Source organism: Gobius niger (genome assembly GCF_951799975.1).
Source record: "Gobius niger genome assembly, chromosome: 13".
Taxonomy (NCBI): Eukaryota; Metazoa; Chordata; class Actinopteri; order Gobiiformes; family Gobiidae; genus Gobius; species Gobius niger.
The window spans coordinates 9,337,092-9,595,548 of NC_136864.1; the positions used below are offsets into that span (position 1 = coordinate 9,337,092).

The 258,457-nt window shown below is 42.3% G+C and overlaps 1 protein-coding gene across 3 annotated transcripts; it reads left to right on the top strand.

The window, feature by feature from the left end:
- The first annotated feature begins 95,526 nt into the window (after window positions 1–95,526).
- LOC306973015 (netrin-G1-like) lies at window positions 95,527–224,442 on the top strand. Of its 3 annotated transcripts, none has more exons than XM_079569812.1 (7): window positions 95,527–95,893; window positions 114,688–115,231; window positions 154,125–154,768; window positions 189,767–189,939; window positions 203,780–203,806; window positions 207,500–207,544; window positions 223,789–224,441. In XM_079569812.1, the coding sequence occupies exons 2-7, from the start codon at window positions 114,974–114,976 to the stop codon at window positions 224,019–224,021; spliced, it is 1,380 nt and encodes a 459-aa protein (XP_079425938.1). In that variant the 5' UTR covers window positions 95,527–95,893; window positions 114,688–114,973; the 3' UTR covers window positions 224,022–224,441. The 3 variants fall into 3 exon arrangements, with proteins under 3 accessions (XP_079425938.1, XP_079425937.1, XP_079425939.1); XM_079569811.1 differs by lacking the exon at window positions 95,527–95,893 and adding an exon at window positions 96,586–96,695; XM_079569813.1 differs by lacking the exons at window positions 95,527–95,893; window positions 207,500–207,544 and adding an exon at window positions 96,586–96,695 and having other exon boundaries at window positions 223,789–224,442.
- The last annotated feature ends 34,015 nt before the right edge of the window (window positions 224,443–258,457 follow it).

The following is a 258,457-nucleotide window of genomic DNA, read 5'->3' on the forward strand; positions in this document are numbered from 1 at the left end:
TACCTCCTTAGAGGTATCTGAGAGAAAACAGATATTTTTTTGAAAACAGAAAATAAACAGCTTGAACCTTAGATAAGTTAGAGACGCTGGTCTCGAACTTTATTGTAAATTGCTGTAAAGCACCTTGACATTGCTTGCCAACCGCCGTTAGGCAAGAAGAAGAATGGTTCACTTTCTCAAGAGAGGTTTGGAAGGTTCACAGTTCCTGAAAAATAACAAATGACCCCTGTATAGGCTAGAAGTTGACTACGGCCTCACATAGTAATGAGTAATTACAAAAGGTAGCATCAGAAGTCTGGTTCGCTGATCGCACAGAGAAAAGACTTTGAAACTGCTCTGCTTGTGTACAAGGCTCTTCATGATCTCGCACCAAAGTAAATCTCTGAAGTAATTCTTTAAGTTCTTTATTCGTCATTGTGCAAGCGTACAACAAAATTGTGCTTAGGTGTTAGTCCTGAGCCGCTGCGACTGAGCCGCAACGCCTGTTTAAACCAACCTGACCAGCTTGTTTTTGGAGGTCGGGGAAAACCACTCGGAAGAAACCTGGCTGGCTGCTTTCAGTCTCCTCTGAAATGGTGCACCGCCTCCTGGGTTTGTCCCTGTTTCAGAGCGTGGCGTCCTGCACTGGTCAGCTCCTCCGCCTCCTCCTTCCTCTTCCTCCTGTGCAGCTCCCTCCGCCCCACAACTGTCTTCCACCATCTTCTGGGAAGAGCTTAGCAGTTAATCCGTTTTATTCTCCAGTGAACGTCCATAGAAGGCAACAACAGAACAATACAAGGCATGTGTGGCTTAGCAGTGAGTCTTGCCCGGATACCACCTTGTTTGTCCCTTTTTTGTGTGCTGCCTCCACTGTGCTGCAGTTGTGGGGGCTCTTGGTGCCTCGTCAGTGTTTCAGAAGACAACATTTTATATTCGAGCCATGAACCATCTCTGGCTCTCAGAGACTCAGGGGGGGGTCAGGACTAAACACGGTGAGGCAGCGTTTCAGTTTTACGCAGTCTGGAACAGACTTCAAGAAGATGTGAGACAGGCCTCAACTCTGACCGTGTTGAAATCCAGGCTGAAATTGTTCTTTTTGGCTGTGCACATAACAAATGAAAGTATTTTATCTGCACTCTTTGTTTTTAATGTAATACATTTTATGACTATATTGATGTTTTATGGATTGATTTTATTTGCCCTCTAGTAATCGCATGAAACACTTTGAATGTCCTTTTTTCTGCGCTCTAAGTAAAGTTGATTCTTAAGGGAGCCTGAGGTGTGAATAAACAGTTTTATCCTCAAAATAAACACACAAACCAATAACACAGTGGTGCAGGATGGGTAGTATTTGTATCTTTGTTCAGAGCAACAGATCAGTCTGTTGTTTTATAGTATTTGTATTAATTTTAAAGCAAAACATTTGAAATGGGATACACCAATATCCAGGAAAAGGTTAATTAAAGGAACACGGTCTCAAAAGGGGAATTGAAGCATTGAGGGATGGGTTGAATGCAATATAATGTAATCCTATATTAGTCAGCACCCACTCACTCTACAATCAATAGTACTTTCTTCTGTTTGTCATGGTTGTACAGTCAACATGAGTCACCGCTGTCATTAAACTTTGATACCCGTGACTCACCGGTGAACACTGGCGACCTGTCTGTGCCGCACGCTCCTTGTATTTTCAAGGTTAAAAGCACAGATTGCAAAGGCTTATGTTCCTATATGTTCATACGATCAATAGGAGCTGGTCCATTATGTACACTTTCCAGTCTTGACGGATTACATATCTTTCTCCTTTTCGGCACCGAAGTTTGAAAGTGATGATGGAGGAGCTGGGTCTAAATTTAACCCAGTTCCTCCTACATATTTTATCTGTGCTCATCATCAAGAGTGAGACAGAGGAAGACAGAGAGAGAGAGAGAGAGAGTGGTCAAGAGTCCAGCACGAACATCCCTCTGCTGCAACCTTCAAATGTCAGATTTGCTTTGTCTTCCACTGTATACCAATGGTTATGGAACACGCCCTCCTCATGTCAAGCCACGACCCTGCAAAAAATATTATTCAACTTCAAAAAGCTTCTGCAATGTCAATCCAGTGTTGCAACAAATTTTTACCACAATCTTGTATTGATGATGGGATTGGTCAGGCGGTGCATCATTGCATCAAATTACATTATTTCTTCAGTTCAGTTGATTCAAGCTTTGGTTCACTAACAGGTTAGCTACATCTATCAAAAGTTAATTTTGCATTGGTGTTGTAGGGCAGGGGCAGTCACAAAAATCAAAGGTCCGAATAATTTATTTTGATCTCATTGCACAAAAAGTAAAATAAGTTTTCTTCATATTTCTGTTTAACCAGATCACTGCTATATTTTCTTACCAAACTTTAAAAGCCAATTTTTTTCCCAAACCTCTGGCTGAGTGTTATTAATTTTCCAATAACAGAAGCTTCATAAATAAATTAATATGAATAATTACAGCTCTATCATCAGTTATGGGTGTTGATAGAGTGTAATTTATAATACTATCTTCATTCAATGATTCTGATACAAATCTCGATGGGACCTCAAGAGCGTATTGCTAGCAGCTGTGTTTAAAAGGCTTGGCAGATCGGGCGACTATTTATACGCTGCCCCTACAGGCCAAAGCTCCAACTGCACTTACGGTAATGCAACAAGCTCAGCTTTTGGCACCACCGGGGTCCAGACCAAATAACAGGTTTAATGCACAGCTCCTTGTTGTTTAATGCGCTTATACCATGGTCCCACAAACTGAAACTGTTCAGATCAGCTGAAAACCGAGGAGCCAGAGAGGATCACAGCAATGCAGGACACACTGGGCAAAAACAGTGCATGGAAAGACAACAGGAACCAGGAATGCCTTTAACAGGAGACCTCAGGAGAAGGAGCAGGGTCAGAGGAAAATAGGTCACTGGGTCTGATGTGGACAGAGTTGTCTCTCTTCTCTTACTCTTTTTTCTCCCCTCTCTTCTCTTTCAATCATTTCACTTTCTCTCCCTTGTTGATATTTCTCTCTCCCTTTTCTCCCCATCTCTCTCCTTCCATTTCTTTCTGGGGTGACAGTGGTGATGGGTCGTCGCATGAGCGCAAGGTCCTGTGGGCGCACACTGTCGTTGTGTCCTGTGGGCAAGACACTTCACCCGCCGCCTTGCCTCCAGTGTCTGACGCTGGTGTATGAATGAGGGTGTGAATGGGTGCGTGGTTCCTTGATGTAAAGCCCTTTGCCTCAAGCGAGTACAAAAGGTGCTGCATGTGACGTTGTGTCCTGGTGAATGAATGATTGTGGGTGAGTGGTTCCTTAATGCAAAGCTTTTCACTTTCTCTCTCTCTGTTCTTCCCCGTCTCTCTTGTTTCTCTTTCTCTCCCTTATTTATTCTTTCTCTCTCCTCCCCGTCACTCTTCTTTCTGTTGTCCCATCTTTCTGTCCTCTCTTCTCTCCATTCTGGCTTCTTTCTCTCCCCCCTGACTCTTTTCCTTGTCCTCACCCCTCTCCCTCTGTCCTCTCCTCTCTCCACTCCTGTCCTCCATAACTCCTTGCCGACGTAACCTGTAGTCTTCTTTGTCCTCAAGCAGAACCTGTGTGTCCTCATCGCTGAACATCACGCTCGTCAGATGTGACTCTTAACGCCTGAATTCTCCTCTCATCCCTCATTAATCTCTCTGTTCCAGGTGGCTGGTCGTCTTATCACAATGGACAGTGGACAGGTTTACCACCATCCAACAGCGACTGGAAAACAAGGACTGAAGCACCAACAACTGGACGTTCTTCCACCACAGTCAGAGGGACTCCCATCAGCCCCCATAACGCCTCCCTTCCTCCCTTATTTGCTTTGTATATAAAGAATACAAACAAATATGTTCTTCCTTAGGCAGCTGAGGAAACTTAAACTGCCGACCAAGATGCTGGTGCAGTTCTACACGGTCATCATACAGTCTCAGCCTGACCTCCATCGCCGTGTGGTTCCCCGGTGCCACAAACCGGGACTAGCATCGACTCTGCAGAGCATTGTATGTGCTGCTGAAAAGGTGATTGGCTGTGAGCTCCCACCTCTCGAGGACCTGTTCACCTCCAAGACCCAGAGGCGTGTGGGTCGGATCACAGCTGACCCTTATCACCCTGGACACGGACTCTTCACCCCTCTCCCCTCAGGAAGGAGGCTACGGTCCATACAGGCACAAACCTCCCACCACATGAACATTTTTTTCCACTCCACCAGAACAAGACCCAATATCTCTGTAACAGACTCATGAATGGAATAACATGTTCCAGCAATTGAACTATTTTTTATAGTTCATTATAATTATTCATTATATATACTTTAATATCCAAGTTATGTGTTTAAAGTTCTATGTTTCATGTTGCATGATTGAACTAGAAAAAAAATGGTGAACCTGTTCATTAACAATAGTAAGTTAAAGCAGTTCTGATTCTGATTAAGTGTGCTCTCTGGTCATTTTAGCATATTTTTTCCCCAGCTGAGAGCTTTACTTTTGTTAATTTCCTTTGAAACAGCTCGTCCTGGCAACTAAGGGCCAATATGAAATGCTTGATGTCATAAAACAGTGTTGAATGAACATCTAAACTACAGGCATACGTGAGGGTAACAAATGCCAATCGAGACGGGTTAGTTTCATTTTACGGATTGTGCAAGTGCACACACTCGGATCCACAAAAATATATCAACAAAAAAAAAAAATGCAATTAAACTGTTGATGTATTTCCCAATCATGTTTTTTTTTGTGTTTTTGTAAACATATACTCGTGAATATCGGGTAAACGACACAAACCGGCTTCTTTCTATTGTTTAGTCACAATTTTCGGAGAGGGATTTTCAAGGTTTCCTGCCCTGGAAATAGGGGGAAAGAAAGGAGTTTGGAGTAGTAACTTTTTACCATGTTCATATACTTTGAGTATTTGAGCCCTTATCAACAATAAACAATTTGGCCACAGGAACCTCATATTTTGTATAAAATATGTGAGGAGTTACAAAGCACTCTACACCTCTAATCTATTACGGTTTTGTTTTTCCCTGTGCCCTGACTAAGCTGAATTCCTCTCCTTCCACTCTTTATTTATGTTGATGCAGCGATTGATCAGACTTACGACGAAATGATGTCTCAAGGCCTGGGTGCGAGTGGGTGGGTCAAAGCATTCATCAGGAGATCGATAAGAGCTGCCGATGGTGGAGCGAGTCGCGTTTAGAGAAGGATTGTTCTGTGTTGGGCTGAAGTGAGAGACTGCACAGAATATATAGATAATACAGCGGGCACTACACTTATATGAGCTGTGAAGTGTTTAGTGCACACAGTCATTACGAGCTGTAATGAGACGCCATCTGTATAGCATGCCGTTAATGGTGGTGAAATGAGGATTTCACTTCAGAGGCGTCAGACTTGTTTTTACAGCAACAGTGTAAGTGTATATAATACCAAATGCAAAAGCAATGCTGTAGGAAACACTTGTTTCTTTCCATCTGCCCTGTTTTATCTACATTGCAGAACACTCAACAATATATTAGTTTCAGATTGGCCATGTTCTTCAGACATTATTGTAATAGAAGGTTTAATTTGCTATCTCTCTAATTAACTGTTTTTCATTTTCAGCTGCGATATTCACAATATTCATAGTCAAATTCTGTACTTGGCGATTTAACTGGATTTGGCCCGAGACCATCAGGTTAAACACTGTCTGTTTCTGCCTAAGTGAACAGTAACAGTCACTGCTGTCACATTTAGGAGCAGAAAAGGGCATTAAATCAAAGCACAAACAATGTTAAAACAGGCCTTTATAATTCCTCTAAATATATCCATGAGTTAAGTACAGACAGGAAACATGTAACTAGTTGACATTTGAATAATTTTATTTTGTTGAGAATTTTTATGAGAAAAAACGTCTTCTTAAACCAATGCTAACTAATGCATGTAAACAAATTAGCCAATAGCCACAATCGCAAATTCTACAGTTTCTATAAAAGCGCTGCTCCTTTCGACCTAGTACAGCACCAATAATCAGATCCTACACTTCGACAATGGATACATTAAGTTTTAGAATTTAATTCAGGGTTTAAATGAGTACTTTTAGGTCATACCACCTTTTCTAAGCCCGATCCCATCAGATCTCAGAAGCTGAGAAGGGCCTGGCTGGTACTTGGATGGGAGACCACTTGGGAACACCAGGATGCCTGGCGTGAATATAGTGTGCGAGTGGTGGTGGTGGTCAAGGGGCCGATGGCACAGACTGGTTGCCTTGCTTCTGTAAGTCTAACCCAGGGCAGCTGTGGCTACAACAGCAGCTTACCAGCACTCAGTATGGAGGGAATGAATAATGATGACAGTGTAGCACTTTGAGAAACTTGGTAATACAGGCTTGTAAAGCGCAATACAAGTGTAAGCCATTACTTTTGAGCTCTAATTCAAGTCTTGAGCGCATCCGAGGGGTAAGGAGGGGGGGCTGCTCTGTGCGCAGCCCGAAGGAAACACAGAAAGCATTGAGACCTGCTCAATCAAAAATCTGGCTTCAATACCACTTAAAGTATCGATTTAGCATCGAGGAATCGATTCTTTTACAACCCTAATGCTTACATCCATTAGTGTTGTAACAATGCTCAAGGTACACAAGGTCGTTTGTACCTGATACTTGCAGTAACATGTACTTTTTGCTACCAATGTATTTGGTAGCCTTTTTCTACCACAGAATGAAAATGAACACAACTTTAAAGCTGGAGTAACTGATTTACGTTACAGTTTATTTTTCACCAGCTTGATGCATTGTACCTAACAAAATATAATACAATTTAATTTACTTGGACAATGGAATAATGTGTATTAGTACTTTGAAGGTGCAAAATGTAATAACACATAAGACCTTTAGGGTTAGGGCTTAAGGTTAGAATTAGGGTCTTATGTCTTATTTCATTATGTACCTCCAAACTACAAACACATTGAATCGTGTATGTATCCTATCGGTACACGTTGTAACATAGCACATTAACTGGTACTGGTACAATGTATCAATTAAGGGTAGTTTAAAAGAAAGTGCTGATTTACAGCATTTGCTGTAGAGTACATTTCTTTTGACCTACAAGATAACATTTTTACCACAGACGCAGAAGATAGAGCCAATATCAGCACAGTGTATTTCTTGGGTGGTTCGCTCTGCTCACCTCTCAACACAGTTTCACTCTGTGCATGTTTAAAAAACCTCCCTTGAACAGTTGGGCTGTGCGAGAGGGATTGTGAGAACTAGCAATGTGTTCAGGCAACAAATACACAAACTGTCTTTGACTTTCACAGGAATAATTCAGGGCAGTGAAGCTCTGCAGACTCATTGGAAGAACATTTTCTAACAATTTCCACTGTTTCCCCTCAGAGGGCCCTCTAACCAAACAATAAAATGCAAACCAACACAATAATTGGCGATAGAGTGACCTTTCCATACAGAAATTGTTTTAAATTACAAAATGAACCTGATTCTAATATTGTCCTGACACCGACCATTATTACCTCTCCCACTGCCATGGAATGTTCAAAAACACAGGGAGCACATATGGCATGAATAATGATCAAACAATATTGCTGTAACTGATGGGGGCACGTGGATGTCAGTGTTTTTCTTCATAAAAAACACCCTTAGAGGCACCGTGGCTCTCCTCCATCTGCCTCTACGCTGCTCCCTGCTTCATCTGACCGTCTGCTCCTGTCTTTTCCTGCCACTGTTCTCTCCGCTGACACTGCGAGTCAAAGAGTGGACATCTGAAAATAAACTAAACAAACATTTGGGCCAATGTGTACGCCAAAAATGTGTGGCAAAACACATCATGTTGTAAAATAGGAAATTAGAAAACAACAGAAAGAAGTCAAGAGTGGATTTTAGAAAGATTGTCTGACTCAAACGTTTTGGAGAATTGTTGTTCATGTTGGCCCCAAGAAAAGTCATTTGTCTTCTGCATTTGACCCATCCCCCCCTGCAGGAACCTGTCCGGAGCAGTACAGTGCTTAGGGATCTTGCCCTGAGGGATTTTTCTCTAGATTTTGAGCTATAGATTCATGTACATGTAGCGGATTAAGCCAATTGTGAATGCAACTTCAAGCAAACTCCTCAATAAGACTGAGGGCCTGATCTTGTGCTTCTAAACACAGGGTGTAGACTAGATTTTTGCTTTTGATCGTGGTTCTGATCTCATTCTCTCGGTACATGGACAGTGTTTAACCCACAGTGGGATCAATGAAGTTTGTGTTTGAGACCTTTAAAAGAATGTAGCCTAAAAGTTGAGCAGAAATGGAGATAAGTATTTATATTTATCAAGGTTCGAGAGCCGGACCACACCTCCTATACGCCTCTTCCGCCCGCCAGCCTATTTAAGCCCCCCGACTACTAACCTCGTCCTCTCGTTCGGAGTTTCCGGCCGTCTAGCTTCCGTCCCGTCTCTGTTCCGTTTCCGGTTTGAGTCCCAGGTGCTGTCCCCTCCGCACGGTATGGATCTACTCTCCCTCAACCCGTCGGACGACGAATTCTTACAGCCAGTCCCGGATACCCAGTTTTCCCCCGTGGGGAGCGCGGCTTCGGACTCGGTCCCGCCGACACCGGTTACCGGCAGGCGTAGTCCTGCCCGGAGGAGTCGTTTCTGTCCTTCTCCACCAATCCGTTCATCCCAGGTCTCCCGCACGTTCTCCCCGCCGCACTCATCCAGGCCAGCATGACGGCTCCCCTCCTTCTAGCGTAAGCTACGGGGTTAGCTCCGGGGCTAGCCGCCAGCTTAGCCCTCGCTCTCCGCCGACTCGGAGCTCTCCTCGTACTCTGTCAAAAGCGCCATGCGCCTAGACCACGGTGGCGGGATCGCAGAGAGCGCTGCGGACCGCCTCGCGCTGTTTCGGTTGTTGTTTGGCTCCAGCAAGCAGCCTCCTCGCGTTCACCGCTCCCGAGCTTCCACTTCCGGGTAGACCTCTCTCCAGGTCGCAGCCGGCTCCCTCCGGGAGCCACGTCAACAGCGCCCCTGGCGCTGCAACTACAGGCCGCGTGTTGCCAGATATCTCTCCACCTATTCCTTTCACCAAGGATTTGCCTATGGTTTCACAGCTTGTTTTCACTTTCGGCCCTCGTGCCTCGTCACCTGGCACTGCGTCGGGCTCTATTCCTCTTGCATCTACCTCAGGCACCGGGTTGCCCTCTTCTTCATTCTATTTCTCAAGGTTGGGCTCTGCTGGGTCCACCTTCTGCACTTTTCGGCCATTCTAGGGGGCGCAGGCTTTAGCCTGCCCCGGGTTTGCCAGATACCTCGGCTAATTTCCAGCCCGCTTTACCGACAGGCCTCAGGCCTTCGGTTTCCTTTCTCGGCACCGGGTTGCCGCGTCAGTCCGTTGCATCTAAGGCTCATGCTGCCCCCGCCGGTTCATCCAGTGGTTCTCCAAGCTGGCTACCTGTTGGAACCGCTTCTCTGGACTTGACTTCGTACTCAACAGTCCTGGCCTCGTCAGCCCCGCCTCCAGTCGCTTGGGCTCCGCCCATTTTAGCGGCAGCCACTCCACTGCTGTTTTAGCCCCGCCCCGGCCTAGTCAGCCTCATCGGCCCCGTCTCCGCCCTCATCGCCCCCGGCCTCGTCAGCCTCATCGGCCCCGTCTCCGCCCTCATCGCCTCCGGCCTCGTCGGCCCCGCCTCCAGCCACTTGGGCTCCGCCCCGGCCTCGTCGGCCCCGCCCCCGGCCTCGTCGGCCCCGCCCCCGGCCTCGTCGGCCCCGCCTCCAGCCTCGTCGGCCCTGCCTCCGGCCTCGTCGGCCCCGCCTCCAGTCACTTGGGCTCCGCCCCCAGCCTCGTCGGCCCCGCCTCCAGTCACTTGGGCTCCGGCCTCGTCGGCCCCGCCTCCAGTCACTTGGACTCCGCCCCCGGCCTCGTCTGCCTCACCTCCAGTCACTTGGGCCCCGCCCCCGGCCTCGTCGGCCCCGCCTCCAATCACTTGGTCTCCGCCGTTTCAGCGGAAGCCTTGTCGGCCCTGCCTCCGGCCCTCGTCGGCTCCGCCTCCGGTCACTTGGGCTCCGCCCCCGGCCTCCTCGGCCCCGCCCCCGGCCTCGTCGGCCCCGCCTCCAGTCATTTGGGCTCCGCCCCGGCCTCGTCGGCCCCGCCTCCTGTTACTTGGGCTCTGCCTCCGGCCTCGTCGGCCCCGCCTCCGGCCTCGTCGGCCCCGCCTCCTGTTACTTGGGCTCCGCCGTTTCGGCGGAAGCCTCATCGGCCCCGGCCTCGTCAGCCCCGCCTCCAGTCGCTTGGGCCCGGCCTCGTCGGCCCCGCCCCCGGCCTCGTCGGCCCTGCCTCCGGCCTCGTCGGCCACGCCTCCAGTCACTTCGGCTCCGCCCCGGGCCTCGTCGGCCCCGGCCTCGTCGGCCCCGCCTCCAGTCACTTCGGCTCCGCCCCCGGCTTCGTCTCCAGTCACTTCGGCTCCGCCCCGGGCCCCGGCCTCGTCGGCCACGCCTCCAGTCACTTCGGCTCCGCCCCCGGCTTCGTCTCCTGTCACTTCGGCCCTTTCCCGGGCCCCGGCCTCGTCGGCCCCGCCTCCGGCCTCGTCGGCCACGCCTCCAGTCACTTCGGCTCCGCCTCCAGTCACTTCGGCTCCGCCCCCGGCTTCGTCTCCAGTCACTTCGGCTCCGCCCCCGGCTTTGCCTCCAGTCACTTGGGCTCCGCCCCCGGCCTCGTCGGCCCCGCCCCCGGCCTCGTCGGCCCCGCCCCCGGCCTCGTCAGCCCCGCCCCCGGCCTCGTCGGCCACGCCTCCAGTCACTTCGGCTCCGCCCCCGGCTTCGCCTCCAGTCACTTGGGCTCCGCCCCGGGCCTCGTCGGCCCCGCCTCCGGCCTCGTCGGCCCTGCCTCCGGCCTCGTCGGCCCCGCCTCCAGTCACTTGGGCTCCGCCCCGGGCCTCGTCGGCCCCGCCTCCGGCCTCGTCGGCCCCGCCTCCAGTCACTTCGGCTCCACCCCCGGCTTCGCCTCCAGTCACTTGGGCTCCGCCCGGGCCTCGTCGGCCCTGCCTCCGGCCTCGTCGGCCCTGCCTCCGGCCTCGTCGGCCCTGCCTCCGGCCTCGTCGGCCCTGCCTCCGGCCTCGTCGGCCCTGCCTCCAGTCACTTCGGCTCCGCCCGGGCCTCGTCGGCCCCGCCTCCGGCCTCGTCGGCCTCGTCGGCCCCGCCTCCAGTCGCAGGGCTCCGCCGTTTCAGCGGAAGCCTCGTCGGCCCCGCCTCCGCCCTCGTCGGCTCCGCCTCCAGTCGCAGGGCTCCGCCGTTTCAGCGGAAGCCTCGTCGGCCCCGCCTCCGCCCTCGTCGGCCCCGCCTCCGCCCTCGTCAGCCCCGCCTCCGCCCTCGTCAGCCCCGCCTCTGGCCTCGTCGGCCCCGCCTCTAGTCGCTTGGGGCCCGCCCGTCTTAGCGGAAGCCCCCCCCCGCCTCAGGTTTCGGCCGCGGTTCCAGCGGTCCAGCCGGACATCTCAACTGCAGCTGCCACCGCGCTGCCACCGTCCCTTCTCACCACAGCGTAGGCCCTGCCCCTCGGCTCTGGGTTGCAGGCCCCGCCCCCTTTTTCACACTGCGCAGGCTTGGCCTGCCGGATGCCGGCTCTGCCTCCAGGACGCGGCGTGGGTCTCTTAGGGCCCTCTCCCGTTTTGCCAGGGTTCCCCTACACCGCGCTAGCTGGCCCCTCTTTCCTCGGAGGCTGCGGGATACCGGCTCTCTCCGGTTCGTCCAGTTACCAGTCCTTTCCTTCCACGTCCTACGCCGCGGCTGCCCCGCCCCCGGGGTATGCCGGGTTCCCAGACGCTGCCTCCCTCGCCTCAGTTGTCCCAGATGTTGCCTCGGTCGTCTCAGACCTTTGGCTGCAGAAGCAGCCCCAAGCTGTTCGACTGCCTGTCTGAGGCGCTTTGCTGGATCCTTCTTAACAAGCACCGGGTTCCCTTCTTGGTTCACCTCTTGGACGATTTCCTGCTCGCCTCGCCCAGCTCTTCCCCCCTGGCCCGAGACCTGGCTTCGCTTCCGACCGAGAACCGGGATCGCATCGCGCTCCTACAGCGTTATTTCCTCGTCGCCCCTCGTGTTCTAAGCGGCAGCTTTTGTCCCTTTTTTAGGTCACTTGAATTCGCCATAAGGATTATTCTCCAGGGTCGCGCTTTCGTTTCGTATCTCCTGGTCCTTGCCGCGTCGTCTCCCTCACTCCACAGGACATGATATCCGTCCCGCCGACGTCCCGGTTGTATACCGACGCTGCCCCTTCAGCCGGTTTTGGGGGTTTCTACCGGGGCAGATGGTTCGCAGCTCCATGGCCTAGCGAATCATGCCGTTCTTGCGTCACTTAGTTTGGCACTCCATATCTAACCAGTTTATCCTTAGAGCCAAGCACGTTCTGGGTCACCACAACAGCATAGCTGACTCCCTCTCTCGTTTTGCATTTCCGACCTTCAGGATGCTGGCCCCCTATGCAGAGTCTCTTCCGATTCCTGTGCCACAATTCTTAGCTACGATCCTCGTCTTGTGACCAGCCCTAGCCGACCTTCTGCGGATTTCCCAGTCCGCCATCCTCGATAGTCTGGCACCCCGGACTCAGGCAGCTTATCGAACCGCCGGGGTTAAAATTTCGCTCGTTCCACGAGCACTATGGGTTGCCGTTCCCCTCCTAGACGTCCTCACTCTAACAAGTTTCGTCTCCCACGCTTTTGCTCATCAATCACTCTCCATTGGCACGATTAAGGCATACCTTAGTGGAATCGGCTTCTTCGCTAAAGCACTAACCGGCATGCCTCTTTCGGCATCTATCCTCTACCAGGTGAGTCAGGTCCTTAAAGGCTTACAGCGACAAGCTCCACAAGCTACCCGCCGCCAACACTCTCTCACGTCGGACCTGCTTGGGCGATGCTTAGCTTCTATCCGCTCTAACGTGCTGCCCCCGCACATATCGCGCACGCTCGAGTCCATGTTCTTGCTGGCTTTCTTCGGCTTTCTTCGTTGCTCCGAGTTTGCCCGCCTTCCCTCGTGCAGTGCTCGGCTAGGCTTCCTCACGTGGGTGCCAGCCGAGGCGTGCCTGACCGCCTAATCAAGATCTTAGTCCGTTGGTCATCCACAGCATACGAGGTCTACACACGCCACAACCTTGGCGATCTACAGGAAGCTCATTCCACGCTTCTCTCTTAGACTTCTTTGGGGACGAGAGCCCGTGAGCTTCCCTATCTGAAGCCCCAAAACGACAACGCCAACGTTCTAAAAATCTTTTCATACATCATACCTGAGGTTGTGGTTCTTGTGAGCGAAATGGAGATAAGTATTTATATTTATCAAGGTTCGAGAGCCGGACCACACCTCCTATACGCCTCTTCCGCCCGCCAGCCTATTTAAGCCCCCCGACTACTAACCTCGTCCTCTCGTTCGGAGTTTCCGGCCCCACCCTCCCTCCCTTCTACTAATATTTTTTTCTGCTATTTCTACAGATAGGGGACGAGAGCCCGTGAGCTTCCCTATCTGAAGCCCCAAAACGACAACGCCAACGTTCTAAAAATCTTTTCATACATCATACCTGAGGTTGTGGTTCTTGTGAGCGAAATGAGGCCATGTGCAATGTTAACATAAACATCCCGTTTTTTTTCTTAAGCTACGCCCTCAGGCTACTGGCCTCAAGCTCTGGTGCACCATTTGGTTGCACACAAGATACCAAATTTGTCTGGACCAACGCTGTTGTTGCGCCAGGCAGAAGATCGGCCTCAAAAAGTTACTTCTTCCAACTGCTAAGTTTGACTGTCAGAGTTTGAGAAACTGATAAAACATGCAAACAATAACAAGCTTGCATTCTTAATCCAAGAAATGCCAGAACTTCCCATAATATCAAAGGGCACAAAGAAAGATGTCTAGAAAGGGTGAAACATATTAAGAAAATGAAGGAAATATAGAGAATTTACATTAAATTTGCATATAAAGCTAACTGACATTATATTATACTGTAAGGTTGAAGTGAACAGAGTAAGCGTTCTTTCATTTTTCTGTACATGTGGACTCACCAGAAGTTTGCTTTAGCTTTGGGAACTGAAAACACAATGCAAGATCCAACATGGCTCTGAAAGAATTGCCACAAAACTACCCATCATCTTTTAGTGTCGTTTACTTTGGACAGCACCGTTTTCTCCTCGCCTCCCTCCTTGGTTCCTTTGAAAGTGTCCTTGTTAGGATGCATCCGAGAAAGTACCTGATTGCTCTAAACCTGTCAGGCACGATCATTATCTCCCGAAAGTTTCCCCACCGTGAGCAGCTGGGAAATTGTCAAAAAAACATCTTGTTGTGGATGCAAATGAACCTCTTTGAACCGGCTTTATGTATGGGGGTGTTGTGTGGCTGTCAATCACTGTTAAGACTTTGAGAGTTTGGTAAATAGAGCACCGTGGCTCTCTCCAAGTCACCTTCTGTTGTTTGTGAGTGGCAATCATGTACAATCGCGCACTAAATGCCGGTAATGTTGACTTTGGACGTGGCAATTTACTATAAGATGCTTCTGTGGGTGTATGGTGCCAAATGCTGTTCTGCGAACTCAAGTGGAACCTGTGTGACGATATGGGGTTTCCTCTCCTGATGAGTTTTACAGTAGAGTTGGATGGCTGCAGGCGGTAACAAAGGCTCAAGACAAGAGCAGAGCGTGTACTGTTGGAAATGTACAACTTTAATGTACTTCAGTTTTTATTCAGTGAGTTATATTTCTGCCTGTAAACATGTGTCTCTGAGTAGACATTTCTTGTCTTGTTGTCGAAGCATACCAGTGGAATGGAATGAAAGCTTATTTGTATAGTGCTTTTCACATGCCACAAGTCGCCCAAAGCGTTTTAGGGGATTTGTTTTTCATTCAGTCCACACAGGGTGTATGCAACTACAGTCAAGGCAGACTGACAGAAAATCCTTATCATTTATATCTTTCTTTTGTGATATTGATATCTTGAATGTTCATATCTCGATATCAATACGATAACGATATATCTTTCATCCCTACCTTCATCCCTACCCATACTCTCCAGTTCGGCTTCCCCCAACTCTACAAACGTCTTACAGCCAGTGCAACGCCTCATTTGAAAACTAACACCAACAAAACTGATCACGTTTTTGTTACTTTTTCATCACTTTTTCGTGGCTTTTATTGTCACGTTTTTGTTGGTTTTGTGGCTTTTTCCATCCTCAATTACGTCTTGTTTTTGTCGTAGATTTGAGGAATGCCTGGATACCTGGAACTTTTTGCGAAGTGAGTTGTCTAACCTGTCATACGCACTTTAAAGGAACAAGCCACCACTTTTACACACTGAGATATGTTCTTACCTGAGCTAGACGAGTTGATGCGTACCTGTCTGGTCTTTGTGCGTGCCCTCAGTCACGCAAAATGACCGAAGATGTTGCTAGCATTTGGCCTCTCCCAGTATATAGCTCCAAAACGGGGGTGAAGTTATAAGCGACCAAGGTCTTCTGCAGGCACGCACAAAGACCAGACAAGTATCAACTCATCTAAGCTCGGGTAAGAACATATCCCAGTATGGAAGAACTGGGGCCTGGTCCTTTAAAGATAGTTTTGTTAAATCCAGACTTGGTGATGAATCTGACTGGCTTAAGCAAAAAAGCCAGACTTTTAAAATGCTTCTGCCATTTGCACTTTTCAAAACATGTTAATCAATATCAGACTGATTTATTGGATTATTTACCACAAAACTGCGTTGGGACCCCCAGCATTTCTAAACTTTTCTTTTTACTTTTAGTTTTACTACAATTTATTTATGTATTTCTAACTCAAGTAGGATCTCTACGAGTCTTTTGCATAAAGCCAACTTCTACAGCAATTGACTCTCTGCATAACTTCACATCATAACAACGCCGCCCAAGAAGTGACTTCCTGTTTCGATCCAGCACGCCAAAATAAAAGAACCATCTTATTCATTAATTCAGAAGTTCATTAGTTCAACTTTCTTTCTGCCTAACTATTAACAGACAAAACACTCAAAATGTGTGTATTGAATTAATTATTGTAATGTTGCAAGTACCTGCTGCACTAATCAATGAGACGAGCTGTGTGCTTTTACTTTGGCGCGCTGGATCGAAACAGGAAGTCACTTTTTTTGGTGGCGTTGTTATGATTTGAAGTTATGCACGAGTCAATTGAGAGTTCACTCACAAAGACCACAACCTCAATTTATAGTGAAACAACTTTATTGAACAAGCAGGGGGTGAATATTGTTATGTTGTCGTCTTTGGGGCTTTGTAGGAGACGACGAGCTCTCGGGCTTTCATCCCTGCTGACCAAATAGATAGAGGGAATGAAAAGTAGTGAAATAAGGGTGGGAGGGAGGGGCACGTAAACGGGAAAGTTGAAGAGAGACTCAGGAGAGAGACCGGGAGGTATATGGAGACCGGAAAGGGCGAACATGAGGTACATTTATACCAAGTAAAAACACATATTCACAGGCCTGTTTCCCCAAGATTTAATATCCCAGTGTATGTGCTCTTTAAGCAATCAAAAATCGAATTATCACTACATACTGTATATTGTTTATATTGTTGTTTACTGTGTTTATTGTTTACTTGGTTGGAACAGTTATTAGCTAATTCTTACCAGTTGACCCACATTTGCAAAAAAAAACAACAACAACTCTATACTGTCTTGTCTTCTATCGCTTTGTTCATCATATATTTGATCAGCAGCAGTGCCATTACTTCTTGTTCTAATTCCGCATTCTTTGACGTTGCATCTCAACTTCACCTTCCTTGCAACCATTTAACATCACACTGTTCCAGTGAAATCTCCTGCTTTTTAACGGCTTGACAGAGGAACAAAGCTGTCAGCCTCCCGTCCTGACTCCTTGGTGGCAGATGATGAACACCTCCTGATGTTAAATAAAGGGGGAAAGTGAAATAGTGTGACATGAGGCACTAGAGGGAAATGGCACTAAGTTCTAAATAAAACATTTTAGCTTTGTTTGAATCATTACTTTGCTGAATCTCAGTCGCAAATCTTTAAATTGCTTATGAAGAATAACTTGTGAATAGTTTGAAAGACAAAACATAAAATCCAAGGCAATTAGAGATGTTGTTTTTGTACGTAAGAGAGGAGGGGCAGTGGCTTTGTAAACTCATAAGATATGTACAATGTGACACCCACTTCTGCCGCAATAATGCAGAATCACAGAGGTCTACCATCTGACTAGATTTACACGATTTCTTGGCCAGATTTTGCTATAATTTCCAGTTGCAGTGAGTCTTTCCGAGTCGTGACCAGTTGAAAGCAGTCACAGAGAATCGTGTCGTCGTGTGAGGGAGTCAACGACTGGATCGTGTAGAAAGACATGAATAAACTCCAATCACGGGAAATCAATCAAGTTTGACTTTTAAAGACGATTTTGAAGTCACAGAAAAAACCTCATCTGATTTTACCGCCCCAGAAGTGAACACACGGAAAACTGCGCCAATAATAGAGACATATAGGCCTGTCACGATAAGTAGTATATCGACTTATCATTGAATAAATCACAGATAAACTATACATTTTTGGGCTCAATATTTATCGTCTATTTATTAACCTTTTCCCCTCATTTTATTTTGTAAAACTTACAATGGGTTTACATAGGTTACATTATATGTCATGTTTATTGCAGCTTGTGTGGTATTTTAGAATATGCACATTTAGAACGTAGGAATACTGTCATTTTTATGCTTTAGATTTGAAAGTATCTAGAATCTTTGGAGTCAATATTATCGTTTATCGCGATATTTTCCTGCGTCAGTATATATAGAACTTCAAAAAATTGTATCGTGGCAGTTCTAGATATATAAACACACGCATACACAGACAAAATACTGTAGCGACCTCCCTTCATTTCTCTGTCATAAGTGTGGCACGAATAACTAATTAATGGCCACAACGAGACTCAAGCAGAACATGCTAAACAGCACATTATATCACCAAACGTTCTAAAGATCAACTTGTACCAGCTACATTTCAACATCAAAACAGACTTTATTGGCACTGTGTCCAGACAAGAGCTACTTTTCCCCGCCATTAAGGGGCTGATGTCCATCGCTTTATCTTATTCGTGACTATACCGCCTTTGCTGTGCCTGATCCCGTCAGACCTCGGAAGCTAAGAAGGGAAGGGCCTGGTCGGTACTTGGATGGGAGACCGTTTGGGAACGCTGGGAAGCCTTTGTGAATGAGTGGTTGGTGGTGGACGTTATAGAAGACTAAAGCATTATTATTAAATACACCAGATATACGCCACATTTCTTCGAGTCGCTTACTTTTCATTTCCATTGTAGTGTGGCCGCTCTCATGATTGTCACTCGTTACATGTGAACCCCCAGTAGTTCTATAATTGCGCTAAATTCTCTTAAGAATAACAAAATTGTGCAGTGTGTGATCGGCTTAACAAAACCCAAACTTTGTTCTTTTGTTATAATTTAATGAAGCTTGCTCTGTTGGAATGGTTTCGTAAAATATCGTTATGACATGTTATGACTTATTGCTACTTTTTTTCCGGTACTGTGCAATCCTGAACTCATCTGGCAGACTGCTGTGATCAGATCTTTGTGTTATTGTAATTTTTCACTCTTTTTCAAAACTTCACCGGGGCTTCACACCTGCATTATCGCTGCATAAGAATTAGTCAGAGCTACTCTGTGTGAACGCCAGCCGTAGGGGGCCTTCGAAGAGTGTTAACTTTGGCAAAACTCCTTCAAAATTACATCCATTTAAGTGTTTGCAAAGATTCACTTATCATGCTGTATGTTAAACAGTACAGTACATATTAATGCGTCGCTGACTGTTTGACTTGACTATAGCAGCTAATTGTGATTCATTGATACCGTAAACTGCTGTTAATCTTCCATGTCTTTGTCAAGCTGCCGTATGTTCAGACACCAGGGGCATGAATTCATCAGAACATGGACAAAATAGTTAAAGCTTGTGATTTAAAATGCTAATTTTGGAATGGGGATTAGGATACGTTTTCAGCTAATGGTAATGACACGAAACATGCATCCGAGACGTTACTGCTTAAAGGGACTATACAGAGCTTAACAATGTTAAAATTATGTATTTTCATCCCCCTACATGTTCCAGCAATGTCCTAATGTTTAGAATGAGCCCAGACCTGTTCACCACAACTGCCGCTAAAATCCTGCACTGTCACTCAAAAAGTCGTCATGGGTCCGAAGTGCCGTCATGCATGAGCTTAATATAGAAGCCGCAGTTACGCATAAGACCTGAGGACTAGATGCTCATTCTACACATTAGGACATTGCTGGAACATGTAGGGAGAGGAACATACTTAGTTTTAACATTTTTAAACCCCGTATAGTCCCTTTAAGTCGTCATTTGCAATTATTTTTGAGTAGTGGATTACAACAAATGGCTGCCTGAAAAAAATATTTTTCCTAGGATAGTTGGTAAGCGGTGGACATTCATCATCCAATCAGAAACCTATTAAGATTAGGCACCAGCCCACTATTCTTAAGGTTAGTGGTTAGGGAAGGGTCAGGGTTTAGCTGATTGGTTGATATGACGTTTCACTCTCATGACTTGTAACTGGTTGATTTACCAACTATCCTAGGAAATATATTTCGCTGCCTGCCCGCAGCTTGAAATTTCAAGTAGTATGCATGATTATGAAGAGAAGGGTTTTACTCATTATTAGCACCATCATTTACTTTAAATACCCTCTCTCAGTTATGTGTTCGGCGGATCTCATAGCAGCCAAGGAGTTTTACGTTTGGATGACCCCATATTCAGCTATAACAGTGCAGTTATTGCGCCTGTTCTCCTCTCACATAATTCACATAATCAGGGCCATGTTGAACAAATATGTTATTCGTCCTGTTTTCACTGTCAGGTCACTAATGCTGTCTGTTTTTTTTTTTTTAAATCCAATTTTTCACTCATGCATTGTAGTGATGTGACGTTCATGACCACCTGAAAGAGCTGTTCAAAAGAGCCGGTCGAACAGTACGAACCAGATCTCAGTTGCGAAAAGAGTCAAGAGTCAAGAACTCCCCCGAACGAACGAAAGAATCAGCCCAACAATGGAGAAGGCAACACAAGTGGAAGATTTTCGCACTACATTGAAAGCTAAATGCACTAAAAATGGTTTATCGGACAGTTGCAGCCTCTTTATTAGGTGATTATTATTCACAAATTAAAATGTCCCATCAGTCTCATTGTAATTTTCGATCATCTCTATAAAAAAAAGTCATCTGGCTGGTGTTATTAAAACGTTACATTAAACAGAGCCAGTCTTCTGAATGGCTCTTTGAAATGAACAGATCCCAAAGACTTGGCTCCCAGTAAAGAGCCGTAAATTCCACCACTATACTTTTGTTTGGAGACCAGAAAGCAGCCTTTGTTGGACTCCAAACTGAACGAGAGTCAAAGTGCAAAATGGTAACTCACGTGAAACATGACAACGAGAATTGCAACTGAATTACAATCATGTTTGAGAAGGAGCTTTGTACTTTTGCACAGGACAGAGTAAAGCAGTTTGTGGACACTTTCAATGAAGCCATAATCAAAACCCGCGAAATCCCCGTCTCGTATTCATCAGTGCTGGTCCCTGTTTGCTTCAGGCTGTCCAACACATCCCTCTGGCCATGTTTGTTTTGTTTTGAAAAATAATTTGAGCCCATCTTTTCACACCATATGAACTGCTTGGCTCCTGAACCCTGAGCAGCAGGACTATTCCATTACCTCATAGAGCTAATGCTTACCACTGCCCTAATGCGGGACATCTTTCTTCCAATGTAAATACCCTATTACCATTCAATGGACGTTGGGGAAGGCATTGAGTATGTGCAGTACCTGTCCACGAATACTAAACATGAGATATATGTATGCGGTGGGGCCACTCACCTCCATGAATAGAGAGCTAAGGATTTGCCCACTCCTCCGTCAGTGGCATTTTAATCCAGTGTGGAGATTATAGCACTAATCCCGCCTCATATCAGATCATTGCATATACACCACAGCCCTGCATGAGTGAGTGATGGAGAAATTTGATAAGACAAACACCCGAGAAGAAGTTTGCATTTACATATAGATTTAATACCCCTCGAGATCCACGCAGCGCATTATTATTATGACAGGCGCTAAGTGATGGATTTCTTCACCCTATAGATGGAATTATGATGCGAATTGGTGTTATGGTAATTTCATGTATGATTTTAATTAACAAAGTTGAAACTTGTCTCTTAGTGTTAAAAAAGTGGTTCATTTTGAAACACCTGAAATATAAAATTAGCAAGGGAGGATCTGAAAAGGCCTCTCTGAGGATATTGTTACTTCCTTTAGGCACGAAAGAAGGTGGGTCTGGACACACATGGATGACAAGTTTCGGATTGGTGCTTTTGCATAGCCGAACCAATCACAGCCGTCGCATGGTACTCACAAGATAACGTCACTCAAGTCACTTTTGTGGTCCTAAATGCACCGATCCAGCTTTTTTCCCACCGATAGCGGGGTTTGAGTGTCTGCCGATATCAAGAGACTTTCTTCAAAGTGGCAAAAATGTATTGACTCTTCTCCATTGAAAGATAAATAACAAATAAAAAGTCATATTTTACTGTCATGTCACAGATCAATTATCAATTATATCTGATTGATACACTAATGGATAAACATTTAACAAGGATCACTTTTTTACACTAATTATCCTTGGGTATTACAGGCTTTAGGTTACATTAATAAACAACTCACATTATGTGATCTGATCATTACAAATATGTTAGATCAGTTATTTCTTAAACTAAAATACAAAACTTGGCTTCCCATCATCCTGCATGCTTTAGAGAGTCATGGTTCCCTAATGTTAACCTACAATGAGCGGTGCACAGACTTTTCACACTACGCTCCGCTAGATTATATTATTTAATTGTGAAACCAGTTTATTGTAACACTCATCATGACCCAAAGAACATCCGCCTTCTCTCCCAGTGCACTGCGCACCGGGCGGCCACCAGAGGGCCTCTTACCGACATTCTTGCTTGGGGCCCCTTGATGCCCTTGCTACGCCACTGAAACTCACACTAGCTTTAGCATGCTATTGCTAACCACAGAATTTTGCATGGCGGTCAAAAGTACATTTGCGAAGGTTAAAACTAACTCTGCGATTGACTTCGGCTGGTTCTTAGCTTTACAATGACGTGCAGCATGTCCATATTTTTAAGGCGTTGTGAGCCAAAACTAGCATCAATTCAGTATCAGATATTTGTAGCCGATATTGTGCTTGTGTTCTCGCATCGGTTCCGATTTCCGATACCTGTATTGGATTAGTGCATTCCTAGTCCTAACCATAGTAACACTCGAAGAAGTTTTATTCCACACAAACCAGGGACCAAGGAGTCAATGACGGTGGAAATGTTTGTCTCGACCCTTCATACTGTGACTCGATAATAAGCTCTTGAGTCGCATCGATGCAGATTTAACAGGTGAATGTTACAGCGGACTTTGGAATACTTGCGTGGCTGTCGTCGCTGATCATACTTTACCAGTTAAGGTACTTGACACAACATGCATGCGAAAAGTTGCTGCTTAAGTCGTTATCTGTGCTTTGTTTTGGTGGATTACAACAAATGTCTGCCTGCGGCTTGAAATTCAAAGTAGTACGCAGGCAGGCTCATGATTTCGTAGGGAAAGGTTTGGCTCATTATTAGCACCACCGTGTCGACTGTAAAAAATGTTGTGCTCAGACCTCATCACAGCCAGGAAGTTTTAAGTTTTGGGTGAGCTGACTGGTTTAATTCACTGACGATTCTCTGGGATTTTGGCCCGCCCTTTCAAGAGAGTAGTCTGGTAAATCCAGGCTAGTATGCACAGTCCTATTAGTGTCAGGGCTGAAAAAATGCTGGACCCCGATCTCCAATGGTTTCTTGGTAATTGACGGCTTTTATTATATGGCGATGGATGGATGAAATGCAGAAGACAAATTTCCCTACGGAGACAATAAAGTATACAAACAAACATTAGGATTCTTGAATTCATGTAAATAACTACATTTACCATGTTATTACCCCTTTACCAGGGATACCATTTATGACGAGCACGTCCACTCATCAGATTACACTTTTCCATGCATTCTCAGCTGCTCAACTTAACATCACCCCGGCACTCCTCTGCAGCCTGTAATCGCTCAGTCAGCTTCATTTAAACAGTTTGGATCTCTGCACGTCTTCCCATCAGTATCTTCACCAGGACTCCGGGGGACGACTGTCTCTGTCTCTGCTTCACACTTTCTACGAAACTCCTGTCGTTTCCTGCCGGGGGGTCAGAGCACCGAAACTGTTTCCATAAATGTATTCTATGCATGGATTCTGTTTATGTGCTCCGAGTCTCTCCAGGTTGACTTATTTCGGTTCCTATCCGTCTCCAGGAGCTGTAGGTTTTAGCAAATCTCACATCTTGTGGATCCGCTCAGCTGGAGTTGCACTGGCTCTTTCTCAAAAACAATCTCCTCAGCCTCAAATTAAACTGCAGCCAATTTCTGCTAATCTAATTTGGTAATTTTCTCTTCAAACTCGCACACCTTTAATATTTAACCAGTGGAGCCTTAAAGTGCATGGGATGAATCTCAAAACATTTCACAAATGATGCTAGTTGACGATGTCTATAATAATGTCTCCTCCTCTTAACGATATGTAATGACGGGGCGACAGTGGTGTAGATAGTAGAGCGGGTGATAGGAGGGTTGGCGGTTAATCCTGCGGGTGCACACTGTGGTTGTGTCCTTGGGCAAGACACTTCACCCACTTTGCCTCCAGTGTCTGCATAACACTAGTGTATGAATAAGAGAGTCAATGTGTGAGTGGTTCCTTGGTGTAAAGCGCTTTCAGTGCCTAAAGCAGGTAAAGGCGATCAATCCTTATATATTTTCGAACAGGCGTGTCTCATTTGGGTCATGGGCCAAAATCCAGCTTCTTCGGCGGGTCGCTGGCATATAACGTAAACAGGAAAATACTAGAAGGAAAACATGCTTCCAATAAATGAATAATAACAACCTGTGATTTTATAATAAAAGCCCGACTGTAATAAATAATAGTAACGTCTTACATTTGTATTACGCTTTCTAAGCCTGTGTCACAAGTCTCTCGGAGTACACTGTAGTCATTATTATAGTCATTATTCATTCACTCCACACTTTGTGGTGGTAAGTTGTAGCCACAGCCACTCTGGGGCAGACTGACCATTTACCACAGGGCTATAATAAGTTTATTTTGTTTATATCCTGATCTCTTATTATTTCAGTGCCCTCTGCACACGTGTGGAATTCTTTCCATCCATCCATCCATCCACACTTTTCCGTTGCCAGGTCGTGGGGGCAACCGTTGGAGCTGCCCAAATCACAATGCACCAGCTCCTTATGGCTCCTCTCACAGGTGCTGGGTCCACGGGAGGAGGGCCTCACAATTAAACGGGCCTGTTGGTCTCTCATAAGGGGCTTCTGAACCGCTCTTTGTCTGACCGGTCACTTAGGACCTGTTTGCCAGGGACACGAAGCCCCCGACAACAGAGCTCCTAGGATCATTCCGGTGCTTAAAGTTATGTTGCCCCCTACATACTCAGGAATTTGTGCTCTACAAGTCAGGGGCCGGATTAAATCATCTCGCAAGCCGGATTTGGCCCACCAGATTGACATGTCTGTTTTAGAAAGAACACTGGGTTCTGTGCTTCCATAAAATAAACAACTATACTATTTTATGGTCTCGCTTTCTGATTCCTTTTTGCAGAAATATTCAAAATTCACAAAAAGCAAACTAAGCAATCTCTTGGGCTGCTTTTTCCTTGGGTGCTTTAGATTTCCTTTACTACGACAATACGTAAAATCACTTGCGGCAATATCATAAAATAGGGCAATTTGTTTTACTATACGCACTTTTACCATCCCAAATCCAAACAACAAAAAGGGTTACAGAATGATAACACAGGGCTGACAACAGTTCTCAGTTTAAACACACATCTGTACATTTGTTTTGGATACACCGTACCTTATTGTGTCATCTGCATTTGAAAACCAGGTCCTTCTTGGAGAATGATAGAGGGCTGCTATGTATCATTACTACATTGTCAACGCATCCGCAAACATGACAACATTCATTCCAGAAACAAACAAAGTTGAGCTACTATTCTGCGGCGTGGCAATGTCCATCTAAGATCCTATTGTGTTGGTCACTTGGAGCTCGCTGCTGATCCGATGGGCCGTAAAAGCCAAAGACGTGAAGTTTTCCGGAGGATTACATGCAGACTTTGTCAAACAAGACCATGAGCGAGGAACCCACTAATCCCTCCCTCAGATGTCCGCGCCACAAAACGTCTCTTTCATCAGCAATAATTGAACAATGAGAATCCGCCATTGAACACGAGTCTGTGCCCTGAGCCTTTTGACTTTCAAAGTATCTCTGTCTTCTTTCAGTCCGTGCTGCCGGGTTCAGCTCCTGCATATTACATGATTCCCTTCACCGCTGTGCTGTCGTCTCAGGGCTGGAGATATATAATATAGGGCCTGTTTAAACAGAAAGGAGAATTTTGTTCTCATGTTTGATTCATATGCAATGACCAATGCATATAGGGGATATAGGGGATGACCAAACACTGAGAATGTGTGAGAAAAAGTTATACATAAAGAAAGATGTTTTTAGTTGCTTTTGAGGAATTATGGGCCTTAGACAGTTACAACATGGACGACTGAGATGCAATATCAACATAGAAAGAAAATGTATTGAGTTATTAAAGGGACTATACCTGATTACATTTCAGGAGTGGAGTGACATTAGTTTTGTCCTCCTTCGGCAGATCGCACACTCTGCATCTAATCCTGAAGCATTTGTCTCAATTTCATGAATTTGTAGAATAGTTTTCTGGCATTTATGGGAAAGTGACCCTGAAAAGTGACCTCGCAAGTTATTAAATGTTCCTACAAACCCGTCCCTGTCAAGAATTGTGATTTAGCAAATATGTTCGGAAAGTTAGGGATGAGTTTGGACCATGACTAGCATTTCAATTATGTGGCTTCGTCTTTCACTGTTTGTACTATTATCATTTAAAAAAAAATCAGGTACAGGGCCTTTTTAGCATTTGAATATAAATATTAAGGTGAGATGTTGCAGGTGAATAGGGATTATTTTTCAAAGGAACAGGCCACTGTTTTTCCATAGTGAGATATGTTCTTACCTGAGCTTAGACGAGTTGATACGTACCTGTCTGGTCTTTGTGCCCGTGGAAGAGCTTGGTCGCTTCCAACTTCACCCCCATTTGGAGCTATAGGAATACACTGGGAGAGGCCAAATGATAACCACATCTTTGGTCGTTGTGCGTGACTGAGGGCACGCACAACCAAGACCAGACAGGTACGTATCAACTCGTCTAAGCTCAGGTAAGAACATATCTCACTATGAAAAAACGGTGGCCAGTTCCCTTAATTTAGAGATATCGATTTGAAACTTCTGCTGTAGATTACTGACATAAATATGAGAAAAAAATGTACGCAAGTTTTAGTTTTCATATAAAAAATAAGGCCTTTTATGCCTAAAAATGCCCAAAATTCCATATATTTTCAGCTGAATAATGGATGGAGCCTGGTTTTAGCACGGTGGCGCAACGGTTAGCGCTCGGGCCTTTCTGCGTGGAGTTTGCATGTTCCCCCCGTGCCTGCGTAGGTTAGTGGCAAAAACATGTGCAATAGGTTTATCCTCCAGCCAGGTGTTCCTGACCACTAGCCTAGCTCCACATCATGGAGATGGGTCCCCCACGCTGTCAGCTCACTGCTCCTACAGGTCGACCAGAGACATTGATGACGGGTCAAATGCGGAGAACTAATTTCTCTAGAGAGATTAATAAAGGATAACTGAACTTAACTTAAATGTATGATGATAATCACACGTTTCATTGCCAGACAAATACTATCTCCTATTCAAGTATGCAGTTTATTCCAATCACCTACATAATGTGTTTGCATAATCAATAGACACATAGGGGGGAAGATCTCTAAAGCAATTCATCAAGTTTGAACTATTCACTCAAAGGAGAATATAAAAGGAAACACATTTTCACATCATTCCATCAAGTGCCGCTCGTCTTGATTAGATCAGGATGCGTTTTGCGGTCAATTGCTCAGCTCGATAAACCCACACACATAATGTTGTCGTGACTTTGTGTGACATGTCTTCTTCCCTAAAGTTGTTGAAAGTGCTGCGTGCTTGAGTATTTCGGGTGCGTCTCTGCGGTCGGGACAGGCTGTTAAAGTTCCTGTTGTTTGGTGTTGTCTTCCCTCAGCTGCGGGGACTTCTTAGACCCCGCTGTCTTCACACGGGACACTGCCTGCGGCTCTTTAAAGCCCCTCACGTCCCCTTTCCCTCTCAGCTCACCTCCGCTCCCCTCCCCGTCTCCCCATCGGTGTCTGTCACTCTCGCTTCTCCCTTCTTTGTCTGTTGTTTTCTTTTTTTTGTGTGTGTGTGTGTGTTTCTTTTTCCTACTGAATTTCGCTGTTCGGTTATAGCGGATCCCTCAAGTCTCACGCCGACCACTTCCTCCTCTGACATACATAGCAAAAAAAAAAAAAAAAAAAAGCCTGTCTGTCAAATGCAGGCGCTGACAGGATGGGGCCAAGCGCAGAAGCCGAAAAACTTGAGTGGCTTGGATGTCTACCCCTTCGATACGCAAACACAGTAGAGGTAGCATTGTGGTGGTGGTTTAGCATGCACGTGGGGCTTGCCGAAAGGTGCGTGACCATAAATTACTCAATGTCGACATTTTGAATGGCGCGGCGTGCATGTGAAGCAGACCAGCTGTTGGGAAGAGAGCTGCTAATGTATAAGGTGTATAACACTCGATTTGTCACAAAGCTTCACACTTTGTTGTCACCGGAGAATGAGACTATATGCTAAACAATTGCAATTCAGCTGTTTGTATGAAACTGAATAGTAAAATGAGTCTATCACAGAAAATATTGTTTTGGATTTGACCATTTGCAATTCTAAATGTGATCAGCTACATTTTTGATACATGTATAAAGATATGGTCAAAAAACAGATGCACTGATCCAGCTTATTGATACCGATACCGATTCTGGGGTTCGAGTATCTGCTGATATCTGATATTTACCGATACCAAGAGAGGCCACTGTTTTACATACTAAGATGTGTTCTTACCTGAGCTTAGACGAGTTGATGAGTACCTGTCTGGTCTTTTTGCGCGCCCTCAGAAATGCAAAACGACCAAAGATGTTGTTAGCATTTGGCCTCTCCCAGTATATTCCTATAGCTCCAAACGGGTTGAAGTTAGAAGCGACAACGCTGTTCCATGGGCACGCAAAAAGACCAGACAGGTACGTATCAACTCGTATACAGCATGCGCATATTCACTTAGATTTAGGTGGCAAAAGTGTTTTTATGGCATTGAGAGCTAAAACTGGTAGCGGTTCAATATCGGATATTTGTTGCCGATACCCAAAATCATATTTTGTTCCAGTATCGGCTCCGATATTCGATGCCAGAATTGGATCTGTGCATCCCTACTCTCTATGCCATGCTTCCTGTAGTGCTGTCAATAGACTCATTTTTTTTATTAATCACACTTGTGAAATTTGATTCATCGCGGTTAATTCATACATAATTCTTACATAAAACACTGAAATTTAAAGTGTTTCAGTAACCAAATATTCACAGCTTCATAATTCTACGGGAAAAGCTGAACACCTTATAATGAACTAAAGAACTCCACAAGCATTCATTCACGTATGGGTCATTTTCAGCAAATTGCCCCTATACATGTTTTCTCCCATTGTTTATTTATTCCATAATCCGCCCTATTTTCTAAACAATGTCTTGCTTCCTACTTATAACTCAATCAGACTATACGCACTGACATAATTCTATCGCCAGAGGACAAGGCACAAGGTTGCGTTGTCTTGAAGCACTGCTCCTTCTCCTTTCCCACTAAATACTCGAGAAAAGAGAGCAGCCGGACAAATTGCCTCCTTGACTTTGCTGTAGGCTTCAAGGGCGCTTGCTCCATCCTTAGCCCTCGTCTGCCTGTGTCTTTGACTGGTGCAACGAAACAAAAACGGTGACACCTTGTTTCAACAAATGAGAAATGACAAATGCATAAATCATTCAGGCTCGGGCGCGCCCAGAGTCCAGGTTGACACAGCGGCGGGGCTGCCTGATGTCCCTCTGAAGTCTACTGTCACCCCCCTGCTCTCTGTGGGTTTACATGGGCCGCTGATCAAGCCTGAAGCACGTCTACCTAAACACACATGATGGAGCGAAGCTGGAGAACAGCACGTGGCCACTTTGGGCTTTTAATTATGGTGAATTATATAAAATGCTGGCGTATTTGTAGCCCCCAGATGTCCTACTGACAAACTAAATAGTGTAAAAAAGTGTTCTTCTATGCTGTAATTTTTCACCAGCTGCGGAGTTATAAGAAGACCTCGAGTTCAATTCTAAGGCCTGGGGCTTTTCTGTGTGAAGTTTATGTTCTCCTAGGGCTGTGCAATTAATCAAAATTCAATTACGACATAGAATATCGCACTACACGATCACAAAAATAGCATAATCAAGAAAAAACAATTATTAAGGATGCCCTCCTGCTTGTCCATCTAAAGTGCAAAAAGTCCATCCTGCTCAGTTTGTGTGAGCACGTCTGATCCGCTGAAATACCAGTGCAACGTGATAGAACTGTTAAAGGAACAGGCCACCATTTTTAAATACTGAGATATGTTCTTACCTGGGCTTAGACGAGGTGATACATACCTGTCTATTCTTTGTGTGTGCCCTCAGTCACGCAAAAAGGGGAATCCCAATGTATTCCTATAGCTCCAAACGGGTACAAAGACCAAACAGGTACATATCAACTCGTCTAAGCTTAGGTAAGAACATATCTCAGTATGGAAAAATGGTTGCCTGTTCCTTTAATAATATCAAACTAATATTTTTTATACCTAGCTGTTGAGATAACACCACTGTTAAGTGCTCATCTTGTGCTGAAAGGAGAAGCCTCGATATCCTTTGCCCAGGCACTGGTTTTGTGTAGAACAGTCAGGAGCAGATCTCACCGGAGCTGAACGCAAACTCTTTTTACTTCCCTTCGCATTTCATGTGCTAAAGGCTCATGCTTTGGTCTGACATAAAATCATTTGCGCTGTGTGATGATGTCATCAGGCCGCGCGACTCTGTTTGCTTGGGCAGGTGTGAGGGCAGGTTTCTCTCAATAGAGCATTAGTTTAGAAACGTGACCATATGTAACTATTTTTTTTATTGTCCAAAGAAAATGTTGTTGCTTTTTTCATTAAAAATATGAATTAAAAAAATAAAGATGTTTTTTTAAAGGCAACATATAATCGTTTGAATAGTGGTGATTTCAATTATTACTAAAATCATTGTGATTATTATTTTTTCTATAATCGAGCAGCCATGCGTTCTCCTCATTTTCAGGTAAGATAAAATCCCCAAAGCCTAAAACAAAACAACTCATAAAACAATACTTAAAGTTGAATAATCCTGTTATGAAACATCTTGCTTTAAGTATTATGGGCTCTACGCAGCCGCTCCTTTTTAATTAATTTCCTATGGAACTAGTGGAACTAGCCAAGCGACGTTTGTGTATGTGAAATTTCATTCACATAGACGTGCCAATAGCTTTCGATGTAATACAAGATGTTGAAAAGAAGTTGAACTTTTTTCAGTCCACGATGGTTTCATTGACAACACAATAATCTCAGACGGTACGATTTTTTAATTCTCAGTGAGCCTGTTAGCAAGCCTGTTACCAAACAAGCTTTTAATGAACAGCATTCAATCATTTCCCCTAATTTAATCATTTAATCATCAATGCGATCAGATTTGGAGAACTGCTTGCCTCCGAAATGCTTGAAATATTGGCAAGTGATTTTAAAAACTAAATCACATGAAAGCACCTGGCAACTCCCCATGATTAGACACTACCACACCAGTATTTGTCGAAAGTGGAGCTTGAGTTTGGGCCAGCCCTGATTGAAATAACAAACAAATGTGACTTCGCCTTACTGTGTTAGGCCGATTGATGTTCAGGACAGATCCACAGCGCGTCTCTTACAATGGGATGCACATTTTGCAGTGGGTAAGAAGAGTTTATGTTTATATTGCACAATGTGTAAAGTAAAAATGTCTTATAGTTTGCTGGTTAGATTTATAAAAGGAAAGATCCGAATGAAAGGGCTTTTGTTGCTAATTGAAAGTCTTGAATATTTCAGCACATCGTTCATCAAAAGCTATACAATTTAAATAAACATTTCCAAAACTCAATTCATTGATCCACTGAAATGAAATTATAATTGCTAATACATTACAGCTTTATTATGCTTTTTCAACCCGATCTTATTTCAAAAGCGCGAAGGCCAAAGGTCAGCTCACTGGACAGAGAATCTCTTTATTTCAATCAATAATGCAAGATTAAAATTGATCCCTGTGCTAGTTTTTGTTCAATTAATACCTCTTCCACTTCTATCATTAATATTAAGAAGAGTAATAATGATGCTGCCTTTAGGATTAGCTCCATTGTGCTACAACTACAAAAAAAACAACAGTTAAATGTTTTTAAGACTTGGGGGAGGTCAAAGGCTGACACTGAACCATACAATTATATACTGCCTTTATTGATAGAGCACTGTATTTGAATCAATACAATATGATGCTACAACTTCAAATGAATTGATTGCACACTCCCTTTACACCAGAGGCAGATGCCAAATCTGCATAAATCATCTGCATCCAGCATAAAACCTCTGGCCCCCAAGAATATTATTACTCAAATCAGACATCGAATACCTGTTAAAATACTAATAATAATAATAACCATTTGTTTTATATAGCGCTTTTCTGGACACTCAAAGACGCTTTACATTGCACTATTCATTCACTCCATACTCGGTGGTGGTAAGCTACTATTGTAGCTACAGCTGCCCTGGGGTAGACTGACGGAAGCGAGGCAACCAGTCTGTGCCATCGGCCCCTCCGACCACCACCAACCACTCACTCACTGACTACATTCGCTAGGCTTCCTGGTGTTCCCAAACGGTCTCCCATCCAAGTCCTGCCAGGCCCTTCCCTGCCTAGCTTCCGAGGTCTGATGGGATTGGGCAGAGCAAAGGCCACAATACTAAACATGCAATATATATTTAGTTAATACAACTGCAGAATACTGTAGCAACATGACTGTTGGACTTCAAACGTACAGGGCCAGATCTTTCGCCTGATGCAAAGACAGCGCAACTCAAAACGCAACGTTGAACAGGTCGACTGGGTTGTGGTTTATTAGGCTAAAAACATTCATTTATTCTTTACTTCGCAATGCCTTGTGTCCTTCCTTTAGAATCCATGTAGGCCTATCATTCATTCAATCGTCAAATTAAAAAAAAAAACGTAGAAAAATGCCTAGAAAAGTCTGCATGAATGTAATGAAATAAAAGGGACCAGGGAATTAACCGTGTGCCAGATGTTGTCAGATCACTTGATTCTGCCTGAAGAAAAATCCTGAAGAAAAATCCTATTTAAATCCAAAGGCAATGGTGTTGTGCCTCGTATCCCAGTTCACCTGTAGTTTCAATAGTATCCAAAACTGCATGACATGTTACAGCCGTATGAACCATCTCGGGCCCTGAGAACTTCAGGGAGGGGCCTCCTGGTGGTTCCCAGAGTCAATAATAAACACGGTGAGGCTGCGTTTCAGTTTCATGCAGCTAAAATCTGGAACAGTCTTCATGAGGATGTGAGACAGGCCTCAACTCTGACAATGTTCAAATCCAGGCTGAAAACACTTCTTTTTGCCCGTGCATATGACTGAAAGTATTTTATCTGCTCTCTTGCCTTTTACTGTAATTGATTCATTTTATGTTGATGTTTTTATTGATTCTATTTGCTTTCCTGTATTCATGCAACAGTGAAGCACTTTGAATTGCCTTGTGTATGAATTGTGCTCTACAAATAAACTTGCCTTGCCTTGCCTTGCATGTCCAGTGCGCACTAGAGACAGCAGTGGCCTGGTTAGCTTCACCGTGCCACAGAAAAAACGCGTACCGTCTGCATGATGCTGTAATTACAAACGTATGAAGACTCAACAACGTGATGAAATTCATACGGGACAGTACGATGCGAACAAATTGGGGAGCGGGAAACCAACAACAGAGACGACAGGGGGCGTCTTCGCCGGGCACTCTTCACTTCTCCAGGGACCTCCACAAGGCGACGGGAGTGGCCACCTTGACAAAACTAATAAATCTGTCCAAGTGGCCACGCCTGCGAACATCACGCCTCTGACAACAGCAGTCCATCCACTGAAACATGTTGTAACAGCCATGATCTCTCTAAAGGAAATGAGAAAAGTCAACATGATTAAATTTCTAAATGTTTTGTAATAGTTTCACTCTTTAAAGCGTAAACAAATCTGTAAAAGACATGTCTCAGAATCATTGATATGAAGAACTTGCATCATGACCGACCGCGTATAATAGTCTGACTGTTGCGAACTGTGTGCGGCGCGAGCGATTCTCCACATATGCACAAATCTATCTTCAGAGCTCCGCAATTATCAATTTCGCTAAACCTATAATTACTCGTCTGCGCGCCGGTCATGTCTATTAGCATTCCTCTCACGCAAATTAAATTGGCCCATAAACAATTCAGCAGCCGTTAGCGCATCCCGAGGAATCGTTGAGCCAAACACGGGGCGGGGTGGAGACGGGGGGAGATGGAGACGGAGGGGGGTTGCACTGAAATGCTGTGGGGAAAAAAGACAATTAGACGTGGGCAGGCGAAACTGTAATGTGCACTGTAATACATGCAGATGACTGGTGTGAAATCAATATAATGAGTTGCACGTGGAGCTACCAGGCTTTTTAATTAAACAGGCACATTAGCAGAGCAGTTAGAGAGGAGAGGATGGGGAGGGAAGAGACATTTGAATCCTTTTTGCGTCTGCTGGATTTGTGCCAACTCCTAATGTTTTATTTAGATATAGATTTGTGAATTGTTAACGCTTATATTCATTGTTAGTTTATGAGTTAATGCTTGCAAGAACATTACGTTCGAGACATGAATTCACCGAACTTTTGAATGAAAGTGAAAAATAGAGATATTTTGATATTTTGAAAAGATACTTGAGATTTACCAAACTTTTGTCAAGGATAATCATCATTGTTTAACAGATTGGTGAAACACTTGAAGGACTAGAAGAGTCTCTCTAAAATTGCAGGGCTGCCAACTCTCACGCTTTTTGCAAAACAAAAGTCACTGCTGGAGTGGGGCGGATGGAGAGAAGAGTGGCAGAGGGACTGCGAATGCACGAACGCTCCCATGCAGCGCCAGCTCTCCCGGGCCATGGGAGAGAAAAAGGCTCGTGGGTTCCGTGACTGACGAGGCGGCTACAGGAGCCCCGACACTCACATCGTCCACCTGTTCCCTCAGCTCACTCCGCTCTCGGCCGCCTCTGAAGCGACATCACCGCACACTGCCTCCTCCTCCGCCCCGGTCACCTCCACCGCTGCTGCTGCCCCACGAGGAGCTCAAAGTCAGCACGAATAAGGCAACGAGTTTGAGAAATAAAAGTCCTAATGAAATAAAAAACAACGGTTACAGCGGAGATTGCGTTGAAGCTAGACCTCTTTAACCTTTTTTCTCTTTTAAGTTTTTTTCCCCTTTTGCACGAGGGAGAGAGAGGCAGAGAAAAAGCAGTTATTACATTGAATAATCATATTCAAAGTTTAATCGTCAAACGTGCTCTAACATACGGCAAAATACAGGGATCAAATTTGTGCTTGATCTTGTGCTACTTGATTTTTGTTGATAATAATTGGAATGACTTACGCAGAGATTGTGTCAAAAGTACCTTTTGGCAGGGCTGTAACATGAAGGGGGCCTCTGGGCATTTGCTGAGAGGCCTCAATTTGAAAGGGGCCCAGAAATATAATTCTTTAACACCACTAAATAAACCAGCTAAAATTATTATTTATGATCTGTAATGCACCAGATTGCTGGAATTTTAAAAAAAATTCCTGCAGACCCCCCCCCCCCCCCCTCTTCTGAGTGCCCTCCCACACTTTCAGTAGGTTCTGATGGCCATGTGGGATGGTGCCAAACCCCCTCTGATCCATCATGCAGCCCCTGATGTGCTCAATCATGTAAAACGTATACTTGTTTTTGGCTTAGAATTTAATACGATTACGAGACACTATCGCCATGAAAAGGCCCCCCAGCTCGGGACCGACCAATGTCTCACTCCAACGTTTGGTGAAAAGTTGCCAGCCCTGCTCATTCTGAACATGACGTAAAGTACAGATAATCTGCAAACACATAGACACAAACAACTGACTCACAGATAGACAGTCACCCTCTCAGCACAGAGGAGCAAGACTGGGATAAAAGGAGATAAAAGGTCTGGACTTCTTCTCTTTCTCTGAAGTCACCAGCTGGTTTTACTTCTTTGTAACTGAGACAACTTATATCTCCAGTGTTTGCTTTGGTCATATCCAAATAACTGTTCTCGCGTGATAAAAAAGAACCAGATCCTAACAAACCCTAGAACACTATCGCTCAAACTCTGTTCTTTGACAGAGTAATATGGACATTCAGGAAGAAAGTCTTATATAAATCTATTAACACATCTGAAGGAATGAAATCTTGAATCTTTTAACTATACTGACGAAATCAAAGCACAATAACGCGTAGAAATCCAAACTTTAAATGCAAATGTGAATATTTATTCAAAAGTTGAGGTCACACACACACTTAAGCATCAACATTAATAAGGTTTAATGTATAACAGGTCTTAAATGGGGTGAATGACAATTACAGTAGTTGATGGAGTATATTTGTTACATTGGTCTAATTAACTTTAATACGGTTTGGCCTGATCGATTTACAAAAGGTTTTTAAAAGTAATGTAATAAAAATGGTCAAAGGTAGCCTGGTCTTACCTCATACTCATTTCATACAGAGGGTCTGGATCTTCACAATTGAGCTCCATTTTCAGGTGGGAGGGGTGAACTCCTTTGATAGTTAGAGACGATTGGATCTGATTTCACGTAGGCGATGTAATGCGCCCGAGTGAGTGAAGTGAGCGATCAAATGCTACACCTACAAGCCCCGCCTCCCCTACTCGCTGATTGGTAGGTTGAAAATCAACCGATGTAACGCGGCCACTGAGATCAGACCCACACGAAACATGTAGGGAGATAATCATTGGCCGGAGTTACGGATGGCGATGGCGAGGTCAAAGGGGACATTGGTCAGAGCTGGAGTAGCCTGCGCTCAACACCAAGCCGACAGACACCGCAGGATGGAGGCGATCTTTCACCTGGAGGCCATGGAGGTGGACAGCACTTGTTTTGGAGGACGGGTTTGGCACCGTGGTGGTCAGCCTGGTGGCGCCCGAGAGGAGCCAGGTGCGCCTGGTTTGACCACTTCTCTCCTTGTGTGGGTCCCCAGAGGCTCTCCAGTATACTCGCTCAGGCCCAGCGCGGGTACTCTCGTGGAGCCGCGCTGAGCTGCTCTTTAAATCTACTGCGGCCGGCGCTTGGTCGAGCCCGTCCAGGGCTTCATTATGTTGCAAAAAGTGCTTTTAACAATTGTGATCAAAAAACAGTTTCCCCTCCCACTAGAAACGGATGGAATTGGCCCAAGGCTGCAATCCAGTGTGGCATGTTTACATGCACGAGACCCATGTATGTTAATTAACACGCACTGTCCCGACCAAATAAACCAATTAATTAATTAAAGACAAAATTACATTTGTAAAGCTATTTTTTTTTACCAGGATTTGCTCCAAATGGTAAATTGTCGACTTAAAAGGAGCGCATACGATTATACTGAGCTCAAAAATGTATATATTTTTAAAGAAAAATAAATGAGAAACACGAGGTTTGAAATGGAGGGAAGACGAGTGTGACCACGAGGTTGGTCACCAAAACAAAGAGAAGTTATAAAAAAGAGCGAGATCAGGCCGTACCTCTAATTTTGAAGGCAACATTAATACTCCATCAATTACTGATAAATATTCAACAAAGAGTAAAACATTTGTGTGACACACATAGTGAGGCAGTTAATATGTACATTAGTCACATTGTCAGTAAAGAGTCTTTGGTCTCGTCCAGAGGGTCCATGGCCAGCAGAAGCTTCAGACCAGTTTCATGAGTGTCATAAAAGAACCAAACAATGGAAATCTGTTTCTTTCTTTGTGATAGGACAGTCTTTGCATGGAAATCCACTGTCTGTGGGGGGAACTTTGTCTAAGCTAAAACACAAGGCCAAGATGTTGGAGATTTAGCAGAGTCAGGGGTGGCCACCTTCCCCCCATTTCAATCCTGAATCCAGAGGAGTGTGGCTTTTCAGCAAATGTTAAAAGCTCAAGGAAGTTGTCCAGCTTTGTGAATGAGTTTTAACATTAGTATCAGTTCCTGTTTTTACTTTTAGCGGGTTCCTTGCCATCCCAGTGGGGGTCTTGCTTCTGGCAAAAGGAGAAACAAAGGAGTGCCAGTCTGGAGAGGATGGAAGTCATCCATCTTGTTGACTAGATCCTAGGAGTTTAATTCTAAGTTCAGACCTCTAAACATTTGTCATACATTCTTGAACTCTGTACCGTTTGGGTAAGAGGGAGGGAGTGAATAAACTCACACCAGCTGATCCCCTTATTTCCCTCTGCAGGCCTGAGCTCTGAGGCAACACGTGGCCGTCCCAGGAGGAGAGTGTCCCAACACAGGAGACTTGAGCCTAGACCGTTGAGCTGAAGAAACAACCTAAATGCAGGTACAAAGCGATGCTGCCCGCGACAGCAGCCACAGAACGAGGTCCACTGCAGCTGCGTGGAGCCCTGCCCCGGGTCCTGCACATGGGGGGGTTTGGGGACACATCTGTCCCAGAGCTGAACTCAGAAAAGCTATCTTGTCGCTGCTCAGTCCGGTTACACACAGTAACCTGACGCCCCATAATGTCACGCCCTATCCTCTCTTGCGATGTCCTAGCCCTCGCTAAAGGCCCGCGCGATGTCCTAGCCCTCGCTAAAGGCCGCGCGATGTCCTAGCCCTCGCTAAAGGCCGCGCGATGTCCTAGCCCTCGCTAAAGGCCGCGCGATGTCCTAGCCCTCGCTAAAGGCCGCGCGATGTCCTAGCCCTCGCTAAACGCCCGCGCGATGTCCTAGCCCTCGCTAAACGCCCGCGTGATGTCCTAGCCCTCGCTAAAGGCCGCGCGATGTCATAGCCCTCGCTAAAGGCCGCGCGATGTCCTAGCCCTCGCTAAACGCCCGCGCGATGTCCTAGCCCTCGCTAAACGCCCGCGTGATGTCCTAGCCCTCGCTAAAGGCCGCGCGATGTCATAGCCCTCGCTAAAGGCCGCGCGATGTCCTAGCCCTCGCTAAAGGCCACGCGATGTCCTAGCCCTCGCTAAAGGCCGCGCAATGTCCTAGCCCTCGCTAAAGGCCACGCGATGTCCTAGCCCTCGCTAAAGGCCACGCGATGTCCTAGCCCTCGCTAAAGGCCGCGCAATGTCCTAGCCCTCGCTAAAGGCCACGCGATGTCCTAGCCCTCGCTAAAGGCTGCGCGATGTCCTACCCCTCACTAATTTACCCCATGCCGTCCCATCCTGGACTATCAAATCTCTACCAAACTGAGCTCAGTAAAAGCAAATTTTATGCCATTGATGTGAGAGAACCCCCCCCCCCCCCCCCCCCCCCCCCCCCCCCCCCCCCCCCCCCCCCCCTACTCCTGTAACCACCGCCCTGTCCTAAACCTCCCCCCCTCCCCCAAGTCCTACAACAACCGCACTGTCCTAATCCTCCCCCCGCCCTCAAGTCCTACAACCACCGGCCTTTCCTAACACCGGCCCTGTCACACCAATGGCAGCAAATTTACTTTCCTGACGACTAATCAGCTTTTCGTAGGGTCCGCTCGCCGCAGAGGCCCCTCCCACCCCACCGTGCGGGACCCCGGGGTCAGAGGCTTCCAGACGCAGCTGCAGGTCCTCGCTCTGTGGCCCGCTGTCGTTCGAGCAGCATCGTCCTTGCACCTGCATTAAGCTGTTTCCTCAGCTCAACGTTGTCTGGGCCCTGGTCTCCTGTAGGGGGCGCTCTCCTCCTGGGATGGCCGCCTGGTGCCTCAGTGCTCCGGCCTGCGGAGGAAACCAACGGGAGCTGAGATGTGTGTTTAACCCTGAGAAGAATATATTCATATTTTAGAAGACACAGTTTTCATTTGACCGAACAACTTTTACTATTAAAATAAATTCAAGCACTTTACTTGAGTAAAAGCATCTTTGTAACTTTAAAAACAGACAGTTCCTGATCAACTCTAAACATTTGTCATACATTCTTACTCTCTTACCAAAACTGTACAGAGTTTAAGAGGGAAGGAGTGATTAAACTCACACCAGCTGTTCCCCTTATTTTGTTCTGCAGGCCTGAGCTCTGAGGCAACAAGTGGCCGTCCCAGGAGGAGAGCGCCCCCTACAGGAGACCAGGACCCAGACAACGTTGAGCTGAAGAAACAACCTAAATGCAGGTACAAAGCGATGCTGCCCGCGACAGCAGCCACAGAACGAGGTCCACTGCAGCTGCGTGGAGCCCTGCCCCGGGTCCTGCACATGGGGGGGTTTGGTGACTCATCTGTCCCAGAGCTGAACTCAGAAAAGCTATCTTGTCGCTGCCCAGTCCGGTTACACGCAGTACCCTCACGCCCCATACTGTCACGCCCTATCCTCTCTCGCGATGTCCTAGCCCTCGCTAATGCCCCGCGCGATGTCCTAGCCCTCACTAATGCCCCGCGCGATTTCCTACCCCTCGCTAATTTACCCCATGCCGTCCCACCCTGGACTATCAAATCTCTACCAAACTGAGCTCAGTAAAAGCAAATTTTATGCCATTGATGTGAGAGAACCGCCCCCCTACTCCTGTAACCACCGTCCTGTCCTAATCCCCCCCCCCCCTACTCCTGTAACCACCATTCTGTCCTAATCCTCCCCCCGCCCTCAAGTCCTACAACCACCGCCCTGTCCTAACACCGGCCCTGTCACACCAATGGCAGCAAATTTACCTCCCTGACGACTAATCAGCTTTTCGTAGGGTCCGCTCGCCGCAGAGGCCCCTCCCACCCCACCGTGCGGGACCCCGGGGTCAGAGGCTTCCAGACGCAGCTGCAGGTCCTCGCTCTGTGGCCCGCTGTCGTTCGAGCAGCATCGTCCTTGCACCTGCATTAAGCTGTTTCCTCAGCTCAACGTTGTCTGGGCCCTGGTCTCCTGTAGGGGGCGCTCTCCTCCTGGGACGGCCGCCTGGTGCCTCAGTGCTCCGGCCTGCAGAGGAAACCAACGGGAGCTGAGATGTGTGTTTATCCCTGAGAAGAATATATTCATATTTTAGAAGACACAGTTTTCATTTGACTTAATAGCAAAAGTTATAGTAAAGTTTTGAGTTTAAGTAATTTTGACCTATTTACACATTAATTTGTTGATGCTTTGGTCTTAGTGGCACCATTTCTACAACTGTCACTGAAGGATCGTTCAGAAATTGTTCTTGTTCTGGGGGAAAATCCCCAAATGTGAGCAAAGCGTGGTTATTGTGGCCTTCGCTCATGTTGGCGCTGTTCGCTGGCTCAAATGTTTGCTGGACGTTTTCTGCTCCTGAGCCCTGTGTGTTCGTCGTCTGAGGGATTAATATTTCTGATGTTCTTTCAATTTCGATGATGAGATGCCTTTCATCCTCTTTTATCACGTTTAAGAGAAGCTCCTCACGTACTGCAGACTCTCGTGCCGCGCTTTCAAAGTCTTGTAACTGTGGAGCTCCTGGATCTTTTGTTTGAGTCTGTCTTTTTCAGAAAACGCTTCAGCTCCTTCTGTAACACTGTAGGAAGTGTCTTGGGTGTTTTCCATTTTGCTAATGTCACAAATGTTTGTAAAAGTCGATCGAAACTGTGAGAAAGTGCTGTGACGGCTAAGACGGTGTCGCAGTGTGAACTAAACCAACAGTTTGGCAGAAATGACCTGGACTCACCATAGCAACAGACACAGCATTCCATATGGAGCAGGAAGGAATGTGTCATGACACATTTTGGAATATGACCTAATGCAAGGTTACAAGGTAGATTCCACTTTCCCAGGTCAAAGGTCATGCTACATTACACCAACGTGGCTAAAACTGAAAATTGCAAATGGTCTCAACTTATAAAGCGCTTTTCCACCTACATTAGGCACTCAAAGCGCTTTACAGCAAGGATCATACTCTCATTCACACACCGATGTACGAAGACACTGGGGGCAATGTGTCTTGCCCAAGGACACAACGACAGTGTGGTGGGATTCGAACCCCCGACCTTCCGATCATGAGACGACCCGCTCTACCAGCTGCACCTCTGTCGCCCCTATAATAAGACCTGCTGGATTTTTTTGTGTCATCTGTATGTGAAATTTAAATGTCTGAATTTTCTGCGTTGACTTTTTTTATACTGAAATAACATGTTTAAATAACATATTTTTTGCCCTCGAATTTCAGACACTGAATATTCAACATATAGTTCAAAATGAAAAATTCACATTGAAAAAATAAATTAAATATTAAATTAAATATTTTAAATTCAACAGTCTAAATTCAGAGTGAAAAATGAGCTGTAGAAAATAATTCTAATGGACAAATTCACCCTTAAAATATTAAATGTTTAAAAAAATCAAGCCCTTAAATTCAACAGTAGAAATTCAGAGTGTGAAATTCGGCGCGAAAAATTTACACAGAACATCCTGGATACTAAGGCCTGAACAATCGATCCAGAGTGAGTCGAGCCAAATTCTGGTTCAGCAGGAAACGGTGCAAGGGACCAATCAAAATTCTTAGATTTGACTCGTCAACTCTGAATTCCTCATCTGTAAGTCCCGCCCACTAAAGACACAAACTAAATAGGAAACATCCTGCGTCCCAGCTCTCAGTCATCCAGGATCGATTGCTCATGCCTTGAGGTCCAGGATGTTCTGTGTGAATTTTTTCACTGCAAATTTCACACTCTGAATTTCTACTGTTGAATTCAAGGACTTGAATTCTTTAAATATTCCATATTTTCAGTGAATTATTTGCCTTTTCCAGCGAACCACGTTGTTTTGGGTACTTTTTGTACGTCTTTACCGTGTTTTTGTGGAGGTTTGGTGGATTTGTTTACTTTGAGAGTCCAAATGGTCCTGAAGAAAGCAGCTTTTTGAAGGTAAACAAACTGCTAGCTTATCAGCTATACCCATTTGAGATCTACAAACATCTTCTTCTGAGACACTGAACAGTGAAGAGGCACCAAGAGCCCCCACACCTGCAGCACGGAGGAGGCGTCACAAGAGGAGCTACAGGAAACAACAAAAGGGACCAACGAGGAGATGTTGATAGACTGTGGAGGGAGCTGTGCAGGAGGAAGAGGAAGGACGAGGTGGAGCTGACCAGTGCAGGACACCACGCTCTGAAACGGGGACAAGCCCAGGAGGCGGTGCACCGTTTCAGATGATCAGAGGAGACAGAGGCAGTTACAGTTTCTCCATCCTCCAAGGTCATGCGGGTGGAGTGGCTGAAGGGGCCGAGGACAGGAACTTCTACATCACCGTGGACCATCCTGATCATCAAGCAGGCGCGTCTGTCCCACACGGCCAACTACACCTGTGTGGCCAAGAACATCGTGGCCAAGCGCAAGAGCTCCACCGCCATGGTCTTCGTCTACGGATTTCCCATCAACCAGTGCTCCTCCTGTGACCAAAACAGTGAAGATGGCGGCCGCGACACAACCATCTTTCACCAAAGAAAAAAAGAGTGGTGCGCACTGAATGGGTGCTGCTGCCGGATGCTCTCTCATCGAATGCAATTTCTCCATCTGTGAGATCAATAAAGTATCATCTTATCTTATCTTATCTTATCTTATCTTATCTTATTTTCTACTGCATATTTGACACTGAATTTCAAATGTTGAATTTTCTTTTTTTTTACATTGAATATTCTAAGGGTAAATTTATATATTTTATTTATTTATTTATTATTATTTTATTTATTTATTTACACTGAATTTAGGCTGCTGAATTGGATGTGTTGAAAAACAATACAGTGAATATTTAAAAGGTGAATTTTTAAATTTTAAATTTAAAGCCCTTCAAAAATGAGCAGTAAAAATTCAGTGACTGAAAAAAAAGCAAACATGTTATTTCAATGTTAAAAAGCATACATTTCTCAGACATTTAAAATTCACATTTTCATGACACAAAAATCTTCCATTCATATCAACAAGACTTGACTATTGCAACTCTGTCTTTACCTGTATGAATATGAATAAGTCTGCTCTGAACAAACTGCAAAGTTTTTGTGATTTTATCTGTGAAGAGCGCTTCAGAAATAAACTTTAATTACTCACCAGAGTCGTCTGAAAAGGTGCGGTACCGGACAAAAGCTTGTAAATGCTTTTATATGTATTGGTTTATCTTTGATTTCAATACTGTTTACATTGTAGATTCCCACTGAAGGCATCCATTTATGAATGAACACATATGGAATCATGTTTCAAACAAAAAAAGTTGAAATAGATTTGATTTGATTACCGCTTTGCACATTTCCTCAATTAGCTTCATGATGTAGTTTTCACAACAACAACAGACTGTTGAAAACCGTCTCAGGACACTGTCTTATGAAGCTCATTGACAAAATGCCAAGAATAAAGGGTGACAATTTTGAAGAATTTAAAATATAGAACATCATTTTAGTAATTTTGCCCTTTTTTGTTTCCTGCATAATTCCCTGTGTGTATTCATAGTTTAATCATGCCTTCCGTGAGAATCATACAATGTTAATAGTATTGAAAATAAAGAAAAGCTAATACCTAAAAGGTGTTTCCAACCTTTTGACCGGTACTGTACTCATTTACGAAGAAAACAGACCTTACACTAATGTTGCTTCAAAGTTTGGGAAAGGTGCCATACAAATTGACTAAATAAATTAGAAAGATATGTGAGATAATAAAGCTTTAAAACTGAGGGGGAAAAAATGGGAAAAAATATTATTTTTATTATTATTAATTATTATTATTAATTTGGATCAGTTTTCTCTTTCAGTGCATAAGACATAATTAGCTATGTTTGTGTGCCTCTGTATGGAAACAGAAGACATGAACTTCCAATTGCTTTGGTTAGCAAGGAATAATGTAATATATCTCATTTCAATGTAATGATATACAGTATGAATATGAGATGCTGGTATTATTGCTATAAGTATCACATTAACATCCATCGCCTCTTCAAATAAATGAACAAATGAAATGGACATATGATGCTGAGACTGGAGCCCTTTCTGATTTCAGCTTTATCCAGCAGGTCTTATCCAGATTATGCTTTGTGTGTTTAATCCAGTGCTGTATGAAAAATATGTCGGCCATATGTCTCATCTTTTGAAACCTACGAGACCTTGTTCTAGTCTTTTAAAAGGTAGTGAGGTTTTGTGAGTCATTTCTTTCTCCTTTTTTTTTCTCCCCTTTTTAGATATGAAAGAAGTTATCAGTGAAAACATTCCGTAGCCCCATGTTGTTGTAGTTGATAACACACTTCTTGGCACCTCACCTCTGCCTCTCTAAACAGGTGGATGTCGAGAATACTAATGTGCTCAGCGGTGCATGGCCCTTATCATGGCTGTCTCCTGCTCCCAGCGCACTCACAGTTCACCGGTGGACCAAACCAAGCCGTGTTACCCTCAACCCACACCGGAGCGGGCTGACAACCTCCGGCTGTTCTCCCTTAAAACTTATGGCAGCTGGGAAAGTTGGCTTTTGAATATGGATGCAATGTTATGGGTGACCAATAAAAAAAAAAGTGGCCAAGGAGGGAAAAAAAAAAAGGTCACACACCTTCAGCTTTGATTCCAGCAAATCCACTTGTCCAGATCCATGTTCATTTCTCACCAAGATGGCCGGTTGTAGTATCGCAGTCTTCAGTCATATCCGCAGAGGAAACACCGTCCAACAGCGACTGGACATCAAGAACTGAAGCTCCAACAACTGGATGTTCTTCCACCACGGTCCTGGCTCCACTTGCAGAGGGACTCCCATCAGCCCCCGTAACTTCAATCAATCCGTCAGCAGATGGGCCAAGATTGCAGAATGTCAAGTCCTTGTTGGAGCTTCAGTTCTTCTTGTCCAGTCCCTGTAAGCCTCCAATTACTTCTCCTACAAATAAACAAATATCAAAGTCTAAGTGGGCTCTCTGATCATAATAGTGTTATTATCTCAGCTGAGGGCTTTGCTTTTGTTCATTTCCTTCAAAGCAACAGCACGTCCTGGCAACTATAAGTCAAAAAACACAGTTTTATGAAGGTCTAAACTACAAATCCTAGTAGAGAAGGATTAGTGAGTAGTTTCATAATACCGATTGTGCATGGATCCACAGAACACAAACACAGCACCAAAAATGTGTATGCGAGTAAATGAATAAAATAGCTGAAAATTTGCAAGTTTATGTCAGATAAAATTTCATCTTGATATCTCTAATTCCCCCCCATATTCACCTGCAGTGTCTCGCCTTCAGAGAGCAAACTCACCCAAACAAAAATAAAACTCACTTCCCTCAACATGGTGAGGTTGTGGCAGTGACTGAGGAGAGGAGTTGAGCTGCTTGTGGCATTGGCAGGAAACTTTTCTTCACCTCTTCACTTCATTTTATGTCCCCAATGGGACGACTGGTTTTGCAGTCAAAGTAATAAGAAAACACCAGACATTTATTACACCCATTAGGTTGCCCAGTTCAAACTTTAATCCCATGGTCCAACACGCCGAGACCAGGTTCACACAGTTACCATCAATGTTCCATCGAATTGTTCATTTGTCAAACACACAAACTCCCTAAGCAGCCCCTTGAACCACTGCGAGCAACGTCGGCACTGTGGCCACACCAGAGGCAGAGGCGTAACTTCTATTAGGCAAGGCAGGTAGCTCCTTGGGGGCCCCAACAGTCAAGGGCCCCCATGAACTGCCTCATTAGTCAAAAACTTGCATCAAACGCTTGACAGTCTGACTTTGGTGCTGCAGTTACACCATCTCTCCACCAATGCTGTCTAGCGCTATTTATACCCCTCTTGCTGCATTTGGTGAGTCACGGTGCCCTCATGTTACTTATAATGAGCAGTGGACAGTCTTTTCACTCATTTTTCTCATAGTGAAACTCATATTTGAAAGAGTGAAGTTCATTGTTTTACTCATCATGACCTATAGAACCTCAACCTTCAGTTCTGAGGGAACCAGGTGACCAGCTCCTGCACATGTGACATCCTCTCTCTGCCAGAGGGCCCCCTACTCATTCTTGCTTGGGGCCCCTTGGTACCCTTGCTACGCCACTGGTTATGATAGGGCCAAATACAAAAGAAGTATGTTCATATCAAAGCATCAGTGGTCATGAATTACAGTTCTATTGGAGATGTGTATGTGTGTGGGAAGACAACTTTTATTTCTGATGATAAACATGGCAATCTAATGGCATTGTACTGTCCCTTGTCGATACAATACCTTTTTTGTGTAAACTATATATATAAACTGTATATGTTTGCACTGTGTATGCTGGTCAAACCCAACATTATAGATTTGACTTTGATTTTTGGAACCAAATGAGCCAATATTATGATTTAAGAACCTACATTTGACCAGACCAGAGTACTATAAAGCATGTTGTCTTTAGCTTTTCATTGAAATTGTCAGCACTATGGAAGGGGCTTGGTTTGAACAGTCAAAAAAAAAATACTGCAATAAAAATGCCATCCTTTAAAAGGCCCCATGCATTTTACATTTGTGATAAACCCTGGCATCTGTCCCAGTGTCAGTTTTTTAAGTCCTAACCACCGCACCACTTTTCTCACCTCCCCGAAAAAAATAAGGCACTCCACACATACTGAAAGAGGAGCGGGAAGTTGACTCACAGTAATGTACTGTATTGCCTGTCACCCTGAAGTGGACTCAGTGGAGCGCGAGGAGGAGGAGGAGAGAGAGAAGACCTCAGGGGTTAAGCGTGTGATGCAGCGACAGGGGCTGAGACCTCATGGGAAAGAGCAGGACCATTTCCGTCTCCAGCCCTCTCCAGATGGAAAGTGGCAAGTGGGAGAAGCGGAAGGGAATCGTATCGACACGTTCTGCCTGGGCAAGCCCTCGGCCCCGCCCTCCGCCGGGCCATTAGGAACGCGCTGGAGGGCACCGTGGATGGCCGAGATTTGACTGAGGCGCAGTGTCGGCGAATGCAAGAAGTTGTTAGTATAACCGAAAAACAAAGATACAAAAGGTAAACATGTAAAGCGAGGAAAGGAGTGTGTGGGAGGATGGTGGTCTGATCAGTGCAAAACTACAAAGTCTGACTAAACCCGGTACATGATCGCTGCAGTGTAGTCGCCCACTGCTCCTGACCCAGCGGCACTGAAGGATGAGCAGGTAAATCATCAAGTTGCAAACAAAGCCAGATCTACACGCCACTTTACTTCATGGAAATGTGATATAATATGTAATGTAATGTAAAACATACATTTTAATGGCACAAACACAGGTACTAAATGGTGCATATTCCATATAAAGGAATAGGTCACCATTTTTCCATACTGAGATATGTTCTTACCTGAGGGCACGCACAAAGACCAGACAGGTACTCATCATCTCGTCTAAGCTCAGTTAAGAACATATCTCAGTATGGAAAAACGGTGGCCTGTTCCTTTAAGATGAGCAATTTTGGTATTTTCAGTGAACTTCTACAGTAAATATGTCAACATTTTCTAATTTGACATTTTTTCCCCCTAATTTCTACGTAGATTTCATGTTGTTTAATCCAATTTAATGCTTTTTAATACATTTAAGGCTGTGATTTTGGCACAATATATGCCCCATGGAAACCCTGGTATTTCTCTAAAAGGACTGTACAACACATAACACTCAAAACTTCTAATCTTGTAGAGAAGACGGAATCTCACAAGCCATCTCAATTTCGAGATTACATTTTCTTTTCTTTTCTCTTCTGTTTTCTTTTCCTCAAGTTTGAGCATAACAAGCATAACAAGATGAACATGGATTCTCATTTCCTTGTTTTCTCAAGTCTCTGATGGGTTTCTGTACGGGCACGACAATGGCCTAGGCGGTCTGCATTGTGCATTTAATGTTCTGTACTTGAGCAAAACACTTCACCGACCATGCCTGCCTTAAGTTGAGTGAGTGAGTACAGACTATAGGGCTAGGAAAGAGTAGGAAAAGTAAAAGTATCGAAAGCAGATACCAAAACATATTTTATCTTTAGAAACGATGTTGCTACTGTTGGTCCAGGCACAGCATTAAAGCAGACCTAAGCAGCTTATCCCCCTAGAGGCCATAAGTGCCACTGCAGGTGTCGTAGCATGTTGCGTTATTTTACTCATAATTGTCCATAAGTGTAAATACTAGGCTGACAGAAAAGACAAAGGGAGAGAGGGATATTGTGCATCCAATCACACAATGGAGATATTTTTTTTCACGCAAACTTGGCTGTAAATACTGTTTAAGTGGCGCTAGTCCGCAGCTAGCTCTGCCTGTTAGCTTCTTCTTCGGGATTCTATTAGTGTGTATTGCGAATCCAACCCGGTGCAAGAAAGTTGCAATTGTTGTTTTCTGGCCAGAGACACCAGGGGGAGATGAAAGACCCCCCAATCATCCCATTAACACTTACGAAAAGGTGAACAAGTTACTTAGTACTGCTTGTAACTTGGTTCTTTCAGCTCAATTAAATTATACAAATGTAAAATAAATAGTCCTTCATGGAATAAATTACCATTATTCTTTTGGTTTCTGGTTATGTACAAATATTTTAGCAAGATAAGATAAGATAATCCTTTATTGATCTCACAATGGAGAAATTCACTTGTTAAATCAGCTCTAAAAAAAACCCACTGGGTGTGCAATAAAGACAGGAAATGTGCATCAATAAAATAGTAAGTAGGGGTATTTTACGAGATTAAAGCACACTATATAAAAAAGTATTGTTCAGGTATCGGTATTAAAATCCAAGTACTGTTAAAGTACCGGAATCGAAAAATAAATGTAAATAATTTAGCAGCCATGTACTGCTTTATTAGCCCTGTGTGTGGCAGCTGTGACTATCCAGAGTCTTTTTAATTATTTTGGTTGAGGGTAAGACATGATCTCAGTCACAGGGATTTCACACAAACTCCTAAATGTAAGGGTTGAGTAAAGCTACCCCAAGACCAAATCGGACTTACTCTCGCTCTACCCCCCCCATCCCCCCCCTCCCTCTCTCTGCCTCTCCCCATCCCTCTCAGGTTCACGACAGCAGTGACAGGCTGTGATCCGCAGCCTGGCGCCTGTTCAGATCGGCCCGCGCTCAGAGCAGGATATCTGGACCGAACCCTGTCAAAACTCCTGCGCTTTTGGCTCCTCTCGCGCCGAGACAGCCAGTGCCACCGCTCATCACTCCCGGCAGCCTCAATGCCTCGGCCGCCACCGGAGGAACTCCAACAGTGAATGCATAATACAGGACGAGTCTGCAGCCTGCTGACATTTTTCCTTAAGAGTATAAGCAAATACATGAGGCCAGACAAGAGGCAATCAATTTTTAATAAAGGCCACCGCTGGAGACAGAATGTATGAAAGAGAATATACCGAAGAAAACTCAAGAATTTCAAATTGTCGTTCAGAAATTCTGAATAGCTCCGAGTCAGTGAGATTTATTTTGCTTTTTGTTATACATTATAGAACACTTGGCTGGTTTTGTGTCTTTGGGAACACTAAATTTGAGACTAGATTTTGAGTGTGGAAGCTTAGGTCAGTGCTGTCGTTGGGTTCGATTTCAGGTTTTTTAGGGTTTCTGGATGATACGTAACCATGGATGCAGATACGTCAGGAGTGAAGCAGTGAGCCACTGGGTCACTGAAATGTCAAATACACTTTAATATTAACTTTAGCCACATAAAAACGTTGCAAAATGCACCTGTAAAATAGTGATTGGCTTTCAATATCTGCAAATTATTTATATAGGGAAGGTCCAATGAGAGTGCGAGACTCTTCTTCATGAGGGCCTTCAAGAGTTCAATTCGAAAAGTCTTTGTCTTTGTAATACGAAAAACCTTTTTTTCCCGTGCCAGTCTTTACAAGTCTATTTTACAGAACAGATCATGTGACCTGGTGTTGCAGCTAGTTGAGCTTTTGTTTTTGTTTGTTTTGTTTGTATACTTTATTGTCCCCGTAGGGAAATTTGTCCTCTGCATTTAACCCATCCTTCGATGCCACTGGGGCAACCCGTAAGGAGCAGTGGTCGATGGCCGTGCCGCGCCCGGGGACCCATCTGTGGAGCCAGGCTGATGGTCAGTATCACCTGGCTGGAGGATTCACCTATTCCACATTAGTGGTATGGGAAACCGGAGTACCCGGAGGATACTCCACACAGAAAGGCCCCGTCCTGGTGGGAATTGAACCCGGGACCTTCTAGCTGTGAAGCGGAGGCGCTAACCGCTGCGCTACCGTGCCGCCCTGCTGTAGTTTAATTCACATGCAAGATACTCACAAAGCCTCCCACCAAGTCTCTTATAAATAAATCAAATACAGTGTTGCTCTCTACTATTTGACAGTGATGAGTTCTGTATTTGTCTCCAGTTAAAAAAAACAATAGTGAATGACGCACTGCATCAAGAGGTTTAAGAACGGAAAGTGAAGCGTGCAAATAAACTTTGTCACCATAATAAAGAACTGATAAAGAGCTTGAATAATTTGTTTTCTATAATTCAATGGAATACAACATTTGTTTCAAATGATCATTTAGATTTAAGGATTTGGCATAATTTTGAAAAATGTTTTAAAGCAGAACTAACTAACTCATGCCCCTAGAGGCCACAAGCGCCATTGCAGGTGTCGTAGCATGTAGCGTTTTTTTTCTCATTATTCTCCATAAGAGTAAATACTACGCTGACAGAAAAGACAAAGGGAGAGAGGGATATTGTACATCCAATTACAATGGAGATCTTTTTTTTTCACTCAAACTTGGCTGTAAATACTATTTAAGTGGCACTCGCCCGCAGCTAGCTTTGCACGTGAGCCTGTTAGATTCTTCTTCGTGATTCCATTAGTGTGTATTGGTGGCTTTGACCCGGAGGCAGGGAAGTTGCAATTGTGGTTTTCTGGCCAGAGACACCAGGGGGAGATGAAAGACCCCCAAATCATCCCATTAACACTTGTATTACCCCCAGAGGGACTACGAAAAGGATTTATTAAGCTAAACAAATATTATTACTTATTATATTTTTATTGTAATGATTATATTTTTAATCTTTTTGTATCACTTAGTTGTGTTTTTATGATGTGTGTACTGCACTGCTGTTTTAAAGTGCATTATAAATAAAGTTTGGATTGGACTTAGTTCTTCTTTAAAAGTCAATTTCTCACCCAGCCAGAAACCTACTGTAAGTACTTGTAGGAGGAAACTGTTTCTATAGCTGTGCCATCAATGTATGGATGGCTATCCGCCAATTCCCTCAAGCACATTCAGATGAAAGCTTTTTGCCGAAGACACAGCAGCTGTGCTCTGCTGGATCAAACCAATGACTTCCTCGTTTGTGGGCCACGGCTTAACTCACTCAGCTTCAAGGTGAGATGGGCTCCATACAGAAAAAATGCTTATAGAGAAATGCATATTTCTTGACTGTTCAGAAATGCAGACCGCCTTTAGAGTTGTTGTTTTTTTCTAATCCTCAAGAGTGTATATGGTCAATCAATACTCAGTCTGAAAAAATTAGAGTGAAATATATGCGTGGAATTAATTACGGCACACAAAAAGTCCAAATCCACACACGCTCACTGAGCCGTGAAGGCCGTACCCCTGCACCACCATAACCGGCAATTGTTGCATCTGTAATGTATTCAAACCAATGCCTCCACAGCGTGTTTACAGTGTTGAACTCCACACCACCCCTGGAACAGCAGCTGCCGTGTCTCACACCTTGTGCTGCATCCGCGCTCCTATGCTTGTCGATCACAGCAACTGTACGTGCAGCTTGTATTTTCCATAAGCCCCAGGAGTCTCGGGACCCATCGCCCTGTGGTTGCCCTGCTTTCCTTCTTGCAAAAAAAAGAAAAAAAAAACCTACCACAGAACAAACAGCAAACCTTCACGAGAGCAGCGACTCGACAAATATAGATCTATAGCTGTCGGAGCAATGATGTCTTTTGACGGTTTTGGCTTAATTGAGTTACAATCCTCGAGTGACAGAAAGCATCAGAACTGAGAGCTTGAGTTAACTGACAAGCGTGTACTGTATTATGAAAAACCAAGCTGCATTTTGACAAGCTGCAAACAGAATTACTACAGAATTACTATTACCAACTGTAGAACACGCTTGCTCACTTCTCTTTTAAAACAAAGTAATTAACAGCAGAACAAATTGAAGTAATACCCTGTGCCGATGGACGATATCATCGTCCATCGTGATGGATGGGCAACATCACGATGGAGAGCCACCATCGTGATGCCACACCCCCTCCTGTCAGAAACAGGCACTGATCTTCTGTGGGCCTTGTAAACCTTCAAACTGTGCAGGGATTGCACTGTAAATTCAATCACGAATATAACTAATATGCACGCAAGTGTCAGTAGCCTGCCAGTAGCCATGATGTGTTAGCTGTAATTATTAAAGTAAAGACGCAGCGCTGCTCTGTTTCTGACGCGCGGAGCTCTCTCTTTCTCTCTACAGCTCAAAGTTTAACAGCGCGTGGTTTTGCTTTGCTGCGTACGGAAACTTAAACCGTTTTAAAATGACTAGATGGCTCTCACATCAGAGCTAGCTGAGTGCGCATGGGTTTAGATTATTCTCACGAAGGACCGAGAGAGGAGAGAGAGGAGAGAAAGAGGCGGTGCAGGAGGTACGAAGTTACGAGCACACGGACCGGGCGGCGCGTGGAGCGGCTTCAAAAACGTAGGCTACGACGCAAACGTGTACATATTGTCCCGTTCACTCACTGTTTCTTAAACATTACGTTAAAATTGAGCAAATGCAAATAATAAGCTCCGATTTACATTCGTATTAGTGTGATAAGAGCCTTGGTATTGAGGAGTTGACGCTCTTAAATCGTTCTCCTCTCAGACTTTACGCACGAGTTTTACCACATTTCTGTTACAAAAGTCGTGTTCCATGACTGTGTTCAGATCATGTTTAGTTCAGATCCATTTATCCTGCAATCTCACATTTTCCTAACATAAATAGTAATATGCAGCTTCTATATAGGCTCTGTAAATGTCTTTAAAAAATGCTTATAATGACAAATGGACGAAATCATCGTCCATCACGATGGTTCACTGTAAACATCGTCAACGGCCAATTAAGCCGAACATCGTCCAACCCTAACACCCACTATGAAAACTGAGAAGACATTGTAGTCCATTGATTGTGTAGGCTCTCTGTTGTCCTACATAAGAGTAGAAATTTTACAATATTGTCAACAGGACTGGGTTCACCTCTTGTCATAAAAGTGTCATCCTAAGTGAAACAAACAAGTTTAGCCCCACTCCACAACAAAAAAACAAACTCTTAACTAATAATTAAATCTCACCATTGGGCTGGTGTCAGAGGAGGGTAGTTTTTACTCAAGTCCATGTACTTTGTGAAGAAAATGTACTTCTTAGAGTAGCCCTCCAACAGACGTGGTCGTTTGTTTAATCCCTGAATTACGACCATATAAGACGTTTACTAAAACAGCGCCCCCGAGCTCCCTTGACGGTATATGTACATTATATTTAATCCAATTCAGAAACGACTTTATTGTACGTAGTGTATCTAACCAACTGTGATGGCGATTCCAAAAGTCAAATGAATCACAAACTTGCAGAATTAGCCCCACATGTAATATCTGAAGGCAAAAAGCAGTCCCAGATCTTCAGCCCTGCAGTGTTAATTTCGTTGAGTAAAATATTAAGCCTTAATTTTAGTCAAGTTGATATTTTTGACGACTAAAATTGGACTAAAATTAAATTTAAAGTTTTTCATGAGGCTAAAACTATGACTAAAATGTCCAGATATTTCAGTCGATTAAAATAAGACTAGATAAAAATGAAAAGGAGAGACTAAAATCATCCAAACTTCTATTGACAGTCTGAAAGAGCCTCATATTATGTAAATTCTCTGCCAAAGGAACAGCTCTGAGCTTTGTTCATGTGAGTAACTCCATGAAGCAGAGGACCTAGATAATATGACTATAATGAAAATGCAAAGTCGACTAAATTGACATGCAATTTTAGTCGACTAAAACTACACTAAAATGTGTTGTCAAAATGAACACTGCAGCCCTGCCCACACCAGTGGAGGCATTGAACGGGCTGTGCCAAAGGCTCTCCAAGCGCGCTCAGTGCCATTACGCATTACATCTCCCAAACCCGCAGCAGCGGTTACTATTCACCACTGTTACATTTTATGGGTAAACTAGGTTATCGCCATTTTACTCACAACAACAGCGACACCAAAGCATTACTTACATATCTTCGTGAGTCCTTCTTCTCCTCCATATGCGTCACTGCCAACTCCAGAGCTCGCCTGTCCGCTTCCATCTCTCTCTTCTTCTTCTCGTGTTGTCAAACTCCGTGTCACCCGTACTTCCGGTTGTTCGGTGACCGCCGCGAGCCTCGGATCCCGCGCCGGGTTCCAGGGCGTCTGATGCGGGGAAACACCTCTCGTCATCCCGGGAGAGTGGGGCCTCGGCTCCCGCTGCTGTTCTCCACAAAGTCCCGCGTTTCTTTCAGAGTTCCTCTGGAGAACGTGCAGCCAAATGTCCGTGATGAAACTGATGTCGTTAATTTCTCCGCAGTTTCGTCATTTAAGGATAAAAAGTCTAAAACATTACAGCTGTGTTTAGCTCGCGGGTTTTTGAATTAGATTTGACACTCGCTCCGTCCAATGAAAACACGAGAATCAGCCAGAGGGCGTTTGGGCAGGTGAGCCTGCGCTCTGATTGGCTGAAGGGTCAGCTACGTCATAATGCTTGTCATAGTGAATCATGCTGTGCTTTTAAGTATCTGTACTCTTACTTGAGTAAAAAGTAATTTTTACTTTTTCCACTGAGTTAATGTTTAAAGTGGCAAATGTTTAATTTCTATCGATAAAATAGATGTAGTTCATCTTGTGCACCTTATTTTTAAGAATTGTTTTGTTTTTCTGTAATTTTTTTTTTTTTGTAATTTTCATGGACTTTTCTTCGTAAGTATCATGATAGCCACAATATTTAATGTCTTGTTTCACACAATTTAAGGCGTCATCAGGCTTTTCTGCTCATTTACTCAGTACTCAAATTAATCAAGAAACATTTTCTTCAAGTACATTTTTACTCTCACTTGAGTAATTATTTTGATCCCTACTTTTTACTTACTTTAGTCAAATTATTTAAAAGTAACATTACTCTTACTTGAGTAAATATATTGGCTATATTGGCTATGCCCACCTCTGCCTGGTCTGTGTATCAATCAATCAATCAATCAACCAATCAATCAAAAAATCAATCAAAGTTTATTTATATAGCACCTCACAACAACACAAGAAAGACCAAAGTGCTTCACAGAAAAATAAAACAACATTAAAAAAAATCAAATAAATGTGAACTAAGTCTAAAAGCTAGTTTGAAAAGATGTGTCTTCAATCTAGACTTAAAGAGAGACAGCTCAGTGTGTAAGCTCTCAATCGTTCAGGGGTTGTCCATCCTTTAGACGAAGGTTCTTGAGTCTTCATCTGTTCTCTGCAGTTGAAGTGTAGGACGTTTCATTCAAAAAGCTTCATCAGCAACACATCCAAGCTTCTTGGATGAGTGGCAAAACGTCCTACAGAGTACAGATAAAGACTCAAGAACCTTTGTCTAGGACTCACATTAAGCTGTTCTGCTTATTGGCATTAAACTGGGCTGCAGGAGTATGATTGAAAGTATTGAAAGAAATAACTTTTGCATCACACTTTATTGGTCTGCATTATTGAGACACTATTTGACGTCACCCTCCAAACTACTTCCAGTTGGAAGGGTCTAATCTAATGGCTTCAAAATAAACTAATTTGCAAAAAGTCGATAAATGCGATATTTGCTATTTGAGTGTTGACTGGGATTAATCAGTCCCAGAAAAAAAAAGGATTTCACTCAAGGTGTTTACACTCTTTCGACAATGTCAGTAACAACAACAATATTAGGGGAAACTCTGCATGAGAGATTTTAATGATGTTTCTATTTTCAACCATTGTCACAAGTGCAAACAGTTCCTCCAAATCTATCAACTTTTTCTCCCAAAACAATTGCAATCTCTTCTTCTCATTCGCGGCCTGTACTGTATATGTGTGTGGGAAGGACATTAATGCATTATAAAATCACAGGCATAAGTAAAGCACATGTAAAAGTACCCTGAGCGCGGTCAATAAGCTGCCATGGCTAAACATATAAACAAGCTGAAATATTGATGTAGGATGGGACTCTTGGGGGAGAAACAGCCAAGGCGTTGTGTGGTGCCATAGAGTCTAACCCACACCAGGAAATATATGGACTACACTCGCAACATGCTGCTCCTCCTGCGCTATATACTTCACAAATATATACAGTATATGTTTGTTTAAATGAGAGGACTTTGGTATAATCTTGGTTTTCACAATTTCAGATTTTTTGTTATCTTATTATTTCCATATTCTCATTATGGAGTGGTGTTGATAGAACAGTATACTATATTTTCCATTATAGACAGCAATATTTAACAACTTTTATATTGTTATAACATTTATCTGACATTATTACATTGATGCTAGCAATAATCAGCATGATAATGTGCTTTACAAGATTGCACATTTCTCAAAGGTTTACACTGTAGTCTGGGGGTCTACAACTTACTCAAAGACACTCATGTAAAATGTGATATTGGTGGAATTAGTAGCCAAGATGATATGTCAAAGAAAGAACCTGAGTTTTGTCCATATAGATTTCGGGAATGTGGTGTCATATCGCTAAGCATTATAGGATTCGCAGCAATTGTAAACTAATGGAGATTTTAAAGTTAAAATACTGGAGTTATTGTTCACATAAAAAACACTTGGACACCACAGTGTGTTAGATATTTCTATTTCTCCACTTTTTATACTGTTTTTAGCAAATGTTAGTCAATGAAAACAGCTGTAACAACTGCAAAGATGGCGGATCTCAATGGTAACTGTGGAATTTCCCGAACTCTGTGCCATATTGACACAAATGCAAATGTGTTGAATATGTTCAGAACAAAAAGAAAATGCACCTAAAGTGTGAGTCAAGTGTATATAAAATTGTAGAAAGTGTTTGGCGAACTACCTACAAAGGGCTGGAGATAACTGTAGCTCCCTTGCTACTGGAGGAGGTATCCAGGCAAGACTCGCAGCTAAGCCACGCAAATCTTCTGTCCTGTTCTGGCTAATGTTCGTTTACTGGAGAATAAGACGGATTATATTTGTCTTGTGCGCTCCTCCCAGAAGATGGTGAAAGACTGCCGTGGAGTGGAGGGAGCTGAGCAGGAGGAAGAGGGAAGACAAGCAGCTAAGCAGTGCAGGACACCACGCTCTGAAACAGGGACAAATCCAGGAGGCGGTGCACCATTTCAGAGGAGCGCTGAAGGCAGTTGCTCCAAAAACATGCAGCTCAGATTGGCCCACAATGGCGGCGCGACTAACCCAATACCTGAACACAATTTTGTTGTACAATTGCACAATGACAAATAAAGCACATACTTAGTTATTTACTTACTTAGTTACTTACCTACTTACTGGTTGGAGATCCCTGCTGTAGTCAGTATTTGCTCCACAATCAATGGCTGTTCTGGGGTAGAATGAAGGAAGCAAGCCTGCCAATCTGACCACCTTCAATCACTCGCTCACACACCACATTAGGCAAGGACTCGAGGACAGTATGCACCAGTGCTGGCTTTAAAAATGCTGACATTTGGTGTTAGAGGAAAACATTAAATCACTATTTATCATACTGGGTCAAGCTGTACAGTCGTACTATCTCTATCATAGCCTTGACTGTGGGGCTCAGGCGGCCACTCTCAGCCACTGAATGTTTGCATACGTATCAGTATGACGCTCTGAGAGGGTATTTATCCCTTTTCTGTGGAAGTATGGACAGACTTGAATGGTAGGACTAGCGCAATGTCTCGAGTTCATGCCTCCGGGTCCCGCACCGATGGTAAATAAACGTATCCTGTATAAGACGTCCAGACTGTTGCCTATTCTTCATCAATCCTCTTGAACCCCATTGTTACTTCTCTAACATTTGGGTATGTAGGGGGAAAAAACTGCAACCACTGAGCCACTGACTGTGTACTCCAGGTGTGCCCAAAGATGTGGCACTTTGACAAAATTTACACAATTATAAGCTCAAAAAGTAACATTTTCACTGATGTTTCACTGCATTGACCACCATCTGTGCCCCCTATGATGTTTACACTTCAAAATGCGATCAATGATGGGGAAAGTTTGGGCACCCACGGTTTACTCAAGTACTCAAAAAAATAGTCTGAATCTGAGACAGGTTGTGTCACATGTGGATTTCTTTTTCTTTTTTTTTTAACAGCGTAAATCATGTTTTACTCCAAATGTAATGTACGCACTTTGTTTCATCACAGGAGTGTAACTCAATCCATGCCGTTGTCCACTTGTTCCACTTAATCGATCTCTCTGTCATGAACCAAAGCAAAGCCTGTCTGTAGCCTGCAGTAATGCCCAGCCTCTCTATGGGCTGGAGATGGGGCTGAATGGACTTAGCCATAGCCCCAGCAGGTCTTTAGAGTTATTTAAGCTTTCAATGGCTCGGGATAATGCGCATCAAGAGCGCAGCGGCTAAAAATGTAGCTCCACTCAGGTCTCCCTAATTCGTTTAGTGGAGTCCGCGGAGGCAGAAGCGAGGAAATAAAAACATCGTGGAAGAGGAGGGAGTTCACATGGGGCGGAAGACAAAGTGCTTCTGGAATAAACACAGGGCAGTGCTAAACTCTCACACCTTTGCCTGATTATGGTGAATACTATTCAGCAATAATGTGTGTTACTGTCATCACCAAACATTAACAAGTCTGTAAAAATGCGTATTTATTGATTGTTAAATCCTATCAAATCGTTGACATAATAACAACATTTTGTTAGATGATATTGGGGAACACAGATAAGGTATTTGTCTAATTTCTCACTCTGTGCAAAAATCCCCACTTTTCTGGGTAAAGACTTTGGTTTTCCCTTGTGTGTATAATTTCAACAGTAAATTGCATAGATTTACAGTTCCTGACCAATAAAAAAGTCACCACCTGAATGTAATGTGTGAACTGTTCTGATCTGAGGTCGCTGCAGTTGGTCAGGTTTAGGTTCACTATATGCCCAAAGAATGAGTTCAGCTGACTACATGAACATCCTGATTGACCAGGTTATTCCATCAATGGATTTTTTTCTTCCCTGATCCATTTGTCCAAGGTGGTTGGAACTCGGTGCTAGGAAAGTCGTTTTTCCAGAGCTCCAGTGTTCCAGTTGCCAAGTGGGAAATTTTGATGACAGTAAAAGAAATAAGAATCATTTAAGCTGCGATGCTGGTAAAAATCCAACATGCTGTGGCCCTAACTAAGACCGAGCAGTGTGGTTATATTTACTACCTCATAAATAATGTTAGAAATCAATAAGAGAGTGCAGCCCGTCAGGGATGTTAGCAACATTAGTATCGTAGAGCGAATATAACTGCAGCGGCTCAACTCCTGCAGCTGAGTGACAGACAGCGAGCGGGCAAAGGAGGACAACTGAAGTGTTATGAACACAAGAAATCTAAAAAACAGTTGTTTGTTTTTTTTATTTACCATGTTGTTTTCCCCAACTCGGGGTTGTGAGGATCGTCTGACTTCCGAGTACAAATAGAAAGCACCACTATTCCAGGATTCATCGGGCTCACGTTGTGAAAGAGTGGTTCAGGGAGCATGTGATAGATTGACCATCACAGAGTGCAGATCTTAACCCCATTGTAGCTTTTTGGGATGTGCTGGAGAGGTCTTTGCACAGTGGTCACACTCTCTTTTCATCAATAATAGATCTTGGTGAAACATGAACGCTACACTGGATCTTTTGACATTGCAGAAACTCATTAAAACAATGTCACAGTGAATGTGGGCTGTAATCAAAGCCATTAGGTCGTCTGAAATCTGATGTTCCAACATCAGTCAGACCTTTGCTCGGAACCGTGTCGTCACAACAGCTGAGATTTCTGAGATTCCTGGAAAGTTCCATAATAGTAAAGCAATGGGTGTTTTAGAAAGTAAAATAGTTGAGTTAGCTCGTCTGCTGAGGGACTCCCATCAGCCCTGGGTCTATAGCCTGTCTGTCCATGGGAGTGGATCTCTCCTTCTGTGGTTCTCCCCGAGGTTTCCATTTTTGAGTTTTTCCTCGCCGTGCTGGAGAGTCTAAGGACAGAGGACACCTGCGCCGATGCTTATTTGGACATTATGTTTGCATTCATCGGAACTTTACATTGTCATATTTATTGCTCTGTTTTATTGCCTTAATGTTCAGTGCAGCCCTATGAGGCAACTCCTGCTGTGATATATGGCTGTACAAAACTATTGATTGATTGACTGACATTAAGATTGACATTGGTGCAAAGGGTCATCCGCAATTTTAGACATTCAATACATGCCTGATGCATTTAGAACTAAGCAACTTGTTTACCTTAATAAATACAAGGGGTAATACAAGTGTTAATGGGATGATTGGGGGGTCTTTCATCTCCCTCTGGTGTCTCTGTCCAGAAAACCACACTTGCAACTTTCCTGCGTCCGGGTCGGAGCCACCAATACACACAAATGGAATCCCGAAGAAGAGGCTAACAGGCTAACGGGCAAAGCTAACTGCTCCATTGTGTAATTGGATGTACAATATCCCTCTCTCCCTTGGTCTTTTCTGTCAGCGTAGTATTTACTCTCACGGACAATTAATGAATAAAAAAAAAACGTAACATGCTACGACACCTGCAGTGAAGCTTATGGCCTCTAGGGGCATGAGCTACTTAGTATTGCTTTGTGTGTTTTTTCTCATTTAGCCGTAGTTTACATGCAGTTTTGGACTATTCTAGCTCTTTTAGACCCTTTTTACACCTGAGCTAATATTGAGGCCCAGTTGTATTTAAGTCTAATGTTGTCTTTGAGTTGGTACTTGGTGTGAAGCATTTAGACACTACAGAGTGAGATGGCAAAGACTTGGCAGCTAAAAAAAAAAAAAAAAAAGTTGTTCCCTGCCATTTTTTTTTCTACTTTCAAGGGTGTCTTTTTGCTGATGTTAGTCTCTGGAACATGAACATTCTACCCTGAACTCTGTTGTGCTCAATTACAGTAGCCTATATGCCCACCAAGAACAGGTGTGATCTTGAAGACGACACCATCTCACCCTCGTCCCTGCTGAGAAAGCACCTCAGCCTTACACCTCCGCGGGGCTGATTTACACTTACCTCTCACAGGCGGCGCTGTACAAAGACATTCGCCGTGACTTGATATTGCCCACTTTGCTGAACAGTGGTCAATGGAGCGTGACAGGGCCATAACTCACACCGACGCTGCTCAGGTACAGTGTGGAGAGTAGATATAGGCCCAGATAAGCAGATCACATGCAGGTGCACCTCCTCAGCGCCCGAGTGAATGGGATTACCTGTCCTCCACGGGCCGGGCTGCGAATGAGGTCAGCTGCACTCATAAGGGCAGGTGTGAGTCTTTGAAGGTGTCTCCGCAGCCTCCCGGGAAACAACACTAGGATTCAGTAGAAACACAGGAAGGCAGGGTTATTCTTTGGTTCAGCTTTCAGGTTTCAATACATTTTTTTGGGATGAATATTGTGTTTAACCTCTGAACTCCCACATGAACAGAGCACATTTTCTCCAGTTTGGCATTATCCAAATCTACAAGCAAAAAAGTGGCAAAAGAGCGACAAAAACGGGCCAGAAAAGCAACACTAACACAATAAAAAAGTGTCCAAAAAACGACTAAAGAGACATGAAAAAGCTACAAAAAGTGACCAAAAATTAGATGAAAAACTGACGAAAATACAAAGATGAGAACACAACAAAAATGTGACAAAAACATGGTAAAGGAGCGACAAAAACGAGATGGTAAAGCAACAATAACACAACAGAAAAATCAACAAAAAATCAACGAGAAAGCCATGAAAGAGCAACAAAAAAGTGACAAAAATGCAATGAAAAACATGTAAAAAAAATCAAAAAAGCGGTGAGATCATGATAAAAAAGTCACAATCAGCTTTGTCTGAGCTTTCAAATGAGGTGTCACACTGGCATATAGGCTGTAAACTCCAGTTGAAAAGCTTTTGGATTTGGGTAAAGCCGAAATGGAGAAAATGTGCTCCAGGGGTTAAGAGGGTAAAGTTAGATTCTAGGAGTGTAGAGGCAAAAAGGCAGGAACTTTCACTCAACAGCCAGATGGTGTCAAGTTTTATTTCTGAACTGAGCCTTTTTTGTGTTTAATTTCAACATTAACATCCCACAACCTTTTTTATGTAAATCATTTAAAAAACTAAAGCCTTGTATTGGCCTATTGTGTTGTTTTTAATCTCTTAATCCCGACCTTAACTGAATGCATTTTCTCCAGTTTAGCTTTACCCAAGTCTAAAAGGTTACAGACTATAATAGGTCAGTGTAACACTTCATTTGAAAGCTAAGACCTACAAAATTGATCTTAACGGATCTTTTTCCTCACGTTGTCACTTCATAACTTTCTATTCATTGCTTTTTTTTAAAGTTTAATCACATTTTCATCACATTTTTGTCATTTTTTCATCACATTTTCATCACTTTTTTGTCATATTTTGTCATTTTTGGGTCACTTTTTGCATCACATTTTTTGTCACTTTTTTATCACTTTTATATCCAAATATATTTATTGAATTTACAATTAAAATCACATTGGTCACTCACACTTTGTTCACTCATACCCTTAACTGCATTCACTTTTTAATCACTTTTTTGTCACATTTTCGTCACATTTCTGTCACTTTGTCGTCACTTTTTCGTCACTTTTTTGTCACATTTATTTCGTCACATTTTTGTCTCTTTTGTTTCTCTTCTGTGGTGTTTTTGTTGCATTTTCGTTGCTTTTTGGTCACTCTATTGCTCTTTTGTTGCATTTTCATCCACGTTTTTGTCTCGTTTTTGATGTTATTGCTTTTCGCAGAGTTTTTAGATTTGGGTCAAGCCAAACAAGAGAAAATGTGCTTGGTTCAGCTGGGGGTTAAGAGATTGAAAGAAAAAATAAGATAAAAGAAATACACAGAAGTAACATAATAAAAGTGCCTAAAACATGTCCTGCTCTTCTATACATCTGTTTCATGTCGGATAGTTCATTGCTCTTAAATACACAGTTTACACAGAGCTGGCAGAGGAACAGAAATGATCCTGATCATGAACCTCAAGATCTGAAGGATTATTTATATTCATGGTTTCACTCATGACCGCAGAACTCCTTCCTGAGAAAATGATGTGTGTGTTGGTTCATGTGACGGGAGAAAGTTCACTGCTCGGGCCTTGTTTGTAAATGTCAGTGGATATTAGATGTTTCTGTTCCCAGTATTGAAATTTTATTGACTTCTCTGCCAACTGCTGTGTGTGTGTGAACATGTGCTGGCATTTCCGTTTTTATTACAATATTACTAAAATTTGGTATTGGCATTTGAAAACATGCCCAAACACTACTTATGGGTGTTCTTGCTTAGGAAGTAAATACACAAGGAAGTTATCTCATGCAATATTCAGGTAAATGTAGACAGAGAAAAAACAATCCGGTGCTGATGTGTCCTTCAAGTCATGCAATGTAAATTTGTGTGTAATATTGGACCAATGTATTTTACTTTATTGCCACATAGAGATTTTGTGTTCTGGATTTGAGCAAACATTTTTATGCAGCTCAAGCAAAGTTTCAGGGGAAGTTGGAGACTGCAATGCAACGCCCGGGAACCCATCTCTATAGGAAGCTGAAAGGAAGTCACGATTCCAAATGTTTGAGTCGCGATATTCTGAGGAAGCCAAAAGTTCACATACATTTCATTACAAATTGGTAGTGTTGCCTGTAAACTGTATAACTTGTATCAAACATTTTGGATTTCCTTCCACAAGCTTCTCACAATAGTTGGCTGGAGTTTTGGTCCATTCCTCCAAAACAGAACTGTACCAGAAACGTGAAACTAAGACAAATTTGTAGGCCATCTTGCGTGCACATGCCTTTTCAGGTCTGCCCAGACATTTTAACAAGCTGTAACTTCCTGGCTGATGTCTTGAGATGTTGCTCCAATATTTCCACATATAGTGTTCTTTCTTCATAATGTCATCTATTTTGTGAAGTGCACCAGTCCCTCCCACAGCAAAACAACCCCACAGCATGATGCTGCCACCCCCGTATTTCACCGTTGGGACGGTGCTTTCAAGATTTCCCCCTTTTCCCTCTAAACGTGACAATGGTCATTATGGCCAAACAATAAAATTTCCAAACATGTAAGTCTTTATCCTTGTGTGCATTTGCAAACTCCGATCTGTCTTTTTCATGTTCCTTTTTGAGTAAGGGCTTCTTCCTGGCAGAGTTCTCTCTCAGCCCATGTCGGTACAGGACTTGTTTCACTCTGGATAATGACAAACTCTTACCAGGTGAAGCATCTTCACCAGATCTTTTGCATTTGTTCTTGGGTTGATATTCACATTTCAGACACAGCACGTTCATCTCTGGGACACAGAACCCGCCTTCTTTCTGAGCTGTATGATGACTGGACATCTCTAACTTTTTTATACTTGCGTATAATTGTTTGAACCAATTAACATGGCACCTTCAAGTGTCTCGAAATTGCACCCAAGGATGATCCAGACTTGTGGCTTTCCCAAATTGTTTAAAGGTATAGTAATCTTAGGGTATGTAAACTTCTGACATTGTATCAAAAAAATCTATCTCTCATTCCTCTGGCATTTAGCAAATAGAAATACATTTAAAAAAATCTAATTGACCTGAAAAGGAAAAGCTAATTCTGGTTTTATGTCAGACATGGAGAAAAAAAATGCATGTGTCTTTTTAAATAGTGTATGTAAACATCTGGTTCCCACTGTATATTACCAAACATCCCAGGCTTTATCGCTCTAATTCAATTATACTAAGCATTGTTCAGGCGTAGCCAGTGAGATGATGCGATGAAAGCAATCTTTTTGTCGTCAATCCTTTTTTCCAAATTGTATAAATGAACATCTAAAGAAGAACAAACGCTGGTCACGGCGGATTGAGGAGACAAAGCTAATCTTGAAACAGGATTTCAGCGACAGGTGGTTTTCTGTAACAATGGCCTTTCCCCTGTCATTTCAGGGAGCGGCTCTGACCTCGCTCTGTTTTTAGAAGCCCCTTTTTGACTTCCCTGTTCCAAAGCAGACATGAAATAGAATGAGGAGACTTTGAAGTGGGGGGGTGTCAAAACACAAGTCCTCACTTGCTCCTGAATAAGTAATAGCCGTATCTCTTGTGGTCAAACTTTTATCCTTTCAAGGTTTGTTTTGGGAGAAAGTTCAACACGGCAGAAATACACATCAAAACAAGGGCAATACTTGTATAGAATGAAAGACAGCGAGAGCAGACAAGCAAATGTATTAAAACAAGGATTCAAATATAACAGGATTCAAGGTTTTCCTGTGAGAATTTACTGTTGTGAAAGCTGAGGTTTGTAGCACAACATAATTATTGCTCTATTAAACCACAGGAGAGGCCAGTGTTAGTTTTAATTACCAATGAAACCAGTAAACGGGAGAGTCAGGATGTGGGCTGTGACACTTGAAAGAATACTGATAATGACTTTATTACTCGGTTGTTTCTGATCGGATATACTTTACCACAGCTTTATGTTCATTGTTGTGAACAGCTGGGGAAACTAATGCTTTAAAACAACAATACAATATCCAGATAAAATATGTACAGGGATAAAGTCCCAATACAAGCTGTGAAATGTAGTGAAGTAAAATTTAAAAAGCGTTCAAGGTGAAATTAACCCCTGCCTTAAAGCAATACTAAGTAACTTGGTTAATTCAATAAATCCTTTCCAAAGTCCCTCTGGGGGTAATACAAGTGTTAATGGGATCATTGGATGGTCTTTCATCTACCCCCAGTGTCTCTGGCCGGAGCCACCAATAGACACTAATGGAATCACGAAGAAGAAGCTAACAGGCTAACGGGCAAAGCTAACTGCGGGCTCGCGCCACTTAAACAGTATTTACAGTTTGAGTGAACAAAAATGATCTCCATTGTGTAATTGGATGTACAATATCCCTCTCTCCCTTTGTCTTTTCTGTCAGCGTCGTATTTACTCTTATGGACAATTAATAAAAAAGAACGCTGCTACGACACCTGCAGTGGCGCTTATGGCCTCTAGGGGCATGAGTTCCATAGTTCTGCTTTAACAAAGTACATTTTCTCCAGTACAGTTTTACCCATATCTAAAAGTTTACAGCCTATAGGCTAGAGTCACACCTTATTTGAAAGCTAAGACCTACAGCTCATCTAGAAGGATCTTTTTCCCTGCATTGTTGCCACATTTTTGTTGTGTTTTCGTCACACATTTGTGTCACTTTTGTGTCACTTTTGTGTCACTTTTTGTTGGGTTTTATAGCTTTTTTACCCTCGTTTTCATCTTGTTCTGTCGCTATTTTGGACGATTTTAGATTTGGTTAAAGGCCCAATACCTGTTTTTTTCTTTGTTTACAAACAATGGAACCTGAAAATATGATAGTTGTGTCAGAACTTCCACATTCTCCACCGATTACAGGGTCAGAGAAATGCTAACAAACTAGCCTGCAAGTTCATGAAATGGATGCACATGGCGTTTTTCCCCTACACATTTCTGATTTTACAATACTAAAGTAAGACAAAACAACTTTTGTCCCACTAATATAAACAAAATCAGGTATACTATCGGTCTTTTAAAGGGACTAGATGCAAGTTAGTCATTGTTATACTCACTACTGCCACCTCAGGTCATACGTGTAACTGCAGATTCTATATTAAGCTCGTGCACGATGGCACTTCGGACACAAATTAACACCTTTTTGAGTGACAGTGCAGGATTTTAGAGGCAGTCGTGCTGTGCTGAGCTTTGAGATCAGTGTGTTGTTCCATAGTTTCCATTGTCTCGTCTTTACACCACCATTTTTGGTCATATTTATTATTCAGGACCACACAGCCATGAGCATCATCATGATTTGATCAGACATAAATGCACTAATTAAAGCTCTTACAGAACAACTGCTTGAGACTCAAGATTATGAGTGACTGTTATTGTGATGACACCTCGTTTTATGTCACTTCACTGGAAAATTATCCCTCACACTCTCACAATTCTAAAGATAAGTTTAATGATATTATTCAGTTCCAATGAGCTTCTGTTTTTTGTAAAAGATACGATAAAGATATGACATGTTTCAACTTGACTCGTAACTGCATCTCCAAACAAGAAACCAATATACCCTTAATAATACACACCTTCTGTACACGGCATAAGTGACAGAATGTGGACAAGTGGGTTCCATAAATAGCACCAGTCAACACTCAAACTGGACTTCCCCGGAGCATGTACTTGGACACACAGCAGCCTTCTCTTCACGGCTCGCACTACCCTCGGAGCTTTTGTGTAAGAAACACATTGGAAAAAAGAGGACTCCGTGTCTCGCACTCCCACAGGTCTCTGCGCTCAGCACCCACCAGCCACCTCCACACTCTGCCAAACCAAAGAGGAACTGCTTCATCGTATCAACTCTGTATTTTGTGTTTCTTGTGGTTTGGAGCACAGAGAGATGTTACGATATCACGGTTGCCAATGGATGAACTCACTTGGCGCCAGTTCCATCAAGAGTTTGGTCCTTGAAAATAATAAAATAATGGTTGCCAAGTCCGTATTGGATTTATGCTTAAACTTTTGCTCGAGTGATGATGTAGGCAAGGTAAATAACACTGGCCCATGGGGAAATGCCAACTTTTTAAACAATCCAAGAGAGCTCACGAACCTAAACCTTAACATTCCTTAACCTCTATGGCACTATGTTTAGTTAGTTAGTTTCCATGTGACATTCTTGGAGGTCAAAAAAGTGCTAAGGTTTGAATGAAAGGTTTTGTTTTTGTCCATTCTCATTTGAAGATGGATGGATGGATGGATGGATGGATGGATGGATGGATGGATAGGGATGGATAGGGATGGATAGGGATAGATGGATGGATGGATAGGGATGGATAGAGATGGATAGGGATGGATGGATGGATGGATGGATGACATTGGATGGAAGGTATGTGAGCAGTCTTTCAGGATAGGGCCTGCTATGCACTCACAGCGAAGATGCCCTGCAATGGTGGTAAAGGAACACCTGTGATCTTCTCTGCAGTTCTCACAATCCAACTGAGACTGTTTCCCTTTGGCAGTACAGTTATTGAACCAGGACAGCATCCCATACGTTGGCAGGCTCTCCACTGTTCCTCTGTTGAACAGGGTCAACGCTGGGATGGGGAGGTCCACCTTCTTAAGCTTATGGAGGAAGTGAAGACGTTGTTGTGCCTCCTTATTAATGATAGCTGTGGTGTTGTCTCTGGTGGTTAGTTTGTCTGACAGAAGTATCCCCAGGAACTTGGCGCTCTCGACCCTCTCCACCTCACAGTTGTTAATTGTGAGCAGAGGATGATGTTTTCCGGACCTTCTGAAATCGACGATCATCTCCTTCCTTATCTCAATATCCTTAGTAATACTGATGATGCATGAGTGTGACCTCTATTCAAAGCCTTCTCCAGCACATCCCAAAGATTCTCAATGGGATCTGGACTCTGTGGTGGCCAAGCCATGTGTGAAAATGAATCCCTGAACCTCTTTTTCACAATATGAGCCCGATAAATCCGTTGCCATCTTGGAGTATGCCGGTGCCATCAGGGAAGAAGTCAGCTGACCTCATTCTTTGGGCACATAGTGTTGCTGAACCTATACCTGACCAACTGCAGCAGCCCCCAGATCATAACAGTGTGTTCAATTCAGGTGGCGACTTTATTTTTAGTCAGGCAGTGTATAAAAGATTCACAACCCTGTGTTAGTGTGAAATAATGCAATTCTTAACTATAAGTCTTCTCCACCAAAAAACTTGCTAATAAGCACCATTTCAAGCCCATGCAGTGTTTTCTCAGTGCAATAAAACCCACATATCCATCCATACCTATCTCTGCTCCTGTCTGTGTAGCGTAGCCTCACCTCACCTCTTCCCTTTTTTAATGTTCTTGCTAAATCCTGCGGGGAAATTACCCGCGCCCGGTCGCCAGCGTTTGTGCCAGCTAGAAAACCTTTCCAAAGGGATTATTACACTCTCCTTCTCATTTCTCTCAAAGCCCGGGTATCAGGTATCCGTCAGTGCAGCGGGGCTTCGCTTTGACAGAGAAAAGCGAAGGGAAAGTCCCCCCGTTCTGACCCCTATGTCCCCGCGCCGGTCACAATTGTCAGCTTACACAATGGCGTGCTAATAGTCCATGGCTGTGTGCTTGTTAACACTATAACCTCCTGAGCAGAAAGTGCATTGCCTTGGTGTGTTGCCTATCTCTAAATGGGATTATCTCTTAAGTACACATTCAGGATGACACCGGTGCTGGAAAAACTGACGGAGAGCTCCATTAAGGGGATATTATTGGGGCATAATAAAGTGAGGTGATAGCAGGAGCACAATATTATGGCTGTGAGTGTGGACAATCTCACAATGCTTTACTAGTACAACTACTAAATAATCCAGTAGCCACATTGGGTGGACTGCAGTTCCCAGGCAGGCTGGACGTACAGTAGATGAGTGTGAGCGAGAAGGCTGGACAGAGGATGGCTACAATCCAACGTACTTACTAGGGCTGGGCCGATACACTTTTATTACAATACAACAAACAAGCGCTGGCTTAATTCCCTTGTCCTTTTTGCCTTTTGCTGTGAACTGCATTTGAAGTTTCTGTATTCCACATTGTTTTGCAGGATGTTTTTGTGCATTTCTGCTGTGTTTTTGGTCAGCAAATTTTTTGGTAGCAGAGTCCTTGCTGGCCACAAAAGAAACAGCTTTTTTAAACAAACTAACAACTAAACTAACAACAGCTAACAACAAATCCACATATATTTCAGTGTTTTTCTGAAACACTGAAGAGACACCAAGATAGATATCCCCACACACCTGCAGTACAGTGGAGGCATCATAAGAAGCTAGAAGGAGCGAGAGGAGGCGGAGGGAGCTGCGCAGGAGGAAGGGGAAGGCTGACCAGTGTGGGACATCACGCTCTGAAACAAGGACAAATCCAGGAGGTGATGCACTGTTTCAGAGGAGCAATAAATGCAGCCAGCCAGGTTCACTCCGGGTACTCCGATTTCCCCTACCTCCAAAACATGCGGGTACTGTATTTGAGTAAAATTGAGTAAAACTGTTTCAAGACTGCAAATAGCCGACACCCCCTCTCTCCTGGTGCAGCTTAATTGTTTACCTTTTTCTGCAAACTGCATTTGTGGTTTCTGTGTTTTTTTGGATACTTTTGTACGTCTTTGCTGTGTTTTTGTGGAGGTTTGGTGGATTTTTTTTTTTTGAGAGTCCAAAATGGTCCTGAAGAAAGCAGCTTTTTAAAGGCAAACAAAAACTAGCTTATCAGCTAAACCCATTTGAGACCTACAAATGTCTGATACACTAAAGAGGCACCAAGAGCCCCCACACCTGCAGTACAGTGGAGGCATCACAAGAGGAGCTACAGGAAACAAAGAAGGGACCAACAAGGAGATGGTGAAAGACGGTTGTGGAGCAGAGGGAGCTGCAAGAGGAAGAGGAGGAGGTGGATGAGCTGACCAGTGCAGGACACCACGCTCTGAAACAGGGACAAACCCAGGAGGCGCTGCACCATTTCAGAAGATCAGAGACGACAGAGGACAGCCAGCCATGTTTCTTCTGAGTGCTACAGTTTCCCCGTCCTCCAAGGTCTTGTGGGTCAGGTTGACACACAGTGGCAGCGCGGCTCAGTCGCAGCGGCTCAGGACTGACACCTGAACACTTTTTTGTTGTACGGTTGTACAATGACAATAGAGCCCTTACTTACATCGGAACTGTGTTCAACCACAAACTGAAATCTGATGTAAACACAGATGCTATTGCTAAAAAAGGACAGCAGAGAGTTTATTTGCTGCACAAACTTAACTCGTTTGGCGTCAGTGAGAGGATTCTTAGAGCCTGCTACTGCTCCTACATAGAAAGTCTTCTCACTTTTTCTTTCAGCTGTTGGTTTGGTTGTTTATCTGTGAGAGACAAAAACAACTTGTCTCTCACAGATAGAGAGAAAACACACATTAACAGAATTGTTAATGTGTGTCTAACCCTAACCCATTAACAGAATTGTTAATGTGTGTTCCAAAATCATCGATGTCCGCCAGAGAGATCTGACCTCGTTCTGGAAGAGTCGGGTCACTAAAAAGACTGGTCAGATCATAGACTTTGGTCAGAGGCAGATCCTATTGTCATGTTTTAGAATAATGCCCTCGGGTCAGTGTTTTTACTTGCCTGTGAGCCGAACAAATCGTTTGTGACAACTGTTGTGACACATACTGTAAATGTTTGTTCTGTGTGCATGGCCGGGTCACTGCTGCAAAGAATTGCCCCTTCACAGGACTAATAACGTTTTCTCATTCATTCTCATTCTCACATTTTAAAAGTATCCTCCGAAACCAATCAGCACCAAAACATGCATTAACCACATCAACTTCAAGGAAAAAACACGTATTGTGTATTATTTTTCTCTAGAACTTAGTTGAGTATCAAAAGTAATGAGATACATGGGTTCCAATACGATACGATACTTCGATATATTGCAGAACGATATTTTGCCTCAGCCCCAGTATTTACAGCATGAGTCTAATTAATGTGCAAATATATAATTGAAACTGAGATGACCCATCTTCAAGACTTTCATTCACTTCATTGTAGCATCTAAAAATGCAGCTTGAACCAAGTGTTTTCATCAATAATAGCATCCCTTCTCTTTCCCCCCAAACAACTGAACAGGAAACAGAGCGTGTCTTTCACTGACTCCAAGTCTCCAGCGACATGTCGAGGCTTGAGATCAGTTTGTTGATTTGACTGGTGTTCTTCGCGGATTGTGCAGGCTACATTTTATAAATAACATAATGGCCACAATTCATTAAAGTACTTTTTACCCAAGCTTTTGATCATGCTAAGAATAAAACAAATGAAGTTGAAGAATTGTTGATTTGAAGATTCATCAATGGCACAGATGGACTTTGATGCAGGTTCTAAACTGACCAAAGCCCAGGAAACGCGGACCAAAAGAACACAGCAGGAAGCCTAATCTTTGGAGAAAGACTTGTAATTTTACTAAGTGACTCATCAAAGATAGATTTAATCCGAGATCTCGCAGGCGGCGAGAGAAGTCTTTTGATCAGGAAATGAGGCCAGCGCTGGGCCTCCAGAGAAACCCAAATCCATTTTGGGAATTGAAGTCAATTCAGGGAATGAAAAGATCAACAGCATTCTGTTTGTCAAACGCACGCCTGTGGTTATCTAATGAGCAGTCAAATCAAAGACATGACAAAATGGGGCTTTTATAAACTTGTTTCTTTATGGAGAGCGTTTGACGCGAATTAAACGTTTTGCTTTACTCGTGATTTTGAACCTTGGTGTTTAAGGCCACTCTCCATAATCAATCTCTGGCGATGCGGCTTCAGTCTGAACAACCAGGTCACATTCGTCTGACCTGCACATTAATGATACTCCACAATCGCCATTCATTCTGTGTTCAAGTAGAGCAGAAGAGAAAACAAAAGTATGAATGAAGCCTATGTGACTGAACCTCTCACCTGAAAATCCCACCAATAGACTCTTTTCACAAAACCTTGAACCCCATTCTCTCCTTTTCCGACGAGACTTTCCGCTCTTTGAACACATTCATCACACCACGCATGACGTATAAAGTTAATGTAGCAGAGTGGAGGTTACTATAAAATAATTAAATAAATATGTTGCCACAACGCCACCCAGTATAACTGGGAAATACCTTACAACAAGTCTAAGGCACACAAGTTCGTTAAAAGGACCGGGCAGAGGCAAATGATTTACAAAAGCGTGTTTTGTTTTATTATACAAATTAAGTTTGGTTTCTTAAAAAGTTCATTTTGGACGTTTCGTTCTTTAAAAGCTGGTTCCAGGACGTACAGAAGAGAACAGGTTGACAGACATACAGGCAGGGAAGGCATGATGATGCTGCCAAGACCCTGCAATTACATTTAACATGAGTACAGAACAATACATTTTACAGGTGCCAGAAACAACAAAGATCCTACCAGGTAGCGAAAGCGAAGCGAGACACCCTACGAGCCCGCAGACCCCAGACCACGTCCAGCTATATGGCACCACTCGGACCGGCATCAGCAGCGCTATGTGAACAGCAGGAACTTAGAAAATGCACCCGCATGACAAGACACAAGCTGCGAACACGCTTACCATCGAGGCATGGAAGTTGCACACAAAGTTGACGGCCTTAAGCCTACGTCGCCGGCTTGACGCTCCCGACACGACGCACAACCAAGCAACCCCAGACTAGCCGCTAGCGAAGCCTCGCAGCAGGTGTGACGTCAGAGAGGTGAGAGGGCAGGTGATGGGGAAGAGCCCCTTTTATAGCGCGCCCCCTACGTGCTATTGGCTTAACGCAGGGACACCTACCCCACCTCACTACATTAACATACCCTTATTTGCTACAGACTGATTGCAGAGCATTTCTTTTGCTGCTAAGAGAAAGTGCTATTTCCACCCAAGAGCGCAACGCTTTATGAAGAAGTTGGTCATAATAAAGGGTTACAGGAAACGTGTGCTTCGTGTCAGGAACAATGCTTTATCAATAGAGGAAAAAGTGTAATGAAAGAGCGGCCCACTTTATGTGAACAGGTTACAGCGTGTGCTAAAATAAGACCTTCCCTCGCTGGCTCAGTGGTCAGAGCTCAGAGGGATTTCTATGAAGAGGATTTGGCGTGGATTTCGTGTTCAAATTCCTGGGGATGTGGTTGTAAGCTCATCCTTAAGTTCTTTCTGCCGCTCTGCGATTGTCTCACAGAACAGCCCTCAATCAGTTCGATGTCAAAGAAACAAAGCGATGGGAGTGAATTCCCGTAAAAGTGCGGGTGTGGAAGCAAATCGAACTTTAATGACAGACGTTGAACTCTCACAATTTGAGTGAAACAATGGGTGGATGAACTTTTGCCATTTGGGAAACAATGTGACATTTTTGAACCACAGACTGAATTCTACTTCATTGTGATCGTGTTGTTATTGTTGTTCCTGTTTTGATTTTCCAGTGTGGTGAGAAGGGTGGGAGGTCGGTGGGTTCTTTCGTTCTTTTTGTTCATTTCTGTCTCTTTTGAAGTAAAATGGACACACAGACAAAAAAAATAATCCTTTGTTGACAGCAAAATGCCAAGGACAAACTGTTTGTATTGTATTGCTTGTACAACCAGTACATTGTGTTATAATATATGAGCACAATTTGATGTTCTTTGCTCAGCATGTGGCAACACTCATAATGTGACAAACCCAAAACAATATTAAAAGACAGAAAACATTGACTCATTTAATCTATTATACAACTGTAATGCAGAAAAAAACTGTTTTGTAAAAGCTAGCACTGGCATTGCACATCTTACCATCTGCCCTGGTTTATTAAATAACGCCACGAGCTTCTATTCCCAGATTCCCAATCCCGAACTCTCTTCTGGTTTCTCTCTGTCCCGTGCAGTGTTTCCAGGTCAGTGCAGGTGTGGACTGTGCAGCCGGCTCTGACCGACTCTCGGATCCCCCTGTGAAGTTACCTCATGTGGCTTTTGATCCGGTTCTGCAACATCCACACACAATGGGCCCTCACTGTTGCCATGTTGTCACATTATAAAGAAAAGACTTTTCAACAGTAATACCACTAGTCAATCAGAGGGACTTTTGATGTTTTGTTTATGTATGCTAAAATTGTATTTTCTCATAAAAAGAACGTGCAATCCCTAAATTTAGCTAATTTCACAATACGTCACCATTTTCCAGATTGTATCATTTGCATAATTGGAGAATTAGGACTAAGCCTCAATCCTCAGGTTAATCTAGTAGTAAATGCATAGAAAGATATCAACCTAATTCACAATAAATTATGTCAACCGATACAGGTTTTTCTATGGCCGATGCCGATATGCTCTGGTCCTATAATCCTGTAAAATACATAAATACTTGGCCACTCCAGCAGCAGCCGATTTATTGTATTACTTTGGGTCAGGGGTGTCCAACGTGTGGCCCGGGCTTGTTGCTGCATCACCACACATCAACAGCGATGGTCCTTTTAATTTCAAGTTTAATCATTCTACACAATTCTAACCACAATTCTATGCTTAAGGTTCTAAACATAAATAAAAGTGTGGGACACAATTTAAACCTCTGCTAAATACACCTAATCAGTACTTCCGCCTCACTGACCACCTATCTGTATTTTGTATTTGTATTTATTTATTTAAAAGGAACAATGCATTTACACAAAGTACAGTATACTTAAAATGCAGGATTATAGCTCAAGCTAATTTCCATCCTCTGTCCCCAACCGGACCAGGCCCGGCTACACCACACACCACTCACTCTGCAAAGCATCACTCAGTCCTTAACATTTATTCTGCACATTCACCCCTGCACTCACTCACACAGTCCTATACCTTCTAAAACCCACACACTTTACACCTACACAAACCGGCATTCCCATACCCACAGACTTTGCTCCCGCACCACCCACCATTCCCATATCCACACACTTTCCACCCACACCCACCCGCCTTCCCATACCCACACACTTTCCACCCGCACCCCCATACCCACACACTTTCCACCCGCACCCCCATACCCACACACTTTCCACCCGCACCCCCATACCCACACACTTTCCACCCGCACCCCCATACCCACACACTTTCCACCCGCATCCCCATACCCACACACTTTACACCCGCACCCCCATACCCACACACTTTCCACCCGCACCCCCATACCCACACACTTTCCACCCGCACCCCCATACCCACACACTTTCCACCCGCACCCCCATACCCACACACTTTACACCCACACACTTTACACCCGCACCCCCATACCCACACACTTTACACCCGCACCCCCATACCCACACACTTTACACCCGCACCCCCATACCCACACACTTTACACCCGCACCCCCATACCCACACACTTTACACCCGCCTTCCCATACCCCTGTGGCCCCTCACCCAGTATACACTTCAATATGCAGCCCCACATGAAAAAAGTTTGGACACCCCTGCTTTGGGTGATTCAATCATAGTTTCTGTCCCAGCTTTGATTAGCTGCCGTTAGCATTAGCATCCTGCCGCTAGCTTTAACACACAGTTGCTAGCCGCTGCATTTTTCGCGGCGATTAAAAATGCAATTGCCGAGGTTAAAGCTAGGACAGCAGCATGTCCATATTGACGTAGGTTTAGTGAAACTTGTATTTAACAAACTTTTAGCTAACCAATGTTCATTGCGATGTTCTTCTATTCCCCTGAGGCCTACAGGGAGTTGCAGGGAGACTCATTTTAAAGCTTTTACTTCGCTCTTTCCAACGCACGGAAAGTGTCTATCACTTTCGATCCCATGGATTTCTTTTTCGTCCACAGATTGGCCGATATTGTAAAATCCCCAAATATCGGTCGACCTCTACTTTTAGGTTGTTTGAATTGCAAGAATGTTTCAACACTTTTTCATATTTTTAAGCGCTCATTCAGGAAGATGCCCCAACCGAGACCTTCATTTTAATGTTATACTTCTACAAAAACATTATTGAAGCCATTTGCATTTTTTTCCCCATGTTCATACACTGTACTTCTGCATCCCCGACTCACTGTATCAAGCACCTTCCGCATCTTTCGACATCTTCCCGCTGTATTATTGAACAAAAAGAGGGGGAAAAACTGCAGGTGGTTGGCGTTTAATATTTAAGAGGTTTTATGCCGGATCTGGCCGCACCTGCCGCGCATACAGAGGGGGGAGCGGGGGGGGGACCTCTCTGCAGACCTAACCCGTGCAGACCCCTGGCCCCGGCTCTGAACTCCTCGCATTAACTACCCATAACCCATTTCATTGCATTTCCCCGCTATATGTCCCGAAGCCAGCTCTGCGCCAAATCGCTTCTCCTTCATGCTTTATTCATTGACAGTAACATGAACATCACAAGTGAGTCTCTGTTTTCCCGCGTCCTGGGATTATTGTGAATCCAGACAAACAGTAGATTCAGTGGTGGAGGATAATGCATCTGAGGAGACATTTGCATTGTAATGTAAAGTCATGATAGATGTCCAGTTCACAACAAGAGATTTTTATTTTTTTTTTTGCATTTTTTTTTTTTTTATGAAAAGGGAGAGATGGAAGTGTCTGTGTTCATACAGATCTGTCGCTCTTGATCCCGGCTGGCAGTTGTTTTCTATAATGGCATAGGGTACTGTCTAAAAAGTGTTTATTTGAAATGAGTTTTCAGTAGTATGTTCTTGACAAAAACAACTGGAACAATTAGAAAATCCCTGTTAACTCGGATTTTAATGAGTTTTTATGCATGTATTTAATGTCTTAACCTCTGAGCGCATTTTCTCCAGTTGGGCTTTACCAGAATCGAAAAGCATCTTACAGCCTATAGGCCAGTGCCTAATTTAAAAAGCAAAGACCGTTTTCCTCGCTTTGTTGCTGTGTTGTTGACTCTTTCTTGTGGCTTTTTTTGTTCCTCGTTTGTCGCTTTTTCACCGCTTTTGTCGGTCATGTTATTGTCAGTACATTTTCATCCTGTTTGTGTCACTTTTTTGTTGCTCCTTTAGTCGCTTTTTGTTGTGGATTCAGCTCCTTCTTTGTCACCATTTTGATGTTTTTTTTTCAAGTTTTTATTTGGTTAAAGCCAAACTGGAGGAAATCTGCTCGGTTTAGGCGGGGATTAAGAGGTTAAACACCTGCATTCAGTACAGATACATTTTGTAGTAAGTTGAATGATTGATTTATAGCTGTAACGTCACATTGATTGGAAGTGGAGGACACACGGGGGTCCTTGGGATTTTTGTCTGTTCGATTTGGGGTCTTCAGTTTTAGTCTACCGCCAATAACACTTTATAATAATGGTACATAAATTAATGCATCATTTCATGATACATTCATGCATTACTGAATCATGACTTCTCACGAACAAACATGATCACATGTTGGTTCATGGATGACTTTATTCCTGAATTAAAAGTCTAACTACTGTAATGAATGTACATGAAAATCTTAGTAATTCGACATGATCATGAGGATCACATAGCAATACCATGAATTCACTAAAACAATTAAGCAATTAAATGACAATTAAATGATCAACCAATCATGATCAACCAATCATGATCATGAGGATCACACATGAACATCATGACTCATATGGCGGAAATCTACTTGTAAATTATAGACAAGAACACAAAGTATAACTTTATAGGATAAAATGTACAGTAATTATGAACTTATCATTTGCTCATACTTAATACATCATGATTTCATTATGATTATGTCCCCTTCACTGAAGGTGTGCATTGTCCTCAGCTTTTTAACCTGTTAAAGACCAGCTCTGGAGGTCTTATTTGGTTAAGCTGTACTTGTAATAATTTGTAATAAAAGTGTTTAAATAGTTTTTTCCACATAAAAAATCCAACTAATCCAGAATCATTGCTTCTTCTTCAGGACTCTGGTCTTTAACAGGTTAAAAAGTTGAATAATAATGCACCACTTTAGTTGAGGAGACATTATTTGCAAGTAGATTTCCTCCATATGAGTCATGATGTTCATGTATGATCCTCATGATTGGTTGATCTTTTTATTGTCATTTCATTGCTGTTTTAGTAAATTCATGGTATTCTTATTTGATCCTCATGCTCGTGATGAATTGTTAAGATTTGCAAGTACATTCATTACAGTTCCAATTCAGGGATGAAGTCATCCATGAACCAACATGTGATCATGTTTGTTCCTGAGAAGTCATGATTTATGCACCGTTATTATAAAATGTCACCTTAGGCATCATCTGTATTAGCTGTGAAACATATTGTCAAATGATTATTTTAAAATGTGGAATGGCTTGGAAACCAAAAGAGACAAAACAACACACACGCACACACACACACACACACACACAAACAAACAAGTGCAGAATCCCATTTTTGGTATTTACGTTAAACAAAAGGAACCATTGTTTGCGAACAGGACATTGCGTCTCAGTTTTGTCTGTGCTCAGGTTCTTCTTTAATTCAAGAGAGGAGATAGAGACGTCCGTGTTGATCCGTCACAATATTTATCACAATTCAAACCCAACATTTCTCGTCAAACCCTGCTTTCGCTTTCACACCGACATCCATCCGAGTCTGTCGCCTTATCCCCGGAGCAAGCTTTTTCCAATTCGGATGCACCTGATTTGTCCCCGTTTGTGGCTCGCAGCGGGGAGGACGCGGTGTTTCATGTCTCCAATGAAAAGAGGTGTCACTAAATGTGCCGGGGGTGCGTTTGATTGCAGTTCAGAGCTGTCTGTTTGGTGCCTATCGCTCGCTGCTTGGTTTGCCTCATCATAAATAATGCAGTCTCCACCCGGCCCACCCAGCCACGCGCCTTAAATGAAGACAGCAAGCCTCCGCAGCACATTCACCACAATGAAAAAAAAGGTTACTTCAAGGAGCGCGCCGAACCGCAATGGGGGGAAAACAATGTGTAATGTTTGACAAGCGGGGTGTTGTTCACAAATACGTGTTTCCCTGTTGATAATGTGAGTGCGTGTGCGAGCGGCGCTGTGTGGGAGGAATATAGAAAAGTTGCACAGATGTAAAAGAGGTAGTATAGAAGTCAACATGCACAACAATAAGACTTTGTAGAGTTTTCTCCAACGCGCATAATCTGTGGTGTTCCACGGCATTAGGATTTTACTGAAATGAAGAAATTGACCAAATATACTTACAGGTAAACAAATCTTCTCAAAGTTAATACAGTAGCTGGTTGCGACAGTACATGTGGATTATCTTAAATCTTTGCTGTGGAGAAGGGGCGTGTGACTTTTTAACAAGTAGTACATGACGGTGGCACAAGGAGAGCACTCAGCATATTGGTGTATATTTCTTGTAATTGTACCATATTTGTCATAGCTTGGTGATATAAGTAAATATGAATTCAACTTGTTACTGGCGTGGTCTGTCTGATTCCAGGGATGGCTGTACTTTACTACACCCCTTACACACACCCCTGCTGGGAAACGCCTGACAAAAAAGGGAACTGCAGAATGTGGAAAATGTGTGAATATACTTGTAAGGTTGTATGAGATACAGTGTTAACATTTGACTTAGTGTTTTGACGAAAATGTTATTTGGTTTTAGTCAAGATTTAGTGAATTTTAGTCGACTAAAATCGACTGAATCTAAGATTAATTTAGTCAACTTTGTATTTATAATATGCATTGTAGTCATTTTTAATCCAGGTCCTTTGCTTCATGGACAACATGGAAATGATATGAGGCTCTTTGAAATTGTCATTGGAAGATTGATTTGATGATTTTAGTCTCAGTGATGCGGTCGCTGTATCGGTCTGTCGTGGTGAAGAGGGAGCTGAGTCGGGGCAAAGCTCTCGATTTACCGATCGATCAACGTCCCCACCCTCACCTATGGTCATGAGATTTGGGTAATGACCAAAAGGACAAGATCGCGAATACAAGCGGCCGAAATGAGTTTCCTTTGCAGGGTGGCTGGGCGCACCCTTCGAGATCGGGTAAGGAGCTCAGTTACCCGAGAGGAGCTCGGAGTAGAGTCGCTGCTCCTCCACGTCGAAAAGAGCCAGCTGAGGTGGCTCGGGCATCTGTTCCGGATGCCTCCTGGCCGCCTCCCGCGGGAGGTGTTCCAGGCATGTCCTAGTGGGACAAGGCCTCGTGGAAGACCCAGGACACGGTGGTGGGACTATGTCTCCGAGCTGGCCTGGTGTCGCCTCGGGGTCCCCCCAGAACAGCTGGAGGAGGTGTGCGTGGATCGGGAAGTCTGGGCATCTCTGCTGAGACTGCTGAGACTGCTGCCCCTGCGACCCGGCCCCGGATAAAGCGGAAGAAAATGGATGGATGGATGGATTTTAGTCTCTTTTTATTTCGTGCGGTTTACCATGTTTACTATTGATATGATCTCCTTTTGGGTGTTTGCACTGCTTTATGGGGTTATGATCTTTGTAAATAATAATATTTATATATTTTTTTCACTTCATGTGACTATCATCATGTGAGCCCCCTAATTTTAAATGGGGTTCGCACCTGTGTTGTTCACTTACCCTGATGAAGACCACAAGTAGAAACACTACAATAAAACATATTTTTGTTCGTCCAAAGTGTCTCGGCTCAGCTCTTTCTCCTCTACAAGTCACCTAACAACAAATAAACAAATAAACCTGGCCCACGAGCCTGAAGAGCACCTGGTTCGTATAATTTACTTGCGATCCCACTAGCATTTACTTTGCTACAGCGATCCAGTGAGCACTCTGCCTTTTCTCCTTCAACTTTTAATTTTGTTTTAGTCTAGTCCAGTTAGCAAAAATATTACTTTGACTAAAATTATGACGAAATATTTTAGTCGACAAAATAAAGACTGAGGAGAAACACAAAAGACCGGGCCTTGCTGTGTGGAGCTTGCCTGTGTAGGAATCTGCCTGGGGTTTCCCTGGATGCCTGTGTGAGTGAGTGAGTGAGTGAGTGAGTGAGTGAGTGAGTGAGTGAGTGAGTGAGTGAGTGAGTGAGTGAGTGAGTGAGTGAGTGAGTGAGTGAGTGAGTGAGTGAGTGAGTGAGTGAGTGAGTGAGTGAGTGAGTGAGTGAGTGAGTGTGTGAGTGAGTGAGTGAATAAATGATGGCGGCCGGTGCAGATGCGTGTGCGCTTTGCGTAGCTTCCCACCTCCATGTATGTAGTGAATGTATGGTTCCATGTCAAATTAGTCACCATTCTATTATTGTAAATCTATATTAGCCATTATGTTGTATGTGATTAGAAACACTGAAGCACAAAATGCACAAATCCATGCTGCTAAAAGGTAAGAACTGGCTTTCCTTTGAGCGAGCTGCGTTTCCTCTTTCTCGCCTGCAGCTTCTGCCTCAGAGTCTATGCGCCGCTCCCTGCCTGCGCCTGCAAACCCTCTGATGAGTTAACCTCAATGAAAAGTAGATTAGTCACGGGTGAGCGCACAGTTCGCCGAGCATTTCCACTCTCAAACACAGATAGCGGGACCGACTGTGTGTACGCTAACTCGCTAAATCAATGCGCCGCTAAACATTGGCAGCGGCATCAGAACACGTCCCCTCCTCCATCAGCGCTAGATTAGCACAGGGTCAGGGGCTACCTTGTCGGCGGCCATGTTGGAAATAATGAGTTGCCTGCTACATGACAGACATAAATAGCTTGATGCATCGGAGGAGCACGCTGGGCTCCGGCAGCGCAGCCTTAATTGATAGTTAGGTGATTAATAAGGCAGAAAAAACAAGGGTCAATTTATTGTGCATGTTTCAGGGTGAAGGATAAATATCGAGACGCACGTAGCACAGAGTAATGAGGTGCTGCTCGGAATATGGAATACCGTCTGCTATGATAATTGTTAGCCCGAGTTAATGGCAATGTGTCGACTGGTTCTTCTGTCATTGCACTCTATATTAAGTTAGATAAAGCCTTAACCGATGACGAATGAAATAAGAGAGGAATAATGTGAAGAGAGAAGCTGAGATTCCCAACAGGTGGATTGAGGTGAAAAAGTAACGCATGGATTTGAAACATGGGGACTGTTAATTATGTAGGCGATTGCTGTTGTGATTAGAGGAAGTGGGTTACGTTATTCTCCAAGTGTTATCAGTCATCTCCATCCTCTCCCTCTCTCTCTAAAACCTAAAACACAGGTTATAAATCGAGGAGTAATCATGGACTCAGACCAGAGCTTAAACCGCCGCATTAAATCAATTACATCAGCAGCTTTTTATCATCTACAAAACACTGCCAAGATAAAAAATGTAGTGTTTCAGCCAGACTTAATAATCCATGCATTTGTCTGCAGCAGGTCAGACTCTGTTCACTGCAATGGGCGAGGCACGTGGAAGAGCTTGGTCGCTTCTAACTTCATCCCGTTAGGAGCTATAGGAATATACTGGGAGAGGCTAAAAACATCTTTGGTCTTTTTGCGTGACTGAAGGCACACAGTTTTTCCACCACCAATCACTCACTCACGCGTTACATTCGCTAGGCTTCCTGGTGTTCCCAAACGGTCTCCCACCCAAGTCCTGCCAGGCCCTTCCCTGCTTAGCTTCCCAGGTCTGACGGGATTGGGCAGAACAAAGGCGGTATGGCCACTTATGGCGGGGAGCTGACATTGGTGTCATTGATTCTAATGGGACTTCAAACGTCCCAAGAACGGCTTAAAAGCGTGGCTTCAAAGATTTTTTCTTTTTTTTTTAAATCGCTCCACACTGGGGTAGGTGAACATTTTTTAACCACGCTAGTTTTTGTTTATCAACCCAAAATTTGGAAGCATTTTCAGTACATTGACTGGTTCCAGAGCCTGTCAATCAAGCTCTTGAGCTCTGTGGAGGCACCACCGGTTCCTCGAGTACAGGGCTTCCCGCCTTTTTTTTTTTTTTTTTTTAGGAACAGGCTGCATAGGAGGAGAAAGAGCGTCCATTAAATTTCACACAAGACTCGGGAACCTTTTTCAATGAATGGGGCTGAATGGGACCCACTCATCTTTATTATACAATATATATGGTTCACTGGCCTCTCTAAATGAGCTTGTCGACCACTGCAGTGCATCCAAAGCGCTGCTGCTCAAGTCCTGACTGGAACCAGGAAATATCACCATATTAGTCCAGTGCTCCGGTCTCTGCACTGGCTTCCTGTCACTCTCAAAATAGTCTTTAAAATAGCTCTGCTTGTTGAAGTCTCTTCATGGTCTGGCAACAATGTACATGTCTGACATGTTGGAGCCATATGAACCATGTCGGGCTCTGAGAACCTCAGGAAGGGGTTTCCTGAAGGTCCCTGAGTAAGGACTAAACATGTGAGGCTGTGTTTCAGTTTCATGAAGCTAAAATATACAACAGATTTCCAGAAAATGTGAAACAGGCTGCTGACAATGTTCAAATCTAGGCTGAAAGTGTTTTTCAGCTCTGCTTATGATAGCTGAAGATTTTTTTTTTTTCATGTAATTAAATTGATGTTCTATGTGTTTATGTTTTAGATATCTACCTAGTTTGATTTCACTGTCAAGCTCTTTGAATTGCCTTGTGTATGAATTGTGCTCTTCAAATAAACATGTCTTGCCTGTTGTTCCAAAGAAAAAGACTAAATGATCAGCCTCCTTCTGTCCCATTGTCAGCCACAATCAGCCCAGACTTCTCTTGACGATCAGAATGAATGGGCCCAAGAAACTTTTCTGCTTTCACAAACACTGACTGACAATAAAATACGGACTTCTTTTGATGCCAATCTACCTCTGTATGAAGCCTCTTGTCTCCTTCGCACCTCTGACAGAGTATACCTTGTCAAAACATGCGCTGAAAGAACCGGAGGGAATACGGGCTTTTTCGGCATGCCGCACCAAATAAATGTCAAGAGGGAAGTGCTCTCCGTGGACAGGGGAGTCAAAACTTGGAGCTATCAGTTTCAATGCTGCACAGTTCAAAAATATGAGATAAAATGAGGCTCTTAGCCATTCACACATTTTCCTCAGCCCGCTTTCAAGAAATGAAGCTCCGAAATGTGTTCTTAGCACCAGGCAAAGTCATGAAAGTCAGACTATCTATTCACCCTGTAGCCTCCATTTTAGGTTCATGCACATGTGACTAGTTTGCCACTCATCACACAATAATAGTCTGTTTTTAAGTTAATTCAAAGGGATGTTCGTAGTATAAAAGTAAGACATTAACAATAAAGCTTTTGATTCGATATCCCGTGGAACAAAGGCAGAATCTCGGTTTCCTGGACTTGTTTAACTAAGGTTAACTTGTAAAACCGTAGAGCGCGGTGCTCCGTCTTGCTGTCAGGCCGAGCTCCAGCCTTGATGCCAACAATCTGCTTTTATCTCCTCCTCCATATTAACGGGAGGCGATGATGATCCGATTGGTTGTTACGCTCCTCAGTGACGCGTGCCATCCATCATGTCCTGGGATGTAGCACAGCTCGAGGTGAGACTGGCACGGTGCCCGCCCCTCTCAAGGCTCCAGCTGCCTGAGCGCGCCCTGCTTTCAGCACACACCAAGGAGCCCCCCCCCCCCCCCCCCTTGTACTGTACCGGGCGGAGGAGGGAAGTGTGCCACCCGCTCAACAAGACTTCTGGGGGGTTTGGGGCCAAGGGTCAGAGAAGAGGAAAAAACTCAACAACAAACACAGCGGAGAGGGTCACAGCATGGCATAAAAGGAAGAACATACCGGGAGTGTTACGTTTGTAAAACTGGCGAACACAAACGAGTGTATGAACAATAAACACCGTCAACACAACACAGATGTCTGTGTGTCCACCAGTCAATATCGCTGCACTAAACTACTACAGCGGTGGTTTTGCGTTAGGGTGAAACCAACCGCAGCACTTTGGGCCAAAGTGTGAATCATGTCTGATCTCAAGTTTCATTTTTGCATGACAGGCAAAATAAATCAACTTATGAAGCCTGGGCCTGAATTCAACCTGGAAGACTAATTTTAGCATCTGCTACCATCAGCTAATGATCGCGTCTGTGAGGGTCACACCTTTTTTCTCAGCCTATCAGTGCAGAGCCACGCCTTTGTCGCAGCCAATCATCACCAGCGGTCCTGCGTTTAAGCTTCAGCATTCATGGCATGTCAGCTTCCCAGCTGTGCTACGGCTTACCTCCACCCCTTCACCACCTCTTCTTTCCATGGCTTTACTCAGCTTCATCCTTCATCGGTCTCCCAGACCACCACCAGTGTCCAGGCTCTGGGGGAAGACATCCCTAACTCTAACCTACCCATCCATACTCACTACATAGCGATATCTACTGCTGCTATACAGTGATGTCTACTGCCAGGCTCTGATCGCCAAAATATTTATGTCAATGAATCTTTCTAAACGCTGCTTTTAATGGGACTATACAGAGTTTAAACATGTTAAAAGGAACAGGCCACCGTTTTTCCATACTGAGATATGTTCTTACCTGAGCTTAGACAAGTTGATTTGGGTGCGCACAAAGACCAGACAGGTGCACATCAACTCGTCTAAGCTCAGGTAAGAACATATCTCAGTATGGAAAAACGGTGGCCTGTTCCTTTTAAATTATTTATTTTCCTCCCCCTACAATGTCCCAGCAATGTGTAGACCTATTCACCACTGCCTCTATAACTGTCACTCAAAAAGATGTTAATTTGGGTCTTTAATATATAAACTGCAGTTACGCCGTAAGACCTGAGGTGGCAGTAGTGAATATAAAAATGACCAACTCAAAGACGCTTTATATTGGAATAAATCAAAAAAGAGGTTTATGGAAAAGCCAGTTTGAAGAGGTTGGGTTTTGAGAAATGATTTGAAGTTTGGTAGTGAGTCAGAGTTTCTAATGTCTCTGAGTCTATCCAGGTTGAACATAGGCTATCCACGAGTTAAATCTCTCTCGACCTTTTCCTCTCCATGGCCGATTTAAGTGCATTCCTCCTCGGCCTCGCGCATCACCCTCGCTGTATTTAACTCAAAAGAGAGAAATGACCGCGTAACACCAGGAATGTCTCTGCATTGATGGGGCTCTGATTGCTCTATACCTGTTGTCATGAGAATGCTCTGCCCAATCCCGTCAGACCTTGGAAGCTAAGCAAGGAGGGGCCTGGTCGGTACTCGGATGGGAGACCGCTTGGGAACACCAAGAAGCCTAGTGAGTGAGTGAGTGTTTGGCGCTGGTCGGAGGGGCCGATGGCACAGACTGGCAGCCTCGCTTCCATCAGTCTACCCCAGGGCGGCTGTGGCTACAATAGTAGCTTACCACCACCGAGTATGGAGTTAATGAATAGTGCAATGTAAAGCATCTTTGAGTGTCCAGAAAAGCGTTATATAAAACCAATGCATTATTGTTATTATTATCATGGCTGACAGTGCGGCTTTTGGACAAGACTAACTTTGAAGTGGTATCGGGTCGGCCCTCTGCTGGCAAGTCTTGTTACTGCGCCATATGAACCCGATCCAGAGAAATGACCAAAGAGGATAAACCAAGTGGACCGAGTTGATGAACAGTCTTTTATCACAAATACTAAATAAACGGCAATCAAAGGAAAACAATATCGGGCACAGAGGCTTTAAGTTTTCAGCATTAATCAATTTTTGATTAATTACCCTTTCTCTTCGCTCTTCCGTTTCACTCACAGATAGCATTTCTTGAACTATTTCCAAAGTCTCTCCTGCCTGCTCTCTCCTCCTGATCACTGCTTCTCTGCTGCTTCTGCTTTGGCACATCCCTGGCAGAAGACTGTCACACGCGCCTGGTACACATAGACTTTTATGTGTGGTAACGACCCAGTCAAAGTCAACCCGCTATACACAGCCACACGCCGGCATCTCCTCCGCGAGGTGCCACGATGAAGGTGAAGCTTCAGTCCAATTACGACGTGACGCAATCAGCAGAAGTTTAAACAAGTGTCTTTCCAAATGACTGAAGTTCGTCGGCGGCATGTGAACTCGGCTTTAATTACGGCACCAAGGAAACCACCAAAAAATAAGGGGGGGGGGGATGCACACGGTTTTGATTAACTTTCACTGGGGATTTTAAAGAAATCTCCTCTAATTGCGAGTCGTAATCACAACCTGGTCCGTTAGAAAAAGAAAAAGAGAAGATTTGGAATAATCTGAATTAATGTGGCAGCCATAAGTTGTATTCCACTCTGTCTCCAAGATGAGCAAAGTGCTAATAATGCATTTTAAACAGTTAGAAATGTGAGATGAATATTTTAAGGCGTTATGTCCAACTGGGCTATATTTTTGGCTACAAAAGATGAGTAATGGATAGAGGTTCATGTTTTTCAGCTCTATTTTGTTGACATATTACCACAAGAAAATTAGTTTAGTAGCTGGTCTTGTTTAGTTTTGTGAATAAACTAGTTCATAGCTGAGTAAATCAGGCTAGGGATTAGTTTCTTCTGAAAATTAAACTGTACCGTAATTTCCAACATGCTTTGCTAGCAACAAAGGGGTAGGGGCAACGTCAGGCCGACAGGGAAAACAATCTGCCCCTTCAGTGCAGATTCTCTGTCTTTGGGAGCCGAATATTGTAGAGTTAACAAGGTAGAGGGCCTGAGTTTGGCGGTGCAGCGAAACATTCACCCAGGTGTATTTGAGAGAGGTTTAAACTGTGCCCACGACTTTATTGAGGCTTGGATTCTCAATGCCAGCTCTGTCTTACAATAAAATGTCAGTGGTCATTTTATACTCACTACTGCCACCTCAGGTCTTAAGTATAACTGCGGCTTCTATATTAAGCTGGTGCATGACGACACTTCAGACCCGAAGTAACAACTTGTGACAGTGCAGGATTTTAGAGGCAGTTCTGGTGAATAGGTCTGGGCTCATTCTACACATTAGGACATGGCTGGCCTGGAACAAGTAGGGGGAGGAAAATACTTAATTTTAACATTTTCAAACTCCATGTAGTCCCTTTAACCCCCACATGATCCGAGCACATTTTTCGGCATCACCCAAATCTAAACGTTTCTTGAAAATGTCAAAAACTTCCAGCAAACAAATGTGTGAATAGGGAGTAGATAGCCTGACCCCGCACCCCCTTCTTGTTAATGATTATATTAATTTATTTTTAATTTACTTCTAATCCTTTTTTTTTTAACTAAATAAATAAACAGCAATAATAACGGAGGATGAGAATGCAACAAAAAGGTGACCAAAAAGCAACAATAACACCATGACAAAGTGCCAAAAAAACAACAAAGAAGAAACAAAAGTGACAAAAAAGTGAAGAAAATGGTGTAAAGTTTTCAAAAAGCAACAAAAAAAGTGGTGAAACACATCAAAAACTCAAAAATACGGCAACAATCAGTTACCTCTGGCCTATTGGCTGTAAGCTCTACAGTCGAGAAGCTTTTAGATTTGGGTAAAGCCGAACTGGAGAAAATGTGCTCGGTTACGGAGGTTAAACCCGCAGTAAAAAGTGCTGTCTCTGGAGATGTGTACCAATTCAACAAGAAGCCTGAGGGCCGCATCTGGCCCCTGGGCCGCACTTTGGGCACCCCTGCTCTAGTCCCTATAAGATGACTGAGAAAATATTGAATTGCATTAAAAGTTTCATTCGCCCAGAAACACCTTTTAGATCATATATAATGTACAGTACAATACCGGTATTTTGGGAAATTGCTTTTTTATGTGCAATGCTTGATAAATTCGGCCCTTGGTCTTTCAACATGGAAGAAAATGACCCCACCACAACGCCACCCAGCCCACCCCTGAGCTATAAGGGCTTTGTACAACCACATGAGATTTGCCATCAACCAGGCCAAAACATATATCACAGCCTTTTCTTTCTTCCTTTTCGCACAGTTCGAATAAGTCTTGATCTTCTCGCTACATCTTCCTCCCCTACCTCCGCCTCGCGCTCAAACACACATCCCTAGACTTTTAGACGCGGGAGTCCAGCACTTCCGACATGCAGAGAGGGTCACGGATGATTAAAGCCAAGGCCAGGCTAGACTCCACTCTCCCAGCTATTGGTGCACGTCAAACAGGAAAAGCTCTGTCTCCCCCATCTCCGTCAGCCCCTGGTTTTTCCGATCGCACCAGGGGAGACAGCGGGGCAGGGGGTCAAAGGGTGCACTCCAACCTCGGATAGTGGCTCCACGGTGGAGAAGAGGATGCACAGAGGGAGCCCTGGCTTCTATGATGTGATTTCAAGCGGGCTTTGTGGATTTTTATTGTGCTGACATTTTGAACCTTGACCGATAGCGACCGGGGGGGGGGAGGAGAGGAGAGAGAGTCGTCATCCTCTGCTGTGTTTTACTGTGGTCTTATCCTTAAAGCAAACTACAGTATGTACACACAAGGTCACACATGCACAATTTAGATTGAAGCCTATACTGTACTTATGACAATTTAAGTTCGACTTTTTAGGCAAATGAAGTGATATAACTTTGTAATTTGTCATATATTGTTATCAAGGTCTTCACTATTGACGCAGGAAATCTCACTGTTTTGTTGAGGCCTAATTGCAAGATTCTCTTAAAAGTCAAATTTCGTGACTATCTTGTCGTGCAACTGGATCACGTCACACTAGATGCATTTTCTCTTTGTGCAACAAAAGCTGAGATGGATGGATGGTTGGATGGATGGATGGATGGATGGATGGATGGATGGATGGATGGATGGATGGATGGATAGATAGATAGATAGATAGATAGATAGATAGATAGATAGATAGATAGATAGATAGATAGATAGATAGATAGATAGATAGATAGATAGATAGATAGATAGATAGATAGATAGATAGATAGATAGATAGATAGATAGATGGCTCCTTAGTTACTATCTATTCTCTCCCGTCCCATTCTTCCTCATGAGTTCTCAAAGCATGCATATCTGCTTTTATTCATTCTGTTCTTTGACCTTTAATTAAGCAGGAAGGTCTGATTGAGATTTAAGAATCTCATTATCAGGGGAGTCCTGGCCCTACATACAGTATACAGGGCGTACTTGTCTATAAGCCGCAGGTGGCCGAGAGATGAGCGTGGTGCGTGACAGGTTACGCACACAAGCAGAAACAAAGGCAAGAGTCCCTCCTCTGCGGCTTCATTCTCCTCCTCACTCGTTTTCCACAAACATTGCGTTTGCATTTTCCGGTTGTAATTATTTCGTGGTTTTAAAATGTGTTTTATCTTTCTGTGAAGCATCTTGGTCCTCCTGGTGTTGCTGTAAAGAGCTATATAAATAAACTTTGATTGATTGATTGAAATGATGGTGGTTTCGCTTGTTAATCAAGGCGTTGTTGCGGGGTGGGCTCTCTGACAGCGCTCTGCCTACTTTGTCACATATAGGCCACTAACACCAAAACAGAGCAGTCTGCTGAGGTGGATGAGCAGAAGAGACCTAACGCCCCCCCCAGCCACCCACCCACCCACCCACCCACCTGTCAACCCCAAGGCACGAGTGCTTCTCCCCGTCGCGTCCCATCTTGGCCGTTTGTCTCCCGGAGCTCACATCATGCGGCCCTCCAGCGCAGCTGCATGACTCCCGGGCGCTGCTCACCACATCACTCATTTAAACTATCGGGACAGTACTTTGGTGACTAGACGAGACTAGTAAAGCCGTTGTCCGTGGCCTGCTTGTCTGAAAGGGGGGTTGAATCCACATGGTTACTTTCAGTAACTATGGTTCTCTGAATGTGCACAGTCTAAAACTAATTACTGCCAGGCTTATTCTCAGTGGTCAGATAAAAATAACCATCAGGTGCAGGTTTCAGTTAGTTTTAAATCAGTATTTCCCAAACTGTGGGTCAGGGACAAGAAGTGAGAGAATGTGACCATTGATAATACCATTGACCAAAACTATAAGGTCACAGCCTATAACACCCCATTTGAAAGCCTACAAAAGTCATCTAAACGGTGTTGTTAGTGTTGTTGCTGCGTTGTCAGCACTTTTTGGACTTTTGCTTTCATTGGTTTTCATCACTTTTCCCATCGCCTTTGTCTCACTCTTTTGTTGCATTTTCATCTCATTTTTGTCGCTCTTTTGACACTTTTTTCCAAGAAGCTTTTAGACTTGTAGACTTGGGTAAAGCCAAAACCGGAGAAAATGTGCTCTGTTCAGGTGGGGATTTATTACTTGTTTGTACATGATCCTGTTCTTCAATAGCACATTTTTTCCTGGCCATTTGCACCGCGTGTTCTGGAGAGCTGATGTAACAAGTGAGATCAATAAAGTCCAATCTCTTCAAAGACTCTCTATATCCATTGATAATTTTAAAAAGTGGGAGAAATAGTAGCCTGTCCTAAATGAGTCTGACAATAGCTTAGTAGAACATGCAAACTCCACATGCTGCTGTGAGGCCTGAGTGCTAACTGCTGCGCCACCATGCCACCCAATTACATTTTGAAGTAAATTCATGTCAGAGCCCCCTGATGTAAAGTATAATCCGTCAAATATGCAGTATGCCAAGATAGATGTCATAATCTCTAAATTGACTTTATTAAAATGAACTTCCAGTGCGTAATAAGATGCATTTGAATTACATTTAAATATTTCGTATCCCCCGTCAAATCTCTATAGTGGATCTGCTTTAGGATCCAAATGAGCCGACAGTCATGTGCTCCTGACAGGACGTGAGATCTCCAGAAGGAATGACTTAATGGAAATGTCAAGAGCGGCGGTGGCTCGGAGCGCAACGACCAGCGCGCTCACTTGGCTTTAGCTGTTGCGGGGCGAGGGGGCCTTGTTGTCATGCAGCACCAGGCCGGACTAAAATCTGCCTTCATCAGAACAGAAATGCTATTGTCACTTTTAAATGGGATTGCGGATACTCAGTGGCATAGTAATGAGAGGGGAATCAATACTGTTGGGTTCTTTTGGAGGCGGTTCGGCCATTTTAAAGACTGAATGCAACATAGTGACAAAAGGGAAGGCTATTTTGGTAATATATCTGAAGGGGTAAACAAAGGGAGACTAAAAGCCTGGCAAAAGCAGTTTAGGGATTTGTTTGGTGGCTAAGTCCTCGAAAGATATTTAACATGGAAACTTCTCCTTAAACTTGGACTGTCCTGCATCATCATGGTATTTACATAATCTAGAAAGAGCCCATTAAGACAGTCTTAGTTGGCATCCATGACTCAACATACATTAAACATCAATATAGATAGTCTAATGCAGGCTTCCCATACTGTTCCCCAGAACCCCCGAAGTTGCAAACAATCTGGGACCACCTCAGTATTTTTTTAACCTCTTAATCCCCACCCGAACCAAGCACATTTTCTCCAGTTTGGCTTTACCCAAATAGTCAAAACAGCAACAAAAATGAGACAAAAATGTGACAAAAACGGAAAATCATCTGTTTAGACCAATTTTTTTGTAGCTTTCAAATGAGTCGTTACACTGGCCTATCGGCTGGGGGCTTTTAAAAATGAACTAAAACGTATTTTAAAAAGAGATCAAGTATGCAATCATTTTTAGTCTGCACTCAATGCACTTCCTTTGTGTAATGTCAGAATTAATGAATTAATGTTACTGCAAATGTATTTTTTGTACTTTCTGTGTGAATTTGAAATGCCCTTCTAGTTACGGACATTGCAAATTAGCCTTGGCTATAAATGTTGTAGTGTGCTACATGTGTATTGTTCACACATGTCCCTGTCAAATAAATAAATAAATAAAAATAAATAAATAAAAGCTCCAGTCGAGAAGCTTTTAGATTTAGGTAAAGCCGAACTGGAGAAAATGTGTTCGGTTAAAGGGACTATACAAAGTGTTTTCATCCCCCTACATGTCCTAATGTATAGAATGAGCTCAGACCTATTCACCAAAACTGCCTCTAAAATCCTGCACTGTCACTCAAAAAGTCACGCATGAGCTTAATATAGAAGCTGCAGTTACGCGTAAGACCTGAGGTGGCAGTAGTGAGCATAAAAAGGACCAACTTGCATCTAGTCCCTTTAAGGCGGGAGCAAGAGGTTAATGTATTGCCTCTTTATAATGAATAAATGGCTTGCACTTGTATTGCGCTTTACAACCCTTTATTACCAAGTTTCTCAAAGCACTACAATGTACTCATTATTCATTCACTCCATACTGGGTGATGGCAGTTTACTATTGTAGCCACAGCTGCCCCTTGTGGCAGACTGACCGACTCACTCACAGCATTCATTCTAGTAAATTGTACATGTTTAAGTGGAAACGGGGAAACTTGGCTAAACAACTAAACGCTGTACCAGTGTACCTGAATCAGCCCAATCTTCTACAATCACTGGCATTTTCCTTTTTTTTTTAAATATTTAAATCATATTGGGACCCCCAACCAGGGGCCCTCACTCTGGGAACCTCTGGTCTAATGCATGTTAGTTTTACTCCATGTTCAAATCAACTCTAACTCAACACTTCAATTCTTCTTCTATCTTTGTTTGACTAAGACATACAGTTCGATTCAGTATTTTTCAGAGGAGCCTTGGCCCCAAAGGGAACCCTATTGTATATGTTTTAGTGGTAAGGTAAACCGAACCACCTGGAGGAAAGACTCTTTAACGTTGGGGACATGCTGTTTCTGTAGCAGGAGAATGACAGATATTGGTTAAGAAGTTTGGACAAATGTATCTTGGAGAAAAGACAAATAGAACTGTTTAATCTTTTGACTTATGAGCACCACTGTAGGTGCATCATCCCCGCTGCTGTCAGACTGTACAACCCTAATGTACAAGTACCTCATGTGCAGTAACCTCTGTATCACTTTATCAGTTCAGGTGACTGATACAGTGATACAGAGGTTACTGCACATGAGGTACTACAACTGTGAACCTTGCACTGCCAACTTTAACATTTGTCCATCCATCCATCCATCCATCCATTTTCTTCCGCTTTATCCGGGGCCGGGTCGCGGGGGCAGCAGTCTCAGCAGAGATGCCCAAACTTCCCGATCCACACACACCTCCTCCAGCTGTTCTGGGGGGACCCCGAGGCGACACCAGGCCAGCTCGGAGACATAGTCCCACCACTGTGTCCTGGGTCTTCCACTTTAACATTTGTATCTTTCCTATTCTGTTCCTATTTTATTGTTGGTATTCTTTCGCCCCTTTCAAAGTAGTTTAGCCTCTTAACTCCCGCCTTAACTGAGTGTTTTTTCTCCAGTTCAGCTTTACCCAAAACTATAAGGTCACAGCCTATAACACCCCATTTGAAAGCCTACAAAAGTCATCTAAACGGATCATTATCCTTAGTGTTGCTGTGTTGTCATCACTTTTTGGACTTTTGCTTTCATTGGTTTTCATCACTTTTCCCATCGCCTTTGTCTCACTCTTTTGTTGCATTTTCATCTCATTTTTGTCGCTCTTTTGACACTTTTTTCCCCAAGAAGCTTTTAGACTTGGGTAAAGCCAAAACTGGAGAAAATGTGCTCTGTTCAGGTGGGGGTAAAGTGATAAAATGCCTCTATTTATTCACTTGTTTGTACATGATCCTGTTCTTCGAAAGCACATTTTTTTCCTGGCCATTTGCAGCTGATGTAACAAGTGAGATCAATAAAGTCCAATCTCTTCAAAGACTCTCTATATCCACACACACAAAAAGAGAAGTAAAATGACTACCTAATGAGGAGGCACAAAAGTAACTACACATCAACCATTTTGCTAAACCATTTCAGATAAGTCTCTAGTTTGACCCTCACTGTCTGATCCTGCGCTTGTTTTGGAGACGTTCCCCTCAGTAGACACAGAGATACCCCGCGCGCGCGCTCAGTTACCGTGGTGACCTTCAGCTGGGCGCGGCTGCTCTCGTATCCCGCTATATCTTCCACCAGTTGGCATTACGGCACAATTAAAAATGCGTGTTCAAAGCGACCTGTCACCGCGGTGGTTCGCCGCGCAGCCTGGCACCCCGTAGTGGCGACGGTGACACGCGTGACTCCGAGCGCCGAGGGAGCCCGCTCCGTCAGCGCACCTCGAACTGTACTCATTTATTTCATCTCGCGCCGAGGATCAGAAAATTCTCCCAATAATTACACCGACCCTCTTGGCTTATACGGGGATTTATTTTTCTTCTCGTTTCCCCCCCTTTCCGCGAGCGAGGGCAACAGCTCAAGACGTCTTCAGATAACAGGTAAGCGCGCGCTCTTTTATTTCTTAAGTGTTTTATGTTGGCTTCGTGTCAGGGGGAGAAAAAAAAAAAAAGCACGAAGCATTCTTGACTTTTGCTTTCTAACTTGGGCAACGTTTTAGTTCCGTTTTGGGGGAACTTTCTTTGCATTTCATCCTTGTAATGTTTAAAAAAATCTTGCACAAACACTTTTACGCGCGTTTTATCGGTTACAGCCCCGTAACCGAACACTCCCCTTTCACCCATTGCTCTGAATTCCACCGCATGATTTTTCTTTTCTTTTCTTTTTTTTAACAAAGGAAGCGACACCAGCCCGTTTTACGCTCGTCCTACTAGTCTCCGTGGTTAAACTCGCTTCCAACTCGCCGTGCTTATAAACTACACCCGTCTCTTCACTGTCTTTAGGACCCGGAGGACGCGCGTAAAAAAATGTGACCGGAGACACACACAGGCTGCGTTTGTAAAGAAAAACCTCCACACTCTCCCTTTCCCCCCAACCTCTCCGCTCCACAACTCGGCTCAGAAATCTACCCAGAATCTACCCAAACAACCCCCACCCCCCACCCTCCCCGTGCGCTCGACCTCCGCCAGGATCTACGTGTTTTAACGACGCCCTCGTGGACTCCAGAACTTGTGCGCGCACAGTGTCGGCGCGAGCTTAAAACCGCTTCTCTGTCATCCGCTGCTCGTGTTCGTGGAGAATTAGTTTTTTTTTATTTGGTGGAAGTTGGTTGGAAAAAGTTGCCTTCAGACTCCCTTTCCCCCCCGTGCGTAAACTTGTTGAATGGCTCCATCGCAAACAAACGTGAGTATGTGCCTTGTTTCCTTTACGCACTGGATATCGTGAAGCGTGAGCGAATAACGCGATAATGGCGTGATTGTTTTGGTTCGTATAACGTCAGTGCGAACTCAGATTTCAGCGAAAGCCGCGAGTCGAAAGCTGAACTGTTTTATTGCAGGTTTTTTTTTTTTTTTTTTTTTTTTTTTGGCGAGTTCCGATCCTCGCGCGAGGCTCAGTCAACAACAAGCTGTTCTTTTAAATTGACCCCGAGTTGTTTATTGGCGTCGCTTATTGGCGCGTTAACCTGTTGCGCAGCGGGTCAGTCGTTTAAAGTGCCTCGCCTCTGCGTAAAAATGCCAAACAAATTGGAACCAGCATGGGGGACAGTGCCCGGGAACGCGCGTTAAATGCTTCGCAAATTGGCAATGTTGTACAAAAACACTTTTTAATTGGTCGTTTTCTCTTTTTAGCCTGTGCGACTTTTTTGCCTCGCTTTCAATTGTTGATATCATGGGGGGGGGGACTTGTATTGTGGGAGTGCGTCTTCTCTTGGTAATAATAAACGATCTCCTGGACCAGGGTATGATTATGCACCGCACCGAAGTTGAAAGGACAGGAAAAAACAGGGGTGGGGGGGAAAAAAGGCAGCCAGTCTCGCCCGTGCTTTGCCAGTCTATCCCACTGTGCCTTCGCGTGGAAGTGTCGCCGCTCGTGCTTTCCTTGGCCGCGAAACAACATTGGACACGTTTACCGGTTTATTGTCGCAATCTTACCCCGACAGCCAAGCCCGCGCCGTCAGTCTGCTCGTGCTGGCCGCGGATCAGAAGTTATTGGTTTAGAAGAAGAAGAAGTCAGCTAAATCAATAAGCACAGAAAACTGGGTGTACGCACTGGGGAGAATCAAGGGAGGGGGTGGGGGGGGGAGCAGGTGTTGATACAAAGAGGCGGCAAAAAGAAAGAGCAATTGTTGCGCCATGTCTGGACCCGCTTCGAGGCCCCCCAGTTCTGTCGGAAATCAAAGTATTCTTTTGTAATCAGTAGCTTTTTGGCGGGAGGGAGCAGGGCAGGGGATTGCTCCGTGTTTCAGCACCGCGGACAGCTCCTCTAACTTTGTCTATGCAGGGAGGAGAAACACTACAATCAAAAGAGTGGATGGCTTTTGTAATCCGGACAAAGCAAAGGGCTGGACGTAAGAGCCGCGGACTGAGCTGCTCCAAATATTCTTCGACCGGTTGTGTAAACAAGTTTTTGCTTCTGTTTAGACAACAAAAAGGTCTCTGGCTGGATTCCATAGACAGAGCTCTGGGACCGCGCTCACAGCCAGTCATTTCTCCAATAAGTTTTTTCATCCGTTCAATCACATCAAATTTGGGACATGGCGCTCAAATGCAAAAGACTCTCTCAGGTCCCATGTCCGTCAGAACCATCTTTGTATAACTTGTCACGCCTGTATTACACAGATATTAGTGTTAGTGTTATTAGCCTGTGGCGTTGATGTGGCAGAAGGTGGCGCTGTTTCTATGTCTTCTGTGATTTCTATCCATTCTATTTCCTGTCGTCAGCCATCATGTTCGTTCAGGTACAGACAAATAACGCTTTTCTCTCATCGGTTAAACTTCATGTCAATCCCACACAAAGTCTGCGTGGATAGGCTATTCTTCTTCCCATGTTTGGATGTGTTTCCACCGACTGGTAACCGGTTTCTCCTACCTCTAAACGGTCTCCTGTCACGCCAAGACTTTTGAATCTCAGTTGATCTATACCAGCAATATACCCTTAAAGGAACAGGCCACCATTTTTCCATACTGAGATATGTTCTTACCTGAGCTTGGACGAGTTGATGCGTACCTGTTGGGTCTCTGTGCGTACGCTCAGTCACGCAAATACAACGCAATAAAAAGGGGCACTACATTGTAAGGCGTAATAATACCTTAGGAGCACTTTGACTGTACTGCCCGAATGTCGATGTGCTACAGTGTTGCAATAGAGCGCCCTTTTTTATCCGCTTAGAAAATCGACATTTTTAATTTTGTGTAACTTTACTAGGATCGTGTAACTACTCACGTAACTGTATCTAAGTAGGGAAAACATGGAAGAGCTCGGTCGCTTCAATCCTCACCCCCGTTTGGAGCTATTGGAATACTGGGTAGAGGCCAAATGTTCACCACATCTTTGGTATTTTTGCGTGACTGAGGGCACGCACAAAGACCAGACAGTTACGCATCAACTCGTCTAATCTAAAGCAAGAACATATCTCAGTATGAAAAAACAATGGCCTACTCCTCAGTGTTAATTTTGACAACATATTTTGATTTAGTTTTAGTCTTAGTCTTCTGACAAAAATGTAATTCGATTTTAGTCTAGTTTTAGTCGACTAAATTTAAGACAAATTTAGTCGACTTACATTGATAATATTCATTATAATCATATTTAATGTTGTTCCTCTGCTTCATGGAGCTGCTCCACATGAACAAAGCTCAGAGCTGATCCTTTGGCAGAGAATTTACATGATCTGAGGCTCTTTAGGTTCAGTGCACCAAACGCTCAATAGAAGTTTGGATGATTTTAGTCTCTCCTTTTCATTTTTATTTAGTCTCATTTTAGTCGACTAAAATATCTGGACATTTTAGTCATAGTTTTAGTCTCATGAAAAACTTTTATTTAGTTTTAGTCCAATTTTAGTCGTCAAAAATATCACTTTGACTAAAATTAAGACTAATGTTTTTGATGACGAAATTAACACTGCTACTCCTTTAAAGGCCCTATATATTTTTTATTTATTTATTAAATACAATGAAAGAGGAAACGACTAAATTAAAATGTTGATTGAGGTGCAAACTCGCAGGGTAAATTTTACAGAAAAGCTTGAAAAGTGACCCGCAAGTTCATAAAATTGATGCAAATGCTTTATGATGAGATCTACAGAGTTCACAATAAACTAAATAAACTACAGCTAGAAAAAAGAAAACAAGTAAAGCTCCCTTAATGGTTCTCAAACGTTTCACACCAAGAACCATTTCATTACAAGCTGAATGTCCCAAGAACCACCAGGCCTGAAGATTAAATCTAAACTGGATCTAAAAAAATGGTCTACAAAAGACGTCAGCTGACTGTGCATAACATGGTTCTGGTTTGGTGGCATATTTGCGTCATGGCTTGTGACTACTTGATGAATTATCTTTACATAGGCCATTCTTTTAAGTGTCATGTGTCTTCATTGGCGGCAGAGACGAGAGGAGCACATGTTTGTTTGTTTGTTTGTTTGTGGTTTCCGCCCACTTGTAAAATGAGCAGGATAAACAGGGAAGGAAAACTGAAGGGCAAATCATCTGAAAAGAAATTTAGATAGTTGCAGGAATAAACAAGTTTCCCAATCGAAGCATCCGCTCTGACTGGGGGCATTCGCAGAAGCAGCCTGACTCTTTTTAGTATCCAGTATGATCTGTTGTGCTAAAACAGCATACGTTATAAAAAGGTTTTTGTTTTTATTCCTGTCATTGATCCGTGGAAAAAGATGAGCAAAACTGTTCATAAACACTTTTAGCTTGGCCGATACTCCACCCAGGCTGTGCCTTTGAGACGAGGCGCTGAAGGAGTGCGAGAGTGGGCGAGTGAGGGAGGAGAGAGCGATGGGGAGAGAAAGAGCAAGCTGCAGAGCATTGAGATCAAACCCAAATAAGCTTTGTTTGCCAACAGTTTGGAAGTGATTAGAGACTTTATTAGAGGAGAACACACGGCCACTCGCAGTTGATTTAACATAGTGCGCCGGGCATCACATGCAGAGCTGGGTACTGTTACATTTTTTCCGATACCAGTATTTAAGCGATACTTGGTTTGTGATACCGATACCTGAACGATACGTTTTAGATACCTACTGTATACTAAATTATTTGTCAAAAAGAACCATAAAACAAATGAATAATGTTAATTTGATCCTTTTCCTTTAATTTCCTTTAGTATCATTTTATACAGTATCATTTGTTTGAGGTGAAACAACCACGAAACATCCTTTACGGCAAAAGTTTTTCATATTTTTCCCGATTGAAATAAAACAATTCCCAAGTTTTTTCCCCAAATTTTCCATATTTTTTTCAAAATTTTGTCCCGAAAGTTCCCCAGATTTGTAAATTTCCCCCAATTGTTTTTTCCCTCATATTGCATTTTCCTCCCTCAATTTCTTTTCACAATTTTGCCCCAAATTTTCCAAGTTTTTCTTATTTTTCCCAATTTTTAAACATTTTTTTCCATGTTTTTTCCCCAAATTTTCCATGTTTTTCAAACTTTTGTCCCCAAATTTGTCATTTTTCCCCCATGTCTTCTACATGTTTTTCCCCAATTTTTCAGTTTTTCCCCCCAATTTCTTTTTCCAAATTTTCCCAGTTTTTTCTAATTTTTTTTTTACACATTTTTCCTCCAATATGCTACATTTTTTTCTCTAAATCTCTCCAATTTTCTTTTTGAAAAAATCCCAAGTTTTGTACGTGTTTGTTCCCAAATTCTCCCAAAATGTTTAAATTTTTCCCATTTATATATATTTATTTTTTTTTCAAATTTTTCTCCCCAAATTTTCCCAATTTCCCCACGTTTTTCCCAATTTTTTTTTATTTTTTTTCATTTTTTCCACTTTCTCCCAAATTTTTTCAACTTCTCTTTCACTTTCAACAGCAGCACCAAAACTTACATATAGATTTTTTTTTATTCTTTTCAGTTCCTGCATTTTTTTCCATACCGGTAGTACCTAAACCTTTTTTTTAAATTCCAGACTGATGTTGTTTAACGGTGCTCAGCCCTAATCACATCTGCTCAGTGTAAAATATCACCAGTGCAGAAAGTGTCAAATGCTTTGGAAAAAGTTCCCAACAGCGACAAAAACAAAAGTACAACTTACATCATTCTTTCCGTTAGGTTTTGAAACAGTGGGCGGCCGGTAGACTCGGATTAGTGGCACAGTTTAAAGAGATCCGACAATTCAACGGCCCTTTAGGGAATAATAAAGTTGAACTGAGTTAAATTAAATGGAATCCACTCACTGGGGTCGAGGTGGTGATGGAGCCGTTAGTGCTTTCAGCTGCAACGAAGCTGGATTCTTTTGGGACCAGTTCCCGTCACTGCCACTGTCAGGAAATGAATTTGGAAAAGCACGTTTTCTAATGAACGATTAACCTCTTCATGCCCGCCTGAGCCCAGCACATTTTCTCCAGTTTGGCTTTAAGCAAATCTAAAAGCTTCTTGGAAATTTTTTTTGTCAAAATAGTGACGGAAAACGAGGATGAAAACGTGACTAAAAAGTGACCAAAATGAAGGAACAATAACACAATAAACAAGTCATGGTCAAGGTTTATTTATATGGCATATTCTAAAAACAGACTGTACAGTCCAAACCCAAAGTGCTTTCCATATTCAGTGCAAAAATACAGACACATATTAAGAACGAAAACAATGTACAAATGTACAAAACAAGCGGCAAAAACGTGGCTCAAAAAGTGATGAAAAAGCCACAAAAACACAGGAACAATAGCACAATCAAAAAAAGTGGCAGAAACACAACAAAAAAAAGTGCAAAAAAATGTATTAAAAAAAGCGACAAAAGAGCTGCAAAAACGTTCTGGAAAAAAATCAATAAAACAATAAATAAGTTGCAAAAATAATGATTAAGAAGTGATGAAAAAGCCACAGAAGAGCCAAAATAAAGTGACAAAAATTATACAGAAAAGGAACAATAACATTTTGTTTGTTAAAGTGACAAAAAAGTGACAAAAATTGATAAAAGTGATGAAGAAGCGACAAGAAGAGCAACAAAAACACACCAAAAACCTACAAAAATGTGACAAAAAAAAAAATCTGTTTTGTAGGTCTTAGCTTTCAAATGAGGCTTTACTCTAGCCTGTAGTCTGTAAACTACAGGCAAGAGGCTTTGAGATTTGGGTAAAACTGGGTAAAACTTAGCATTAGCCCGATGCTAACATGTAGCATCAAGTTAGCATTCTCCGTTATTCATGTATTTATGGGCTGTTGAACCACTTTGCTCCTCTCCATGTCTTTGTATCTTTATTTAGTAGAAAACTATATTCATAACTAGCTGAGAAAATAAAAAAAATTCAAAATTGTTTTCCCCCTTAACTGATTTCAAAAATGACCATATATCTCCAAACAATATACTTTACTGATTAGGCGATGTCTCATTTTGAGTGAAACCACAGCCCATGCCACGGGGGCTCGCTGCCTGCTGACTTTAAAACACTCCATGCTCGAGCTGCCCACGGGGACGCGATGCGACCGGACACAAGGGGCTGTTTGAGAAGCCTCGAAAAACAAGTCAGTGGAGGAGACCGGTCCCCCCTCCCCCCATGTGCACCAGGGCCATTCAATTATTGATGACTTTAATATACAATCTGACCTCACTTTTTTTTTTTTCTCTGGTAAATTATGACATTCCTTCTCGGCTTCTTCCCTTTTTGAGCGCAATGAAATATATAGATGATTTTCATTATTCATGACGTGGTCAGGGAAACGGGCGCGCATGGTTAAAGAGGCGCACGGATTTGTACGGCTTGAGACGCGTTTCAAGTGTTTGTAAATACAGGATATTTGCTCGCAGAAAACGTATGATCATATATGCTTAAGAAGTTGTACAACCTTACAGAAGGGGTTCCCTAACCTTTAAGACCAATCAGGGACCTCCACTGTAAATTGTAATTGTATTTATTAAAGCAGTACTAAGTAACTCTTCCCCCTAGAGGCCATAAGCACAACTGCAGGTGTAGTAGCAAGTTACGATTTTTTAACTTATTAATTGTCTTGGAGAGCAAATACTACGCTGACAGGAAAGGCGAAGGGAGAGAGGGTTACTGTGCATCCAATTATACAATGGAAATATTTTTTTTCCCTCAAACTTGGCTGTAAATACTGTTTAAAGTGACGTTAGCCCGCAGCTAGCTTTGCCCGTTAGCATGTTAGCTTCTTCTTCGTGATTTCATTAGTGTGTATTGCTTTCTCCGCACCGGTGGCAGTCAAGTTGCAAACATGGTTTTCTGTCCAGAGACACCAGGGGGAGATGAAAGACTCTCCAATCATCCCATAAACACTTGTATTACCCCCACAGGGACTACGAAACGGATTTATTAAGGTAAACACGTTACTTAGTACTGCTTTAATTTGAACCAACAGAACAGGGAAAATGTTTTTTCAATCCTATATTTATTTGGATATTTCTCCCCAATTGACTCTGTACATAGCTTCAAATCCGAACAACGCTGCCCAAGAAGTGACTTCCTGTTTCGATCCGGCACACCAAAATAAAAGCACACAGCTCGTCTCATTGATTAGTTCAGCTGGTACTTGCAACATTACAGGAGTTTAATTAGATATCCACATTTTGAGTGTTTTGTCTGTTCATAGTTAGGCAGAAAGAAAGCTGAACTAATGAATAAGATGGTGCTTTTATTCTGATGTGCTGGATTGAAACAGGAAGTTATGCACAGAGTCAATTAAGGTGAGACGCGCAGGTATTGATTTTTCACGCAGTGGTCAAAGTGGGGATTTTTAGATAGTTTCCTCCCTTTACATCCTAGTTTTCATGTCAGAGTATAAAAATGACAAAACCCCGTACGATGCTTATTTTATGATGTTTTGTCTGTGAGCGAGGCGGAGATAACCCGGAAGTAGCAGCTTCGCAAAGCCGTTTTTCCCGCGGGTGTTCATTCACAAATATCGACATATTTTACATCCACGTGTGCTATGAAGGGTGTCCGCCATGACACCATCACCCAAAATATGGTCAGGGCCAGTTTTCTCTAAAGGTTTAGGTTTGTTAAAACTTTGACATAGCAGGAAAGAACAACATATTTAACCTGAAATGTGTCAATTACAATAGAATAAATAAAAAGAAAACATGAAATAAAAAACATCTAAGTTTTTCCTCAACTCATGCAACGGGTGAGCCCTTACAGTCGCTGCTACAGACTCAAAACTTTCCAAACCAGATTTTACCAGAGTTTATCCCAAATCCCCTCTAAAAAAATCTCTGTTGCTAAAATGTCAATAAAATAAAACCATACATTTTAATCTGGGCCTATCCACTATTTAGAATTCGTCGCTGAAGATATATATTGGCCATTTTGGCCATTTGCATCCACAAAATTCCTTATTTTTATATGAAAACAGAAAAATGACACAAAAATTGCAATACATGTTTTTCTCAGAGTAATGTCAGTAATGTTCAGCAAAAGCTTCAAATAAAAAAATTAAAAAAATCATATTAAATGTCTTGAAATGATCTTTTAAGAGCTTTGTAACTTTGCACATTGTGAACCATTAAAGTACATACAGTATACTATATTTACAGTCTTTTCATTGACATTGTCACTGAAAAATTTCACAAACTAGGAATTTACATATACAGGAAAGCAGAAGTAAGAGCGGATATATACCCACGTCATGCAAATACAACGGTGCCGAGAATAAAAGTGGCTCTGTGGAGTTGTTTAGTGTTCTTGAGTCGGATGGCAGAGGGGGGAAAGCTGCTCTTGTGGCTGGAGTTTCTGGTCTGAATGGAACTGTAGCCTCGTGCCTGAGGGCAGTGGAGCCAACAGTCCGTGCTCAGGCTGAGAAGTACGTTGCTTAACATTTACGTCATTGCCATAAATCAGGAGAGGCCGCCGCTGTGTTAGATTTAAACGCAGCTGATTGTTAGCAGCATCTTGTACACTGACAAAAGGACTGAGCAACCAGCACAGAGAGTCAGTGTTTCATGATGAACTTCTCACTGTTCGGTTTCACAAAAGGATCTCCACAGTGAAGACATGGGTCACAGAGAAGACGTGCTGTAGCTGCACGGACGACTGCACTCACATCAGAATCACACTTTGAATGGGTGTCTCAGATATTCATTAGCTGAGCAGTTATTTTTCAGTCTTCCATTCCTTAAATTCCTTACTGAATCAAACTGTTTGAAACTTTCCATTGGCAGAAGACGACAAGGCGCCACACCAGACCAAAAAGAGCAGAACAAACAGTTTAGACTCTGTTTTCAGACTCTGATTAAACAAACACATGATGCAGTGCAATCATCAAAAAAGACCATTACTATGTTTCCCCATGGAAATGCAAAATGTCTCAAAATCTCTTTTGTTACATTAACCTCTTACATTAACCTGAACGGAGCACATTTCCTACAGTTTGGCTTTACCCAAATTTAAAAGCTACTTGAAAAAAGTGTCAGAATGTCGACAAAAATGAGGATGAAAATGCTATAAAAAGGCGACAAAAAGCGAGGAAAAATGACAAAAGCGTAACAAAAAAGCCACAAAAGGGCAATAAAAATGTGGTAAATATGTGATGAAACCCAACAAAAAAGCGATGGCAAAAATTGTCAAAAAGGTGACGACAGCGAGAGGAATAAGATCCATTTCGATGAGTTTTGTAGGTCTTTCAAATGAGGCGTTGATGACCCTGGTCTATACATGCCTTTCAGTCATGTGACTTTTGTTGCTATGGTGGCCATTTGGAAAACCGAAGTAAAATTATGCAGTACAACAACCTTTAAAAATATCTCTACTCAGGATGGAAATGAAAGACAACTGATTGACAGTGACATTTTTATGTGCTCGTAATCATTGCTCAAGAAGAGAACAGTAAAAACACGGCCCCAGAAAGTGCACGTAAGATGGTAGCACGCTACCGGTTAGCATTTAGCTTCAACAGCTCAGCTCTGACGTCTGAACAACACTCCAAACATCTAGCCTTGGATACAACATGTGACAGAGGTCAGAGCTGATCTGTTACTGTAGTATTTCCTCAGTGTTCATAGATGTGAGCCACACGTGTTAATCGTGTTGAAGCCACTGACAGTTGCTAACCGGTAGCATGCTAACGTCTTGAGCAGCTTAAACACTGACTCAGACTGAGACTCTGTTGACATGACAAACTATAAAAATCCCAGAGAATGGTTTTCTGTTTCCTCTTTGTGGATGTGTTACTTTAGTCTGAGTGAAGCAGATCTTTAGTAAATCCTGCTGTAGCTCGACAGACAGAGCTGCAACATCCATGTCTCATTTTCTGGTTACATCACATAAATGTGTTTTAACTATTATCATCTTGAACAATGATTACGAGTACATAAAAATGTCACTGTCAATCAATTGTCTTTCATTTCCATCCTGAGTAGAGATATTGTCACATGTTGTAGTACTGCGTAATGCTATGCTTTTGCTATGCTATAATGCTTCAGTATTCAAAATGGCCGCCAGAACTATGCATGATGTCACTGGAAACGCATGTATAGGTTGTGACTTTATGGATTTGGGTAAAGCTGAACTGGGACAATGCACTCGGTTAAGGTTAAGAGGATTCTTTGAAAACATTTAAAATCCATATTATTTGGATCCTCAGTCGAAATGTAGCAGAAGGTATTATAATCATCTTTTAAATACAGTGGTTCAGATCCTTACTGTAAAAGTCCATAGCTACTTTCTGATACCACTACATTACAAGAGCATTACTCAGATATGTGAGGCTTTCTTGTCTTCGCCCCCGTCGCTCTCGATGTCAAATGGCGCTATAGAGCTTCACTCACTCACACCTGTCTTTCATCTCTGCAGATTTCATTATTACCCAGGGTGGCTGTGAATTAAATCCAATATCCCCGCGCTTGGCTCCTCTGGCCGCCACTTATTAGCCGTGAATGTTCCCTATTAAATAAAAATAAGATAAGCGACCTCTTGCACCCGGCCGCCGCCTCGTTCTAATTTGACGGTCTTATAATGAAAACGAACGTCTCTTTATTATGAAATCGGCAGCCAGAGTTCACATGCACCGGCGATGACAGCAGCATTTTCTTCCCGTTTTTTTTTTTTCAATTTTTGTACCTTCGTGGATTTTGTGGATTGACATTTATATTTATGAAATTTGATACACGCACCTCCCTTGGCTTATTCATCATTCAGAGCTGGAGCAGGGTTATCAAATTTGTAATTGGCCTCTTCTTATGAGACTTGCTGATTGACATTTGCACGTTGAAGCAAGCCAAGATTTCTCCCAAGATAGACGTATCTCCACCCTCTCCGTGGCACTTTGAATCACACTTTCCTTATGATGTGTTCAAGCCTGTAGCCACTATGGTGTAAGACTAAGAGGACATTAGTGAAAAGTAAGACCAATGTAATTTCTTCATCTGCCGCAATATCATTTTAGGAGCACGGAATGTGAAACAAAACCCCCAGAGAAACTTTGTTTACAAACCAATTTAGAATGTTGTCACAAAACTTAAATTAAATTTGAGACAAAGGGGGTCCCAGGGTGGAGTCGCTGATGCTGGTTTGATTGGACAAATTGCGGCTCTCGCTGGCTTAATCCATCCACAAACACGATTGTTTCAGGAGAGTTGTGTGATTCGCATTGGCCTAAAATGAACTGTCCAAGAGCAAATTACAGAGATAACCCACAGAGACTTGTAAAATAACATTTTAAAAAAGCTCATTGTAGAAACTCATTGTATACTTGCAACTCCAGTGTTCCTTTATTTAATGCAACGTTTCAGCCAGTGGCCTTCGTTAGGCAATTTTTTTAGTTTATTTTTTTGAATGAGAAGATATCCTTAAATAGGGTGTGCTATCACAGGATGCTGTCAAAAAAGCTCATTGTAAAAACAACCACAAAAAAAGATCAGCAGAGGCAATTTTCTATTCACACAGCAGAGTGTCTTCTTCTATGGTCAAATCTATGTCAAATCAATAAAATGTGTTGCTCTTTTTTGATTGCATCCATTCAATATACTGATTCCACTTACACACAAATAACGACTTAACAAAGTCTGAATATAATTCCAAAAACTATATTACTGTATTCAGCATGGTTCACCTGCCAGCTTAGGGATAGGGCTAGATTAAGGTTTTGCGTATCCAAGTGCTCACAGCTATGCCAGAGTGATACCTCATTTGAAAGCCAATACCTTCTAGTTTCTAAAAATATGTGTAAGATCTGTGTGAATGTAACAAAACTTAAATCACATTTGCCGTCAAAAACCCTGATCATAACCCTAACCCCCTGACCAGGGGGGACAGCAAGTAACAGGTTAATGCCTATAGCAGGCCTTCTCATGGTCCGGACTCAGGTCCAGGTGTGGACCACGAGGTGATTTGGTCTGGACCTCGGTGCCACCTCTGCAGGCCCGGATCTACGGGGGTACAAAAGGGTGCATTGCAACCTCATTTTGAAATGTTTGCACCCTCAGTGTTAATGGCATCCCAGTGTATTTTAATGGAGAGAAACTCTATTTGCACCCTTTTGAAACTCAAATGCCTCGGTCAGTTTGTTCTGGAGCCGGATCTGCACCTCTGTGCTGGTAATTTAATTGCCATAGCAGATCTTGTTGCATTCCCATAAGTGCAGTTACAACTTTGGCCTGTAGGGGCAGCGTATAAAGAGCCGCACGGTCTGCTGGAATGGCTCTGCCTTTAGACATAGCTACTAATAATCAGCTCTTGAGGGCCAGTCGCGATTACTGGCTTGTATGGAAATGATTGAATGATTGAATAAAGTATTAAACATTTGTGATTGAGAAATTACATTCACTCGATAATAAAGAAGTTCAATTGCAGCCGTCTGAGTCATGTACATTTATATCTGTCCCATGTTTTAGGGGTTTACAAACAACAGGTAGAGCCATGTCGCTCATTAGAACTCTTGAGTGTCCCATAGGATTGCTCCTTACTCTTGATATATGTAGACTATTTTTTTTTTATTATAAATTCCCCAATATTATGCATTTTTTGCTGTTAAAATGCACTTGGATGAATAAATTATTAGAATTATAAGTCACTTTTTACAAATTAAATTTTAACAAATTTAGTGTTTTTTTTTTTTTTTCAGACATTTTGGTTTAAAGTTTGAGATATTTTTTTGATCATGTTAGCCTAAATGAGACCACATAGCTGACTAAGAGACATGTTTTTCCAGCACTATATGCTCTTAAAGTCTGAAACCCCACACCGCCTGCATGTTCTGTAAGCTGCAGTGTGATACAGAGGGGGCATAGCCCAGAGCGGTGAGTGGAAAGGCGCCTGACCGTAAAGTTAGTGGTCCCTGTGGCAGCAGGGGAGTCTATAAACAGAAATGAATGAGTGACACTTTAGCCACCAGGGCTCCACACCGGCACATGATGGAGGCTTTTAACCTTTAGTTGAAATCTAGCTCTGCTCTGTGGACATTTTTCTTCTGGCACTGATTTTCTTTGATCAGATTGAAAGATGAAGTTTCATATTCAGTGGGAAACAAACTTCAGATACGGTGCACTGGAACTATCTCTGCTGATCAAAACTAAGACTGAATATATTTTAATCATCCACACTGAATTAAAAACATGTACAAAGTGCAGCACAGAGTTCATAAAAACGCTGAAACAAAGGTAATTCAAATGAGCTCCACCACTAAATGAGTACATCAAAGAATGAAGATAAATAAAACAGATCATCAATAATCAAACACACAAACGAAAGGTGTAAAGACAAAAGGCTGATTTCATGACATGTATGTAAGTCATGGGATTTCTCCATCATTGAAAGGATGTTTAGTCTCATCTGACTCCTCAAAATCAGATAACTACTGTAAACATTCTGCAAACAGGTCGTTTATCTCAGTGGCCACTTTTACGTTCAAACTATCTAAAGTATGAAATCCAAAGGTCTAACATCTCCACCTGTCTGTGGTTAATGTGCATATGACACATAAGACACAATTTTGGCAAAAACATAGTCAACACAGTTATATGTAAAGGTGGTGTGTTATGTTTTTTTTTTCAGGCACATAGTACCATTCTATAGCATACTCAAATAACTATGTTACCCAAAATTGTTTGGAAAATAGAGCAAATATCAAAAACAACTTAAAAGAATTCTCCCTCATAGCAACACTGTCCCTGACACTCCAATTTCGCCTCTGTCTCTTTAATAACCTCCATGCCTGTCTGGAAGAGAACATGGGAGGGGCCTCGTCACCAGGCGGAGCCTCGTCCCCTCAAGCAAAACAGCAGGAAAATGGCTGCTGGCAGGAGATTGAAAGATTACTCAAAAATACATGAATCATCATGAGCAACACAAACTAACATGATATGAAGCTTAAAAAAGTGATTTTTGGCATAATGCCCCCTTTAAGATTTTACTAAAGATTATTGCTGGGTTGTAGGTGACATCACAGCATTCTAAAGGCCTATACTATTATATAGAGGAAAAAGTATTTTGTTTTTGCGGAAATTGTTGGTCTTGTACCGAGAGATCATGGGCCCAATGACTGATATTAATGATACTTTTTTAATTAATATATTTTCTTTTTAGGAGCCAGTTTTTCCTATTAAAAGCATTACACAATGAAAAAAAATGTATGGATTGGAAAAAAAGATCATTGACATCAGTCACTGGGTCCATGATCTCTCTGCACAAGACCAAAAATTTCCTCAAAAACAAAATAATTGTACCTCTATTTAGGCCTTTAGAACGCTGTGATGTCACTTGGAACCCTTAAAAACCTGGCTTAAAAAAATCTAATAAAAATAACTTTGCTGTCCAACATTTCTTATTTTAAAATTGCTGCTTCAATGAAAAAAAAAAGATAATTATACATCTGATGAACTTGCCACTGATGTTATCCTTCTAAATAAGTCATATTTTCAAAAGCATTCTGTGCACTTTAAAGCTCGTCATTTATCCCTTATGTGGGGGCTGGACTTTCTTATCCTAAAAGAAATGTGTTGGAGACGATAGTGCACGTTGTTGGTTGATTGTGGAGTCCAAAGCTGCAGGAAAACCACACAGACACAGCAAGAGCAGAGATAACGGTGCCGACCACCTCTGTGCATGTCTTAGAGCCTTCACAGTGGAGAATGTATCTCTCGTCTGCCTAAAGTTGTACCAGAATGTGACGCTGACAAATAACATACAGTAGACAAGTTTGCGTTGAGGCGGTCCCATTTTCATCATCGCCAAAACACCAAGGGCCAAACCTCAACGTTTTTGCTTAAGATAAAGAAGTTTTTTCTGCAAATGCCAAAGTTTTACATCAGTGGTTCCCAAGTCGGGACCCAACGTTACCCTCGGATGGCAGGCCCAAATAACCCAAACAAAACTTTTATTAGTCATATATCGTACAAAATATTGTGTCATCCCACACAAGGTTTTATCGAAAAAGGAGTAGATATGCCTTTAAAAACTGACATTCCAAGCAGCTTCAGATGGAAAATATTGAAAAAAAGCTCCCTATAGACTAGCGACCCACTGAAAAAGATTACGCAACCCACTTTTGGTTCCTGACCCACCAGTTGAGAATCACTGTTACGTTACATACTGTAGGACCAAGTGGGATATTCTCCATGGGCATTGCTAAAACACTGACACTGTTTCTTGCATTTTTAGAGTACTGTAAAAGGAATTTGATCTCTTATTTGCATAATAATGTTTCTCAAAATCATCTCGAGGGCCAGAGGTTCTGTGCTGGAGGACCGGATTTGGCCCGCGGGCCTGACGTTGCCTGCCCCTGACATACAGTGTAATATACTAGAGTAGACTTCCTCACTTCCTCTTCCATTAAACACACTTTGTATAGAAGTGATCATGTATGCATTTAGGGTATGGATTACATATTGCTGTGCTGTCACTTTACATATAGTTACAAGCTAATATGCAGTATTTGAAACAGGCAATGACACAAGCAGATAAAAAAGTACTGCTCAGGAACTACACTGTGTATTGCCTTGAGCACAATTGTCCTTCCCTTTATTCACCAGGGAGGGATGTGAACCGTTTGTACCGAAAAGGATGAGCCTATCGTGTCAGATAATGATGATTTATTGCTTTATCCTATTGCGAATATCCTTTTTCTCTGTCAGACGCACTTGTTTGTTTTCGCCTAAACAAGTCTATCTCGTTGTAATGTCCCCTCCTATTCCTCCGAACACTGCACAGAGCGCTCTATTCATTACGGCCTCATTTCTGCGCGAGTTGTGCGTAAGCAGCCCTGCTTTTACCCTCGCCTCTCCTCCTCCCCCTCGCCGGCCGCTGATTTGAGATGCGGAGTCGGCGCGGGGTCTCTGGTGACTACTGCCAGCCGCTATTACCTGGACTGTGTTGGTCCGGCTGAATGATAGCCCGTGATGGCTCCGCGAGACCCGCAATCCCTCAAAGAGACCGTTTGCGTCTCCAATTTGACTTTAATATTACACAAATGTTCTCTGAAGGCGCCCGGATGAATGCGAGTCAGGACAGACGGGGCGGCGGTGATGAGGGAGGGGGGGCACAATCATCTATTCCTGACACGACTTGAAACTAAACAGCCTTCCGTAAATGAGGGGGAATTGAGGAGTGTGTGAATGTATTTTCTTCAAACTGGTGGTAGTCTATCATCGAAAATAATGGCAGCTGCTCGGCAATTGTTGGAGCCCTATTCCATTCTCTTTTTGTGTGCTTTAAATGTTTTACCGCTGAGAAACTGTTTTTTTACCATTTAATTTACTCTCATATCTGTAGAGGTGTTATTATTTTATTCATGCAGTGCTGGGGAAAAGAATAACTATGAAGAGAAGATTATTAATTGCTGAGTAAGCTTCTTAGGTGAGAAGCAAAACATCTGCAATACTGAACAAACCAGTACAGATGACTGCTTAAGAACATTTATCTATGATATAATACATACAGTGTTATAAAATCAAGATTGTCTAAAAATAAGCTTCTTGGTAAATTTCTCTTTTAAGCTTTGGCCGCAGAGGATCTGGATCTTCAATGTTAATATCTGGATCAAGATATTTCAGCGGATTTGTGAGGCGTAAGATTCATCCAATCCCTATGTGCCAAGGTTTTCAAAGAACTAAGTAACTCATGCCCCTAGAGGCCACAAGCTCCACTGCAGCTGTCGTGGCATGTTGCGTTTTTTTTTTCCTCTCATTAATTGTCAGATACTGTAAATACTACACTGAGAGAGATGCGAACACTGCTAAAAGTGGTGCTAGCCCGGAGTTAGCTTTTTAGCCTGTTAGCTTCTTCAGAACGTGATAAACCAAGATAACAACGTTTTGCAAAAATGTTCATCAACAAACCAAAAGCTAGAATATAGTCAGGACTTACCTATACCAAGTCATAAACACCCAAATGAACACCCTCTTAAAGGAGGAACAAAGAGATTCAACTTACTCCCTCATGAACACTTTATTGTAGCTTCTTCTCATGCTTTTAGACCGCTTAAAATGACAGAGGTGTGTGTTCTTATCATTTCACTACATGTTATCTATCTATCTATCTATCTATCTATCTATCTGTCTATCTGTCTATCTGTCTATCCGTCTATCCGTCTATCCGTCTATCCGTCTATCCGTCTATCCGTCTATCCATCCATCCATCCATCCATCCATCCATCTATCTATCTATCTATCTATCTATCTATCCATCCATCCATCCATCCATCCATCCATCCATCCATCCATCCATCCATCCATCCATCCATCCATCCAAACCTCAGAAATGCAAGCCAAAAGTGACTTTTTTGTAGAACAACTGAGAGCAGTGAGGGAGATGTTTTCCATTAGTGTGTATTGGGGCTGTCGGGTCAGAGGCAGAAAAGTTGCAAGAGTGGTTTTCCTGCCAGAGACTCCGGGGTAGATGCCATTAACACATGTATTACCCTCAGAGAAACTACGAAAAGGATTTATTCAGGTACAAAAGTTACAGAGTTCTGCTTTAACGATTGTCAGGTTTTCACTCTCTTTTGGGTTACTTAAAACTCCCGTCTTGGTTTGCCCCTGGTTTGTCTCTACACCCTGGACCTGGTTCAGTCCAAGTTTTGTGCATAGACCCAGTGTTAGTCAAAGGGACAATATTTACTTATTTGATGTGAAAACTTTCAAAACCACGGCCTCAGTACAAACAGAATATCATTTTGAATTCAGCAGCGTGTGCAGCGATCGTAGTAACATGCAATGCAATGTAAATTTTTAATTTGCTCATCCTATAACCAAACACGTTTTCCTCCTCTCTTTCAGGATGCTGCCTGTGGCCAAAGACACATTTGATGCAACATCAAGCTCTGGATTCTGACTCCCACCGACTGAGAGAAAGTTATTTCTTCGGGTGAGCTGTAGCTTACCTTCCGTTGACCCGCTCGACACTGGATCAGAGGAGCCAACTTGTTCCCACCCCTCACCACAGAGGGCGCTAAAAACAACACTTGCAGAAAAGTAGCAAGATGCTGCCCTCTCTGTCTCCAGACTTTCACTTTGTTTAGACCATCAGTTAAACAATAGAAATCCCTCAAGTGCACATCCCAGAATGCAGTCAGCGATGCTTTGCCCCGTAGCTCTCGCTCTACAGGCTGCGTGCATCAGCCTCGCATACGCCATGCAGCACTACCCGTCGGGCTGGGGCCACTATGACGTCTGCAAATCCCAAATCTACACCGAGGAAGGGCTGGCTTGGGACTACATGGCGTGCCAGCCCGAAGCCACCGACATGACAAAGTACCTGCGCGTCACCCTTGACCCCCCCAACATCACGTGTGGAGATCCGCCCGAAACCTACTGCGCTTTGGTGAGTCGTAAGCCGGGACCGTCCCCGCGCTGATGGAGACAAATGAGGCTGTACGGGCCCGGATCACACGGAGTACTGGGTCAGGAGTGGGGGAGGGGGAGAGTAGAGAGAGTACATGGCAATATGGCTATGGAGATTAATGGGAGCTCGCGCAGTGCCAGTCAAGTGTTGCAACATAGGGGCTGAACGCTGGGCTGGAGATAGACTGATAGTGCTGAGGTTGTGTTCAGGAGTAACTTACTGGAGGAGCAATGTGTCCATTCAACTTTAATCTGCTAAATACACCGTTTGGTAAAGTGGTCTTGTTTGTCCAGGCATGCTTATAATCCTTTGGCAATACACTTCAAACAGGCTGTGGGTGTCCTTGTTTGAATGTGTGAGCACAGGTGGTATCTGTGTGATGTTTTATAATATATATCTGTTTATCCTGGAGTTGTGATACAATGCTGTACTTTTTTACTTGTTCTTGGGTGATATTGCTTTGAAGAAGTAACAGCACTTTGAAGAGAGTAGAGTCTGTTACTCTTTCCACTGTGGGTGAATTTATCAATGACAAAACCTTCAAATTGACATGAGGAAATCAATAAACAAACAGCGAGGATTTACACTACCGGTCAGTTGCTTTCGTTTGTAGATTCTCACTGAAGGCATTTGATTACTGGGTTGCATTTTTTACTTTTTCTCAATGAACGTCATCACAAATGGCTTTCTCACATCACAGACTGTTATTACATGAAGCTCAATGAGAAAATGCCTTGAATCAAAGGTGGCAATTTTGAAGAATCCATCCATCCATTTGCTTCCGCTTTATCCGGGGCCGGGTCGCGGAAGCAATCTGAGAAGATGCCCCGACTCCCCGATCCACGCAAACCTGCTCCAGATGTTCTGGGAGGACCCCGAGGCCACACCAGGCCAGCTCAGAGACATACAGTGGCGAGAAAAAGTAAGTTCACCATTTGGAATTTCTCACATTTCTGCCTAAATTGGTCAATAAATGTGGTCTGATCTTCATCAAAATCACAGGTATGATTAAACAGTGTCTGCTTAAACAAATACCACCCAAACATTTACATTTGATCATATTTTTATTGGCCATAACATGTAAACCATTCACAGGAGAACGTGGAATAAGTAAGTACACCGTCTGAATCTCACTCCCTTGTAGTAAATAGCTGGCTGACTCAGGATGAATCTTGGATCATTCCTCTTTACAAAACTGCTGCAGTTCAGCGAGATTCAGGGGGTGTACTTACTTATTCCACGCTCTCGTGTGAATGTTTACATCTTATGGCTAATCAAAATATGGTTTGGGTGGTATTAGTCTAAGCAGACATTGTTTAATCATTCCTGTTATTTTGATAAAGATCAGACCCCATTTAGTGACCAATTTAGGCAGAAATGTAAGAAACGGTGTACTTACTTTTTCTCGCCACTGTAGTCCCTCCAACGTGTCCTGGGTTTTCCACAAAGCGTCCTCCCAATGCCTGGAACACCTCCCGAGGGAGGCAATTTTGAAGAATTTTGATTTATTTCAACATTTTTTGTTTCCTACATAATCCCATGTGTTCATTCATAGTTTAATGTCTTCAATGAGAATCACACAAAGTAAATAGTGTTGGAAATAAACCGGCAGTTTGACCGCTAGTGTATATGATTTATTAACTTCACTTAATTTACTTTTTATGGTGTATTTCTTTGGAAATACAAACATCAACACTTAAACATACATCAGCACTAATTTCCACTTGAGTAAAATTAGTATAAGATAAGAGATCATCTCACAGATGGAGAAATTGCATTCGATGAGAGAGCATCCGGCAGCAGCACCCATTCAGTGCGCACCACTCTTTTTCCACTCTTTTAACGCAACTTCACTTTTGCTTGAGTAAATGTTTTGGCTACTGTTCCCACCTCTGAGTGTGACACACTGTGAATTATTGAATAGTCCTCTGTAGTGAATTGTTTTAGAGATCCAAGTTGTGCTTCAATCTCCATGTTAACTTGTACAAGCTGTCCTCTCGGTTCTTGTCTCCTACATCTGTCTTTTTCTCTCGCCATTTTCTCTTTAATTTTTCAAGCATCAGCAGGAGACGTTTTAACGAATTTATAGTCAGGATTTTTCCTCCCCTCAAGACACGTTTGTCCTCCATTATCACACTTGCGTAGCTGGCTGTAAACATGCATAGGAGCAGACACAACACAGGCAGATCACAGCTAACAATGACAGTCTGAGTGCGTTTATTATGCAATATCTCCCACTCCTGTGTTCTCGCTGGTGTCCCACTGGCCCCTATCAGCCATTATCAGCGCTTCAGTGCTGAGCTGCATTTGATCACAGGATAAAGCAGGCAGCAGGGCCCCAAAGGCTTTCAAACTATTTAAAGTCAAGAAAGTGCCAGCAGACGGCTTCGGCAAGTAAATATTTACCAATTTAAATGAGCGTCTAAAAAAAGGGGAGTTTTGTCTACTTCTTCCAGATGGCACTGAGGCTTTGGCGCTACAGTAGGATGAAGAAGTGTGGAGTTTGCGGCCTCCGGTGATGAGCATCGGTCTGCATAGCTTTATATCAAAACAAACAGAAAACCTTCGTCAGCGCCGAGGATTAAAGACAGGGGAAATTAAAACTGCACAAAGAGAATGAAGTGGGGTGACACTGCATGAGAAGGAAGGTGCGGCTGAATTGCAGATTATATGTCACCCATTTTATCAGCAACTTTCCAGCTTTCTTCTGGGCTTTCCCAAATTGTTATAGGAAGGTATGGAAATCTTAGGCCCTGTCCATACGAAGTCAAGCTGAAGATATTTGATCAATCCAGTGTATCGTCCATATGAGCCCGGCGTTTTGGGGGTCTGTAAACAAACGTTTTCCGAACTAGGTCCCCGAGCGGAAAGATCTCAAAACGCCATTTACGCGGCGCCGTTGTTTTGACGTCTCCGCCACTTCTGCTAAAACGATGACATCACAGCGCCAGAGTCGTGTCTGTTATCCATAATCTACTGACCTTATAATGAGTTTTACTCACGGATCTATGATGGTTGTACTCCGCTCCTCTGCAGCATAGACTGTATATATTAACGGACAGCTTCTCCTCACTCCTCCCCGTTTACCATAATGACTATGGTTGTGGGGGAATTCATGTCGGATTTACAGACTCCCCCTCCCCAGCTCTGACGAAGCATGTTCCTAAAAAGGGCATATGGGTGCGATCTTCACTGTAGACTCGGCCCTTGCGTGACGTGTAGCTCGCGCTGCTCAGATGCTAGCAGTCCGACCCTCATTAGGTACGAGATTGCTAAAATTCTTCATACAAAAACCAGCCTGGTTTCTTAAATTGTTACCAACCCAGCATTATCACAGGAGGAATATCTAGCCTAGTCTAGTGTTGAAAAAAAAGAAACCAGGCGTTAAAGTTGTTTTTAACATGTCTAAACTCCAGTGCTTTTCAATGGGGGACTTGCGGCGATATGGAGGTACTACAGCTATGGCGGCCTGTAGTGTTGTGGGCATAAAGCAGAGCAGCCAGCGGCCATTGTTCTGCAGCCAAAGGTGACAAGTAGGAAAACATGGCTGAGTGGCACATCACTGACAGGTTTTTTCTGCTTTAGTCCCGTTTCGTCTGAAGAATAAACTCGCCTCCTCATCTCTTCTGTAGATCGTAAATCCTTGAATCAGTTTCATTTTCACTGTTTACATTCCACAAATGTTTACTGCGCATGCGCCCTCTACACCTTGTTCTGTTATCTGCGTTAGCGTCACAGCGCCTCACACAGGCCTGGAAGATGAATTGCGCAGTTTTCACAGAGACCTGAGTCGACCCATGTGGACGCACACATTTACTGAGCTGGCTTCGTGCTTACAAAGAAAGTTTCTGAAAATAGAAGCGTTTTGTCTTTGTGTGGATATAGCCTAAGTGTATGTAAAGTTCTGACTTGGCAGAAAGTAAAAAAAAAAAAATCTAAAAAAAAAATCTGATTCTAAGTGATGCGGTCGCTGTATCGGTCTGTCGTGGTGAAGAGGGAGCTGAATCGGGGGGCAAAGCTCTCGATTTACCGATCGATCTACGTTCCCACCCTCACCTATGGTCATGAGATTTGGGTCATGACCGAAAGGACAAGATCGCGAATACAGGCGGCCGAAATGAGTTTCCTTCGCAGGGTGGCTGGGCGCACCCTCTGAGATCAAGTGAGGAGCTCAGTTACCCGGGAGGAGCTCGGAGTAGAGTCGCTGCTCCTTCACGTCGAAAGGAGCCAGCTGAGGTGGCTAGGGCATCTGTTCCGGATGCCTCCTGGTCGCCTCCCGCGGGAGGTGTTCCAGGTATGTCCTAGTGGGAAGAGGCCTCGTGGAAGACCCAGGACACGGTGGTGGGACTATGTCTCCGAGCTGGCCTGGTGTCGCCTCATGGTCCCCCCAGAACAGCTGGAGGAGGTGTGTGTGGATCGGGAAGTTTGGGCATCTCTGCTGAGACTGCTGCCCCCGCGACCCGGCCCCGGATAAAGCGGAAGAAAATGGATGGATGGATGATTCTAATTGACCTAGAAAAGTAGACAGACACTGAGGAAAAAAATGCATATGTGTCTTTTTAAATATGTAAACATCCCACTGTATATCCAATATACACTTACAATACCAGCGTCATGTTCTTTTCACCGCTCTGGTGCCGACTCTGTCCCCTTTGACATTCAAGTCCAAGGCCATCACTCTCTGCCTGAATGGAGACACACTGCACAACAGAGGTCTCTGGTACATCTCACATGTTCATACAACGCAGTCCTGTCTGAGAGGAGCATGCAAATGGGAGCGAAAAGAAATTTTCTCCAAACAACAAATATAAAACAAAATCGATAGATATGTGAAAAGCCTGAATGCTAATTTAAAACTGCATCTATTTGCTTTGTATTGGCTTTGTTTGATGTTTGACTGTTACGAGGCCCATTGTGATAAATCATGGCCGGGACAGGTGTTCGGCATCAGGGAGTTAACCTTGTTTTTATTTTTAGCCGCAGACCTTCAGGGCTTCTTCTCTGCGCTGGTATTAGGGCCGCTCTCCCATGATGCACCAGGGCACTGTCGCTAACTATCAGTCAACTCGGCTTTGATTTAGATTAGGAACGTCAGCGTTTATTGGTTACAAAATGAATCATAATCACACATTTCTTGACTGTGAGAGGAATAGCGTCTTATCTTATCTTACAAGTCACAACGTGCTGTCATTGTAAGAAGGATTTTCTGATTTTTAATACAGCGATAACATTTTAATATCATACAGTAAAAAGGGTCTGATGTGTATACTACTGCATGCAGTGGTTCCTCGCCTTTTTTCCGCCCGCCTCCATGGTTGGGAACCACTGGTATACATGACCTTGGATTTGCTGCCCAATAATAATAATGGTTTGTAATAATGTGTTGGTGTGAATGATGGTTGAAGAAGCCATTAGCGTAGATTGGCAGCCATATTTAGTTATGATCAAGATAATGGCTATTGGGTATTACCAAGTTTCTCAAAGCACCTCATTGTAGTCATTTTGGGCCAAATTGGTCCATATAAGCTTTTACCTGGAAACAAATAATATACCTAATCTTCACAATAACAGGTCTAAATATTGCGCTGATTCAATTCCCCATAAATTTATATAGGACAACGCAATTTCAAGGGCCTTTTTCCTCAAAACACATTTTTCTATCATTGTGGCTACACTATCTCCACGTCAGTAGCACCTAAAGTCTGATTTATTGAGTTTTGAATGTCAAAAAATGAGGCGAAAATTTAATTTTTACAAATGTTTCCATTAAAAAACAGCTTACTTTAAAACTAAACAAGATATCCGAAATCCCCTCTGAAAAAGAAAAAAAAAACAAATCAATAAAATGAAACCATTTCATCGCCTATAAGATGGGAAATTTGGGGCATTTTTAGGAATAAAACACCTTATTTTTATATGAAAACATAAATTGACAGAAAACTTGCAATGTATTTTTTTTCTCACATTAATGCCAGTAATCGACAGCAAAAGTTTCAAATTGATATCTGTACATTTCAAATTTTATACGGTTACATGAGTAAGTTACACGATCCAAGTAGTCACACAAAATTAAACATGTCGATTTTCTAAGCGCTAATGTCTTCACTTCTAAGGAATTCTAAAGATATGACTGCACAGACGTCGAGGTGCTCCTCAGGTGTTATTACACCTTACAATATAGTACCCTTTTTATCCGCTTAGAAAATTGACTTGTTAAATTTTGCGTAACTATACTTGGATCATGTAACTACTCACGTAACCGTATTTAAATAGGGAAAACGTGGAAGAGCTTGGTCACTTCTAACTTCACCCCCGTTTGGATCCATAGGAATATGCTAGGAGAGGCTAAATGCTAACAGCATGACTGAGCGCACGCACAAAGGCCAGACAGGTACGCATCAACTTGTCTAAGCTCAGGTAAGTATAGAAAAACGGTGGCCTGTTCCTTTAAAGAAAACTCAAACATGCCTGATTAACTCAAAACACAACTCGAAGTTTGGTTATGATCACAACATTTTGGTAAAAAGGCTTTTTTTTTTTTTTTCATAGAATGCGACATGAAGCCCAGAATTCTTCAGAGCGGATTTAATGACACAATCCTAAGCTCTAAAATGGTAATTACAGTTGATGTTATCATATTGCTACAGTCTAATCACACGCGATTGTAAAATCATGATGTGCTTCCCTCACACATGCAGAAGCTTCCATTATGTGGACAATTATACTGCCAGTTAGCCATACAATGACAAGGTTAAACTGTAACAAATGTGCCTAATATCGTTCCTCTAAGCCTCCTGCCTCCGGGAATTAACAGACAAGAGGAGATTTTATTATTCACAGTTTTAAGGTTTAACACCAATTATCCAATTATAGACATCAGATTTGTCAAAGGCAATTATAGCACAGTTCTCCCACGTTGGCTTAATGAATGATGGCTGTTAATGCAGTGCAAGTCACGCATTTGGATATGGTGAGAACATACGGTAGCTTTAACACTGCTCTGCCTCTACGCATTGTCAAATCAGGCTTTAGTGGATTTCACGGGGAGATTGTTAATTAAAAGACACACCGGAAGTATATAATTGTGCTTGCGTTGTTTTCCCCCTTGTTCTATTTAAATGTAAAAAAAGCCAATTGGATTCAGAACACAAAAAGACTGCAATTTCATCATGTTTTTATAATTGTCTGAAAGTTAAATTAATAGCTGTGAGCCGTGCAGTTAGTTTGTATAGGCTTGTGTTCTCTGCATATGATCCAGGCTTCAGTGCTTGCCCAAAGGAGGAAAGGGCAGTACATCCTTTCCCTTTTTTAGATACTAATTCTATCTTCTATCACTCACACATACTCTGTGGTGGTAAAAACACATTTACTTTACAACAACAAAAAGTCAGGTACCCCAGCTTTAAGTGTGACTAACACTTAATAGCTACTTAACAATGAATAAGTGAAGTATGTGAAGAACTATCCATGATGAGTTAGGCATTCACTGTAGTTGGCATTGAGTTGCCTTGTGTACGAAATATGCAGTATAAAGAAAGCATGCCTTGCCTTAGGCACACTTAACTAATGCATTGTGTTAAAGGGACGATACCTAATTTTGAACTGCTTTAGTCAAAATGTGATGAAATGTGTATTTTTTATGTGAAAAGGCAAACCCATTTTCATCACAAATTGACTCTTTGGGTTGACCATACACAACATCAACAAATCATTAATATGGCGCAAACTTTTTGTCTGGCCAATTACTACATACTTTATGGGCCAAAAACAAATTGGCCCTACAAAAAGAGGTCAGGTATTCACCTTATTCGGCCCCGCCCACTTTTGCCTCTTTTCGTTTTCCGTCGTCTTCCCACTTCCGGTCGAGCGCGAAGCCCGTTCATTTAAACGGAGAACGAGGGAAAATGTTCGCCGCTAAAATCTGATGTTTAGTCGATTGATTTGTGTAAAATGTCCAATGTTCATTTGCACCAACAAGTCAACACTGCAACGTTTCTCTGCATGGCTGAAAATCGGCTTTGTTTTCGTGTAGTAACTGATTTTATCTTGACTTCTCCAGTCCTATGTTGACTGATAGGAGAAAAGGGGCGGGCACAAATCATGGTGGCGCCCACGGGAACTTCCGGAATAAGGTGAATAGCTCCTTTAAGGCTGTAGGGTGTAGTCATTATAAAGTGTTACCCATATTTTCCTAAAACTCTTGATTGATGTAGCCTGTAGGAAAAGGAAAGTCCCCCCAAAGGTGAACCTACTGTACATGTTTATGGGTGCCTCGCCTGGCCTGGGATTCAAACCCAAGACCTCCTTGCATATGAGGCATGAGTGTTCACGACAGCACCCCTGCCCCAATAACCAAAAATACAGTAAAATGTACTTTTACATTTGGAAAATAAACAACAACCAGGAAAAAGAGATCGGATCGTTCGGTTTCTATTAACCGACATTTATCTTTATAGCACTTTATACCATGAGGATTAGACACATTTCAGGAGTGACATTAAAATGCATTTGGACATTAAGGAATTCAAAATGCAGAGGTCAAAAATCCTGTCCTACAAACACTCGTCTTGCTTGGAGCAGTCTTTCAATTAGTGGCACTGATTAGAGAAACCACTTGTGTCTCTGGAGGGCTGCGGTTTGAAATATGGCTAAGTGAATTTTCAATGAAAGCCTTTTTTTTTTTTTCTTCTTCTTTTTTTCTTCTGTGAACATTCTGGCACGGAATCCAAGCCAGAAACCACTAACCGGGGCCTCCTCTGCCAAGACACCCAGCCTTTGCATCCGCATCAACTCACCCGTGCAGCTTTGGCAATTGTGTAAACATTTGTGAGACCAATTTAGCAACACGGCTTATCCCGGCATTTCCGAGCGTAGAGCCGCACGGATATTTTGTAATTCTTTTGAACTTTACCCAGCCTGCACCAAATGGGAAGAACAAGGTTTTGGACGGCCGTATTTGCACACTGCTCTCCTTTTGGTGGCTTCAAAAGGGGAAGATGAGACACTAAAGCCGTTTCGAGACTGCCAAGTTACTGCCTCGCATGTTCACAGTCGCAAATACGGACGAGGACGGACTCGCCGCCTGTGCTTTAGCCGCGTGGATCTTCGGCTTTGGTAAATCGACATAATAAACTTGATTTTTTATAACTTTTTGATTTCTGTATTTGACATTTTGCAAAGAGACACACACATGTTGAAGTAGCTTATTAGCAGCTCAGTTATTATTACAGATACGAGCTATTAGTGCGCTGAAACAAGTATGCCACTTTAATGGTGGAAGCTACAACAGTGATGCAGCTGGTAGAGCCGGTCCTCTCGTGATCGGAAGGTCGTGGGTTCGAATCCCAGCTCCCGCAAATGCACACTGTCATTGTGTCCTTGGGCAAGACACTTCACCCACCGTGCCGCCAGTGTCTGTGTACATTGGTGTATGAATGAGAGTGTGAATGGGTGACTGGTTCCTTACTGCAGGGGTAGGCAAGTTTGTGTCATGGAGGGCCATTTTTCTTTATGGCCAAACTTGTAGCCCAAAGTAAAGAAACAAATATTTGTTTTGTACATCATATATGACCTAATGGGGTGTTTTCCAAGAAAATTTGAAAACATTGACAGTATTTTCCAAATGTTATTGTACTATCAAAGTATCATGTATTTAGTCTCTGATTAATGAAACAATATTACTTCAAAATCCTCTTGTGGGCCAAAGGTTTTATGCTGAAGGGCCAGATTTGACCCCCAGGCCTGATGTTGCCTACCCCTGCCTTAATGTAAAGCTTTTGGCCTGTTAAAGGTAGAAAAGCGCTATATGAGTTGAGTCCATTGACCATTTATTGCCGTGTTGTCGTGACTTTTTTTTTACACTTTTTGTCACTTATACGTCTCGTTTTCGTCGCTATTTTGACACTTTTTTTCAGGAAGCTTTAAGATTTGGGTAATGCTTGGATACCTGGATAATAACTCAATCAATCCAAGTTTATTTCTATAGCACTTAACAACAACACTTGGCAGACCAAAGTGCTTTACATAAAAACACAGGGAGAAAACATTCTAATAACTGCAGAACATTTGCTTGTGTGTGGGGGGTTAAGAGGTTAAAGCAGAGCTAACATGACCCTAGAGGCCATAAGCGCCACTGCAGGTGTCGTAGCATGTTGCATTTTTTTATTAATTGTCCACTCCGCTGACAGAAAAGACAAAGGGAGAGAGGGATATTGTACATTGTGCCACAACCCAATTACACAATATTTTTTCAATCAAACTTGACTGTAAATACGGCTAAAGTGGTGCTAGCCCACAGTTAGCTTTGCCTGTTAACCTGTTAGCTTCTTCTTCGCGATTCTATTTAGGTGTATTGCACCTTCGACCCGGTGCAGAGAAAGTTTTAAGGGTGGATTTCTGGCTAGGGACACCAGGGGGATATGAAAGACCCCCAATCATGCCATTAACACTTGTATTACGCCCAGAGGGACTACAGAAAGGATATATGAAGTTAAAGTTACTTAGTTCTGCTTTAAAACATGCAAGCCTTTAACTATTGTCTCATCTAAAATGGCTTCTCAGTCCATGGGATTACTCAAAGATGTGTGAACTACAGCATAAAAACGTCATGGCGCGGAAAAAAACAACAATAAATTATGGTAAAAGTTTCATAAAATGTGAATTTGCATAATATTGTTGCAGAAATAACGTGGAATTTGCATCTGCTCAATGAGGCGCGGTGTCTCTATTGTAACTAATCTATAGGTGTCTGAATTAGCATACGTTGTGGAGGAATCCCGCCCGATTTAATTGGTGCTGTCCTAATTAACATGCAAATGAAAACATGATTTATAATGAGTTCAAGGCTAAACTCATTTAGTAATTACCTGATAATGGGATGCCGAACGCCAGTTATTTCAACGGTGGCAAAAAGCAAAGCAACAAACAGTCGAGCAAACAGTGTGAAGCCCTTTAGGACAGAACAGAGCAACACGTGGGCACTGAAAGTTATGTTATATATCTTTGCAATGCTAATATGTCGAAAGAAAAACACCACTACACTTATCAATGAGGATGTCCTGTATCCAGATAAAAGACCAGATCTTGGAACCCGGGTAGTTTGTGGGAGATTACGAGAGATCATGGTTTGTCCTACTCCACCACTGAGCATGGAGCGAATGAAGAGTAATCCCTTTCTGATTTGACTGAGCTGGGTCATGTGAAAACACTCTACAAAAGATGGCAAGTCAATTCTAATTTTCTCAAGGTGATACTCGTATACACCCAGACTTTTGTGTGGGTGAATAGCTTGTTTGCTGCACTGTAAGCATTCATATAGAAACCAATCATCAGCGCGGATAATCAATGTCCAGTTGTCGGCCATGATTGGAAAGCCTTGTGTGGTGATTGTTGTTGTAACACTGAGCTTTCAAACTCAGTTTAATGATTGTACTGAGAGCTTCTTGTAAATGTCTTTATATTTGCTGTTATTGTTGTTAAGCATTAATATGATTGAACTTGGGTGGTTTTGAGTCTCTTGGATCGACACAAAAAAAATCTCCAGTTCAGTTCAGGATCACGCTCCTGATGGAGCCCAACATTCTGAGTCACATATATTTGTACATAATAAATCATTAAAATCATTAATTCCAGAATTTAAATATAATTATTGTGGCTATACCACCTTTGCTCTGCCCAATCCCGTCAGACCTTGGAAGCTAAGCAGGGAAGGGCCTGGTCGGAGCTTGGATGGGAGACTGTTTGGGAACACCAGGAAGCCGGGCGAATGTAGTGAGAGAGAGAGTAGTTGGTGGTGGTCAGAGGGGCCGATGGCGCAGACTGGTTGCCTTACTTCCATCAGTCTACCCCAGGGCAGCTGTGGCTTACCACCACGAACGAATAGTGCAATGTAAAGCGTCTTTGAGTGTCCAGAAAAGTGCTATATAAAACCAATGCATTATGATAATAAATTGCAGATGCCTCGTTTATTCAGAAATAAGTTGGTAGTATCACTTGGACTTTTATGGCAAGTAAAGTACCAATGTATGACTGCTAAAACATTTCAATGCTGCCAAATAGCATTAAATGTGCAGATCGTATTAACTTTGTTTGATAAAGACTAGCTTCGGCCTCGATCTTGCAGCCCGCCACTACTACCGTATCTGTTTAAGGGAATGACCTATGGGAAGAGAGGGCAAACGCTTTTGCAATGTACAGGTTATATCTATTTAAACAAATATGGGAGCAATGTTGCCCAAAGGATTAGGTGGGTCATTAAGCGTGTGGTGCCGATGGCTGAGATTTTTTTCTTTTGGGGCTTTGTTGGTCATTAGATTTGGATTTCGGGGGTTTGCTGTTCATATCCTCTCTGGCTGCCTTTTTGTCCTTATATGGTCAACGATAAGCAGTGACATATAGTAAGTTAGTAGAGTAAGTAAGTGCTTTATTTGTCATTGTACAACCGTACAACGAAATTGTGTTCAGGTGTGAGTCCTGAGCGCACCAGCATGTTTTTTGCCGGGCGGGTAAACCGTAGCACCTGGAGGAAAGCTAGCTGGCTGCCTTCAGTGCTCCTCTGAAACGGTGCACCACCTCCCGAGTTTGTCCTTGTTTCAGAGCGTGGTGTCCTGCACTGGTCAGCCCCTCCATCTCCTTCCTCTTCCTCATGCAGCTCCCTCTGCTCCTCTCACCATCTTCTGGGAAGAGCTTAGTTAATCCGTTTTATTCTCCAGTTAACGTCCATTAGCCAGAACAATAGTACGGACAGAAGTCTTTCCAGGATACCTTCTCCTTTGTCCTTTCCTGGTTTCCTGTTGCGCCTCTTGTGACTAATTAATCCTCACACGTTTGCACTTCCAAGTTGGGATTCGCGAAACTTCAGAACACAGGTGCTAGGTATTTTCCCTAGTTAAGAACGTGTCGTGAATCTGGTGCAGTTTCCTGACACTGCCTTCATGAGTACGTATTTTAAGACGTTTCTTAAGAAGACGTTCATGAATGAGGCCCATTGTTTTCATCTAGCAAGGTCTTGCATGTTGTACCTTAACCACAAATGGTGTGGAAAAATAATAAGGAAATAGCCAAGAGACCTGACGTAGATCCTCTCTTTGAACTCTGTGGGCCAGATCTTGTGGCGGCGCACGGGGCGGCGCAGGCTCTTGGCGAATTATTTTCCGAGTGGCGGCGCTGTATGTGCCATTCGCCTCCGCCACCTGTGAGGGGGCGTCACAAGAGGAGGTGACTGCACTGATGGAAACACGGCTGACATTCACTTCCTCGTTTACATTGCGCTGGCTTGCGTTCTTTCTTAAGCCTTAGGCTCTCACAGGTCAAACTAAAAACTTTATTTACCCCATCGTGAGCTAAACGATGTTCACGCCTCGAGAGAAAAAGAGCTACAGCGTCCGCTGTGGCGCGGATCGGCTGCGCTTGGCGTGAACGCGAAGCAAAACAAAAGCACATGTTAACCCCCACTCCCACACAACCACTCTCCTGGACGCAGAGTCGATCTGGTTGGAGGAAAATGTGTGTGTCTCAACCCACTTAAATGCACCAAGTCTGGAGTGGCAAGATCACAAAGTGCGCTCCTACTGAGCGCAAAATGTCACGCTATCGTCTCCGTTTTGATGCACAAGATCGGGCCCTGTGTGTCAATCGTTTAACCCTCCAGTTTTTGCCACTTCTTAATCAATTACCTTTTCTCCCTCTGTTACCCGGCATGCCCCCTGTGCCACTCCCCTGTCACACCGCGCATGTTGATCCGCGGGCGCAGGGAGGTCAAAGTTCCCATGACTAAGTGCCATCGCCTCTTTCCCTCCTGCTCCGATCCCTCTGTGCAAGTTCACGGAGGGTAAAAACTCACTCATCCATACCTTTGTTTGCAGACAGGGAACAGTTGGTCTGTTTAGCTTCCTGTCAGCGTGGCGACCTTGAACCGACGCGGGTCCGGCACATCATCGCCGCACCACTGAGTACCAAGACACCGCGATGACACACAACATGTCCCCTCGGCCCCGACTCGAATGGGTGTCTCATCACGGATTCTTCCACTGCCGCTCCTTTATGTGTGCGCGTGTGAGGGCCTTTTTTAATTTCCACCATGCCACGTTTCCTGTCAACTGTGGATGTATAATGGGGCAGACTAAGGGTGTCGGAGAGGATGGGGGAGCAAGTTATGTGCTGGTTTTATTCCTCTTTTGTTTGTTTTTTTTACCTTAAAGGCCCTATACCTGATTATTTTATTTCACATTTCACAGCTTACAGGGACACTTTGTAGGCTCACTTTCACAGAAATGTTGGAAAACTGGCCTGCAAGTTCATAAAATTGTTCCAAATGCTTTATAATAGATGCACAATGCATTTCCCACAAATGTATGAGTTTACAATACACTAAAGGAGGACAAAATTTATGTTGTAGAAGAAAAAGAAAATCAGATAGTGTCTTTAAAGCAGAACTAAGTAACTCATGCCCCTAGAGGCCATAAGCGCCACTGCAGGTGTCGTAGCATATTACGTTTTTTTACTCATTAAGTGCCCATGACAGAAAATACTACGCTGACAGAAAAGACAAAGGGAGAGACGGATATTGCAATTACACAATGGAGATAATTTTTTTCACTCAAACTTGGCTGTAAATACTGTAAGTGGCGCTCTTCGTGATTCCATTAGTGTGTATTTGGTCTCCGGGTCGGAGCAGGGAAAGCTGCAAGTGTGGTTTTCTAGCCAGAGACACCAGGGGAGATTGAAACGCCCCCCAATCATCCCATCAACACTTGTATTACTCCCAGAGGGACTACAAAAAGGATTCATTGAGGTAAACAAGTTACTTAGTATTGCTTTAACTGTTGTCATATTTCAGATCAGGGGTAGGACACTATCTCAAGCTCTTTTGATGAAGGTTTCAGACCCCAAGATGAGTCCAAGTTTATAAATTTACATATTTTTTAAAAGCCATTGTTCACATTTTGGTTAATAATAACTTATTCATTCTTCGCTAGAATTCACCGTGGTCTTTAGGTTGCATTAAGCCAACAGTTCACATTTCCAGTCAGCTTTCTTTTCATTCTCTGGGGACAATTTATCACCCCCAATTCACTTACGCATGTCAACACGTCCCCCGACTCCCACATTGACAGCCAGCATCGCTTACTCTCTCGCTCCTCACCACCTTCCTTTGTCTGCGTGCCTTTTAATTTCCCCGTGCCTTGTTTCCTGTCAGCTGATGATGCATAATACGGCTGCCCTCTTTGAGCGTGCGGTGGTGACGCTCCTTTTGCGCTGATAGATTGAGGAATGTCGGCGTTTTCCCATTGGATCTGTGACAGGTTAATTCTTACTGTGTTGTAAACACACAGCCAAATGCATAATGCAGGAGATATAGAGGGAAAATGATGGGCTTTGTATGGCGCGGAGGAGAACTGCTGCCAAAGCGTTTGATTTCATGCGTGTGGTTTGCTGTATTTGAACACGCTTTTGTTGACTGTAAAAGGGAAATGCAAAATAGTACGAAAACATGAGCAGCACGTGTAAACTATCAGGTACAATGTGACAATGTGATGGGTGTCAATTGCTTACTTTTGTGTTTGATTTCAGCTCAAACAGTGGCTAAAATCAGGCTAAATCGGGGTAAATTTCCCCTTGAATTGATATTTTAAACAATGTTGTGCTTGTCCCATTATTTATTTTGGACACTTTGCTTTGTTTGTTTCAATTGCAGTGTCCATCAGATAACAATAACCCATCTGATTCATTTATTTGTTTAGTTATTAATAATTACACTTCACTTGTTTATTTGTTATATTAGTCAGTATACAAACTTACCTGCACCACATGGTTGGAACAAAGGGAAGGCGTGGCCATTTTAGAATCTCAGGCTGAACCATATGGCAGGGGGGAAACTGGTTTTAACTTTGCTTTGAATTTCCTTTGCATATGATTTTTGGTTTGTATTGTCTTAGTTTTATTTGAACACTTGTTAGCTTACAAGCTTATGTTTTGTTTTTTTAAATTTACCCATCAAGCTAATGGTACATACCTGTGGGAGGTCCTTTCCCATTAGGGGAGGTATAAAACATGACTGCTATAGTCACAGAGAGAGATAACAGTAGGAGGCTGTGATACTCCTTTGAGCTGGTTGCCAACCGCTGGAAAACAAGAAAAAGAAGAAGAACACAGAGAGAGACATCATGTTGGAAATTGGGCCTTTTGTTTGAAGAATACATTTTGCCTGGTAAGAATTATACTTTTGTTCAGTCTGCCGGCCCATTTCGATCAGTCGTGACCAGCTTGTTTTATCAGCAGTAACCTAAACCCTATGGACAGGTACTGAAAATCGGCACGCAGAATTTTTTTTGTAATCTTATGTTAAAGCTGTATTCCGGATTTTGACCACAAAGGTCATACCACAAAATTGCCTTTTTTGTTTTTACCATATTACAATGTTCTCTCATCAAAACCATACCTGCATGGTGCGTTGTGTTTTGAGGCCATTTGTGTGAGTGGTAGTGAAGGCATTTTTAGGGCACTGTTTGGTCGCAACATGCAACATGGTCCATTGCAAACGCATGTCGGTGATGAAACAGCAACAATGTGGAAAAATAATGCCTATCAGTGGGGTTTATGGAGTTATTCAGAGGTGCCAAGGCAAATACTAGAGGAAAGAAGTAGAGAGCTATGAAAGTAAGCTACATGCTAATGATATGCTAACACCAGCTAAAGTTGGGCTTACAGCAGCTAAATGCTAACAAAAGCAAAATCACCTTTTTCAACAGCATGTTGTGAAATATTAAATCCCATAAAACCTGCCTGTTTTAGTTAGGGCGGTCCTCTCTCCTCTGGCCAATCAGAGGCCAGCAGTCTGATCACATCACATAATCAGCTCAGCTTTGGCCCGGGGCTGAGCTCAGTCCCAAAATGTGTACCTGGTCTGCAGAGTTTGGTCCTGGCCCGGGCAGTGGGGAGATGCTCACCTAACAGGATAAGCCAGACTGGGTAGCGACTTCCAGTGGACATGGGGCGTTAGTATCAGAAAGAGCCTGGTGAAGCTGCCTGGACTTTAAAAACACTGAGCAGCACTCAGTATTTTGAAACACCACTCAACTCGAGGTTGTTTATGAGCAGAGAACATCAGAATTAGCTCCACAAAATCACTTTAGCCCAACATGCACCATCTGATGATTAATATAGCATCAGTGAGCAACTTGATTAGACAGTAATAGTCTCTGGTTACAAATAAACCAACGAGAACAAAAATGCTGTAAATAGTCCGATGATGTATTATGTGTATTATTGGTTTACAACATATCCATACAAAGACCATTCAGAAGAGGATTAGCAGTGCTGTTCCCGGATATCCCAGTCTTGGAGCAAACCTTGACTTGTGCAATGACTCAAACTGTATTACACTGAAATCCACATTGGACCAGACAGGACTGTTATTTCCTTTAAAGAGAACTAATGCAGAATTGGGCAACCCATGCTCTGCAATCTGGGATAATTTGAGGACTACACTATTTACAGAGCCTTTCAGTAGACAGGCCTCATGAAAGCAAACATGAGCTGACATTTTGTTATTCTTGTGCACTAGAAATCTCTTCAGCTGCTTGTTTTTTCTTCCCAATCAATTACTCTGTTATAGTTTTGTATTCAGGGGTTCACCACTTTGAGTTTGTTGTTGCAAAACTTTAAATAATCATCAATAGAAGTAAATTATGAGCATTTTCATCAAAAGAAATGCTGATAGTGTCAGATGATGTTTTTTATATCCAAAACTGAGCTTACCAACAGCGGTTCCATTCCCTCCCTTAAAACACCTTTTGAAAAACGTATCATCAGACTCTCTTTAGGCTTGAATTTCAAGGCAAAGATAGATCTTATTTGCATATACGCTGGGGTCCAATGCTTACGGCCCATACTACAGGAGACTTCTGTGTCACTTGGAATGTCTGTGAATGTAGTCATTCACAGACTTAAATGCCAGAGCGATTATTGTGGCATTCCATATAATAACATTGCTTGGTCGGAAATGGGTGAATCACTACAGAGGAAAGATTGTGGCAAACAGAGGACTAATGAGGCTGAACTTCTGAGAGCTGTTATAGCACTGGCCCTAATTCAAGCTCTTCTGACTGAAGGATAAGGAGTGCTTTTGAGTTCGAAATGAATCCATTGAGAGATTCTGGCTCTGATTGGACCAGAAAAAAAGCCCTTTCTAGTGCGTTGAAAGCCATTTTCCACAAATCCACTTTGTTGTTCATCAACGTTCTGCACATTTGTAATTCAAATCAACAAAAAAGACAAGTGCAGGTGCCATCTTGTGCAGTCAGGACCAGAAGATACGATTAAGAGAGAATTATTTTGTCAACTTGAAGCACTAAGTGGCTTATGAGGCTACAGTGACAATTATATTAGTTGTAGGTTGATAGGATAGAATACGTAACTGCCACTGAACACCTAAGGCAAGCATTTCCATTGTCGTATATTTACTTACAGTGTTAAAGAGATTTGTGTTACTAAATAGAATCATCCAGCAATCTTAAAAAATAGAAGTGGGCAGATGACAAGCTGTTGCAGCCGTCTCCCCTTAGGAAAGCGAGCCGTCACGTTGTCAGGGCATATTGATCTAGGAGCAGTCAGGAAACAGGACACATAGACAGAGAGATTGGGCCTCAACACGTTCTTACGCACACATTTGAAAAGATTTTTGGCATTCACGCAACTTGTTCTTAGCTGAAAACGTTCCTCTGTAAGAACAAATTATAGGAACAGTCATGAGGACTGTTACGCACAAAGAAATCTCTCCAGTTCTGTTCACGATCTGCTCCTGATGGGACCCAACACTCTGAGTCCTATATTTGTATAATATACATGTATTTATTATTTCCAGAATGTAAATATCTTCATCATAAAATACAGATGCCTTTATACAGAAATACGTTGATAATATCTGTTAGAGGATAACACTATTTATCATACTGGGTCAAGTTGTACATTTGTACTATCTCGGCCATAGCCTTGACTGTGGTGCTCTGGCGCCTACTCGCCTGCGTATCAGTATGACGCTCTGAAAGGGTATTTGTCCCTGTTCTGTGGAAGCATAGACATTGTGCTAGTCCTACCATTCAAGTCTGTCTATGCTTAGTACGACTGTATTGACCCAGTATGATAAATAGCGATTTATTGTTATCCTCTAACAACATCACTTGCTGTCTACTTTTATTAATGTACCAATGTATTACTGTTAAAACTTTTAAATGCTGCCGTTCTACAATAATGCATAAACGCTATTTGATAAAGACGAACGTGGTCTTTGATCCTGCGACCTCGTGTTCCTGAGGCGCACGCTCTGCACAGGGAGCTAACCAGGCAGAGAATTGCAAGGACTGACCCACGGGCAGAGAAAACCCTTTCACGTTTTTACAGGTTATATAACATAAATATATTATATTTAAACATATTGTAATGAGAGCTAATTCCCTTGCCCAAATTATCACGGCACCAATTATTTGGGGGTTTTGTTGGTTATTATTAGTTTCTGATTCGTATTTGGTCATTCATTTCCTTCCCCTTTTTTTGCCCTTATATGGTGAATCAGAGGCAGTGACATTATGCTAATTAGTTGGGATTCACAAACTTGAGAACACAGGTGCAAAGTATTTTATCCAATAAATAAAATTGAAATACAAGCATCTATTTTATGACAGATATTTTCATCATTGAAAAATACCTCATAAATATACAAACAAACATTTATGAGGCTCACCCCCCTTAAAGATGTGACTGTAAACTTTACTGGGAGTGGGTGCGTCTCCAGCTCGTCTCCATGGAGATGTGACGAAAGGCAGCAGAATATGAAATTTGAGAACAGGTTAGTTTCTCATCCAAGTACAATATTTTATTACACACTGCAGTAACAGCATTATCTGTGTCATTAAAAGCAGGTTTTGTTTTGCCGCAACAGTATAGTCCAAAATGTTACGCAGTGCACCTTTAAGAACGCGTCATGAATCTGCCGCAGTTTCCTGACGCTGCCTTCGTTTCTTAAGAAGATGTTCACGAACGAGGCCCAATGTTCCTTTTCCCAATTTTTTGCGAGCGCCGGTGAAGTTTTATCATCGCTCGTTGTGAAAGTGTGACATTTCTGCTACATTATACCCCTCGCTTTGGCATTTGGAATTAATGAAAGCCGGCGATAATGCGCAGACTGCGGAGATGGAGCAGGAGTTGACACACAATGAGCCGACGCGCCGATGGAACAATGCACCAATTTCTGCCCCGGCTCTCTCCATTTCAGTCGAGTTTTCGGCCAATTGTTCCGTCCTGACCTCTCCGCCACTCGCTGGAAACGGCTAAGTATGAGTCACTGGCCTTCAGTTCTCTCGCTAAACGGAGCCCGCCATCAAGTCGGAAATCAATCAGCAGCGACAAAAGAAGTGTATGTTTGGAAGGAAGCTGATGTGGAAGGGGGGGGAAAGATGTGGTTATTGTTTGTAATGATTGAAGCTTAAGTGAAAACGAATGTGAGAACACGTCCAGCTGGGAACGCTATTTAAAATGTGCAATTATTCCTGCTGTGTTGACTATTACTCACTCAACTTTTGTGTCGGCTTCTATATTAACGTCTCAAAAAAAACGTCGCCAAGGCTTTGTTAAAATTTACCAACACCTGGAGCTGAGACAAAGAGCAGCAACACCATACATCTGTTACCATGTTTTATTCTCTGCAGGAGTCCATAGCTAGATGTGTTCCAGGCATCAAAACTGACCTGAATAAGTTGCATTATTGAACTGTCTGACAATAGAGGTATCAGCCCAGAGCGGGAGGCATGAGGCGCCCTGAAAAGAGAATTAAACACCTCTCATTATTATACGAACTGTTATTGAATCCTGACATCAGAGTGAGTCAAATCCAGCACACACCTCACCCGCTGCTGCACCGGCACAAAGGAACACGCACCGCCTCTACCTGATAACTGCAGACTGTAGAACAGGCAACACAGTATGAGCACAAAAGGCTCATCTATGGTATGCCTTTCCTGTATCAGCAAGTGAAACACGAGCTCCATCCAGGGTTTATACAGGTGGAGGGAAGGCTTTGTAATGTCATTTTAATGCACAAATGCTATATTAACCGAGCGCATTTTCTCCTGTTCAGCTTTACCCAAATCTAAAAGCTTCTTGACTGGAGTAACGCCTCATTTGAAAGTTTAGAGCTACAAAACAGATCTTGACGTTCTTTGTTGTGTTTCTTTTTTTGTAGTTTTTCTTTATCGTTTTTCTCCCTGCTTTTTGTCATTTTTTTGGTTACATTTTTGTCACTTTTCAGTCGTGTTTTTTATTGTGATATTGTTGCTTGTTTGTCAGATTTGGGTACAGCCAAACAGGAGAAAATGGGCTCAGTTAAGGAAGATGTTGAGGGTTTTAATTTTGGAACAATTCATTCAATTCATTCATTCACTTTTGATGTAACACAGCGTTTCCTTCTGAAAAAATAATAATAATAATCCCTGCGAAGCAATCTAAAAGTGGATCTAAACCTATCAATTAGATGTTTCAAGATTTTTTATTTGTCAAACCATGTGAATTTGAAATTATATTTCTCTCATCCTTGATTGTGGAGCAGGGGGAGGGGCGATGTATGAAACTGTTCTTCAGTCGACTGGACCTGGACCGTAGATTCCACAGTCTCCTCCCTGAAGGCATTACCTTGAAGAAACTGTGTGATGGGTGCGAAGGGTCCCTGGTGATTTTGGCGGCTTTGCGGGTGAGACGGGTGGAATACATAGGGGAGAGGGGCTCCGTAGAGCTTCTCCTAATCATCAACTGGACGATGAGAAGATGAGCTGAATATCCTGTTGCTGGTTATTAATCTCAACAGTGTGAGGAAATGGAGGTGTAGCTACGGGTAGTTTTCAAGAATAATAATATTGTAAGACAGGGGTCTCCAACCCTTTTCATGGGTTACTTTTCATGAAACAGAAACAGCAGAGAGACAATTGCTTTGAGCATACTTGAGTAACTGTAGGAATTACAGGTGGAGAACACAGTTTGAGAAAATGCATTTGGTTTTAGGTGGGTGGTAAGACATTAGTTAAAAAGATAAAAATGGGATTTCTATATTTATGTTTGCTGAGTATGTCCAATGTGTTCTTAGCTCAAATTGCTGTACAAATAAAATATGTGTCTGTGACTTTCTAGATATGAATTGTTTTGCCAGAAAGGTACGAGTGATGACGAGTGTGTCTTACGCAAAAGGGCTCTGTCTGGATCATTTTTGTTGAGCCAAATGTATCAATCTTATCAGCTTGACCAAACCAAAGGGTCTGTAATGATCCACAAGTGGGGGCAGGGCGAGGAATTTCAGTCTGACTTGAATGTCTCCACTGTTTTCTCTCCTCCTCTGCTATGCTGTTTGTAGTATCCATGTTACTACTAAGTACTTTTATATCACTGGGCATTTACTCCCACTGCCCCTCTTTACAAATCATCTCAAAAAGCCTGAAACTAAAATGCTTCAAACGCCAAACAGGGCAGTGTTAAGTGTCCCCCAGTGGGACCGGGGCACATGGGTAAGATAATGAGCGCAGGTGTTAGTTAATGTTAAGTGCTGCTGCCCCTTGTGCCGCGGAGGACGTCCTGTGAATCCCAATCATTCCCCGGGACCCCGCCTGATCACGGAGCGGCAGTGTGCCAAAGCAGTGTGCTTCAAAAGGCCGGGCTGGCTCTGCTGTATGGGCCTCAAAGGGATGGATCTGGCAACGGCTACACTCCAAAGGGCGGAGGAGGCACGGCGTTTGGTGAATTGAAACATGAGCGTATTGATGAGTCTCTGGTCGTGTTTTGATCCGATGTTAACGTCCGTAAGGAAAAGTTGCCATCAGTGTGTCATTAAAATTTGGCTGCTGCAGCACCGGTCAAAGGTTGGAACTGCTTTTTTTTTATGTTTCTCTTTTATTTCAGGACTATTAACTTTGTAGATTCCCACTGAAGAAATGGTAAATGGTCTCAACTTATAGAGCACTTTTCCACCCACATTAGGCACTCAAAGTGCTTTACAGCAAGGATCCACTCGCCCATTCATACTCTCATTCATACACCAATGTACGCAGACACTGGGGGCAATGTGGGTGAAGTGTCTTGCCCAAGGACACAATGACAGTGTGCACTTTCAGGAGGTGGGATTCGAACCCCCGACCCGCTCTACCATCTGTGCCACTGTCGAATGGGATGTGGGATCATGTTTTAAACCAAAAAAGGTGAAATAGATTCTTAGCCTTATGAAGCTCATGGAGAAAATACCAAGTATAAAGGGTGGCAATTTAGAAGAATTTAAAATATAAAACACATTTTTTCAGTGTTGAAAATAAAGAAGTGTTTCCAAACGTTTGTACTGTATATACTTCTGAAGCATTGTTCAGTAAAAGGGTAAAAGGCAGAAATTGGGCAGAAAGGCTTTGATCATTTGAAAGTGTTCAATGGAATAATTGTATTCCCTGAGTGAAATTGCAAAGTGGACCAACTCTGAAAGCCAATGCAAGGCAATATTCAATGAAGGTTCTTGAGTCATCTTCTGTACTCTGTAGTTGAAGTGTAGAAGGTTTCGCCTCTCATTCAAAAGGCTTCATCAGTGACACTTAAGTTTAAGCTCAGCGCGCAGACTAGATATAGACCACAGGGAGGAGTTTAGTTTAGTCCCTCCCCCCTATTCGGTTGGATAGTGTGACGTCAAAGCTCTACTTCCGGGTCTGTGCCGGCCGGCAAATATGAGAGAAAAAACTCTTAAAAACCACAATCAATATTTTCGAAACTCAACGGAGAGTTACTGAACCTACTTATTTCTCAGACCCCAAAATGCCGCACCTACTGCTAAAAAAGTAATATTTAATAAAGTCGCTGCTTCCGGGGTTAGCATAGCTTCTGCGCCGACTTGGACTTTAGCATTTTTCTCCACTAATCCCAGCTATTGCGATTTTGGTGAATAATAATAATAATGATTTCATTTATAATTTATAATGCACTTTTCATTTGAAGGAGTGCTACATTCAAAAACACTATAACTATACAACTACTACTATAAAACAACAACAGATTAACACTTAAAAGCTTTCCTAAATAACAGTGTCTTTAGTTCAGCTTTAAATGAGTCCAGACTCTGCACTCCTCTGAGCTCCAGGCTATTCCAGAGCCGGGGTGCAACTGAACAAAAGGCTCTGTCACCCATGGTTCGGAGCCTCGTGAAAGACACCTGAAGGAGCCGGCTGCTGGGTAATCTCATGGTGCGGGTGGAGCTTTGGAGAGGGATGAGTTCTTGTAGGTATGATGGACCATGGCCGCTGATGCATTTATGGGTGAGAAGGAGAGTTTTATATTGCAGTCTTTGAATGTTTTTTGGAGGTGATCTGAATATTACTTTTATAGCAGTAGGTACAGCATTTTTGGCTAATGGGCCTGATAAATAAGTATGCTCAGTAACTCTCTGTTGAGTTTCAGAAATATTGATTGTGGTATTGAAGAGTTTTATTTGTAGTTTCTCTGCCGGTCTATGCGAACCCGGAAGTAGAGCTGTGATGTCACCACTTAACAAACGTATTAACAGCTACTCTCACCTGGATAAGCGTCTTTGTAGTTCTTAGTCCAAACGACCTAACTCACACCTTGGTGAAAGGCAACAGAATAACCTGATAAGGATATGATGAAGCGGGTTTGTAACTTGATGCCCCAATTTCGTCTATTTGGCCTTTTGTTCTATTTATTCCTTTGTTCTACATAAATTTACCATCCCAAAAAAAAGGAACAGCCTACCTGGCAAAGTGATATTGAGCCTGCCTCTGGACGCCTTCCAAAGTGGGTAAGCAACATTGGCACTCTCTCCCTCCTGCTCAACATGATATCCGCTCAGATTTGGCCAAGTAATGAAAATTAGAAGCATCTCCATAGAGTTTGTACAAATCAGCCAAGATTCAACACAACTGATATCAGCAGGGGGGTCAATTTGAGAATAAAATATACTAGGGTTTTTGACCCTTGCAAAATGTGTACAGCTAAAGCCTTGCTGTAACTTTTACTATGTGTTAATGCTTCATCATAACACTAACTACATGTACGTACAAGCTTTTATTTCTATCCATCTATCTCTGAGACTTTATAACAGGGAGGGTCAAATATGCATCTGTCCCATCCTCCCGCGCTGAAGGTCAGAAGCGTGATCCTCCTCTCTGTCCCGCGCCTCATTACAGCTCTATTGAGTTTCTGCCAACGTCGTGACACTCCCGATACCTCAGCAGCATCAGCTCATGTCTCTGCACCAGGAATCAGACCGGCCCGGGAAAAAGGATAAGAACCACCGGCTGCGCTCACGACAACCCAGTACTTCTAAATACTACATGACCTAGATCTGGTTTTGATAGCGGTGTTTCTTAGCCTGTTTGCAGAGTTCTATGTGTCTCCAGACATTTTTATTAGGATGATACTTTATTTTTCCCCGGTTGGGAGAAGGATTTGACCCTAGGATTGTTGCTTGAATTGGGAAACTGCAGCCACTAGATCTAAGCATGTGGAAGCATCGTGAGAGCAATGAAAGAAGAGTGTCTTTATTATATTGTTATGCCAAAGCTTCTTTCTACCGAAGCGCATAATAACCACCAACTTTCAGCCTTTTTTTTTTTCTCAAGAGCATTGCCCCCTTCTTTGAATCGCATGCAGCGCAACAAGTTTGAGCGCAGAGACACTTCACTCACAGCCAGAGAAATGTGACAATCCCAGCCTCGTGTCCGATGGCTATCTTTTCATTTCGACAAGTGGCGCCCCATCTCAAAAGCCTTTCATTTCTGTTGCGCGCGATCCACTCCCTCGACACCCGGGCCAAATCAGAGAGTTGTCAAGTCGTACCTCGTCCTTTCGGCTGCCGTGGGGAGCAGAGGAAAGCGTCGGTGGGGAGGAGGAGGAGGAGGGAAGGGAAGCTGTAAGGCCAAGGGTGATAGACTGATTAAACACCTCGGCTCTATGGGGCAGGCCCCTCTCACGGAACTGTCTGCAGACACCGAAACTGTTGTGGCTTAAGTTCAGGATCAAACTCACAATGTGTGAATTAACTGTGTGGATTGCTTTAGTCATAGTTTAGTCCTGGTTTAGATCTAGTTCAGTTTCAGTTTAGTCCACGTTTAGTTCATTAGCCTTGACTTGACGTAAATTGTTTTTGCTTTGCCTGGTTTAGCCTTTGTTTAAGCTTACTTACTTGCCCCCATCTTTGTTGCTTTCTTGTGACTTGCATCTGTGAAAATTCTCTTCTCTTTCTTTTTATCCAGGCTGAGAACGAGCACAAACAGTCCACTGACTCGCAACCCCATCTGATATTCCCATTGATGGATCATTGTACAAGGACTAACACCTGAACACAATTTTGGTGTACGGTTGTACAATGACAAATAAAGCACTTACTTAAAGGGACTATCATAATGTGTAGAATGAGCCCAAACCTGTTCACCACAACTGCCTTTAAAATCCTGCACTGTCACTCAAAAAGGTGTTAATTCGGGTCCGAAGTGCCGTCATGCACCAGTTTAATATAGAGACTGCAGTTGCACATCAGACCTGAGGTGGCAGTAGTGAACATAAAATGACCAACTTGCATCTACTGTCTTTAAAGCTAGAACTTCATCATTGTAAACTTCCATTGTGGCGTTGCTGATCAAGGTTGTTGTGCACTAAGGCTGGGACAAAATATTATTTTGTTGTGATACCAAGTATCAATACTTTGTCAAAGTATACATATACTGTATTTTCCAGACAATAAGTCACTCTGGAGAATAAGACGCACCAACCAAAAATTGCCCAATAAAGAAATAACAACAGGCTGAATAGGCGTACGGTTTGCTAGCGTAACACATTGATGGTTAGCTACATGAAAGATAAACAACAAACTAAATAGGCATCTGGTATGTTAACGTCACATAAGCAGTTCAGATAACTAGAGCATAAAGAACATACCAAACTCTCGATCTCACTCCAAATCACTAAATCCATTGAAATCTTCATCCTCGGTGTCACTTCTGAACAATCGCCATGGCAACGACCTGGGCACGGAGGCGTGACTGCACCGTTGACAAGCCTCTCCCGGCAGCACGTTTTTCAAGCTCTCATTTGCGAACTCGTTCCTCTTGCTGTGGCCATAGCTTTTAGCTTAAGAGTAACCTTCGCTTTTAGCCAGTCCTTTGCTAGTTTCTCGCTCACTCCAAACTTTATTTCAGCTGCTCGATTAGCCTGCAGTGCCCTCTAGCGGCATGTGAAATTATACATTTGAATTAAAACAATGTTTAAAAATCATATATTAGTCACTCCGGAGTATAAGATGGACCCCAGCCAAACTACGAAAAAAAGTGTGACTTGGGTACTGTATTTTCCGGACAATACTTTTCTGAAATATGTTATATTTAAAAGATTGAATTGAAGTTGAAAAAATGAAGTACTGATAACAGTCCTAGTTAATCTATTAAGCTGCATTTTTGCATTTCTAGTGCATATATTCTTCCTCCTTTTGGTTGAAATTAAGCTATTTTTCAGAATTCTGAATTTTATAATTAATCATGGGTACAAAAGAGAAAGCTTCAAGAGAACCCCAAGTACTCAAATTATATTGTCCTTCAAGAAGCTGTTATTCAAAAACAGATTTTGAACTAAACGTTCTCTCGTCGGCTCATTTACAAAATAGTTCTTCACCGCATAATTATTACTATTATTAGCACCATTTATCCTTTGGAAACTGCCAGTCAAAAACATATAATCAGATACACTTACCGGGAAGTAAATCGACAAAGAGGCACATGTGGTGGGAGGCGAGCAGAAGTGTGTCGTGTGAACTGATCGGTCGGGTGCCCCGGTCTCATACTTTACCTGCCCCTGTCATCAGCTGCATTATCACTGCAGAGACGTCTGTGTCAAAAGCACATCAACAACAGCTGTCAGCTTCACTGGACACACCAGTCACCCATTTCTGAATCCACCAAATGAAGCTATAGTGCATCTGGACGAGACAAGCAGAAAATGGCGGAAATGCCAATTACAGAGATTATTTTAAAGCAGTATTAAGTAACTTGTTTACCTTAATAAGTCATTTCCATAGTCCCTCTGGGGGTAATACAACTGTTAATGGGGTCATTGGGGGGGGGGTCTTTCATCTCCCCCTGGTGTCTCTGGCCAGAAAACCACAATTAATAGAACAACTAATGGAATCATGAAGAAGAAGCTAACAGGCTAGCAGGCAAAGCTAACTGCGGGCTAGCACAACTTAAATAGTATTTACAGCTAAGTTTGAGTTAAAAAAATAGCTATATTGTGTAATTGGATGTACAATATCCCTCTCTCCCTTTGTCTTTTCTGTGAGCGTAGTGTTAAAAAAGTAAAAAAAAACTAAAAGAGTAAAAAAAAGCAAAATGCTGCGACACCTGCAGTGGTGCTGATGGGCTCTAGAGACACAAGTTACTTCGTACTTTGAGGTACACAACACACACACACCTATCATATTAAATGCTACAGAACTTGCTTTTTTGACATGAGCAAACGCTGAATCAGTTCAACACTTCCATCTCAGCAACACTTATTTTTATTTTAAACTTTGAAGGCCCTTGATGTGAAATATATGCAAATTGCTCTTATGACTCATCACTTATGCGGTCAGCTCATTGCCTCTTCCCTTCTGCTCTCTCTGGGTGGACTTTATAGTATCGGATTGACCTCCTGGAGCACAGAGATCAGGACATTATTAACTAGGACGCCCAGACCTCTCTATATAAGCCAGTGCCTCGAGCCAGATCATACCGAGCAGATAAAGATCGGCTGAACTCCATGACACTGCCCTCGCCGTATGGAACTGACCAAAAGTCAGACTCCTTAGCATGGGTGATATCGGAGCTGTTGCCTTTTTTTTCTCCCACCAAAATGAGTTGCCCCATGAGACTTGCATGGTGGAATTTGCGTTTGAAATGGTCAAAATGTTGATGTTCTGATCTGGGTTTATGGTTTATGTGTGTCATTATGGGGCATATTCAAATGAAACAAAAAAAAACTGCCACAAAATAGGTCGCATTCACGATTTAGAATTTGATGATATAGTAATGTCAGGTGGAAGGCAGGGAATAATACAGCTCTATGGGAGAAATACCGTTTTTGTAAGAAATCTCCAAAGCGAAAATTAAGAAATCCTCATCGGTATTTGACAGTGATTGGATTCGCAAACCTGACGCATTATTGTTATGTCTGAAAGTCATTTCATCACGCTCATGTTTTCAAATATTGCCACCACTTTCGGACGCCTTACAGAGGATATAGTTGGGCATTGGTTTATATGAGCTGACCGAGGAGACAATGAACTTTCATGCAGCTTTTGTTTCATGTGGATTCATCCCATAATGACTGAAATATTAACCAAAAACTAAGACAAAAAAATCTGCAGTTCACCAGAGTTCACCAGAATTTCCAGTCACGATATGAACTTAGTTTTTTTTTTTTATATATAATGGTGTCCAAAAGTGGTAACATTCATTTAAAAGCATATTTATTTTAAAATACTAACCCTCTCCATCTGATATCAGGACATCATCAAGTTCTTTAATGCAACCTATTGTTAAAATGATGACCATGTGAGTCCAGGGGCAGACGCTTTTTCAAGTCTTTCTTATTATCGATTTGTCAGTTCAGTGCATGTGCGTCATATAAAGATGCAAGGAGACCCATTGCAATAAGGAAAGACCTTCAACTTGTTCCATTTTATATTCAAGTTTTGTTTCTTTTGTATTTGTAGGCCTTATTTTCCTTATAGGGAAGTGTACTTGTATTTGACCCGTCCTTCAGCCAGTGCTTCAAGAACAGCACCTTCCAAACGTTGAACAAGACGACTGTATTTTCTACCTCATTGCAGCCTTTGTTATTGTCAGCTAATATCAGTCTATCACGGCCGCTCGATCAATCGCCTTTCAAGCTTTTCACATAAATGCATTCTTTTCCCCCTAATCTATCCTGCCCTAGAACAGCTGCATCATAACCTTCTCTGATTCAGTGGTTTCCAACCTGGAATTGCAGATCTTTGTCTGGTCAGAGCACAGTTTCCCAGACTTTTCAGGCTGTGACCCTCAAAATCACTCAAACAACTCAGGGCCCCCTTCAATAAAATGTAATTAGCATTTCTAATCATCTAAAACAGGGGTGTCGAACTCGTTTGGGTCGAAGACCGAAATTCAGTCCCCACGGCGGGTCCCGGGCCGCATACACTTATTGTGCTTCATCAGCCTGTGTCACATGTTTCTCAAAGTGTTACATGAAGTCATTATTACTCCACATTCAATGGCAGTAAGTTACTGGTGTAGCCACAGCCGCCCTGGGGAAGTCTGACTATTTACCACGTGGCTATAATATGCTCTTTATATCCTGATCTCTTATTATGCCAGTTCCCTCTGCTGGACATGTGTAGAATTCTTCCTTTTTTTTTTTAATTAAGCTACCCCCCTGGTAGCTGGAGTGAGAAAAACTGGTTATTTTCTATGCTCAGGAATTCATGCTCCTCAAAAGGCTACATTAAATCATCTCGCGGGCCGCATTTAGGGGGAGAAAAATACCTCATTTTAACATTGTTAAACTCTATATAGTCCCTTTAAAAGGTGCACTATGCATCTTTTGAAGTGGAAAAAAAAGCTTAATATTTGTGCATATTTGACCTTGTAATGACTAAGTGACTTAATGGGTGCAGCATGGCACCTTTGCTTTCCCTCACAGTGGCGTCTAAAATGCTCCAAAATCAATTGTTTTGGGGTTTCTGGACAGTTTCTGGTACAAACCCATAAAAACAACTGAACCTGGAGCATCATAAAGGCGACTGTGGGAAAGCAAAGGTGCCATGCTGCATCCATAAAGTTTTTTTTTTATTTTTCACTTCAAAAGTTGCATAGTGCACCTTTAAAAAAATATTTTAGAAAATAAATAATGTATGTGTGGGAGTGTGGGTGCTGCTGTTTTGTGCTGGGGGTCCCCGGCCTGAACAGGGACGGCATTCTCTGAAAAATAAAGCTTACTGGGAACCACTGCTCTGATCCAACTCAACCGATGCAGCCGAACCATCAGCTAACACCAGGGAGATCTTTAACAAAACAAATCATTCAAACATTACCTTCCTGACTCCTCAGCTCTATGACTGAATGTTGATTGTACATTACTCTCTTATGAGTAATTGTCTGTATAAAACATCCATGTGTGTGTGACTGGGTTTGGCTTTTAATATAAAATCTATTGCACTGTGAAAACAACAATAAGTCCTGCCACCTTTTACTCTTAAGGTCAGTCTCTTCATCACAAAAGCCTTTCTCCCTCTTCCCCGTCCTCTCTCCATCCAGAGATCACGCTGTGCCAGATTATTGTTTTCCGATAGGAGCCCCCTGGCGAGCTGCAGCAGCCCGGATCTTAAATGACCACACAAACTATTGATCTTCATAAGGCACTGTTTTCATTGTTAAATAACCACCACAGGAAATCCGATAAAAGGTCCTGCCCTTTCTGCATCGCTTCACCTTCGCCCGCGTCTGAGTGGATGCCAGAGCAGAGGAATCAGCCAGTTTACAATTGAAGAATATAGTATTGAGTAAAAATGTTGATACAATAATAAATGAGATCAAACATACCACTTCAATTCCAAAGAAAGAGATTGTTTTGCAATGCTATTATTCACAGCACTCAAAGAGTTTACATGTCACACATGAAAAATAGACCATTTGAAATCTGAGTAGGCATATATTGTTTACCTTTCACATTTAATGGAATAATGGATGTGGTAGCTATTTCTCTAGTGAAGTGGAAATGTTAATGTTTTAAAATGTAAAACTTATAAGAATATGATTGAACTAAAGAGAGAGAATAAAATACTCCGAGGATAGAATTAGGCCTCGGACTTGGTCCTTACCCGGAAGGAAGGAAGGAAGGAAGGAAGGAAGGAAGGAAGGAAGGAAGGAAGGAAGGAAGGAAGGAAGGAAGGAAGGAAGGAAGGAAGGAAGGAAGGAAGGAAGGAAGGAAGGAAGGAAGGAAGGAAGGAAGGAAGGAAGGAAGGAAGGAAGGAAGGAAGGAAGGAAGGAAGGAAGGAAATATTTCACCTCTGAAGAAAAGAAAGGCAGTGTTTTTAAAGATTGTAGACAAGCGAGGTCTTTTTTGTAGGCTAAATACAGAATAGTATTATAGATTGGTTCAAAGTCTTGGTGATTAGAGAGAGGATGAGGTGGCTGATGGTTCTGCCGCTGAGGTAGATAAAGGTATAAAGCATAAACTGCCTGTAGAAAGAGAATGAGACGTGGTTGCAAACACTCAAAAGTTTGCGACGGGCTGATGCAACAAACAGGCGACAGGAGAAAAGCCTTTTGTTCCAATTCACGCGTCAGTTTTCTTTGCGCACAATTTACTCATCTCTTTTTTTGCATTAGTCGACATCAGTGGCGAGTCTCTCCTCCGCCAAGTGCACACCCAGCTCCTCTGAGAGCGATCACTGCCCCGGAGGCTTCACGTCGGCGGCCACATTACGGCTCAAAAGGATGGCTGTTTTGCCCTGGTCTGGATGAAACACCTCTGCAGCTCTTTAAAGACTCTCATTTCTTCCCTCACTTGTTCAGCCCTGAAATTGTGTTTTTTTTTCCCCTTCTCGTTAGCCACGGACAGGCACTGCGGTCTTTATATCATGTGTGAATGAGGTTCTGGGTCGACAGCTTCCAAACTGCTCTCCCAACGTAGCTGTGACATCAATTTAAACAAACGTGACGTGAAAAATCATGCTTTTGAATGACAACCTGTCTCAGATAATAGTTACATGTCACGCCAGAGCCAACAAGTGGGAAGTAACAGACATGCAATTGAGGATTTGTTGACGATTCATTCTCTCCGTGACAAAATTCTTCATATTTCAAGTTGTTTTTTTGAAAAGGTTCATACTTCTTCAATTTAATTTCAAGATGTTTGTGTATTTTGCTTCTCCGTGATTTATAAAGCTTTCCTAATCATCAAAGAAAAAGTTTATCTTGCTTTAAGGGCCTATCTCGCCTGCCTGGAGACGAGTTGGAGACTAGTTGGAGACTCGAGTTGCCGCTGGTCACTGAGATGTCTCCGAGATGTCCCCTGGAGATAAGGCGAGTCTCTGGGTAGGCTCGGTGAACTTGAACCTGTTCGATTTCAGCAGAGACTACCTAGAGACTCGCCTTATCTCCGCCTTATCTCCACATGGTCTCTGAGAGGTCTCCAAGAGGTCTCCGAGAGGTCTACGTGGTCTCAACCTGGGAAACGTTTCTGTGATGTCCCTGCAATGTCTCAGAGACCTGTCAGATACCAAGGAGATCTCAAAGTGTCGTGTGGAGTCTCTTTGAGTCTCACAGGTAGAGGACAACAAATAGTGTCCGCAACATTGCCACAGCTGCTTGAGAATGCGTAGATCTCTCGGAGACCATGCGGAGACTACGCTGAAATTGAAACTTTTTTGTTTTCATCGAGACCTGGAGACTCGCCTTATTGCCAGGAGACGTCTCAGAGACATCTCCATGACTAGTGGTGACTACAGTCTCCGACTAGTCACCAAGCCGATGAGATAGGCCCTTTGTATGCACGCTATCAGTCCGAGTTGCAGAGACGTCTCCGCAACTCTCTCCCGTGAGATAGGCCCTTTAGGAACAATGGAGAGATTTTGGCAAATAATTTTCTGTCAGGTAGTTGTACAAAATCACAATATTTGGCTGTGAGTGTGTCGGAATGTATAGATTTCCGATGGCTTGGCTTCATTTCAAACTAAGTGGGTGTACAAAGGCGTGAGGGCTGTGCGTTCTTGCACTAAAACCCACTTCTTCCTGCCTTTTTTCTCTCTTAGTGCCCCTCAGAACTCTTCTAATTAGACCTTTTAGCTATGCTTTGTGTCAGATGTGCAGGCCTAGTGACCCACAATCGCTCGTTCAACCACTTACTGCTATCTCTTGTATAGTACTCCGCTGATAGCATATCGCAGCCTCACAGGAAATAAAACGAACCGTCGAGATGCGTATCTACAAAACATGCCTCTTGTGCATTCGTCTTCTCCGTGAAGTGGATAAAACATCAAATGAAACTTTTTCTCTGTGCTCAAAAGACATTGCTCTAGCCCCTTTTGCCGGGTGTTGAAATATAATGGCGCACGCTTATCAGTATTCCACCCAGCCATCGGCACTCGACAGCCCGGCTTGAATGTGCCGCACCGTCGGATAGATATCGATGCAACTCAAATAGCAGATAAGGCGGCGCTCTCCTCACCTTTAGATAATTTCTCGTGTAGAGTGTCGGATGATGGCTGATTATCGAGCGGCTTTACAGTTGATCTGAATCTCATCAGCACTTAACCTCATTGTTCGCGGAGCAGAGGTGAGGGGAATGTCAATCGGCTGAAAAGAAATCTTCAGCCGGGCAATGTCTCACTGTTTTCTCTTTGTGCCGAGCCGCCCGGGCCGCGTTTTGATCTTTGGTTACTGCATGAATAGACAAAAGCCAATTGCAATTTTCTGTCTTCACACTTGCTCAGACTATTTGGGCACATTTGGAAATTTTAGCAGAGGGTACAGTGTGGTTACTACAATGTGTATATATACATTTCACTTAAAGCCAATCTAGAAATAACACATTTTTGTTATGGATCAGACAGTATCCTACAGGTGACAGAATGTTTAAAGCTACACTGCGTAGAATTTCACCCAAAAAGTAAAATTGAAATACAAGCTTTTATTTCATGACAGATATTTTCAGCAATGAAAAATACCTCAAACAAACATTTGATTTTGCTGTGAGCGACTCAGCTCTCCTAAGACATGACATAACTTTACCGGGAGTGGGTACGTCTCCAGCTCGTTACCATGGAGATGTCGACTAAAGTCAGCAGAATTTGAGATTTAAACAGGTTAGGTTCCCATCCAAATCTATTATTTGATTTCTCGCTGCAGAAATAGCATTGTCTGTCGAGCTGGTCATTAGGAGCATGTTTTGTACTGATGGCAACAGCATAGTCCAAAATGTTACGCAGTGTACCTTTAAGTGATTCTGTCAACCATTGCAAGATAGTGTCAAAGATATTCTCTCAAATGAGGAGGATAGTATAATATTTGTCCTTTCTGTTTTTGGATGTAATGTTTAGTTTGATGTGCCTCCCCTCTCAAAGGGTCTGTGGCTGTATATAATAATGTTGTAATGACAGAACTAAAACCAATCTGAAGGAAATGGCAATAAGGAAACATGTCATGCATATGGAACCTAAACAAAGACTTTAAAAACCTCATGTTGGGTGCCTCAGCTTTGATATTTTACGTTTTATACTTTGAAAAGATGTCTGTCAGAATTGAATGGTTACAATGAAATGAACGAGCTGGTGGAAAATCTTGAATGGGGCTGTTCCTGCTGGCAGCTGAATGATTGTCTAAAAATATAACTTCCAGGTTGGATATGTCATGGTTAGCAACTCCAGCCGTGCATGATAAACGTGGAGCTTTTTGGGTTTGAACAATGGCGTAATTGCTATCAGGAAGTCCAGAACGAGGCGCTGACGCCGTAGAAGAAGAAACAGCTAAATTTAATTTTCTTTGTCCGAGGATTAACTCAAAACTGCATGAATGTTGTGAAATACTCCTCCAGGTATGTCTTTGATAAGAGAACAACGTTAAAACGTGGTTCAAACCTCAAGAAAGTCTCTTTTGCATGATATATCCACTTTAAAGGAACAGGCCACCGTTTTTCCATACTGAGATATGTTCTTACCTGAGCTTAGACGAATTGATCCGTACCTGTCTGGCCCTCAGTCACACAAAACGACCAAAGATGTTGTTAGCATTTGGCCTCTCCCAGTATATTCCTATAGCTCCAAACGGGGTGAAGTTAGAAGAGACCAAGGTCTTCCACAGGCACGCACAAAGACGGACAGTTACGCATCAACTCATCTAAGCTCAGGTAAGAACATATCTCAGTATGGAAAAACGGTGGCCTGCTCCTGTAATGCTTAAGATAATAGGTTGTGTGCACTTGACATCACAACATTCTAAAGAGCCTAGTGTAAAATTGAGGCGGTGGGCAACTGAAAACTACATGGTGGTAGTTATGGTAACTGTCAAACTGCTATATAATATCTTTGTCATTACATGGGAGAATCTACATAACATAACTGTCTCGAGATGCGTATAAACTAATGTCCAATTATCCTTGTTCTCTGAAATATGTGTTGTTGGTCAGTAGAAAGGGCGTTCTGCGAATAAAACTAATTGTGAATCCAATCACTACCGAAATGCTGATGAGGTACAATATTTGTAATTTTCTGCCATAGATTTGTACAGGCCCCTGCTCTCTACCTGAGATTATGACATTCATTCTAACGTGTACCCAAGCTATTGTTCAATATTCTGTTCAAATTCTGAAAGACATAAAAGACGGGATAGATTCAACATCACTGAAAAATGCATCGACATGGCCATGTTTGCGTCTCAATGAAAAGAGTCTCCTCTTTGTGTGAGCAACTCTTCACTGATATAGCCATGATATTTTTACCTTGGTTCTATGAATATTTGGGCTCTTGCAGCACTGTTTACTGTATTTTTGTATATTAGGGCTGGAACATCTACCACCCACCTATAGGGACCGAACAATTCTTGGTTTAACACTGTTATTTTAGAATCCCACGATGTTATTCTCTTCTATGTCAAGGAAATAGTAGGCAAGAAAAGAAAGAATGGAAAGAGCTTGGTTCGACTTCTCCAAATTCCACCTGAATCATGGGTCTCAGCTGTACTTAAATAATCAGTAGGATTTTCGATATTTGGTTGTATGTGCTGTTGGAGAACCCGGCGTTTTTGCCAGCATGTAGATCCACACGCCTTTTGACTTCTCACCAATGCATTCCCCGCGAGAGCATACATAAACAAGCATTCCTCTCACAAACAAACACCAGCGCATCAAGAGGCCCCTTTTTTCCCGTCTCGCTTCCTAAACCGCCGCACGCAGTTCTTCATTGGATCGTACAGAGCAGACGAACGCCCATGAAAAATGCATGTCCCCTTCGCGTGTTTCATAAGGAATACTCATCGAGATTCTGTTCCCATCTCCGAGCAGAAACAACCACACAGGAATATCAATTACTCCGGCAATTTGGGTGGCAGCATGGGCAGGAATGGCACTGAAAATGAGAATATGGGATCAACATAGTCATCGGGATTAGAAATGCGCATGGAGAGGCGAGAACACGGAGTTGGGTGGAGGGTGAGGTGGAATCCTGATCAGAAAGCACTTAAAAAAAATGAACTTTATAAGAGTAAGTAGGTCAGAAGCAGCCGGTCAACGTGGAGGGTCCTCAAGAGGAAGTGAAAGAGCTGGAGGAGTTTGTGGTAATCATTTAAATTGGGTGAAGGTTGGGTATTTTACGAAACTGAGAAGATGGTTTGGAGTTTGTGGCAATATGTAAAAAGCAGAAGAGCTTGTTGAGATTGTTAAGTCGGCACGGACAGTGCATGTTTATGAATAGACTTGCTTCTTCATGGTGCTAATTTCCATTTCTGTCCTTTTGATCCTGCACATAATTTAGTGGTGGGGGAAACTGAAGGACACCGCGAAGACATAGAAAGAACATGCAAACTCCTCACAGAAAGGACCAGGACAGGCTCTCGGCTCACGAGTGATTTCCGAGTACGATCTCCGACGGACGCGGTCTTTCCTCTCTCGCTCTTTTCCCAATAATGTCGCCAACAAATCAACGAATAGTTCAAGAAAACATCATGGACAGTGAGATACTGACGGTTAGTGACTGGCTACGAGTTAAAGAACATTACGTTGGATGGAAATACTTGACACGGAAAACGTCTGTGTCCATTTACTGTAGGAAGGACTTTTCATCTCACAGCTAATGGCAACACCTAAAATGTATAGACAGGCCCATTATTTTCTTGGTGCTATTTTAATTTTTAGCCGTTAGCTTCCAGACAAAAACATCTACCGTGATGAGCGCGGAAGTTTCCTCCAGTCAATTCTTTGCTCGTTTAACATGATGCTAGTGACTGTCCACCAGTAACTCACTGCCTGCCATGTAATAGAATCTATGCACACAAATGCCATGTGACTTCAAGTGGATCCTAAGTTGGCGCTTGCGTATCCTGTCTCCGTTATTTCCTCATGAGGTCTTGTCTGAAAACATGAATAGTTCAAGAAAACATCACTGACATTGAGATACTGATCCGAAAGTGACTCACATTACGTTGGATGTAAATTCTTGACTGCAAGAAATGTTTTTAGGTAGAACTTTTTATCTCAGAGCTAACGGCTAGCATCAAAAAACAACACCCCAATAATTTAGCGTCTCAAGAGTATTTATACTAAAGACAGGCCGATTCTTTTTTGAGCTGGCTCGTTCATACTTTTATCTATTTAAATTTGTATTTAGTGTTAGCCGTTAGCTTCAAGACTTACCGTGATGAGCAGGATGTTGCCTCCTTTGAATTCTTTGCTCCTGACGCGATGTTTTTTAACATGATGCTAGTGACTGTCCACGGGTAACTCACTGCCTGCCATGTAATCTTGAGTTATTTATTTTTTTAAACAAGGCCTCACAGGGAAATAACGGAGACAGGATACGCAAACGCCAACTTAGGATCCACGCGGAAGTCACATGACACTCACGTGCATATAGCCGTTCTGGAGCTATATGTATTTTTGGACAAGACACCAATACTCATACATGAAGGATCCACTCCAAAGTCTGGAACCTTCTTTGTGAAATCAGTAACCGCTGTGTCAAGCTCTTCATGAATGACTTTGAAACTCGAAGCCCACCTGCTGCATCAGATAACCGTTTGTACAGTCCTAAAACTCACCTATGTCCATCTTTCTTTTGTCACAGGAGAATCCCTACATGTGCAACAACGAATGTGACGCCCTGACCGAGGAGCTGGCCCATCCTCCTGAACTCATGTTTGACTTCGAGGGACGTAACCCCACCACGTTCTGGCAGTCCACCTCTTGGAAGAAGTACCCCAAGCCTCTGCAGGTCAACATCACCCTGTCCTGGAACAAAACCATCGAACTCACCGACGACATTGTCCTCACCTTCGAGTCCGGACGCCCCGAGCAAATGGTCCTGGAGAAGTCCCTGGACTACGGGCGCACATGGACCCCCTACCAGTTCTACGCCACTGACTGCCTGGATGGCTTCACGATGGAGCCCAAAACTGCGAAGGACCTAACACAGCGCACCCTGCTGGACATCATCTGCACCGAGGACTATTCGAGAGGCTACGTGTGGAAGAACGATAAGACTGTGAGGTTTGAGATAAAGGACCGGTTTGCGCTGTTCGCCGGGCCGAGGCTTCACAACATGGCGTCGCTGTACGGGCAACTGGATACCACCAAGAACCTGCGGGACTTCTTCACCATCACAGACCTGAGAGTGAGACTGCTCAAGCCGGCGACCGGGGCGACGATGGTGGACGAGAACAACCTGTCGAGATACTTCTACGCCATATCGGACATCAAAGTGCAGGGCAGGTAAGAGAGTATACGTTTTCATAACTTTTCACAATGTGGCTGTTGATGGGGTGAGGAACAACTCTGCAAGAACTAAAAGGACTTCAGGAAGACGAGCGGTTATTAAACGGGCAGCTAATGGGGATCCTAATGAAACAATAAACTCACTAAACACAAATCACACTCACAATATTAGCACATTATACAAGAAGGTATGCACAAATGTACTGTTATGTAGCCTTACGTAGAACAATAAGCAATCATTACTGTAATTGGGGATGCACATTCTGCTCAATTTCATTCAGTCCACTGTTTTTCCACACTGAGATATGTTCTTGCCTGAGCTTAGACGAGTTGATGCGTACTTGTCTGGTCATTGTGTGTGCCCTCAGTCACGCAAAACAACCAAAGACGTTAGCATTTAGCTTCTCCCAGCATATTCCTATGGACCCAAACGGGGGTGAAGTTAGAAGCGACCAAGCTCTTCCACGTTTTCCTTATTTAAATACGGTTACATGAGTGCTTACATGATCCAAGTATCGTTACACAAAATTAAGCATGTCGATTTACTAAGCGGATAAAAAGGGGTCCTATATTGTAAGGCGTAGTAACACAGTAATAACCGCACAGTAATATCCTCAGAATTATTGTGTGAGTGAACCCTAACCTTGTAGTGATGGGCGGAGTTCCAAACGGCTGATTTGCCATCCAAAATGACAGAAACTGAGAATGGCCAAGGAAGTTTTATATAACAAGGTTGTAAACATGATTATTTGATTTTTCCAGTAATTATCATGAAACCTCGTTAAAAAGTTTTATTATTTGACCAAAATACAAATAATAGGTTTGTGAACTGCAACAGAAGCTTATTAGTCATTAGATTATGCTGTATTTCCCCTAAAATACATACATACTTTTTAATTGAAGTCCATGATGGTGATTAATTGACTGACTGATTAATCATGAACATCCCTAACAATAATATAAAAATCAGATGATGCATAAGTATAAATTCCTTTAAACAATGTTTAGAATTCCTAAACACCAGTGTATGTTTTGCACAGAGGTTAGTTATGACAGCCATTGGACAAGCTCTATCTAAACACAAACACACCTCCACCATAAAAATAAAAGTTTACAGTCCTCTCTTACATCCTGAAGCTCAGTCTGGGTAAAAGGTGCTCTGTAACAGCTTGCACTGCCGCAGTGAACAATATTTTCTTGGCTGACTCGTCTGAACGCTGCTATGATTTTGAGGAAATGGAAACATTGTCATTTCATGACGCATTGAAACGGCCCTCATGATGGTCATAAAGCCTCTACAGCTGCTCTCCAACGGGACGCGCACTGCTCGCTGCATTGCTTTATATGAGAATAACGAGGCTGGTAATGGCCCATCCGCAGGCCCTGGTTGAATTGAAGCTGTTAGTCTGTAATTAGAATGCAGCCCACGTCAGCGGAAGATTAGAACCATTAGCACATTGGCTAATTGGTGGGAGACTAATCTTGTAATTAAGAGCATTTGCAACTGATTAAACGGCAATCATCGGGGACGCATCAGTGAAACATGGAGCAATGCATTACCAGGCTGTGCTTCCAATTTTAGCCCTGCCCCGTTTAACACAGACATGATTTATCGGAGTTGCAGCTACTATATTTACTCCTGTTTGCAAAGTCACAAAAACAATCCCGCACGCCCTCCACATTCCCCCATAACCAGCTGACAGAGTTCCATCTTTTCATGATAGCGTCTGTGTTAGACCTGATCTCCAGTGAGTGTTTTCACCTGACAATATTCCCAGCCCTGTTAGACATCCGTTAGGCAGCCATGGCGCAGTCCTGTACAGTAAACATGAATTGATGAGCTCCAGATTGCAAACGGCTCGTATCCAGCATCTCCGACAGATATCTTATTTTGCCATTCATTAGGAGAGAGTGGCAAAAGGCAGGACGGGGGGGGGGACAAGCTATTCTGCCCAATTTTCTACCTTGCCCCTGGGCTTCAAATTCAATTTTCCACCAAAAGTTTTTCGGAGAAAGAGAAGAAAATAAACATACAATTTCTGACCAGAGGTGGATCAGTAACTCAGGAGATGTTGGCGGGTGGAGGAGAGTGATTAGAGCTCCCCGTCTTCCTCTGCTGCTTCTGGCTACAAGCAAATGTGAAAATGAGACGGGCTTATCGCACAATGGCCATCCTGTCTGTGCAGCCCGACAATGCTCCATAAACACAGATAACACACTGTGGAGAATATGGGGAGAAACCTGCAGATAGCCCCAAGAGGGAGGTCAGCGCCTCACCTGGAATGACATGAGGTACAAAAATATAGTGCTTCTATCCAAATTTATGGAAGGCAATATTAGTTAATAGAAAATGTCTCCTTTTATGTATGTAAAATTGTACATCCATTGACTTGAATGCTCTGAGGCTCTGGAAAGTGCACCATACCTGCTGTGAAATATGGATGTGTTTCGCTGATATCATTGGCTCCTGCAGAATAAAGTGAAGGTTCTGGAGTGGCCGGCTCAGTCTCGCACTTTTCATGCAAGACAAGCCCAGGAACTTACAGGAACTGGAGGCTTTTTGCTAAGAAGAATGGGCCGCTTTACCATCAGATTATATACAGAACCTTCTCCACACTTACCACAAAAGACTCCAAGCTGTCACTGATGGAGTCAATGTTTATTGACTAGGTTCGGGAGCAGGACCACGCCTCAACCTATCACACTTTGCACACCGACCGCTCTGGCTTTCACCTAACCACGCCTCTCACTACCCACGAGCCATATATACCAATCCAAGCCTCGTCATCTCAGTTGGTTTGAAACTGTCGACCCCTCCCTTCCTTCATGTCTGTTCTATTTCAGCAATGATTCTTCTGCTACGAGGGGGGGTTCCCAAAGAGCTGGGTTCATCCGAGACGGAGTCCCCGCCCGATTGTTTTAAAATCTCTTCATGATCTGGCACCATCGTATTTAAAAGACTTGCTAAATTTGCACACTCCGGGCAGAACATTGAGGTCTTCTGACCAGTTGCTTTTAGACTGCCCAAGGTCCAAATGAATGAGGAGATCGAGCCTTTGCTGTTGCTTGCCCTAAGCTGGAACTCTCTGCCTCTGGTAATCAGAATGGCCTCCTCTTTTGACAATTTCAAGGCATTGTTGAAAACGTCTCTTTGCTTTTAATTGAAGCTGAGCTAGACATTTTGATTATGCTGCAGTTTTTCTTTTCTTTTTTTTACATTGTTGCAGTACTTAAAGGGGCTAGATGCAAGTTAGTCATTTTATGCTCACTACTGCCACCTCAGGTCTTATGCATAACTGCAGCTTCTATATTAAGCTCGTGCATGACGGCACTTCTGACCCGAATTAACACCTTTTTGAGTGATTTTAGAGGCAGTTGTGGTGAACAGGTCTGAGCTCATTCTACACATTAGGACATGGCTGGAACATGTAGGGGGAGGAAAATACTTAGTTTTAATAACATTTTAAACTCTGTATAGTCCTTTTAATATGTTTTTTTGTGTTTGTATTTTTGCATTGAATATGGAAAGCACTTCGGGGCAGTACTCTGTGTTTAAAATAAACCTTGACCTTGACCTTGACCCACCCACAGTCCAACCCAGATTCACTCCACACTATAACCTTGTGAATGAAATCTTTCTTGTGGCATGGTCCTTGCTAGTGAAATGCTAAAGGGGATTTCACTAGCTAAAGGGGACAATATTAGGAACTGGTGTGTGTAAACCTTTCAACCTTTCATTTTTGGTGTTTTATTTTGTTATGGTGATTTGTTAATTAGTTAAATTGCTTCACAACATCACTGACCATGAGTGCAAAAAAACGTTTTGGTGTTTTTTCATTCATATTCTGTCTAAGCGAATTGGCATATCTGTAAAGTGGTGGAGCCACGAGTAAAAAGTATCTCCACTACTCATTATAAGTTAACATTATGGAACCATGACCCACTAAAGCAGGCAGCAGGACGGGGGATGAATAGCACCGTAGTGTGTTTGCGGTGAGACGGTTTAACTGCAGCACCAAAGTCATTAGGAAGACTGATTAGAGCTCGCGCTTGTTGCAAGGTTACAAATAATGAGCCAGTTCATGGGGGCCCTTGACTGAAGCAACTGCCTGAGAGATACGCCTCTGCATCTAGCTGAAAGAAGCTGATCCTTTTCAGATGTGAGGCCTACAACTTGGATATTTTCCTCATAATGAATCTTTTTTTTTAACCAGTTATGTGGAAGTTTTGTGGGGGGAAAAGGAGAAGTTTGAAAACATAAATGAAAAGTACAAGCGTTAGTGCTTTTTCAAATCAGGCAAATCGTCTGTGTAGTGCAATAGGTACTGTTAAAGTCAGAGATGCTAAAGAGCTATACGGATTCTCCAACTGGAAATGCTCATCAGTCCCTCAATAGCGTGGCACAAGCCTTCATTCATTACCAGGCTCTCCATCTGAATGAATGAGATTTGCTCAATTTATTCGTACGCGCTGTTCTCCAAAAAGGCTTATTATCAAAAGACATAGAGGGAATAGTGAGGAAATCCCAGTTCTCTCGCCTGGAGCTGTTTAGGGGAGCGCTCGTCTGCTGCCAATAAAAAAGGAAAGATTTTGTTCAGAAATGAAACTGGGACGACTTCAGACGGCGCACACAGCGACCGGGAGGAAGTCTCTGTAATAATGGCAGAACAAAAAGTTTAGAGACGGCTTTACAAGAGCGATAATCACAATGGGGCAATCATTCTTGGGCTATGATTTTGTGTGAAAGAAAGGGAGACACGGGGAGATTGAGGGGACAAAGGATTTCTTGTCATTTATAAATTGTAGCTTCTGTTTCGCGGTGAAGTGAGGATGCAAGCCGGCGAGTTTGCTTTTGTGGTGGGCCGCTTTTCTTCTTGTCAAACGTCCAGGGGCAGAACCACCCAATCGCAAAGCACCACTTCCTCCAAATCCCAAAGTTGACCGTGTTTTTTACAGTACTTGAACGTGCATTTGATTTCTGCGGTGTGTAGTGAAACTTGTTTTCATGGGGTCCAAAGTAGAGGCCGACCGATATGGGCTTTTCTAAGGCCGATGCCGATATTTTGGGATGTTAATTGGCCGTTGCCGATATGTTCGGCCGATATTTTTGATCGAGATTTTTTCAGACTTGGCCACTGCAGCACTGGCCGATTCTATTTTATTACTTTAGGTGATCCAATCATAATTTCTGTCCCAGCTTTGATTAGCTGTCGTTAGCATTAGCATATTGTTACTAGCCGCAGTGGAGGCTAAAACTAAGTCAGCGATTGAATTCTCCAGATTCTGCACATCAAAATGACATGCAGCATGTCCATATTAAACTTGTGTTTAACAAACTTGTAGCTAACCAGTTTTTATTGCGATGTTTTTTCACTGCCCCTGGGAGTTGTGGGAGGACTCGTTATAAAGCCCTGACTTTGCTCTTTCAAGTGGGAAGTCTCTATCATTTTCTGTCCTGGAAATATCAGCGCTAGATCGGCCAATAGCTGATATTGTAAAACCCCAAATATTGGCCCGATATATCGGGTCCAAAGGTTCTACGTTGCCTGGTTTTGCCTACATTGCCTACCCCTGCAGCACGGTATTCTGACAAAAGTCTTTCGTCTCAGTCCAAACAAACCTGAAGGACTACTTTGCTAAACTCTAGGCAGAGTGAACGTTTACACAACTTGGGCTCAGCCATATCGGCCAGCCGATATTATCGGCCGATATTACGTTATTTTCAATATCGGCCAAAAAGGCCGAAAAGAGCTCAGTCAGAGCTTTAAAATGAACCCTCTCACAACTTCCTAGGCCTCAGGGGAGCGGAGAAATATCGCAGTGAAAATTGTTTGTACACCTATTTTACATATTTTAGTTTAGAAACTTTTGCGTATAATTTCGGAACAATAAGAGATAGAGACTTACCGTTTTTTGTTTTGAAATCTATTGATTTTTGTCTTTCAAACAAGTTCCCTTTGAAGTAACTACTAAACATAATGATACAGCGCCCCCTGCTGTCTCAGTTCAACACTGACACATTTAGAAGCTTCATACACATTATAGACAGTTCTGAAATTTGGCCAAAAATATCAGTGGTGCATACCGGCATCGGCCAATCAAAATACCCGATCATTGTTTAGTAGTTTAGTTTAGTTTATTGAAAGGACAGTGTGCAGTTACATTAAAAAGATGGCTGCACCAGACATCGGTCCACTGATTTATATATACTATATCTATGATGATGAAACCTTTACTATAACAAATGCTTAACTTAAGGCTATTTGAGATATTTAAAAAACATCAAATTAAATTACCTAAAATATCGGCCTTCATATCGGCTATCGGCCAGGCCAACCCCCTTCATATCGGTATCGGACCCCGAAAATCCATATCAGTCGGGCCCTATACACAATTCATACTATTTTTCATATTATAAGAGCCCCACTCTCCCATAACAGACCAGGAGTGGTTTTGTCTATGCAAGCGCACCCGACGGCTCTGAATGAAGAAAAGAGTGATCTTCAGGGAGAGACAGAGGAGAATGGACGATTACTTTTCCGCTGCGTGCCGATGTGACGGGCATCGATTCCCCCCGACGTTATTCCACATCAACGTAAAAAAAACAAAAAACCTTGAACCGCAGCGCAGTCGCCCCCCCTCGCCCCTCGCCATTGCTCCCGCTGTATCGATCAGGCGTCGGCGCGTTAATTAAGACATGACCGCTGGCTCCGCGTTCAGGGGGGGCCGCGCCGGGGCCTGGGAATCACCGGCAGATAATCCATACGCGCTAATGTGCTATTTCTCCCAGAGCCTCTGTCATTCTGCATTTTTCAACCACTTTTTTTTTTTTCAATCCGTCTCGTGTCGACAGATCATTTTTTATAAATGTGTTTATGCACGTGACAGATGTAACCTCACAGTAGTCGAGCAAATCTGCACGCAGCATTTGTATAGAGACAAAACAGCGCAATGTGATTTATGAGGGTTACTTGATTTGGTATTGTGTGTTAAATGTTGTTTGTTTGGGAACACAAGGTCCAGGGCCGATCTGCCTCCCCCCCATCCCCCCTCTGGTCATTTTATTTTACTATAAACAACAGAGAGACTCCAAAATATATGTATCAATTTATTAAGATTTTCCTGTTGAGAACTCCCAGTTATGTACACTTTTCATGGAAAGTGTTGTTTGACTTTGGGTCGCCGTGGGGAAGCTCATTTGATGGGTAGAAAATTGGCTCAGGTTAGTGCAAACCGTTACCTGCTGCATATTATACAGAATATTGGCCCAAATCGCATTAACTGAACGTTCAAATATGTTTGTACTTATGTCTCGTGTGAAAGTATTTGGTTTAATGACAAGTTTAGTTAATTCAATTCAATCTTTACTCCTTTCAACTCCTTTGTTCTCCATAGAGCAGTTTGACAGTTTAAAGGGGCTGGATGCAAGATGGTCATTTTATACTCGCCACTACCACCTCTGGTCATACGCGTAACTGCAGTTTGAAAATTAAGCTCGTGCATGACGGCACTTCGGACCCGAATTAATACCTTTTTGAGTGACAGGTCTGGGCACATTCTACACATTAGGACATGGCTGGAACATGTAGGGGGTGGAAAATACATAATTTTAACATTTTTCAACTCTGCATAGTCCCTTTAAGTATTGCCAAGTATTGCATCTCCCCAAAAATGATAGCATTTATACATATCTTAAGTTAAAGAAGTAAGTTGTTTACCATAATAAATCCTTTTCGTAGTCCCTCTGGGGGTAATACAAGTGTTCATGGGATGATTGGGGCGTCTTTCCTGTCACCCTGGTGTCTCTGACAGAAAACTATAAAATAAGCTAACAGGCTAACTGCAAAGCTAACTTTGGGCTAGCACCACATAAACAGTATTTACAGCCAAGTTTGAGTGAAAAAAAATTATCTCCATTGTGTAATTGGATGCACAGTAACCCTCTCTCCCTTTGTCTTTTTTGTCAGCGTAGTATTTACTCTCACGGACAATTAATGAGTAAAAAAAAATGCAACATGCTACAACACCTGCAGTGGCGCTTATGGCCTCTAGGGGCATGATTACTTAGTTATGCTTTAAAGGGACTATAAGGAGTTTAAAAATGTTAAAATTAAGTATTTTCCTCCACCTACATGTTCCAGCCATGTCCTAATGTGTAGAATGAGCTCAAACCTGTTCATCACAACTGCCTCTAAAATCCTGTACGGTCACTCAAAAATGTATCACTTCGGCCCGAATTGCCGTCATGCACGAGCTTGATATAGAAGGTGCAGTTACATATATGGCCAGAGGTGGCAGTAGTGAGTATAAAATGGCGAACTTGCTTCCAGCCCCTTTAAGTTAAGTTACTTGACTCATCCTCATTGCCGCTAGGGCGACCTGTAGAAGCAGTGGCTGCCAGCATGGGCCGGGGCTCGGGGACCCATGTCCAGATGGCCAAAAACACCTGGCTGGAGGATTAACCTATTGTACATGTTTTTTGTGGAGTACCCAGAGAAACCAAACCACTGCGCCATCTTTTTATATTTGCAAATATAACAACATCCCATTGCTAAAGGGACCTTGGTGTTGGTCACTGGATCCAAGTCTTTCTTCAGAAAAACAAACATACAATAAACACACAAATTTGTTCTAGAATTTGTGATTTGTTTGAAATTCCTGTTGCCACACCTCCATCTGGTTTCCTTGTGGTGAGTTTAACAGTTTAACAAACTGCACCGACTGAACCATTTGCTTTCTGCCTCTAAATTTAACATGATAGCAAAACCACACACTTTTTTTACCTTAAAGGAACAGGCCGCCGTTTTTCCATACTGAGATATGTTCTTACCTGAGCTTAGACGAGTTGATTCGTACCTGTCTGGTCTTTGTGTGCCCCTTTGTGAGCGTGGTAGCCTCCAATTTGGAGCTATAGGAATATGCTGGGAGAGGCCAAATGCTAACAACATATTTGGTCGTTTTGCATGACTGAGGGCACGCACAAAGACCTGACAGGTACACATCAACTCGTCTAAGCTCAGGTAAGAACATATCTCAGAATGGCAAAATGGTGGCCTGTTCCTTTAAGGTTCTGGTGTACTTTATTGTCTCTGTAGGAGAATGTGTCCCAATAGTGGTTATATTTTAGATGAAGTGAAGATAGAAAGTAAGCGCTTTAAAGGGGGGGTATTATGCAAAATCGACTTTTTCAAGCTTTACATCATGTTATGATGTCATTCCCTCATTAAAAACATGCCTGAAGTGTTGCCTTGGCACATTCACGTATTTTCGAGTAGTCTGTAAAAACTCTGATGGCAGCCATTTTAGGGATAAAACGCCTGATTCCTTCAGGAAACGCCCTCGACCTCCAGGATACGCCTCCGACCTTTCGTCACCAGCCGAGTAACCAACCACTGCCCCTCAGCAGAACCCCCTCCCCGCAGTGTCTAGCCCTAAGATGTAAATAGAGTCATCATGGAGGTTTAGCTTCATGTGTTGTGAACCGGAGTTACAGCAGTTCTGAAACTTTTACAAAGAAACACATCAGTGTTTCTGTTACCGAAACACCCAGGATTCAAACCGGTGACAAGAACACTTATTTCAGTGTCTGGTTCTGCGCTGGGAATGTCTTAGGGCCTTGATGATGCACAGAGCCTCCGGAGAAAGCTAATGCTAAGCTAAACCTCGAGTCATCACGTGAAAACGAAAAATATGCACAAATAAAGTCAAAACCACCACACACATAAAGAACCGTTTAACAATGATCACACACGGAGCCAGGCTTGTTGATTTGGAAGTTTATTGCTCACATTTCATCTACAATGGGTCATAGCCGAGTGGCTTTCTCCCGGAGCTAACAAGCTAGCCGCGACAAGCTAACGGGAAAATTCACTGAATACAAGCAGCATATTATGCATTGAAAACATCACTAAAACAGGCAACTGCTTGAAGCAGCCTTTACGATGATCACACACGGAGCCGGGCTTGTTGATTTTGTAGTTTATTGCTCACATTTCATCTACAGTGAATCATAGCCGAGTGGTTTCTCCCGGAGCTAAGGCACTATTAGCCGCGACAAGCTAAAAACCTTCACCTTCACAACATTCATTGAAAACAGGCAGCATATTATGCACAAATAACGTCAATAAAGCAGCAACTACTCGAAGCAGCCTTTACGATGATCACACAATGAGCCTGGCTTTACACATTTGTGGTTTATTGCAGACTTTTCATCAACAATGAGCTGTAGTCGATTATACCAAGCTAACGGGTAACCTCGAAAAAACATTGTCCACTTGCACAGATAATGTCCGTCTTTTGAATCGTATGGGCTCCTGCAGATCCTGGTGCAGTCCATGGGGGTATAGTTAGAGATCCATAGGGCATGGCAGTTACAAAGAGAGAGCCTCCAAACAGCAGTTATTTTTCATGCAAGAGCCCCGTCCAAGCGTCCGGTGTGGAAGGTTCGTCTTCAAATCATATCCTGTGGGGCCATTGTTCCCAAAGTGATAAACAGTAGCTCCTTTCCAACAATAAAAAATAAAATGCACCGATCGTAGTTTCAATACTGTGGAGAAAGTGTTGTGATGCCACAGACAGCGTGTGGAGGGGGCGTGTCGGAAAAGGTCAGAGGTTCTTAAAGAGACAGGGGCCTATTTCAAGCCATTTGCTACCGCCATTTTGAAAGAGCAATTTTATACAAGGCAGTTATTCTAATTTACTGCATTGACAGACCAATAAGGTTTCGTCATCATTGTAGTGTGATATAGACTGGTGCTATGTGGCTGAAAAAAGCATAATACCCCCTCTTTAAAGTTACTGTCCAATGTACATCCACATTCTGTTCAATTCCTTTCACTGATTAATAAACGATTATTGATTAACTGTTTACCACTGGCTGTATCATATGGTGCAATACCTTTTATAGAAAACCAAAGCATTTTTCAACAAATAATAATGAGCCATAATCAAAATGTAGATTGTTTTTTAACTCAGGACAAATAGTTGTTGTTTTTTGCCCTTGTATTCTGTTCAGTCTCAGAAGTCACTCTATTTTCTTTCTTCTATACAGCCTAACAATTCATTTTCAGTACCACTTTAAGTAAATTAAGATGATCATGACGATTAACCAATCAACTGATTAATCTTGAACCCCCAGTTGGCAGTGAACTTAATTTTTTTGTTTGTTACTTACTTATTGCGAGACGCGAGAGAAATTTAGCACCAAACCCTTGCGCTCAGGCTTTGTTTGGGTTTGAAAAGTGCACAAGTGTGACCACATGGCGTGAGCGTTGCCTTATTTCCAAACGGACAAATAAACTGAATCACAGTCAGTGTGTGGGTGTTGCCTGGAGCTGAACACTGGACTTCAGATCAGCGTATTTATATAAAAGGCTCGTGTTACATCAAGAGAATCTAAATTTAGAGGTTTCATTGTTTTTTACACAGAATTATTATATAAATGTCCATCTTTATACAGCCATTAATTCTGTTGTTGTGGTTGTGTAATCTCCGGTCAGTGGGAGTGAGAAGCGACTTTACTCCAAGCTCCTCATCCTCATTTTGACTTGACATGCTGTTATTTAACTTTTGCATAATGTTTACCTCAAGGAAAATGTAGACATTGAGCTCATATACAGATGATCATGTACTCCACTAGATTATTGCTGAATATGTCATTTTCATCTGCAGTCCCTGGTTAAAGAAAATAAATTGACACAATCAAAACTATAATCCCAGTAACTGTAAATGTTAAGTAAATGTTCTAAACTATACTGCATTCAGCACCATTTACAGCTCAACTGTTTAAAATCAGGCCTCAACACAACAACAAAAAACACTTTTTGTCACTGGATCTTGGCCTTTCAGTAGAGGGAAAAGCTAAAATGTATAATATTAAATCTGTTGGTTAAGGTGCTTTATTTGTCATTATTCAATGACTGCAGATTGCAACTTTGCCTGCAATGGGTCGGAGGCCCCAATACACACTAATAGAATCACGAAGAAGAGGCTAACAGGCTAACGGGCAAAGCTAACTGCGGGCTAGCGCCACTTAAACAGTATTTACAGCCAAGTTTGAGTGAAAAAAATGATCTTCATTGTGTAATTAGATGTACAATATCCCTCTCTCCCTTTGTCTTTTCTGTCAGCGTAGTATTTAGTCTCATGGAAAATTAATGAGTAAAAAAACGTAACATGCTACAACACCTGCAGTGGTGCTTATGGCCTCAAGGGGCATGAGGTTCTTAGTACTGCTTTAAGCCAAAAAAAAAAACTATATTCTATACTTTTTTTGTATAAATAAGAAAATAAATGTTTACCAACAGTTATTTTAGGAAATCACCAATTTGTCAGTAAAAATCATCAGTGGTTCCCAACTTTTTTTGTGTTGTGGACCCCTTGGACCATTCAGCATAATCCCAAACCCCCTATCTCAAGAGTGTTGCAGTTTATTTAGAAAGGCATCACTCAAAAGTACTATTTGTTGGGCGTGTAAATATGTAAATTTCAGAAACATAACCTGTCTCCAACCATGTCCAATTCAAATATAGGGTCTGTATCTGTATAACCGCCTTTACAGACATATTTTTTAAAGCTCACTGCGCTCGTCTGGGTAATGTAATGCAGTGTGGACCAAAATAATGAGACTGGAGGCATACATTATCTCAGGCACAATCAAAGCCGAAGTATGTCCTTATTCTTGATGCTAACTTTAAACACGGTGTTGTTTACATTCCCCGCTCTTCCTCCTCCTCCTCCTCCTCCTCCTCCGTACGTTAGGTCGTCCTTGAGGAAGACACTGAATCCCTGATCGCTGCGAACTTTGAAAGGCATGCATCACCACACGGCAAAACAGGGGTTCATTGATGTAAATATAGAATATAAACATTGTGTTTAAAAAAAAAAGAAAAAAAATCTTTGGTTCCCGGCTATAGACGTTGTTTTTGGCACCTCCAGCTAAAATAAGTGGATACAAAAAAAACACTATCTTGAAATTAAGTTTGTGAACATTATTTTTCGGTCTCATGGTGGTTTCGAGTTGTTTCTGTTTACTTGTTTCTTCTTCTACTGCTGGAGTGCTCCAATCTGTGCCTCCTTGATTCTTGCAAATCGTAAGTATTTTCATCCCCCTTCATGTTCCAGCCATGTCCTAATGTGTAGAATGAGCTCAGACCTATTCACCACAATTGCCTCTAAAGTCCTGCACTGTCACTCAAAAAGGTGTTACTTCGGGAGCTTAATATAGAGACTGCAGTTACACGTAAGGCCTGAAGTGGCAGTAGTGAGCATAAACTGACCAAGTTGCGTCTAGTCTCTAAAACCGAGCACATTTCCTCCAGTTTGGCCTTACCTAAATCTAAAAGCTTCTTGGAAAAAGTGTCAAAAAGGTGACAAAAAAGCGACAAAAACTAGATGTAAATGAAAATGAAAACAACAACAACAACAAAAAAGCACTAAAAGAGCAACAAAAAGCGTGAAAAATACGACAAAAAAGTGACGACAACGCAGCAACAACGTGAGGATAAACGTTGTTTTAGGTCTTAGCTTTATAATGTACTGTAGGCTCTAAGCTCCAGTCAAAAAGCTTCGAGATTTGGGTAAAACCGAACTGGGGGAAGGTGGGGTTAAGGGGTTGATAAAGGTCGATCTCAGTAATCGTGCAGTGCATTTTAATCAACAGGATAATTGCCCAATCCTGTTGCATTCTGGGAAAAAAGTCCAGTCAAACCCAGGGAATACTCGGAGTAGTAATATTTGCCTTGGCACTTCTGAAGGATTCCATAACCCCAACATTTGTTCTCATCGTGGCTTACAAAACTTTTAATGAAGTTTTGCACATCTGTGGGGGCGCCACCCACAACAGCTGCGGTTGTGTAGTGTAGTGGAAACACAAGCGTGGACTGGGTAGAGTCGATACGTGACAAGAGTGGATAGATACATAGCATCTCTGGAATCGCCCATATATGGCTATGTTTGAAACTTTCTCTAATTATTCAAAAAATACTTTAACAAATGCTGAATTAAGAATATAGTTTTCTACTAAATAAAGAGGTACAAAGTAGTTCAACAGCCCATAATTACATAAATAACGGAGAATGATATGATGCTTCATGTTAGCATCGTGCTAATGCTAATGCTAGTTAGTGCTTGCTACGACTGCCGTTTTTTCGCTTCTACTGACAATCTGCTGTGAATAAACATCCATATAGACCCGATTTAGACTTGACTTTATTTGTATGTGATAAATAAGTTTTTTTATTTTGCCAGAAAATGGAAGAGAGACAAATTGTGTTTCCCAAAAGATTCTGTTTTCCCCTCGGCGAGGCCACGCCCACTTCTATGACGCAATGCTGTCTGTATCTTCTGTGAGTTTTAGAGTTATGGAGCTTGTGTTTGCTGCTGCGCCACAGAGTTAGCCGCAGTTTTCAGTCTGGCCGCAGAATATAATTACTTGCTAGTCCAGGGAAGACCAAATGTATTGTTCTTTATCAATAAAACAAAAATAATAAGATAAAATTGAAACAATTGAGATAGATCAATATGAGGGAAATAATCCTGATTATCGCCCATTCCTATATCATCATAATTCCCACTGCTGCCTACAGAGGGAGCTCCAGGCCCCTTTGTAATCCTGATCAACACACTGTCTCACTCCTTGACATCCTTTGCCATAATTTAGAATTATAAAGCATCAAAGACAATGTAAATGTTAACATGTAGCCTGTTGTTACGGTATCGGTTAGCAAAATGTCAACACAGAAGGGGGCACACACTAACAAGCTCCACGCTTCAGCCCACTCCTTTTTCCATCTTTTAAATATTTTCACCTGAATGTTTTGTCCATACACTCATGCATATATTTCTGCTTTACATCCTTCCTGGTTATCTTTCTGATATTCAACACTGACAAATAAAAGGCGCCCGAAACAACGCAATGCATAAAAATCCCCACAAAGAAAAAGCCTTTCACAAAATGTAAACAGAGCAGAATTTCTTCACACAAGCAGCAAATGATAAAACTCACCATTCACAGCATTAGACTTTTACTGCAGCTACACTGACGTTTGGAAAGAAATGGAAAAAATGTTGCCCGTGATAAATGTAACCCGCTAATTGCGCCGTCTGCTCTCGCGTCCACCAATATTTGTTCTTCATGCACGAGGAGCAATTCAATTTGATGTGCGTGTCGGGAGCACGCTCAGACCAGGGACGAGCCCAAGGACACGACGTACAAAAGCAAATGCCTTGTACAGCAACATCAATGTGGACTGTCACTGTGCACTGAACTGTTACAGCAGCAATTAGGATAAAGCCGTATTTTTCCTCTGTTCATTCATGATTTTACATTCTGAAGCACCAATGATGGACCTTTTGTGGAGACTGAGTTATTTGACAGGACTTTAGTTTATCAGGCTCCTTTTTTTAATGTCTAATACTAAAGATTATAAAGCAGTTTGTGCTTTAAACAGCGCTGTGCCAAGAAGTTGAACCAAATCAGGGTCTCCAACCTTTTGAACCTCTTACCCCGCCTTAACTGAGTGCATTTTCTCCAGTTCAGCTTTACCCAAATCTAAAGGTGTATTGAAAAAAGCGTCAAAATACTGACACAAATTAGAAGAAAGAGTGACAAAAATACAACAAAAAAGTGAAAAATACAACAAAAAACTGACAAAAATATAACAAAAAATTGACAAAAATATGACAAAAAATTGACAAAAATACAACAAAAAATTGACAAAAATACAACAAAAAAGTTGCATGGACGTTTTTTGTATGGATTTCATAATAAAGGCTCAGACCTAAAAAAAAAATGAAGGTTGTATTAAGTTGCTGGTATAATAATTAATAACTGGTGCCACTTTTGTGCCAACACAGTAATAACTGTAGAAGCCACTTTACAGTAATATGGACACATTTTCATATATTGATATACATTTCAAAATAAAGGTCCAGATCTAAAAGTAAAGGTTGTAGTAAGTTGCTAATATAATAATTGGTAACTGGTGTAAATTTAGTATCATTACAATAAAAACTGTAGAAGCTATTGAAGAGTAATATCCATAAATTGATATATTTTGACATAATTTTCAAAATAAATGTCCAGATCCAAAAAGTAAAGGTTGTAGTAAGTTTCTAGTATGATAATTGGTAACTGGTGTAAATTTTGTGTCTGTGACTGTAGAAGCTACTGAACAAAAATATACATACATTGTTATATTTTGGTATGGATTTCAAAATAAAGGCTCAGACCTGAAAAATGAAGGTTGTAGTAAGTTGCTGGTATAATAATTAAGAGGTTAACCCGCAGATCTACTTATGCTTCAAAGACACGCGAGAAAAATGTGACTTTGGGGGAGATTGCAGATTGTGTTCAGCATGTTCACAACAAAAAGAAAATGCATCTAAAATGTGAGTCATCAAGGGTGTTGTAGAAAGTCTTTTGCAAGCTTTCTTGAAAGGAGAGCTACTGTATGTACATTTTACTGCATGTGTTGGGCAGATTACCCTCCAAAGATTCACTTTTATTGCTTTCACTTTTGCAGTCAATCATTCCCAACTGGCAGGACACGAACATGCCTAACCTCTTACAATTAAAATCTATTCCCAATTCGCAATGCATTTAAAAAGCATGCTTTCATCTCTCGGGTAATACACATAATAGTATTTCCAAGGTCTTTTACATTCAAAGCTCTACTATAGTTTGAAGCACAAAGAATCCGCCTGTTATTAAAGCGTTTTCCCATCGGGGCGATACACCGTCTGTACTCCGCTCCGTGATGGGAGGACGTGCAGCTCGTAAAAATCACCACGTCTCTGTATTTCACACTAAAGAGCGAGTTCTTCAAAGTTAATTGACATGACATTACCCAGTCTGTACGGGAGAAGGGGGCCCCCGAGGAGCTTCAGGGGCAGTTTAGGGGCCACGCTGGAATAATACAGTGCAATGATGGGCTGCTATAACATCTACTGTCTCAAATAATTACAACATGCGACGTTTAGGCATTGTTCGCTTTGCTGGAGCCACTATAGCACATACAGTACAAGCCTGCTGCTAAATGATCAGTAGTTGCTAACAAAGCCTCTCGAGATGAGAAGTGAAAGGTCCTCAGCACTTAAAGACGTCTCAATAACTTGGATTAATGACTAAGATGAGTGTCGTCTTAAAATCACAAGTTTAGCCGTTTCGTCCCAGCTGCTATACATTTTACGGTCTGACTCCTGACAGGTTTCCCCAGTGGTAGAGGGGATGGGTCAGAATACAGAGAGGGAAAGCAGCTCTTTTTGGCCACTGCCTCCGATTCACCTTAGAGCAGTGTTTCCCAACCAGGATACGAGAAGCCATGGGGTACGCACTTACTGTCGCAGGAGGGCCTTGGATTTCTGTTTCTGCGATACATGAGGCATCTATAACAAGGTCAAATCAATTATAAATCATAATAAACATAAATGGCCTTAAATAATAAGAATGTTGTGCATTCCAAATGAAATATTGAAGTCCAATTCGGATTTCTAAATGTCCTGAAAACCTTGGACGTTGTCACCTTCACATACCCAAATGCCACAGCTGGGCCACCCCAATTAGTGAAACTTGCTACTGTTTGAATATTAATCTTTTGTTGTATTAACTTGTGTGACTTTAAGGGGGTCATTTGTCTGCGCAGGTGCTAAATTGGATTCCATCCCCACTGCAAAGAGCAGGTGCAAACTGCAAAAATAAAATTCTTTGATGGAATGTTGCTTTCAATTTATATTGCCTGAATTATAGTGATAGTGCCCCAAATCTTATACACTGTTTTAAGAATTATTATGCAAATTGTATTTCAGTGCCATAAAGGTAAAAAAAACAATTAAACTCATGGATGTTATTGCAGCTCAGGGCTCCATGAATTACTGACATCAATGTTAGACGCCTGTGATAATTAGTTAAGTCCAGTTAAGGGAAAAAGTACTGAAAAAGGATGTTTACCTTTGCTTTGTAGCAGCTGTTCTCTTAATCTGATGTATTTTTCTGACAGAAACTGTCCTCATTGTGCCTTTATCTGCACAAACCCATGTGTGCTCTGAATCAGCCACAAATCATACCTAGTCCAGGGCATTCACCTATTCCACGCTTTTCATCAGCAGAAAGATCCTTTTTCTTTCCCATATTGCTTGAAAATGGTGGTCTGCTTAATAATGGTTAACGCCCTTCTTCAGTAGTTTTGGCCTTAACCGGACTTAACTATTCATCACAGGCGCCTGAGATTGATGTCAGCGATTCAAAGTGCCCTGAGACACAATACCATCCATGAGTTTCATACATTTTTTTTTTTTTTTTTTTTACCTTTATGGCACTGAAATACAATTTGCATAACAATTGTTAACATAGTGTATTGGCCTGTCATGATAAAAAAAAGTTCAATATAACGAGCCAGGAAACTATTGCGATATTATTGAAGACTTTATAAGAAACAACAAAGCTCTGTTCAAAATATACTTAATCAAAAAAAATCAAAAAAATAAACAATGAACATGAAATTTGACACAACTTACTTTGGGTAAAAAGTATTACATTGGGAAAAATGTGGGGGAAATGAAAATAAATGTACAGACAATAAACATTGAGCCTAAAATATGATATCTGCCATTATCTGTCAAAGTAATTATCGTGACAGGCCTAATCATAAAAAGTCAATACACAAAATGCACAAATGACCCTATACTGCTGATCAGCTTTTGCAACTTTTGTTATCTGGGGACTCGAAGGAGAACATTTTCCTGCCCTGGTCTTTACCAAGTCTGTCTATGGCCCCGATTTTAGCGCCACTGAAACACATTACCTACAAGATCATTGATATTGCAACATATTTCACAAACATATTTGATTGCCATTACAGAATAAATCCAATCCAAACACTAATGGTTACACCGCTACTATAGTTTGACAATATCTTATGACACACAAAAAAAGTTTGAGGAATGTGGAAGAAAAAGTCTCTCTCAAAGTTCCACCTGAGCAGAGCGAGCTCACACCTCCTGCTTTCAGAATCATGTTTATGTAAAGTCAGGCCCTCATCCGTCTCCCTGAACACTGGCTCTGAGCGGAACAAGCCCCCAGTCTGTGAACCGTGACAGCAGCGCCGCTCTGATTGACACCAGGTTTCCCAGGTTCACGGGACCCTAAAGACCCCCGCAGGCCTCACCCCCTCCCTTCACTGTATAGGAATAACAACACTGTCCAAAATGTAGATCTAGAATATGGATCTAGAGTTGTAGTTTTGATTGATTTGATCAAGTTAAGACCTATTGTTATCATTCCGTCGAGGTTTTCTTTATTATTACTCTTCACATTATCTATGGGCAATGTTTGTTTTGTTTTTTACTCACTGACTGATTCTGGGCAACAGTGGAAAAGAGGTCAGTCTATAACCGGGAATGTTGGTGGTTGGAACCATGCCCAAGCCTCTCATGGTGTCCTTGGGCTACACACTTCTCCTTGCCCAAGTTTTGAGCTACTGTTGTAAGTACAGCTGCCCTGGGGTAGACTGATGGAAGCGTAGCTGCCAATCTGCATCATCAGCCGCTCTGACCACCACCTACCACTCAGTCATCACTACACGCACACATAGACGAGATGAAGGGTCTTATCCAAGGACACAAAGACAGTGAAACAGTTAGACACGCATTTCTTACTTTTCCTTTTCACTTAATATAACAGCAAAGCAGCATCTAACCCTTCTTATTTCAATAGTTATATGTCCTCCAATGGCAATTCCTCCTCCTTCTCCACATGTCTGAACAGCTCACAAGCCTTGAAAGAGAAGCCCTCACATATAGCCAGAGCTGAGGTGGTTACTCATTTCCATATTGTACAGCTACATCAATGCCTAGTCTCCATAATAGGCCCTGTCATTGAAACAAATCACCGCCTTTCTCCAGCTTTGCCCTCGACCCGCAAACTCAAATTTCATTCCGCTCTCAGTGGAAAATTGGAGGCGGGAAAATTAACTTGTGGGATCCAATCCCAATATTTCTTCAATAGTTTCAGAGGGGCCCTGGGGGGAGCGGCTTTTCTTATCTTTCAGTGACAATTTGCTCGAGGTGTATTACATTACAGGCTGAAGAATGACAGAATTGTCCATAACCAAAACAAGCCAAATCGGTCGCTCCAATTTCACGGAGACAGGGGCCTTTGTAATGAAGTGACTCTGCAATTCCTGTTCTCGTGGTCAAATAGGTTTCTCCTTCTGAAGGGAAAGGCACTCAAAAGGATAGTAGCGCAGTCAGGATAATCATGTCCGCTGAATTGGACTTGTTTCTTAGAAGTGTCTTCCCGATGGTTCCCTCGAGGCAACCTGGACACATGAAATCCTAAATGTCTCAATAGCACAGGGGTGTCGAACTCGTTTGGGTCCTGGGCCGAAATCCAGTTTCCTTAGCAGGTTGGGGGCCGCATATAACACGATAAATATGGGCCCGCATGTTTATAATATGAACAAGAAAATACTATCGAGAGAACAATTTTGTGAATTATGAATTATATTGAGCTGTGGTTTTAACATAGTGCTGATTTGGTCAAAAGCAACTATTGTAGCCGAAGCTGCCCTGGGGCAGACTGTCAATTTACCACTTGGCTATAATGATCTCTGATATCCTGATCTCTTATTATGTCAGTTATGTCATTATTTCCTTTTTTTTTATTTAGCTGCCCCCTATTGGCTGGAATGAGCATTCTGGTTATTTCCTTCAAATTTCATAACTCCGCAAAGGAATGGGCTAGAGACACTTTTTTTTTTTTTACATACTCAGGAATTTATGCTATACAAGTCGGGGGCCGGATTAAATCATCTGGGCCGGCAGTTTGACATGTCTGCCATAGCACTTCAAATTAGCTACTGGCTTTCTGTATGTTTGTTTGACCGCTGATACAATGGTTTTGATATTTTTTGATAGTCAACCTGAGAACCAATGGATTAATCAACAAAACTGAGGAAATCCTGTATTTAAATAATAAATTGTCCAACCATGGTGAAGGTCGAAGTTGATGTTAATAATTTCATTTTCGTCACAGCTTCTTTATGATATAGACACCATTTGAAAACCACTGCTTTACTGGATGAGATGATTTATTGAAGCACATTTTTGCATAGTTAAGAAAAGCATCGTGTGAAGTGGTTTCAAATGGCTGCACAGTACGGTGCTACTTTGACCATAAGAGTATATGTTATTCAATGTCCTATGCACTGTGATGCTACTGTATAAATCTTTAATGACACTCCACAACACAAACAAATCCGTAAACATGAATTCACGACCGGTTCAGTCCACACAGACCAGTCCGGCAGCATGGACCGTATTTCTCTTTACTAAAACTCCGTCGACTTTGGGCCCTGGCTATCTCCTTCCACTGTTCGTCCCTCTGGTCTGTCCATGTAAAAGACATCAAACGCACCTTCTATTCCCTGTGAGGTCCCGGCAGCTCACTCTTGCTTTGTCAAAGTATAACGCTCTCCAAAAACTTTGAGCGAGGTCAAAAAAAATGTTTTTTTAAACCTGTTTTTCCCCGTTGTAGCCTTGATCTTTCCTCCTGTCAACCATCATGGGCTGATATGTGCAAGCATCTCCAACTATAGGAGAAGTTTTCCTGGAAAATTCATGAGAGATTTATGCAGTATAGAGCCGCATTTAAAGGGAGATACTGCAAGCAGTCAGTTTGGCAAGATGTCTCCTAGAAATAGTCCAGTCAACACAATAATGCCGTGTATTATTGTACAAAGTAAGATATATATGATTATAAAGTCAAAGGCTGTTTCCTCAAAATGCATATTTATCATAGGAACAACCAAGCCGCTTAAAGTAGCACATTTTTCAGTCTTGTAAATAACAAAACTGTTTCTAATGGTCCTTTCCAGGCAACTGGTAACTGGTAAATTTCCCATCTCCCGCCGCTCAAACTGGTAATTTCAACTTTGTGAACTCAGAAACCTCAACACTGATACAAGTTAGTATTCGAGATGAAGACAGTAATGGCTGCCCTCAATGGAGGAGCGCAGAGCTAATAAGACGATAACAAAACCACTGCATCAGTGACGTGAATGCTACTTTTGGTCACAGTTTTCAACATAACATTATGTTGCATGTTTTTAATTATATCTGGTTTGGAGAAACTTTCATAAAACGTTTGCATCGTATGAGCTAACTGTTGTAGCATTAGCCATTTTGTTTACATACAACTTTATTGACCTGGAACGGTCTTAGGTTGTAAGTCGTCATGTTCAAGATAACAGTTACCAGTTGCCTGGAACGCACTATAATTCCTTCCCCAATGTATTAAACTTTATTATGCAGCTCTTCACAATGCAAGTAGAGCGCTCCATTGACTTGAATGGGATTTTCCAACATTCTACCGGTCATTATTTTCTGATAGAGAACCTCTGAAAAAAATAATGACCGCTGCCAATGGCAACGGAGTTCGTGCTTGTAATACGTTTGTTAAGTGGTGACGTCACAGCTCTACTTCCGGGTCCCGAGATGTGCGAGAAACTACAAAAAACTCTTAAAAACAACAATCAATATTTTTGAAACTCAACAGAGAGTTACTGAACATACTTATTTATCAGGCCCATTAGCCAAAAATGCTGTACCTACTGCTATAAAAGTAATATTTGCCAAAATCGGTACATGCGGGTTAGCAGAGATAAATGCTAACGGCACAGCAGCTACGCTAACCCCGGAAGTAGTGACTTTAGTAAATATTAGTTGTTTAGCAGTAGGTGCGGAATTTTTGGCAAATGAGTTGGAGAAATAAGTAGGATCAGTAACTCCCCGCTGAGTTTCAGAAATATTTATGGTTGTTTTTAAGAATTTTTTATGTTTTTTCTCGCATATTTGCCGGTCTGCTAGGACCCGGAGGCAGAAGTTGTGACGTCACACTTAACAAACGTATACAGGTCTTTCACGTAGAGGACACTATCTCTGTCCTCGTCCCTGGGAGAGAAGTTGGGGTAATCGCTCGTGAAGTTAACAGGAGTCTGACTTTCAACTTACCCAGAGATTCACCACCATTCCTCCTCTCCAACTTCACCTTCAACTAAGTAGCTTGGCTAGCAATAAGTAGCTAGCCTTGCTGCTACTAGCCTAGCCATTTTGTTGACAAGCTACTGACAGGAAGTAACATAGATAGAGGTAAAGTTCCACAGCTTTTTGAACCATTTCCCATTGACATAACATGGTTTGCATGGCAACAGTTTAAAACTGTTTACCTTTAACTATGTCACTTCCTGTCAGTGTCCAATAAGGAAGTGAAATTATAAACATCACAAAAAAGGGTCAAACTAGAAAAAGCTGGGTACAATGTTTAGCAATATCTTGTGTGTCTGAGCAGAAATCGTGTCTAATATGTCATATGCACTTTAACCATAAAAGGAATTTGAAGCTTTTTTGTCAGTATTTTTAAGACTAAAGGTCAATATCCTATCAGCCTTTGTGAATATTCCAACACAATAATAGACCCATACATTTTTACATATAAATATTAAATGATAGAAAATTCACAATACATTTTTCTTATATTAATAAAAGTTTCAAAAGGATATCTCGAAATGCATTTATTCATTTTTCCTATTCACCTGCAGTGTCTCGTCGTAAGCCACTGACCGTGAAATACTTTGCAGTCGCTCTCTCTTATCTCTCACAATGGTTGGTTACAGGTTAAACATTTTAGAAGGAAAAATAAAGCGAATAGACTTCTGAAATATGCTTATGAATGTCATTTTCTCCAGGAAAGTCTCCTGATAATGCAGCGTGAGGCCATTTTGCCGGAGGTGGCTGCCACTGTTTCCCTAATGCGCCGGAGATAACACCATTCTTTGTTATTTATTTGGTTTCTTACTTAACAGGGGCCGAGCGCGACACATTATAAAGTTGCAGTTTATCGAGGAGAGGAGAATGCTGCGGCTCTCAGACATGGCTTGGAGAAAGTTTGCTCCAAATTGTAATTTAGCTGAACGGAAAACAAAGAATTTAGACTCCGGGGGGAAACAATGATTGGCAAAGAATTCACCTGCATCTTAAAATCCTTAATGGTTCTATGTCAGTGGTTCTTTCACGCCAAATACCACCTCATGAAATATGTTGCCTTCCAAGGCCTAGCACAGGATTAAGTCAGGACTAGACCAGGTCAAAATATTATCATGAGACCTAAAAAAGAACCAAATCATGTCTAAACTGGGTGTAAGCATTTCTAATTCTGGACATTGAATAGAATGAACAAGAAACAAGAAAATATTGTGGTTTCTATAAAAGAATGGCAGAGATACTTCACTTCCAAGTAACAGACCACTTGTGCTTTTCAGATTTGGAGGGGGAAAACATTTTAGAGAAGGCAAAGAAGCTGAGGCACTTTGTATTTGCAGCTACATGTATTGTAGACCGATGCTTTTCGACTAAAAAAAGCTTTCACCAGGGTTGAAATTGTACGTGGAACTTTGCCTTAGTAGTTGTGAAATGTTGCAGTCGAGGCAGTTTGAGCTCTGGAAGCATGGCAGGTGAAAGTTTACGGACTTTACCAACACAGAGGACTTCAGTTACAACAAACTGAAGGGCTCTGCTGGTGGGCAGCCGCTTTGAGCTCTGGAGAGGGAGACAGACTAAGAAATATTGCAAGGTGTGAGAATCAAACAAACCCTTCCTTTGCATAATGTTAAGCTCAAGTGTTAGAGAATTAACAATGGTGTTCGAGAGAATAGATGAAGAATAGGCAGCAGTCTGGATGTCTTGGAAGTTTATTTACCATCGGTATGGGACCCGGACCATTCAAGTCTGTCTGTCCTTCCACAGAAAAGGGATAAATACCCTCTCGAGCAAGCAAACATTCAGCAGAGCTTGAGCCAGTATGATAAATAGCAATTTAATGTTATCCTCTAACATCAAGGACCGACAAATTTCTTCTTCTGAAACACTGAAGAGCCCCTACACCTGCAGCACAATGGAGTCGTCACAAGAGGTGCTACAGGGAACAAGAAAAGGGACAAACGAGGAGGTATCCAGGCAAGATTTGCAGTAAAGCCACACAAATCCTCTATCCCTATTGTTCTGGCAAATGTTCATTCACTGGACAGTAAGACACATTATATTGGTCTGCAACGCTCTTCCCTGAAGTTGGTGAAACACTTTGTGGAGCGGAGGGAGCTGCGCAGGAGGATGTGGAGGAGCTGATCAGTGCAGGACACCACGCTCTGAAACGGGGACAAACCCAGGAAAGGATCAGAGGAGCACTCAAGGCAGCCAGCCAGGTTTCGTCCAAGTGCTCCAATTTCCCGTACCTCCAAAACATGCTGGTCAGGTTGGCCCACAATGGCGGCTCAGTCAACGCAATTGTGTTGTCCAAATAAAGCACTTGCTTGAATTTGAATGCAATTTTTCTTTTCATCCAACGTTCTTGAATATATTTCCAGTAATTGTAGTAAAAAAAAAACACTGCAATGTTTGAACCTTTTCTTCCATTTTGGTCCATTCACTCACAGACTTACAGTGCCTCTGGTGGTCCCCATTAGTTTTTACCACAGAAATAACTATTCTTCCTGGGGTCCACATAAAACACCAACATATAACTGGCTTGACATTAGAAATGGATGGAATCATAAATGCAGCTATGGGCTTGGAACGCACACATCTGTTTATGTACGAGCATAAAGAGCCTTTACTCGTGCAAGTGAGGCCTGTATTTGCTGCCAAATGTGTTCCAGCTACACACAGCCCCTTGAAGAATAAAGAACAGTGCAAGAATTGGCAGTAAAGTCGGTACGTGGCGGTTGTGATTAATATTGCATCTTGGTTTGCCTGGCTTTCTAAATATCTCTGGGCAGCTTGTCAGGAGCAGTGGGCAAACAGAAACTCGCCTCGGGACCCTTCTCTAGATCGGAGCCAGGCCTTAGTGAGAGAAGAAGTGTGAAGTGTGCACTTTTTGGAGTTGATGGGAGGAGAGATCAAACTAAATATGAATAGAAAAGAAAAGTGTTGGTGATGAAATCTATAATTGATGTGCAAATGCATCATTATTCATTGTTGTTTTGATTATTTGTACACACTCTTCGCAATGACTGATGTTTTTAAACAGGTGCTAAAATATGCAGCGTCTCCGCTTACGTCGCAGGCTTGACAACGCGCATCCAATTATATTACGCTTAGCCTCCAAAAGAAACGAAACTTCCAGTGTTTGTTGTTTCCTTTTTGTTTCGTTGGGCGTTGCTTCACCTCGGTTTTCGCTCAGAGGTGGAGATGAGAGCCGGCTTCACTTCGAGGTTGTTCTGTAGCTAATGAGAGTTCAGGGCACTGCTCTTGTCAGGAGTCAGATCTGTCATTGAGAAGGAAAGGGGTGTTAGCTTGTGTTAGCCAGGTTGAGCCTGTCAGAGCAAGCACACAGCATCGGGAAGAAGGCAGGAGACAAGGAATAGAAGCGGAATTAAAGCTGGTTAACTCAACCTCTGAACAGGTAACAATTGGTGGTATGTTTCTAATGGTGTAGGAGTTAGGGTTACTTTGCAAATAGCTAAGAATGAGTGGAATTGAACAACATGAATAAACCTCAAAAATTGTTATCTGGACTGGGTTATTTGCAATGGGATGCCAAGCTTGAATTATCTATTTGACTAAACGTGTGAAGCCTGAAAACCTCCCATTGGTGCCGTTGAAGTGAGGCAGATCGGCTGAGAGATTAAACTATCTCAAGAGGTGGTTTGCCATGCGTGTTGTAGTGCAGTGGTTCTCAACTGGTATGGCCTTGGGATCCACCATCACCCTAGAATGATAAGCCGTGACCCAATTAAGCATGAAAGAATCTCAAGCTGAAATCGTGATAAAGACTTTGCAAGCGTTTGTGCATACTTTGTGGGTTGACACCATTGTTGAAATGTAAAAGATAGGTGCTTTCGATTCCGGGCTGTGTCTGAGTGGGTTTCCTCCAGGTGCTCCGCCGAAAAAATGGGTTAACCATGAATCTCAACACCCTGGAGATGGTTCCCACTGCCCAATAGCGGTAGGGGACACATTTTAATAATAATAATGCACTTGCTTCCATCCATCTATGCATTTTCTTCCACTTTTTCATTTCCTGGTCGTGGGGGCAGCTGTTGGAGTTGCTCAAATCACATTGCACCAGCCCCTTATGGCTCCTCCTGCAGGTGGTGGGTCCAAAGGCGGCCTCACAATTCAAACCGGGCCTGTTGGTCTCTCATAAGGGGCTTCTGAACCGCTCTTTGCCTCACCCCCGATAACAGAGCTCCCAGGATCATTCGGGTGCTCAAACCCCTCCACCACGTTAAGGTGGCGGCGTCTTTGTTTCCAGATGGTCAAAGCCGCTACCAGCAGCCCGGAGTACTGACGGAAGCAAAGCTGCCAATCTGTGCCATAGGCCACCAACCACTCACACTACCACGAAAGCTCAGCAGGGAACGGCCTGGATGGATGGGAGACTGCTGTCCCATCCAAGTGCCAACCAGGCCCTTCCCTGCTTTGATTCCGCGGTCTGATGGGATCAGGCATAGCAAAGCGGTATAACTTTTTTTTCATTTATTTATTTCAGGCGATGGCACAGAAAGTAGAAGGTAGACAAAATATAGTTAAGTCATACAGTGCAAAAAGGAATATACAGTTTGCAAACATGACGATCCAATTCTACCTGAAAGGGAGTGGGAAGAAGGTAAATTAAAAACTCAAATGTGCATCATTGAGTGTACCAATCTAAGGCTCATAGTTCCAGTGAGATTTAGCATCCCTCAAAGAAAAGAACTCCACAAATTAGTTTTCTCTCAAAATTAGCACCTTGATGACTCACACTCATATCACAGAGGAAAGAATGACTCGACAACCAATTCCCTGACAATGCCAGAGAGAACATTTAGTTACTAAACCCTTGCGCGGGGTTAAAAAGTGCTGCATCATTAATAATGATCACCTTTAAGATAACACAGACTGAAACACACTTTTTTTTGTCAACCTTGAGCTTTACCCAAAATACCCTGTGCTTACACTTAATGTAAGAGGACACTGTGCCATGTTCTCTGCCTCCCGGGTGACCCTCTTGTTTAGATAATGGATAAAACCTATTGGCTGCTCACGGGATTAGAAAGGTCATTAAAAACTCGCACATTTCCCTTTGTCGCAGTCTCGGTTCGCGGGTCTGAACACCTGGGGGCGCTCTTGAGCCTCCCGTGGCCGCGCTGAAAAAACTTTGAGGTTTTCGATATGACAATGCCGCCGGCAAAAGCATCACATCCTAGCCCCCGTCTCCCATGGGCGCGCCGAGTACCTAAGCACCGGTCGGACCCGCTGATCCAGATTTTTCCTGGTTTTTAATTAAGTGGAAGGTCAAATCTCATCGCGTGTGACTTCGGGGAGCCGCTGGTGTCTGTGTGTGGCACCGGCGAAGCACCTGGCCATTAATTTTATAGAGCGGGGGCTTTAATTGATCAAAAACTATAAGGGCAGCGGGGAATGCATTCATAAGAGGCACTTGCATTTATTCACTGTGCGTTTGAAGACAATTTGGGAGATAAGGGTTTGTCTAGCGGCGCATTTCAAAGGATTAACCGCTGTCATATCATTTGTCGCTAATAGAGACTCAATAAGCTCATAATTAATCAAATATTTTATCTCTATCAAGGTTCATAAACTTCGATTAAAAGGCAATGATTTTAATGAATGAGCGTCTCACTGCAATCAATGATGATAAGATTATGATAGTGAGAGCACGCTGAAAGAGAGTGCCATTTTTCATTACTGCGCTGTTCAGCTGTGAGAGCAAGGTTATGGTTAAGGTGGGCTTTATTGCTTCTGTAGAGAACTGGGCTGCCCATCCAATGTGTACTTTTTAGATGAGTGAACAGGCATGTACTGCATCACACCGGCCCATAATAGAAACTGCAACTTCCATTGACGTTCAGATCTTTATTGAGTTATGGTTCCCAGATAATCTAATGAGCAATGGGCCTCTTGGATGTAAACATTACTCATGGTGAATGGTCTCAACTTATATTGCGCTTTTATACCTGTATCAGGCCCAAAGCTTTACAGCAGGGGTCCTCAGACTTTTTTCTCTGGGGGCCACATTATTGTTCCTGACTGTGATGGGGGGCCGGACCAGGTTGGCTATTACATAGAATTGCATGACTCAGACCGAAATGCCTCATTGTGAAGTAGAGATTACTCGCCTGGCACAGTCGTCCCCACTACTATATCCACAAGATCAACACTTGATTCAGGCTCATATTGATTTCACTGTAGGGGTTTGCAAAAATAGTAATCAAGTCTTCACACTTGTAATGAGACCAAAGTAATAACTTCTTACACTTGCATTGTGCTTTACAGCCTGTGTCACAAGTTTCTCAAAGTACTGTAGTCATTATTCATTCTCTCCACACTCTGGGGTGATAAGCTTCATTTACCACGTGGTTATAATGTGTTTATATTCTGATCTCTTATGTCAGTGCCCTCTGCTGGACACCTGTGGAATTAGTTTTTATTTATTCAAATTGCCCCCTAGTGGCTGGAATGAGTAAACTGGTTATTTAGTTAAAACATCCTAACTCCGCACAGGAATGGGCTAGAGACTTACTTTTTTCTTTGACATACTCGGGGATTTGTGCTCTACAAGTCGGGGGCCGTATTAAATCCTCTTGCGGGCCGGATTTGAGGACCCCTGCTTTACAGTAAGGAACCAGTCACCCATTCACTCTTTCATTCATACACCAATGTACGCAGACACTGGAGGCAAGGAGGGTGAAGTGTCTTGCCCAAGGACACAACCACAGTGTGCATTTGCGGGAGCTGGGATGAGACGACCCCTCTGCCATCTGCACCACCATCTTCATCCCTTACTTATGCCCCTCACATCATCTTTGCCAATATAATTGAAAAGAGTTTATTGTAACATCCTCCAGGACCCACAGAACCTCAGGCCTCATTTTTTATATATTTTAGACAAATGTACGCAATGAAGTCCTGCGCAGTTTGGAAAACCGCCTTGTTTCCAGTGAAAGGATTTACAATGCCTTTTCTGGGACTTCTATTCTCACTCCACGCCTCTCTAACTCCGTGATGAGTTTTACCTTTTCACTACCTAAATCTACATTGTGATCAATTGGTTGATTTTGTGAAGTTTATTTGTGTGAGAGGAACCTCCATAACGGAACACGCATTTTAAGATTGTTTGGCAGTTTTACAAATGTTCCAAACGACAAGATACAAGTTGTGAGCGCTGTGAGGCAGAAACAACATGCAGCTATTGCCCTCAGTTTTGTTGCTTATACTGCTTTAGTTTCACAATAGGTGGCGTTCACGATTTAGAATGTGATGATGTCATAATGTCAGGTGGAGGGCGGGGCCAATACAACTCTATGGGAGAAATACAGTTTTTGTAAGAAATGTGATATTATTGTTATGTCGGAAAGTCCTTTTTTTATTGGACAACATCACGCTCATGTTTTCGCATATTGTCACCACTTTTTGACGTTTTTCGGAGAACATAATTGGACATTAGTTCATATGTGCTGACAGAGGAGACAATGAACTTTGTGATAGTTTTTGTGTCTTGTGGATTCCTCCAGCGATGACTGAGATATGAACCAAGAAACAAAGACATGACCGTTAGTTACCACATGATCATAGTTACCATCACTTGCCCTCCACCTCAATTTTAAACTATAGGCTCTTTAGAATCAATAAGAATGCATTGATTACGATGGATTTCTTAGAGGGCCGACCCAAAAGCCCAGGGCATATTTCTTCAGCTGTTGAGCCAGGACAATACAACACGACTTGTAAAACTGATACTCAGATCTCTGGCAGTGCAAGGACTGGTCTTCTCTTAGTTTGACAAATACATGTTTTCATAGACCAAAGTTCTTTTGTGCCTGGCAGTTTAAGAGTTGCAAATGTTTCGCCTTTGGTTGTTCGATCTCAGCTCCCACTAGTGCATACGGTAATTTTACCTATTTAGTTACATCAACGGCACACAATGTTATGAATCCAATGGGAGGCTCTTGTCTATTTTTACTTTTTTCTTATGTCACATTGTAATTTAATCTAATCTATTTTTGTTCATTAACACAGACACTCTGCTTCGTAGCCGCTGCAGAAGGCGAGGGCTGTAATTCCCTTTGCTTCCCGCAGTTTTGTGCCGTTAATGCTGGATGTCAAGGCGAGGCCAGGAAGTCAATTAGAATAGATGGTTTTCTGACTGGGCCTGTCATCCCTCAGGCTCATGTTCTCTGGTAATTGTTGTTCCAATGCCCGGCCCCTCTCTCTAAGCACCGTGTAATAAACAAACATAGTCCCGATATGAAACCGTGATCCATCCAACTTCCCCCGGGACAGGTCGAGTGTCAGCCCTTCCCCCCCTGACACACAGCGTTCGCCTATGGGATAAGGGGAGGCGCGGGTCATTGCTTGAGTAACCTTTTACCCTCCGAGGACAAAAAAATCAAATACAGAGAATTATATTTGGAAAACACATGGAATATGAAACTGTAATATTTTATTACAGGGACAACAAACACGGGCCGTCCTCCCGCCTGAGACACAGAGCTCGCCCAGAGTAAACAACGTCCGGGAAAACGGCAAAGCCAAAGGACACGAGACCAAGATACCGCCGGTCGATACGTTTGAGTCTTCACATTCAATGCCATAAAAAATAGCAATTAAAATCAACTGTTCTTGTTATGTGGAAACGGGATACAAAAGCTAAACGCAGTACTTCCTTTTTTGTGAGCTGTGGATTTAAATGTAAATCTTGTTGCAGACATTTTTGCATGTGCCTGTAATTATAAAGCCTTATAGTGTTTACTCCTGAGAAAAATGGGTTTGGAATGAGTTTGGACCTGAACTGTTTAAATGTATGTGCTCCTTCTTTCATTAAGTGTTTGCAAACTTAAGGTCACTTCGCCCTACAACCTGCAAAAACAACCGTCTTAAAAGAGTCACGATGGTTTATCTTTTTATTTTTCACTCATTCATGATGGTTTGTAAATGGTTGTTTTTTGGGGTGAACATACATTTGCAGGAGGCAGCTCAATTTTGGTCTGTGCAATCACAATTTCGATTGTTAAACTAAACGATTACGAAAATAGCGATTATTAAGGATGCCCACCCACTTGTCCAGCCAAAGCACAGAAAGTCCATCCAGCTGCGGGACAGAACTTATGTTTTTGTCGCGGACCATTTTTATATTTTTTATGCGTATCTTGAACAATCGCTACTGATAAGTGTTCACCTTTTGCTGAAAGGGAACAGAAGTTTAGAAGCCTCTATATCCTTTTCCCCGGCGCTGGTTTTGTGTAGAAGAGTCTAAAACTCTTCTTCATGAGCGTCGGGATGATTGTTTTGGTTCCCTTCGCATTCCACATGATACTGGCTCACGCTTTGGTCCGACATAAACAAACAGCGCTGTGTGATGATGTCATCAGACCGCACGCTTGGTTTGCTTGGGCAGGTGTGTGGGCTGACCAGCAGGGGGCAGGGGATACAGGGATCTCTCAATAGAGGATTAGCTTAGAAATGTGAACATATTAAATATAATTTGGGCTTTTTTCCATTGACCAATGACGATATTTAGATTCATAAATAAATAAAAGAACGATTTTTTTTAAAGACAACAAATAATATTAATTTTGTGATTTCAATTATTACAAATCGTGATTATTATTATTTTTCTATAATTGAGCAGCCCTGACATTTACTCTTTTGGGTGGACATTTTTTTGTGAATGTCATCAAGCAAGCTTATTGTTTTTCCCGGGACTCTCTGTGTTCTCAAATGGAAACAGAATTTCTTTATAAATTGTGACTGACTGGAGACATATAATGAAATAAGGCACAGACTCTATCAAAACTGCGATTACAATACAATTGAATATATTTATTTTTACATAAAACTGAACTCCGCTTTGGAAAATGGAGATTTGGAGAATACAGTGAGTTTTGACTGTTTGTGCTTGGAGTGTAAATTGCACTATTCTTTTGTATTTCGGTGTAATTGCACAGCAGCCCAACATGTTTGTCCAGCTTTGTTTTGAGCCTCAAACTCCAACTGTACGCCCGTTCCTTTTCCCCTCACGCTCATCTGACAATCCCTGCTCATTCTCCCCATATGGTCCATAGCAGCGGTGAGTGTTGGCCTCATTGTTGGAAGGCCTTTTCTTTGCTTGTCTCCTGTCAGCGCTGTCTGTCAGGATTTCTGCTTCTCGCTGTCTAATAACGCCGCTTTTGGCCGGCAGGGTGTCCAGCCCGGAGCCTCTCTCTCTCCAAATAGCACCCCAAACTTTGAAGAATAAAAAAAAAAAAAGGAGCCGATCTCAAACTTAGCAGCGCTTTCCGCCGCCATTACTCCGTTATCAGATCGCTGTCTGGAGCCTAATTAGTGAGCATTTCACAGTGTCTTTCATTTGTCGGCGAGCGGCAAAAATGACCTTTTTCGGCGCGACGCTGTTCTCCACAGAGGCAGCGACAAACGAGGCTGTGCTGGTTATATTTATTAATTTTATCTGCTGTATAATGAAGCATCGCCGAGGCATGATTGGAGTCAGATAACCCAGCGGGATTTTAATTCACCGCTGTCAAAAACTGTGAGGAGTGCAAATAAACATGTAACAAGTGCTGACAAAAACGATTCAGGATTGAGACAGAAACATAACTTGGGCAGAAATGTTATGACACCATTTACATAGCAGTTTACAGAGGTTGTGACCATATTTTTCATAACATTGTTTTCACTGGCACTGTAGAGTATACTGCACATAGTCAAAACCTCAACAGGTCATTCTTGATACATTTTGGATGAATTTCCTGTTTAAAATGTTTCGTGCTGTCCATGAGTTATCAGGTTTCATGACAATTGTTCTTTTTGTGTCTATGGAGATTTTTAATGGTATTTTGACTTTTGACACCATCAAGGAGACAGAACTGCGGAATCCCGTACTTAAAGGGTGCGACAATAGATCACAAGTGGATAGGGATAGGATACAGTAAGTTTTATCAACAAGAGCTTCTTCTTCCTCTTCTTCTTCTACTTCTTCTTCTCTCCACACTAGCCGGTGGAGAGAGGAGGGCGCACTCTTCTTCTTCTTCCTCTTCTCCTTCTTCCGCTTCTTCTCCTTCTTCTCCTTTTTCCTCTACTTCTTCTCCTTCTTCCTCTCCTTCCTCTTCTTCTTCTCCTTCTTCCTCTTCTTCTCCTTCTTCCTCTCCTTCCTCTTCTTCTTCTCCTTCCTCTTCTTCTCCTTCTTCCTCTCCTTCCTCTTCTTCTTCTCCTTCTTCCTCTTCTTCTCCTTCTTCCGCTCCTTCCTCTTCTTCTTCTCCTTCTTCCTCTTCTTCTCCTTCTTCCTCTCCTTCCTTTTCTTCTTCTCCTTCTTCCTCTTCTTCTCCTTTTTCCTCTTCTTCTCCTTCTTCCTCTTCTCCTTCCTCTTCTTCTTCTCCTTCTTCCTCTTCTCCTTTTTCCTCTTCCTCTTCTTCCTCTTCTTCTCCTTCTTCCTCTCCTTTTTCCTCTTCTTCTCCTTCTTCCTCTGCTTTCTCTTCTTCTCCTTGCTCTTCGTCTTCTTCCTCTTCTTCTCCTTCTTCTCCTTCCTTTTCTTCTTCTCCTTCTTCCTCTTCTTCCTCTACTTCTCCTTCTTCCTTTTCTTCTCCACCTTCTTCCTCTTCTCCTTCTCCTCCTCCTTCTCTTTCTTCTCCTCCTTCCCTCCTCCTTCTCTTTCTTGTCCTTCTCCTCCTTCTTCCTCATCTTCTTCTTCCTTTCACTGGCATTAACATTTGAGAATACTGACCATATTTTATTTAAAGGCAACCTAAAAAAAAATGGTTCCCTATAATTTTGTAAAAACAATCATATCAGAAAATGAGTTCAGCATCCCTTTCCTTCAAGTCTACAACAGCAATAACATGAATAAACATGTAATAACACCAGCTTTTCCCGCTCCTTACAGAGTCTATTGATTCAGCCCATACTGCCCCATATTAACGTCTGTGTTTCCTTGTCATCCTTGTGTCCCAGGTGCAAGTGTAACCTCCACGCCAACAGCTGCGTGTTTGACAAGGGGAAGCTGGGCTGTGAGTGCGAACACAACACGACGGGTCCGGACTGCAGCCGCTGTAAGAGGCACTACCACGGGCGCGCCTGGAGTGTGGGCTCCTACCTGCCCATCCCCAAAGGAACCGCCAATATATGTGAGTAAAGATACACCGGCTCATTTGTCACTGTGTCTCCAAAGTTCTGTCTTCAGAGCGAAATAGATTCACTTTCTAACTAATGCTTTCCGATGTTTGCAGATTATGTCCATTGTGTTAAAACTCAGTCATTTAGCGCACAAAGAGACAATCCATCTGTGCATGTGACTTGATGTGCTCTGTTTTGCCAAGAGAGTGATCAAATCTGACTCATCAAGTGTACGGAGAAATGTGAGAAGACCTCGGGAAGCTACTTGGAAATGGTTTTAGAGCTCCTGGTAGCAAACAAAAAACAGTCCCCTTATCATTATTACTGCTGGAAATAGCACTAAAAGGAATTATAAAAAGAAATTATGATTAAGACAAGAAGATTGTCATTGTACAATAAACCTCAGGTCAGTACATTATCACTGAAGCTAAAACCTTTTTTCCACAGTTCTTACGGCCTGGAGGTCAAACTGTTAGTTAGTCCTGGTTTCAGTACATTGTCTGTTTTAACACGGCTGAATATGGGGGACAGACTGCTCATTTCTAGGAACTGGGCAAAATACTTGTTTGAAGGCTTATACTGTTGCCAGCAATACTCCTTTGCAATTTTTGCAATAATGGATTAGGATGAAGAACCAGCCTAAATCTCACATTTTCCCCACTTTTATTGCCAATATGCTAAAAGCATTCAACCCAGAGCACTGCCATCATCTGACATAGCTGCTTGGAATCCCAAGAAATTTGTATTTAAAAAATCGGTGATGCTGCTTTTAGGATTTATGCCCCAACCTTACACTTTATCTGACATCAGGTCATCAGCTTTACAGGGACTTTACGGAGTTTAAAAATGTTAAAACTAAGTATTTTCCTCCCCCTACATGTTCCAGCCATGTCCTACTGTGTAGAATGAGCCCAGACCTGCACTGTCACTCAAAAAGTTGTTGCTTCGGGTCTGAAGTGCCGTCATGCACGTGCTTAATATAGAGACTGCAGTTACGCGTAAGACCTGAGGTGGCAGTAGTGAGCATAAAATGACCAACTCCCTTTGACTAAATTAATAACACTTTTTTAATGTTTGGCTTTTATTTATTTATTAAATGCTATAGTATCTGTCTGCTGCTGACTCTTATGCTGTTGGTTTTTAATTGTACTTTTTTCCTGAACTTTTATTGAGGTTTAGCCCTCGTCCTTCCCAGCTAGAAGGTCCCAGGTTCGATTCCCAGTACTATGGGGTCTTTCTGTGTGGAGTTTGCATGTTTTTTCCTGTGTCTGCGTAGGTTTCCTCCAATTATTCCAGTTTCCCTTAACGCTAAAAACGATAGTTTAATCCCCCAGTCAGGTGATGCTGACCATTAACCTTAGATTAGATTAGATGTGGCTCCACATTTGGAGGTGGGTGGGTCCTACAGGTCGCTCCATTGAGGATGGTACTTTGAATGGCCAAGTGGTACGAAACCTATAAATACATTATTATTATTATTACTTGGCTACCTTTAGTCAATATCTCCATGGACATGAGTTGGAGACGACTGCAATAAAATAAATGCTTATATATGTATTAATTCTACTTATTTGGTGACACTATATTTACAGCCTCCTCACACCTAAACAAAACAGGCAAGTCTCACTCCTCTCCTGGAGCCTCAGAAATAAGCAGAATGGCGTCACCTTAAACACAGCCCGTGTGACTTCTTAACGACTTTTTTTTAAATAGCCATTTGAAAGACGTGTTTTAGATCCATGAATTTCAACCTGGATCCTTGTAGTTCATGCAACACACTCCTGTTCCAACTGCTGCAGAAGTTAAGTGTGTAATTTCACTTATTGCACTCACAAACGTTCCCGGCTGAAGCCTCAGGACAAATGAGAGGGAGCCCGGAGCCATGCAAATCGCCCACTTCAATGCAGCCCAGTGGTAGAGTGCACAGCGAGGATTAATAAATACTTTTTTTTTTTTGTAAAGCACATACATTAGCACTGCTCACTGCAAATAGGTAAAATGTGTTCCAGAAGTTTAACTAGTGAGTATGGGCTGGTTATGATGTTGTTGGAATAGCTGATTCACGAAGCAGCTCATCTAATAACAATGAAGGGCTCTGATTTTGGAGGAATTTTCAATCTGCTGCTGTGCACTCCTCGTTAATCCATTCACCAAGAAAATATTGATAGCTAATAAGCATGTAAATGGTTGATCGATCTTCTCTCTGCTTGAAGTAATGTGTTTTTCATAGCTGTTCTGTTCCGGGTGGAGGGACAATGCTGAGTTTTTAGAAAATAGACGTGTAAAGAACTACTAAAACCAAAAGTAAACTGCATCATACTGTGCTTCTTCATCTACTGTGGGCAGAATTTGTGCTTGAATGGAAAGACTGAAAGTGTTTGCATTTTGCAGTTTATTTTTTACTGTGCACATTCCGATATTTCTCAAACAATAGTAACATCTAAGGCTGCACAATATGTTGCCAAATTAGGTGACAAAATATCGCAAGGAGCCACTGTATATCCCAACATCACTGAATTGGCACATTTGCACAAAAGCCTAAAACTAGAATTGGTTTTCCTCAGTTAATTCAATTTGATCCTTGATCAATCTTCTATTTAGTTGCAGGCAAATATATAAATACATTTAAAGATTCACCTGGAGGGCAGCTAACCCAATAACTAATGTCCTAATGTGTAGCATGAGCTCAGACCTGTTCACCACAACTGCCTCTAAAATCCTGCACTGTCACTCAAATAGTTGTTACTTCGGGTCCGAAGTGCCGTCATGCACAAGCTTAATATAGAAGCTGCAGTTACGCAAAAGGAGATAGATAGATAGATAGATAGATAGATAGATAGATAGATAGATAGATAGATAGATAGATAGATAGATAGATAGATAGATAGATAGATAGATAGATAGATAGATAGATAGATAGATAGATAGATATGGTAAACATCTGCAGCAGCTTCTGACAGATGTTAAAGGACCGCAGTCTCCGGGGGAAGTAGAGCCTGCTCTGCCCCTTAAGGAAGAGCATATCTGTATTGGCAGCTCTTCCACGTTTTCCCTATTTAAATACAGATAAGTGAAAAGGTACTAACTTGACTTTCCGGTCCCAGTGAAAGCTTTTCAAGACGACCAATAACAACCTCTCTGTGTTTTTGTGGGCCAAAAAACAATTATCTCAGTTTTATCTCTATTTAACTGGGGGAAGTTGTTTTGCATCCGCACGTTAATCTGTTTGATACAGTGACACAGTGAATCTACAGGCCCACGTTCACCCACTGTCAGCGAAAAATAGATCTGAGTATCGTTTATCGTAACTGTGATAGGACACATTGTTACTGGATATCAATTGACCCAATGGAAGCATGTACAAATTGAACAAGAGGGGCCCCAGAATCGACCCCTGGGGAACTCCACAGGTGAATACCATCGCAAACCTTTTATATACCTGCGCCGGGTATAAAAGGAGGAGATGTAACAGGTGCCATGTCACAAAAGAAACTATTTTGCAGGAACTGTGATCCATATAAGGCTCTGTGTACTTTTCCACCAACATCTGTAAATTACTGTCTTCCGTCTGACTGATCATCACCCTCGACAATGCAAGTAACACTCGTCTATTGTCGCTGCATTTGTTTCCCACGTTTTCTCCTTCCTACAGATAAACGCTTCTCTCCGCCCGCCCTGGAAAAGCGGCTTATTGTCTTGTTGCCCGTAGCGTCTCTCGCCGAATGTCAACGCGTGCATATCTTCTTAACCGCTCTATTTATTTAGTGTTAAATGAAGACCAATCGCTCATCGGTGCAGTAAGCGTTTCCCTATCGCCGCTCGCGTGGTATTTGTGAGGCAGGAGGTGCTCTTTTGCATTATCCCCATTATAATCTTGGACGGCGGCGGAGGCACATTCATCAAATCCCTGAGCCGGAGGCGGGGGCTCATTGCCTCCATAAATCTAATAGAGGAGGAGCTGCGGGGTCTGCTGTGTGTGTCGCCGTGTGTTATTGTTCATGCGGTGGTGATGGGGGGGGGGCGGGGTATGGAGGGGGTCCTGAGTCCAGATGGAGGCAGATCCAGGTCTTCTGTGGTCTCAGTTCATACAGATTCAGACACGAAGCAGGAGGCAGTAGATCCTTCATTCAGTTCACTTTTTCATTCAGTTTGTCAGTGACTTACAGGGATTCTTAGTGATTCTTAGTGATTTGCTGATTTCATATAAAGCAAAAAATGGTTTGGCTGTTCTTCGGGTAAAAACTAGCAGGTGTGCTGGGTCGTGATCCGTGTAGGTATAAACAGCAACGGGTGCTCTTCAAGTACGGTGAGATACAAAATAGCTAAAAGCCCTCACAAAGTGTGCAGTGGAGTGGACAAAGATCCGAGGAACTGCGGGTGTATAATATAGGCAGGATGTTCATCAGGGCATCAAGAGTTCAGATCAGTTTGGCTGTTCTATTCCTGCTCCGACCAGAGCGCATCCTGCCAGTATGTCCTTGTTAAAGTGCATATGACAGGATTTAATGCTTTTGAAGGCATAACATGTGTTGTAAGCGGTATTTAGAATTTTATTTCTGTGAAGCAGCAATTGTAATGAAGAAATGTTGGGCAGAAAAGTCATTTTATTATTTATGTTTTAAGCTACTGACAGGAAGTGACATAGATCGGGGGTAATGTTCCATATGTTTGTTGAGTGATGATGTCATCGCTCTACTCCCGGGTCCAACGGAGTTTTCACTATATTGGGATTTAGGTGATTTTAACCTGCTGTAGAATCGACCACAGGGCTCTTTCTCTGTGCAGTTTACATGTTCTCCCCGTGTCAATGTAGGTTTCCTCTGGGTACTACGGTTTCCCCTACCACTAAAAACATGTACAATAGGTCAGGATGAATGAGAGTGTGCTTGAGAGTGCCCATGGGGGACGACGGATGGAAATTAGCCCAAGGCTACAATCCGGCGTGGCTTGTTCATTAACATGCACTGTCCGTACCAGATAAACCAATCAACTAAACTAAACATCTGATCACACAGAAATATTGCATTTACTCTGAGGTAAATGCAATATTATTAATTATTTTTCTGAGGGTTTTTTTCTATACACAATGAAGGCTTGTTCATTTGCCTGTAGAAATGGTGAGCTATATTATTGTAATTAGGTGTAAAACAGTTTTTGGCCTTTTATTTCAGCAGGAGATTCAGATATTGTTTTGCTGTTTGTCGATGGAACGCTCAATATTTCAGATCTGGAAGCAGCTTAATATTGTGTGTGATGTCACACTTTACGAACGTATTGTATTTCCCATTGATATAACATGGTTGGCACGGCAACAGCTTCAAATTGTTTGCCTCTACCTATGTCACTTCCTGTCAGTGTCCAATAAGGAATCACAAAAAAAACGAAATCACAAATATGTTCAAACTAAAGAAAGCTGGGGAATGTATATAAATATACATTGTGTTAACTATGTTTTGGTGGCGTCTAATGTGTCATATTGCACTTGAAGTATAACTGTGTTCATGTGAATGTGTTATTTTTTGTGATCGAGTTGGCACTTATGTCAGACTGCCCTGAGGTGGCTGTGGCAACAAACATACACTAGTTTGTGTTAATGAGAAGTGCCATTATCTATGAAACTGTGAAATTGTCATAAGACTTTCCGTAAAATGTGCTGCAAATGTAGATTCATCCATGCAGATGCCACGATCCCGGTCTCTCATTCAGTGAGAGCAAATACTTACTTTATAGGGAGAGAATGTGTTCCAGTTTGTGAGCAAATTAAAAATGCTCATTGAAACACCGTGGCACGACACAGCTTGCTGCCTTATTTCTATGCATTACCACTGCTTTCATAGAAGTCATTCAGCACTAGATGCAAACAGAGCTGGCCTTGAATCAATCTCTGGAAAGTAAATGCGAGGAATATAGTTTTATACGTATATACAATACTCCGGGCAAACTGCGCAGTGAACTGACAGCCACATTCAGGCAAGGAGCATTCTTTGATGGGAATTTTAAATCTAAATTGCAGAAACTTTTTCCATTGCTAACGGTAAGCGTGGAAGAAGCTTGTTTGCTGCCAGGATGAACGTTTTTTCTTTTACTTAACCCACACAGCTAAATGTATGCACACATTTTTTATTTTAATGGTACAAAGAAGTCGTCCAGTAAGTAAGCCTCAGCACAGATCACTCTCCCCGTCCGTCTCTCTCTCTCTGCTGTCCGAGCAGTGCGTCCCGGCACGTTGGCATGCGGCCCTCTTGATTGCATGTGGGAGTTTGTTTGCGCGCTCGTCTCGGGACTCTGTCGAGATATTGCTGGATTTACCCCTGCACCTCTCCTGTTTTATAAGTCTCCCTGCAGAGCGGAGGGGCCGCCAGATTGACAGGCCGTTATTAAAAACTCATGCGGCACTTGGACCGCATCCGCACCCGACTGATGAAACCCGTATCAAAGGCAATATAAGCACTTGTTTGGCCGCGGCATAAAACGCAATAATGTGCCACGACGACGTGACGTAGAAATATTAAGTCCCCAGGTGTTCAATGAGCGTATTTTTGTCCCAAATTATTCATATTTTCGGCACGAGCCCGTTATATTGCAAGATCAAAGTCTCTATGTGCGTAAAGCACAGGAATAAGACTTTTTGTGATTAGCAATTTATGTGCAAAATCTACTTTTTAATTATGTTATGTTCCAAGATAGCAAAATTGGTATGGGCCAGTTGTGGCCCACATCAGACACATTCATTTGGCCCACATACCGCGTGGATGATCGGCACAAAGGTGGTCCACATTCGGTTTACCTTTATTGGCCCAAATCCAATCCATCAAATCCAGAATAGGGCCAACTTCATACTACCTAAAGGTGGTCCAGATCTGGCCCTTTCATGGCCAAAATGTGGTCCAGATTTGGCTCAGTGCAGTACCGTATGAGGACATAATATTTTGGCACATATCTGGCCCACATGACTTACTTTCAGCTCATCTGGCTGACATACTGCGTGGATGATCGGCACAAAGGCGGTCTGCATTCAGTTACCTTATCTGGCCCACATCAAATCCAGAACAGAACGGCCAACTTTTAGCCGGAAGTACATCATACTATCAGAAGGTGGTCCAGATCTGGCCTTCTCATGGCCAAATTGTGGTCCAGATTTGGCTCAGTGCAGTGCCGTTTGAGGACACAACATTTTGGCACATATCTGGCCCATGTTCGCTCATCATGAGCAGTGTTTTGCACAAGTTTGAGTAAACCCGAGAGATTTTTTTCTTCATCAGCTGTAATAATCTACTGCCTCAGATACGAAGGAGAACCACGTGCTTTTCAGAGCATGTTTGAGACGGTTCAAAATTGTGATTTCGATTGCAATTAGTCATGCAACTCAACTTTGTATTGAGACAAATGCTTATACCTGCTAACTGTAATTAGAATTTAATAGCTTTCATTTGTCATAAGGTCTTCCTCAAAGTCATCAATCTCCGCAGAACAAGGCACGGTCTGTTACATTTTTAAACAGGAGGCCATAGAGAGAGATATATATAGGCCTCAGCGATCGTTCATTTAATAAATCGCTGTCCAAAAAAACGGGACTCCATGTTGCTAAGGGCAGCGAGCGGAGGAGGGCGAAGAGCGGGTTTGCCACCTGAGCAATTTGCGAGGACATGCGGGATTTTCAAGTTTGATCTAGACAAGTGCAAATGCTTTTTCTGGCCTGGCAAAAAGAGGTGAACTATGGACTGATGTTGATGTTGGTCTTTTGTTATTTGTTTTTTGGTCTGTGCTGTGAAGTGACGTGAGACAGGCCTCAACTCTGACAAAGGCTGAAAGAAGCCCTATTTATCTGTGCATATGATGCTGAAAGTATTTTATCTGTAATTTATTGATATAGAGCTCAACAGTCCCCACCCACTTCCGGTCACGTCTCTGGATCCGACGTAAAATAGTCCCATTTATTTTTAGCATCAATTTTCCCCAAAACTTTTCTCCAGTTCAGCTTTACCCAAATCTAAAAGCTTCTCGACTGGAGCTTACAGCCTACAGGCCAGTGCCACGTCTCATTTGAAAGCTACTGATCTTTTTCCTTGCTTTGTTGCCGCATTGTCGTCACTTTTGTGGGGGGGGTTTCCATTGCTTTTTCGTCACTTTTTGAATGCGTTTTTGTCACATTTTTCCCGCTCTTCTGTTGCTTTTCTGTCAGCTACTGTATGTGCCGACTCATGGACATAAAACATACCAGGTTAAATTGAAAATGTGTCTAAAACGTTATAAACTGAAAAGGTACAGCTTTTAACAGCTGATTAGCCAGCTTCGCGCTCTTAATATTGATCCTAAAAATAAATATACGGTTACCATGTAGATCCGCCATCTTTGCAGCTGGTAGCATACATTTCCATTGACTAACTAATTGGTTAAAAACAGTATAAAAAGTGGATAAAATTGCCTTGGAACAACTCTGTTAGCTGCTGAGTTACTGCTGGTAAATACATCTAACACACTGTGGTGTCCAAGTGTTTTAATGTGAACTAATCCCTACTGCTAATCCCATAATGCTTAGCGATATGACATCACATTCCTGAACTCTATTGTTTCTAGAAAGGTAGTTTAGCTTTAAAGCTTGCAGCATTTTACAGTGACATGTCAAGTATTGAAATGTTGGACCTTTACTAGCAATGAACCGATCCGTGCTGGTATCGGAGCTGATACTGGAAAACCGCATACTGAAGCGTACACAGGGTGAAGGGCCATAGATCGGTAGTTAGTGCCGCAAAACCTTTGACTAGCAGAGGTTTAAATTGCGCCCCACACCTTTATTTATGCTCAAAACCTTCATGCCAGCTCTGTCTCACAGTAAAAGGTTAGTTGTTTGGTTAGAATTGTGTGAAATTATTACATTTCAAAGAAAAAGGACCATCTCTGATGATGTGTCCCGATTCAGCAAAAAGGCAGAGGGCCACCAAAAATTGGTCTGAGGGCCACATTTGGCCCCCGGGCCACACTTTGGACACCCCTGGACTTCATAATCCGGTACTGAACAGATACCAGTTTTGGCTCCCTTAAAAAAAACTTTCACCAACTAAATCTAAGTGAATATGGGCATGCTGCATATCATCGTAAAGCTAAAAACTAGGAGAATTCAGTCGCTGAGTTTGATCTAATCTCGCAGCACAAAATGCTGCGCTAGCAATAGCATGCTAAAGCTAGCGGGTGCATGCTAACGAAAACTAATCAAGGCTGGGTCAGAAACTATGATAGAAATACCTAAAGAAGCCTAATACAATAAAATAACCACTGCTAAAGCCAAGTGTATTTTAGTTTAAGAAATATCTGATCTAACATATTTGTTATGATCATATCACTTCATGTGAGTTGTTTATATTAATGTAACTTAAAGCCTGTCATGCACCCAAGGATATTTAGTGTAGAAAAGTCCAGTGATCCTTGTTAAAAGTTTATCCATTAGTTTATCAACAGATAATTGACAATTGATCCATAATATCATGACAATAAAATATGACTTTTTTGATCTTAAAATGGAGAAAAGAGTCAATTAAATTTTTCACTCAGAGAAAGACACTTTTAAGAGTCTCTTTGTATTGGTAAATATCGGAAGATCGGCAGATACTCAAAACCCTGGTAGCGAAAAAGCTGGATAGGTGCATGTCTAACCTTTACCAAATCGTATTGCATTTTAGTAGCTCTTAAGTAAACGTAAAATAATCTCAACGTTGCATTCCGACCAGCGAACCAGTCAAGTGAACATAAATATGGCACAGATCTGTTTCCTCATCTTACATTTTCAGATGAGGGTTTCGAGGTCACAAAGAGTTCAGACCGGGGTTTGATCAGACTCTGCGAAACACCGCCATTCTTCAAGCATTTCTACAACAGCACAACAATTGAGGGAAAATCCTTGCTTTTCCTTCGCTCCGCAACAGTCTCTCGCTCTCCTTTTTCCTTTTCTCTTCCTGTGCACCCGTCAAGTGTTTCTGTAAAGAGAGCCAAATGGTAACAATGGGATGAAAAGGCTGAGAACAGTGTACAGAAACAGCCGAGGCTCAGTGAAAGCGGTTCAGGAAAGTGAAAAGGACTAATCGTGCTCTAATAACATTGAGTTTGGAGTTTGTGGCTTGTTGACATTAACAGCACATAAATACGCCGCATCCAAGGGGAGCGCAGCGGAATATTCACCACCAGAACAGAGGACAGGTGGAAAATATTTACTGATCTTTTTTTTTCAGAATCGTTCCCCTTTTTCAGTGCAGTTCCTCGCACTCGATCATACGTGACTTCTCAGATTTATGTGTGACTGCCGCGTTGAGTGGGTTCACGCCTGGCATTAACACCGGCCACTCCTGATCCTGTGACTTACTGCCATTTACTGTAATGTCAGGTCCGAGTGATGAAACTCCTGTAAAACACACCAGCAGCAAATGTAGGTGACTTTTAAAGGCCAGCGCTCTAATTAGGAGCTCCCTCTCTCACACACACAAAAAAAGGGAAACCTGTACAACCTACACTTCTCTGTGTCACTGTATCGGAGTGAAGCTGCTCGGTTATGGCTCATAACAGCAGCTCAAGCATCTTGTTTCATCACTTCACGGTGATTCAGGGTTTTGTGCCAGATACATGCTCTATGTCTTAACTGGCCCTGACAATGAGAGTAAAGAGTGTCTTAGCAAGGGGTGAGAGGGAGATGGAAAGGCTATATGGTACATACACAGCAGATACAGCTACAATACAGTATGTTGAATTTCCATCTAATCTTAAAATTCTTTGAATATAAAAAAATAAATAGCTATTAATTTATGCATCTCAAATGTCCCAAACACAGTCCAGATCTCATCATCAGAAAATTAGTCAGGTAAAAAGTCCTTAACTGGTGGGTCGGGACCATTTTCAGTAGGTCATAGGCAAATTTTTTGAAAATTTTAATCGAAGAATTTATAATCAATGTCTAAATCAACTGAACTCTACCAACAAATACTACTTTGCTATAAAATATTAAAATGTAACAAATAAAAAAGCCCCTCCAGGAAACGCCACCTTAACGTGGTGGAGGGTTTTGAGCACCCGAATGATCCTGGGAGCTCTGTTGTCGGGGGCTTTGTGCCCCTGGTAGGGTCTCCCAGGTCAAACAGGTCCGAGGTGACGGGTCAGATAAAGAACGGTTCAGAATCCCCTTATGAGAGACCAACAGGCCCGGTTAGAATCGTGAGGTCGTCCTTCCGTGGACCCACCACCTGCAGGAGGAGCCATAGGGTGACTGGTGCAATGTGATCACGACCCAGCAACGGACAAGTGAAAGAAAATGGACGGATGGATGGAATAAATTTTAAAAATGCCAAAATCCCATATATTTTAAGTTAAAGGTGCATTATGCAACTTTTTATGTGACAATAAAATATTATATGTGTGTGTAATTGAACTCTTTATGACCCACTGGCTGTATGGGTGGCCAGCAAAGCACCTTTATTTTTGATCACAATTCCCTTCAACGCTCCAGGATCAATTGTTTTGTAGGTTTTCTGGTGAGAGGCTCGGTCATGCAGAGAAAACCTACAAGAAACTCTAAAAACAATTCATCCTGGAAAAAATCAAAGTGCCATGCTAAACACACATACAGCCGCTGGTCCCTAAAAGCTCAAATATGCACTAATAGAAAGTATTGTTTTTCACATAAAAAGTTCCATAATGCACCTTTAAAGTGTAAATTCCGATGTATAATTTTCCCTGAAGCCACACCAGTTGAGAACCACTCTTTACAAGCTCATGTAGACAATGATTTCTTCTGTCTTCAAACAGCAACAGAGAGAGGATACTAGATTTGAACTGTCAGCTGTGGCCCCATATTATCTCACAAAGTTGACTGAACTTGAAATAATAAAGCAACAGACTTCAAAGCATTTTTCAATTTGCTCAACGTTTAAGGGGTATCAACCAAAACGACCAAAATCTTAAAGATTAAGTGCTCATTAAAGCAGCTAGATGCAATTTTATACTCACTACTGCCACCTCAGGTCATACTGCACCTTCTATATTAAGCTTTTGAGTGACAGTGCAGGATTTTAGAGGCAGTTGTGGTGAACAGGTCTGAGCTCATTCTACACATTAGGACATTGGAACATGTAGGGGGAGGAAAATACATAATTTTAGCATTATTAAACTCTGTAGTCCCTTTAAAATAAGATAGAACATGACTTTCCTTCACATAAACCACTCCACAACAAAAGGTGCAGTTTAACTTATTAGCTGTGACTGTGAGCTGGTGATGTCTGGGTGAAATTATGGGTGGGAGCTCCGTCAAAGGTGTGGACTTGGCTCTTCAGGAGGTTCCCCCCTGGAGCAGGAGAATTAGCGCTGAAAGATAAAACAGACATGGAGGGAGGGAGGGTGGGGACAGTTTCAGACAAACAGTGCGGAAGGGGCTTGGCTTGAATAAATAGGTTATCTAAGGCGAGGAGTGGTGGGGAACTGCACTGAGAATGACATGGTCCTAAAATATCATAACATTATATAACATTTAGCAATTTCACACTGGAGAAATTCAGTGGTTGCAGCATCTCTTAAAAACCAACAGTAAGATGCAAATAGCTTGAAAATGTGCAAGCAATACAATAGAGAAAAGTACCATATACATGCCTTTCAGTCATGTGACTTTGTTGTTATGGCGGCCATTTTAAATACCAAAATGTAACACTATCTCTACTCAGGATCAAAATGGAAGACAACTGAACGACAGTGGCATTTTTATGTACTCGTAATCATTGTTCAAGATGATTAGAGTAAAAAACACGGCCCCAGAGATGCACATTTATGTGAAGAAACCGGTGTTTAAGCTGCTCAAGATGCTAGCATGTAGATTCAACAGCTCAGCTCTGACCTCTGAACCACACTCCAAACATCTAGCCTTGGATACAACATGTGACAGGTTAGAGCTGAGCTGTTACTGTAGTATTTCCTCAGTGTTCATAGACGTGAGCCACAGATTTTATGTTTATCGTGTTGAAGCCATTGATAGCTGATTGATGACAGTTGCTAACCGATAGCATGCTAACGTCTTGAGCAGCTTAAACACTGACTGAGACTGTTGACATGACAAACTGTAAAAATCACAGAGAAAGGTATTCTCTAGGCTTTTTGTGTTTTTTGATGTGTTAATTTAGTCTTCAGAGTGAGGCAGATCATTAGTAAATCCTAGTGTAGCTCGCTGCTACATCTGTGCCACATTTGCTGCTTATGTCACATAAACGTCCGTCTCTGGGGCCGTGTTTTACTGATTTCTTCTTGAGCAATGATTATGAGTACATAAAAATGCAACTGTCAATCAGTTGTCTTTCATTTTCATCCTGAGTAGAGATATTGTTTCATGTTGTAGTACTGCATAATGCTACTTCGGTATTCAAAATGGCTGCCGGAACTATGCATGATGTCATTGGAAACGCATGTATAGACAAGGAATAATCATTTTACAGATGCCTTGCAGTTCTTTGAGTTGAGCCAATTTCTGAATTTACAAACACGTTTTACAATTTTCAGACTGCGGTTCGATGACTTCCCGCACATCAACCCATTCATTACATATCTCTAATCACAAGCTTTGTGAAAACTTTTCCCTCTTTTTTTTCTGTGCCTCTCAACAAATCCTTTGGCCGTAGCTTAATTCTGTTGACATTTGGCAAAGAGTACAGACCTGTTATTATCATCAGACAGAGGCGAACGCTGGACACGGTGCCCCTCGTGTTTTCTGAATCAGCTAATCAACAAACAGAGCGGCCGAACAAGTGCTTGCCAGACTGCGAACAAAGCTACTGAAATATGATGATTGCAAAGTTTAACGAAGTATTGTTTGTTTTTGTGTCTCCACAGGTATCCCCAGTAATCACGGACCCGTGCGTAAGTAGATCAAATTTATTAACCTGGCATGCCACCGCTGACCGACTCTAACTCCTTTTATAGAGCCGTGTTATGAAAGTCTCACGAACTTAACCGCGGCGAGGTGTGAGACACTTTCCTCCTCTGATAAATGTCACTTTATTTTAAGAACATGGATATCACCTGGGAGAGAAAGTTCACCGCAGGCTGGATATTGTATTGTACTGGATTGTTCCGCGCTGAAGCCACGTGTTGAAAACGTGTGAACATTTTCTTGCAAAAGAGGTTCAAACTGTCTCAACCCTCAGCCTGACCTTTAAAATGACTGTTTAAGGCATATTCTATAACATCATCACACTGTTTTGCATTTTTGTTTTGCTTTCCATGTGTTAATGCATGTCACTTCATATTAAAGTGGACATATTACGCAAAAATGGACTTTAAATGTTGTTCCCTCGTCAAAGGCAGACCTGGAGGAGAATTTCACAACATTCACACAGTTTAGAGCTAATACTCGGACAAAGCTGTTAAATTTAGCTGTTTCTTCTTCTATGGTGTCAGCGCCTCGTTCTGGACTTCCTGATTACACTTGCGTCATTGTTCAAACCTAAAAACTGTCCTCCACATTTTTAAAGTCCAAAATTTTGAGCCGTGTGTTTATGACGCACTGCTGGAGCTGCTCACACGCCGTACGTCCAACCTTAAAAAGTAAAATGATTCCTATAGCTGCCAGCTGGAGGAGCTCTTTCAACAGCTCTTTTGCCTGCATTTCATTGTTACCATTTAATAAGCGGATTCGGCATTTTACCGAGCGCAAAGCATGCTGGTCCGGGTTAAAGGTCAGGACTACCCAGATCGTATCCTGAACTGCTAACATGACGAGTGTGACACAGATATTGAATATTTTGAGCGTTGAAAATCGATGTTTTAAAAGAATTCTGTAAGAAACGAGGACACAGTGTTACTGGGAAGAGAAAAAGAACTTGTGGCCCTTGCTAAACCAATAAATAAATAAAAAAGTTAGTGTTGTATTAAGTAAACAAACGCATTGGTTACAAATAACAATACTAGTTAGCCATATGTCAAACTTACTGGCTCTTTTCCTTCAGTAGGAAATGTGATGAGTGCGTATGGTGGCTCCATATACAACACTGTGAGGTTTCTTTATTGCACTCGTGAATAGGGCTAAACTCTTCCATACACTGATTAAGCTCACGGTGACAGTCACACTGCAATGGAGAATGAATGTGAACCTGGCATATCACTGTAAAACAACTTTTACCAACATAATAGTCACTAAATAGCCGGGTGTTCTACTATGACAGTGTGGTTTTAATGGGCTTTGTTGACACCGTGGGTAGTTGTGAGCTTTGACCGGAAAATTACCATGCATGCGTACTGACGATGCTGATTTGGCTTGTTCTTGCAGAAACATATTTTCAAGTTATACATTGTACAACTCCAAAATAGTGTTTTAAAGTCTATTTTTAAGCTCCATATGCATGACATGTCCACTTTAAACAATTGTCCATCAGTCACTTAGTCAATGGCTACAAGTACCAGGTCATGGCTCCTGCGCAAGATTCTGTCAGTGGCCCATCAAATGAGACACTATTTACAAATCTTGTGCTCTTTTTCCTCCCCAACTTCTATTCTTTTAATATGACTTGATGAAACAGTATGATTACCTTTGAAAGTCAAAACATTGCATCACCAATATAGTCAGAACTCTCCTGGTAAACTGCTAAAATACAATAACAGTTTGGCTAATGACATCGGTATATGATGCAGTTAGACTGATGCACATTCAGAACATTTTATCCTTTGTGATATACTTTTACACTCATTAAAAATATGAATAAAAACTAAATAGCCTATAGCTTCAGGCGCACCCTGGCTAAAGATGCATGTTAATTATTTTCATACATAATACTAATAATTTCTAATTTATATACACAGACCAAATATCCCACTTCATGTATTATTAGCCAAAACACTTGTCTTCTCGGTTTAGCTCAAACACTTTCTCTGACGACTATTTATTTCCCTTCCACACATCACAATATTAGCTTCCAGCTCTCAGTGAGACATTTGCCCAAAGCCAGAGTCTACAGCGAAACATTTTTTTCTGAGAATGTCGCTCCCATCATGCATCTCTACACCTGTCTATGTCTTCAAGGGGTGTAGTGAATAACTGCTATAAGCACTATCTGTGCAGTACTGTGCAAGGGTTTCAGTATAGTGTGCTTGGCTGACTGCAAAATTATTCTATGGAGTAATATGGACATTTTAGGAAAGCCAGAAGTGCCTCAAATGCATTTACAAATTATAAATGTGAATGTTTAATGAATGTATTAAGAATTGTTTTAAAGGGAGTGTGAAAAAGGTGCCTCTGAACTTACCTCAGTCGTTACATTGTGGTGGTTTTCAGGCAAAGATCTTTAATAAACTCGAGATAAGACATGGCCGTAGTAATATGTTGGAACGAAAGGCAATTCTTCCGGCCATCTTGTGCCGGGCTTACCCAGTGCAATGTATTCAAATGGGGAAAAACACTTATTTCCTTGATACTATTTTTTTTAATCTATTTTTAGTTGACTGACCTTATGTCATATCAGCAAAGAAAAAAACCTGTTTGCAGTTTTTCAAACGCATGCATAGACTTGAGCTACATTTGTTCATGGATTTTCCTCTGTCAAACACTTTAAATCATTCACCTGACCAATTTGTATTGAACGTGGGACAGTGAAACGATGAATGCCAACCGTTATGTTAATATGCACTGTCCTTGCAAAAATAAATAAATAAAAAACACTGAATCCTGGGAATTAATGGAGAAAACAATGCTAATACAGCTAAACAACACAACCAAACAAACGACACATTTTAAAGAAAAACCTGATCCTGACTGAGATACGCAGACTGAGAACTGATACAGCCAATCAGAAACGATGAGTGTATCTCATTTTCTGCCATAGAATCAATGAAAATGTTGTTCCTGGTTTTGCATCGGTTCCGTCAGGGGTTAGCCTCTCCAGCCAGTCACAAGATAGCTCGGCCAAAGCAAGTTGCAGAAAAAAAGATATGCAAATATTTAATGAGGACAATACGGGACATTTTAGCTTTAAAAAAAAAGGTGGTGAATTTCAGCTAAAACTGCAACTGAATATGTTTGGTCCATCATTTTGGTGTATTTTATAAACGTATACAATAAAAATGGTTGAGCAATGTCATATTTCTACAAGAAATTTAGATTTTATAGTCAGTTTGAATCCAATTTAATGTTTTTTAATTACATTTAATGCCATTTAATTGATGACAATTCATTTAATACCTTTTAAATGGGTGTAGGTGTGGGCAATCAACCGCTGTACTTTTCCACGGTGGAGGTCTTAACATAACGGTTGCCTTCGCTCCATTTTCAGTGTTGAATGTTACAATTGTAAAAACGCTCTTTCCACATAACCTTCTGAAAGCCTTTGCACAGTACTGTTCATGCATTTGCCTCTATTTACTGCATGCACTCCCCTTTAATGACCTATCCACTCTTTTTGAAAAGCAGCACCATAAGAAAGACTCTTCAGTATTTTTTTAAATTACCTGAAAAGATGCAGAGCAACATAAATGTATGCATGCCGTCCCCGTTTTTCTAAAGGAAGCATGAGTCACACAACAACCCGCTGTAATGTTTCCCCCTTTCATATCTTTGCACAGATCGAGGTAACGCGTCGTCTCTCGGTGTTGCAAATCGAAACCAAGGTAGGCTTATAGGCTTTGTGACATCAGCATGACATTAACAATAGCTGGCAGAAATGCACTGCGTATTGATTGGCATTGTAATGTAGACTATGCGATTAACATTTGGTTTGCTAATAGGTGGTTCTCTTGTGTGTTGGCGACAGAACTCCCACTGCTTTCAGCGCAGTACTGTGCAAAAGTCAGGTGTAAGAAATGCAGCGAATGTTGAATACATTGCATTATTATAGGGTTAGTTTATTTTATTATTTGTACTTCCAACTCTTTTGTGCCTTGTAGACTTTGAAATGTTTGCATACTAATATAATGATCTTCTCTCCAAAACCTATGGTGCACTTTACGCTTAAAGTGCATATGACACATTAGACACATTTTTTGCTAAAACATAGTTAACACAATTATATTTTATATTTTCCAAAATATAGTACTCATTTTTTCTTTAGTTTGGCCAATTTTGTGATGTTTAAAGTTTCACTTCCTTATTGGACACCGAGAGGAAGTGACATGGATGAAGGCAAACAAACTGTTGCCGTGCCAACCGTGTTAAGTCAATGGGAAATGAGTCAAACTTTACCTTTATCTATTTCTTCATCAAAATGACTGCTTCACTGAAATAAAATGATAATTATGCAACTGATGAATTTGTCATTTGCACTTAGTCCAAAAGTGTTTTATTTTATTTTTTTCGTGCATATTATTTGACTTTTTAAATTGCTGACAGGAAGTGACATAGATGGAGGTAAACACAGCAGTTTGACTCATTTCCCATTGTCTTAATATGGTTGGCACGGCACCAGTGTTCATCTATGTCACTTCCTGCCAGTGTCCAACAAGGAAGTTAAACTATAAACATCACAAAAATGGCCAAACTAAAGAATTCTGGGTACAATCTTTAGCAAAATCTTAAATATAATTGTGTTAAAAATTGTGTCTAATGTGTCATATGTACTTTAAGGCATTTCTTGCATCCCAATTCGACACAGGGACAAGTTAACTGTTTCACCAGCTTTGCTGCTAACCACAACTAACCTGCTAGTTCAAGATTGTCCAGCGGTCTTTAATTTTCACACATGGGCACAAACAGGGAATTGAAGTGCCACAGTGCAGCCGGTGGTCAAATAGATACAGACGGCATCTCTGGAATCGCCCATATATGGTCATTTTTAAAAACAGTTAAGGGGGAAAACAATTTTGAAAAAATTTATATTTTCTCTAATTATTCAAAAACTACTGTAACAGATGCTGAAATATGAACATAGTTTCTACTAAATAATGATACAAAGACATGGGGAGGAGCAAAGTGGTTGAACAGCCCATAAATACATGAATAACGGAGAATGCTAACTCGATGCTACATGTTAGCATCGGGCTAATGCTAACGGTTAGCTCGCGCTGGCTAGTACTGCCGTTTTTTTCACTTCTACTGAACAATCTGCTGTGAGAAAACATCCATATGGGCCCGATTTACATTTGACTTTATTTGTCTGTGATAAATAAGTTGATATTCCACCAGAAAATGGCAAAAAAGAGTGGAAAATTGTGTTTCTCTAAAGATTCTATTTTCCCCCTCGGCGAAGCCACGGACCCTTCTATGACGAGATGCCGTCTGTATCTATGGTTGCGGCTGCTGTCAGGAGCTTTGTCCTCTTATTGTAAAGCTTTGTGCCCTTTATAGATGCCAGTCACTGTGCTGTTCCCCTTTTCCTGTCAGTGGTCATATTGTTATGGCTAATGTAGATGCAGTTGATGATTTTCACTGAGGAGAAATTCTTGTCGAACTGGAACTGGTGGTACTTGGGCTTCTTCGGGTGACTCTCAGGGTCATCTGCAGCGTGGACTTTTCCGGGACTGTTCAGAGTGAAAGGGGTGAAGAGAAAATGAGCGATATTGAGAAAATTGTCGGATCTAGAACACATTAACCACCGGCTGCACAGATTTGACATATTCCATTTCATATCTGCTTTGGTAATGCTGATTTTCTGGTTTAGATATAGTTTACTCCTAGTTCAGACGTCATTTAGTCCAGTTTTAGCCCTGGTTTAGTCCTGATTTCAGCTTGGTACTTCAGAGAACAAATTCACCGCCTGCCAAACAAAAAAGTCAGAACAAAACAAAGGTCACAAGCTGTAATATTTTGTTGGAGCACCTTCAGCTTTGAATATGACACTTTTTCGCTGTGGCTTTGTTGTAATAAGCTTCTGTGATGTCAAAAGATCCAGTGTTGCGTTCATTTTTCACCAAGATCTTGCATTGGCGGTGGGAGAGTGTGACCACTGCGCAAAGCATTCAAAGTCTCAATGGGGTTAAGATCTGGACTCAGGCAGTGTAATTCAGGAACTCGCTGTGTACTGTTCGAGAGCCACTGATGTAGAGTATGCAAATCAATTCAGAGTTTCTGCTGCATGACATACTTCCCTCATTATGTACTATGGATTCCTTATTTATTCACAGTTTGCAGAATTTCAAACTTTTGCCCATCGTTTTGTTGCCTCCAGAACAGCACATAGTAGACCTTTTTGTTCTGGGAAGCCGTTTGGGACGGGACCGCACGGCTCGTGTGATCACCCAGCCCGCGACCCTCTCACCCCTCTGTTCATGCCCTCTTTTTAATTACCCACAATGCTCTCCGGGGGCGCACCCTTTCTGTCATGTTCGTGAGTTGGAGCGGAGAAGGAGAGGAGGAGAGGAAGCGGCTCCGGGGGAGGTTTATGTAGATTGATCCACAGCTAATCCTCGGGCCCCAGATCTCCCGTGTAGTCGGTGTTAAGTCCGCACCGCTGCTCTCCCAGCCAGAATGCAGGCAAATTAAAGGAGGATGTAAAAGATTTCTACATTTCTCTGCATTTTGTAGTTACACCAAGAAAAGTGATGTAAAAAAAAAAAAAAAAAGCTATCACAGGACTAGCTCTTGATTGAAAAAAGCAAAATGAGAATGAGAACCTAATCAATTGGAAAAGAAGTGGGTTAGTTTCATGTTTTAGTGTGACCGAGCCCCACCCAGGTCAAAATGTCGAACATTGAGGGCATGTTTTACTCCTTTATATTTTCAAAGGCGTAATACAATCTCTTATAAATTCTCTATTATAGTTGACCAGGTGGGAGGAGTTCATGGTTGCTAGGTAACGGAGCAGCATAAATGTTAAACGGTCAGTTGCAAATGTCTGCGTCTGTGACAGAGATGGGTTAAAATGATATATTTGACAGCTAATTAATATTTCTAGTATAGTTTCAGGTATATTTAGTCAGTTATCAGTTTCTGGCTATGTTTATCTTAATCTATGCTAAGCTAATTTAAGAAATGTGATTAAAGTGATCAGTTATGTGTGTGATAGCTCTGACTCATTGTAATACGTTGTTCCCCGTTACTTTTCAGATCAGATGTCATTTGTAACAGATTGACATAATTTAAATTCTTAAACTGCCCATGTGTCCGAATTCATTGTGTTGAGCTGATGAAGAATTCCAGATAATCATAATACAGTCCTACATTCCCTAATATTGGTCCTTCGAGCCGGATCCTACATTCCCCAATACAATCAATATTAGAGGTGGGCATAGATTCATTTTTTTAATCTAGATTAATCTAGATTAATTTTTGGGCCATTTTACCAGATCAGAAAAAACAGGCCTCTATTTGTGAGCGTGGGAAACATGTGCGTGTCTCCTGATTGGTCAACAGTGTCAACAGTGTCACGTGATCACTGTCACAACAACGCAGTTCATGCTGCTGCAGCTTCTGCTACTACGAGCTTCAACTTGGCGATAGTTCTGTCAAAATGGAGATAAACGTCGACAACACGAAGATGCTGGACGTAGAAAAGTAGCTGTAAAGTTCGTCTCCAAACTCAGTAAGTGCTGTGGTTAAACTCTGCTCGCGGTTGAAATGTAGCTGAAAAAGGCTCTCGTGAACTTTTGGTGATAAAGTTGCGCTGTTTCGTGTGGGGCTGTGGCCATGAAATGAGTTGTTTATGTCGCTGTTTTGAAAGAGGGAGGCGCTGCGGTGTTTTTCTGTCTTGTTTTCACTCTGTCATTGGCCGCTGCTTCTGTGTGTTCGCTTTGGAGACGCTATATTCACTCACATTTCTCCTGTGCGTCCGAAATTGGGCATTAAAGTCGTGTAATGTGTGCTGACCATAAAATATCACGGTGAAAGTCACCATAGCTTGCAGAGTATAGACCCAGCTCCCAACCCAGCTTTGAGAGCTTTTTTTAATCGCCCGATAAGAGTCTCGCATTAACGCAGCACGTTAACGCCGATAACGGCCCACCTCTAATCAATATATTGGACATTTTCATTCAGCTTTCTTCTTGATCTAACGTTGTGTATTTTGCTTATTTTTGTAGCCATATGATATCTTTCCATGAAGGTAAAAAAACAAAAGTGCAAATTTAGGGTGAGATGGAACTCATTGTCCCATAGACTGACTTCACTCTCTTTGGCAGAACATCATGATGAATTTCCCCGAACATCATGAAGCGGGGCCATAATGAATTTCCTTCTCGTCTTCTCATTCTGAGCGTGAACATATTTGATTAGTTTGAGTAAATCCCCGTAAATCCTACAAGCTGCACCTTTAACAAACAGCGCGTGAGGTTTCCAGGCAACTCCCACTCAGTCTGCTGCTCATGGACTGATCAGGAATGGTTCATAAGGATTCAAAGAGTTGGGCTCTTTTACAGTTATGGAATATGCAATCATTGTACTGTCACTTTCATATATTTAGTGATTTGCTGGGAATTGTTTACAGTCCAAATTAGTTTGATTGAGTGCCTGCAAAAACTATACCAATTTTAAACCACAGTAAGTGCCGTTCCTGTTGCTTTCAAATATCACATTGCTTGAAACTGCATGTCAGCTTTGTTCAGGCAGGTCTGGTACCTCAAATATTGCGGGACCCATATGTTTACACTTCATAAAAGGTCAATTTGAATTTTAAAAAATATTTCTATTTGTTAAATGCCAGACGAATGAGAGAAGTTTACATACACTTACGTATGTATGTAAAAGTTAACATAAACAGATTACTACACCCTTAAACAATTTGGGAAAGCCCAGATGGCGATGTCATGTCTTTGGAAGCACAAGTCTGGTTCATCCTTGGGTGCAATTTCAAGACACTTAAAGGTGCCAGGTTCATTGTGTTACGGCCCCAGGCCTCCAATCTCCCTCCAGTTTGTATTAGTTTTGGTCGTGTGGCTAATTTCCCTTTGTCCTCCATGGAAACCTGGCTGTGTGAGCCCTGGCCTGGGATTGGAGGACTCGTTTCATGCTCGGTTCTGGTTGGCTGCTCGTCCTTGGTCCTGATTGGTGCGATATTGGAACGCCTGGCCCCAATCGACCACCTGCTGCAGCCACGCCTATAAAAAGGCCACGCCTAAGGACATTCAAGGCTGCTGGTCTTTGTGGCCAGTATGCCATCGAGTGCCCCACCCTTGTTTGTGTGTCCAGGGGCACTCGTGTTGTTTGAGTTGTGTTTCTCGTTTCTGTTGTTGACACTTGTAGTTTTTTGAGACACTTGTTTGTTTTTTGTAAATACTGTATACCTTTTGTTTTAGTATTTTGACATCCCCTGTTAAATTCACCTTTTACACTCCTTTTATTAAATTACAACTCTCCTGTATTTATCCATTTTACATCTTGGTTTTTGCTACAACTTTTAATCTAGCAGAGCTGGGTTGTAACAGTTCAAGCAATAATGGAAATGTCCAGCCATGATACAGATCCCAAAGAAGGCGGGTCTCTGTCTCCCAGATAAGAACGTACTATGGATGAAACTGGTAAAAGTTTGTCATCATCCAGAGTGAAACAAGTACTGTACTGACATGAGCTGAGAGGGAACTCTGCCACGAAGATGCCCTTACTGTGCACTCTTCATGAAACACAGTTGTATCACAAAAACAATAGTTAATACTAAAAAAGCCAATCTGTTGAATCTTTGTGATCATTTTCTGCTTGCAATCGAAGAAAACTGCTAAAAGTAAGTTTTTCGGATCGCGGCATCATAGCAGGGCAGGCCGGACAGGGCTGAAATGTAAGCATTCTCACTTATCTATGGTCAAACATAAAGAAGCAGCGTCCTCGATGAGCTCCCTGCCCCTTTAAGCCTGCGTCTGTGAGTGATATTGCGGTTGAGCCCTGCAGCGTTGAAGGATGATGAAGGCTTTGTGCTAATATGATAACAGGAGGCATGTCTGAAGGCTCGGCTCAGCTTTCGCTCACATCACGGCAAAAGATATCGATCCGGTGTAATTGAAGCAACGCTGCTCGGCCCCCTGGCTTATAATTAGCAAATCCTGTATCTGAAAACTGTCTGCACTTATTGTTAATTGTGCTACCCAATCTATGGCGTGTAATAAAAGCCGCTCAGAGTATTAAATTAATCTCTATATGAGTGAAATGGGCAATCTGGGCTTCGTCTGGGAAAAATAACTCATTCATTAGATCTTTAATGAATTTGCCACAAAGATATTAATTTCAATTAGTTTCTCAAATAATAGTTGAATATTGAAAGTAGGACCTGTCCACATATAAGACATAAGACATATATGACAGATGAAAGTGCATCAATAGCACCCCCAAATTCAGAGACAAAAAGAAGTAAATCTGAAAGTAAATCAAACACAAATTCAAGAGGTTACAAGTTGGGCCTAGTTTCAAGACTTCAACTTCAAAACTACTGTCGTTGGATTAAGTTCACGAGCGGAGACGAGTCGGAGGCTGTAGTGCAGAGAGAGGCTTCATGCTGCGGTCGGCCGTATCTCTGCTGTTTTATCTGAGGGCATCAGGAGTTCACTCAGAGGAGAGGAACAGCCAGTTTACACTCGCTCAGCCTCTCACTGATAAAAGAGCGGAGATAAGGCCAGACTTTGAGTGGTTCCTTGGTAGAAAAAAAATTAAGTTTAAAAAAAGGGATAAAATTGTTGCAGTCTGACTATTTTGTGTTTTGAAGTCGAATGATAGTCGTAGTCGCATTAAGTAAGTGCTTTATTTGTCATTGCACAACCATACAACAAAATAGGTAGAGGTATCGGAGGTAGAGGAAACCGTAGCACCTGGAGGAAACCTGGCTGGCTGCCTTCAGTCTCCTCTGATCCTCTGAAACGGTGCAGCGCCTCATGGGTTTGTCCTTGTTTCAGAGCGTGGCGTCCTGCACTGGTCAGCTCCTCCCTCTTCCTCTTCCTCTAGCGCAGCTCCCTCCACGCCTCAACAGTCGAGCAGTTAATCTGTTTAATTCTCCAGTGAACGTCCATGAGCCAGAACAATAGTAGGGATGGAAGGCATGTGTGGCTTAGCTGTGAGTGAGTCTTGCCTGGATACCTCCTCGTTGGTCCCTTCCTTGTTTTCCTGTAGCGCCTCTTGTGACGCCTCCACTGTGCTGCAGGTGTGGGGGGGCTCTTGGTGCCTCTTCAGTGTCTCAGAAGAAGAAATGTGTTGGTCTCATATGCCTTTAGCTCATAAGTTAGCTGTTTGCTTACTTTTTTTTAAACTTCTTTCTTCAGGACCATTATGGAGTCTTTGCAGTAAAAAAAAAAAAAAAATCAGCGGAACCACACGAAAACACAGCAAAGACGTAAAAAAGTATCCAGTAAAACATTGTGGAGCGCAGAAAACACAAATGCAGTTCGCAGGAAAAGGCCAAAAACGCAGCTGTACAAAGAGAGAGCGAGGTTGCTGCTTGTTTACATGTCGCCACCATGATAGTCGGCCATCTTTATAGTAATGATAATGTTATTGTCACACTGCTTGACAAAGAAAATATAGTCGCCGCCTGGGTTTGACCAAACGTTATGATCTCGGGTTTGTTTTAGTTGATCAGGGTTACGTTCAGCAACACTTTGTACCTCAAGAACGAGATCAGCTGATGACCTGAACATACTGAATGGTTATTCCATAAGTGGATTTCTTCTTCCCTGATGGAACAGACATATTCAGTGTTGACATGGATGGACCACCAGAGTCCAGATCTTAACCCCACTGAGAATCTTTTGGATTTGTGCTGGAGAAGGCTTTAGCGCTGTGGTCACACTCTCCCATCATTAATACAAGATCTTGGTGAAAAATTAACGTAAGTCTGGATCTTTTGACTTTGCAGAAACTTACTGAAACATTGGCACAGCAACTGCAGGCTGAAATCAAAGCTAAAGGCGGTCCAACGAACTATAAGAGCGTGTAATCTTTGTTTTGGTCAGGCAGTGTATAAAACTGTAAACTCCACATTTTACAGCACAGTAATAGCATTAAAATAGTATACTACACTTTTTACATCGTATAAGTCTAATAAGAAGTAATTACAGAAATTCCATGTAAACAGAACACACACGTAGTTCTTCCCTTCATGGTAAAATGACTAATCATAGCCCAAACCCAGTCTAAAAAGTGTGACATTTGAAGCACTATAACACCATTCTTCCAGCTCCTTGTGCTACCGTATGTCCCTCGTGCTATGTCCTTCTGTGTGTCACTGTTGTCGTGTGCTGTGAAGTCGCATATGTTTTTTTTTTTTTTCTCATATGCTGTCGGAGGCTCAGGGATGGACTTGTCATGACAGCTCTGGCACTAAAACGTCACACTCGGACAGAGGTGTGAGGAGCTCAGAGTGCAATATAGACAGACTGTGTTCTCACCTGCTGCCTGAGCTTGTCCGGATCAAACATGTCGCACACAGATCGTAACTGTAGATGTAGCTAGAACGAACCCCGGTCAAAAAATCAGTGCAGCAGTGCTCCTATACATGGAGGGAGAAGTTTGTATTTTGGAACTGTTTGTAACCGCTTCTAGTTTTATGTTGTTGAAATTAAGTTTTCATATTCATTGCTTGACCAGGATTTTGCCTGAATTCAACTGTTCTGATCAGAGGGTGCTGCAGTTGTTCAGTTCCAGCATGTTCATCAACACTATGTGCCCAAAGAATGAGATTAGCCAACGACCTGAACATCCTGAATGACCAGGTTATTCTATCAATGGATTTCTACTTCCCTGATGGCATGGGCAATTCCAAGATGACAATGCCAGGATTCATCGAGCTGACATTGTGCAAGGTCTTGGTGAAAATTTAGAGCAAATTCAGTGCAAAATGTGTGTTGTAATCAAAGCTTAAGGCTGGCCAAACAAATATTAGAACTTTTGTGCTTTTTTTGGTCAGGCAGGGTTTAAAACAAAACAACACAAGAATTTCAGTGGTGTTGTCACACCTGCTGAGTAGTCATAAGGCTATATTCCATTCATCCATTTTATTCAGCTTCATCTGGAGCCGAGTCACGGAGGCAGCAGTCTGAGCAGAGATGCCCAGACTTCCCTATAAACGTACACTTCCTCCAACTGTTCTCGGGGGATCCCGAGGGTTTCCCAGGCTCCTATCTTAAAGAGCTGGTCTGGGGAGGCAATAAAATGTTAGCGATCACATAAGCTTTCGGACACTATTGTGTTGGACATACGTCGTTTCCAGGAGCTAACGGCGTTGTAGGTGTTTGGTGGTGCCCCCAAAATGTCGGATTTCTATGGTAATCTTGGATCTATAATATTCCATGCAAAACTTTCCCTCCTTGAACTGCCACCTTAACGCGGTGAAGGGGTTTGATCCTGGGAGCTCTGTTGTCGGGGTCTTCGTGAGTCTCTCATGGCAAACAGGTCCTAGTTGACGGATCAGACAAAGAGCGGTTCAGAAGCTACTAGAGACCAACTGAGAATCGTGAGCCTGTCCTTCTGTGGACCCACCACCTGCATGAGGAGCCATAGGGGGCTGGTGATTTGGCCACAACACGGCAACGGGCAAGTGGAAGAAGATGGATGGATGGATGGATGGATGGATGGATGGATGGGTGGATGGCATCCAGAACTTTATTCATGAATTGATTTAAATTGGAAAAAATAAGCTGTTACTTTCACTACTTTTACTACTGATTATTTCACTATCAATATTCATGTTACATCACAGTTTATAGTAATATGCGGATATCAATTAAAAATGTGGATTGGACACCCTAAATTCCCTTGCTGTATTTCCGTATTGAAAGTGTCTGGGATGGGTGGAGACTTATGTCCCCGTGTGGTTCTAAGCTCACGCAGCTAATCGAGCTCTGAATGCTTTTAGTCCAACGTGCGCTGGTCCTGGGAGTGCCCTGAAGAATGGGGATTATCTTTGGGCCGCTCCTAATGTAAAGTCCAGACAAAGCCCACTGAAATCTCACATTGGAACTGAGCACACAAGTGTTTTCTGTCCATTAGCTACAAATGGGACGTCCTGAAGTGGTAATGTTCTTAAGGTCGCAGCCCGTCGAGGATATACGTAGTGCAATGGCAGGTCTCTTACCCCTCAGTAATCCCGGAGACAGTAAAATTGGAGTGTGGACACTTTAGCGGCGCTGGGGCTGTCATTTGGTCTGAGTGGGCTCTTAAGGGTTTGTGGTTCAAGGCCGAGGCGCCCGCAGGTCAAAGGGATAATGGAAATAGACTAGTGTTATTGCAGACTGGGCTTTGGAGTGAGAGGACAGGGGCAGTTCTGTTTGTGGTTTTATTGATTTGTTTTTATTCCTCAAAAGCACCATTTTATACAATTTGTCCTTTTTGCGAGCTTTGTTACAGCTTTGTATGTATGTACAGTATGTTGCTTAAGCTGTTTCTTCTTCCACTCACATTTGAAGTCCATAAACCATCACTAGACATACATTAATTTTGACATCATGAAACCACAGCACATTTTTACCAATCACAAATGTCTAAATTTGTCTAATGCTGAGCTCTTCCAGCATCATTTACCTGCATGTTACTGCTTCTAATTGCATTATAGCTGATTGTTGTTGTTTAGTTTTTCATTCCATCAATAGGTATAACATTTATGTAGGGGAGAGCAGAGTGGGTTGGGTTACAAAAGACATTTCTCAGCTTTTCTACCAAGGCTTTCAATGAGTAGATATCTCTGAATCAGGGTGTCAAACATACGGCCCGCGGGTCTAATCCAGCCCGCAAGATGATTTAATCCGGCCCCTGCCCTGTAGAGCATAAATCCCAGAGTATGTTAAAAAAATAAAAATAAAAAATAAAGTAGCCTAAGTCTCTAGCCCATTCCTGTGCGGAGTCATGATTTTTTAAAGAATAACCAGAATGTTCATTCTAGCCACTAGGGGGTATTACATTTAAAAAAAGGAAAGAGTTCCGCACGTGTCCAGCAGAGGGCACTGACATAATAAGAGCTCAGGATATGAACAACACATTATAAAGCCATGTGGTATATAGACAGTCTGCCCCAGGGCGTCTGTGGCTTCAATAATAGCTTAGCATCACCGAGTGTGGAGTGAATGAATAATGACTACTATGTAGTACTTTGAGGAACTTGTGACACAGGCTTGTAAAGTGCAATACAAGTGTAAGCCCTTGTTTTTAATGAAGTTAAAGTTAAGTCAAGTTAAGTTGGGGCTTTGACCAAATCACAGCTTATTATCATTCATTTATTGGAAACATTTTCTCTGTTATAAGCGGCCCGTGACCCTCCGTGGGAGATGAATTTCGGCCTGTGACCCAAAATGACTTTGACACCCCTGCTCTAAATCATGAGGCTTTAATATTCAATACAAACCAATTTAAACCTTTCCCATGACCGAGGAGGATTGAGTTAGTCCAAGGGAAGGGTTGGGTCATTATTCTGAAGGGTAGACATTAACATTAATCTATGACAGGACGATATCATATAAAAAAAATTATGTTTATTTGGAAAAAGGTAGAATATTGATACTAAAACGCTCCGCCTAATGTACATTTCAGTCAAGTAAACAGGACTCTTATAGACATCGAGACCAACAAGTGATGGTTTGAAGACTTGGCAAGCGCATTTGTCAAAGTGAAACAATGGGATTAAATGTTTGCTATCAGTGATAAGTGCGTGGGTTCTCGTAGAGTCATTATGAAAACGAATATAACCCTCCACATAAATGGAACGAAAACAGAATGAGAACAACGCTCCAATCGGTGTTGAGTTTTAACGGCTGGCTGATGCACGAGCGCACGTTTCTGCGATTACTGTTTATGCAGCCACAGATATCCAATTACCCTGAAATCTCAGTGCAAACATTCCCTCTTCCTGGATTTCACCTCTGCCCACAGTGCAGCTTCCCGGGATAATTGAGTTCAGAGTTTTTGTTCGAAAAGAACATGGAAAGCAGCTCGGGAAGTTGTAATGAGTCTGTGCAGGGGCAGGAAGTATGTCTCTTGTTGTTCTATAGTGTGAGTCGTTCATGCAGTAAATTATATATAATATTGGCAGTTTGAGGAGGGACACATTTTAAGGCTAGAAGACAATTTGAACAGCTAAAAGCTCCTTCTGCACAAGTTACTATTTGCCTTACTCATCCTGAGTAAATATTTGACAAGTTTGATTACCCCGCCGTACCACTTAACCACTTAACCCCCGCCTTAGCCGACTGCATTTTCTCCAGTTTGGCATTCCCCAAATTTAGAAGCTTCTAAAAGCAACAAGGCAAGGCAAGTTTATTTGTAGAGCACAATTCATACACAAGGCAATTCAAAGAAAAGGGGCAGATATTATAAGACTTGTTCTTCTCCTCTGCTCCGTTTCATTCATACTGTGTTGGCTTGGCGGTTTTATTGTGATTGTGAACATCACTTTTGAATGAAATAAATAAATAAAATGAAATGAAATGAAATGAAATGAAATGAAATGAAAGTGCTTCACAGTTGCATAAATATAAGAAAACAAGTACAATCAATAAAAACATCAACATAAAATTAATCAATTACAGTAAAAGGCAAGAGTGCAGATAAAATACTTTCAGTCATATGAACGGGCAAAAAGAAGTGTTTTCAGCCTGGATTTGAACATTGTCAGAGTTGAGGCCTGTCTCACGTCCTCATGAAGACTGTTCCAGATTTTAGCTGCATGAAACTGATGGTGCTAAACCATGAAAAGACTTGCACACAAGCAGAGCTGTTTGAAATTCTATTCTCTGTGTGACAGGAAGCCAGTGCAGAGACCGGAGCACTGGACTAATATGGTTGTAATATGTACTGCAGCTCTGACAGCTCGTTTAGAGAGGCCAGTGAGCAGCCGTTACAGTCGTCTAACCTGCTGGAGACAAATGCATGGATAAGTCTCTCTAAGTCTGGTTTTGACACAAAAATAGCAACAAAAACAAGAATGAAAATTAAAAAGCAACAAAATACGTGAAAAAAGCGACAAAAATGTGACAAAAATGAAGCACCAGATAAACGATCTAATACACTGTTGCTCTCCAGTCCAGAAGCTTATAGATTTGGGTAAAGAAAATGTGCTCACTTATGGTGGGTGTTAAAGTTTAATGGCTCCTTCAGGGATTGTATTTGTGAAAATACTACTATAGACCGGTATAGTGAATTTGAGGTATAGTTCTGTCATAGCAGGCTCTATGCAATGTTTTTAGCTAACTTCCTGTTGGCCGGTGTAAATTAAGTTAAAAATAAAATAATAAGAAAAAAATAAAATATAACCTAAATAAACGCCAAGCCGAATGTGTTTCATGACAATGATTTCAGATTGTGATGTTATTTTAACATTTGTTAGCATCAAACAAACGTTAGCCGTTAGCTTCAAGGCTAAAACAGCTACAGTTACACTATTTTCGTGCTGTGTAAAGCTTTTCATTATTGTGATTATCCAAAAGCTGCTTTTTTCTACCACGTACTGTTATAGAAATCTGTATTCATTTCAACAAGACATGGCTAACTCTCCATAGGAATAAGATACAGGAAACAGTTGTTAAGCTAGGAAGTTAGCATCTCACACAGAGCCTATTCACCTTTTTGGTACTGGAGCTATTAAAAAAGTCAGCTTAGCATGGCAAAAGTTTAGATGAAGGCGAACAATGCTGACAGCTCACAACTAATCACTCATCTATCCTCATCTGACTCGCTTATTGCTTCTTTGTTCAGCTTCATTTTTTAAAACTTTCTTTCCCTTTGGTGCTTCTAAAATTATGCATGAGTCCATCAGTGTGTTGTTTTGTCTTTTGCCCAGTGGTGTAAGGAGTCCTTGTCTGTCCCCTGTCCGATGTGTCAGCTCCGGGGACACGTCCGTGGAGACGGGACAAGAGCGGGCAGCTTGTGGCCTCTGAACCCCTTGTTTATGTCAGAGAGTTAGAGCAGACACCAAAAGAGTGGACATCAGTAGCAACAGTAGCAATCTTGGGCAGTATATGAGGCTCGTTTTGACCTTATAACCTGAAGAAACATGGTTACAAGAGATATTTATAGGCCAGTAATTTTAGGAAGTAGTTTTGTAATCACAATATTGCAAGTTTCTGTATAGTCTAATTATTGTATATTATCACGCATAGAAGCAAATTCCTTATAACACACATATTACAGTTGTCTCTATTTTGTGTATGTTACAACGAGTCAATTCAATTAAGAAAAATCTATTTTATTTGATTTTAAATCCTTAGCATTGTGCTCCTGTTTTTAGGCTTAGTTAATTGAGAACCACTGTGGTAGTTAAAGGCCCAATACCTGATTTTTGTCCTTTTTTATTGCAAACAATAAAAGAGGAAGTCACTAAATGTTATTTGTGGTACAAACCCAAATGAACCCAGAAATGCTAGAAAACTAGTCTGCAAATTCATGAAAGTGATCAAAAACGCTTTATTCTTGTGTTTTCCACAAAAAATGTATGATTTTACAATATATTAAAGGAGGGAAAAACACATTTTCCTAACATACAAGAAAAAAAAATCAGGTATTGTGCCTTATACGGGGGGTATTATGCAAAATCGACTTTTTCAAGCTTTACATCATGTTATTATGTCATTCCCTCATTAAAAACATGCCTGAAGTGTTGCCTTGGCACATTCACGTATTTTTGAGTAATCTGTAAAAACTCTGATGGCAGCTATTTTAGGGATAGCTTTGCCTGAGTCCTCCTAGGAACGCCCCCACCTCCTGGAGACGCCTCCGAGCTTTCGTCACCAGCCGAGTAACCAACCACTGCTCCTCAGCAGAACCCCCTCCCCACTGATGCCTCAGACAGTGTGTGGAGGGGGCGTGTCTGAAAGGGTCAGAGGTTCTTAAAGAGACAGAGGCCTATTTCAAGACATTCACTACAGCCATTTTGAGAGAGAAATTTTATACAAGGCAGTTATTCTAATTTACTGCATTTACAGACCAACAGAAGGTTTCGTCATCATTGTAGTGTGTTATAGACTGGTGCTATGTGATTGAAAAAGCATAATACCCCCTCTTTAAAGAATGGCCTGCATCTACAAACAACTTTGTGTGTCATGGATTTAGATGCCAAAATGCTTAATGTCTGTTTCTGCTCATCGCCCTTTCCACCTTGTACTCTCTGTCTAATAATGAAACAACACACAAATACAAAACCCTTAAATTAACAAAATACATTAGAGCAGAACTGAGTAACTCATGCCCCTAGAGGCCATAAGCGCCACTGCAGGTGTCGTAGCGTGTTACAGTTTTTTACTCATTAATTGTCCGTGAGAGTAAATACTAACACTGACAGAAAAGACAAAGGGAGAGAGGGATATTGCACATCCAATTACACAATGGAGATATTTTTTTCAGTCAAACTTGGCTGTAAATACTGTTTAAGTGGCGCTAGCCTCCAGTTAGCTTTGTCCGTTAGCCTGCTAGCTTCTTCTTCATGATTCTATTAGTGTGTATTGGGTCACCACCTCAGTGCTGCAATTGCGGTTTTCTGGCCAGAGACAATTGTGGTTTTCTGGCCAGAGACACCGGGGGGAGATGAAAGACCCCCATCAACCCATTAACACAAGGACTTATTAAGGGTAACAAGTTACTTAGTTCTTCTTTAAAATAACAATTGCTGCTCCTGGTTGGTTGACAGGTTGTTTACACCGAAATGTCCACTCTTGTGATTAATGCCATAGAGTTATATTTGGTTGCTCATTGTATCACAGTGTTTTGCAACCAGGGGTACAGGGACCCCTGGGGGTACTTGAGCACTTGGCAGGGGGGTAATAAAAGGTGGAAATGTGTAAAGCAAGAACATTTTTTTTTAGGTTTTTCAGTAAAAAAGTTTGAATTTGAGAGAATTTTCGTATCATTTTGAACATGAAGCTCAACTGTGATTCATTTTAATTTCATGAAGTAAACTAGGCATGGCATGTTTGTTTTTGTAATCACCATGGTTTTGACAACATGCTATTTCCATCCATCTCTCCATTATCTTGCCGTTCTCCTCTATTAATCAATCACTTCTCTCTCTTCTCTGTGTCTCTCTCTCCAGCTCGAGTCTGCGACAACGCCATGCTCCGTTGTCAGAACGGCGGCACGTGCCATCACCACCAGCGCTGCCTCTGCTCGCCAGGCTTCACGGGCGTCCTGTGTGAGCGCGCACGCTGCCAAGGCCCCGGGGAATGCGACGACCAGCTATCCGGACGGGCTTTCTCCCATCGCGCACCACGGCTCGTTTCTACCGCCCTGCTAGCGCTACTGCTAACGACCGCTTTCCTTTGCTGAGAGACCCGGAAGACTGTCTCGTAACCAAAATCCACGCAAGTTTAAAGACTGGACCTCCCCCACAAAACCTTAAAGACAGATATACTATCTAAATAACTCTTTTTGTACTGTCTATCTCAACCAGGAAGTGGACAATGATTGACCATACAAGGACTGGTGAAATCACATGACCACGGTTTCCTTCTTGGATTGGTTGAGCTGTAAAGAAAAAAAAAAGCAAGCAACAGACTTCTATTCAGTGGGTTCAGGAAGTGATCGTGCTCTATTTATTCCTGTGTTATTAAGTTGAAGTCTGACACTGAAAAACTTCTAGTCATATTCCGTATAAAAAATAAAATAAAATAAAAAAGGATGATGTAGTGGCAGTAGAAGTTCAAAAACAGCATAATTATGATTGAGAGCAATGGAAAGGGTCTGCAGATGTTGTCTCCAAGCTTTTTACTCAAGGAACTGCATGGAAAGTCGGGCATCTTTATCCTCTTAATCCCCACCTGAACTGAGTGCATTTTCTCCAGTTTGGCTTTACCCAAATCTCAAAGCTTCTTCAAAAAAGTGTGAAAATAGCGATCAAAAGGAGATGGGGAAAAAAAGCTATGAAACCGCAACTAAAGAGCAACAAAATGTGAAAAAGAAGCAACCAAAGAATAACAAAAAAGTGACAAATATGTGACCCATCGCGAGAATGGGGGGCGCAACTCAGTTTTGGGGCATTTTGAGCGGGACATAGCTTGTGAAAATGTAGTCTCCAAAGCTCCCAACAATGTGTATCACATGGAAATCTGATCATATTTGGAGAAGATGTGGCAAGTTGAATTTAGGAACTGGAAATATGTCAAAGAGAGGAATCGGCCTCTAAACTTTTGGGCTGTTCTCACCTCTGATAAAAGGGTTAATTTACATCTCATTTAGAAAAGCCATCCTGCTGTAAATTTCCCCTTGTCGTGTCATGTGTGTGGGGTTTCAGTCCTCAGGCCTTGAGTTCACTCACTCAAACGCACATAAACTGATGGACAATAGGCGTATGTATAAAACTGCCTTTTTTCACTAAAGAATGTGTTAACAACGCCAAACAAAGCAGCGGTGCCTCCTCCCCAAACAACAAAAGGAAACAGGAGATGAGCGTGTTCTAGCGTGGAAACAGAGCGAGACATCAGAGATCAACAAACGCAAAATCCACCGTAATAAAAAGATACAAAACTTACTGTTTGGGGCTTTTCGCGGGAAGCTTTTTTTTAACGCTGAAGCTGCCGTGACCAAAGTGTCGACACTGTTGCTGCTTTGCTATCAAGGCTCTTCATGAGGAAGCGGCGCCACATAATCCGTGATTAAAAAATACACTTCCAAACATTTGTATTGACCTTTATTTAACCAGGATAGTCAAACTGAGATTAAGAATCTCTTTTTCAGGGGAGTCCTGGCCCCAGAGGGGAACCTATTGTACATGTTTTAGTGGTAGGGGAAATCGGAGTACCCGGAGGAAACCTACGCATACACGGGGAGAACATGCAAACTCCACACAGAAAGGCCCCGTCCTGGTGAGAATCGAACCCGGGACCTTCTAGCTGTGAAGCACGAGCACTAACCGCTGCGCTGCCAACATGTTTGTTGTAACGTCCACGATTCAGCTCGTCTGTTATAATCTTTGCGGCGTCCATCCAACACAACCCCACATCTCCCTAAACAGGCCGGTTTTAACCTAAAAGTTTATGCTTTTTAATATACCAATACTGCGAGCTTACACATGTAGAGGCTTCTTCGTGGCTTCAACTGAACGATTCTGCGAAAAAAATCGAAAATCGAAACAACGTGAGGAAAAAGATCTGTTTGGAAGAGTTTTGTAGGCCTTAGCTTTCAAATGATGAAAGAGGGTTTTGGGCAAAGCCAAACTGGAGAAAATGCAAGATGGGGGTTGAGAGGTAAAAAAAAAAAAAACTATATAAACCAAAATTGGCATGGCAACTACACCTTGCATTTCTACATGTTTACAGATGATTCAAGGTTCAAAGGTTCAAGGAGACTTTATTATCCCCAAAGGGCTTTTTTTTTGCAGCAGCAGAAAACATGCCTCAATAACAATGGCGGGGGGAACACACACATTACAAAGCCTGGTTTGAAATGCCGTTGGCAACTGGGATAAAGACGTTCCTTAAATCTATTTGTCCTTCACCTGGGGACAGTGAATCTGCGGTCAGGGCAACTTGAACTCAGCCCTTAGAGAATGGTTTGGGTCGAGGACTGTGTTCCACATTTTCAGAAGAAAAATAAGTTAACTGTGGAAAATAAAATTACTTCAAGTGGAAATGTGGGAAACCTTCGGGGAGCTTCTTGGAAAGAATTGGTTGGAGATTGCTGGTGTGTTCGGTTGAGGATCTTATGTCAAGACTTTTCCAAAGCATTAGTATTATTCGTACAGTAGTTTGTATTTTAGGGTATTCAGTGCAATATAAAATGAATTCACACGACTTTAGACTCCTACATGACAAACCAGGAGTAAATCAAAGAGCTCTGAACACTTACCTGAACCCTCTCAAGCATCATGGGGGTGTTAAAATAACGTCACAAACTGGGACTCGCCTCACATCTCGCCTCCTCGCTTCCTCCCCTCGTCTCCTTGTTCCCTCCCGTCGCTCCTCACTCCTTCCTGTGCTTTGGTGACTATTGGTGGATTTGTTTTCGCTGAAAGATGTCTGTTGTTTTTTTTTCGCCAAATGCTGCACATGTAAAATTTACCAAGCCCTGAGCTGCAAGTGTGTCTCAAATCACGAACAACTACGTGTGGCCAGAAACGGCGGGAAATGGTGTCGGGGAAATGCAGTGTGTTAGAGTCAGGGGTATATCAAGGTTCTGCTGCAGTTTCCAAAATATTTTGAAATAAAAAAAATGTTTAAAAGTGCTTGTTGTGGTTTGCTGGGTTGCTATGGTCAAAGTTGTCAGGGTTGTTTGAATGTTTGTAGACTTTGCTGGTTGTGTTTTTAATATAAAGGGATTCAAACAAATTATTACAATGATCGAGTATGTTGATTTGGTTTTTTTTACTTGGGAGATTCAGTCAGATTTGGTCCTGGTCCCATGTGTAGGAACTCCACACAGAAAGGCCCATTCTGGTCTGGGACTCGAACCTGGGATCTTATGTGAGGCAAGTACGGCGACCACTGAACCACAGAACAAATGAATGTCAAGTTCAAAGAGTCAAAGAGAGACGCTTTGACCACACATTTTATCTGACATTTTTGGGCTTTTTTTTTATATGATAAAGTAAATCGATTTCAAATATAGATATATATATATATACAAGAGACTATATGAAAATGTTAAAATGATTATATATTAAAAAACCTCTTTATTATAGTCTGGGTTACTATGTTTAGATTTCCACTGTTGTGGGATTTTCGTGGAGAGTATGAAAACTATATATTTTTAGAAACGAAAAGGGTATAAGCAATGAGATCAGAGTAAATGAGGAGTCAGTTCTGGTCACTGCAAACTGTTCATGGCAACTCCATGAAACACATGACAAGGATTTCAATGACTTTTTTGATTGGAACGACCAAATGGAATTTTCTGTCAAATATTGTACCATATTTTCCGGACTATAAGACGCACTAGCCAAAAAATGTGTAAATGAAGAAAAAAACAAAGGCTGAATAGAGTTCGGGAAATTCCACAGTTACCATGGAGATCCACCATCATACATTTCCATAGTTGGTGTCCATAGTGTCCAAGTGTTTTAATGTGAACAGTAACTCCAGTAATTTAACTTTTAAAATCCCCATTAGTTTACAATTGCTGCTAATCCCATAATGCTTAGCGATATGACGTCACATTCCCGAACTCTATAGGCCTACGGTATGCTAACGTAACACGTCAATGGTTAGCGACATGAAGCATAACCAACGAACTTAATAGGCATCTGGTATGTTAACGTCGCATAAACAGTTCATAAAACAATAGCATAAAGAAACTCTCGAACTCACTCCAAATCACTAAATCCATTGAAATCTCCATCCTCGGTGTCACTTCTGAACAATCGCCATGGCAACAACCTGAGCTCAGAGGCGTAACTGCACCGTTGACAAGCCTCTCCCGGCAGCACGTTTTTCAAGCTCTCATTTGTGAACTCGTTCCTCTTGCTGTGGCCATCAAGCCTTTAGCCCTTAGCTTTTTTTGTTTTCTTCATTGCCTTAAGAGTAACCTCCGCTTTCTCGCTCACTCCAAACTTTCTTTCTGCTGCTCGATTAGCATGTGAAATTTTGTATTGGAATTTTTTTTTAAAGAAAAAAAAATCACATATTATTCGCCCTGGAGTATAAGACGCAACCGCAGCCAAACTATGAAAAAAGTGTGACTTATAGTCCAGAAAATACAGGAAATTTCCGCCAAACTGCGTTTTTCACTCCCCATATGACTGTTAGTATCGCTAACATTGCACCTTTTTTTACATATCAGTGTAAATGGAAACTTTTTTTTCTGATTGCTCATTTAATAAGGTTTTCAAAAATGTACTCTTCACAAAAATCCTGAAAAATGACATTGTGAACTGGAGTAATATATTTAAAACCTGATGTTACACAATTTCATAAAACCAAGCTTGGATAAAATACAAATCATTATGAAAATCAATCCATACAACATTCTTAGATACCCAGGGTGTGAACTAAAGAGGAAAGTTTGTGATTTGAGAGACACTTTCGAGTCGGTTTCTTTCCCAGAGGCTTCGTCGTCATTGGTTACGCTCAGAAAGGTGGGAAAACAAGTTGTAACATACTGTAAGTGTATTTAATTTTTGTATAAAACAGATATTTTCATGAAAACTCCAAACTAAAAGATGTACGGCTTGTTTTCTATCTGGCTGCTGTCAAAATGAAGAGGACACTATCGTAGCATTATTTCAATTGTGTGGCACTAAGAGCTAATGTTCAATATGTTTACACACACTTTACACAATACACTCTCTCCAAAGGGAAAAAGCAATGTGTGTTTGTTGTCATGGTGTCAACTTAGAAAGTAGAAATGTAACACGGGCTCGGCGAATCTATTGATAGCTTATAATAATGATCTAATCTCATTTTTTATATATAGGGTGAGGAGTAACTTAGGCTTTAGTTAACTTTATCTTTAGTGCTTTTCTCAGACAGGGGTTGCAAAGTGCTTTACAGTGAAAGAACAACACAATTCATGACAGCAAAATACATGATAAGGCCCACAGTCTATTGCAGTGGTACCTAAAGTGCCGCCCAGGGGCCAAATGTGGCTCACAGACCACGTTTTGGTGGCCCTCAAGCTTCTTGTTGATTTTGCACATAGTTTCTCTACTCTAAATCTAATCATTAAACACAAATATAGCCTCAAAAATGAACCTTTTTTCCTGAGAGAGCTGCATTAAGGGAACAGGCCACCATTTTTACATACTGATATGTTCTTACCTGAGCTTAGACGAGTTGATGCGTACGTGTCTGGTCTTTGTGCGTGCCCTCAGTCACACACAAAGACCAAATATGTTGTTAGCATTAGGCCTCTCCCAATCTATACATATAGCTCCAAACAGAGTGAAGTTAGAAGCGACCAAGCTCTTCCACAGGCACAAACAAAGACCAGACAGGTATGTATAAACTTGTCTAAGCTCAGGTAAGAACATATCTCCGTAAGGATAAATGGTGTTCTGTTCCTTTAAGCTTCCAAGTCTAAATAGAGGTGTAAGACAGTTAAAACCTCTCTTTAACTGCATCCAGTTGAATGTTTCACAGTGTTGACCACCAGTTTATGGCCCTCAATGCCGAACAAGCTTCGAAATGCAGCCCTCAGTGAAAAAAGTTTGGACACCCCTGGTCTATTGGCTTTAAAAAGCTGCTGGGGACAAAATAAAAACTATTCACAGCCTCATAGTGTCGAGGAGATGCTCCGTCAGGCTGCAGGGGTAATGGCATGTGTCACGATAACACAATGTGGTCCATTTACAGTTCAGTCTGTTTCTAAGGTATTCTTTTAGGGCAACTATACTGGCCTCTATAGGGAAATCTCATCATTTCACTTTTTCATTGTTTCCTTCCTTTAGCTCATTTGGCCACAGACCCCAGGTTTGGCAGTTTGCTCCCTTGTCCTAGTTCCAAAACACTATACCAAGAAGACCATCCATCCACAGAGGCGGCAGTCTGAGCAGAGATGTCCAGACTTCCCTATCCTCACACGTCCTCCAGCTGTTCTTGGGGGCACCCCGAGGAGACACCAGGCCAGCTCAGAGACATCGCCTGGGTCTTCTCTGGGGCCTCCTCCCAATGGGACGCGCTCGGAACATCTTCCAAAGAAAGAGATCAGGAGGCATTCGAAAACAGATACCCGAGCCACCTCAACTGGCTCCTCTAGATGTAAAGGAGCTCCTCCCAGGTGACTGAGCTCCTCATCGTACCTCTAAGAGTGCGCCCATCCACCATACGAAGCTCATTTTGTCCACTTGTATCCAGGATCTATGTTGGAATGTACTGGGAGAGGCCAAATGCTGACATCATCTTTGGTCTTTTTGCGTGACTGAGGGCACACAGTTCTTCCATACTGTGATATGTTCTTACCTGAGCTTAGACGAGTTGGTACGTACCTGTCTGGTCTTTGTGCGTGCCCGTGGAAGAGCATGGTAGCTTCCAACTTCACCTCCGTTTGGAGCCATAGGAATGCATTGGGAGAAGCCAAATGCTAACAACATCTTTGGTCGTTTTGCGTGACTGAGGGCACACACAAAGACCAGACAGGTACGCATCAACTCGTCTAAAGTCAGGCAAGAACATATCTCAGTATGTAAAAATGGTGGCCTGTTCCTTTAAGACTAATCCTAACCCTCATCCTAATCCTAAAATGGCAGTTAACAGGTTAAGTTAACAGTCAAGTATTGCACGCTTTGATTCCTCTCTGAAACTGACCAAAGGCTGGATTGTCCTCTGCCTGAAGTGAGATATGCCCATACTCACTGTCCTTGCAACAGGGATGGCTTAAACAAATGATTGGAAACAACAAAAATATCCCCTTCTCAGATAATTTCGTCCACCACTATAACTCCAGCGGCAAAGCAGAGGTTTGCAGCAACGTCCGGCTTACCGCATAATCAAATGTAATCCGTGAATGGGACGGGGCGAGGGCCAGCTTCTCTGGATTAAACGCTCGTGTCCCGTCGCGAGGAGCCCCCAGTTCAGGAAATGAGCTTTAACTGTCAGACGCGGGATGAATAGGAATGAAGGCACGTCCCACTGGGTGACATATTGAGCACCGCTACCAATTTCATTTGAGAGATTAATTCGCCTCCAGAGGTTGTCACTGAGCACCTAATTGTGTTCGCGCCTACTGTAAGTGCCTCTCATTAAATAGCCATAAAAAAAAAAAGGGAGAATGCCTTTTTGGATGTAGATTTGGATTCACGGAGCGTGGATGTTTAGTCAGATTATTTGTGAGAAAAATATTGACAGCGTTAAAGTAGTGGACTCAAATTGCAGCTTATCGCAGAATCATTTGTTGGAGTTAAGCCAAAGAGGAGTGAGGGATGGGTGCCAGATGTTGCAGTAGCTGCCAATTTTCAAAACTTGGACGTATTTCAAATGGTGAAGACTGCTCGGACTGCGCGCTCCTCTGGGCCCACTCAGAACATGTAATGTGGGATGTGTCAACAGGCACATGCCCAAACACTTTCAAAATGCTACAAACCATTACGCACATGATGAGGGATATTCATTTGACCATTACCCCTTCAGACAAGAGACAGAGATTGCAAATCCGGCCCAGACTTTATTATACATGTTTACAGGGTTCTATCAATCAATTGAAGTTTATTTATATGGTACTTTACAACAACACAAGGAAGACAATTTAAAAACACAAAATTCTTACATCCTAGACATAAATCAGTGCGTTCCAGGTGTTCTAGTGGTAGGGGCCTGGAGCGCCCTCTGTAGGCAGCAGTGAGTGACGAGACAAAAGGCTTTCGATTGGAGCTTTTACGGCATACTACCAAATAGATGTGCTGATGCTAAACGTGTATTTTGATGCGAGGCCTGCTTAATACAGCCCGCAACTTGTAGTATAAAAAAGGTCTCTAGTCACTAGCCCAGGGGTCTCCAATAGGCGGCCCACGGGCCAACTCCAGCCCACGAGAGGATTCGAGCCGGCTCCTGACTTGTAGAGCACAAATTCCTGAGTATGTCAAAAATAATTAAGTAAGTCTCTAGCCCATTCCTTTGCGGAGTCATGAATTTTTAAAGAAATAACCAGAATGCTAATTCTAGCCACTAGGGGGCAGCTTAAAGAAAGAAAGAAAAGAATTCCACATGTGTCCAGCAGACGGCACTGACAAAAGTAGAGATCAGGATATAAACAACACGTTATAACACATGGTAAATAGACAGTCTGCCCCAGGGCAGCACTGGCTACAATAGTATTTTATCGCCACAGAGTGCTGAATGAAGGAATAATGACTACAGTGTAGTAGTGACTTATGACACAGGCTTGTTAAGCCGAGGTTACTGTCCTGTCAGGCCCAATATTATTCATTTATTGAAAAAAGTTTCCTCAATAGTATTTTCCCAATCAAAACATATTTTACTGGAGCTTTTGTTTATGGAACCCAGCGATACACTCCCGATATATTTTGGCCCCCAGCGAAATTTACTTGGAGACCCCCTAGCCCATTCCTTTGCGGAGTTATGAATTTTGAAGGAAATAACCAGAATGCTCACTCCAGCCACTATAAACAAAAAGGGAAATAATTCCACACATGTCCAGCAGAGGGCACTGACATGATAAGAGCTCAGGATATAAACAACACATTATAGCCACTTGGTAAATGGTCAGTCTGCTCAAGGGGCGACTGTGGCTACAATAGTTCTGTGGAGTGAATGGATAATGACAACAGTGTAGTACTTTGCTTGTACTTGTGACACAGGCTTGAAGAACAACCTTTCAGAATGGGTCAGGTTATTGTCTTCAAAATGTGGGCAGTTTCCTATTCCATTTATCAGGAAATACAACACTTTATCGCTGCACCTGTAGAAGGGGAAACAAACCAAGTAAACAGGATTTCTCGAAACTGCCTGGATGAAGTGGAAAAGGCATGGTTAAAAGCTTAAAAAAAAAAAAAAAAACGTCCAAAGGGAGAGAAAGAAAGGGGGATCTTTGTTGCTTGAAAGACATAAGAGAAACAACCTATAACTAATGTTCATGGTCAGTAATGTTTTTGGTAAAAAGCATAATTTCTATTAAAGACTCTGCTTGCCTTGGAAAATGGGCCACGCAAGCTTGTATTTTTCTGATCAACGTTTGTTACCCCTTTGAGACGACTCCATATCGAGCCACCATTACCCGTTATCTACTGTCCAAGGTCCCGGGTGGACAGCAGCAGTGTTTAAAAGCCAAAGACAATTGCCTTTATGACATGTTGGTGCAATAAAATCAGTTTTATGCCCCTCGCTTCTGGCTAACGGCTGTATCTAGCTATTAGCACAAAAACTTTTAAGGTTACATCTGAATCTCTCGCCGATTAAGTCCACGTTATGGGCACAAAGGTTGATGAACGGCTGCAGGGAGGCCATAGTTCTGCCAGAGGAGCAGGTGCGGCCGGGCGGGAAGAGCGCGATAACTCTGCCGCGTGGCCTTGTACAGCACAGATTGTCACAAGAAAAGCATATGGAGAGAGAAAAACAAAATGTGGACGATTTATATTTAGCTGAGGAGAAATGCACAAGGGACTGCTTCATAAAAGGGGACTATAGGGAAAGTTGTCCACTGCATTTTGAGGGTCACCTTACTGTAGATCTGAGGCTGGCTGATTCCTGGTCAGTATGATTATTGATGACTTCTGTGCATGTCCTAAGTCGAAGAAATTGCCCCAGTAGAAACCCATAAAATTTACAGTCAGAACAGTCCTCACCTTGAAACCTGCAGGAGATAAAAGTGATGACTGTGCCAAGAGCAGAAATGTACAACTCGAGTCTCGGATTCAAACCCATGACTTGTTGTCCAGTCTTTTCACAGGCTGAAAGACTCGGACTTGGACTTGATTGATGCATATGTTTTATAAACATACTGTTAAAGAATGGTTTAAAATTCAAACACACTGGTTCCTTGCTGTAAAGTGCTTTGAGTGTCTAATGTAGGTGGAAAAGCCTTAGATATAATATACAGGAGATAGATGGTCGGTCATTCCGCCCCATTCAAGGTTATGGTTCTGTGTAGGGATGGGACGATAAACAATAAAATCGTTAATCGCGATAAAAGAATGCGGCAATTAATCTATCGCCACATTTTTTGATTATCGTGATTATTGTGCTAGAAGATAATCGCTAAATTCATCAGACAACCAGTCCTGGTAACTTTACCGGGAGTGGGTTAGTCTCCATGGAGATTTGACTGAAGTCAGCAGTATTTAAGATTTCAGTAGGTTACTGAGCCGCATGTTTTGTATTGATGACAGCATAGTCCAAAATGTTACAGAGTGCGCCTTTAAATATTTACTTTATGTCTCACTCAATATGACATTTACAGAAGACAATGAAGAAGAATCCCCATCATTTCTGCAGTTTCAGTGATTTTTTTTAAACCATAGGCAAATATCGTGATAATATTGTTAATCGCAATAATTTTGGCCAAGATAATCATGACCCCAAATTTCATTATCGTCCCATCCGTACTCCTGTGTTTGTGAAATAACATGGCTCAGCTTGCACCTCCAGAGCATGTCCCTTAAAAGGGCAAAACGGCAAGAAGCCCCGCCCCTTGGCTGCAAGCCTCCACAGTGTTCCAGAGCCTGTCAATCCACGACTTCAACTGAGGTTTAAACTTTTCAATTCTACAGCACAAAAAACAAAAACCTGGGTCACAGCATTTTGTAGGAAAACAAACTCTTATGCTGTGTAGGGGCGGTGCAACAAAAGTTTATAGAAAGTTTCTTTTGGAAGGGGTGGTATTGCAGCAGTGTCTGCTCTCCGCCATGATGACCAAAGAGAAGCGCTTTCCTCGCCCAATGGAAAAGTGCTGTAATATGTTGAGACCATTAACCAGTAGTTCTGCAGTAACAGAGCAAACAACCAAACAACCTTTAGTTATGCTTGCAAGAATGAGCACTGTTTAAAGCTCAAAAATGTTGATTGCATGATAACTCCACTTTAAATGCTGTGAGATTCATGAAAGGGTTTAAGCTTTGTTAAGTAAACCCTTCATAAATGTCTTGACTCAGACTTGACTCACATTCTATTTTAACTCAGATTCAGGCTTGATGTGGATTATTAACTTAAAGCAGTACTAAGTAACTCTTGCCCCTAGAGGCCATAAGCACAACTGCAGGTGTCGTAGCAAGTTACGATTTTTTAACTTATTAGTTGTCTTGGAGAGTAAATACTACGCTGACAGAAAAGGCGAAGGGAAAGAGGGATATTGTACATCCAATTATACAATGGAGATCTTTTTTTTTTCACTCAAACTTGGCTGTAAATACTGTTTAAAGTGACGCTAGCTCACAGTTAGCTTTGCCCGTTAGCCTGTTAGTTTCTTCTTCGTGATTCCATTAGTGTGTATTGGTGGCTCCGGTCCGGTGGCAGTCAAGTTGCAAACATGGTTTTCTGGCCAATCATCCCATAAACACTTGTACTACACCCACGGGGACTACGAAAAGGATTTATTAGGGTAAACATGTTGCTTAGTACTGCTTTAAGATTTCAGCTCAAAAAATATGACTTTTCCAACAACATCACAGTCTGAGAGCTGTAACCTGCCTTAAATATTGTTTATATACTCACAAAGAGGCTGAGAGAAGATTGAAACTCAAAATCCTGGTTCATACGGTACATTTATTGTATCATTTCTCTCCCAAGATCTGCTCAACAGCTCCGGAGCATCGTGCCTTTTTTTTGCGTCCATTCAGCGGTGTCCTGCGAAGAGGTGAAGGAAAAGCCAGAAGATTTAGTTCGTTAGTTTTGTTCCCGCTGCTCGATGTCGCAGCCTTGTCCTGTCCTCTCACTTCAGAGGCTCAGCGGGACGCGGGCGGGAGGACATTTTTAGACATGGATAGTCCTTGTATTCTGCCGCTGTCAGCACCGGTGCCACTAACACCGGTTATACAAGACACAGGAGAGGTGCGCGGGGATCGAGATCAAGAGAAGAGGCGGGAGAAGATAGAGGATGTCCTATTAGTGCTAATGTCTGCAATTCAGGCTTGGACTGTTTTAAATGAGTGTACGAGATCGTGAACACGATGACATGAAGATGAAACACTAAAGTGAAGCTTAGCAGAAAATATTTGCAAGGCTACTACAGGGAATGTAAAGCATGAAGAAAAATAAAATTAAAAACCTGCACTTAGACTCCAATAATCTGCATTTATTATTCAGGCGTTTCGATCCTCCTCAAGTCAGTCTTTCACTGAGCAAATATAACGATATATGACCTCTGCCCCCGATCGATCGGCTCCTCTACTGGTTTGCAAGGGGAGTTTGGCGCACACATAAATATAAAAACATATATATTCATACATTATAATTATTTCTATGTTTACCATATTTTCCAGACTATAAGTTGCTCCGGAGTATAAGATGCACTGGCTAATGAAGAAAAAAACAACAGGCTGAATAGGAGTACGGTATGCTAACGTAGCTACGCTAGCTACACGGAGCATAAACAACAAACTAAATCGGTGTCTGGTATGTTAACGTCACATAAACAGTTCAGATAACTATAGCATAAAGAACATATACACCAAACTATCGATCTCACTCCAAATCACTTCTGAACAATCGCCATGGCAACTACCTACGTTGACAAGCCTCTCCCGGCACCACGTTTTTCAAGCTCTCATTTGCGCCTCGTTCAACTAGCTGTGGTCATCGAGCGCGATTAGCTTTTTCCGTTTTCTTCATTGAAGTAAGAGTAACCTCCGCTCTCTCGTTCTCTCGCTCTCTCGCTCTCTCGTTCACTCCAAACTTTCTTTCTGCTGCTCGATTAGCCTGCAGTGCCCTCTAGAGGCATGTGAAATTATATGTTTGAATAAATAAAAAATATTTTTTTTAAAACACATTAGTCGCTCTGGAGTATCAGACGCACCCCCAGCCAAACTATGAAAAAAAGTGCGACTTATATTCCGGAAAAAGTTCATACTGATGGTTCTTAGTAAGACAGAAGGATGGGTCAAATGCAGAGAGCGAATTTCACTAATAAAGCACAACTTGATTTAACTTAACTTTTTTACCAGTTAGGGAGAGCTTAGTGGCTGACGCCTTCTCCAGGTGTGGGTTAAGGTCTACGCTCCGTCGTCCCGGTTCATAGATGTTGATGCACGTTTCCTGATCTCGATGGCTTCTCTGATCCAGCAGTGATACATTGTCCCAGTTCATGATGTGGTTCTCTCTCTTGCAATGATCCGATATGGCTGATGTGAGATTTTCATGCAGTGCTTGTTCTTTTATTGCCCTTGTTTGTCTAGTGGCTGTCTCCTCCTCATGTGGTCCTTGGGAAGTTGCTCAATGCTCAAACAACTGGGGAATCACCACTTCAGCTTATTTATCGTTCAGTATGAGCCTTTTGGTTCAAGGCGGCAACCCTCTTGAGTTTACTGTCATTGTCCTCAAAGAAACAGAATTGCAAGAGAAATGCCTGACACTAATGCAAACAAATGGTAAATTAAAGGAATACGCCGCAGTTTTTCCATACTGCGATATGTTCTTACCTGAGCTTAGACGAGTTGATGTGTACCTGTCTGGTCTTTGTGCCCGTGGAAGAGCGTGGTAGCTTTTAACTCCACCCCGTTTGGAGCTATAGGAATACATTGGGAGAGGCCAAATGCTAATCTTTGGTCGTTTTGCGTGACTGAGGGCACGCACAAAGACCAGACAGGTACACTTCAACTCGTCTAAGCTCAGGTAAGAACATATCTTAGTATGTAAAAACGGTGGCCTGTTCCTTTAATGTCATGTTATAAAGCCAACGCCAAGCTTTTGAGACGCAAGACGCCAGAGCTTTAAATGGTTTGCTCTGTTAAATGTCTGTGGTGATAAAAGAAACATTTTCATCTTTGTTCACAAATGCAGGTTCTTTGATTAAGTGTAGAGGCTTTTGTACTCTGAGAACATGACCCAATGCACTTCAAAAAGTAGACCGTCTTAGTTTGCTTTCAACAAGAAAACAATTACTGAACATAGGTGAATAAGATGTTCCACCTTGGTCAGACAAAACCAGCACTTGCAGACACACTCAGTAAAAATACTGCAGACCAGTCTCCTTCAAATCCTGCAGATCACAAGCAAACCTCATCTATATCACAAACGTGAATGTATATACTCCATAAAATCCACTCCAAAGCAAAAGGAAAAAACTCTAAGGACGACATTCAAAATCATATCCTCTCCGTTTGCATGTAGGGTATGTATCCAAACATCCCTTTATGCTCCTGAAGTACACAGCTTCTATTCTGTGTATGTTTGTAAGAATACTTTGTCCTTGACCTGCCTCGGCGCTGGCTCCACTGTCTGTCAGCACAACAAAAGAAATCCTACTCCTCATTCAACTCTGTATGAAGATGTAGCACAAAGAACACTCTGCCTTTGAAACACGCGCTGCCTCACGGTGAAGACAACTTTTTTTATTTTCTCACCTTTTTCTTGCTTGTCAGGTTGTTGTTTGTTGGGAAAGTTTTATTGTGTAAGACGTAAGAAAGGGAAAGACAAAGTTTCACCTTGTACAAGCGGAGAATTAAAAGTCATTATCGGATATGGCGGGTACAGAGGGAGACGGTTATGTGTCCTTCAGAGCTACAATTGAAATGTAGTTTTCAAATAGAAAATTAGAAAATATACTTCAGAGTAGGGATGAATTCGAACGATTATTCTAATTGGCGAAGGAAAGAGCCAATGATACCTGAAAATGTGACAGTTCTATTAGCATAAAATGAAACTGTTCTCAAAGTGTGGAGTGTAGATGATACAATAGGGGATCATCTTCAGCGCTAGTCGTCCAGCTTTAAGCTTATTCTAGACCAGGATTTAGTCTGGATTTAGTCTTGGACAGTCCTGATGGTAAATACACCACCTGACCAAAAAAATAAAAAAAATAACAACAAAAAACTTGCAACCTGGATGTAACTTAACCCCTTAACCCCCAAGCAATTTGGCTTTATCCAAATCTCAAAGCTTTTTGAACAAAGCGTCAAAATAGCTACAAAAACGAGGATGACAAAGCAACAAAAGAGCTACAAAAAATCAATTAAAAAGTGATTTTGGTAATCGATTAATCGACCGATTATTTTTACGATTAATCGATTAATCGCTTGGCTGTGAAAGATGCATGGAAATTGTATTTTTTTCAATTTTTTTATCACATAAAGCTAAAGTGGCGCCGCTTGAGGACACGTGGATGGAGTAAAGTGAAGTGGATGAAGTGTCTTGCCCAAGGACACAACGACAGTGTGCACCTTCAGGAGGCGGGATTCGAATCCCCGACCTTCCGATCATGAGACGACCCGCTTTACTATTTGCGCCACCGTCGGCTGTTTAGTAGATCCTAGCCTTCAAATGAGGCAATACCCTGGGGGCAGAAAGCTCCAGTCAAAAACTTTTTAGATTTGGGGAAAAGCTGAACGAGCGAGAAAATGCACTCAGTTAAGGCGGATGTTAAGAGGTTAACTAACTTCTGTTAGTTCTGATCTAGGTTTGCTGCAGTTGGTCAGGTCGAGGTTCAGTCACACTATGTGCCAAAAAAATAGATCATTAGACCATTATTATTATTCCATCAATTCCCTGATGACGATGCCAGGATTCATCGGGCTCACATTGTGAAAGAGTGGTTCAGGGAGCATGAGATATAATTTTCACACCCAGTCCAGACCTTAACCCAACTCACTGGGCCAACTCTCCCATCAGCAATAGAAGCGGAAAAAAAAAGTGAAAAATGAAGGCAACACTGAATCACTATTGACATTGCAGAAGCTTATTGAAACAATGCCAGTGCGAATGTGCTGTAATTAAAGCTAAAGCTGTGAGAAAAAGTATATATAGGTTTGAGAATAAATCAATCTTAGTTAGAGCTCATCATCTCAATAGCAAAGGCACAAATCACTGAAATATGAGACACTTGCTTTACCTTTCCTCATACAATCCAACCCAAAGCATCCACAGTACTCCTGACCAAGGCGGAGGGCATAGGTTTGTTATAAATACTTCACAGACATTACCTATTTGTGTCTCCAGTGCCTCCAGGCAAACATTTTACACAATGAAAGTGACCAGAAAGAGCCCTACAGGTTGTAACTTACTTAATAGAGGCACAATATGTGATTTGAAAACCGTCCGAACAGAGAAATGTACCTGCGCCGCTGTTAGCTCCGCTCTAATGTGCCGGGGGTTTCGCTGCGAAGTCCATCACCGAACCTGATCAATTTTTCAGCTCCACCACTCGACCCGCGTATCGACTCCATTTAAGCGACCACACATAAGAAACAGCACTTACAGAGAGGCGGGAGCAGCATGCCATCTGTGCCTTTATGGAAGCCTTTTCACATGTTTCTGCCGCACAAGGACAACTGTCGGTGGGCGGGTGGCTGGGTGGCCTGGCACTCAGACCAAACAGAACAGAAGAATCAATAGGCCGAACAAAGAGGAGGTCGAGCCGCTCCGCTCCGGTATAATGGAAACACCTTTGTACAGCCGTGCTCTTTGAGACCTCTGGAAATAGAGCACAAAAAGAATATTTCCCCTCTGCTCCTGTGTATTACTCCGACAAGCGCGTACAAGCAGTACAAGCAGTACAAGCGGCACGAGCAGTGGCCGGCTCAAGGGTGCAACGCTGTAGCCTATACGTGTCTATATGAATTGTTTAGATAAAGAACACCATCCAAGTTGTAAACATGAATACATTTTGAGAGGGAAATTTAAAAGTTTGTTACAATGTTTTTTAGATTCGTTCTCCAAGCCTAATCCTGGAGCAGAGGTGTGAGTGTGTGAAGGTGTAAGCGTGAGTGCATGTACGACAGAATATGCGACTGTCCTCCAATAGAAAACGACACAAGTGGTCGTTTGTCTTATCCCTGAATTACGACCATATAAGACGTCTACTAAAACAGCGCCCCCAAGCTCCCATTGAGGGTATGTACATTACATTTAACCCAATTCAGAAATGACTTTATTTTACGTAGTGTCGCTGACCAACTTTGACGACGATTCCAAAAGTCAAACGCAAAGAAATGAATCACAAACTTGCAAAATTATCCCCAATTGCAATATTTGTTAGGGCAAATAGCAGTCCCAGATCTTCAGTCCTGCCACACCTGTGGAGGAACTGAACGTCCAGCTGTGCCAAAGGCTCTCCAAGCGGGCACTGTGCCATTACGCGTCACACCTCCCCAACCGCAGCAGCAGCCAATTTACCGCTCTCATATTATTTTATATGAGTAAGCTAGGTTATCGCCATTTTACTCACAACAACAGCGATACCAAAGTACTACTCACCATTGATGTCTTCGTGAGTCCTTCTTCTCCTCCATATGCGTCACTGCCAACTCCATAGCTCTCCTGTCACTTCCATCGCTGTCCTCAAGTGTTGTCAGACTCCGTGTCACCCGTACGTCCGGTTGTTCGGTGACCGCTGCGAGACTCGGATCCGCGCCGGGTTCCAGTGCGTTTGATGCGGGGAAACACCTCTCGTCATCTCGGCAATGTCGGGCCGCGGCTCCGCTGCTGTTCTCCACAAAGTCCTGCGTCTCTGTCAGAGTTCTTTGCCAAATGTGAAACTGATGTGGTTCATTTCTCCGCAGTTTCGTCATTTAAGGATAAAATATAAACATTACAGCTGTGTTTAGCTCGCGGGTTTTTGAACTAGATTTGACGGAAACTCGCTCCGTCCAATGAAAACACGTGAATCAGCTCGAGGGCGTTTGGGCAGGTGAGCCTGCGCTCTGATTGGCTGAAGGGTCAGCTACGTCATAATGTCATATCCAGTAGTTTGTCTTATCATCATTATATCATAAATACACTGAAATAAACTGCTGTAAAGCATTTCCTTTGATGCCTGTGATTTATATGGACAATGTTACACATTTTATTATTTTTCTATTCAAAATAAAATGTCTTGCTCAAAATAATCATTCTACCCATACAGTATGTGTTTCTATGCATGACATAATGGGCTAAACACATGAGGGCAGATTAATTAATTTATCATTAATTTATGTGTCATTACAAAATGTGTCTCTGCATTTGGCTCCTCCTTCGACTGGGGCGACCCGTCAGGAGCAGTGGGCAGGAGCATGTAGCATCTGGGGACCATCTCCAGATGTGGAGCCAGGCTGATGGTCAGAATCACCTGCTGGAGGATTCACCTAATGCACATGTTTTATGTTTTAAACAAATGTAATAGAGACACTGCAGATGTGGCACTTTGTGTTCAGTGTGAATGTTTTGTCATGCCTGATTGTATGAACTGTGTGTGTAGATGAGCAGCACTGCAGCACAAGACTAATCCCTCTGAGGCGAATAACGAATAACTTATGTTGGGGTGCAGGTGAACTCCACACTGAAAGGGAATTTAACCCAGGACCCTCTTGCTGTGAGGCCAGAGCACTAACCACTCAGCCACATGAGCCGCCATCATGTAAATCATACAGACGACTGTCAAGTATGTTTTAATAAAATATAGAAATGTGAACATGACTTTATCAAATAGTAACATATGAGGGTGTTGCATTATGTCTGATCTGTTTTGTGCAGAGGAACATCATCATCATTCCATATGATGTAACATCTTATGAACAGCTGCAGGGACAGATGTGCCTCATGGAGTTCTGGACAGTCCAATTGTGTCCAGTTCTTCGGGTTCCTTTGTGAGCCGGTGTACGACACTGCATGGTCTATTTTAATGGTCAAATGTACACACTCACTTTATGTTACATTGACTGAGCTCCATTGACGTCACGTTTACAGGATAAACCGACCCCCACATGTATGTCTGAACCCTCACAGTCCAGATGATACGTGAGGGTTCAAGATGGCCACCTGTTATGCCAGAAGTGACTGCCTTAAGACATCTAGCCTTTATATATTATATATCTATGGCTACGACAGCCATGCTTTAAGCGGCTGGAGCATCTGGAGCAGACGGGTCAGTGGGCCTCCTCAGCTGCCAGCTCTGTTGTGGCCGAAGCAGACCAGCTCCTCGTCAGGTCAGAGGTTTGCCTCAATTGTTACAACTAGAGCCTCGTCATATACTCTCTAAAACCAAAATGTAAAGAAATTAGGTAAATAAGTAAAGAGGTGAGGATACACAATGGGATTAAGTAAAGCAGTATGTTTCCTTCCTCTCTCTTTCCTTTTGTTCTGTGTGGAGTTTTCATGCTCACCCAGACATGGCGAATTTCGGCTCCAGTTACAGATAAATAGATTTTTTTTTGTTGCTGTCATGGCCAACATGAATAATTCCAAGCCAATGTTAGCATAATAAGGGAAACTAATATTGTTACAAGGATTTTCTTTAAGCATACTGCCTGAACAAAACATTGCTTTTATTTGTTTTATTTAGTGCATGTTAATCAACACATGTAATCATGCATGTAAACACGCCACACTTGATAGTAGCCATGGGATCATTTTCCATGTATTTTCCAGCATTCACACCAACAAACAGTCTCACTCATCCATATCCAATATCAGGCTATTCTGGAGCTTCAAGGTGATAACCGTTGGCCAAAAAGAACAAATAAATCAATCGACCAATATATTGTGTATCTGTGCATGGCCCAAGAAACAGAACTCAGTCCTCCTGGCTGTGAGGCGAGTCTTAACCTCTGTGGCATCAATGCACGCAGGGGAGTCATGTTGCATTTTGGGGTTATTTGCAGTGCGATGACTGGATACTACTCCCGAGAAAGCTATAAAAACACATCTGCTTTCCCGTCACGAGCTCGAACCAATCTGATGTCCCTCATTTCAATGCAATCTGTGGCGGCAATCGGCTCCGGGCTCCGTAATCCCATCCACTGTCACACATGATCACAGCCCTTGTCCGTTTCCTTCTCAATGCCAAACCCAGACGCTCTTATGCACGGCCTTCCCCTATCTGCCACACCTCCATTGCAAATAAGCGCGCGCCGCCCTTACACCCCGCTGCAGGAATTACTTATGTATCACCGCGGCGCCGGCCATAAATAAAAGATAGCGTTCACACTTCCCGCAGCTCGGCACAAAATGTTTATCCTGGTTTTTTTAACGCACCGAGAGCTCCGTGTGGGTTTCATCATGAAATAGAGTGGAGATGTCCAACAGTTCGGTGCACCTGAGCAGAGAGGGAGAGGTGATGTTTTATAGAGTTTTCTAATGTTTTTGTAATGTTAAACAACTTCAGGTAGAGGGACTGCACGAGGGGAGGAGCGGTGTTGCTATGGTTACAAACACAACTGAGAATATGAAAAAAAAAAACTTAATTTGACCTTTTAATGTGACTGTGTTGAAACAGAAGGTGTCAGAAACCAGATCACAGGGATAACAGGCTTGTTGTGGCCAAGTGTTCATGGTTTTCTTTCATCCTTTGATGTCAGCTTTTCCATGCAATGGATTTTTCACTCAGGAATAGGAAATGTGCGCTGGTTCAGTTGAAATGAAGTCATGAAATAGGTTAGTTTTACTGATCATGTGTAATTTCAGATGTTATTGTTGCAATATGAAAGCTTTAAAAAAAAAACTTGGTTTTGGTCTTTCATCTTATCTGTGACGAGAGAAGGTGTTTTACTCCTTTAAAAAGGCTAAAACAATATCTGCTATGAGCATCTTTGTAATGAAGGCAATTGGAGTTTTGAGAAACAGTTGTGGATGAATGAGTCTCTAAAACATGACAATATTGTTCTATTTTAAGAATGAGTATTTTTATTTTAAGACTAATCTAAACATTTCTTAAAGGTCCTACTGCATGCAAAAGCAACGTTTCGGATCTTTTAGCCATGTTGTTAAGCTATTTCCTCATCAAAAACCTTTTGACTTCATTGACTTCATTCACACAGTTCTCTGCAATCCTCCTGAATCCTGCTCTCTGAGCAGCTGCTCCGCCCTCTCCTGGAAAACGACTGCCCTGCAGAGAAAACAAACACACCCCTGAACGTCTGAACAGGTGTCATGTTTGTGCCGAAAGTTGTGAAGAAGGAGGTCTTTCTAACCTACTCTGGACACCTGTTATTTTTTTCTTACCTAACAATTATGTCACGGAGAAAAGCGCGTTTGGCTACGAGAGGACAGGACTTTATTCAACCTTCCTAAAGAAGAGGACACTCGCCAGTAGTTGGAATTTCTCTCTGGGATTCGGCGTCTCTTGATGAATGTTTGGTGAACCTTCGCAAGAATCAAAGTGAATTAACTTTTATAACCAACGCGAGTCCCCAATGTGATGGAGAGGCCAGGACAGAGCGGTGAGTAAAGTCAAAACGTGTGTTAGCTTGTGTGCTAGCCATTTATGAAGCTGTGTTGCAGATGTTAACTCCTTATAACTGCATTTGTACTACTACGGCTAAAGTTGCATCAGCTGCAGCAACTCAGAGAGAGGGGGCGGAGTTAACTGAATCGAAACGTCGTGTGTTTGAAAAATACCTCCAGAAAATACTTATATTTATCCCAAAAATGAGTACTCCATAGTGGTACAATACATCACATACTGCAAATACCTATACTTCACTTTGGAATGGCTAAAATAGCAGATACAGATCCTTTAAACCTTGATCTTAGATTAAGAATCTGTTTCCCACCTGTGTCCTGGCTCAACAGTGGATCCTATCGTGGCGGCTGAAGCACGTAAAGATAAAATAATTCAACATCTCAAATCCTAGTGTCTGACCAAATTAACCATGAAAGTTTTACTAGTATCAAGACACAGTGAACGTTCCGAAGCTTATGAGGAGCACTAACTGTTTTGCTTCTGTACATTTTACTCCACATTCTGTCAAAAGCCTTTACATGACAAACATTTGCTGTATCTTAACTCAAGCCAAAAGGCTCCTGGGGCTCCGCTGTGTTTGCAGCTCTGCACATGCCTGCAGCCAAAGTGACAGGAATTGAACGAGACAGCTACATTTACATCATATTCAGTTTAACAACCCTCGCTACAGTGACGAGATAGAGTTTACACAGCAAAACAGTAGCTTCCAGAACGACAGTGGCATTTGGACCGGCTTTTAACCGAGGCGAGTTAGAGGAGCGGGAGGATGACGCTGCCAGATCCGCGTCGCCTCGTTAGCCTTGTCCCCGCCATTGAAGCCAGGGCCGCGTGTCTGTGCTAATGTCCACTCGGGCCGGCAGCGACACGCTCCTCTGAGCAGCGCCTGACCCCATGGCTGTCACTTTGCAGCGGTTACAATTGGCCACCTCTTAACTTTTAACTCCAACTCTCGTGTGTTAGTGCCCCTATTATCAAGTGAACATGACATTTCACTGCAAAAAGCAAGGGAGCTAGTTATGTGGCTACAAATTTATGACAACCAATTATTTTCAAGACTCTTTGAAAGCATCGAGCCTGTGGCAAATTAGGATTGATGCTTGACATGTATTTGTTGACTTATTCCCTCAAAATAACCCATGACTACAGGGTAGGAATGCCTTCAGTACCTCGGGAGGAAAGAATGTTTGGTTGTAGTTTGAGCCTTATAGTATTTTTTTAGAGCAACTACACTATCCCGGATATTAAGGCTCCAGAAAGGGGCGGAGTAAATGACAAACATGATAAGGGGCTAAATAAGAACTGTTCAAGGAAGCACTTAAAACAGTAGAGTTCTTTCTGAGTTTCAGAGACAGACGTGAGAATTGGAAAAAAAATACAAAATAAAAATGGGTTTTATCCGAGACCAGCACTGACTTCCACCGGACATACCACGGAGCAAAAAAAGTACTTGTTTTTTAACGCTACTTCAATGTTTTGTTGAAGATACAATTTAAAAGCCCAGGTACCAGATGCAATGGCTGTTTCAAAAGTTCGCACATGCTCAGTACGTCAGCAATGGTAAAAAAAAAAACAGGATTCTTTGTTTACATGATGCAGTATCCTGGAAACATGGTGAGAATATCCTGGTTTCTAATAACCTGGATATCGGCTTATCCAGGAAACTGAAACCAGGATTCTGTGTTAACATAAACCAGACAAAACCAGGAAACTTTTAATCACCATTAATAACCTGGATACTCGAGGGCATGTAAACATACTCACTCATATAGTAGACTTTTTTCATTTCGTTTTCATGTATATATGTCTGCATACACATATTTACAGTCTTAAATATATTTACAGTAGTTACAGATGTTTTTGTATTCTATATTCAGTTATTAATGTAGGGTATGAGGGTTTATTAATCAATTAATTTGTATATTAATTAATTAATAGGTTGTAGATTAGCCTTAAAATTTAACGGGGCACCAGTTCGACAAGCGAACAAAATAAAAGTAAGAATAGGAGGCTAAACTACAGATTTATCTGAAGGAAATGAGGTCTTGGACGTACACATGGACCCTTATTCTGGAATAATAAATCTAGACATTACCAAAGCAAACTGTGGTTTATGGAGGTTTAATGATCAAAATCAATTAACAGACGGCATTAAATATTAAAGTGCAAACAGAATAACCTAGAAGGCTAACAGGATGAATAATCAGATAAAATGTTCTAAAAGCCAGGTCGGTGAGATACGCTTACGACCGTGAGAATGGTTTCCACGCCAACTGTGGTCCGGCGTTCCAAAGTCCTGGTGTTCGACGGCCAGTGGTCGTGGTCTCTCGGGTGGCGATTCTCAGCTGATGCAGACACGGCCCTGTCTGCAGCTCCTCTGGCCTTGGGCGTCAAGCAAGACTCAAAATTGGTTTCGCTGAAAGCTCAGCGATCAAAAATGTTGTTGTCTTGTAGGAAAAATGCAAATGTTCTTAAAAGAAGTAACAGATAGTTACAAATCACGTCAAACGACGGGCTCAAACTTAAAGTTCTTGTGGTCCATCTGAGACAAAGGAGAGGTCAGAGTTCAGCGGGGGATGTCATCCTGCCGTCTCTCCTTCTCCAACCCTCTCAGAAGCACGTTTTTTAAAGAAGAGTAAGAGAATGTTTTTCTCCAGCTTTTATACCAGGCCGGCCCTCCACGGGACTCTTGGACCAATGATTCAGTCCGTAACCCGATATTATTAGGGCCCAAGTGGGGAGGGAGGAAGCCTTATCTTGGCGAGAAATTCATGAAATACATTCCTATTGCGATAAACACATTAACAACTTCACAAACTTTCTAAATGCATTCCAACATTTCAAACAGTATGTATGTACATTGCATCTTTTTGACCTGGGGAAGAATTCATCATTAGAACAGATCGGTTGAGTTCATTCTCACTGTCCATGAATTAAAGAATTGGCTTATTACTCAAATCGGATGTTTGAGATTCAGTCTTTAGTCCAATTCGAAGGTCAATAAAGAGTTCTCGTGTGGTTGTGAAGTCTAAAGGATAGATCGTCACAGTCTTTTTCTGTCCTGAACCGCCATTCACAAGACAGGAAGTGAAAACCATAAAATGGTCTGGGGTCTTGAAGTGGGGTTTTTTGGTCATCTCTGGAATGCGGTAACCACGGTGAAGAGCAAAGGTCATCCTCAGATGCTACATTAACAATATAAAATACTGAACCGTCGTATTCATGCATGTTTACAAATGGTCACTCACAAAGAAACAAACCATCATATTCATGTTTGTTCAAAGCAAATATCTCACATTATTCATGTCCAAGTACTTCATAAATCTTTAACATTGTAGCTTTTATGTGATTTTATGTGTTAGGACCAAGTTTACTTTTCTTGCTTAAAGACATTGCTCACAGGTTCTCAATCCTGCTTGAAATAAGAAAGTAAAACTGCCAATGGGACAAGCTTCTTAAGACAAAGTACTGAGAAGCAACAAACTACTGCTGAGCATAAACAAGGCCTACATCAGATCTCGAGTACTGCTCAGTGCTGCTATGTGGTATTGGAAAAACATTGGTGTTTAGAAAGCCTACAGCGGAGATGTATGCGCATAATTCTCCAGCTGCCAGAAAATAGCACCTGAGCGCTATAGAAGGCTGGGTTTGATCACACTGCAAACAAGACATAATTTTGCACTGTCATGTTTTGCTTCTAAAATGTATCATGGGCTTTCACCCAAAGCTTTGGACCTATACTGTCCCACACAAAAGGTTCTGCCTTATCATGTGTGCCGACTATGTGTTGCCTGATGGGACCCCCCTGGGTCTGTGGGGGAATTTAAAGGAACAGGCCACCATTTTTCCATACTGAGATATGTTCTTGCCTGAGTTTACACAAGTTGATACGTACCTGTCTGGTCTTTGTGCCCGTGGAAGTAGCTTCCAACTTCACCCCCGTTTGGAGCTATAGGAATATACTGGGAGAGGCCAAATGCTAACAACATCTTTGGTCGTAATGCGTGACTGAGAGCACGCACAAAGACCAGACAGGTACTTAACAACTCGTCTAAACTCAGATAAGAACATATCTCAGTATGGAAAAATGGTGGCCTGTTCCTTTAAGGGGTAGCTGACAAGCAAATTCAGAAACTGTTTTCTTACCCCATAAGCAAATTAATTAAGCTGAAATGAAGACAAAATGTATTGAAACAAGTGAGAAACATCTCAGAACAAGTGAAATAATTTGACACATTTAAACTAATCTAGATGGGTTTCAGTAAAATCCTGCAATGTCAAAAGACCCAGTGTTTCATTAATGTTTCACCAAAGGGCGTGACCACCGCGCAAAGCCTCCTCCAGCACATCCTGAAGATTCTCAACGGGGTTAAGATTTGGACTCTCTCACAATGTCAGCTGATCCCGTTCTTTAGGGTAGAGTATTTGAAAATGCACTGGATGTTTCCCTTCATACTGTATGTTTGTGTTTGGGGGAGGGGGAGGGGAGGGTGTGCTGCATGTGGCTCCAGATTCACGCCGACCAATTATTTCTTAAAGGCCCCTTTTGAATTAAAAACACCACACTCCCGGCCTGAGCAAATTGGCATTAAGGATTTGAAAGTGCCACCCATTAACACACATTTATTCACCGTTTTGCATTTAGGAGACCAACCACTGTCAAGCATCAAAGCCGGAGTGAGGGAGACGGGAGGAAGAGCCCGGAGAGGGAAGGCGAGCGACAGACACAGAGCAGAGAGAGGCCAGTGCTTCTGTGAGGATTAGCTCATTTACACCGCTTTGATCCGGAGATCTTAATTGCTGCGATTTTACTGACGGACTCGCCACACGACACACCATTTTATTGAGGGTTTTTTTCCCGCCTATCTGAGATGCAAGACCAATTCTGCTCAATTTGCTTTAGGAAAGCGGTGCAAAATGTCAGCGAAAGTGAAAGTTATTTATTTGAAGTAATGTTATTGAGATTGATTAACTGGTAAGAAGAAGGTAGAGTGAAATCATCCGGGAGATCTTTGGATTATCATAAAATATTCCAACATTTAAAACAGTTTGCAAGTTCATACATTTTACATTTGCATTTGGACCTTATTTTGACAAAAAATAATAATAATTCTCTAAATACATTACACAATAGATTGTTCCTAACTACTAAGTTATCGGAAATACATTTACATATAAATAGTTGCCTGTTTTTTCCTATTCTTAGAAAGACATCTGGACAATAGCCATGACTGAGAAATGTGTCTGCATCAAAACAAACATGGCGGCTTACCTGAGTGAAAGAAACGAAAACTACAAAAGACTGTGAAAAAGCGTTATCTTCTTCCCATTTGACATGTTAAACCAATTTACAGGTGAGAGATATGTTATAAAGATTGTTGTGAAGGATACAGGTTTGTAAAGCAGAACTACTAAGTAACTCGTGCCCCTAGAGGCCATAAGCGCAACTGCAGGTGTCGCCGCATGTTGCGTTTTTTTACTCATTAATTGTCCGTGAGAGTAAATACTACGCTGACAGAAAAGACAAAGGGAGAGAGGGATATTGTACATCCAATTACACAATGGAGATATTTTTTTTCACTCAAACTTGGCAGTAACTACTGTTTAAGTGGCGCTAGTCCGCAGTTAGCTTTGCCCGTTAGCCTGTTAGCTTCTTCTTCGTGATGAAAGACCCTCCAGTCGCCCCATTACCCCAGAGGGACTACGAAAAAAATGTATTAAGGTGAACAAGTCAACAACAAAGAGTCCTCCGCATTTGAGTGACATGTGACAAATGGATACAGACATCTTTGAAATGGCCCATATATGGTCATGTTTGAAGCTGCCAGAGAGGGAAAACAAAGAAGAGGGGGAAGAAATTAAACTTTCTCCCATTTTCTCCACCATTACTTTAACAAATGCTGAATTATGAATATATGTTTCTACTAAATAAAGATATAGAGACATGGAGAGGAGCAAAGTGGTTCAACAGCTCATTAAAAAAAAAAACAGTCTCATAGAAAACGAGAATGAAGGAGCACAGGAAATGATGTCACCTCAGCAGGGCAACGCTAAACAAATCCAAACTAAACCTAACCCTAACTTTAAGGATAGTGGAGTGTACGAAAGCCGTTTTTACTGAGATTAACTTAAAAAAAAAAAGTGGAGGTGATGTCATTTCCTGTGGAGGTCTGGAGCCCCACAGATCACGTGACTCTTCATAGACTAGCAAAAAACTGTTTTAACAATATGGCCCTCATGAAACTACATCCATCTCACAGTTTCACCTCTGAAACTGTGTATAGTCTACACTTTTTTGTTATATATTGTTTTTTATGAGAGTCACGTGACCTTTCGGAATCTTCCAACCCAAAAACAGACTATGCTAACCTGGAAGCTAACGTTATCTTCATGCTGCTAACGTTAGCGATGAGTTCCGTTTTTTCGCTTCTACTGAACAATTTGCTCTGAAAAAATCATCCATATGGTCCCGATTTTGGCGTGGCTTTATTGGTGTGTGATAAATATGTGGATAGGTGTTGCCGTCCGTATCTATAACAAAATTATCTGAGACATCATTAGCAGTGAGAAGGGTCCCAGATGGTTCATCTTTTGACTAGAAAGTACGAGTAGCTAACGGGCCTCACGGTATGAGTATCTGTCAATTCCTTCATTTGTGATCTTCCTTCTTATATGTTACACAGTGTGCCTTTAAATTTGTCACTGTAAAACCTTGAACATCAAATGTCCACCTCACCTTTAACCAAGAGCTGTACCACTTTTGCGTTTCTCTCACCGGACCACACGTTATTCCTGGACCGGTGACTTTATGCTTTTCTCTCGGTGGTCACACGTCAGCAGTGGAATTTCAATGCGCCGGATAAAGTCAGCTCTCGTGTGAAGAACCAGAGCGTCAGAGAGGAGTTTGGGACTTTGTGTAAATCTCAGTTTAACCCCGGTACAGACGTCCACAGGGCGCGGATGGTAAAACCGGGACTTACGGAGATAATTCAGCCAGAGATCACAATTTCACTTTCTCCCGGTGTCTCTGAACACGTCAAGCTTTCTCTAACTACTCTGTAAGGACTTTAGTGAGAGGAAATTATCCATTGTTTCCCAAGTGTTATTAGCTACATAGTGTTATTTGTCTTTAAAACACTGTTGTTGTTGCATTTCCCCCTGATTAATACCTTCATTTATAAGAGTGACAGCATGACAGATTTTATTTTTTTCTCATCGTATTCTGACAGGATTATGCCTGTGGTACGTGTCATTTATCATTTATTTTTTACTTTCCCAGGTGAGTCAACTGAGAATTCGCATTTACAATGAGGACCTGGGCAAAATGAATTGCAAAGCAGCACAATCATGGAATAAAGTCACATTTTACAAAAAAAAACACTGCTGAATAAAATAACGATTATTATCATTATAACAGTATCAGTTTCAGACCATTCACACTTTTAAATTAAGTCGTTTGCCGTTTTAATGATCAGAAACATCAGTGACATGTGAGTATTAGCGTTTTGCAAGTTCATACCTCTGTTTATGTCACGTCCTTTGCTTGAACAAAGAACACAGTCTAAAAAACAACCCAGACAGGCTACAAAGTATGACCTATACATTAGACTATACATCACAAAATTAAAATATGTTGTTGTTTTCTTACTCATTGTTAAATATGACTGTGATGAAGATGTTAACTGGAATTTGATCTCTGATTTGTATAAAAATATTCCTCAAAATCATCTTGTGGGCCAGAGGTTTTATGCTGGAGGGTTAGATTTGGCCCATGAGCCTGACGTTGCTCTATGAGGCAAACTAAAAGAAAAGAGTCAGAGGCAGGGCCTTTAAGATCCCGTAAAGTGCAGTGAAACATGAGGTAAGAATCAGTAAAAACATATATAAACACAATTAACCACCAATGAAAACAAAACGCAGTCAGTGCCAAGTAAAATAGAGATTTAAATACAGCTCTTTGCATCCCTCCCTGTTCCCATATGAGTGCTTATGTATAATGTAACTGCCCTCGAGGCTTCTGCCCCGTGTCTCTTCTGGCCTCACTGTCTCCAGACTCTGCAGGACAAAAGTCACAGCTCAAAGCCGTCGTCACAAAGACCCAGCGAGAAGAACGGCCCCCTTAATGCTTCCCCATGTTTCTAATCTGCCCGTCCTCGCCATTTGCCAAACAGATGAAGGCGGTGACAGAAGGGGCTGGACGGAGGCCAGTGAGGGACAAACAGCTGTAGTGGGTTGTGGAAGACAGATAAAGCTCAAAGAATGATGCATATGGATGTCAGGCTGGGGCCAAGACTGAGATGAGTCACCAGTCACTATAGAAAGATATACACAGGCTGTTGTATGTGTGTAAAGATTTGGCTTTCCATGTATTAGCATTCAGGGAACAATACAATAGAGCCAATGGACTAAAATGTGAAAATATACATGGAAAATGACAAGGACAAAGGTGAGACAGAAATGGAAACTTTTCTTTGAGAATTTGGTTGCCAATCCTCTCACCTGCGGTCATAAGGTTTGGTTCATGACATGAACAATAACATTGTTTATTGTGATACGTATTAACCTCTTACCCCCCGCCTTAACCGTGCACATTTTCTCCAGTTGGTCTTTACCCATCTCGACTTGAAAGCTTCTTTAAAGCTAAAACCTGCAAAACTCATCTAAGATTTTTCCTTGCCGTTTGTCACTTTTTTGTTGTTTTTCGGATGAGGAGCTCAGTTACCCGGGAGGAGCTCGGAGTAGAGTCGCTGCTCCTTCATGTCGGAAGGAGCCAGCTGAGGTGGCTAGGGCATCTGTTCAGGATGCCTCCTGGTCGCTTCCCTCGGGAGGTGTTCAGGGCATGTCCTATTGGGACAAGACCTTGTTGAAGGCCCAGGACACACAAAGCGTAAGTCACTTCGTGTTTGATTGGTTCACTCTCGTTCAAACTGCGATCATTAGCCCCACCTCCAGTCTCGATTAGGAAATTGTGTCCTATTACCACAATTCCACTATCTTTATATGTATACATGAATAAAGTCAGTCTGGCTTTATGTCAGGCTAGAGAAAGTGTGCTCGGTTACGGGGTTAAAAAACTCATGGTATACCTGGTAAAACACCCCATTAGGTTAAACACAATGTACAACACTGACCTTTGGAAAAAATGGTCCTTTCATTTAGGCTACAAAGTGAGGTCTGGCCCTTGGTGTTTTGATTGTAGAGATTCAGTATATATCGAGACACATGTTGAAAAAGCAGAAATTTGTCAAAAAAGCACGACTGTCTGTGTTGTATTTTGATTTGTTTGTGCCTTATTTTTCTGGAACTTTGTGCAACTTTAACAAGCATTTTCTACCACCTAAATTCCTTCTGACGTACTCCTTAAATTAAGCATAGCAGGTGGGGTTTCTATTATTAAAAACATACAGGCCAAATATAGTAATATAAAAATGAAGGAAAAACAGAATAGATCCACTGAATGAAGGTTGGGGGTTCCCAGTTCGACCAGGCTTTCTCCGGTGGCTGTACCTCCATGCGTTCCGAAAGCGTTAGCCTGACAGGAGGAGCGTGTCTGTGAAGCAGAGGATGCACAGCAGGTGGGAACATTCTCACTGTATTGTTCCCGCTGTCAGTCAAACCGAGCCGGAGTCTGCTGCCCTCAGTTTGAATCAAGTCGCCTCCGCAGAGGACAGTGCGACTGCAATGGGCTGATGGCTGCTGCCCGGGTGTGGCAGATCGGACAGTGCCAGTTTGTTCAGTGTCACATGGAGCTGAGTGGAGAGAGAGTGAACAGGACAAAGAACTCCCTTTCTCTCAGAATGTGGCTGTGGGGATGCACGTGCTTGATGAATGAATCAAAGTTAGATCAATATACCAACATCAACAAAGGTGAAAAGCTGCTGCAATGAACATGGAAAGTGAAAAAGCTTCTTCCAATTCACTGTGTTTATTGATGTCTTTTGAAATTAGTAATATGAGATGTTGAATATGGATGTTAAAAAATGGGTTACAGAAAAGTTGTTCTACTGTGCATAGCAAACTCCAATAACTAGACATTCCATTAAAGACCTTTTGTTTAGGGGTCATAGGCGAGAGGCAAATCCCACTGTTCCCCCATTTCTATGAACATACCTCGTAGGAGCCTTTGGAGATCAACAAAGCTTGTCTAAGTCAATAAACTGGTGTCACCCACGACTTATCCGTGGGCTGTGTGTCTGAGGGGAAGCACCTGGAGCACCGGTCGGTCATCATGGACTTTGTGGACTGGTGTGAGTGAAACCACCTGTGCTTGAACACCAGTAAGACGAAGGAGATGGTGATCGACTTCAGGAGGAGGAGGACTCTACCTCACCATGAACATCCAGGGGAGGACATTGACTTCGTGGACAGTTCACCTCAACAATAAACGAGGCTGGTCCCACAATACCAATGCCCTGTACAAAAAGGGCAGAGCGCTAGCACAGGTTCTTCATCCACACTACTGTCAGACTGTACAACCCTACTGTGAAACAAAGTCACTGAATAATTGACTCTGTGCATAACTTCAAATCGAAACAACGCCGCCCAAGAAGTGACTTCCTGTTTCGATCCAGCACGGCAAAATAAAATTGTCACTTTGTCAGTCACCTGAACCATGACTGTAAACCTTGACATTTTGATATGCTGATATTTTACATTCTGTGTAATTTTCTATATTATTTTTTATATTATTCATATTTTTTACTTATTTGCATATTATCCTGTTCTTTGATTGCACATTTTCCTGACTATTTGCTTCCCAATGAGTGATCATGAGAGCAAATTTGTGACGTGAATTTCTCCATTGTCAGATCAATAAAGGCTAATCTTATGTGTGACTTTACAGGACAGCATTTTAGCAAACAAATACTTAAGTTTCCTCTATAGGTTTCAAGTAGGAAAGTAACCTTTTGCTTCTGTTTTTAGTGAGTTGGAGGAGGGATGTGCCGCTGTGAGAGACAGGGCTGTCATGACTTCACAACAGTTAGATTCACCGCATCATTACTGCTTATCCCCTCAGATCCATTCCAAACATAGAAAGATCAAAGACCTCGTCTGACCTTTTTGACCCGCCTAATTTGAAAATAATAACTAGCACAATTTCAAAATGTCTGCCTGTCTTCCGAGGTTTCCATGTGACAACAGTCGTTGTTTGTTCTGAAGTGTCAGAAATTCATGAAAGAGAGCGCTGTATCACGTTCAAAATGGCTGCGCGCATGATGCAAATCTAGTGAAATTTTCCCAAGTCAGTTTCCTATTTGGCAATAAGACTTTTAGAGGTCATGAAACTTTGTATAATAAACTGTTAATAATAAGTATTTACTTATTTGTCTATTTCTGTTGTTTTTCATATTTTCATGACGTGAACATTAATTTATCTTTTTCCAGGATTATGTTATTTTCTCAGAAGACTTTCAAAAAGAAACTCTTCTTTGCCATTTCCCTTCTCTTAGTTGAAACATACATTCATTCACCCTAAAATTCACTGTTAAAGATGGTTAATATTTAGCTTTTCCTTGAATGTCTACTTTTACATCTGTAATTGAATGAGAATTATTACTTTTACCACAAGATAATACTTTCTTCTCCACAATACTCTTATATACTCCCTCCAAAGTAAAAATAAAAGTAAGGTTGGCAGCAGGTTTTGTGGTGAATTTTCCTTTCTACTGTGATTACTTTAAAGCAAATACATAGGAACTTTTACTTGTTGGGGTATTAATTCACCTTAAATACCTTTCGCTGAGGTAAAGAAATGGAGCACATTTACCACCACTGCTAGGTCAAACCATAGACATAATAGATAATAGACTCTGTCTCCTCACTCCTCCCCGTATACCATGACAACGTTCGAGAGGGAAATCATGGCGGATTTAAAGACTCCTCCTACCCTGCTGTGGATGTTCCTAAAAAGGGCATAAGGGCGGCACTGTAGACTCAGCCCTCGCGGAGCATGTAGTTCGAAGTGCCCTCGCCATTAGCTCTAATGCTAACGGCCTGCCAATCAAAGTCCAGCCCTCAATAGTATACAAGATTTCTAAAATGTACCTCACGGCCCCAAGCGTCGCAGTCATAATAAGCAGTGCAACCAGTGGCCATTGGTTCAAAACCCTCTTCTCTGTCAGGAAAACAATATAGCTATGAGGAGCATTAAAACGATTGAATATGTAGAGCAAATTAGTTAAAGCAGTACTAAGTAACTTGTTTACCGTAATAAATCCTTTCCGTAGTCCCTCTGGGGGTAATACAAGTGTTAATGGGATGATTGGAGGGTCTTTCATCTCTCCCTGGTGTCTCTGGCCAGAAAACCACAATTAAAACCAATACACACAAATAGAATCAGGAAGAAGAAGCTAACAGGCTAACGAGCAAAGCTAACTGTGGGCTAGCGCCACTTTAAACAGTATTTACAGCCACGTTTGGGTGAAAAAAAATATTTCCATTGTGAAAAAAAATATTTCCATTGTGTAATTAGATCAATATCTCTCTCGCTTCGCCTTTTCTGTCAGCGTAGTATTTACTTTCACGGACAATAAATAAGTAAAAAAAACTTGCAACTGGCTATGACACCCGCAGTTGCGCTTGTGGCCTCTAGGGGCAAGAGTTACTTAGTACTGCTTTAAACTGATGAAGTTCCATATGCCCCAATGTCAAACAATGGTGACTTTTGTAATGCAATACCTTTGTTACAACTGCCCAAAAGAAAAACACACACACATGCACACACTGGCCTTTGAAAAGTACAATTCAAAGACTATGCGTTTATTAAATATTGAAGACACACACAACTGGTTAGCGGGATGTTGGCTTTTGAAGGGGGGAAAAAGCACCTCTGAAAAAGACGCGGGCCCATACCTTTGCACTACAGTGAGCCGCACTTACATCACCATTGAGTCAGTCATTCTCGAACCAGAAGGAGCTGAAAGCAAACAGTGAAAATGATGAATGGAAAAAAGGCCATGGGACGATCAAACGATGTGGGGGCTTGCGGAAAATTATCCTCCGAAACTCAAACGCGT

Excerpts from the sequence above, each read along its gene's own strand:
- LOC306973015 (XM_079569812.1), top strand. The coding sequence starts at position 114,974 with ATGCAGTCAGCGATGCTTTGCCCCGTAGCTCTCGCTCTACAGGCTGCG. Across the intron at positions 203,807-207,499 it reads CAGTAATCACGGACCCGTGC|ATCGAGGTAACGCGTCGTCT; the intron begins GTAAGTAGATCA and ends ATCTTTGCACAG. Across the intron at positions 207,545-223,788 it reads TGTTGCAAATCGAAACCAAG|CTCGAGTCTGCGACAACGCC; the intron begins GTAGGCTTATAG and ends CTCTCTCTCCAG.